Genomic DNA, 288,358 nt, shown 5'->3' with positions numbered 1-288,358 from the left:
TTGGGTCTAGGGATGATTTTTTGAGCAGTGGGATCACCCAAGAGTCCTTAAGGTTGTCCGGGACAATACCTGTTTTAAAGGAGGAGTTGATGAAGGCCGTAATGAATGGGGCCAAATCATGTGCAGAGCCCTTAATGATGGGAGCTCATGATGATATTTTCTACCTTAGTAACGGTGAGCGGTGAGAAGGCAAATGGTTTAGTGTTAGCAGTGTCTAGAGGGAGGGCCCTAGCAGGGGAGAGTGAGCGGTTGTCGAGCTTCAGACTGTCCTGCTTGTCTTTAATTTTAGATTGTAGCGTAGAGATTTTGTTCAGTAAGGCTGCTTGAATGTTAGCACACCACTTACTATCTTTCGTGCAGGTGTCTTGGGGGGAGACTGGAGTTTCTAGCTCTTTTAGGATTCTGAAGAGTTCCTTTGTATTCGAATCAGCTTGCAGAATACGATTATTAAGAGACTCTTTTTTTGCAGTGGTGATAGCATATTTGTAGGCGAGTGAGGCAAGAAGGAAACCATCTTTATGCTCATCAGAAGGGTGGCTTTTCCAGTGATTTTCAGCACAGCGTTTAACTTTGCGGAGCATTCTTAACTGTGGGGTGAACCATGAATTAAGATGTGCTCGTGGTTTGGCCTTCGTAAGTTTGATGGGTGCTATAGAGTCTATAGCCGTGAGCATAGTTTGGTTATAGGGGTCTGCTAGGGAGGTGGGATCAGAGCAGGTGTTGGTGGTCGCATTGAGGGAAGGGAGTAACAGTGGGAGGAGTTTCTCCTTAGTTATGTCCTTTTTACTTCTAGTGGGGAGTGCTCGGGGTATCGGTGTCAGGGCTCGCAGAGTTGCTTCAATATTGAAATTTATGATGTGATGGTCAGACCATAAGCAAGGGGTATTGTCGAGAACCTTGATATTGCAGTTAGCGCCGGCTAGCCAGTCAAGGCTCCTGCTTTTGATATGGGTGGGTTCTTGAATGTACAAGGTGAGGCCGAGGTCAGTTAGAACATTCTCCAGATCTAGTGCCACAGGATCGTTTGGGTCACCAAGACCTAAGTTAAGGTCGCCTAGGATGATTGTTGTGAATTATTTTGAGTTTTGTCAAGGAGGAGAGTGGATATTTCACCGACAAAGGTCGGTGCCGGACCTGGGGGCATATAGATAAGGTGGAGGGTGGCCGTTTGGTTAGGCATTAGTGATAGTTTGACTGACAACGACTCAGCTGATTCGAGTTTGGAGTCGGATACCACTATTAGGTCAAGAGAGTTTTTATGGATGAAGGCCACGCCACCGCCTCTGGATTGGGCAGTGGTACGGTCACAACACGTGATGCCGTAGTCAGGCGGTAAAGCCAAGGATAGTGAGGGGCCAGATGCGGCATATAGCCAAGTTTCGGATATAGCGATGAAGTCTATCCAGATGACATCCTGCTATACATAGAGTGACCGGAAGACAACCTGGAATCGTACCTGGAAGTACTAGATAATTTTGCGTGGCTATCAGGAATCTACATGAGCAAGACCAAATCCTGCCTATTCCCCCTGGCGAGCTTGGCAGTCAAACCAGAAAGCCAACTTCCTTGTCTCGAACTTAAGTGGAACCTCCATGCGTTCTGTTAGCTGGGTATAAATATATGCCACAACATAGAAGACACCCACAAAACCAACACGTTGAGGGAGAGGAAATGCCTAGAAGCATCCATACAATTTAATTTTGGGAGAAACACCCCCTGTCAGTAATGGGGAGAGTATCGCTGATAAAAATGATTGCCCTGCCCGACTCCTATACCACTTCATAAACGTACCTTACCTCATACCATGCACATTCTTCAAGGATCTCGATTCAACACTAAGCAGCTTCATGTGGGCTAAGGGCCGGAAAAGAATAGCCATACGAGCACTATGCAAAGACTATGCAGAGGCCGGAGTGCGCCCTCCCAAATGTCAAATTTTACTTTCTGGTAGGTCAACTTCAACATGTAGCCGGTTGGCTAGCTGATACAGAGACAGTGGAACACGCCCTCCTGAGCGATACCGTGACCCCATACAAAGAAGTATTGTGGCTGAAGAGGAACAGAATCACACAGCCTCCAACGTTCCTGCAATTGAGACAAGTATGGAATAGGACGAAGAGAATACTGAAGGTAGGCGAACCATATTCTCCCCAGATACCACTGGCGCCCCTGAGTGGCACCAATACAGAACATCTCAAGCAAAGCAGGACACACTGGGAGACCAAGGGACTGATCACAACAGGAGACCTAGCCCCAACAGGGACAATATTGGAATTCCAAGACTTGATCGAATCCCATGGAATAAACAAAGGCCAATATATACATATGCAAGACTTACTAAACAGATAAAGAACAAATGGCCATCTCCAACAACCTTACATACCGAAAATCCTTTATTGAGCATGCTATATGATGTAACTGAGGGTGGGCATATGGTATCCAGAATATACCAAACGCTCATAGATGAACTACCCAAAGATGCGAACAAAGGAAAACAGACATGGGAAGCAATAATCGAAAGACCAATCACTGATAATGAATGGATCAAAGCAAAACTATACCCCAAGAAAATATCCAGAAATGCCAGATTGAAACTACAATTCTACATATTCCACAGAGCGTATCTGACCCCAAGGAACATATCACGCTTCCCCGGAGCAAATATACAAAGTTGCCCGAAATGTGGAGAAGAAAACGCAGCTATAGGACATATGTTCTGGCATTGCCCAATGGTCCAAAAGCTCTGGCGAGGAATGGAGTTAGGACTACGTGAGAATGGGGTTAAAGGCAGAGACTGGACCATTGAAGCATGCCTCCTGGGACTATACAGTTACCTGAACAAAAATAGGTGCAATGAAAAGGATGTTAGACTTAGTGTGGGCACTAGCTAAACATCGGATAGCGATGATGTGGAAAGCTAAAGATGGACCAACCGTGGAAACATGGTGGAAAGACCTGAAAAGGTGGACCGTGGCAGAAACAGCAGTCTGGTATGGAGCGCTGAGAAGGGGTAGGAGAGAAAGTTCCACAGATATCAGATCTTGGAATGTAATAGTACAAGGACTATTCACCTCACCAGACGATAAGCCCCCTTGATCTATGCCACCTAACAAGCTCATCCTAAAGACGACAAGCACAAGATACCTGAGAAGCACACACCACCCATGATCCTCAACATGCATCATCTCCGAGAACTCTTGACCTAAGCATCTGCAATCTTATGTACTATGACCCAGTGACAAGTTACCGTTTTGAAGTTGGTGTTAGGGAGGGCAGTGGGCGAGGGAGGGTGAAGGAAATTTAACAGGAGACAGAGCAACATGCTAAAACCATGTATATCAAACTATCTATGTAAAATTCAATAAAATGTATATTTTTTAAAAGAAATCTATGGCCCCAAAACAGGGCAAGATGGGTTTATCAAAGCAACTCTATCTAAATTAGAGGTCTTCGACAAAGGTCGAATAATGCTAGTAGGGGACTTCAACTTGGCATGGGATCCCAGTGAGGACAGGAGCGCAAGGTCTTCCATAACACGGTAAGCCCTTGCAGGGCTGAAGGAACGAATTGCGCAGTTAGCGTTGGTGGAGGGGTGGAGGGTACTGAGGGGGGAAGCAAAAGGCTACATTTATTATTCCCACGTATATAGAACATTCTTGACGATAGACTATGTTTAGTTGTCAAGGTCATTGTTCGGAAAGGTGACAGAGATCAAAGTGGGAGTGATCGCTTTGGCTGACCATACTCCTATAACAGTAGCCATAGACATAGAGCAAAGTGCACCTGGCCTGTGGAAATGGAGGTAGCCAAGCGATATCCTGAAAGACGAGGTCCTGCACGAAGAGTGAGGGACAAAATCTGAGAGTATTTTTCAAACAACAGTTCAGGAGAGCTAAGCGTGCAAGTGCTGTGGGATGCGTTCAAGGCCACGTTCAGGGGGACGCTCATCATGCTAAAATCTCAGCGCGACAAACAACTATGGCACTTGGAAAAGGAATTAGAGTCCAGGTTAAAACAAGTAATGGCCCAAATGGTGGACGGCGTGGCGGAGTAAGGTGCAGAGGGAATACCGGCTAGTCAGGGGTCAATTGGATGTCTTACAAATGAGGGCGGTTGAGCGTTTGCTGATCTATCTCAAACAGAGGTACATCAAAGCCAACAAACCAGACCGCCTACTGGCAAGAATGTTAAGGGGAAAAGAAAAGTCAAGGACTATCCTAAAAATTAGAACAGCAGAGGGAAAGGAAAGCTCATGCAGGCATTCATGGATTACTACTCCTCCCAATAAAAGACAGATTCTCCCACAGAGCAGACCCAAAAGGAATTCCTGACTCAATGCCCACTGCCTAAAGTTACCATGCATGAAAGAGAGAAACTGGAGGGCTTCATTACACCAGAAGAGGCAAGGGCAGTGATAAATCTCTGGCCCTAATGGGTACACAGGAGTTTCTACAAATCTTTTAGAGGAAAGTCTTATTCCTCACTTGGTCCGACTCTTTAACTCCTTTGGGGGGTCCGGAGGCGTAACCCCATCGATGGAGGAAGCCAAGGTGGTGTTGCTGCTGAAGTCAGGGAAACATTTTACATTGTGCGGTTCATATAGATCGATCGCCCTCATCAATATAGACGCAAAGATGTACACAAAAGTGCTGGCAAATCGATTAGAAAGGCTCCTTCCAAAGCTCATCGACCCTGATCAGTCAGGTTTCATCAAGCATAGGCAGACTTCAGACAACACTTCAGGTCTGTCATCTCATAGAAAAGGTCAACAAAGCCAGGGTCCCAGCACTTATTCTAGCCCTAGATGCAGAGAAGGTGTTTGACAGGGTCGAGTGGCAGTTCCTCTTTTACACCATTGAGAGGATGGGATTTGGACCCAATTTCCTCTCGAAGATAAGAGCCAAATATCATAAGCCTTCTTTGTGATTAACAATTAACGGGCAACTTTCCAAGGGGATCCCGTTCTCAAGAGGCACGAAACAGGGGTGTTCTCTCTCCCTGCTACTATATGCCATTCACTTAGAACCACTGCTGGCAAGCATCAGAACTTCCCAGGAAATTAAGGGAATCACATTCAGAGGTGGGAAGCACTAAGTTGCAGCATTTGCGGACGATATGCTATTACTGATTACAGAACCAGTTAAGACGTTTCTGGGAATCGACTGGGGACTGCATCGATTTGGGGAGGTGGCAGGTTAAAAATAAATGCTCACAAATCTGAGGTGTTGAACCTGACAGTTCCGCCAGACAAGGTGCAGGAACTGAGGGATACCCGGCCGTACAATTGAGCTCATGATGCCATTAAAAATATGGGAGTGCTGATCCCCAAAACTATAGGCACAGTGTACCAGGCTAACTATCCGCCCTTACTGGAAACAATATGAAGGCTGCTTATCGAATGGGAACCCCTATCAATAACCTGGCCGGGGAGGATTAATGACCTAAAAATTGCAGTACTTGCGAAATTACTCTATAAGTTTATGAACCTGCCTGTGCACATGCCCAAATCCTTTTTTTGAACCCTAAAAAAATACACAGGGGTGTTTATATAGAACCACAAGAGACCCATGGTAGCAATGCAGAAATTAAGTGCATCTAGGTGCAGAGGGGGTCTGGGAGTCCCAGACTTCAGGGCATAACTTGAGGAGAACCATCTCCGGTTCCGGAAGCACCTCAAAACCTTCCTCTTTGCTTCTGCCTTCTCCTCTCCCCTGTTGATTCTACTCTCCCTCGGCACCATGCACCTGGCCACCCTCTGTCCTCCGGGCCCAGGTACCTGCTCATCCTGCCAACCTCACGCACTGCCTCCGGGCCACCCCCTGCACTGGGGTCTGTATCTGTACCCACACAGCCCTCCCCTTTTCTTCCTGCACTTTCAGACCTACATGGCCTGCTGCCATAAACCCAGCACTTGCCACTTGCTGGCTGCACTCCCATTGTTTGTTGCCTTTTTATTTTTTATTTTTGTTTTTTTCCTTCTCCCTCTGCACTCTCCTTTTGTTCCCCCTTCCATGCACTTCACCTTCCCCCTCTACCCTGCACCTGCACGTTTTCAATGTCACTGGGCCTAGTAAAATCGTTGTTTTTGTTCTCCCCTGTTCCCCTTCCCTTGCCTTGTCGCGCTCTGAAACACTTGTGTATGAACGTGATAGAAATAAAATATCAATATCAATACTATCTCACGTGACAGATAATGGTGGTTTAAGTACGACTGGGCGAAGGGTTGAATGCAATGGACAGGGCGGTAGTGGGAGCCCCACTGGAAGTTGGGCGCTGGTGGGAGACTCATGAGATGAACTGGTGAGCAGGGCTGGTTTGACCACCTTCACTTCCCTGTTGACTCAGCTGTTTGGGAACCCCCAGTGTATGCCTGGCAGGAAAGGGGGAAGCTTCAGCAGGTGGGTGGATGGGGGATACTGCAAGTTAAAAGACATGTTTTCGGGATAGGAATTAAAGCCCTTTGTCTAGTGCAAGCACGATTTTGGACTAGGAGAGGGGGAGAGGTTTTGGCCGATGAATCCAGAGGTTAGATTGGCAGCCACCCTGGAACTCACCATCTTTGAAAGTGTTGTAACCACAGAAGCAGGGGGCAATCACATAGTGGGAGCAATCTATAGGGCTATTAAAGAGGGGGGAAACATCAGAGATGGCGCTACATGGATCAGTGGGAACATCAGTGGGACAACCTATCGAGGCAGATCAGTGATCTCCGCTATGGGCACATATTCCCAAACTCACAAAGGCCATCCAGATACAGGAAATGTGGGTCAGGCTGATGGTTCATGGCATCTCACATCAGAAAAAATACATACATTCTACCCAGCAGTTCCAGCAACATGCTGGAAAGATTGTGGAGAGGAAGGGTGATGGAAACACTTTTGGTAGGCTAGCCCATCCATCCAGCCATAATGAGACAAGAACTGGGCAGCATTCCAGTATCTTTGGGATTCCATGTATGCTCAACATAGGGATGGCCATCTTGGAACTGGGACGGGTGCTGGAAACTCTACTGTCAAATACACATAGAAAAAAGCCTGTGTCATCCTGATAGTTGCTGAAACATTGATAGTGGCTCAGAAATGGAAACAGAAGGAACTCTTCCCCCCCCCCACTGACCACGAATGGGTCAGAAAGGTTTGGAATTTTGAGGCACTGGGATGGGTGACCTATTCTATTCAGGGGACCACCAGAAATTCGTCACAGACAGGGACATAGTTTTGAAATACCTGCAACAGGACTCAAGAGGTGCATGGTGTCCGAGGAAAATTAAACTGTTGGGATTGCTATAGCCACAAATCGTCGAGAGGGCGTAACTGACTCTGTTGCTGCAGAGGGATGGGGAGGTGCTCTTCAGAGAAGCGGATCTTAGATGGGGGCATAGGCTGGTCAATGTGTCAAGACTTGCTGGGCCAGGGGGAAGGGAGACCGGGAAGAGACGAGGGGTGAGGTTGGAGGCAGAGAAGTCGGCCTGGAAAGACTGGGGAGAGGGGAAGGAAGGGTTGGGGTGTTAAAGTTGTTCATGTTTATGGAAATGCCGATAAAAACGTACTTTAAAAGAAAAGCTAATGCCTACAACTATTGCCTAAGTCAAGAGAATCTAAAACTTAAGCAATATAAGTCCAACAGATATTGCCAAAGACAAAAGGAGAGTAATGGAAGACCTCATGGTTATGCAGTTTGTTATTCATGTTTGATAACAACATCTAATATAAACACACATTGCCAAAGCCAAGAAAGAAGTAGAACAAATCTGTATCCTTGTCAATATTTGGTTGCTGGTGTAAAGAGGAAACAAACTGGCAGGAAGATTATTCAGAGGGCGAGAAGCACAATTTGTAGAGGATTCTCCAAAAGCGCAAAGGTGATTCTTGTTTCCCTGAAAGGTTGATAAAAGTTTGATGCTGATAAACCAAAGAACATTGGGAAGTTGTTTCAAAGTTGTTCAAGTTGAAAGTTACCACTGAAGCATGTTCTATTTGTGAAGAGCTGTTCGGGCAGGTGTCACGACCCTCGCCCAAAACCCCCTCTGGCAAACCCATTGGCCAGGTGGAGTCAGGACTCGGGCCTCTAGAGCCTGGCATCCTCTTCAAAAGCCCTCATGGGGCCAGTCCTGGCGCCTATGGCGCAAGGTTCATACACCATGAACAACCATGGGTGTGGCAGGCCTGGAACTACTTTCCCTGGTACTACTTTACCTGGGCTATATAAACCACACCCTGACTGCAGAACATGCTTCGTGTTACTTTGCAGCTTGTAACGTGACGCTCACCGTGTCCAGCTATTCCCTCGAACCTCGGAGAAGCAGAACCTGCAAGGAGACAAAAGGAACATCATTAGCAGCAGCATCTTACCTGCAGTCTTCATCTTTAAACACTCGCAGCTACTGAGAACAGCTTCCTCGAATCTGCACGCCTCCTGGACAGAATGACCTGAAAGAGGATGATGGAGGCAAGAGACATTTACAAATTACGAACTGCTCAAAAGGCTTACCTGGCTGGTCGCCTCTCGGCTGGCACCACTCCGGACATTCCACTCGCGCTGAAGAACACCGCGACCTACAAGGAAGGAAAACACAGGTTAGCAAAGGCAAGACTTTGCAGCGCTGCGCATAGCACTTACTTACCGCATCATAGCGCTCTTAATGCGCCATCATTTACCAGCGGGGCTCAACCAAGCCAGTTCGCCGCGCTGAAGCTCTGCATACCTAAGGGAGAAAAAAGAGACATTTTAAAAAAAGAAAGGCATGCAGGATAGCAACAAAACTAAAGAACAGCAATAAGACCTACCTGAACAATATCAAACGGGCCGGCGTCAGTGAATTAACTGGACCACACTCTCCCATGAAAGACAACGTGCCCCTGCAAAGAAGGCAGGACGGAGAGCACGCATAATTCTACCACAAGGTGAGGAGAGGGCACCAGAGGGACTGAAAGCATACAGGGGTGGAGGGAGGATACTCACCCCAGTCGGTCAGTCTTGAACACAGTCCTCCTGTATTTTCAGGCAGAACCTTCCCTGCAGACCACATCAGGGCAAAGCTGAGAAGCATACCAGTGAGTAACCCAGCTGGGTGGCGTCCCTGTGGATACCAGGTGAGCGTAACAGCAGGGGAGTATACCCGGCCGTCAAACCTTTGAAGTAGTAGGCCTGCCATGGAAGCAGACCAGATAGTAGATGAAAAAGTGATGAACTGTGGTCCTGATACTTATTGTTATATAATTTATGGTGCTGAAGGAAGAATTGTATAATTCTATGGTGGAGGAGTTACATTTCCTGAAAGCATTCAGTTGTGTCAAAAATCATCCTGACAAAGACCATTTTCATTACCTTGGGGGGGGAGATAATTTTGAGGTTAGCTCTCATGTAAAGATGAGAAAGAACATTCTATTTTAGTATATCCTTGAAGTATTGAAACTTTCTGTTGTCCAGTGGAATTACAGAGATGTGTGTTAGAACTTTGTTACCAACCAGGACTTTGTTATTTTCTTTGAACTGTGAAGCAAGAACCCTGGTTGAATCTGGGGAAGGGGAACTCGCCCAGATCATAAGCCAGGATTGTGGTCATATTACAGGTTCAATTGTGATATTGTTTTGTTGGGTCAAACTGCCATGCATTTCCTTATTGATTTGTTGAATGTATAAGTGTGAGGGAGGGATATCCTTTGTTAAGGAGTTTCTGTTATTTTCTTTAGGCAGGGAAATCCTCTTTAGGGTAGGGATAGTAAGGCGTTTATCTGACCTTTTTGATTTAATAAAATGGTGAATTTTGGAAACTCTTTACAAAGTTGTGCGCCTCACATTTCTGACCACTCACAATAGAAGGTTAACATGTTCGACTTGCCATCAATAGGATCAGAGCAAAATGTTAACGATGATGTGTTTTAAAGAAACACTTAAACATTTAGTTTATTTCAAGACACAACTAATATGTTTATTTATTGTATTTGTTGCTAGCGCCCAGATCCAGAGGTATCACGGTTATGTCGATTGATATCTATAAACTGCACAGTGGATCCATCACCCTCAATTAACCAGTAGGAGTTGCAGCTTTAACCTCAAATGTGTTGACACAGTATGGAGCAGATGTGGGTAGTATCAACAGTGGGCAGGGAGTTGCCCACCCTAATGTGTAATAGGTGTGCTAGAAAATATTTGGGCCCTGGCACTTATTTTCTTACAAATTAAGCACTGGATATATATCATTTGCTTCAAGCCCAGCCGAAAAGTGAAATTTCAGCAAATTAGACCAGTGTACAGGCCTGTGTACACGGGCCAAATTGCAGTTAACACAGTAGGACCACTATACATCCTAAGGCAACTGCTCCCTCTAGCGGTGTCAACAGGCAAATCTATGCAAATTGGCATTGTCTCTATATCTCCTAAGGCAACAGCTCCCTCTAGCGGTGACAACAGTTGAAGCTGCTGCATCAAACAAACATACAGGAACAAACATACATCTGGCCTTTTATTATTTTGTTAGATGGAGAAAAGAGGAGCTACTAACTTCAAAGTTGAGTTCCTGTCCAAGAAGGTCCTTCTTGAGAGCATTCATCTGTCTGCAAAGAAAGTAGCGGACCCCTGATTTCTTTAAAATACACTGCCTACAAATAAAGACTTTGAAGTCCTTCGAAACTGTAGCTTATTTGGTTACTGGGCCTTCCTTTTCCTCAGAGAAACTATTTATTTCCTGTGTAAAACACACATTGAATGTGAGGTTGGATTAGGCGTCCGACTACTTGAAGCACCCAGATGCTCCTGTATGACCCTTTAATTTGGATGTCATAGTTAACAGGACCGGAGAATGATCAGAGAGAGTATAGAGGAGTATCAGGCTGGTGGAAAGCAGTCGAAATAGCCTGCATTTCGCTAAGCACAGCTCTTTCATACCGGAGAAATCATTGAATGTGGAGTGATATGTGTACTCTCTAGTTAATGTGTTTAATTTTACTTTTTGGTTTAAGTGGAATCCTGGTGCAGAAGGGTGACAATACCACTAGAATGAGAGGTGGAGCTGGAGAACCACCTAGAGACGTGTGACAAGATTCCCATTAAGTCACGTGGTCAGTAAATACGTTTTCAGTTTTTTATAAAAAAAAGAAACCATACAAGAAAAAGGCAAGTGGGGCTCATCTAGGGGTGGTTCCTGTATGGTTTCCCCTCGACCTTGAAAGGAGATCCTTATTTCCTACTTCTTTACTCAAAGGGTTTTGACAAATACTTCTTCACTACCATCAGGGTAAGCTGGCCCTATTTTGGGTGGGCTTAAATACAGTAGCTTTATCTAGCTATCTCCCTCAGGTACTTTATAAGTGGCCTAGTCAGGGAGGTGACAGTCTTTCAATTCTTCTCTTCTTTCAATGTACCACCCATATCTCTCTACCTTCCACTCTGTCTTTCTACCCACTTTCTCCTGGTCATTTCACTTCTCCTCTCTCCACTTCCCTCATGGTTTTACTCCTCCCCTCACTGCTACTACCACTTCTGTTTTTTGCCTTGGAAAATGATTTCGGCAGTGGGCGCTGTGAGTTGATGCAGTCCACTCGATGTCCCTCGAGGACCTCCGTCTTGAGGATGGTGTCACCGGTATATATAGCAAGCGCAGTGGTGGTAGGTAGAATCCCCCAAAAATCAGCTCCGGCTACCTTGTTGTAAAAACATTCTTCCGACGAAGCGAATTGCCTATTTTGCCTTCCTCGTCCGACGCCTCCCCAGAGAGGACTATATCTTGCCCCAGTAAGGCCTCTACTCCGCTGAATGGTAATCATTCAGGCAGGAAATGCTTAAAAATGTGGAGAGGCAGAAACTCTCGAAGCAAGTAGGCCATGCTCCTACTGCACCTTCTGAAGCTGGTAAGGAAAGGGCTCAAGCCAAATTCTGCGTGCCCGGGATGAAGGCCAGATTCTCATCGAGAGCCGTTGAGGCTTCGACACGATGAAAAGTAATTGAAGAATCCATTGAGCCATCGAAATGTGTCACAGAAAAAAGTCCACGGACAAGTCGACGTAGAAGTCATCAACGCCAGTGGCGCCGTTGATGCCATCAGTGCCATCGACCCCCAAGACGTCTTCATCTAAGACATCAATGACTCCATTGGCGTCTGTTTCAAAACCATCGAAGCCATCAGCGCCTTTATCAGTAATTCAAAAAACCTTCCCACCGTTGATTAGAAAGGATTTTTTTAAATCACTTGCATTCATTTAGGAAGACAATGAGCCTTCAGATGACAATGATCTACCTTTTGGATTGCAAAGTGGCACTCCGAATGTCCCTGATCGCTTTATATCAAAGGAATCTATGTTGCAGGATCTGTATAAAATTTACAGTCAGCCAGTGGGGTGGATACTTCATCAGAGTTGGATTTTGGTAAGCCAGAACCAGATGATTACGCAGATGCATCTTACAGACAGTTAATGACCAGGGTCACTGATTTTAGGGGATGGAGCAGGCCTACCCTCCCGTTCAAACATGATGACCTCACGGATATCCTGGACAAAGGTCCTCAAAAAGATACTATCCTATCTTTTCATGTTGCTCTATAAAAGAGAGTAAATGCAAATTGGGAAGCACCAGAATCAATTGAAGCAGTCAATAAAAATTTGACAAATAAATATAGGCCATCAAGAAGTGACCCCACTTACTTGTCAAACATCCTACCCCAGAAAGTCTGGTGGTGCAAGCAGCAACCGCTACCTCCAAGCAGGCTGACTATCCGACCATCCCACCAGATTGGGATGATAAACGTATAGACGCCTGGTCAAGGAAAGTCTTTTCTGCTGGGAACATGGCTCTCAAATCAGCCAACTCTACATGCGCCCTTGCAAAATTCAACTACACCCTATGGGACTGTGCATCCATGCTGGCTGAACATATTCCTGAAGGGAAAGAAAGAGATGGCTTCTTGACCTTTGTAAAAGATGGAAGAGAGGCCATGTGTGAGTCTCTTCAGTCGGGTTTGGATTATGCTGATAGTATCAGCAGAACTATGGTGGAAAGCACAGTGATACGCAGGTTTGTGTGGTTAAGGAAGTCTGGATTTGCACCAGACGTGCAGTCTAGACTCCTTAATATGCCTTTTGACGGGTCTCATCTCTTTGGCAGCAAGGCTGACGAACGCCTTGAGATGCTGCAGACCTCAAAGGCGGCAGCCACGTCTCTAGGTGCCGCTATTAGGCAACCCCTGCCCTTTCACCACAGTGGACCATCTTGGAGGGGTAGATCCCTTTGCTACTACTCCTCAGTTGGACGAGCGAGAGGATTGGCTAGTCAAAGAGGCCAAAGAAGATTCCCTCATGGTGGACGAGGGAGAGGTGCAAAGCCCACCGAAGCAGCGGCATCTTTACCATCAGCCACTGCTTCAGCCGCCTCAGAACCTCTGTAATGTCTTGACTCATGACACTCCGGTAGGAGGCAGACTGTCCCGGGATCTGAAAGAATGGCAGGGTATTACTTCAGATGCTTGGGCATTGCAAACCATAGCCCAAGGTTACTACCTCCCCTTCATTCAGAGACCTCAGAATCATCCACCAAGAAGCTATTCGTTAAAGGTTCCAGATCCGTTCCTTGTGCAGCAAATGTTGACCCTTCGAGAGAAAGGTGCTATAGAGTACAGTATTTATTATACCTGTAATGGAGAGGAACAAAGTATGGTATTCTCCATATTTCCTGAGCCCCAAGAAGGCCAGAGGACTGAGACCCATCTTGGACTTGAGATATTTCAACAGGTTCCTCAGGAAGGACAGGTTCAAGATGGTCACACTTTCCCAGATTCTTCATGCCTGCCAGCTCCAGGATTGGATGGTGTCATTGGACCTTCAGGATGCTTATTTTCATGTGTCAATCCACCTCAAGCACAGAAAGTACCTGAAATTCGTTGTTGGAGGTTCTCAGTATCAATTTCAAGTTCTGCCGTTCACGCTGACCTCCGCCTGAGGCTTTTCACCAAACTGATGGCGGTGGTGGCAGTGAGTCTCAGGAGAGGGGGGATTCAGGTCTACCCCTACCTGGACGATTGGCTGATCAGGGTGCGTTCTCCCGAGCAAGTCCTGTATCATCTCTGTGTGACCTGCCACTCTCTCCACAGACTGGGCTTCTCCCTCGATAACAAGAAGTCCCATATGATACTGTCTCAAAAGCTCCAGTTCATCTGGGCTGTACTGGATGCATACTTGGGAAAGACCTCGCCACCTGAGGTGAAGGCTCAAGACATTCTGCAGATGGTCACCAAATTTCAGAGTGCCCATCGTCTCCTGGCCTTCGACTTCTTGAGGTTGCTCGGCCTCATGGCATCCTGCATTTTCCTGGTGCCAGAGTCTCGTCTGAGAATGAGATCCCTTCAATGGGCTCTCAGGACACAATGGTCTAAATTCTCGGGAAACATGTCAGACCTACTTCAGGTTCCAAACAGGGTCTCCTCTCCTGTGGTGGGCCTGCAAGGACAACATTCTGAAGGGAGAACCTTTTTGGCAACCATGTCAGGAGATAACAATAGTTATGGATGTCTCACTTACGGGGTGGGGAGCCCACGCCAACGATCTGACAATCACCAGTCGTTGGTCTCCATCGGAGTCCAAACTACACATCAATCTTTTGGAGCTGAGACCAATCAGACTTCGCTGAAGGCTTTTCTGCCCTCTGTATGGGGAAAGAATATTCTGACAATGACGGACAACACAGTGTCCATGTACTACCGCAACAAGCGAGGAGGTCTAGGGTCACTACCACTGTGCAGAGAGGCAATGCAGCTCTGGTTCCGGACAATTCAAGAAGGAATTGCCCTATCGGCAGTTTACCTAGCCAGAGAGGAGAACATGGCGGTGGATGCTCTGAGCAGGCAGAGCAGAGTCTCCCATGAGTGGGAACTGGCTCAGGAAGTCCTTCAAGAGATCTTCACCCTTTGGGGAACCACTCAAGTGGATCTGTTCCTGACCATTGCCAACCGCAGGTGCGAACTGTTCTGCTCCAGGGAATTTCCCCCAAGAGGAGCTCTAGGGGACACGTTTGTACTGGACTGGGAGTTTCCACTTCTGTATGTGTTTCCTCCAGTCCCCGTCTATCCTCACATGATCAGGAGGTTGAGAAAGTTCAGCAAATCCATGATCCTAATTGCCCCGGATTGGGCCAGGAGGACGTGGTTCCCGGACCTTCTGGACATGTTCATCTGCCCTCCAATACGTCTTCTACAAAGACCTCTCGCAAGAGGAGGGTTGGGTTCTCCATCCAGAGGTCAATACACTCAGCCTTCATGCATGCTTTCTGAGTGGCTGAGGTATAAGGATTGGGACCTCCCAGATGACATAATAGAGATTTTGCTTTCGGCCAGAAGGCCAGCAACAAAGTCTTTGTACCGCTACCATTGGAATACGTTCTGCAGCTGCTGCAGGAATAAGAATGTGGACCGTCTTCTGTGCAAAACACCAGAAAGGTTATCTTTTCTGCTGTTTTTGGTCAATCTGAGGCTCTGGGTTGGAACCATTAAAGGTTATTGGTGGCATTTTCCATCTTCAAGCGCTCGTCTGAGGAAACGTCATATTTTAAAATGCCTTTGGTGATACAATTTCTAAAGGGACTCACTAATGTGTTCCCTCCATCTCCTTTTCAGGTTCCGGTTTGGGACCTTAATCTTGTTTTAAAGTTTATTTGTGCACCATTTGAACCACTCCATTCATGTCCCTTAAGACTACTGACATTTAAAAACATTCTGTTAGTAGCCTTAACATCAGCCCATAGGGTGAGTGAGTTGCAAGCACTATCTTCTAAACCACCTTTTATGGTTGTTCATAAGGACAAGGTCATCCTTAAGGTCAAACATTCATTCCTACCTAAGACTATATCGGATTTTCATTTGGGACAAAAGATAGTATTACCTACTTTTTACCCTCCACCTCATCCTAGCAAGGAAGAGGAGAGGCTACACAGACTCAACCCACGAAGGGCTCTGAGTTTCTGCATTTCAAGGATGTCAAAGTTTCATTTAGATGACCAACTGTTTATAGAAGGAACGATTCGACTGAAAACAAATCTCTTACTAACATTTACCAGCAGATAGAACTTTGGATTTCGTCCAATTGGCTTTGTCTCAATGGCAATAAAACAGTGATCCTTATTTCAGCCCGAACTGAACGTGTCCTTTAAAAGCTTTACAATTGGTAACATCATCATACCGGTTCAAACCAAAGTAAAGACTGTGGTAGTCCAGGTGAAGCCCAGTTTGCACTCTGAGGCACATGTTAATCAGTTGAGTCAAAACTGTAATTACCATCTCCATCTCCTGAGAAATATTTGCCCCTACATCTCTGAAGGGAACCGTGCTACTATAGCTCAAGCAACCATCATCTCCAGGCTAGACTATTGTAAGGCCTTGCTGATTGGAGCTTCAAGGTCTAGCCTAAATAAAGTCACGTTTTGCAAAACGACGCACTACGCATGGTTAAAAGTGGCTCAAAGTGTGCACACATCTCAGAGCATCGACAAAATCTTCATTGGCTCCCTATCAAGGAAAAGATTTTGTTCAAGACAGGAACCTTGCTGCACAAGTGTCTTTTTTTGGACAAGCCCCCAACTTACTTAAACATTTCTATTCCACAGTGCTGCCCAACCAGAACCCTGCGCTCCTCCAACAAAAGGCATATTATCTGCCCTGGGTATAAGTACACCTATGAATGGGGAAGATCCTTCCCAGTCAGAGCAGCAACCTTCTAGAACTCACTTCCCTCTTCACTGAGATCAGAGGCAACCCTGACCATTTTCAGAAAAACCTTGAAAACATACCTCTTTGTGTGATTTCCCCTCCTCTAATCCCCACTGTCCATTGTCTTGTCGTTGATGGTTGTACTTTGTGTGAATGTCATGGCGCCCCGATGCCTGCAGGGTTTCGGCCCCTAACAAATAAATAAATAATATGCACATCATAGACTATGACAGGCGGTAACTAAGCAAACCTTGAAGTCGGCGTTGCCGGCAGCATGAAGCAGAGCATGAAGCTCACTGTGGCGCCCAGACCGCCCATGAAAATCCTGCTTGAAATCCTGCTTGGAATTCACAGAGACAATCTCCCGACCTAGTCTTGACCCAGGGAATGGTGAGGGAAGACTGGGGTGCAGATTTGAGGGCAAAGTGCAGCGAGGCACAGCCCCGAAACGAGAGACCCGCAGAAGCGCGGACCGAAAAGAAGATGGCCGCCGGAGCCGAGTGCGGGCTCCCGGCCTGAAGGTGGTGAACCCCAGCAGAGAATTAGCCCGAGGTTAAGAGGCGGCGTGCCTGGCAAGAGCTATACGTGTGTCAGTGAGAGTGAACCCCAGCAGGGAATTAGCCCGAGGTTAAGTGGTGGTGTGCCTGTCAAGAGGTAGAAGTGTGCCTGTGAGAGTGGAGACACGCAGCACCGCCGCCCCTGGAGGGGGAGAGGCATGATCCGGAGAAGAAACAGACTGCTGTTGGCCTAAAGGTGTTGGACCCCGGCGGGGATACAGACTGAGCCGTAGGAGTTGTGCGCCAAATGTATTACGGTAGTGTCCGTGGAAGCTGGAGCGGAGCAGGCACGGTAGACGTGAAGCGCCGCTTGATCGGGTGGTGGAGGAGATGCTGCCTGACTACAGAGGCGACTCTAGCAGACAGCGGTGGAGAAGGAGTAAGGGGAGCAGGGATCGTCGGGGGCTGATTGAGTTCCTGCAATATCACAAGGGCCGAGACGGGCTGGATTAAAAGGAGGAACGGTGAGCAGTAAGGTGCCAGGGACAGCACCTACAGAGAAGGACAGCCGGGGGGCAGCGTAGAGCCGGACTGAGGATGGGAGCGAGATCAACCCCCTGTCTGATCCCTCCCTCAATTTCACAACAAAGTTAAGAGGAACCCCGCTCCATTAATATAAGTGGCGATCGGTCAGTGGAGCCCATGGGGGCAGACAGTGTGTGACACATGGTGTCAGGGACATGGGAAATTTACTCGAAGAGCAGCCTTCCAGTACCTGGATGATAGGAGGAAACAACAGGAGGAGGTAAAGGGGCACGCAGCCGGGCAATAGGGAGCAGGAAACCCCAAGGAGAGGAAGGCATGGGAATCCACCCAATTGAAAGCCTATAGGAGGCACAGGGAGTCTGTTGTGGGCGCTTTTTCTGGAGGGAAGTGAACATCAGTGGGAAAGGGGTGAGCCTCCTGGCAGCCTAGCTCCAAGGAAGGGGCACGAGCGAAGGCTGAGCTACCTGGAAACGGGGACGATAGTAAAGGGCCAGCAGAGGATGGACAGGTATACAGACCGACCAAAAAACAGCAGAAGAATGAGGAGGCGGGCCAGGACGGGGAATGTGCTGGTGGAGGGGGCTTGGGTGGGGTGACTCTGAATGCCCTGATGGAAGCAATTCAAGCAACAATAACCTCCCTGGAAGGGAGTATCAAAGAGGTGGGCGTGGATGTGTCCCTGGTGAGGGCGGACTTACGGAAGGTGTGCGAAAGAGTTACTGAAGTGGAGCAGAGAGTTAGTAGCATGGAGGATGGTCTACAGCTACTCAAGAATCAGGTGGCAGGCCTGGTTGGAGCAACCAGAACTTCGGCGTCTAGAGCGGAGGACGCGGAAGGGCGATTGCAGCGATGCAACATTTTTTGTGGAATAGCTCACACTGGAGACCCTGAGGGGGAAGGAACTATCAAAACGTTTCATGGTGGAGCACGCACATAGGGTGCTGGCCAGAGTGCCGCCCCCGGGAGGACCACCAAGGGGTCATAGTGGCAAAGATTCTGAATTTCAGAGATAGGGACGCCATTTCGCAAGAATCCCGAAGGGTGGGCTACTTCGAAGTGGGGAATACGAAGCTACAGATTTTTCGGGACTTCACATTGGATGTGCAGTGCCAGAGAAAAACTTATGATGGAGTCCAGCTCCGTCTCAGAGAACTAAATGTTAAATATATGTTAAATATATGATGTTCTTCCCGGCCAAATTGAAGGTTATTCATGGTTCTTTGGTACACCACAGGAGTTTTGGGCGTGGCTAGAGACGCAGCATCAAGGGCCAAGGGCTCAGAGGGAAGGGGTGGAAGAAGCTCAACAGTCGGGTGATCAAGAAGGGTGGCTGAAAACTGGGAAGGGTCAGTGGGGAGCTGGAAAGGGATGGTGCACCAGTTTAAGATTGTATGTAGGCAAGATATGTCCTTAAGGACGAGGGTAAGTGGGCGTCAGGTGGGCACCCTTGGACTGATGACCGGTCAGCCACTGGAGATGGGGGGTGTGCGAGACCGGTCAAGGTCCATAGTTGGGAGGGGGGACACGGACCACAGTTGGGGGAGGGTCCGGGGAAGGGAGGGGCCACGAGGGGAAGGAGTTGGGGAACTTGAGGGAAGAGAGGGGAGACAGGGAACTAGTTGGGGGTTAGACGGGTCGAATGAGGAAGTGGAGGGAGACAGGGGGAGGATGCAAGGGGAGGGTGCTGGGAAGAGAGACAGTGGGGGGGGTTATTTATTTATACATTTTTAGAGCACGCAAAGGCAACTAGGCGCTGGTACTTAAGAAGTTGGTTACACTTGATTAAGGTTACAAAAGAAAGACATGCATTTACATAGTAGTGAAGTCATCAGTTGCATATTAAAAAAAACACTTGATTAAGGTTGCAAAAGAAAGAAATACATTTACATAGTGAAGTCATCAGTTGCACATTAAAAAAAACTTACATTCAGTAGATAACTATTGTTGCATTGGTTGAGTATATTCATGTTTGTCATAGTGATATTGGGGTCATCAGTATTGGCACTGAGGGCTACATGACAAGGTGACTGCATGGGGTGGTCAAACCTAAATAGTAAGGTTTTTTGGGTTTTTTATGGTTTTCTTTTGTATATAATCTTTTTAGATTTTTACAAAGACGTTTTCGTAGATACACAGAAGAAAAAGTTTGTGAAGTTTCGAAGGGTAGGATATGTTGGGCGCTTTACGTGACTAGTAGGGTTAACACAGATGCCGTGAAGAGATAAAATTTTGAGGTCATCTTCTAACTTAGTTTTCCTGTTGGGGTTGTTGGGGTTGCAGTTGAAGTTGATTGACCTTTTCCATGGTGATACTTAGGAATTTTGCCGTTGGTATTAGCCGTCTAGTTTGGGCTCCTGTGATGAGACGGTTCCACCATGCCACCAAGGTTTTTAGGTTTTTTTCTGAAAGACCAATAAAATGTGTCATTTCTAAGTTTGTAGGGAGTGCGTTCCACATTTTGAGTGCAATCACTGGAAAGCTTAAGCCTCCCACTTTCTGCCTTCTGTATCTAGGTATGGTGATCAGTGATAGCGTTGTTTTGTACAATTTGTAATTTTTTAAAAAATGTATCTAAATACTGAATTACAATAATCGATCCTAGAGAGTATCTGGGCCCTGGCCAGGGTGATGGAGTTGTGCGGGGAAAGGAATGGCCTTCTGGCTCTAATCAATTTAGATGTGTAGGCAGCAGAGGAGACTATGGAGTTGACCTGTTTATTGAGGGAAGAGTCAATGTAGACCCCAAGAGTATTTGTTTATTTTGTTAGCAACCATGGTAGTGTTGCCATCAATGTTGAATTATTTATAACCTTGTGGGAGATTATTTAGTTGGGTTTTGTTTCCAATTAGAATCAGCTCGGTCTTGTCATTGTTGAGACACAGTTTGTTGAGGGCCATCCAAGCCTGGATTGCAAGGTAGATTTTGTTTACGTTTTTGGAGTCTGTGTCATAACATCCAGTAATTGGGATAAGTATTTGAGTATCATCCGCATAATTTGTATAAGTGATGCCCATTTTGTCAAGCTTATCGAATAATAGTTTGGTGAATGCATTGTATAGTGTCAGCGACACACAGGATCCTTGTGGAACACCACAGGTTACAAGACAGGAGGGGCTGCTGCTGTATCCAAAAAGACCCTCATGGTCCAGTTAGAGAGAAAGGATTTCATCCATTTAATGACTTTGGGAGAGAAGTGAGCAGCAGTATCAAGATGTTGGCACAGAATATTGTGATTGGCCAAATCAAAAACGGCAGAGCGGTCTAGTAGAAGGAGGATGCACAGGTTGCCTTTGTCTATATATTGGTCCATTTGTGTTTTCAAATCTAGTAAAGCTGTTTCTGTTCCGTGGCCTGGTTTGAATCCTGATAGGCCCAAGAGAGTGTTACATTCCAGAAATATTTGAATCTGCAGATAAGCTGCACCGTCCAGGATTTTTTAATAGGAACGTTACAGTGGTGATAGGGTGGAAATTAGTGTGGGTGTTCGGGTATAGTGTGGGTTTTTTCAGTAAAGGTAGACCCCAGGCTATTTTTAGGTCTTCCGGGACAAAGTTGGTAGAAAAGGAGCTGTTAATAAGGCTGGTGATGAAAGGTGCAAGTTCAGTTGCAGCAAAACACAGAGAGGTTGAGAGAAAGTGTGGAGTCCCAAGCAAACCCTCAAATAAAGGGCTTAACCCTTAAAACATAAACACTAAAGCTTGTGACTCCGAGTTTACCGCTTTCTTGGAGTAACAGGACGGACTACCTCATGTCCTCAAATCATGTCTGATCATTCAATAATGAAGGGAGACATTATTAATAAGTCTAAAACAATGACATATTTTAATTGATATTATACAAAAGTGCAGTTCACAAATTAAACACATAAACAGTACAAATTCCTTCTAACAGAAATAATCAAAAGAAGGCTAGTAAAATATTCGAGAGAACATCACTGCAAAAATTGGTGCAAAACAATTCCAAAGGTAAATCCCAGAATGGGGGCCTCCATGGTTAAGTTGCTTGTGTAGTGCAACATCACATAATCATACTTCCGTTAATCACTCTTCCACTAATTGTCATTCATACTAAACATTTACTCAAATATTCTTGCTCATTCATTCACACATGAGAGATTTAAACAATGGTAAAAAAAAGCCCAACATATTTCTTTCCTCATCCTATTAAGGGGGTTAATCCTTAGAAATTCATCAGGGGCACATTTATAGTTGGAGTTGTTGCACAGCAGCAGTGACTTGATACTTTTGCGCTTGTTAGGTCTAATCAAAGCCCAAGTGGATTGGTTGAGTTAAGAAAGATTCCAATCTTTAGTGTCATGGAATTATGGAGAGAGGACTCCAGGAGATAGCTTCCCCTACCAGAAAGCGTTACAGAAATGGAGTGTAAATATTCATTATCAACAATGTATTACAAATATGTAATAACACTCTGGAAACACAAAGTATTGAGTCCAAGATACGAAAGAGCTTACAATTAGCTAGACTGGAACGGTTTCAAATGGCATTAGTTGCCCGAATCCCCTCCACCCGTAAGAATCCGGTTAATGATAAACGGCCAAGGTTTGGGATATCTGAAACTGGACTTAAACAATTCACACAGACAAACAAAATAAGAAGACAGTAACATCCCTTCTTTCAGGAGCTCGGAGAGAAGACACAGTATTACACTGGATGGAAGATAAGGCACAAAAAAAATCTGCTAAAGGTTCTCATTCAAGTGTCACAAGGCAGGGTATTACCATCTCAAGAGGGCAGTCTTCGTAAGGGATTTACTGTACACAGTGTGGCATAGGGAGGAATTACCTTACTGGCTGTCCAAAACATACGGCATCGTCGGTCTTGTTACGCCAATTTGTTCATCACGATAGCGGTACACGGTCAGCACCTATCAGGAGAGAAGGTAAAAGATCACATACCACCGAATAATGAGGTTATAATGGATGGGGTCATTCATCCCCCTAAGGGTGAGATATTCTAGATATTGGTTCACAGCGAAGGTTGTGTCTTAATACCTGCCTGATGGTGCGTTGTTAACTCTCAAAGTGTGGCACTGTTTATTCTGGAGCCGCACTGCATATGGTCATCTTGCATCTGTCAGGCATATGGCGTATGTTATACCTCCAATCTGAAAGGAGTGCCGTCAGTCAAAATCATGGTTAACGCGGAGCTATAGATTGTAATGGTAGTGTAGCATATATATCTGAGCAATAGCCTGTACTAACCCAACCCAGAAGATACTGATTATCTTTAGCTTTCAATTGTACGGTCTCCAAGCCCAAATGGCAAGATACAGCGTCTCAGCAGAGTGTGTTGCTCACGTTTTACTTTAGAGGTGACGAGCTAGCTCTCTCCTGGTAGGACAGATTGTTAAGCAGAGTCTATAGGGAGCGACATGACAAGTTGCTGTATAAGTCGTGACTGTTCGTTTCCCCTTAGGAAGGTATAAACTCGACACAGGTATGTTAAGGACAGCACTCAATATTACGCAAGTAATTATGGTTATTCGAAGGACCACGGATAGTCAGGTCTATAAGGCATAAGGGATACGACTTACCTACTTAGTCGATAGCTGAGTGTCAACACAGTCATCCCGAACGTGAAATGTCGTCTATTGCGGGATCTGCCTCCCGGATCCATGAACGCGTAAGTTCATCCTATACTGTAGACAGCGTTTAAGACGTCCGGGACGGTTCATTCGCAGCCAATCCATGTAGAGCGTTTGCGTCCATAGCGTGCGGCACATCACATGACCGCAAAGTAGAACAGGGCATAGTTCCTCCGAAGTCATTAGTCGTGGCTATGGTTGAAACTTTGCCGTACCAGTGCACAGTAAAGCGCAGGCAAACCACTAGTCCCAATGACAGGGCAGAATCAACCCAACAACATATTACCCGCAAAGCGTGGCAGCACATCCCATATCCCGGCTCGAAAGGTAAGGGATAGGGAGTGAACATCTTTATGGGTGTTCTATGTCATTTCACAAGTGTGGCTATCTGTTAACCAAGCTGAAAAAACACAGACCAAAACGTTATAATCATGACTCGCATTAATATCTGCACCAAGGACTACAAAACCCAGTCCATTTTCTCGTTCAGGCCTCTTTCCATACTTTTGGTCAAGAAAATAAACCTGCGTTCTTTCTTGGACAGAACCAGTCTGTCCCGATTAGTGTCATTACTCGGCTTTAGTTTATAAATTATCGACCAAGACAGATCCTGAATCCGGTGGATACTTTCTATCCAATGATCTACAAGAGGGGCATTTCTAGTCCGATTTTTATATGCAACTCCGATGCTCCCCTATGCGTAGCTTGACTTTTCTTTCTGTTTTGCCTATGTAAAGCTTGGTGCACGGGCACCAGATCGCATAGATTACCCAGCTTGTATTACAATTTGTAAGGGTCTTCTGTAGCCATGGTGTTCTTAATCCAATATCTATTGAAGAACTTTTCTTTGTGAATGCACAACAAGTGCATGAACCACACGGGAAATGACATGGTACTTCCTGTAAGCCCCATAGTTGTGTCAATGTGGGGGGAATAGTTAGTCTGGATGTCACATCATTCCGGGTGATTTATTCCTTGATGTTCCGGCTTCGTTTAAAAGCTATGATCGGTCCAGGAATGGGGTTAGGACCCTTCTCCAAGGTATTCCAATGTTTGCAGACCAGTTTCTTGATTATATTCGACATATGGCTGTAGGTGTTTACAAACACCATACGGTCTGTCTCGGTCTTCCCAGATCTCTGTTGCTTGTATTCGAGAAGCAAATCTCTGTTGTTATTCTCAGCTCTTTTCAGAGTGATATTAACAGTTTTTCTCTGGTAGCCTCTTTTCAGCAGGCGTTCTTGCATGTTGTTGGCTTCTACTTTAAAGTCGGATCTTCTCGAGCTATTCCTCTTGAGCCTTAGGAACTGTCCTAGTGGAAGATTGTCTCGTACATGCTTCGGATGGAAACTGTCATAATGTAAAACCGAATTCTTATCAGTGGGTTTATTGTATGGCTTTACAAATAGTACTTTCAGAATACTGTCGGACAGGATTGTGATGTCCAGAAAATCGACCGCTTGATTGCTGTATTTGGAAGTGAATTTAAGGAAATCATTTTGTTGTTTAATCCACCCTAAAAACTCATCCAGTTGTTTTGAGGTACCTTTCCAAATGACAAAACTGTCATCGATGTAGCAACACCACAACCTGATGTTATCATGGAAAGGGTTAGTATTAGTCATGATGGTGCTGACTTCAAAGAACTCCATATGTAAATTAGCTACACTAGGCACTAGTGTAGCTCCCATGGCTGTGCCCTGGATTTGTTTAAAGGAGTGTCATTGAAGTGAAAATAATTCTCCATCAAGGCCATTTCAGCACACCATAGGATAAATGATATGGGTGTTTTTATGGTGATATGGTCCTTTAATAGTTTCTCCTCTAGCATCTCCAGTGAGGCCTGTTAGGGTATGTTGGTATGAAGAGCCACCACATCTAGATTTAGGAGTATTTCAGTTAGAGGGTCAAAAGGTATTCCTTCTACTTCCACGATAATCTGTGTCGTGTCCTGGACATATGAAGCCATTTATTTCACTAACCGTTGTAAAAACTTGTCGACTAAACGAGACAAAGGTTCTAGGACTGAATTCACCCCTGACACAATAGGTCACCCTGGTGGCTTAATCAAAGATTTGTGAATTTTCGGGAGCACATAGAATTGAGGGATTAAGGGTCTATCCTTAACCAGGAAGTCTGCTTCTTTCCCTGTAATCCAGCCTCTTTCTTCCGCTTTTGTGATTTTATTGGAAATAATCCTCGCTAAGGCGTGGGATCTTTTTTAAGAGACCAGTAACACGTTAGATCCAAAAGTTGCTGATTGCATTCTAGTGCATAGTCTTCCCAATTCAGGAGTACTATAGCACCGCCTTTGTCTGCTTTGCGGATAACTATTTCCTGATTATTCAGAAGATTATTCATCGCTGTATTTTCAGCGTTGCTGGTATTATGGAAGATCGAATTTGTCTTAGACTGTTCTAATTTCTCTAGGTCTTTAAGTACCCTAGTCTCAAAAACCCTGGCCTCTGGGCTATATGCGCAACTCGGAATGCAAAAGTTGGATTTGTTCTGAAGACCTGATTCCGAGGGTTCTGTATCGTAGACATTATTCTGAAAAAATTGATGTAGGTGAATCTTCCTCATCAGTAAACAAAATTCTTGTCGAAACTGAAGTGGATTATGTAGGTTGGTGGAAACAAAACCCATTTCCCTTTTGAGGTCTGTCATTTCAGTTTGAGTAGTTGAGTAGGTATATATGAGGAGAGGTTTACCACAATGCCTGCATACTACTCGTCACTCTGAGCTCTAGGTCCCAGGCCTCCGGACTCCTTTCTAAAAAAGGTTGGCCATTACCCCTGTTAGCGGAATTGCCTCTTGTTTGACCTTGATTCGAATTGTTTCTGCCTCTAGAGTTATTACCTCTGTTTTGTTTGCGAACATTGGATCTGCCACGATTCGCAGGTGCAGAGCTGTGTATGCTACCATCACTAGAACTGAAATAAGTATTAGCGAAGGCCACTTTCCTCTGACCTCGTGTGTTGCTTGAGGTGGAGGCTGACTGTTGGCGTTCCAATTGATAGTTTTCTTGAGTGTATGGGAACGCTTTTTCGTGACCGAAATTCACAAGATCTTTAATTTGTTAAGACGGATTTCTGAACTCTGTCCTGGTGGCGCACAATTTCAGAAGGCCAACCTAATTACTTGGAACAGGGTAACCTCTGGACGAGCCAGACCAATCAAGGTAGCGATCGCGGCGGTCAAGACTAGGTCTCAAGAGGGGTGAGGGTGACTGAAAGCCCGCAATGAGCACACAAAGCAAGAACACTTACAAACTACTCCAAACAGGTGTTCTATTAAAAATATATACACATTTATTCCAAGGCCTTTAAAACAATGATCGTAGCGAGAAAATTACAATATAACTCTAGTAAACCAACACATACCATACCAATACAATATATATACAAATACAACAAGTCTCAAGCGTTAGATGCACGAAATGTGTAGTCCACCTAAAAGGGAAGGAAAACAGGCAGTGCGAAATAATGCTTAGACCCAGTCCGCCTTCAGAGGCACCTAACTAAAAGGAAGTCCGAGCCCTGCGAAGAGTGGAGCCTTGTGCTCAAAAGTACCTGCACACGCTGGTGCCAACGGGCAAAAGGGGAGTCTCTTCGAACGGAATCAGGCAGTTCAGTTTAGTGCACAAATGAAGAAGAACAAGTTCCGTGACTCAAGCGCAGCCTCCACTGTGGGCAGAAGCAGAGCACGAGTACGGAAAAGGGTGCTGTTTTGACACAGCGGGGAAAAGCTATGGGCTCCTGCAGGAGGGCGACCAGTTCCTAGCTATGCTACTCACCGGTCCGCGATGCAAGCAGACCCAGGCTTCTCCGCGTCAGTTTCAGTCGCTGGCAGGTTCAGAAGAGCAGGGAACGTCTCATCGTCGTGTTGAGTCTGCAGCAGCAGAGTTGAGTAAAAGACGTCCCAATCGAAAAAACCCGCACAGTTGGTTACCACAGCAGGGCAACGGAGCGGCCGTGTGTATCTGAGCCAAATGTACACTACTCACTTCAGACCTGGGAACGCCAAGTGTACGAAGCGTGTGAGAGTGACAAGGACTCGGAATACTACACAACCTGGCGGCGGTTACAGAGCAAGACTCCTGTGTAAGCTGGTCAGTCAGCTGGATGGCCCAGAGACGCTTCTGAAGGCTTACTAGCAGGAGATGGTGAAGATGCCGAGAATAGCTGTTCCCGCTATTCCAAGGGTCGAAGTACCAGTACAGGCCTTCTGGTTCGATCAAAGGGGAAAAGGGTTTCACAAGGCGACAGCAGTGCAGAGGAGCAGTCCTTCAGCGGGTCACCAGCGATTCCTCGGTCCAGCCTCTTGGTTGCAGGATACTTGGCTCCTGTATTCCTTCGTTCGTGAGAACTCAGGAGATCGACATGGTAGTGGTGTTTCCAGCCCCCTCTTATCCACGGTTCCCTTCGCGGCAAAACGGAGGGGACCCAATGGGAGATCCGCTCATCAACACTCACACCATAAGTGGACCTATCACGGACCACGGTGGTCCCAGGCATTCACACCACCCTAGACTCTCTGGCACCCAGGAAGCCGACGAGAGAAGGCCAGGAGAAAAGGCCTCCTGTGCACTTTGCAGCTCCGCTGCGAGCACTTCTCCGCCCCCACCAGCTGGAATCCAGATCAGCTGTTTACTTTTCTTTCGGAGCAGGCTGCTGCTCCAGCCCGCCCACGGCCGCGTGTTCAGCCGTCTCAGTCCCATCTAAGATGGATGCCTGCATCTCCATGACTCCAGCTACAACAACAGGATCAGCTGGAGCCACGAAGTTCACCGCCGCAGCCCAAGGTCCTGATTTGCTACGTCAGCCCGCCCGCCCCTCCCCTCCTGCTTTAAATGGAGGGGGAGAGGGCCGAGAGGCGAAGCCGACGAGAGAAGGCCAGGAGAAAAGGCCTCCTGTGCTCTTTGCAGCTCCGCTGCGAGCACTTCTCCGCCCCCACCAGCTGGAATCCAGATCAGCTGTTTACTTTTCTTTCGGAGCAGGCTGCTGCTCCAGCCCGCCCACGGCCGCGTGTTCAGCCGTCTCAGTCCCATCTAAGATGGATGCCTGCATCTCCATGACTCCAGCTACAACAACAGGATCAGCTGGAGCCACGAAGTTCACCGCCGCAGCCCAAGGTCCTGATTTGCTACGTCGGCCCGCCCGCCCCTCCCCTCCTGCTTTAAATGGAGGGGGAGAGGGCCGAGAGGCGAAGCCGACGAGAGAAGGCCAGGAGAAAAGGCCTCCTGTGCTCTTTGCAGCTCTTCGCTGCTCGTCTGCCGTGTGCCCAATTCCGATACCGGGCCTAGAAGGTAAGAAGCACCACCCCTGCAAGCTTCTCCCTATCCAATGCTGTACCTCAAGGCGCATCAGGTTGCGCGCACGTACATTGCAAACCGACATCAACTCTCAGCCCATCCCCACGAGCACCCGTAATACACGGCTATGCTCACGCACTGTACAACCCTCTATACTCGCTGATAAGGCCAGGCTCCCCCGCAAAACCTCAAAGCCTGCATCCACTACATGTACTACCAACACAGCGACCAACAAAGTACTTAACTCTTCGTATTACTGTACTGCCCCCATAACGAATGTGACTACAAGTGTGTCCACCATCTCTGAAAATGAGCCCCCCAGCGTAAAATCTGCGGTATGCAATTCTTCTACCACCATTTTGAATGCTATTGTGCCAACTGCTATGCCACATGTGTCCACTACCTCTGAAAATGAGCCCCCCAGTGTAAAACCTGCGGTATGCAATTCTTCTACCACCATTTTGAATGCTATTGTGCCAACTGCTATGCCACATGTGTCCACTACCTCTGAAAATGAGCCCCCCAGTGTAAAACCTGCGGTATGCAATTCTTCTACCACCATTTTGAATGCTATTGTGCCAAATGCTATGCCACATGTGTCCACTACCTCTGAAAATGAGCCCCCCAGTGTAAAACCTGCGGTATGCAATTCTTCTACCACCATTTTGAATGCTATTGTGCCAAATGCTATGCCACATGTGTCCACTACCTCTGAAAATGAACCCCCAGTATCAAATCTGTGTTGTGTATCTCCCCTAACACCCAGAGCGCAGCCCCCCCTCCACCTCACCCTCTTTCATCATGAACCCCCCCCCGCCACTACTGAACCACACCTGAAATGTGCCATGATTAACGCTAGGTCCATCAATGCCCACGCTCTAGACATCCACAACCTCCTAACCTCCCAGGACTTGGATCTACTCATGATCTCAGAAACATGGCTACATGAGGCCTCCGGCCCCGCGCTCTCCCTCGCCCTACCCCCTGGCTATTCCATTACTAGACAAGATCGCCTCTCCAAAGGTGGAGGTGTAGCAATTATTGCCAAAGACTGCCTCTCTATCAGAAAGGTAGAGAAATCCCTGACCAACAACAACAGCGACTACATCCAAGTCAAAATAACCCTCTCTCTCCACTGCACCATTACTGTACACACTGTCTACCGCCCTCCAGGCCCAACAGGAGACTTTCAAGCCTCTCTCATCCACCTCCTCTCTGACAACCTCAAAAAACAGTCTAAAGCCATTCTCCTTGGGGATGTCAACCTAGGGCTCCGGGATAGCAAGGACGTAGCAGCCAAATCCCTTGACTCTGCCCTCAATGCTCTAGGCTACAAGAACACCATCCTGAGCCCAACTCACACCCAGGGCAGAACACTTGACTGGATAGCACAGCACAACTGCCCACTCATTATCACAGGAAACAATCCCACCCCATGGTCTGACCACCACATCATCACCTTTAGCATCCTCACCACTAGCTCCCCTGCTGCCCCCTCACCTCAACCGCTCCCACCCTGCCTCGCCAGAAGCTCCCGCCAGCTCACGAAGGAAAGGCTACTGCCCTTCCTCCAAGGCCCAGCCTTCAGACCACCTTTTCCATCAGACCAGAAACACTCACAACAACCTATGATGTTGCCATTAAAGCAGCTATCAACTCCATTGCCCCTCTCAAACCTCGCAAATCCAAACCCACTACCCACTCCAACTCTTGGTTCACCCCTGACCTCCTCACACTCCGAAATGATAAAAAAGCCGCACTCACACAGTGGCAAAAGTCCCACTCTGAAAAAGACAAGATGATCTTTAAAGCCCTATCCACCAAATACAAAAAGGCAATCACCCAAGCAAAGGCCAAATCCTTTGAATACAGAATCTCGGAAGCCCAATCTAGCACAAAAGAAATCTTCGCCATTTTCAGGGAGCTCGAGACACCCACTCCCGCCCCCCAGAATTTCATCATAGACAAAGACTGGTGTGATGAAATACAAACGGCCATGCTAACCAAATTAAGCCTCCTCAAAAACAAAATACTAGCCACTAAACAAGCCTTACCCAATAGGCATATCCCCATCCCACCACCTGCCCCGGATCCCCCCCTACCCTTCTCCTTCAAACCCATTCAGGAAAAAGACATCATCAACATAATGAGGAACATCAAACCCTCTAAATGCAAAGGTGATGCATGCCCAGCCTCCATTATCAAAGACTGCACGGAAGCGCTAGCTCCCTTCCTAACAGCCTTTGTGAATGCCTCCTTTACCACAGGGAAAGTCCCCGCCTCCCTCAAGGAAGCTTGGGTACGCCCTCTTTTGAAAAAGCCAACTCTCGATCCCACCTCCCCCAACAACTACAGACCCATCACCACTGTCCCATTCCTCCTCAAAATATTGGACAAAGCAGCCTACCTGCAGGTCCAGCACTTCATTGAAGAGAACAAACTCCTTGGACTCCGCCAATCTGGCTTCCGCCCCAGACACGGGACCGAAACCGCCCTACTTGACCTGAAAAACCAGATGGACGATGCTAGAGACTTGGGTAAACCAGCACTTCTCCTACTCCTTGACCTATCCGCGGCCTTCGACCTCGTGGATCATAGTGTCTTATGCCACCACCTTTCCTCCACTGCCAAATTCTCCCCAGAGGCCACAGCCTGGATCACCTCTTTCTTACAAGACAGAACCATGCAAGTATTCTCTGACCTAGCCGCCGCATCACCAACCATTATACTTTGTGGTGTACCCCAAGGCTCCTGTCTCTCCCCCACCCTATACAACATCTTCACACGACCCCTCTTCCTCAGCCTCGACGCTATGGGCATATCCTACACCAACTACGCCGACGACACGCAGATCCTCCTCACTCTCACAGGGAACTATGACACTGACTCCCTGACCCTCAACAACCTCTACAACACCATCCAAGCCTGGATGGCAGACAACGGTCTGTGCCTCAACTCTGACAAGACAGAACTCCTCCTGGTAGGTTCCCCCGACACACTAAAAAATCTAGACGCCCAATTCAGCCACTTCACCATTGACTCCATTAAAATTCCGGTCTCCGACTCTGTCAAAACTCTGGGAGTCTACCTGGACTCCAGCCTATCCATGGATAGACAAGTCAGCGCAATAGCCTCAGAAGCTGCATATCATGCCAAACTTATCAACGCAGTCAGACCCTTTCTCTCCAAAGAGAACTGCACCAACATAGCCAGAGCCATCACCGGCTCTAGGCTAGACTACTGCAACATACTCTTTTTAGGAACCTCCAACAAAAACTTAGAGAGACTACAAGTAATACAGAACAATGCTCTCCGGGCAGCCCAAGGCATTGCTAAAAGAGAACACATCTTTGAAGCCAGAAAACTAGCCCACTGGCTCCCAATAAAGGAAAGGATCATATTCAAAGCCCTGACACTGACCCACAAGTGCATTCACCTCACTGCTCCAGCATACCTCTCTCAAAGGATCCACCCCGTCTCCACTACCAGGCCAACCAGATCACTGTACACCAACATGCTCTCGGTGCCACTAGTAAAAAGAGTAAAAGCGGGCGGATCCAGCTTCCCCTATCTAGCGCCCACTCACTGGAATGCCCTACCTCCCACTATCCGAGGGGAGGCCTCCCTCAACATCTTCCGCAAAACTCTGAAAACTACCCTCTTCACATAAAACCCGACACCAGCACGAATACTTATCATATATGTTGTAATATACGTCCCAATGCAATATCTGTAACAACAGTATATCTTGCAGTATTCATAATGTGTTAACAATCGCTTTCATGCCTGTACCATGTAACTAAGTTATTGCAAGTAACAGCGCCTCAATGCCCCTGGGCTTCTTGCGTGCTATATAAATATAAATAAATAAATAAATTCATTCTTTGTACACGTTCTTTTAAAGAGTCTTCTTTAAATGACAACATTTCAGTCATCAAGCTATCTAATCGTTTCATAGAGTTCTAGTGGAACGTCCTTTTTGATCTCATCTTCTAGAGTGTTTAGATCGACAAGGATCTTCTTGGTAATTTCAGTGGCTGTATCGATGATGAGGATCAGCCAATCTCGGCCACATTTGTTGGCAACATAGCTCCACTGGAGGACGAAATTAGGGTTATCAAGGAAGAGCCTCAGCTCGTTACGTACTACTAGGCCTTGTGGTAGGGTCCCTTTCCGTAAGTACTCCAACATTATCGAGCCATGCAACTCAGTCCTTATTAAACGTTTTTTGAGATTACTAAGATCGTCCCACCTAGTAATATTAGTAGTGGTATCTGATGTACCGCTTAGTAATGAGGCTTTCTCCAGAAGGTCTGCGACATATTTGTCATCATAACTTTTGCACCTTTCAAGGGCCATGTTGGTCACAATGTATTTTAGGTTAAGGAGATGGAGGCAACACCTAAATGTATAAAAGTGCAATATAGTCCAAAAGGATGGACAGTTAGCAGGAAAAATATGAGGATCATACAAATGCTGTTCAAGGAGAAGTCAAAACCTCCTAATGTGGTCACTTATTCAAAACAGATGGGGGAAATTAGGGCCAATGCCAAGAGAAACCAAATTAGAAGTTCTAGGATGAGCTAGAGAGACCTCACGGCCTGGTGGCGGTACTAGAACTACAGCAAAACACAGAGAGGTTGAGAGAAAGTGTGGAGTCCCAAGCAAACCCTCAAATAAAGGGCTTAACCCTTAAAACATAAACACTAAAGCTTGCGACTCCGAGTTTACCGCTTTCTTGGAGTAACGGGACGGTCTACCTCATGTCCTCAGATCATGTCTGATCATTCAATAATGAAGGGAGACATTATTAATAAGTCTAAAACAATTACATGTTTTAATTGATATACAAAATGGCAGTTCACAAATTAAACACATAAACAGTACAAATTCCTTCTAACAGAAATAATCAAAAGAAGGCTAGTAAAATATTCGAGAGGACACCACTGCAAAGAATTGGTGCAAAACAATTCCAAAGGTAAATCCCAAAATGGGGGCCTCGATGGTTAAGTGGCTTGTGTAGTGCAACATCACATAATCATACTTCCGTTAATCACTCTGCCACGAATCGTTATTCATATAAAACATTTACTCATCTATTCTTGCTCATTCATTCACACATGAGAGATTTAAACAATGGTTAAAAAAAGCTCAACATGTTTCTTTCCTCATCCGATTCAGGGGGTTAATCCTTGGAAATTCATCAGGGGCACATTTATAGTTGGAGTTGTTGCACAGCAGCAGTGACTTGATACTTTTGCGCTTGTTAGGTCTAATCAAAGCCAAGTGGATTGGTTGAGTTCAGAAAGATTACAATCTTTAGTGTCATGGAATTATGGAGAGAGGACTCAAGGAGATAGCTTCCCCTACAAGAAAGCGGTACAGAAATGGAGTGTAAATATCCATTGGCAACAATGTATTACAAATATGTAATAACACTCTGGAAACACAAAGTATCGAGTCCCAGATACGAAAGAGCTTACAATTAGCTAGACTGGAATGGTTTCAAATGGCATTAGTTGCTTGAATCCCCTCCACCCGTAAGAATCAGGTTAATGATAAACGGCCAAGGTTTGGGATATCATAAACTGGATTTAAACAATTCACATGGATGAAAGAAATAAGAAGACAGTAACATCCCACCTTCAGGAGATTGGAGAGAAGACACAGTATTACACTGGACGGAAGATGAGGCACAAAGAAATCTGCTAAAGGTTCTCATTCAAGTCTCACAAGACAGGGTATTATCATCTCAAGAGGGCAATCTTCATAAGCGATTTACTGTACACAGTGTGGGATATGGAGGAATTACCTTACTGGCTGTCCAAAACATACGGCATCGTCGGTCTTGTTACGCCAATTTGTTCATCACGATAGCAGTACACGGTCAGCACCTATCAGGAGAGATGGTTAAAGATCACATACCACCGGATAATGAGGTTGTAATGGATGGGGTCATTCATCCCCCTAAGGGTGAGATATTCTAGATATTGAACAAAATGAAGGCGGGCGAGGCGCGCCCTCCAGGTCCTGGTCAATTAAATCTGTTGCAAAAAATATATATATGGGTTAAATCCCAAAATGGACAAGTATTCACCAGGGTTAAATCCCATCTGCTGCAAATCCCAAAGATGAACAAGTATTAACAGGGTTAGATCCCTTCTGCTGCAATTCAGTTGCTCAGTATTAACAGGGTTAGATCCCATCAGCTGCAGTTCTGTTTTCTGTAGTTGTTCTCCTCCAAGCGCTTTCTTATCTCAAATAATCATCAGGGAGGCTGTGTTTCTTTAACGGGTGTTACTGATTAGACTCAAAGGATTCTGGTAGCTGTAGTGAAAAAGTTTTCTCAGTTGAGGTGACCTGGGACCGACACCCCTCCAAAAGCACAAGTCCTTCCCAAGTTTGGGGGAGGAGAGATGTAAAGAAGCCACAAACTTGGTAAGTGAAAGCCAGTTTATTTGGAACAGCTTCAGTAACTCACTTAAGACCCCCAACACAGGCAGCATCCAGGGTATAACTGACTTCACTCCAGAGTAAACATCTCCAAGCACCTATCATTCCAGAATGGCACAGTAGGCATAAATCCATTCTGGAATTACAGATGATGTGATGTGCTTGGCATAAACACAGCTGAAAACCAAAGCAACAAGAAAGCAACCAAAGGTTTAGCTTTATACAACAAAGCATACAAAGGTTTAGCTTTATACAACACGTCCCCCTCCCTTATGAAATAAATTTCTTTATTGTGGGATATGTACCCACTGAACAGATATATACTTACATCATTTTACTTTCGCGATTCTGGACAAAGACCAGACTTGACCACTTACTACACACACAGCGTTTTTGAAGACTTGTGTAACCCTAACAGGCTCTGTGTATAACGGTTCCCCTTTCTTGGTAACAACAGCCTTCCTTATCCGTACCCAATCTCCAGCTTTGACCAAGGAAATTCTCCTTGGGTGCTTCTTATTGACTCTTTCCACCCACTTGTTTTTTCGGGCTTCCATCCCTTTCTTTACATCATCCACAACCGCATCTGACGCTCTCGCCCTGCCCAACCAAGCTGGCGCAACACAGGTATTTGCCTTTCGCCCTCTCATAAGTTCAAATGAGCTAATCCCTGTTTCTACTCGCGGAGCCATCCTCAAAGCATACAGCCTGTCTCTTACTGCAACCTTTTTGTCAAGACTACATGCATTAGCTCCACGAATAGCATCCATAATACTTCGATTTACTCTCTCAACCATACCATTTGCTTGGGGACAATACAAAGGAGTCTTTTTGTGTTTGATTCCACATTTGTACAGATACTCCAAAAATAGTTTTCCCATGAATTGTGGACCATTATCCGTGAGAATGCTCCTGGGCAAACCCTCCCTTTCAAACACATCCTCCATGAATTCAATTATGCGTTGACACGTGACTTCCCTCAGGATCTTAAACTCTGTCCATCTCGAAAAGGTATCAACCATCACCAAAATGAACCTACCTCTACTTGCACCCATGTCTACAGGACCTAGAACATCCATGGACAAATCTTGCCACACACCATCAGGAATGGTAGTTTTACCCATTGGTTGGGACACAGCTATCACGTTCTTCCCTGATTTGGTACAGTCACTGCACACATCAACCACTTTCTCAATTTCGCGATCAATTCCTGGCCACCAGTAATCGGCTTTTATTACTTCTTTCGTTTTTCAAATGCCAATATGTCCCTGATTGGCACAATCAATCAATTTCTTCCGCAGACTGCCAGGAACCACCAACTTGTCCCATCTGTACAACAGCTCTCCTTTTACGGATAGTTCATTCCTTACTTCCCACATAGCCCTCTCTTCACCTGATAGTAGCCTTTTCTCTGGCCACCCATCCGCCACAAATACCATAATCCGCTTCCACATTTCATTGGCCCTTAACACTTGAATCCACTCTTGTTTCTGAATTATACCCTCCACAGTTGCAAAAACCATTTCATGTTCACCATATACATTACTTCCTTTTTCACCAGCATCATTCTCCAACTTCACTCTCGAAGCGTGATCAGCTTGCACATTCTCTTTACCAGCAACTACTTCTATTTCAAATGTATGACACTGTAGCCTGGTTACCCAGCCTGCCACTCTCCTTGAAACCTTGTCGAGGCCTTTACTTTCAAAAATCACATTAAGGGGTTTGTGATCTGTTCTCAAGGTAAACTCTTGACCCAGACAACATTTTTCATCCGTTCAATGCCCCAATGGCACGCCAGGGCTTCCTTTTCCAACACGGAATAGTTCAATTCTGCACCTCTTAACATGCGGGATGCATGCATTACAATCATCTCCGTACCATCAACATCTGGCTGCAACATCACCACACCTATACCTGTCTCACTGGCATCCACGGCCAGAATGGTTTTCTTCCTAGTATCAAACATCGATAGGGGTTTTGCCATATCAATTTTTCTTTTCATTGCTTCAAATTCTTTTTCACATTCCTTGCTCCATTCAAACTCAGCCCCCTTCCTTAATAATGCCCTCAATTTAGTTATGGAATCGGCATAGTTCTCAACAAACCTATGATAGAACTCAATAGTACCTAGAAATGATCTCAACTCAGTCTTATTCTTTGGTGGCTGTGCATTCAAAATGGACTCCACTAAATTCCTTTTTGGTTTGAGTCCCTGCTCAGAAATTTCATGACCTAGATAATCAACCGCTTGAGTCAGAAATACACATTTTTCGCCACTGAAAGTTATTCCTCTTGCTTTAAAGATCTTGAGAACTAAATCCAGTCTTGTTTTTAACTCACTCTCGTCCTTCCCACATATCAGGACATCGTCCTGAAAGCACTATACACCGCCGACATCCTTCAACAATTTGTCCATAACCTTTTGGAATACGGAAGACGCTGACACCAGCCCAAATGGCATGCGCTTGAATTGATATATTCCCTCATAAGTGATGAAAGCAGTCAATCTGCGTGACTCATCATCTAAACTTATCTGATGATACGCACTAGCCATGTCAAGCTTTGCAAAATATTATGCACTCCCTATCCTACTTAATAACTCCCCCATATTGGGAAGAGGATGGCGATCTGCTACCACACACCGATTAAGCTCCCTCAAATCAATGCATACCCTCAAATCCTCATTTCTTTTCTTTACCACCACCACAGGAGATATCCACTACACAGCCCTAGCTGGCTCAATAATTCCTTCTCTTTCCAATTTCATTAATTCCTCACGCACAGCATTCCGCATAGACAGGGGCAGCGGTCTGAGCTTGGACGCAACAGGATTGCTTCCTTCTTTCACCTCAATCTTGTGCACCATCCCTTTGAGACACCCCACTCTGTTACAAAATACCTCAGGATATCTAGTCACCATTTCACATTTTGTTTTGTCACTACTAACCTCAGAAGAATTAACCACATTGAGGACTTGCTCTTCACCATTAGGATCCAACTTGATTCCCAAACCCCTTTGTTCCTTCCAACCTAACAAGGTTTCGCCTCTTTTGGTAACATATATTTTCCCACGTGTGAACCTCCCTTTGAATTTGAATTCTGTCTCATAGCACCCCAGAATTTCTATTTTGTCTCCGTTATATCCGCCAGGCATTTTATCTGAAGGAATCAAACATCTGACGTCACCTCCAATTACATTCTCAAAAACAGTTTTAGACATTAATGTGATTTTGGAGCAGGAGTCAGCAAGCATTTTAACCATATGACCATTTACCTCTATCCATGCTGATGGATGCTCGCACTCATCAGAACCTGAACACTTTACCATATGAACGGTAACTATTTCATTCTCAGAAACATCAGCTTCTTCAGAAGACACACCGTCATATTCTTCAATCAGGAGGGTTCCCCTTCCACCTCCAATTCGATAGTGCCCCCACTTCATACATAAACCACAATTCACTCGCCTCTCAGGGCAAATAGGAGATATAGACAAATGTTGTGAGCTCCCAACGCGAAAACATAACCTATCTTCCTTTTTCACATTAAATTGAGCGGCGTCCTTTTGAAACCACCTATTACTCTGCTCACCACCCCCACCTTTGGCTTGGGTATTCTCATAATGTTTATTGGGCTTGGTTCTATGTTTTTTCTTTTCCTTTGGGCACCCTCCCTTCTTATCTCCAACTCTTAGTACCTCAACACTTGGTGCTGATTTATTTTCCTTGAGGGACAGCTTCGCTACACACTGTAATGTGTGCTCAATTCTCTTCGCTATACTAATGACCTGCTCTAAGTTTGGATCGTCCTTTAACCAAATTTCCTCCCGTATTTTATCATTAGAGCAGTGAATCATAATTTGATCTCTTATGTGTTCCTCTAATCCACCACCAAACTTACAATTGAGGGATACATGTCTCAAAGCAGTTATATAGTCTTCAACAGTTTCTCCTTCATGTTGACATCTCATGCCAAAATGATATCGCTCCAATACCGTGCTAGTTTTTGACTCAAAATGCCTATCAAGTTTGGTCAATGCCAGGTCAAAATCATTTGTTCCTCCTTCTGAATCTAATTCGGAAATATCAGGAAGTGTGTCATATATCCTCTGACCTTCATACCCCAGAAAATGCATTAACATCGCTACTTTACGTTCTACAGACATTCCATTCCCACACGTAGCTTTAACATAATGTAGGAATCCCTTCTTCCACGGGGCCCACTTAATTTTTGGCGGACCTGGTGTGAGCATAAATACTTGCGGACCGGGGACTCCAGACAGGGGCCATATTTATAACCTCTAAATGCTACGTAACACAATACGTAAAATAACAGGTTAATATGCGTCCAAAGTATATGACACAACAAAAACAATTTTGCTTTCAAGATGTCAAATGGTGATTCTTAGAATATCGTCAAATGTTGCCATACATAGCCACTCTATTTTGGCTATGCTTGTCCAGTCACCACCACAAAAATATCTCCTCCTTTAAGGGGCCAGAGAAAGCACCTTCACTAAGCTGTGGTGCCCTTTGTCATACACCCCTAATTCGCCTTCCCACAGGTGGCCCTGGGCGAGGTTTCAGTATCCTTTCTCAATTCAGCGCCACATCCACATTCAGCTGGGCTTGATTCAGCGCCACATCCACTTTCAGGCAGCTTCCATCTTCCAGCTTCCTGCTGATAGCTCCTCCTAATTCGCCTTCTCACAGGGGGCCCTGGGCGAGGTTTCAGTATCCTTTCTCAATTCAGCGCCACATCCGCATTCAGCTGGGCTTGATTCAGCGCCACATCCACTATCAGGCAGCTTCCAGCTTCCTGCTGATAGCTCCTGCCAATTCCTCCTGGATGGTGGCTGCTCCTGCTGACAGCTCCTGGATGGTGGTTGCTCCTGCTGATAGCTCCTGCCAATTCCTCCTGGATGGTGGCTGCTCCTGCTGACAGCTCCTGCCAAACTCCACTTCCAGTCACTGTTGGGGTTCTTGGCTTCTGCAGGGATCACTACAGACATCCCATCCTCGTCGCCATTGTAAAGAAGCCACAAACTTGGTAAGTGAAAGCCAGTTTATTTGGAACAGCTTCAGTAACTCACTTAAGACCCCCAACACAGGCAGCATCCAGGGTATAACTGACTTCACTCCAGAGTAAACATCTCCAAGCACCTATCATTCCAGAATGGCACAGTAGGCATAAATCCATTCTGGAATTACAGATGATGTGCTTGGCATAAACACAGCTGAAAACCATAGCAACAAGAAAGCATACAAAGGTTTAGCTTTATACAACAAAGCATACAAAGGTTTAGCTTTATACAACAGGAGAGAACCATCTTTATGATTCTCTAAAGTGGGGCACAATAACCCGGTGCTGCTGACTCTGGAGCCTGGGACTCCCATAGCATTAAGTGAAAAAATGAAGGAGGGAGAGGCGAGCACTCCAGGTCCTGGTCAATTAAACCTGTTGCAAAAAATATATATCTGGGTTAAATCCCAAAATGGACAAGTATTCACCAGGGTTGAATCCCATCTGCTGCAAATCCCAAAGATGAACAAGTATTAACAGGGTTATATCCCTTCTGCTGCAATTCAGTTGCTCAGTATTAACAGGGTTAGTTCCCATCAGCTGCAGCTCTGTTTTCTGTAGTTGTTTTGCTCCAAGCCTCGCCCTCCTTCATTTATTCTAGATATTGGTTCACAGCAAAGGCTGTGTCTTAATACCTGTCTGATGGTGCGTTGTTAACTCTCAAAGTGTGGCACTGTTTATTCTGGAGCCGCACTGCATATGGTCATCTCGCATCTGTCAGGCATATGGCGTATGTTATACCTCCAATCTGAAAGGAGTGCCGTCAGAAAAAAACGCGTCAGTCAAAATCACGGTTAACGCGGAGCTATAGATTGTAATGGTAGTGTAGCATATATGTCTGAGCAATAGCCTGTACTAAGCCTTACCCAGAAGATACTGATTATCTTTAGCTTTCAATTGTCCGGTCTCCAAGCCCAAATGGCAAGAAACAGTGTCTCAGCAGAGTGCGTTGCTCACGTTTTACTTTAGAGGTGACGAGCTAGCTCTCTCCCGGTAGGACAGATTGTTAAGCAGAGTCTGTAGGAAGAGACATGACAAGTTGCTGTATAAGTCGTGACTGTTCGTTTCCCCTTAGAAAGGTATAAACTCGATACGTTAAGGATAGCACTCAATATTCAATATTATGCAAGCAATTATGGTTATTCGATGGACCACGGATAGTCAGGTCCATAAGGCATAAGGGATATGACTTACCTACTTAGTCGATAGCCGAGTGTCAACACAGTCGTCCCGAACGCGAAACATCATCTATTGCGGGATATGCCGCCCGGATCCATGAACGCGTGAGTCATCCTACGCTGTAGACGCCGTTTAAGACGTCCGGGACGATTCATTCGCAGCCAATCTATGTAGAGCATTTGCGTCCATAGCGTGCGGCACATCACGTGACCGCATAGTAGAACACGGCATAGTTCCTCCGAAGTCATTAATCGTGGCTATGGCTGAAACCCTGCCGTACCAGTGCACAGTAAAGCGCAGGCAAACCACTGGTCCCAACGACAGGGCAGAACCAGCCCAACAACATATTACCCGTGAAGAGTGGCAGCACAACCCATATCCCAAGTTCAGTTGCGCATTCTTTTACCAAGGTTGCAGGGCAGGTGTCACCCTTGCATCTAGAAGGTTTTAGGCCTTTGATAATATTGATAGTGTCTGAGATGAGCAGTGGTGTGAAAGCAGATTTATTAACCTTGAGAAGTTCCATTGAAGGAAGTGATAATAAACAAGATAGATTGAGACAGAGGTTTGATTTTTTTTGGCTATTTTTTGTTGTAGTAAAGGCACTTTGTCAGCTAAGGCGTTTTGGATGTTGGAACACCATTGTTCATTTTTGATTCTGTGCTGGTTATTCTAATTTACAGAGAATTGTAAATAATTCTCTGGTATTGAATTCAGCATTTGAGATTCTTTTGTTATAGACTTCACTTTTAGCTTTAATGATTTATTTTTTATAGTTGTTGGCTAGGGTTTGGAAGTGGGCTTTGTTCGTAGGTGTTGGAAACATAAGCCAGATGTTTTCTGCAAGTCGTTTAGTTGTGAGCATAGTGTGGACTTCAGGGGTAAACCAAGAGTTAATGTGTGCAGTGGGTTTGGCTTTCCTAATGTTCAGAGGGGCTACTTTTTCAATAGCAGTAAGCATAATTTTATTGTAGTTGCTGACCAATATCAAGGGGCCAAGGTCAGAGTGTGGCAGGTCCAGTATGGGTTTTAGGAGTGGTAGCATGTTGTTTCAGTTAATGTTTTTCATAGTTCTGGTTGGTAGCGCCGGAACTGTTATAGGGTGTTTGGCCTTTCTAGTTGTGATAGTAGTGTTGAAAATTATAATGTTGTGGTCAGACAGGTGTTGGGGATATACACGAGTTGGGCATGGTTGCCTCGTTGGTTGAAGTTGGAAGCAAGACTTATGGAATGGAGGAGGGCGATTCAAATGAGATCTGCAATAGTAGGAATGGGAGGGGAGGAAGTGGGGCTAACGGAATGGAGGAGGGTGACTCGGAGGAGGACAGGGGAAATCACAGGGGCGGGAAAGGGGTGGGAGGAAGGAGATGATGACAACCGGAATAGGGGGTGATTGACTGAGAATTGGGACCTGGAACATTCAGGGACTAGGTAAGAAGTTGAAATGCCAGAGATAAGGGGGGTTCTTGAAATGACATGGGATACAACTGGCGATGATATAGGAACCCCATATGGTACGCAAGGATCTGAATCTACTTAGGAGATGGTGGGGAGGAGCGTGATGGGGTGTTGATTTGTGTGCCGGCGGGGGTGCCTCTTCAGATAGGCAACGTGGTCACGGATGAGATGGGAAGGACGGTGGTGCTTCAGGGGGTGCTGGAAGGCAAGGACATCTGTGTGGTCAATTCATATGCTCCCAATGTAGATGATAAGGAATACTTCTCCTCAGTGATGCGACTGGTGGGAGGGTACCGTGAAGGAGTGTTTATATGGGGTGAAGATTTTAATTAGCTGCTTGACCCGGATTCGGATAGCGCGGGGAGCTCGGCCTCATTGAAGCAGCAGGCAGCGTCCACATTACGGAAGATAATAGGGGACTAAGACCTAGTGGAATTGTGGAGGGGGTCTCATGGGCAGGATCGGGGGTACTCCTACCTTTCGGGGGTGCATGGGACGTATTCCCAGTTGGATTACTTGGTTGTTGGGGTAGAGCACTGTTATGTATTAAGCAAAACAGAGTATCTGGGTAGGACCCTTTCGGATCATTCAGCCTTGGTAACAAACATGGGGGGTATAGGGTCGAAGACCATCAATGTACTCCTGGATACTTCAGGTTGCAGCCTTGGAGGACGGGGCATTTCAAGAGTCATTGAAGGAAGAGATGACGGCTTTCTTCGAGATCAATGAGGGTTTGGTGGAAAGGTGAGGAACCTTATGGGAAGTGTTCAAGGTCATGATCAGGGGGACTCGTATAGCTAAAACGGTAGGGCTAAGGAAATCTCTGCAGGAAAAATTAGGGAAGTTGTAAAGAGAGATAGCTGTCCTGGAAGAGGCAATGGGGACAGGACCGGACAAGACAAGACAAGGGTGGGGAACATTTCTGCAATGGAGGCACAATCCAGAGGGCATCCGCATCAATAACGGCATACCCGGACTATACCGTCCAGGTACAACGCAGACGGCTCAACTTTGGAGCAGTTAAGAGGAGGCTACGAGAATCGGGCCATAGGTACATGTTGATGCACCCGGAAAGACTGAAGGTCTTTCACAAAACAGGACACTGGGCCTCATTCCGAGTAGGGCGCAAAGGGATACCGGTCACCGTTAAGGACATTGGTGCCGGTAATCCCTTTGCGCCCTACTACGAGGTCTGTTTGCGGCCCCGTCTTAACGCCTGCTTTTACCAGGTGTTATGGACGGGATCCGCAAAGGGACTTCAGAGCTAATAATGGTACCGTAATTTACGGTACCGTTATTAGCACCCTCCCCATTCCCATTGAGCCCTATGCGGGCTCAATGGGAATGGGGATTGACATTTTCAATGTGGACTTACCGGTCCCGCAATAGTCGGACTAGACTGGTAAGTCCCCATTGAACGAGGGCGGACACGGTACCGGTAATGGTGCCAGTCATGGCGCTTATAGCGCCATGACTAGCACCAACCTCGGAATGAGGCCCACTGTTTTTTGACACTCCAGAGAGTTTGAAGTGGTAACGTTTGGGGAACGAGCATGTACCCGCGCGCCTCTGCGTGCAACCCAAGAGGAGTATTCTCAGGCTGGAAATGGGGGGAGGGAGGGATGGGAGGAGAGACCGTAAGGGGGATGGGTGACCTAAGATTGATAACCTGGAACGTGAGGGGGCTTAACACTTACTTGAAGAGAAATAAAGTGATGATGTACTTGAGCAGGCAAACAATAGACATAGCCCTGTTGCAAGAGACCCACCTTACGAAGGAGAAGCAGGAGGTAATTGGGAAAAAGTGGAGGGGCACTACTGTCGGCGCCACATACTCAGCATATGCCAGATGGGTAATTATATGGGTCGCGCCACAGGTGCCTCTCCAGATATTACAGACTATGGTGGAGCCAGATGGAAGGATGGCTCCTAGAAAATAGGGAAATTAGCATTATAAATACATATGCCCCAATCAAGATACTGTGGCATACTATAAAACGCTATACAGAAAGATCAGCCCCCTCATGAGCGAGACGATCATATGGGGGGGACTTTAACTGCACATTAGACCCTAAATTAGATAGATCGGACACGAAGTTCGATAGACCCACACCCGCAGCAAGAGCACTGCGGGCCCTATTAAGGGACTTCATGCTCGAGGACATATGGAGGCAGCAGCATCCGACAGCAAGACACTATTCTCACTATGCGGCCCCACATAATTTGTACACGAGACTAGATTATATGTTCACCACCCCCAGTATAGCTAAGGAGGTGGTGGGCTCGGAATACAAAGCCAGGATACTGTCAGACCATTCCCCTATGGTTCTGGAGTGGATGCATCAGCCCCCGAGAGCCAGACTTCCAACGTAGAGACTCAGGGCCGAGGCCCTGAGAGACGCCACATTCCGAGAGGATGTACGGGAAGAGATAATAAGCTACTTTGAACTCAACACAGGGAGCGTGGAATCGGAGGGGACCCTATGGGAAGCCTTCAAGGTGGTAATAAGGGGGGGTGGCCATTTCCAAATACGAAGGGCTTCAGAGAGATATAGAACGAGAGCTGCAAGATATTGAAAAAAAGCTGGAAATAATAATGGGAAAAGAGGGGACCTCGCAGGAACAGGTGGGAGGGGCGAGCCAGCTGCAAGCGGCGGGCGGGGAGTTATGGGAAAGGCTCAGCAACCTGAATTACAAGAAATATGTCGAACGACAACATGCTGGTGGCGATAAACCAGGGAGGCTGCTAGCATGGCTATATAAAAACGAGGTACCAGGCCAGCTATTAGAGAGATAGTGGGAGAGGCGGGACAGGTCTGGAATACCCAAGAAACGGTGAATGAGGGATTTCTCGCATTTTATAAACAACTCTGCGCAGATCCTGGGGAGGACATGGAGAGGGAAACGCAAGAGGTCCTGGAAGACATAGGATTGCCCCAACTAAGCGCAGAAGATAGGGAGATCCTTGAAGCCCCGATCAGGCAGGAGGAATTAGAGGAAGTGGTGAAGCAACTATCCACATGCAAATCCCCAGGCACAGATGGGCTTCCTAGCGAGTTTTATAAAACATACAGACAAGAGATCATCCCTCCGTTGCTGGCCATGCTGAACGAAGCATAAGATAAGGGGAGACTGCCGAAATCCTTAAGAGAGGCAGTGATCATTCCCCTCCTTAAGCCAGGCAAGTCCGGCGTGGTCAGTGGTTCATACAGACCATTGTCCATGCCGAACCAAGACAGCAAGATCCTCATGGCAGTACTCGCGAACAGACTTAAGCCGATGATAAATAAACTAATACACCCAGACCAAATGGGTTATGTTCCGGGAAGAAGCATATCCGACAACCATAGGAGGCTCCACCACATTATAGTGCAGACAGAGGGGGATCCAGACGAAATAGCAGTAGTCTCATTGGATGCAGTCAAGGCATTTGACTCGGTCCGATGGCCATGGTTGAAGGCGGATTTGAAGGGATACGGGATGGGGCCCGGGTACCTCCGCTGGGTGCAAATGTTGTAGAGTTCCCCCACGGCCAGAGTAAGAACGGGTAAGATTACATCGGAGAGGTGGCAATTAAGTAGAGGCACGAGGCAGGGCTGTCCATGGTCACCGATGGTGTATACACTTGCACTTGAGCCGCTAGCAATCTATCTCAGACAACAGTACAATGAGATAGGGGTGCGTACCAAAGGGGGACCGCATCTAATATCATTACATGCAGACAATATGCTCATATGCCTGCGCTACCCGGAGGAGAACCTGCAATACATCTTAGAAGTGATGGAACGGAATGCGGCCTTCTCCGGGATATCTGTTAACCCCAAAAAATCAAGCATGTTTCCCCTGGGTAGATACAAAGGCCCCCACAGACGTACCTGCCCACCCTGCAGATAGCATGGCAGACCGAAACATTCAAATACCTAGGGATCAATATTTACCATACGGCAGCGGCAGAGCATAAATACAACATGGAGAAGGCAGTAGAGGGTGTAAAAAATAGCATTGCCTTTTGGGCTAGACTTCCTCTGGCTATGGTAGGAAGAGCAGCCCTGCTGAAAATGGTGGTGCTGCCCAGGCTACGGCACTTCTTCACAAACATTCCATACATGGTGCCAAGGTGCTTCTTCATGAAGCTGCATGGCCTGTGCAGGGGCTTCTTGTGGCACAACACAAGGAACAGAGTAGCCCTGTGGAAACTACAAAATGCATATGATAGAGGGGGAATACATTTACCAAGTTTCGAGATATATCACCTGGCGGCGCAACTACAATACGTAGCCAGGTGGCTGGCGGAGGATGAGACGGCAGAATCCAGGTTGCTGAAGGAAGAGAGTGCCCCATACTTCTTACGAGAACTAATATGGCTACCCAAAACAGAAATGCGGGGTAGACCGAGATTGCTGTCACTAGGCTGGGAGGTCTGGCACAAGGCGTGCCGAACCATGGGAGGCCAGGCTCCGTGCTCCCCGCAGGCGCCACTGGTGGCGCTGTGCGGAGCAGATGACCAACTAAGGAAAACGATCCAGAAATACTGGGAGCCAGTAGGCCTGGCCATCCTGGGGGACATCTGGCAGGAAGGGGTGGCCATGGATTTCCAAACAATAGTGGATGAAACCGGGGTACAGCTAGGACAGCATATCGCATATAACAGAATAGTCAAAAGAGTGAAGGAAACATGGTCCGAAATAGCGCTAGCGGAGCAGCCGGATATGGCTATCGAAACAATGTATGACATCTTGGAGGGGGGGCATGAGGTATCTAGGATATACGAATTAGCAATGTCGAGAGTGGGAAAAGAGCCGCCCAAACTAAGGCGGGATTGGGAGGAGGAGGAGGCAGGAGAAGCCATGCAAGACGAACAATGGGAGAGGGCTCAGAGATACCACAAGAAGGTGTCCAGAAACGCCAGATTACAACAAATTCAACTGTATGTGACCCACAGAGCATATATGACCCCCCAAATGATAGCGTAATTTGGAAACGCAGAGGCACAAAATTGCCCCAAGTGTGGAGAGGAGAGAGCCGGGATGATCCACATGTTCTGGGCATGCCCGGAGGTCGGGAAGTTTTGGGGGGAAATTAAAATTAAGCTGTCTGAGAAGGGGATTACATTAGATGTAGAATCCATATGTGCATGCATGCTAGGGGGATTCACTAGGCCACGTAACTTGAAACACGTATGTAATTGAAAGACCTAGCATATATCCTGGGCAAGAAGAAAATCGCCATGAGCTGTGAAGCTGCTCATAGACCTAGAGTGGAGAGTTGGTGGGAGGACCTCCTCAAGTGGGTGGACACGGAGACAATAGCATGGTATGAGGGGGCCAGCAAGGGGGAAGGAGAAGAAGTAGGACCACTGATGGAATGGAAACAAATGATAGCCTCGCTACACGGGAGCACCCAAAGTGACCCCAGTGATGGGGACCCAGTCGAGAACCAGGAGGAGACCTGATCCTGAGTAATAGAAACCGGAAGTACAAAGGAAAGTGCTCGAGTTTAAGGGGAAGGGAGGGGGGAAAGACATTAAGAAGTGGGAACATAATGCATACTGTGATATATAAGCGAATGTAAATGTCAGGAGTGTGAGTTATGTGTTGTTTAATATATAATTAATAAAACTATTTTTTTTTAAAGGGTGGGGAACTAGCGGACCCTTTGGTAACCCATTGGGAGACTCTGGACTCAATTTTATAATTTTGGGGTTGTCAAAGATATGTGCGAATTCATAGAGAGGGAGACTATTGGCCTGGCTGATCTGACGAGAGCAACCGCGGCACACCATAACCCAAATTAGACAAAGCTCAGGGGAATTTGCCACCACCCAGGCAGGAATCAACAAAGTCTTTCAAGACTTCTACCAATCCTTGTACACAAGCGAAAAGTCATATTTGGAGGAGGATGCAAGGGAGCTCCTAAATATAGTGGAATACCGTATCTCACAGGGGAGGTCAGGGAAAAGCTAGATTTGCCAATCGGGGAACCTGAGATATGTGAGGCGTTGTGAGGTGTCGAGGGCAATGTGGAGTTCTACTGTAGATTCGAGGAGTTATTGGTCTCCCAACTGAAGAAAGTCTACGATGAAGCCTCTGAGACGGAGATCCTTGCGGAATCTATGAGGGAAGCGATAATAACGATCCTATTGAAGGATTGTAAGGACCCCCTTGAATGCTCATCCTATCGGCCGATTTCACTGTTAAATGTTCACACAATTCTGGGGAAGGTGTTAGCTACTATATTGTCCATGGTGGCCCCAGGGCTAATTCACCCGGATCAGTACTGGTTTGTAGGGGGACAGAGCACTACAATGAACCTCCTCTGGTTGCACCACATGATGGATCAGGTCAGGGGTTCCCGGGAAGATATGGTGGTGGCCTCCTTTGATGCCATGAAGGTTTTTGATTCAGTGGAATGGGAATGGCAGTTTCAGGTGCTTATGAGTTTGGGGGCAACATGTTTAGATGGTTACGTCTCTTATACAATGAGCCAATGGCCAGAGTGAAACTAACAACTGGGTGTCGCGGCGATGGACGCTGAGTAGAGGAACGAGGCAAGGGTGCCCGGTCTCCCCAATACTGTTTGCAATGGTAGTGAAATCCATGGTGAGATATCTCAGGAAGCAGATGGGGGATGCAGGTATCCTGGTGGGAGGGGTTTGACGTGATCTCCTTATTCGCCGATTACCTGTTGTTATATGTGAGTAACCCAGCAGATAACCTTCCAATCCTCCTAGAGGTGCGAAGTAATTTATGGAAATTGTCACGATGTCGTATTAATATTGAGAAGTCAATGTTATTTCCATTGGGGGGCCTTATCGATCGAAGTCCAGTGACCCTGCCAGACTGGGTACTCAGATGAGTGGGGGACTCATTTCGATATCTGGGCATCCAGATTTTTCACAGTATTTTTTTAAAAGAATTTTTATTAAAGAGATGAAGCAATGAGCAACAATACAGTGATAGCAAGGATAGGCTACATTCAGATAAGATCATCGTATGCAGCCCCTCTCAGCCCCCATTTCCATCAAAGTGTCACTGCTAGTTTCCTCCTCGCCCCATCCACCACTTCTTTTATCATTCTGACCTAAATACAGTCGGGCCAGCCGGGGCTTAAAGGTCAGAGCTGGGTATTTTACAACAAACTCAAGAAGCGGAGACCAAATTGCGTGCAATTGGTGAAGCTGTCCTTCTCCCACCGCCGTTACCTTCTCTGATACCAATATCTCCCAAATCTTGCTCCACCAAAGGATCACATCTGGGCCTTCCAGTGCTTTCCATCACCAGGCTATGGTGATGCGTGCCACCAGCAGGAGCTGTGTTAGGAGTTTAGCATGTGCCCCGTTTTGGGACAAATCCCCTCCAATGGGCATCCCAGCGACATGGTTTTAGGGCAGATCAGGAGTTTGCACCCCATTATGTCCTTTATTACCCTTGAAATGGATTCCCAGAATCAGCGGGCCCAGGGGCAGCTCCACCACATGTTGAAATAAGTTCCTTGTTCACCACAATTCCGCCAACAGGAGGGAGGGCTAGAAGCTTGAAAGTGATGAATCTGGGTCGGGGCAGTGCCATCGGAATATCAGCTTCAGGGTGCAGTCATTGTTTGTGACACATCTGGAGGATGAGTGGGCTCTAGCCCAGATGTCCAGCCAATCAGAATCCTCCGGCTGAAGACCTAGATCAGTTTCCCATCAGGACATGAAGTCTGATCTGCAGGAAGTTAGGGGGTCCTCTCTGGATGTTTGTACAGTCTCGAGATGCCCCGTTTACTTGGACCTTCCCAAATAATCAGTTCTATCGGGTTTAGGGGGCGTGTGGCCCTGTGTTTGATCTTATGGTGCGATTTTTCACAGTATTGAGGAGACATTTAGGTATACTACGGGCAGAGCTCTCTCAGGGATAGGGGACTCTGTCCAATTTTGGAAGCGATTGCCGTTTTCACTGATGGGTAGAGTAGCCCTATTCAAAATGGTCATCCTCCTGAGGCTCCTCTTCTACTTTACTAATATACCACATGCAATTAAAAAGGTCTTCTTTAAGATGTTGGATGCGAGAGTGGGGAAGCTACTGTGGACTTCAGGAAGTGGGAGGGTTTCTCTAGCAATGCTGTAGCACCCATGCCAAGACGGGGGCTTAAACTTGCCTAATTACGAGCAATACTTTATGGCAGCTTAGCTGCAGGCGGTGCTGTGGTGGACTGACCCGGGGGGGAAAGTGGGGCAGTTATTTAAGGGACCAATGGGGGAACTTCTGGCCCACTGATGGGCAATGGAATTAGTGTGGGGAGCAGTGGGGGGGGGAGCACCAACGTTTTCCAGGTAGTCCAGGAGAGCTGGAAGAAACTCCTGAGGAGTAAGCAGGTATTAGGGCTTTACAGAGCAGACCTACCGTGGAGTGCGGACCAGGGGCTTTGGGCGGCGGTACGGAGGGTGCGGTTCTCGGGATTGATAGCGGGTGTGCCTTGGTGGGGGCTCTATTTGAAGGATGTAAGGTGCAGCCGTTTGAGGAATGGAGGCAGTGATATGGGATTCGCAGGGGGCAATTTCTGGCCTATGGCACAATGGTGGCGCGCTTGTCGAAATTGTGGGCTGGACATCCCAGAAGAGTCAGCAACGACCCCACCAATGCAGGCATTGCTATCCCGGAGGGTAGGGTGGGCATGGTCTCATGCATTTATCAGTCAATAGGGGTGTTGTTCCTGGTGGCAGAGTTGACAGTTAAGGCCAAGTGGGAAAGTGATGCGAGGGAACATATCTCAGAAGCTGATTGGGCAAAGGTGTGTGAACAGATCCGAAAGACCTTGAGGAATGCTAGATTTCAGTTTATACAATATAATGTCCTGCATAGAGTATATGTAACACCTGTGAAACTACATGCAATGAATGATTCCATAAGCGCAGACTGCCCAAGATGTGTGACGGATGTGCAGGGATCTGGCACATGTGGGAATGTGTTTTGATCAGAGACTACTGGCATTCAGTTGTAGCAAAGAAATAAACTGGGCTCTAGTTTTTAATGCACTCCAAGAGTGTGCCTATGGGTACTATTGGCAGGTGGGAAACGCTACAAAGCATGGAGACGATTGGCCCAGTTTATGCTGGAACTGGCCAAAAGAAGGGTAGCCATAGCATGGAAAAAGCCCCGAGGGCCATCCTTGACACAGTGGATGGAAGATATCCGTAGATGGGGACTGGAGGAATGGGCAGTCCTGAAGAGGACCCGGGACCCCGGGCTGGCGTAAGGGGTGGAGGCAGATTGGAGTCAACTGTTAAATGAACTGTGCTCCTCAGCAGACTTGAAGCCCCCATGAGGGTGGAAAAGGGAGGGTTGGTGGAGAGGGGAGGTATCGGAAGGGAGGAAGAAGGGAGGTACAGCGGTAACTCGAGGGGTCATATGTAAAGGTAAAGAGACTTGAACCCACATTATTGATTGTATTTGTATGTATGTATTTAGTTTTAGTAGAGCGTCGGTAGCCCACGGGCATCAGGGCGCTTAAACATACGCAACAGATACTACGTGACATACGACATTTAAAAGGGTCTACTAACCACCAGAAGGCCTCTGAGAGGCATCGTCACCTGATTTCTCATCTGAAAAGGTGAGTCTTGAGCACCTTCCTAAAGGTGGAGTAATTAGTTTCCAACCTCAGGGGTTCAGGGATGCTGTTCCACAATTTGGGAGCCAGTACAAGAAAAGATCTGCCCAGCCCGGTTTTCAGCTTAAACTTGGGCACGATCAATAGGCATTTTCCCCCTGATCGTAGATTTCTCCTGGGATTGTACGGTACTACACTCGCTTTCAGGTAGGCGGGCGCTGTGCCATAGAGGCACTTGTGAACCAGGCAGAGAGCCTTGAACTTTATACGTTCTTCTACTCTCAGCCAGTGTAAAGAGAGCCTCTCTTCCGTAACATGATCTTTCCTCTTCAAATATTTTACTAACCTGACCGCCTTGTTTTGGATCACCTGACAGCTGGAGAGATCCTTGGAAGAGGCCCCCAACAGCAGGGCATTCCCGTAGTCGAGTCTAGAGAGGATGATGGCTATGGCTATCGTTGCCCTATTTCCCTCATTCAGCAATGGTTTGATGGCTTTCATCAGCCTGAGATAGTAAGCTGTGTTTTTCTGGAGGAAACTGGTCTGCACATGCGAGTCGACCGCAGCATCGACCATCATCCCTAGTGTCTTCACCTTAGGGACCACCTGAATTGTGGCATTCTTGATTTGGAATGTGTTATACTCTGTCCCCAATTTTTCCAGCTGACTACTGGAGCCAAACAACATCAGTTCAGTTTTGGAGTCGTTCAAGCACATCCAGTTTACCCTCATCCAGTCGTCAATGATCTTATGAACCCTGGTGATCACTTCACTGTCTGTGGTGTGATTCCTACCCCCTAGCTCCAGTATGAGCTGGGTGTCATCTGCGTAGTTTGTAAACGACACTCCGGCTTTCACCAATAGGCTACACAAGGAGCGCATATAGATGTTGAACAACATTGGTGATAAACTGGCCCCTTGAGGTACTCCGAATAGGATATCACAAGGGTCGGAGAAACTGTTACCCCAGTGTACTCTTGCTTGGCGGTTGGAAAGAAAGGACAGAAGCCAGTTAATGGCCCCCTCCGAGCAACCAACATTCTCTCTGAGAGCCTTTATAAGGAGGGGGTGATCCACCAGATCAAATGCGGCGCTAAGGTCTAGCAGCATCAACATCCCCAACTTGTTGTCATCCAGCATAGTCAACATCCGATTCTGCAAGTCCAGCATGGCTGTTTCGGTGCTGTGGAATGCTCTGAAGCCAGATTGTTGGTGGTGGAGAATTTCCTGGTTCTCTACGAATTGTTGGAGTTGCTGAGTAGCTGCCTTATCCAACAGTTTAAGAATGAAGTTTGAATTGGTTATGGGGCGGAGGTTCCCGGGATCTTTGGGATCTAGGCCCGCTTTTTTAACCAGTGGAGTAATAGTGACTTTCTTCAGATCTTTAGGCACCATGCCCTCTTGAAATGAAGCATTTACTATTCTTCGGAGGATGGGAGCAAAGATATCCTTGTGTTGGAGAATGATGCCGGGGGGCAGAATGTTTTCGGCGCAAGTGGTGGGTTTCATGTTCTTAAGCACCTCCAACATATCTGCCTCTGAGATAGGGTCGAAATTAAAGAGCTGCTCTCTGGCAGTAGTCTTAACTTCTATGGGGCAGTTCTCCTGTTTAGGAGAAGTTCTGGCTTTAATAATGTTTTGTCTCGCCTTTTCCGTTTTTGCTTGGAATGCATTTAGCACCGTATTACAGTCCTCCTCAGAAGGTGCGAAAGGGGGAGTAAGAGATACAGGCTTTTCAATGTTCTTCAAAATATTGAAGAGTTTACTTTTGTTGTTGTCAGCTTGCTCGATTTCTGTGTTGAAGAAATTAGCCTTAGCTGCCTTCATTTTGTCTTTATATTCCTTATGCTTCCCTTTCCAGCTCGCTTTACTCTCTGCCGATTTATCTGTGATTCATTTCCTTTCCAAAGTCCGTTTTTCCTTCTTCAGTGCAAGAAGCTCTGTAGTATACCTTTTTTGGCTATTGCTAATTCTCCTAGTTAGCTTAGTGGTAAGCGGTGCCACGGATTCTACTAACTCAGATAAATGTTTATTATATTTGTCGAGCAGATCAATGCAAGAGTCGTGATCCTGAAAGGAGCACAGAATTTTGTCTAAGCAGGGCTTGAGCTGCCGCTCATTTAAATTTTTAAAGTTTCTAATTGATACCTTGATATGGGGGTTACGCTTATGAGCATAACAGGGCAGTTTTAGGTTGGCCGAAATCAGGTAATGGTCACTCCAGATGCAGGGAGTTGTATTACATTTTTGTATTATAATGTTGTGACCACACAGCCAGTCTTACTGGTTACCCTGAGGGGTGGTGGCGTCCTTATTAAAAACTGTCGAGGTTATTCAGAGCTTTTTCCAGTGCTATGAACCCTTTGTCCTTCTTGTTGCCTCGCCAGAGGTTCCAATCTCCCATAACGACCGTTGACACATTTTCAGATCTCAATGTGCTTAAGTGAGAGCAAAGTTCCAGAGAGAAGTCTGAGACCAATGATGGTGGTCTGTAGATAACTATCAAGTTGAGGCAATTGTTGGGAGAAAAAATCAGTTTGAGGTGCAATGCTTCACACCCGCTGAATCCTACAGATACCTTGAAGAGTTTAAGGCTGTTCTTGCCGATAATAGCTACCCCGCCTCCCCTTCCCTGCACTCTATTATCATAGTAAATGGTGTAGTTTTCTGGAATGGCCTGCTCACATGTAGGCCCCACTGGGTCTTTGAGCCAGGTTTCAGTTATACACAGTATATCAAAATTGTGAGAGGATATCATGTCATTTATGTTGATAGCATGCTTAGTTAGGGAGCGTGTGTTAAGAAGCCCAATGTTCAGGCTCATCCACTTCTCCAACACCTCCCTGCGAGTATCGGTAAATGAGACCCCCTCCCCCTCGTGACTAGTGGCCTCGGCCCCCTCCCTCGGGCTACTTGTGATTCTATGATTTGCGCCTGCATGTCCGTATCCCTGTTTACCTAGTCACAAGGTGCGCCGAGAGACCCTGAGAAACCCGTAGAGCAGGCTGGAAGTGAAGGTCCCTGCTCCGAGTAACACCAAACGTCCACACGTCCGGCCACGGACCGGCACAGACCGGCTTGCCCCTTTCGCGCCGGGTTTGAACTAATGAGGCAGACAGAAACTACAAGGCTGCTGGGAAGTGTAGTTCCACTGCCCAGACAGCACAAGTAGGGAAGTTGCAGTCAAACTGCGCAAAGTAAAATACAGTTCAGTAATCACGTTACCAGCTTAACTAAGCTAACAATGGTGCAAGCAGTCTAAAATGATTTCAATTTAAGAGCAAGTGAAAATAAAATGAATGGCAATAATAATTATTAAAATACAGTGTTAAAATTACCAGAAGCGGCAAAATACGGCAGATTTAAAGCAGAAGGTTCTTGAAGAGTGAACTGGCTCAAGTGGACTTTATAGTCCGGCCAGACCGGCACAGACCGGCTTGCCCCTTTCGCGCCGGCGCGTTCGCGCCGGGTTTGAACTAATGAGGCAGACAGAAACTACAAGGCTGCTGGGAAGTGTAGTTCCACTGCCCAGACAGCACAAGTAGGGAAGTTGCAGTCAAACTGCGCAAAGTAAAATACAGTTCAGTAATCACGTTACCAGCTTAACTAAGCTAACAATGATTAACTTGCAGGCCCCGGAACCTACAGCACTAGTAGATAATGGTTTATATCTGTTTAGGACTGTTGCAGACTTTCACCAAGGGATTAGATGCGGGCGGGCGGCCCAGGGGAGGGGGTCAGGGCGGAAAACAGTATACAATTGTCAATGCTATAAGAGGTAATTGCCCAAAATGCATTATATGCCTATTTGCTTCATGTTATAAAACTATGTTAATAGAAAGAGTTAACAAAAAAAGCAATCCTTATTCTGGCTATTACTGAATGCTATACGCTGACCGGGAAAGATCCCCCAGAGGGCTTGAGAGCCCATTCCACTAAGGGCATGGCTACTTCTTCTACTCAGCAAAGAGGTGTTCCAATAAAAAAATATTTGTGAAACAGCCACTTGGTCTACCATTCACACTTTTACAAAGCATTACTGCCTTGATTCCACCAGTCCTTCATATGGTTCACAACAACTCTTGATGACAAAATTCGTACTCCCTCTGCCAAAACGTATACTGCTTTGGGAGTCTATCAAAGATGGGGAATACGTGGGAGGACACAATCCATTTGAAGAACAAGTTACTTACCCCTGGTAACGTTGTTTCGACTGGATGTTCCACCCATGTATTCCTCATTGCCCCTCCCGGCCTACCCCACAGTAGAATATCCATGTTATTGCAGTTTTACACTCCTTCAGAGTCTAGTATGGCCTAAACCAGATTAATGCTGCTAGTTCTACTGTAAGAATGACACGAAAAAACAGCACTGAAGCCAACGGGAGATGCGCATGCTATATAAACCTTCTATGACATCATCCTCGAGATGGAGGCCCTCGAGGGACATTGAGTCGACTGCAGCGATGCACAGCGCCCTCTGCCAAAAAACATTCTGCAGCAGCTGAAGCTGGATATCCCAGATTTCAAAGGTGAGCAATACTTGGGAGGACCATCACCAGGGGTAAGTAACTTGTTCTTCTCCACCATCCTATCATTACCTCCCTCTCTCTCCGCTAGTTCTCCTGGTCTACTTCTTAACCCTCCTATCTCCACTCATGCATACATTTCCCGATCTTGCCTGCTTTGTACTCTCTCTCAACTTCCCCACCCTTTTCTCTCCTAATCTCCTTCCTAAAATATCCTCAATCACTCTCTTGCTCACCTTGAAGCATGCGTTAGACATTTGTACTACTCTCTCAGTCCCAATACCTTACCTTTGCTCTCCAAACATGTCAAACGTCTCCCCCAAGTCCTCCTCCACCTGCGGCACACTCCTCTCTAGCCAATTTCTGTCTGAGCTGATACCAACTTCTGACCTTGGGGGCTGGAAGTTCTCAAAGACGTCTTCATGAGGTAATTCAGCCTGACCCCTTTTTAGTCTCCATTTCCTTCCAGCTTGCATGCGGTCACTGTGGTCATGTGGTTTGTTTGGTTCTCTATTGTATTAAGTAAGTTCATGTACAGGTATGGTTTGAGAATTTCTCCTGGGTCTTCCCTATTCCTGTGTAGTCCCGGACTAATTCCAGTTCTGCTGCCCCACTGCTCCCCTATAATTAGTCTCTGCGGTAGTTAGTGGGTCTGCCACTCAGCTCCTCAATGGGGAAGGGTAGTCCTTTTCAATTGGGGAAGCCACCCCGTTTCTCTTTTTCCAGTCCAGTTCTTGTCCTGTGAGCCTGGGTGCATTGTGGTACTTGTAGTCTTCTGGATGGTGCTGAATCATGGGAAACATTATCCATCCCAGGGTCCTGGGGAGTCTGTTGCATACTGGTAGTTGTAGGCTCTCGTGAACCACCTGAAAGAGAAGAGAGTGACCTGGCCATGACAAAGGTTGATAGGCATTGGATCAGAGAAAGAGGCATCAATACCCACACATGACTCCATACATACCAGGAACGGTGGTCCCTTTCAGCCTCCTTATACCATCTCTGGTGTAGGTCTGGCTCTGGTTTTGTCCTGGTAGTCTGCCTACCTTAGGTTAAGAGGCATCCCTAACCCCCTACCCCCTCCTTGACAAGATAAACATGACCGTGCCACAGGCTCCACAACTCTTTACAAAACAGATTGGCCACCATCAGATAGGTGGGTTGTTTGCAAAAGGGCCTGTTCAACATTGTGTCCTTCAGCTAAGCCAGTATTTTCCCAGCGGTAGTAGGGTTGTTTATGCCCCTTATATTCCAAGAATTGCTGGAAACTCACCAGGGTCAGACGGCATAAAATATGTCTGCTAACATTGTAAAAGTCTAATTGTGCACGACTTGCAGCACATTATCCCTTGGATACAATTGATGAGAAACTAGCTTTCAGTGCAATTCCTGGATCACTCATTCCACATAAGAGAACAGAGCCGCAATACTACCCCTCGCTCCAACCGACCCACAGTTGAGCAGCCCAAGCAATAAGTGCAAGAACCCCACCCACATGTTAAGCATGGAATTACAAATGAAATGCTATCCCACCGTTTGTGCTAGGGGGTAATTAGAAATGGAAAGCGGTCACTCCCATGCTACTATATGTATTTAGTTTCATTTTAAGCTCTGACCAAACATCTAGGAATTATATGACCGGCCTACAACAGAGGCAGTGTAACATAGAAGATTAACTCATATTGCTGAACAAGGTCCCAATAATCAGGGATCTCTTTCAACCTGAAAATTAGAAGAGGACACTGGGTTGCCCGATAGGTCACAAAGCAACTTTTTAAAGATTTGTTGCATAGGTACTTTTTGTGTAGACTTAGCCAGGCCCAGAATGTGGATATTGTTCCTTTGAGTGTGATTTTTCAAGCTCAACATTCTCCACTTCACTCCATCTAGCCTTCACAGTGATGCCACCATGTTTTCCAAAGATTTCACGTTGCTTTCCCATTGTGTTCAAGAGTTGTTCTGCGTCTGTCATACGGCCACACAATTGCTTGATCTTGCGGTGCTACACCTCTGCTTTAAATGTCCAGTGTCTGATCTATAGCCATCACGAGTGCTGCAATTGTTGAAGCATTGTGGTGAGCCCCAAATCAGTGATTTCCTATGGTGGGTTGGGGGGGAGGACTTCACCGGTCAATGAGTAGATGGCAGACTGATTTGTTGTGCCTGATGTGTAGTTCCTGAAGAAGCCATCAAGCTTTGATTGGCACGAATTCCCACCCATCTTTTTCCTATTCCAAACTGATGTATTAGTGCCATACAGCGTTGTTAGTTTGGGCGCAAGTTGATAAGGAAGCGCTCTACAGATACAGATTAGTATAGGGTATGAGGGCAAAAACAAGCCAACCATTACTATTCGTCCTCACAAATCAAAATTTTGGGATGACTGGCACACCATATTATTTTGCACCCAAGCAGAACATGGTTCAGTGTGTGTTTAAGTGCAGATGCAATTTGGGATATATGCTTTTGAGATCCCTACAGTCTTTCCAGCAGTGATTCTGCCAGGATGCACTGCAAGCCACACAGTTCATATATTTTGGACAGTCTGTAGGGCCAACAGAAAGTGTCAAAGTGTTACGCGGGATAGCCACATCACCAACGGGGTGTCACGTTATTCATTTTTTGACCGTATGATAACCTTTCAATGAAATTACGGTATACCGTGGTTATCACTGTATGGCACACACATGCTTAACCATGGTCTTAAATAGTATTTTGCTAGGAAGTGTGAGGGGTCAGCAATGCGAGGCAGACAACGTTTGGATGATTGTTCAAAATATGCCATTTTATTAAATTCAATTATAAATGTTATCAAACACCTTACTACCCCTACTCTGACGAGGATTTCCCTGCCTATCAAAACTAAAGGGAAACACTCTAACACAGGATGTCTGTCCCCCACACTTAAACATCAAATACATAAAAGAAAATGTATGGCAACCTCTGAATAACCTGGTTGAGCTCCCCTTCCCCAGGATTCCAGGTAAACTCAGCTTTAATGTTCAACAAAAAGAAACAATGTATGTGACGCAGTCTCAGTTTAGTTCTTGATGTCGCCAATGTCAAAGTAAGGTTTTGTTAACCAAAGTTTCAATAAAAGAAAAGCTTCTCCTCTTGGTGATGAGACTTTCCACATCACAAAAAATAGCATCAATGTCATTCCCAGCCACAATGCTTTGCCACAACTTGTTGTCCAAGACGAATTACCAGATTTCAAAGGAAATACAACTTCTGTAAATGTTAATGAAACACAGTTCTCGTTTAACAGTTGTTATGTCTCTCTTTACAAGATTAAGAGTCACAGTAGGTATCTTTATCAGAATGACGTCAAAACACTTCTACTTTCACTTCAATAACGTCAACTTGTACAAGAGTTTACCATGAGAACCTACTCCTTTGCCTCATAGTATTCTACCTTCGTTTGTGCTCCTGAGGTTTCACATCTACTGACAGCGAAATACACCACCACAGCTTCAGTACTTTGTGACACCTCCAGAGCTTTAGTACTTTGTGACTTGTTATAACAAGATTCATCCTTGGGTATTTCAGACCTTTAAGTAGGCAAGGCACTCTTCCTCAAAAAGGAGGGGCAGCCTCTTTGCCATTCTTGTCTGCAACAATGCACCACCACGAATTCAAAATCATGTACTTTGAAACAGTGTTCAAAATAGAGCAAGTACCTCATTGTTAAAGAATCAACAAACAACTTTACATCACTTCTACGCATATGCAAGTGATTGTTAAGCTGGATACTGTTGCGGGCAGTGCTTGTCCAAGGAATCAGAATGGCAGGTTTAACTCACTGGCTTCTGTATTCATTTCTCCGCATGTTGCACAACTCCTACGACTTCTGGCTTCACTTGGGACCCACACTCTTCCTTGCTGAAAGCGTCCTCGGTCCAGCCACTCGATGAAGGAGCCCCTCTCGCTCCTGAGACCCACTGCTTCACAGCAGCTCTTCGCCACGGTCTCCAACACGCTTCTTGCTAAGCAATCGCTGCAATTAGGCCCTCATGGGAAAAGGCAGTCTTCCTGCACGCCTTTCGCTGCGCAGCCTCCGCAGACCAGAGTTTGGGGAACATGATCCTCACAAGACAAACAAGTGAAATCTGCTGCATCACAGTCCCGGCGTCCCTCTAATTCTCCCACTTCTGCCTGGATTGCCATCACTGCGCCTTCTTCCTTCTGCCTCTGCTACTACTGCATACACCCCAGCCACAGTTACAGCTCCTTCCAATTGCCTGCACCTGAGGGGGCTTTTTAAGCCTCCCAGCTTCCCTCAGGTGTGGGGCATCAGGCTTAATTGACTACTACTACAGCCAGGGTCGGACTGGGACAAGAAATAGGCCCGGACAACAAAAAAAAAGTGGCCCACCCCTCGCCTCAAAAAAGTATCCCACCCCTCGCCTCAAAAATGTGGCCCACCCCTCGCTTCAAAAAAAGTGGCCCACCCCTCGTCTAAAAAAAAGTGGCCCTCAAACCATCATCCGTGAATCGCGTCAATTCATGACTTTTACAGAAAATGAAACATATGGAGGGTTCTTGTGTCTGTTACATTACAACACAACTCATAAAATAACATTACTTTGCATACAGTTCTGTGACAGGGTCCGTCCACAGCTCCGAGGCGCAGGAGTGGCATGAACCAACCACCCCCACTGCAGTTTTGGGATCTGCTGCAAGTCGATGCTTATACAGGGCTCCGCAACCCCAGCAGGGAAGGAGGGTTAGGGTGACGATGGTTGGATAGGAGGGGAGGGGGGTAGGGAAACCGGAATGAGGTTTAGGGAGAGGTTATGGATAGGTTGGGGATGTTAGGGTAAGGCTTTGATCACTTCGCAATGCAAGCATTTGGAGGTCGCTGGATATTCTGTCACTCGAGGCCCCACTTTCAACCTGCTTTTTAAAATTGTCCAACAGCCCCCAACCCTAAAACTTCTGAGGCCGGCTCCGCCCCAGCTCCTGCGTGATTCGTGTACCCTGCCACTGGCAACTTCAGAGCTGTAGGAAATGGGTGCAGGGGGGCGCCTGCAGCAGGGGAGCTATGGGAAATGGGTGCACTTGGTACCCCTCATAGATCCCGGATACATGCTGATGTCCTGATCCACAAAGTAGCTTACGTACATGGTGTGCTGGGGCTGCCTTCAGAGTCTACACCTCCTCCTAGGACATACTGGGGGTGGAGGGGATGCCGCATCCTCTGTTGGAAATGGGAGTGGCTCCTTCTAGGACATACTGGGGGGCGGGGATGCCGCTTCCTCTGTTGGAAATGGGAGCTTCTGGGCGATACAGTATCATCTACAGGCCAGCTGGTTTGCCAATGGTAATGGTTTACCAAGTTCTTGTCTGATGTCAGCTTAATTGCCTGCCCAAAATGACATTTGCATTCAAAAGAACTACCGATCTTCTAGGTAGCCGCACCTTGCACATCTATTTCTCTTAAGAAAAAAGCCTGTTCTAGGTACTTTAACAACCATTGTGTTGGCAGCTCTCTAATGTAGATGTGCTGAAAAGATGAAATTAATTTAAACAAGCATACAAGCATACACGTGAATTATTTGTAAACATATTCATGGAAAACAATGCAAAAGCCATTTGCCTTCTCGGGCCTTTGAAGTTTGAAAACAAAAGAGAGGTTTCAAAGAATGCTCATATATACCGTTTAAAAAGACACACGTATTAAGAAATATGAGCTTAACTAATATACTTTTTAAAAGTCTGCGTTTATAACAATACAACAGTGTCTAGTATTTTCTAGGGTATTGAAATCATGTACTTTTTCGAAATGAATCATGCCCTATTATTTTGGTTTAGAAATTGTCATCTATTTTTCAATCATGTAATATTATCAAGCCCCCGCCCACCCGGCTCTTTCTTGCATGCAATTTAGTTTGGTTTCTGACTCATGTCAAAAATGTGTGCGTGTTCTATATGTTTCAACATAAAAAAAAACAATAGGTTTGCCTTTCCTTTGGAAAAAAACTGTGACGCGTACTATGCACAACACGCAAACGGTCACGTTTAGTGAAAGTGAAAGTGACAGTTCAAGAAAAAGAAAATGCCCCAGTGGGTATGGGCCATTTTGAAGCCACACACACTGTTCGTGGGGGGAACCCCCAGTGCTTGCCTTGGCATGCCGCTGAGCAGCATGATTTAAGCAGTGGGCAATTTGTAGAGGGATGTGCCTGCAAAAGAGGTGCGAATTGTAATGAGAGCGTTTATGAGGTGTGCTCGCTCATTCCAGGCACCGTGCACTTTGGCACCGTCTCTGTCACACGTTCCCTCTACTTCCAGGCAATCAACACACTTGGTTGTTTACTCTGGGAATAGGTCATGGGGGCAAACTGAACAAAGAGCACAAGCGACCCAACCCCAATTACGCTGGAAGCCTTGGAGAAAAATAGTGCCAGTTCGTTTGAAGGCGAAGGTTTCCAGTTCACTCTTAACTGCAAAAAACGATGTATAATAAATAAGATCCGAGCTCAAAAGGGCAACACTGTGTGTAGTAAAGAGCTCGATTGTTGGAACGCCCTATTGTGTGTGCTTCGTTTCTTTCGAGAATCTGGCCTTAAGAGTTGTCATTCTAGACATCACTACTCAGACTCTGCAAGTTTAAAACGACGAGGTTCCAGCATGGGTGGGCTGGGAAACACAAGTAGCCCTGGAAATGTTTTTCAAAATGGCAATATTACATTGTGTGATGTCATTGCAGTAAAGCATAGGCCAGCATAAGTGAGTGTAGGAGAGAACAACCACTGGTCCTGCATCTAGTTACATATTTCTCACAGGTCTCACCCATTCAACTTCTAGAACCTCCCTGTTGATGACAACCTGAGCTCCATTACAATTTGGCGACTACCGACTAGGTAAACTTGTGCTACTGTGTGTGGAAGCCAAACTGGCAGACACCACCCCAGAAGACCACCCAAACACCCTGTTGTTCAATTAAAATGTTGCCAAGTAAAATGTGGTCTCTGAGAAAATTGGGATGAAAATACCTTTGCTGTGAAAATGTTGCCAACAAAAAGGGTAGTAAAAAAATGCAGACGAAAAATAGCTAAAATGCAGTGCTGTTAGGGTATGCGACTGCGTGAGGGTTAAGGAGGATGTGGGGGCATTGTGATTGCCTGGTATAGTGTCAGGATGGGGACACTGGTAAGCCACTGCGAGGGCAGGGCACCTGGCAGGACACTGTACTCCAGGGGCACCGCTGGTCATCAGTGCAGGGCATTATGGTTGGATGGGGGCATGTTCTTAGGTCTGTAATGGGCTTTTAACCAGGTGAACCATGCATTTCCCGTTAGAATTCCCTGCGCTGCAAACCACGGGCGTGCACGGTGCACCATGTGCACTGCCATGTTGGAACGCCCATATTCGGGAAATGTGCAAGGGGGAGGTTATAGCCGAGAACAGGATACTGGACACAATGATCACGTCTTTCGCGTCCTGGAATCCTAATTCAATAAGGGCAGAAGCCAGCCTTTGTCCTCTTGGATTCCCACAAGAGCAAGGCTATCCCAGAAGATAGAATAATTCGATTACTCCAGCTGTCATCCCAGGGTCCCTTTTATGTCACCATTCAGAAATGCTCTTATCCAAGATTGGACTTCCAAAGATGAAAGGAGGAAAGAGTAATGAGCTTTGTCTAGAAATGCATGGAATGGGATTCTAATGTATTCAATTAAAAACAAGCCATGGTAAAATATGGACTCAAATATTGACGAGGAGCCGGCCTGGTGGCATCATTAACCTCCAGAGTAAAGGTTTCAAGCAGTTTCAAATGTCAGAGCTCTGCTGTGACATTCCATTTCACATATTTTATTTTACATAAGTGGTGAGTAGAAATACCATGTTTCTGACACCTCTGACATACTGCAGTGATTGCCGTCAGCTCGGAAAGAAGTTCCTGGACGCTTGAGGCTAAGTCCCAAAATATATATTTCTGTTTAAAAGGGCCTCTGAGTTTAAATGGCAAGAGGGAAAAAAATGTACACATCAAAAGGAAAATCCGTTAACAAATCAACAAAGTAACACAACTATGTGCTTCTCATCTGTGCTGGACATGTTACTTGAATTACCACACACATTCTCTGAGGCATCAAACAAAGGACCGTTAGCCCAAAAATGTATGTTGCTTAAAAAGACATGAGTTTTTCCAAATGTCAACGAAACAATCAAAAAGTAATAGATGGAAAGTTTTAAATCAACTGAAAGCAGTCAAATGGCCTTAAGGGGTGGGCAGGTCCATGCATGTGAAACAAAAGTCATGACTATCCCGTTTAAACAGTTTGACTTCTTCTAATACAGGCCACTCTGTCACACATGGGAGATCCCGGCGATTTGTTGACATGTACATGTGCAAAACATCCACAGAGGACAGGTCATAGACGCTCCATGCACGCAAGGGAGCGCATGCATGTACACACGGGATACGGGCTAAGTAGAGCAAGGGTTTTGGTTAAAAAGAGATAGGGAGGTTGGGATAAACTTAGGGGTTACGGAAGGGGACGCCTGCAGCAGGGGAGCTATAGGAAAAGGGTACAGGGTGCGCCTGCATTTGAACCCACTATACGAATATACTAGTCTGAGTCCTTACCTGATTGATGGCTGCTGTGGCCTGGGTGGGCAGGCACTGTCTGTCTGGCGGCCGCTCTGCCTCCGTCCGACTCGTCGCCGGCCTCGCCTGCTGCCTGGCTGGGTGGTGGTCCACTGGTCCTCCTCAGTCAGTGTGGCTGTGTGTTGGCAGTGCCAGTGCACTGCCACTGGGCACTGGGATGGCACCTGGCGGCCTCCAAGTTGTGGTGAGGACGGTCCACTGGTGTGCTTGCACTCTGTGGTGGGGCTCAGCTGGTGCCTGGTGGCTCTCTGTCTCTCTGCCCCACTGCGATGTCACATCATGTGCTGCCTGCTGCTCTGTGTGGTGTGAGCGGCCGGCGTGCCCATAAATCATGCACAGGGTCAGGGTGGGTCAGAGGCCCAAGGCAATTAGCATGGCGGCACAGAGTCTATTGGGCGGGCGGGCAGGTGCAGCCTGCCCTCCTCCTGCAGCCGAATTTACATTGGCTTGTTCCGTGGCGGTCCCCCCAGGAGGCACAAGTTAACTTCAATTTTGCAAAGAAGTGCCAACAACTGTTGTTACTTCCTGCAAACTAATTGAAGCAACTGTGTGAAATGTTGCTGCCGGGACCCAGCTCAGCCCTGCAGGCACGCTGCCCCCAGGGTCAGGACTCGGAGGGAGGCAGGTGTTCACTTGCTTTAGTGTTTGCAATTGCTTCATCCTGCCTCCCTCCACAGATCAAAGTAACTTTACTCAGGCCGCCGCCGCCCGAGCAGAACGTGAGCCGAGCACACCACACGGCACCGGCCCCCTGCAGTGGCGGCACGGCCGCCGGTGACCCACCGCCGTGATGATGCACGTCCATCTGCATCTGCATGCATCATAAATTATGATGCATGCATGATGCAGATGCAATCTACAAAGCAAGGTAACAACATCTAGTGTTACCTTGCTATGATGAATTGTGTGCAGTCTGCAGACAGGGCCGCTGGCGCGCGCCTCTCTCCTGGCTCCTGCCCTGCCCAGCCCAGCGCAGCGGCCGAGCCCCCCCCCCCCATTTTACTTCCCGGCCGCGGGCGGCCTGCTGATGAGTGACTGTGAGTGTGAGCCTAGCGAGCTGGAGCTGCTCGTGCGGGCCGCGGCGCCGCACACACACAGACAGTGACACTGTTACTGTGGTGGGCAGGCCGGGCCTGCCAATAAAAAAAAGAATGACATTGTAATTTTTTTTAAAAAAACGTGACATTTTTTTTTTTTTTTTAAAAACGGCCCAGAGGTGGCTGCCGAAAAACCGGCCCCCTGGTACCTCAAAGTTGTTCGGCCACGGGCCGAAAGACCGAAAGGGCCAGTCCGACCCTGACTACAGCATGGCTCCTCAGCCCTCTTCCTCGTCCCAGTACTTATGGGATTATGGGAGTTGTAGCCCTCAACAACAAAGTTAGTTATATGCAATACCCTCTTGGTTTTAAGGGTAGATTTATTTCTCTTAAGGTTATTCAAGGATGAACCATTAGAATTTGTTGTTACAGATGAAGACAATTTATTTAAGGCAATATTTCTAAATTCCTTTCTTTCCATTATACCTTTGGGAGAAGGAAGAATTTTGTATCCTGAAGCACTTGACATGGTCTTTCGTCTGCTAAGGTGGTTTGGTCAGTTCTTATGGCATTTGTGCCCAGAACCACAGATCGTGTATGTGGTTCAGATACATCATAATGACAATAGGCCATTACATGTTTTGGCTACTTTAAAAAGTTCTCCCTTTTAAAGGACAAATACTGTGTCTCATCCCACAGGATCTCCTCACCGCCCTGGGCCTAGTCTCCTCCCAGGTGATTCTCCCACAGTACACTACAGACACGGAAGCATCAACCGGTTGTCTTTTTGCATACACTAGTTTTAGTCAAATATCGTCTGGTAGTACAGTTTAACTTTGTCATACAAAAGACAACCTTTGCAGAAGTTTATATAAATATTACAGAAGGACGAGGCTGTGCAGACCTATGCAGCTTACACTAATACCTATTACTGATAAACTTGCGTTGTGTCTGCCCTGTGCAGTGATTTGCTATGATACTTTCAGCATAGGTTAACGTATAATAAATGGCATATTTTCTCAGTGCTGTGCAGTGAGTGCTCTCAATGGGGACTGCAAGACCTGTCTTCTTCAGTCATTCTTAAAGGAACGGGTTTGACTTAACCGACCTTTCTTTAAATGTTTCTTGGGAGCCACAGTTTTTATATGCTTTCAAAGGTATGTCAATAAAATACTAGCAGCTTTTTTTCATGCTACATTTTCCATTAGGTCTCTGATTGACACCCTATTGGTCTGGGTCCCCCACACTTAAGGCTACACAAATAAAGAAAGTTATCAGATAAACTCTATCCTACATCTTTTGCAAATGCTGCCTTTATTTACACATATGCAAAATGTGCACAGTATCCTGCTCTCCGACTTGTACTCTTCTTATCAACAGACTTTGCACCACCAAGGCAACAAAAATAAGACTCTCTCTTTGAAAGGTTAAGTGTTGGCTTTGCAATAAGGCATGTAATTCAATTTCAGGCACTGGTAATACCACTCTGAATTGAAGCTTTCCTCCTTGAAATCACTCTATCATCTCAAAGGAGATCAGTGTAGTGAACATGCAGAACCAGAACCATGGGTGCCAACTTTTGATTTTCATCACGGGAGCAGAAATCCCCCTGCCCTGAATACAAGCAAGAAAGTAAATGAATCAATGGAGCCTGACCCCTACCCAGATTGAAACTGCATTTGAAAGTATATTTTTCAGAAAGAATTGGGGGGTGGGAGGTGGGGGAATGTCCAAGAATCTATAGACAGAATGGAACATACAACATCTCAACAATAGTTACTCAACCTACTGCACTACATTTGCAGCTTTCTCTCTTGCACTTGTCACTCAACATTCAAAGAACTCAGTGTGGATCACTGATACTGCTAAAGAAACTGCATTCCGTTTAACTCTTTCATGTAAATGACTTTAAAGCCAATGGCAATAGTATTTTATCTCCAGCAACAGTGCAGCACATATCACTTATGATGTCCGGCCAGAAACTGAAAACTGTTAAAATCTCTAAGGGGACAATGGGAGGTTCCTGCCACATTGCTAAAAGGGCAATTTTGCCCCATGTATTTGATGCCTATTATGCACATTTTAAATATCGTGTGCATACTCACACACAGAGACCTGCTTTCAAAATAACTGAGAAAGCTATATAATTTAACTAAAATGACCGGGCAAGAAAAATTACCCCAGTAAACCTCCTTGCTGACAGGCCTGCCCTGCAGCCATGCCATTTATTTATTTATTTGTAATGCACCATAGCCCTCAGGCATCAGGGCGCAATCCACAGAGGCCACTTACAAAAAACATAAGACTGTACGAACAACACAATTATACAAAAAGGTAGCAGGCGCCCCTCTCTCGAAAGAACACGGCATGATAACCTGTTAGTGGTTTTTAACCACTTTGAGAGTTCGCAGCCATCTGCTTTTTGCTCACTGTACCTTTCACATATGGGAAATATCCATTTGCATATAATTCTTTGTCCCGCCCACATGGACAGTCCAGCACCAAAATGCTATAGCAATTCTCTTCTGAACAAGAGTACCAACAGCAACCCAATACACGTGTTTCAACTTGTTGGGCCTCATCAGTGAGGTGGAGCTGTGCCTCTCTGAGTACAGTGAGCAGGGAGTCCACATCTGGTTGCCCCCAGGTAACTTAGGGTGACCAACCCCAAGTTCCTTCCAAAAATACAAAAAAGGTAGCAGACGTCCCTCTCTCGAAAGAACATGGCATGATAACCTGTTCAGTGGTTTTTAACCACTTTGAAAGTTCGCAGCCATCTGCTTTTTGCTCACTGTACCTTTCACAGATGGGAAATATCCATTTGCATATCAGTCTTTGCCCCGCGCACATGGGCAGTCCAGCACCGAAATGCTATGGCAATTCCTTTCTGAACAAGAGTACCAACAGCAACCCCATAGACGTGTTTCAGCCTTGTTGGGCCTCATCAGTGAGGTGGAGCTGTGCCTCTCTGAGTACAGTGAGCAGGGAGTCCACATCTGGTTGCCCCCGGCTCACTGTAATCAGAGAGGCACAGCTCCACCACACTGATGAGGCCCAACAAGGCTGAAACACATGTATGGGGTTGCTGCTGGTACTCTTGTTTAGAAGGGAATTGCCATAGCATTTCGGTGCTGGACTGCCCATGTGGGCGGGACAAACACTGATATGCAAATGGGTATTTTCTATCTGTGAAAGGTACAGTTAGCAAAAAGCAGATGGCTGCAAACTCTCAAATTGGTTAAAAACCACTGAACAGGTTATCATGCCGGGTTCTTTCGAGAGAGGGGCGCCGGCTACCTTTTTTGAACAACACAATTAGTTAAACAACAATGTTTTTAACGTCTCTCTAAATGGGGCGAGATTTTCTTCCTTGCGGAGTAGCTCCGGAAGGGTGTTCCATGCCATAGATGCTTTAACAGAGAAGGAAATGCCTTTCCCTCTTGCTCGTCTCACCCGAGGGACTACAAGCAGGTTTGTGTTGTAATGTTAAGCATCTCTTCACCATCATCCAATGTGACGGATTTGTCGTGACAACATGTGACTTTTTGTGGAGATCTGAATTTAGATTCACCCTTGAGTATTTTCTTGGGTTCTCTAACGCATACCCAGTCTCCTTCCTGAAGGAGCATCTGTTTTGCTCCGTTCTTCTGGTCGTAGTATGTTTTGTACTTCTTTTGCTTCTCCTTTATAGTTTTGTGGATTTGTTCCATGTCCACTTTTGGTTCCATGTTCATTCTTGCCTCACCGGTGTCTAAGAAGATCCATACTGGTCTCATTTGATCGGTTGCGGTTCTGCCCCGCATTAAGGTGAAAGGCTCTGAGTTAGTGGTGGAGTGTGGCGTTGTTCTATATGCGTACAAGGCTTCCTTGAGGGTTTCTCTCCAAGGCATAACGTTGGCAGTGGCTAGTTGAATGACACTTTTTATCAGTCTGTTCATTCTTTCCACCAAGCCGTTGGACATTGGGTGGTAAAGTGACGTAGTGATATGGTTGATGGATTTTTTAACGAGGAATTCTCTAAATTCCAACGAGGTGAACTGGGACCTGTTGTCTGAGACTATGGGCCTCATTACACGGATGGCGGAGAACCATGGCGCTATTAGCGCCATGGTTCATGCCGGTAAAATACCGGCACCGCCTTGGCGGAAAGGGGAATTACCGCCCCATTCCAAGGTTGGCGGGGCGGTAATTCCCCCTTCCACCATTGCCATTCCCCATTCCCATTTTTGCCCCATAGGGCTCAATGGGAATGGGGAAGGCGCTAATTACGGTACCGCAAATTGCGGTACCGTAATTAGCTCCCTGGGTCCCTTTGCGGGTTGGTTTTTAACGCCTGCAAAAATCAGGCGTTAAATCCCCCAACCCGCAGAGGGACCTCGTAGTAAGGCGATAAGGATTTACCGCTACCGGTAAATCCTTACCGCCATCCGTGTAATGAGGCCCTATGTCTCTGGGGTCACCTTCCCTGTTAAATATTTCGGTTAGGAAGTCAATGACCTTCTTTGTAGTTGCACTGGTTTCCACCACACCCCATTCAGTCCATTTGGAGGTGTAATCAACGATTACGATGATGAATATTTTTGCTTCCTCCAGATTTTCGAAGGGGCCCATAATGTCTATTGCCAGCTTTGACCATACATGTTTGGGTGTTTCTACAGGCTGAAGTGGTGTTTTCCTTAAGATTTTCGATTTGTCACTGGAAGCGCAGGCACTGCAGTTTTTTACTGTCTCTGCTGCCTCTTTCCACATATTGGGCCACCAGTAGTTGTTCCTCATTCTGTTGTTTGTCAAACTTCTTCCCAGATGTCCTTCGTTGGCTAGGTCAAGTAGTTTCTTTCTGAGTGCCACGGCTGGAATTACCCTGCTTCCCCTGAAGATGTGGTTTTCGTTCATGGATATCTCATCTTTAAATGGTGTGAAGTTGCCAAATTTTGTCCAACACCGATCCAATCGTTCATCACAGCTCTTCTGATTTCTTGTTGTTCTGTGTCGGCTTTGGTGATGCGTGTCCATTCATCGGAGGGAATGGCAGGATTTATGGTGGCTATAATGTCCTCGGCTTGATCTTCGTTTTCAACGTCTTGTTTGTTTTCAATGGTGGTTAGTCTGGAAAGACAATCTGCTACTTGATTCTGTGGACAAGGATTGTAGTAAACTTGGAGATTGTATTGCATGATGTCCAGAAACCAGCGTCTTATTCTCGGTGAAATAAGGTGTGGTGATTTTGATTGCAGGATGTTGACTAGAGGTTTGTGATCGGTCTTTAGGAGGATGGGTAAGCCCCAAATCAGATTTCTGAAGTGTTGTAAGACCCACTTGACAGCCAAAGCCTCTCTCTCGATGGTGGAATAGTTCAATTCAGCACCTCTTAGTACTCTGGAAGCGAACGCGATGGTCACGATGTTGCCATTCTGTTGCTGCTCTAGTACTCCACCAAGGCCGATCTTGCTGGCATCTACTGACACTATTGTTTTGGCTTTATAATCAAACATGTTCAGGGCTGGAGCTCGGTTGATGTCGGACTTGAGGTTCTCAAATTCGTTCTTACGTTCTGTGGACCATTCAAACCTGTTGGATTTCTTCATGTGATTCCTCATGTTCTATGTCTTGTTGGCATAGTTACTCATGAATTTGGAGTAGTACTCCGTCATTCCTAAAAAGCTTTTCAACTGGTCTTTGTTGGTGGGTTCAGCTAAACTCAATATTGTGTCCAGGAGTTTTTTCTTGGGACGGATGCCCCTGGCGTCAATGGAATGTCCAAGATATGAAACTTGACTGCACTTTATGTTGCATTTCTCCAGCTTGAGGGTGAGTCCACTTCTTTGGATTATTCGTAATACGCCCATTAACTTGGCATCGTGTTCCTCCTCAGTTTTGGCTGATATAAGAATATCGTCCTGGAAGCATTGTACTCCATCGAGGCCTCCGAAAAGATGCGACATGAGTCTCTGGAAGACTGCTGCGGCAGAAGCTAGCCCGAATGGCATTCTATTGAACATGTATGCTCCCAAAGGTGTGACAAAGGAGGCGAGGGCTTTAGAGCTGTCATCTAGAGCAATCTGGTGGTATGCTGAGGAGAGGTCCAAGGTGCTAAAGAAATTTGCCGGTTCCATGGTCGAGAGAAGTTCGGATATGTTAGGAAGTGGGTGTCTGTCGACCCATATGTTCTTGTTTAAGTCCCTCAGGTCAACACACATCCGTATGGAATTGTCGGTTTCTTTACCAGGACAATGGCGGCCAGCCATTTGGAACTTTCTATGGGTTGTATGATGTTCTCATTGCATAGTCGTGTGAGTTCGTCTTTAAGCACTGCTTTGGTTCCAAAGGGAACTCCACGTACTCGATGGACTACAGGGACAGCACCTCTTTTCAATATGATTCTGTGTTGGAAACCTTTAAGTAGTCCGATTTTATTGCAGAACACTTTGGGAAATTGCTCAGCCAAGTTGGATTTGATGTCAGTATTATTCTTTAACACACTCAGTACAGGGATATCTTCCCCAGGATGAATTCTCACTTGAGGAGCAGCTTGCTCTTCCCATCTTACTACAGAGGACCCGTTCTTGGCTACAAACAACTTGCAGTATGTTTGCCTGTCATGAAACTTGAGCTTGATCCATGTGTACCCAATGATGTCAATTGGGGTCTTTCCGTACCCCGTGGCTCTCACCAGAGAGTTTTGTAGATTATGGACTTTGCCAGAGAGTACCTTCACAAAGGTTTCAAGGTCTACCATGGTATAGGGGGACCCTGTGTCCACCATTACCTTCAAAGGTATGTCGTTGACGCACATTTTGACCCATGGACCGCTTGATTCTTGGAAGGAAGTGACCGTGAGGATTTGCACTTGTGGGTGTGTCAGATTGTCGGATAACATGTTGTCTGACATTTGATCATAGTCCACTGTCTTCACGGACCCGTGTCTGTTGACAGGTCGTCTGCTGCCGTTGCCGGATCTACCTGGTCTTCCTCGGTTGTTTCGGCAGACTTTGACAAAGGAGGTGAGGGCTTTAGAGCTGTCATCTAGAGCAATCTGGTGGTATGCTGAGGAGAGGTCCAAGGTGCTAAAGAAACTTGCCGGTTCCATGGTCGAGAGAAGTTTGGATATGTTAGGAAGTGGGTGTCTGTCGACCCATATGTTCTTGTTTAAGTCCCTCAGGTCAACACACATCCGTATGGAATTGTCGGGTTTCTTTACCAGGACAATGGGGGTTTGCTGTGCTAGAGTGCAATGATCTGGTTGGCACATGCCTAGTTAGCATTTGTGTAAGGTATGCTGGAGCGTTGCCAAACAGGCATTAATGAGTTCGCGCAAGGATCTTAAACTGGATTCTTTCTGTGACAGGCAGCCTGGGGAGTTCTCTCCTATAACTGAAGACATGTTCATTCCTGGCGATGTTACAAACTATTGTTACCGCGTTATTTTGAACAATCTGGAGACTGTGTATACTCTCCTTACTTGTCCCGCCAAGGAGGGCATTATAGTAGTCCAGCCGTGGCATGATGATTGCGTGAACCAGAATTTCCCAATTTTTTCAGGAAACTATTGGGTTTATTTGGCGGAGAATTTTGAGATGGTATTGGGCATTTTTAACGATGTTTTTTACATGCGCATCAGCACTCCTAGATGCTTCTATCACTGTACCCAGGGTTTTAACTTTTTTTTACTACTGAGATCTGTGTACTATCAATTCGGAACTCAGAGTATGCTGGATCTAGCTTTTTCTTGCTATATTTGTACCGAAAATCATTTCCGTTTTTCACCCATTTAGGTACATCCAGTTTTTTTACCATGCACTCCTGAATGGATGAGTAAATGGAGGTTAAGTTTGCTAAATCAGTATCATAGTCCCACTAAGGTCCATAAGAATCTGAAACTCGTCTGCATAGTTAGTAAATTGCAGGCCCCTGGCTTCAAGTTGGTACACAAAGGCTTTGTGTATAGGTTAAAAAGGGCTGGAGAGATACATGCACCCTATGGAACTCCATATTTAATCTGGACTGTCTTGGAGCATGCAGTACCCCAACAGATTTTGGAGTGTCTTTCACTAAGGAACGAGTTTATCCATGTGACAACGTCACAGGAGCAGTTCCCCACAGAAGCCATTATTTTGAGTAGATAGTGATCCAGCAAGTCAAACGTGGCTGATAAGTCCAAGAGGATCAGAAAGCCAGTTTTACTTCCCAGTAATCTTTGCAGCATTTGTGCTTGTAGATTAACAAGGCACTCCAAGTCCCATGATGGCTCCTAAAGACAGATTGGAGGTCATTCTGAGTTGGGCGGTAAGGGTTACCGGGCACTGATAAGGAGACCGGTGCCGATAAACCCTTACCGCCCAATTCTGAGTTCCCTTAGCGGGAACCGCAAAGAACATGTGGTCTGACCACACGTCCTTTACGAGTCCCGCTAAGGGACCATGGCGCTAATTACGGGCCTGCTATTCGCCGGCCCTTAATTAGCACCTTCCCCATTCCCATTGAGCCCTATGTGGGCTCAATGGGAATGGGGAATGGTTGGTTGAATGGGGACTTACCGGGTCCGCACAGGTCGGAATGTCCCAGTAAGTTCCCATTTAACTAGACCGGACACAGACCCGGTATTGGAGGCAGCCATGGTGCTAATAGCACCAATCTCGGAATGAGGCCCATTGACTGGGATGTAGAATGGCATTTGCTTCAAAATGAGCCTGTAGTTGCTTCGACACAACCTTATCCAAGATTTTTAATAGGAAAGGTTTATTGGTAATGGGTCTCAGATTGCCAGGGTATTTAGGATTAAGGCCAGGCTTCTTCATAAGGGGAGTAAAAACCACTCCCTTAATAGTGTTAGGTACGCTCTTGTGTCTAATGGATGCATTGAAAAATCTTGTCAGGAAAGGGACAACAAGTTAATTATTCGCTAGAATTACTTTAGACGGCAGTAGTTCTCCTGGACATGACGTGGGTCTCATTTTTGCAAGGATGTCTTCCATTTCTAGAGTGCAGATGATTTGAAATGAAAATAGGTCTAAGCCTTCTTTCCAGTGGCCTGCTTCGCAAGCCTGATCAGGCGGTATGGGGAGTATGTCCGGGCATGTTTTGGATCTTATCGCGTGCCAATAGTACTTTATCTTCCAGTGCTTTCTGGACATTATCACAATTGGTAGTATCGGGGGGAAAAGGACAGGGCTAGAGCTGCTGGTTTTTCCCAGTTCCTGTGGATTTCAAACAGTTTGCGAGTGCTTTTTCCTGCTTTATTAATTTGTTCATCACAAAAAAATCTTTTTGTTTCAAGAATTTTAGTTTTATAGTTTCTTTCTAATTGTTACCACTTTTTCCTATTTTCCATTGATCTGTCTTTAGCCCAAGTTCGCTCTGCCTGTCTTTTCTCCTTCTTCAGGAGAGTGAGTTCAGGGGTGAACCAATTTTGCTTATTAGGGCGGTCACGCACTGTTAGCGATCTGAGCGGGACTTTGGGCATCATTACAGGCCCGGCGATAACCCTGCCGGTGCTACGAGTCCGGCGGCTGGGAAGTCAAGCACCAGTAAATTTGTAAATCCCCATTCCCATACAGTCTCAAAGGACTCTATGGGAATGGGGACACATAAGTACCGGCACCATTTTTAACGGTGCCAATGCTTCTGTGACGGCTTTGCTTACTGTGACCGTTACGCCCGGCAGGGTCAGACCTGACAGACACATCGGCTTCGGCAGGCAAACGTGTAGTTTTTTTGTCCGGAAACATATGTGCCAGTGAGCTTACCGGCACCCTTATTTCCGGACTGGCAAACTTGGCATAAGGCCCTTTGTTTTCTAAAAGAATGGACAGATGCTGTTTATAAACCTCCACTAAATGCTCAGGGGGCTCCAACTCGGAGGATGCTGTCATAATTACCGTCAGACAGACATTTAGATCTGAGGCAGCCAGTTTATTAAAATTCCTATTAAGGATTTTCTTGGGGAGTGCTCTGCTCGGCCCCGTCCTCCTCAGGAGATTTATCCTGCAGCTTACGATCCCACAATCTGACCAGATGCACTGCTCAGTATCTACTGTGCTAGTAATAATATCATGAGTAGCTACCCAATCCAGGGTGTGTCCTGTTGGTTCATGATTAATAACATGAACAGTACTATTGGCCAGAAGGAGCTCCAGTTCTGTAGCTTCCTTGTTTTGTGGGTCGCCTTTCCAGCGGTTAAAATCACCCAGAAGAATGGTTGATATTTTAGGTCGGTCCAGTGGATTTAGAAGATTTAGCAGCTCTTCATTAAAAGATGGCATATCTGTCGAGGGAGGGTAGATGAGAATAAAGTGTAAACAAGCGTTATTTGTTGGAGATAATTTGGCATGAAGGATTTCGCAGTTAGTGAATTCTATGTTGGCCTCAAAAAGACTAAGTTATTTCTTGCTTACAATGGCCTCCCCAGCTCCTATTCCATGTAGGCAGTTTTTCCCCAGAAAGCTATATCCTTCAGGTGTAACCAAGTCAAGAGCTGGACCATTTTCTTTTTGTAACCATGTTTCTGTGAGGAACATGATGTCCAGCTGATTTTCAAGGATGTAGTCATTAATATCTAGTGTATGTTTTGGCACCGAACGTGTATTGAGTAAGGCCATTTTCAGTTGTCTGGCGTTCTTTAATCCCTTTCCCTCAGGGTCTGATGGTGTTTGTTTGCCCATATCACTAACAGTTTCTTTGAGGGTCGGTTTGGTAACATTTCTGGATGCTTTAACCGCTATACAAATTTTGCTGTCTTCAGTAAGGATCTGAGAAAGTGCCCTTACTGACATGGAGGTATCCTGGGTCATTTTATGATGCCAATTTCTTAAGCTTCGCCGGGAGGAGAAGTTTGCAACAATGATATCCCTTACATTTATCTGCAGCCCTGAGTGTGATCTCAACCTGCTGGGGGCCCCTGGTTGTTGCAGTAATTCATTCTTCATTGACACTGGAACCGCTGTGCCCTGTGTGAAGAGAAGTGGGGGTGGAAAGAAGTAACTTCTGAATGTTTGCGAAAGTGGAAGGTGACGGTGACTGCATAGAACCGTGCTCATTCTGTTTGTTGAAATGGTAGCTGTTGTTAAGTGGGTGCACTTTGCCATTTGGACAGCAACGGGCAAACTAACACTGATAAATTGCATCTGTATGTTGAAATTATAGCTATTGTTGAAGTGGGTGCACTTTGCCATCTGGACAGCAGAGGGCAACCTAAGATTGATAAATTGCATCAGCTGAGTATGGAAACAGACCTAAGTGTTTTATATATAGAGATAGATGAAGCATCCCAATTTCTCAACAGGGTTGCCATACATTTTGATGGACAGTGCCTGCTCTTCCAGCATTGCTATGCTCATCCAGCATTGCTACTATACTTTAAATTTAACAGTACAATAACTTCTTAGTCTAATCAGTTCACTTTCAGCAATACAGAACCATGTTTTTTTTTACCTCCGAAAGACCAAGCAGTAAATGGGCATGGAGTCTGAACTTACTTCTGGCCCTACTAAGAAGGTATAATGCAAACTGGTATTGTGCACATGGCACATTTAGCAACTTCTCACCATCCTATGCGTGATATTTAATGGACACTGTCTCACTCGTCTTGCAAAAATAGTCTGTCATAGCACAAGCTTTAAAAAAAATGTTAATAGCACCTATGTACAGAACTAGGGCTATATGCTACTCCCCCACCCCATGAGGGATAAACATTCATATCTGGTGTTTCTTTTTGGTACCATCTAATAAACGTTTCAAAATATAGAAAACAGTATGATGATGACCTCACACTGACATTCCATACCTCCGACTAGCATACATTAAGGAAAAAAAACAGATTAAACCCCATTGAACTGTTCTGATACTATGTCTGATGATGTTTTATCTCTGTCCTGGACAAAAATGAACCCTTATGCCCATACGGATCTGCTCTATAGCATAAGCACTTCATCAGACAAATCAAGAACTCTGCAGCAAGACCTAAAAAGTATTTAACATTTTTGTTGGAGTGGTGCTTTGAATGTCTGTTATGAAGAGAAAATAGCTGAGTGAATCTGGGTATTACCACAAACTGGGGTCTGAGCAAATTAATCTGGGTATTGTTGCGAGCCGATAGCTCAGTGAGTTTTCTAATGGTAATAGGTGCTAGCTCTGAAGGAGTTGGTGCATAAAAGAGTATAGCTCTAACTGAGCCTATATATTAGCAGGACCATAGTCTGAGTGAATTTGGATATCATCAAAGGCAGAGTTTTCTGCACAGTTCTGAGTGAATCTGCATATTACTCTAGATGTTTTCTGCTTTATGAGTAATATCCACTTGTTTTATTATAAAAAGGTCTTTACTTCAGCAAATAAATATGATTATTGTGCAGTTGAATAAAGCAACATCCCATGGCCCAATATGTTGTGGGCATGGTCAGGCCCAACATTCAGAAGTGCATAGTTCCATTGACCGGCAGTACTGCGGGGCATTATTTCTACTAAGCCAAATACATTTCTTCTTGCAGCATTTATCCTACCACAATATACTTTATTCAGTTTTTTAAAACCATAATTCCTGTTCAATATTATGTATTATGGCATATTATTTCTGAAGGTAATTATATCTACTGTAGCTCTCTGTTTCAGGAGGAAATAATGAAGGCTATTACATATGTATCCAAGGTTTAAACTATGCAAAAATGTTTTGGAGGGCAATATAGAAGTGTTTGAGAACTAAATAACAAAGTCACTTTTAGAAATGGTGAAGCTTAGTGAACTCATGAGCACAAATACATAAAGCAATCAATTCACAAGAGGATAATCTAGTATGCCAAACAGTTTTGGAATACATTCAATGTGTCTTGATGGGAGGGTGTGTCAGTGAGCAATGTATAATACTTAGTGAGCAGATTTCAAAATAAGTGTGTCTGAGTGTAAGAGGATTCAATTCAACACTACAGCTAAGTCAATGCCTAGTCTGGGATACTGAATGGAAACCCTTATAGATATATCCTTATGTCCAGTTCATGAGTTCTGGATGACTACCCCTATATAACACCCCTCTCTTAGAATCCCCCTGACCCCACTGAGCCAAGAAGTAGTCCTGTTTTGCAAGTTTAAAAGGTTTATTTGAGAAATAAAACAAAATATAGATACCACGCTTTTATAATAAATTAATAATCAATATCGCCCTTATAAATATAATATTAATCAACAATGGGTAATCTGACACTAGCACACTTCTTTATAATCAATGAGGAGTTGGTGTAGGATGGATAAAGTAGCAAAAATACTTTTATGATTTCAAGGGAAAAGCAATGAGGAATAAAATGCAGTACAGAAATACTTGATATGATTTTAGCAAAATATAAGATAATCACTTTTTCTCTGGCAATTCACCCCCCTCCCCTATGCAATGTAATAAATGGAAGGAGATGGAAAGAGGAGCACACAGTTCTCAGGAATGCAATCAAAGACAATACGAAATTCAATTCCCACCCCAGCAAGCTTAGAGAAAACAGGTATGAGCTTTAAAACACAGGCCCAGGTGCCTTGAATGTGGTGGCAATGAAGTGAGAAATATGCTGAAAATGCTTTTAATTCCCTTTAGGAGGTTCAGGGTGAGTGAGAGATACTTGGGATGAGCTCAGGCTCACTTTAGCAATGCTCTATGAGTTATTACCAAGTTGCAAACAGATTTTAACAAAAGAAAGAATGGAGCTGCAATTTTGACAAGTGGAGAAATTGAGCCAAAATCGCAAATCGCGGTAAATTTCGCAGAAAAGTATAGGGAGTAGGAAGTCGGTTCTAGGTTCGTTGGAAAGCCTAGATTCTAAGCTTTCAGATGAATTTCGTTCCTAGCCCAAACGGTTCCAGAGATACGGACGATTAAATAAAGGTAGTTTTTCGGATTTAAAATAAACTCAAAATGACAGGTGACAGCTTGCAGCTGCAGAATTGACAGGTGACAGTTGTGCAGCTTTACAAATGACAGATGATACGATTTCTAGGAGGCAGTTCTACTTACGTTAAAATAGTTTGGATTAGATTATTTTAACTAAGAGATTGGTTCTGCACAGTTCTGCTAGGTACTCACAATATAAATTTGAAATAGGCCTCGCCACGGATCTGGTCAGGTTTTGGACTGGACTCCGGTTCTGGTCTCGGCACTTCACAGTGATCTGGGTCAGCTCTGCTCTGCTGGTCTAACCTCTCTGGATTCTGGATGTAACACTGCTTTCTGGGTATTGCTACAGGTTCTGGAGATTGATGGATTTGCAGTCTGGATCTCTGGATGTGAAGTCGTCGGTCAGCATGCTCCGCAGCAAATGGAATTGAATGTCTCTACCTGTCCCAGCAGTCTCTTTTTATATGTTTTGAAAATGGGTGTGTGCCTGGGCCTAGCTAAGCCTGCCCCTCTCTACTTGTCATTGGCCCAATTCTCCCCTCTCCCATGATTGGGGGAAGGAAATGGATTGTCAGCATGATGAAGTCTGTTTATGGGTCAGAGGATCCTCCCCTGGTCAGTTTGCCCACAAATCTATATTTGATTCAAATACATCCTTCCCAGATATCCAATTTGTTGAAATTACATGTGCACATTATATATTCCTTATGGTCCATGCTTGTCCGCCTCTGATCTTCCTGGGGGCTTGCATTCAAAAATGACAACATTTTGCGCTTTTTAACTGGTTTTGCAATATCGGACATTTACCCAACATTACACACATGTGCGCAAGGAGTATGGACATTAATTGATGAAGTGTCAGATTTTTAACATGCAGACATTTGGAGTGAGACCCTATTTTCCGCTAGCAACCCCCCAGAATACACCACAGGGTCCTAACGCCTCTCAAAATGTTCACAGAAAAATCACAAAAATAATGATATTACTTATATAATTCTGACAAGTCCGCACTATGAGTTATCTATATTTTTAAAATTATGCCCTGGTCAAAAAGGGGTGTGGCTTCCCACATCACAGGGTGGAATAACTGGTTTATCCACTTCCCCCAAGCTCAGCTGCTAGCAGAGGCACTGCCCCTCCCAGTTTCCCCTAAGAGGAAGCCACTTTTACGATGCCCCCAATATAACATTTGCCTGAGTCCAGGACAGGCCTTTGTTCAACTCCCTGTAGTCCCCAGCTGCTCCACCCCTAATCTAATCGGAGAGGTGACAACTCCTTTTGGCAAGGGGAAGAGTGGCTGAGCAGGTTTTAACTCCTGTCGGGGGTAGTTGTCAGGCAGAATCCAGTTTCATTAAGCCAGGTTTCAGCTAAATGTCACTTTTTGTTCCCAGTTTTCTACATTCAAATCAAACTGACAATTTTTACCTATACATTAAATAATTACTTCCTTCAAGTCATTTCAGAATATAGTTTTACATTGTAGCCACCTCTTAGCAAGTCTTTCCTTGGTCTGGTTTTGTTTCATTTGTTCAGTTTTACACAAAAGTCTGGTGGTTTTAAAACGCCGGCTTTCTGATAGTGGTGAGTACTGGTAATGCAACCATTTTTGGGATTAAGAAAATGAATTCCCCACAAGAAGGTTGTATCTTTGGAGTGGTCTCGTGCCAACTGCGCAGTTCTCCTATTCTGGAGTGAATGTGGGCGGCGATAGCTCATCCCCACATCCACCCAGTCTATTGATTTAGTTTCTTCTGGGATAGAATAATGGGCGGCGACAGCTCATCCCCACATCTACCCAGTCTATTGATTCAACATGGGTCAAAACCCATGACATGAGGGAGTGGGTTTGTCTGTGTCTGTATGACAATGCTTTGACTGTTAGTGAGAATATGTGACAGTGTTACTATATGTGATGTGTAACTGTGTGCGAGAGTGTGGGTGTGACCGTGAGACGATGTGTGTGCGGCAGTGCATTAAGGTGTGTGACAGTACGTTTATTATAGTGTGTGTGAGGGGTACTATGTGTATGTCTAGGAGTGAGGGACAGCCTATGAGTGTGATAATGATACAGCATGTTTGTTTGACATTATGTGTATGCATCACAGTGATTGTGTATTAGTGAGTCAGTGTCATAGTGCATGTGAATGTGTGACAGTGAAAGCGTATCATTGAGTGTGTTACTATGAAAGTGTGTGTGATAGTGTGCAAGTCTGTTTGAGAGCAACATTGAATGTGACAGAGAATGAGTATGATGGCTGTGTGTGACAGTGAATGTATTATTGTGAATATCACAGTGAGTGTATGAGTGTGCCAATGAGTGTTGGTGTGTGTCGCTGTGTTTGTCAGTGAGTTTGGGACAGTGTGTTTGAGAGATTGTGCATGTGACAGTGACAGTGTGTGTAATTGTGATAGCGTGACCCATGTTTGGATATGATGGTATGTGAATGTGTGAATTTGTGTGTTATGTAATAAGACGATCTGCTGTGAATATTGTTTTCATTTTTTGGAAGGCCTATTAACAATGAATTAGTTTTCTTTTGTCAGACTATGCCCGTGCGACTTGATCCTGGTAGTTTTAATCCTGCTAGTCCCTTTTCCCCAAGTAAAACGGATAAACCTGCTACGTTGCTACAAGGTTAGTTGTGTGACTTCTTAAGGATGCGCCAAACAAGTTGTAGATTTATTCAATTCTTAGGTTTTTAGCCCTTCTTGGTTGACACGTGTTCCGGCTTCTGAGCCTTTATCAAAACTGGCTTCCATTTGTTTTATAGGTGATTCCCCTCTTTCTTGTTTCAGTATCCCTTAGTAGTCCTGGGATAATGTCTTCCTGCTGAATTCTTGTTGTTTGCTCCTGTCAATCTCCTTGCGTCGGCACTCGTAAAAGCATGAAGGTTTGGAACTGTTGTGATATGTGAGAGTTTGCGAATAATGATAATGGCGTGCCTCCACAAACTTAGTGGTGGGGAAAGTGATACATTGGTTCCCCTGGCTCCCCTATGTTGATTCTTGAGAAAATGGGGTTAGGCCAGCCTGGTACAGACAGACAAGGAATGGGGAAGCAAGTACTGAATGGCAGGAAAGCATTTCAGAATAAGCATTCAAAGCAAATCAAAGTGAATGCAAAAATGAATACTGGACTCCAGAAATTACAAACATGACACTTGAATAGAAATCGGAACACATTTTAATGACAGGTTTGCACAAAACAGCACAAGGGATAGCACTAGAATTGAGTGGGCAGATATGCATTTATGCACACTGCATGTATATAGCATTACATTAGTTATGTTATGTTGATTTATACTGCGCACTGCCACCACCCAGGGGCAGTGTCCAGGCGCTCACGTGGCTCTGCAAGAAATAGGACTGGGTTGCTTAGTGAGGTTAGAGTAATATAATAGGTCCAGAACCAAGAGAAACTGGCGTCTGTGTGTGTTGGCTTGCAGATGGTTGGTTGCATGCACTGGATTGTTGTACCCGTATGGGTAAGGTCCAATGGCTGGCTTGTTTTTTATGTTAATGCAAGTTAGGTTGGGTGTGTATGTGTGTTTTATGTGTAGTATGGCTAGTATTTCGGGATCTCTGCAATCTCTCCTTTTCCACTGGAGTTTTCCCAACTGCCCTTAAACACTCCTTTGTGCACCCTCTGCTCAAAAAACCCTCTGCCGACCTCACCATTCTGGCAAAATACCATCCTATCTCCAGTACTCCTTTTCTGGGCAAACTGGAGAAGTTGGCTGTCTTTCAGCTGGCCCTCCACACTGAATCCATTGGTTGCTTTCATGACCATCAATCTGGCTTTAGAGCATCCAGAGGCATGGAACACCTGTGAAGACCTACTCTCAAATCTTGACACCAACACTCCCTCTGTCCTCATTCTCCTTGACCTCTCCTCTGCCTTTGACATGGTCAACCACAACATCCTTATCGCATGTCTCTGTGACACCCTGGGAATCACGGGACAGGCTCTGGCATGGCTAACCTATTTTCTTTCCGACCGCCCATCCCAGGTGGAACTCTGACCCTTTCTCTTGACTATAGGTCTCTCAACCTGTGGCGTTCCCCAGGGATCTAACCTATCCCCCTGGTTCTTCAACATCTATATGGCCGGCCTGGCATGAGTAATCGCCACTTGCACCTCTAACTTCCAGTGTTAAGCAGATGACACGCAACTTTCTTTCAGGCTACTCTCAGCCGCCTCCTCCTCCTCGCTCATATCTGACTGCCTGTCCGCTATTCAGTCCTGGTGTGCTACTAAAGACCTCTGCCTTAACGGCAGTAAGACTGAGATCGTTCGCATTAGGACCCCTGCACCCGCTTTCCCACTTTCACTCTGGATGACCTCCCTTGGCCCTGCGCCCACCCCCACTTGCGAGGCAAGAATCCTCACAGTCCTTTTTTACTCCACTCTCTCCTTCTCCTCTCAGATTTCAGAGAGGTACTCTACCTTTTCTCACTTCCCCCAAAGGCTCTCTGTCTCCAGAGCCCTGGTTCTCTGTAGGCTGGACTATTGCAACAACCTCTTCCTCAACCTCCCTGCCTCTGCCCTTCACCCTCTGCAACTCTTCCAGAACAGAACCGCAAGACTTATCCTTGGCATCAAGCTGAGGGACCAGATCTCTCTGGCGCTGAAATCTCTTCACTGGCTCCCTGGGGCTGCATGGATCAAGTTTAAGACTGTCTGCATTATTCACCAGGCTTTCTGGGGCCTGGGACCTACCTACCTGCAACTCTACCCAGGGACATCTTAAGCACTTTTGGGGCCTGGGGCACAGACACCTTTGGGGCCCCTCTCCACCGAACCAAAGGAATTAAGCGATCCAGAATACCTAGGGGCGCCACCCTCATCGCGATCACAGCCCATAGCTTGATAGGCTGCCGCTCAGTGATCAAAATAAGCACGGGTACTCCTTTTCAGTCCCCTTACCATTCTCGTTTTAATTAGAATGATAAACACGTTACATTTCAAGGCCAACATTCGCAGTCCACGACACAGGCTCTAATGTTCTAGCATAGCTGCAGGACAATGTTCAACAATAGCAGCAACGAGGAAGTAACACTGGCCAAATTATGAATGCGAGACAGATCGTTTAAAAAGGTTCACATAATCCAGAATAGACAGGGGATTCAGATTAGCTGCCTCACAGAATACAAAAGCGCTCAAGGATGGATACAGGAGACCCAATAGGAAGCAAGGAGAAAGCTAAACATACCATAGTATAGATATTGGATGACAATAGAAGCTGCCAAGACGGTGTCCGTATCCAGAAGGACTGAGATTAGAAGACGAACATGGTTTTCAAGTATTGTTGCCATTAGAGAGAAAAGGAACAGGTGGCTGTGGTGCACAAGACATCAATGCTCACTATTATTATAGAGGAAGCAACACTATAGCCAGTGAAGCCATGAGTGAGGCTTTTCTGACGATCATACTCTAAGAACGAAATCACTCTGATGCCCAGGATCACACATTGGTAAAGAAGTGAAGTTAGGACATGTGCCCACTGTGCAATTTTTGCACTTCACCACTTTCTTTTCCTGTTCTTAGCATGAACTAAAATAATCCTATTTTATAGAACCGACTTGGAAAGTACACAAATCACATAACCCAACATGACAATTAAAACAATTAAAATGTTCTAAAAGCTTATTATGCTAAATGGAAATGATTCTAGCTTCATTGTCTCCATCAAGGGACGTATATAAGTAGCACCACACTGATTGATGCCATCTTAAAATATTCCACCTTGGTTTCTCTTTTGTATTTTAATGCTTTAAAAAACATTGAATAGAGGCTTGTGAAATTGTCATTCATAAATGTGCATACACATCTTTCAATTGTACAAAAAAGCAAACAATTTCTTTGTCAAGTAAGCAGACCTTAAATATGCTTGCCAGAGGCTGGCAATACATTGACCGTTCTCTTCTGTGTATAACCCCTTCCAATCAAATGGCCTATATAAACAGAAAGACCAGCTAATGTGCTAAACAATGCCATCAGCATGTGAAATGGCAACACTTTTCACAGAAGACAGCACAGTAATGTTAGTGCTATAAGATGAATGATTAGTCCAGGATCACTGTGTTGTCTGCTGGCAAAGCCATGATACAAGCATGAACGCCTTGGTTCCACAGTCTTGAATTTCGATAACTAATCACCTCTCGGACTAACAATGTATGCTCATCATTGGAAGTGGCTTTCTAGGTTTTACAACTCCACATTTGAACAAACCAATTTCTAGACCTTCTCTGTGCTGATGTTATGTTACTTTAAATAGCAAATGCTTTCTGGTGCATGTATATTGCTGATAATAGCAGCTGTTGAGCTACAAAACAAGTACAAAACAAAGTACATAAACATGCAGCTGGAATGTGTAATTTTGCATATGAACACAGATCTCTGCAAAGTGTGCTTAACACACTGAGCAATCTTCTGAACCATTGCTTCAATCAAATTTATTAATATGCATTTCAACTTTAGCTGTTGTACATGATCAATAGAATTGCCACGGAAAGTTGAGAATGCTGTACAACTTGTGCCGTAGTGAATAAACAAACCATGCATTCCATAGTGAGCACAGGAAGCATAACATGATGAATTGATCAGAGAATAATGTACTTGTCAACAACAGACAGACAAAAAGTTTAGAGCCTCAGCAGCACACTTTAAAATATCCTGGTGTGTGCAATTTAAGTTGGTTGAACAATGAGAACTGACTTCGTTAGATCAAGCAGCCGTGTGGGGACCCCCTCCAAGGTGGGTCCCTGAGGCAAATGCCCCTTTTGCCCTCCCATAAAGACGTCTCTGACTCTACCTACCTAAATAGTGTCCATCACGAGCCCTCTGCTCATCTACCTCCAACCTTCTGCAAGTGAGCCAGTTCTCCAAGCAGAGATTTGGAGGGAGATCCCTATCCTCAGTAGGTGCCTCTCTCTGGAATAGCCTCCCTCCGTCTTAAGCCTAATCTTCTTAAGTTCCGGAAACTCCTCAAGGCCTTCCTCTTCTCCTCTTCCTTCTCTCTCCCTCTACCCTGCTAACCTAGCTCTCTGCTCTTTCCCTTCTCCCTCCCTTCCGTACAGCTTGCCAACTGCACTCACTGCACTTGAGAATTAACCATTGAGAGTGGTTCTCTCTGCACTTACCCCAGTCTCCACAGACCGGGTGCAATTAGACCCCACACCCTCCCTGTGACCGTGTGCACTTGCAGGATCCGTATGCACCATGCCTGTAGATCGTCTGTCTGTTCTCCCTTGTCTTCACCCCTTAATTTGTACTGGTAAAACTGCAGAATCGCCGTCAGGCCTAGTTGGTGTATCTCCAACTGTAAAATTTATTTTACGCACATACTCTGCCTGCATAGACTATTATCGTCTCAGAATTTCAAGGACTCTGATCGACTGTTGTTATTTTCCTTTGTTCACACCCGAGCGCTTTGAAACACTTACCTGTGTATAGGCGCTTTATAAATAAACAATACCATACCATACCTATTTAAGGTTGTGGCTGTGTGCACTGGCTGGTTGTATCCGTATGGTTAAGGCGCAATGCCTGTGTTGGTTTCCTATGTGAGTGCTTGTTATGTGTCTGTGTGTTTTATGTGTAGATTGGCTCGTAGTTAAGGTAGTGTTGTGCGCTCTGGCTTGTTGTATCCATATGAGTATGGTCCAGTGTGAGGGGCTGTTTGTTGTATGTGAGTCTTACTTCTGTTGGGTGTGTGTATGTAAATAATTTGGCTAGCCCAGTGAGCATGTACAGTGCTTGGTTGGTGTGTTGGAGAGGAGCAGGAGCGGGGTGGTTTATTTATTTTTACATTTATAAAGCATGCAAAAACCCTCAGGCATCGAGGCGCTGTTATAATCCAGTTACATACATATAAAGGTCAAGCTGGGCAATAGGGCTGAACTGGTAGGCCTTAGTTGAACAGTCAGGTTTTTACTGCTTTTCTGAAGGCCCAGTACATTGGCTACTCTCCAAGTTCTTCTAGGTGACTAATCTACACTATTCTAAATAAGTGACGTGTGGCTAATCTTCACAAGTCTATCTATATGTGACGCATGGTTTATCTTCACAATTCAATCTATATGTGACGTATGGCTAATCTTCACAATTCTAGCTAAATGTAACACCTTGCTAATCTTCACAATTCTAAGTGTGACGCGTCGCTAATCTTCACAATTCTATCTATATGTGATGCATTGCTAATCTTCACAATTGTAACTAAGTCTATTCACATGTATTGTACAGTTTGAGGTCTATTTTTTAATACAAAATGAACACTCAAGGTTTTTGCTTTATAGCGGCTGTATTGAATAAGATGTTCAAACTTTTTCCTTTCTGTAATTATGAACGATTTGTACATGCATGGCTTAAAATGTACTCAAGGGATTCTTTTTACGCACAGTTTATCTCCTTGTTTCAAACCACACAGCAGTTGGGAATCCTGTTCTGCATGTGGCAGCACAAATCCTTTTCGCTGTGCTGTGGATCAGGCTAGAGCTGAGCAATTTAGCACCAAGGGATTTGGCAAACAATGCAACACAATGAATGGTATAGGACTACAAGGTACTGACAAACACAAGGGGTCTTTCTACTTAAGCTCCCGTAGGAATGGTTAGATCAGGATTGTGTTCAAAATGACACTGGGCCTCATTAGGACCCTGGCGGTAAGGGGTTTGCGCCAGCGTTAGCTGCGCCGACCCCTTACCGCCAACTACGAGTTTCCAGAGCGCCATGGACACTTTTCCGCCCGCTTTTTGCGGGCGGAAAAATCCATGGCGCTCTGGGACCTTGGTGTTAATTACGCCACCGTATTTTACGGTGGCGTAATTAACACCTTCCCCACTCCCATTGAGCCCTATGGGGCCGAAATGGGAATGGGGAAGGGTAAATGGGACAATGGGGACTTACCGCCCCGCCGACCTCGGAATGGGGCGGTAAGTCCGCCATCGGCCATGGCGTAAAGGGACTTTGCGCCATGGCCGGAAAGTCCGTGGATGGCGGTAAAAATCCGCCAGGGTCCTAATGAGGGCCACTATGTACAACTAAGAGGACTCCTGCACTAGCCTCCCACCTGCCAAAACCACTGGGACCAAGCGAACGCACAATCCTGTGCACGAGCAATGAATACTAAAGAGCTTTATGAGTCCTGGACATGACTAGCGCAACACAATTTAGTGGCAGAATAAATGTATTTACAGCACAGTTACAGTTCAGAGGGTCAGACAAGGCTTAAATGTAGAGGGAAGAGACGCAAACCTCATGGAAACTATGTAAATACATAAGAGAATGTTAGAAACAGGGGCATACATAAATGCAATGGCAAAAGGGAGCTACTGCTAGATAAGATAAGGTCAAAGGTACTGCACTTAAACTAAATTTCAGAAATACATCCAACAATGGAAGTCAAAGGAACAGTGAGCGCATTACCGCCTTTTAACAGCTATGGGTTTCTGCACCAGGGTTGATCGAAGCCCATTTGCACATGGAAGAAAGTGGAAAATGCAAGGGTTTTACCAGGCAAGGCAGCTGACAACTCAGAGGGGCTGCAAACAATAGAGTCTGCTCAGGAACTCAGATATACGAGTATTTTTTGCTGGAAGCAGCACCCCATGTATGGGGGGGGTGCTCAGATGAAGTCCAGGGCCACCACACCTGCCATGGACCCATCAATGCCAATGTGAAGACCAGCAGCATGGAGGGCAGGCCTCTGGCAGGTCTGCTACAGTTTCTGACAGCAGAACACATGCTGGCAGAGTCTCTGAAGATGGTCTCCATGGAAAAAGCTACGCCCAAGCTTAGGAGCTTGGGCTAAAATAACCAAAGGGACAGTAAAAATGGGTGTGGCAGGGGAGGGGGGTACTGAGCTAGCACCACTTAATAATAAGGGGCAGCAAAATCAGATCTTCATATACAAACTTACAAATAATGGGCCAACTGAAAAATACACATTACAACACTCCTAATACTAAAATGATACAATAAAATGAACAATTAATGGAACCACATGACGTTTTCTCAGTTCATAAAAGAAAACAAACAAATGCAGGTTTCATAAAGTGTCTAACAGACATCCTGCAGTAAATCGAAGGTGGGCAGTTTCTTCCTCAGTGGTAAGGAGGCCTGGAGCCTTCTTTCATTGTTGGGATTGAGAGAGTGGAAAACAATGTATCATTTTCCAACTGTCACAAACTGAAAGGTCTTGTAAACCGGATCTAGGGGTTGTGCTGTGCAGAAAGCTGGAGCACTAGACAATACCAGCCTATTGAAGTTAATGCATTCATAGAACAGAATGAAGGTCCATAGGAGATAATGGCTTCTTAGGAATGAGTCCAATTTAAAAGATAATTTTGCATAAAGTTTCCTTTCAGCCCAAACAAGACCTATGGGGCATATTTGTTCAGTAATTTCTGTTCAAGGAGTTTGCATGGACCAGGCACAGTCATTGTCTATCTACAAGTTACACAATGCAATTGGGCAACTGTCCAAAAATCCACTTCTGCAGAGTATGGGGGCCCACAGAACACTGCCCTGGGCCCCATGTACCAACCCTAGCAAGGCGTCTATTTTAGGGGTGTTATAAATGCATGAATACAACATTGCTCTTCACATACCTCCTTTAGGCTAGGCTTATGCTGCCAAGGTCCTCCTCAAACAGAGAAATTAGAAGACAAAACAAACCTTTGTTCAGTAATTCGACATAGAAGTGTTCAATTCTTGGATTGACATATGATCTCACAGAAAAGCGCACATTTCTTCGACATAGAAGTGTTCAATTCTTGGATTGACATATGATCTTACAGAAAAGCGCACATTTCTTTATAATCTGGGGTTGGCATCAGTCCACTTGTTTGGTGAGAGAAGCATGGCAGGGGACCCTGCTTGAGTGGAAACGTAGAGCGTACCATCTCCAGCAGAGACTCATGGAGATGTGTGCAAAACTTGGACGGGACTTATCTTCCAGGTCCACAAAGCACCCAAATAGGCACCTACACAAAAGGTGCTGCAGCTGGAGAGCCACCAATGCCCTAGGGGCCTATTTCACTAGCATAGAACAAATGACCTACAGGTTACACAAAGACCACTGCAACGGGTACTTAACTGCTGGGCATTCTTATTAGGACTGGAATCTGTGATCTGCAGGCATGGGTGCAACACCATTGGGCTCCAATCCCGAGGGAATGATGGGCCTTATGGGCCATGTCTCAAGAGACCTGCTGACCTTCAGATCCGACATGAGCAGGACGGAATCTAGACAACGATAGTAGTCTGAGTCTGCATGATAACTTTCCTTTCGCTATCAGCAGTGCTTTTCTTAAGAGTGAATTGCTAGGCAACTGGCCCTCCAGAGGGGCATTTCCAACTGAAAGACCGCTGTGCAATTAACTTCCAAGATAATGAAAGTATGTAAACCAACAAAGCTCCCTTTTTAAGATAGGGTTATATCCATTGTATCCACTACCATGACAGGCAAAACAAGGATTTGCTTTCATGTGGATATCAAGTGTTCTTAACATTATTCAATACAGCAAGACAGACGTTTGTGACGAGCAATCTCTATACCCCGTGACCTTTTTACACAATTTCTTTTTAGAGTGGAGACCATGGTTTTTATGACGTAGCATACAAAGCATGTGTAAAAGGTATACATACTATCATGTTTTATGCATGCTTCCTATGCTGCGCTATATTTCCATTCATTTGTATGGCGGAGAGGCAGCACAGAACAGAATTGTCTTTTCCACCACCTCCCATTCCATTCTCTCCATCATACAAAGTCACAAGCATTTACGTCAGCATGACGTTTTCATGCTTGCACAAATGCTGTGGGTTCTTTTGGAATCTGACTGCTTTTTACACCTGCTCAAGCAGGCGAATTCCAAAGGAATTAATTGCAAATACCACCTGCCATACATAAAGACAAGTCGCATTTAGACGAATTTGCAATACAAAGAGAAAAAACTGAGGCATACGGGAGTTTGAGTCTGCATTTACTCCTTCGTTTTGCATTGCATAGTGCAAATGACCAATATTGCATGCATGAGACTGGAACACAAGCAAGGGCAAACATAACAGGTCGCCTCCATTCAATTTACATTTTTAAGTAAAAGGACACCCTGTATTTATGAAAGCGCTGAAAGCAGAGTATAAGAGATTTTTTCAGTCTATTATTGTTTGGCATTCTAGGACTTGAAATGTTCCATTCAGGATGTGGGAAATATAGGCACTATGGCATCCTTTTGGCTTAACACACGTTGCTTTACAATGGGATTTGTGTCTTTTTAAAGTAAACATTATAAAACAGTTTTACTGTAGTCCCTGAATGCCAAAACTTAAATATTTGTACCAACTAAATCAGAAGGTATGTGGTCAAGTGCCCAATTTGCAGAGGGGATTAAGGTCCTTCGTTCACTGCTTAAACAAAGTGTTTAATCTCACAGTGATTTGGACGCAGAAAGTGGAGTCCTCCTTGAAGGTGAATTTTTTAATGCAGGGACATAAATGTATTCACTTAATATGCGCGAGCAACCGAGCCTAGCGAGAGAGCTCGAACTAAAAAAAGGGGTTCTTCCCCATAGAAATGTTTTAAATAATAGGTTAAAATGGTGCATTTTGCAGCACTGTCTGTGACAAACTGGGTAAAAGTCACACAGTGTCTAATCAATGTTTTATGGTACCACATTAAAAAACCTAATAGATGCAAGTGGCCACAGTACACAGCACCATTTTCCAAAGCAGTTTCATGATGCCTTTGCCCACAACATATGCCAGTATATTAAACATTTTCATGCTGTCCATAGGCAAGAAAGCAGAGGGAGAGCAGTGGACAAGAGGAAGAAGCGGTGGGCCAGAGGTGGAACGGTGGGCCAGAGGTGGAACGGTGGGCCAGAGGTGGAGCAGTGGGCCAGAAAGCAGACAGGGAGCGGTTGGCCGGAAAGAGGCAGCAAGCTGTAGATTGGAAGAAAGGGAAGTGTGCGTTAGAATGGGAGAAAGGATGCAAGATGCAGCAGTAGCAAGAAAAAATGAAGGACTGTGGACTTCGGGAGGAATTGGGGAGCTTGGAGTGTGGCAGAGACCGGGGGAGTGCGAGTTGTGACTTGGCAATGTGATGGAGCATGTGAGTATGCACACGAGTGAGGGATTTGGGAGTGTACGTTATGATGAGGAGCTGGTGAGTGTGAGGGGTGTTGGTGGTAGACGTGTGCATGTTTGAGAGCTTAGAGAACATAGGAGAATATTTTCACCATTACCACTGATAATGATCAATAAAGTTAATAATATTAAATAGGCATGCGTGTTAAACCAAAAATGTAAAGCAAAACAGATACTGTTCTGTCAAGCCAGGCACAGCTAGGACTCTTCCTATTAAATTCATCCAAAAAGTAAAAATAATGACGACGTGGCTCTCTTGTAGCCCCCACACCCTGCCTCTTTACTGAAATGTGTCAATCTTACACCCTCGAGTGATACAAAAATGTGCCTTACAAATGCAGCAATAAGTGCAATTTTGTGCCACAAAATTTGCTTTTTTGTGTCGCAAAATGTTCCATTTAATGCTGCAATAAACTGGAGGGTCTGATACATGCTGCACCAATGTATGGCATTATTACCATATAAGGACTTCAAACCAGTAAAAAATTGCATGACGCAGAAAGAAAGTATATCCAGACTGGCTGTATCAAGGAAGGCCAGTGTATCAAGTAATCACACTTATGTTTGCTTTTACCCTCAATGCAAAGTGCAAAAAGGCCATAACCCAAAAAGAATATATGCTATATTGGAGCTACCAATGTGAGCCAGCCTAGCCACGTAATAACATTTATCATGTTTGTATTACCCTTGATGCCAATTAAAAAATGCAATGCCATAATAAGAAAGTAGTTGCAGCCTGGCACTGCTAATGTAGGCCAGCCTAGCCACGTAATAACATTGATCATGTTTGTATTACCCTTGATGCCAATTAAAAAATGCAATGCCACAATAAGAAAGTAGTTGCAGCCTGGCACTGCTAATGTAGGCCAGTCTAGCCAGGTAATAACTTATCTTGTTTGCTTTACCCTTGATACACAGTAACTGTTCATCATGGGTGAAGCAAACAGGGTAAGTGTTATTACTTGGCTAGACTGTCCTACATATAATGGAGGACAGTTTAGTGTGACAAACCATCAGATGGCATCACCTCTCCCCAGAGGGGAGCACCTTTCCATGAGGCCAGTGAGGTGAGGCTGCTAACCGATAGTCCTCCTGGGGGTTGTAACATACATTCCCTAGCCCCCCTCTTCCAAAGCACTTCCTTGAGAGTAGACCAATGTATTACTGTATTACATGGAAGTACTAGGACGAAGAAGGGCACAGAAGATATGAAGATTACTGAGTGTGCTAGTACTGGTACAAGGTGGCCTTGAGGAGGCATAAAGATCAATGTGTCAAAAGAATCAAAGGACTTTGGCAATCTGCCAGGGTGGGACTGGCAACAATGTATAAGAAGAGAGGATGGACTGAAGAAGTTGCCAAGCCCGGGAGAGGCAACAGGTGTGGAAAGCATCCAGAGCGGGAGTTTCAAATCCTTTCGGCAGAGCGGAGGATGCTGGCAAATCGCTGAGAGAGTTCTCTGTGGGTCTAGCTGGAGCGGACCAGAGCATGAAGCAGGAAAAGAGAACTGAGCAGTACAGCAGAGTGGGGAGCCTCTGCAGTGCTGCGGAAGCAGGGGAGATAAGCCTGAAGGGCGGGAGAGACAGTCCTGAGTGCCAGGAAGCCCCAGTGGTGTACTAAAGTCCCAACGAGGGTACCGGGCAGTACGAGAGACCCAGAAGGGAAACCGAAGTGGGAGAGAGGCTCTCCCCTGGCCCAGTAGTAACAACCAAACTATTCGGAAGAGTGGAGTGAATATTTGAGGAGAACTTCCTCGTGCAGTGGCAGCAATAAGCCCACTGACCACCAGAGATGGGTTGGGGACCCTAGCAATATTGAATCAACCATCCGAGTAGACCTTCCTCATCGCAGTATAGACAAAAAGAGGCTGCCCATGAACGGGTAGGACTGGAGGGCCTATAAAGCTATAACTAGGGGGTGGTCCTACCCTCTAAAATTCAAATGCATGCAATACAATTGAAATGCACAATAGTTTGAACCCTTGCGAACACCCAATTGAAATGGACATTCACCATTTGTAACAAACACAAACTGCTAATGAACACATATATCATCCATATTTTGTAGAACATCTTTTTATTAATTAGCTGATACTATGGTTTACTTTGCATGTTTTTTAGCGTATTCTTTTGTAGAGAGAAAAAGGTGATCAACATAGTAGTGACAAGAATTTGATGTTGAACATAATTGTGTCTACAGTACAGTACACAAACCTAAATGTTTACACAGCGTGATAAGTACGTTAACACATTTGGAGGACAACTCATGAATAGGTGAAAACCAACATGTAGTTAAATTCAAAGAACACAGAGTGTACGTGAAAGTAGGAGGAGGGAGACATTCGCTGAAGGTCTCCTATGCCCGGCTAGAGTCTACGTCTAGGTGATATGTTAGAGAAATCAGTGCAGCAATTAGTGAGAGCCTGGGGAAGTCTGGGCATATGTGCTGCTGACGTTTCGGCTGAAGAGATGAAAGCCTTCTTCTGGGGCCAAGAGAGTCAGGGCACTCTTTGTGGAAGACAAGTCAAAGAATAGGTACATGTATTAAAAAAGCAGCTAGGTGCTTGGGTGGGCATACAAACCATGAGAATCTAATCATGTTGACAGATCCAGAGTAGTTCCAGAAGCCTAAACCACACACCACTAGTAGTGCTGGGAGCATGAGGCAATGCTGATCTGAGTGTGAGGCTGGGCAGATGACGAATATGGAGTCCGAAGTGGGACAACAGGCTGGGTGGTCGCGGAGAATGGGAGGCGGAACTGCCTGGAAGAGACATGGGCCCTCCTGGGTGTATAGACACGGTCCGGGAGGGGTTAGTAGGGCAGGAACCCTAGAACAAAAGGAGGGACATCATAAATGCTGTGAAGGCAGGGGGAGGGTAGTACTGGGTGCCTGGCTTGGTAGAAGAAAAAAAGCACAATTTACCTTATCGGCCCATCAGAGTGGGGATGGGTGCTGGAGAAGAGCTCAAAAGTGAACAGCCCAAATGGAAGCCATCATGAGGAATGGCGGACGGAATGGATGTGGAGCATGCCCTGTGTGTGGCAAAAAGCAAAGAAAAACAATGAAAGGGGGGACAGAGGACTCAAGCTGTGTCTCTGAGTAAGCTAGGTCTCATGGAAAGAGAGGCCAGTAAAGGTACGGGTGGCGGCGATTACCTGCTGAGTCTGGGCGCTCTGGTGAGGGACCGGCATCTGAGTATGATGCCTGTGCTGACTCAGGCATAAAGGAGCTAAATATATGAGATGCCGGAGGAGGGCAAGGCCATTGTGCATGCGTCTGGAGATAGTGTCTCTCAGTCGGGCAGAGGCAGTCTCACCATGGAGCCAACTTTTAGCTTTTCAGAAATTGAAATCAATTACATCATACAAGGCCCATCCATGTTTAACATGGAAGGGGCTAAACAGCATCTAGCATCCACAGCCACAGGAGAAGACCTTTTGAACCTCAAAAAATGCTGTTTTAGAACAGAAGTGCACGGGCACTTCCTCAGAGAATATATTAGAGTCAACATGATCCCTCTTGGACTTACAATACGTAATGAACCAGCCCTCTTTCTCGACGATCAAGAATACCTACAAGGCTTCAGCAATGTAGCCACTAAATGCAGCCGTGACCTCATGGCTCTGACCATCACCACCGCACAGAGGAGCTACTCTCTCATTCTCAAAGACCTCAAAACAGAAGAAACAAAATTTCTCACTGACAATACGTTAACTAACACCCGTGAGAAACTCAAAGAGATTGACAAAGAATTGGGCACTTTCATGGCTTCCACTGTAAAAAAAAAGCATGAAAAACTTGCTAAAGACATCAAGAACTTTAAGATAGAACACGTTTACCCCTATCTCACCGCAGATTACAAGGATACCAAAGACAAAGAAAGAATGGTGAAACAAGGTAGCGCTTCAAGAAACAGACGCAAGGGGGTATCCTTCTCTGATACCACCAGCTCAGATTCATCTGCGGAGGACCAATAACAGACAGAGGCAGCCAAACTAACTTTGGGCAATTCCAACCATTCCAACAACCACTTATAATGCCTTTTTTAGCCCAGGGGGGTCCCAGAGGAGGATACTGGGGCCCACCTCAACAACCTCAGTTCCCCTACTATAACTTCCCCCAGTGGGGCTATCCGAACAGACGCCGCAGGAACAACCAGAGGTGCTAACCATGACCCCTAGTTTCAATCTCTCGGGTTCCCCTCTTACTAAAGATGAAACATCGCTACTAGCTAAAGGACTCTCATTTGTTCCCACTAACCATACTGATGGGTTCCTACTTCACCTTGAACTCGCCAATTTCTTTAGAACCATCAGGAGGAAGACCTACTTTTTTGACAAGGATCTCCCAACATTACCAGATGACAGAGGCCTTAGGCCTAAATCTGATTTCCTCCCTAGAGACTGTGAAATACCTACCTCCATCCTTACCTTTGAAAAATGCATTCTGCAAGAGATGGTGAAACTCCACTTTACACCTGAGCAACACAGACAGAACCTAACCTCAGGTGAAAGAAAAGCGCTCAAAACTTTAGGTGAAACTAAACGACTGGTGATAAAACCTGCTGATAAAGGTGGAGGTATTGTGGCACAAAATACCACCCAGTACAACAAAATGTTGTCTCTCCTCAATGAAGAGGGTAACTATAAGAAACTTAAAAAGGACCCAACAGCGGACATGAAAACCAAGATCCAAGAAGCCACCAGCTATGTATTGGAACGCAACTGGATCTCCGACAAAGAAGAGGCTTTTCTAAATACCCCAGAAGGAAGAACCCCTGTATTATATGCTCTACCTAAAATTCACAAGAACAGTACTCTACCACCAGGAAGACCCATTGGCTCAGGTTGTGGCTCCATTCTGGAACCCATCGGTAAATTCATCGACCATTGTCTCAAACCCCTCAGCCAGCGCACACCCACCTACTTGAGAGATACCATGGACACAATCTCCAAATTTGAAAACCAACGATTCAACCCACTAGAAGATTTCCTAGTGACGCTTGACATCCAAAGCCTCTACACCTGCATTCTACAACACCAAGCATTGGAGTGCATAGGAAACCATCTCACGCAGCATATGACACAAAGAAGGGTGCCCATCAACTTTATCATCGAATTACTCAAAATAGTACTTACCAACAACTTCTTTGAGTTTAACGACACCTTCTATCTGCAAACATGTGGGACGGTCATGGGAGCCGTCTTTGCTCCTAGCATGGCCATTATTTTCATGGCCGAATACGAATTGGCACATGTTCTCAGCACCTCCAACCTACAAAGGAGAAAAGACAAAGGTTAGCACATGAAGAGACAAGAAGGCGCCATGCATTACGCTTTACTCACCGCTAATTACTCTCTCAGCCCGCAGCCATTTTGGGACATTGCAGCGGCCTGCAAGGGAAAAGAGAGACATAGGTCAGCACAAGAAAAAGGCGAATAGCGCCGCGCATTGCGCTTTCACTCACCGCTTCGTACCCGGCCCCTCCAAGCAGCACAACACCATCAATGAACCCTTCCAGCACCTAAAGGGAGGAGTCATTATTAGGGGCAAGAGAAAAGAAAAGGACTTTTGATCAAAACCAACAAACCTACCTTGTCGTACTGGAGTTACAGCAAGTCCGGACTCATAGGGCCTGCACCAGTGAAGCAACTAGGTTGCGCCGCGCCCACATCAACAACGCACCCCTGCACCGAGAAGCAGGACAGAGAGCGCACAATATAAGAAAACAAGGTGAGGAGAGGACAAAGGGGAAGGTTTGGTCCTCAAGGGAGGTGGAAGTCAAGCAACAAGAGACAGTAAAGTTAAATCCGAAATTCCTGTATTTTAGGCCCAATCCTCGGTCAAGCATATTCCAAGGGAGGGGTTTGAGGTCACAAGTGGTCCAATCAGGCTGAGTGGCGTCCCGTGGATATCAGGTGAGCGTTACAAGACTGCTACCTTAAATTAGAATCACTGAAGCTCTTTGCTATGCCCAGGTGTATTATGTTATTGAGTGTTGCTTATTTACATTGCTCTTCATGCCAAACCCCGGTTTCTAAGCATGGGACTGGCTATTGAACCCATGTTACTGAGCGTTGTCTTATTGCCAAGACTAGTGTGGTGCACTTGAGCCATCCTCCCAGCCCAATAACACACCACCTCCCGTTTTCATGGTTTCTTGGAGCGTCAAGATCTGTAAGCAGTGCGATAGGGGACTAACCGAAGGCAGCGCAAGGATGCTTTGTTGCATTGTTGATGTGTGCATGTCTGAAAAGATAAGGCTGCTTGTAGTGTGTAGGTTTTAGCTATTTTGTGACTTGTCTAGAGCCGTGGTTGAGTTGTGCTACATGTTGCTAACATAAATTGTTTGTGGGATGGACTGTGGTGTCTGTTATAGTGGGAGGTAAGGAGTTTGGAGAGATGTGTTGGTTTATCTGTGATGAGTTAGTGTGGTGCATTGGACATTTAGGTAGACATTTGTCTTTGGTTGGTGTATGTTCCTTTTTGTGACCTATGCTGTTTTGTTGTTGGAGTTGTGTGTTGACAAGACTTGTTAGGCTAGGAGATATGTCTGGTGACACTATGCATGACACAAATTCAGAGACCATAGTATCTAGTGACTTTCTGGGGACCCCCTTCTGACTGCTCACTGACCCCGCAGCAGCTGCTGTCAGTGTATTTAAAGGTAAGTGAGCACAAATAGTTGGTAACCAGAGCCTACCAACTCTTGTGCTCCTCCAGTGCTTGCTCCCCTTGCCATCTCCCATGACCCCACCCTTCCCCCCTCACCATTCCAGAAACACTGACGCTGTTTCCCCCATAGCATTACCATCCTTTTTACCCTGTGCCATCTTTCCTTCCATCCCAAAAACACAAGTGCTTCCCCATCCTCCCAAAATGCCACGATTTCCTTTCCCCTGCCCTCCACAAAACACCAGCGTTGTCCCTACACCCCTGTCCCTTATCTGGCTCCAGCATCCTTTAGCCCCTTCTGCTGCCCCAGTCCTGTTCAGACCCTTTTCTTGCCTCCAGTCCCCTTTAGTCCCTTAATTTCCCAGTCCCTTCTGTTGACCCCTTTTCTTGCCCCATCCCCTTCTGTCCCTTTTCTTGCCCCAGTCCATTTTAGCCCATGTTCTTGCCTCCTTTAGACCCTTATGTTGCCCCAGCCCCTTTTAGCCCCTTTCCTTGCTCCCCTGCCCCTGACATAGGCCCCTCCCCCATTTTGCATGGTCTTTAACCCCGCTTGGGTTGTGTTTGCTTAATTGCAGAAGACAAACACTGATGATTGCCCAGCAGAGATTTATGGTGGTTCCTCAATGAGCGTTATGCCCCAGTCTACACACTGTCATGTTATCTTGCTTTTGTATAGCGCCTACTGCCATAGTTCATGACATCAAAGCATGTTTGCCTGTCAGAGAGGCAAAGGAGAAGTATGATAGAACATTCAGTAGTGGGAGGGAGGAGAAAAGTCGGGTAGATAGTTTGAATGAGGGCGAGGAATAGATGAGTTGCTCAGGAAGGCATGAGGTGGAAAAGGTGGAAGAGCTATGCATACAATTGGACTGAATTTATCGTGGGACTCAACTGTATTGTATGGGGCACAGACTGAAAGGAGATATAGCTGGAGAAGAGGTGTTCGCTGCACCAGGGGGTATGTCTGGAATGTACTGACTGCATGGTGAGCTGGGGCATGTTGAAGCCATGCCCAAGAAAACACAGGCTGCAAGGCCCTTCTACTTATTTCCCTGAAGCCCTTCTACTTTCTGCCCTAGGCCCCAACAACATTTAGCAGGGGTTGTATGACAGAAATCCATATTTGCCAATTGTTGCAACAGCTCCCTGAAAATCACGCAAAAAACAGATTTTTTAATTAATTAATTTCTTTATGTCTTTGTTACCAAAACCGTAGGCTTGTGTGCAAAGTTCTTCAGAACAGCAAGCCTGTCTATGGTTTAGCTTTAGTCACGCTTCTGAGCCTTCCACAGTTGCATGGCGAGTCAAGGCATGTAGAAACCATACACAAGAAAATCACAGTGTGCAAAGTCACTCTATTCACTCCCCTGAGCCCAAACGGCCAGGTTCTATAGATGGGAAGGCTGGAAGGAAATATGGGCACATTTAACTAAGGGTCGGATTTCAACCATGGCTTCCCAGGGGACAGAAGCCCTAGCCCAGCCTTCCTGGAGGTTCCTCAATCTTGCTAAGGATTTTAAGGTAATGGTTATATTGGTGTGTGAGGCAGGAATTCTCTTAAGATGGGTGCTTATGAGAGTTAATTTACATAATACCTTTGACTAGCCTGCTCACACTGGGCTGCAGTTACTGTGTCCTGTTAATAGGGGGAATCATGCGAAAGTTAGGTCAAAACAGAGGTGCATGATCCAGTGAATAGATTAGATTTCCTAGTATACGCTTCCGGTTTTTCTTTTTTGTGTGTATTTAGGGGGTTACTACCTGCTGTCTCATGGCAGCATCAAAGGCGCTTGAAAATTAGACATTTAAAGCAAAACATTATAATGAAACCTCATCATAATGTAACATGACCTATCAAGCTGGTATTAACGGAAGCTAACTTCATACCGCCCCCTCTCCTGAAGGCGTGAATGAGTACATACAGTAGCATTCAGGTAGATTCTAGTTAACGTGCATTTAGCTTTGGGGAAAGAACACATTGATCCCAGCAGAGCAAGACATTGCAAAACATGTTTCTACAGTTTAAAACATGATATGGTGGGGGCGTGGCCAAAATGGCGGGCTGAGTGGATGCGGGATAGTGGAGTTCCATCCCGACCCGCGGTGATAAGAGGGAATCCAGCATCATCCACGACTGACAGAAGAGGAAAAGTTTGAGCGGGTATTGGGGAGACCATGCAGTGCGGAGGAAAGGCACCCCGACTGCTGAAGAAGAGAGGGCCCGTCCAGAACGGTGGAGGAGTTCCGGCGGAGAGGAGGCCCGGGGCAAAAAATGGCAGGCTGCTCTCCCTAGCTCTGGGGAGCGAGGTGGAACCGAGCAAGAGAGACTCAGCGCTGGGGATCCCGCAGGGGGGAAGAGGAGACTGCCAGGCATGTGCAGTGTGCGGCAGGATGGCTCAGTGAAGAACCAGGATCCAGGTGGAGAGTGAACGAAATGATCTAAGAGGAAGACCGCAGGCCCCGGGACTGGCACAACAGCACAGCGGGACGCAGTAGCTGTGTGGAGCGGTGGCCCAACCAGAACACAGAAAGTCGTCAGGAGCGGAGGAACTGCTGTAAGAGGAGGAGCCAGATACAATCCAGGGAGCCGTCTGATGCCGTGGGGGACGGTGAGTGGCAAGCAATGTGGAGAAAGCTCTGCTTGAGCCATATCACCCCCAAGGTGGGGAACCAAAGAAGGAAGGCAGGAGAAGATAATAGCGAGTCGAAGCTGCCGCGTGAGAGAGGAGAACCGGTGAGACCTGCGAAGAGCTGCGAGGGACAAGGTGAGGAGGAGCCTGGGCCAGAAAGGGTGAAAGCCAGCATGTTGGAGCACGGACACGTACCCTGCCCACAGGAAAACGGTGAGAGAGGAGGGAGAAGAGAGAGTCAGATATGGCTCCCACAGTGGGGAAGAGGGGCCCATATCGCTGTAACTGAAGTGGCCTGGAGGAATTGAGACAGGCCTAAATTACTGGGGACATTGTGAAAAATACACCTCCAGGCACAAGAAACACCTTGATCCACTGTGAGACCAGGAGAGCCTGGAAGTGGGGGGAAAGTGCAAGAGCTTGTTTTTGGTGTGACCCAGGCCAAGCCCAGGAGCAATAGAGGCACCAGGGACCCACAGGGACATGTCCAGTGGAGGGGAGGGTTGAAGGGCCCTCATTGATTCTGGAGGAGAATACAAGAGGCAGCTAAGAGGCAGCTAAGGGGCAGCTAAGGGGCAGCTAAGGGGCAAGCAAAAGTGAGGGGAAGGAGAGCCCAGGGGGCAACAGGAGAGCAGCCCCGGAACAGACAGCGAGGGGTCCCCTGCTGAAAAGGGAGGAACCCCCAAGAGCAAAGGATCGGAGAGAAAAGAAGGGAGACGGCATCTAAGCTGCAGGAAGGCGGGACAGAGAAACAAAACCCCAAACACCGGGGCCTGGCGAGTAGAGGCTCCCACAGGAATGGAATAAAGAAAGGTCGATGGGACCAAAGAAGAAGAACACCAACATAGGAAAACGGCAAGGAGAACAGCACCACAAGGGGCAGACACAAACTAAGCTTCCCTTTGGGAACTTGAAAGACCACAGCAATGCAGGAATGGCGCTCACAAATGAGGACCTTCTGGCAGCACTGGCCCAATTCAAAACCAAGCTTACAGAAACTGTTAAAGAAGAATGAGCAAGCATTAGAGAGGAATTATCGCAGGCCTTTACAAGCAACCAGGAAGACATCAACGCCCTTGGGGAGCGGGTAATGGAAATGGAAGAACGCCTGACAGAACTGGATACAAGAGGAAATTAATGGTTGCAGCTGATGCAGGAGGCATAAAAGAGAATAAGGGCACTCAAAAAGAAATGTGAGGACTTAGAAAACAGATCCCGGAGAGACAATGTGTGAATTAAAAACCTGGGGCGGGGGAGTGGAGGGCCCGGAACAGGAAAGATGCATCCAAGAACTGTGTGAGTATTTAGTGGAGGGAGAGCAAGCTCAAAGTATGGAGATGGAAAGAGCGCACAGGTTGGGCAGCCCAAAGTCCGACCCAGGAGCAAGACCCAGGGACAAATTAGTGAAAATGCACAATTACAAGGACAAAGCGCAGCTGGTGGGGGCGGCCTGGAAAAAGGGGAAGGTCCATGTACAGGAGTGTGAAGTCCAGCTATTCGACGATCTATTCCAAGCCACACTGGCAAGGAGATGGTCTTTCAAGCCACTTAGGGAAGAACTGAACAATAGGAAAATTAAATATAGGTGGCTCTACCCGACTAGATTGCAATTTCGTATGGGCGACGAGGAAAAGATGGTGTCTCAGGTGGAGGACGGTCTGAGAGCCCTGGGGATGTCACAGGAAGAGATGAGAGGGGACAGTGCGAAAAACCACCTGTGAGAGAAATCGGGTGAGGCACAAGCTAAGCCGCAAGGGTGGACAACGAAGAAGCACAGGGCGACGTGATAGTGAGCATAGCGACATGGGAAGAAGCTCCCCACAAAGCACACAAGGACTACAATATAGCCTGATAGGGGTAAGATGAGGGGACTAATGCAGGCGGGGAGAGGGGGTGAAACTATCCATGATTGACAAGTAGGGACCACGTCGAGAACCTGGACCAAGGATCCAGGGATAGTTACAAGCTGGGGGGGGACCAGTTCAGAGGTGGCAAGACATTACTGGAGGGAAGCTCAGTCGATGAGAAGGATCAGGGAGTGCCGGGACGACAAAGGGGACCTCGGGATGAGAAGGGATGTATAAACTTATCTCATGGAATGTAAGGGGACTAAACAGTCCTAACAAGAGAGCCACTATTCTAAGGGAGATTGACAAGGAGGGCCTGGTAATAGTTTTGCTACAGGAAACACACTTGAAAAAGGGGGATGAAGAATGCCTTCGTAATAGGAACTACCCGGTGCAATTCCATGCCACGGCAGGGACTATGAGGGCGGGTGTGGCAATCCACCTGCATAAAACAATACGCATAGGAGGGATCAAGGTAAAGTGAGATACAGAGGGAAGGTATGTGCTGATCAAAGGGGGAATACAGGGCCAGACATATACACTGGCATCAGTATATGCCCCCAATCAGGGGCAGGAGGGATTCTTCGATAGGTTCCTGGATGAGCTCAGTAAATTTGGGGAGGGGGAAATAATTGTATCATGGGACTTTAATCTGGCAGAAGACCCTGTGTGGGACAGGTCAGGGGGCCCAAGGGAACATGCAACGGGGATCATGCCCAACCGACAGCTCAAACGAGAAGGGGGTAAAGGATGTTTGGAGGACACACCACCCACAAGAGAGAGATTACTCCTTCTACTCAAACGTCCATAAAACATACTCTTGAATTGATTACATCATGGCAACGCGAGGGGTAGTTCAAAAAACCAGCAGAGCAGAGATTAGAGGTATGACAGTATCCGACCACACACTGGTCTCACTGGAATGGGAGGGAGGGCTGGAGCGGAGAGGGAATGGGGGATGGAGGTTAGAAGACTACATCGTTAGAGAATGTGAGGTGAGGCAGAAAACAGAAAACAAGATACAGAGACTAATGGAGGATGAGGGTGTGATAGTAAGGACCCAGGGGAGAGATTGGACAGGTTCAAGCAGTATATAAAAGGGCACTTTGTAAGGGTCGCAAAAGAGAAGCGTGAGACAAGAAAGGAAACAGAGAGGAGACTAGAGGAGGAGATACGGGATCTAGAGGAGATACACAAGGAGAAGGGAACTAACAGAGTGGCCAGGATGCCAGCTCATGCGAGAGGGCAGCTCAAGCAGATAACTAATAGGGCAGTGGAGAGCATGTCACTAAGAAGCAGGTAGAGGTTCCATGAGCATGGTAATCAGGTGGGGACAGTGTTGGCACGACAGCTAAGGGCCAGGGAACAGAAGGCGTTCATAGATACTCTGCAAGACCACGGAGGCAGACAAGTGGGTACAGAGGGGGCTAAACGCAAGCTAGTGAGAGAGTTTTATGAGGAACTATATTGGGAGGAACTGGCGGAGAGGGAGCGACAAGAGGCATACCTGGCAGGTTGGGATGGGCCACTACTAACTTCTGAGCAGATAGAACAACTAGAGGGACCTATAACCTGCAAGGAAGTGCAAAGAGCGATTGGGCGGCTGCAGCAAAACAAAAGCCCTGGGGAGGACAGACTAACTGCAACATGTTATACGGCATTCAGAGAATTACTTGCCAAGGTACTCCCTGAAGTGTTAAATTGGTTTAGGGAAATGGGGGAGATAACCCAATCTATGAACATGGCGCACATCTCTCTCATTCCAAAGCCGGGGAAGGACCCACACCTGTGCTCTTCATACCGGCCCATAGCCCTTATCAATATTGATGCTAAATTATACACAAGAGTACTGGCGACAAGGTTGGAAGGCTTACTTCCGGGTCTAGTGAAGCAGGGCTAATCAGGGTTTATTAAAGGACGGAATACATTTGATAACATAAGAAGGGTGACCACATTATAGAGAAGGCGGGAAGGAGGGGAGGTGCAAACCCTGCATGTCTGATGATGTTAGATGCCGAGAAGGCATTTGATCGAGTCAATTGGTCATTCATGGAACAGACATTGAGGAAGGTAGGGTTGGGACCGCACTTCATGAGGATGATACAAGCCAACTATCGGAATCCCCGGGCTAAGGTTAAGGTGAACGGGGGGCTGACTGACCCATCCCCAATAAAAGGAGAGGAAGAAAGCAGGGGTGCCCTCTGTCCCCACTCCTTTTTGCGCTGGTGATGGAACCCTTCGCACATCGGATCAGGGAGAACAGGGAAACCCGCGGAGTTGAAAGGGCAGGGGCGCACCACAAAATAGGCCTGTTTGCTGATGATGTGATCCTGATGATCACTAAACCAGGGAAATCGCTAATGGCAATAATGGAGGAGATAAGGGCCTTCTCGAAAGTGTTGTCATTCAAAGTGAACTTTGGAAAGTCAGAGATCTTAAACATTTCCATGGGGGAGAGGGAAAGGATAGGGCTAGAAGAAAACAATCCATTCAGATGGGTGCCCGGACCAGTCACATATCTGGGGGTGAATCTAACTGCGTCCTTACTAAAAATAATAGGGGCAAACTATCCGCTGCTAATAAAGCAAACTAAGGCAGATCTGATGAGATTGAAGGGGCTATATATCTCCTGGTTTGGAAGGATAGCGGTTGTCAAGATGAATGTTCTTCCGCGACTTCTCTACCTTTTCCAGGCAATCCCCCTTGCAGTGCCGGGGAGAATGATGAAGGAGATTCAGTAATGCATTATGGGATTTATATGTAGGGGAAGAAACCAAGTATAGGGAGGAAGACACTATTAAAGAGCACGGCTCAAAGGGAAGTGGCATGTCCCAAAATAATAAAGTATTGCCACGCGGCACCGCTGAGAGCAATGGGGAAGGGCGGATAATATGAAACACTGGGTGTGCATGGAGCAGGCGGTGGCAGGAAAACATCTCTGGAAAATTGTGGGATGAGAGTGGTGGACAGACCTGAGGGGCTAGGGGAGAATCCAATCACAAGAAACACCATGAAGGTCTGGTACCAACTAAATAGGAAGTTTAGGCTATCCCCCTGGCCTTCACCGAAGACGCCCATCCTTGGCAATCCCGCCTTTCCTCCAGGTAAGGAATATGGCAGATTCAAATGGTGGACCGACGGGGGGATAAGCAAGATTCATATGAGGGTACACACTACAAGACATTTGCAGAGTGCAGAAGGGACCTGGGCCGGAAACAGGGAGATCTATTTGCATACCAACAATTAAGACACTGGGCGTGTAATCCCACAATGATGGAAGGGGCTACAGGGAACACTCAGAGTGGGAAAAGTTGATATCGTCCGCAGAGGACAATAGGGGATTAATATCATCAATCTACAAGATATTACTAAGGGGAGAGGAGGAGGAGGGTACGGCACTGAGGGACAAATGGGGGAAAGTGGGGGGAAAGGGGTCCACCGACAAGGAATGGGAGGGTGCATTAAGGAGCTGGGCCACATCGTACACGTCTGTACAACACAGAGAACTACAATACAAGGTGTTACACCATTGGCATTGCAATCCGGAAAGGCTCCACAGAATGTGTCCACGCCTGCCGCCAGAGTGTTGGAGGGAGTGGGGGGAGGTGGGAACAATGGAACATATCTGGTCGGGTTGCGACCGGCTTTGCCATTTTTGGCAAGTGGTGAAAACAACAGTGATTGACATCCTGGGAGTGGATAGGGAGCTCACTGCAACACAGATGCTCCTTAGTGTAATGCTAAACGACCAGCAGGGCGTGGGGCTAGGAGCAAGAAGGTTATGGGCTAACTTAATGATGGCTGCAAAAAGGTGTATAGTCAGATAATGGAAGCAGAAGGAACCACCATCTATCGTACAATGGTTCTATGCAATATGGGACACTATAGATGTGGAAATAATGACAGCGACAATACGAGGCTCTCTGAAGAAGTTCACTAAGATATGGTCTCCGTTCCTAAACTATGCAATTAAAGATACAGTACATTTGTATATCCCGAAGCAGTTACAGTCACTGGGGGTTTCGGAAGGAGGAGAGGCCTGAGCAGTAGATCGGAGGGCTCAAGGCACCGCCTGTAAGAACTGGTGGGGGAGGTTGGAGAGGGGGAATGGGGAAGTTACGGTTGAGTTGATATTGAAGGAGGATATGTACTATGTTATGTTGATTCACACATAGAAATGCAAGTTGGCTACGTATGTGAGCATTGTTAAATGAATAAAGTGCTGGTTGGAAAAAAAACATGATATGCCATAGCATAACACAGTGTAGCATACCGAATCTACCAGCGTGTAGCAATTCAAAACCGGGCATGGCATAGATAATGTAACTCAGTGCATGCAAATAGAAAAACATGCCATTGCAAGGCATCCCAAGCCAATAAGGATGCAACACACACACACACACACACACGACACTGGACGGTTACCAGCAAGGTCCAGATTTGAAATTGCAGTAGGTGAGAAGTAAAACAATAAAATAAAGGCGCCTTTCCCTACTGTTCTAGTACAGTGCACTAGGTTACACTCAGAAAGGGAACAATGGTGGGTTTCCCAAAAAGTAAGGAGTGTTGTACCCTTTAGTTCCTCCCTACTTTGACCTCTTTGTAAATCGGTCTATGTACCCAGGCCTGTTCAGGCTCTCAACAAGTATGTACACACAGGGACAGAGTCAAGGCCTTTCAATCTTTGCATTTGAAAGGGGCCTCAAGCCTCATGAGCCCCCCCCCAGCAATGGCCCCCATGTTGCCAGTCAGTAGTCGGCCAATATATTCCTTACTATATTTATTTCGTTCTAGGGCTTTAAATGTGTGCTTTGAAGTGCTCACCTTATCAGCCCTATTTTCCGGAGCTGTTCCTTGCTGTCGCTTCTCTAGAGGTATACAGAAATGTTATTGTCTTGCTAGTTGCCTTTTGACATTGGTTCTGCATACATGCCAAACCCTCCTGATTTAGGCAGTAGACTCCCAATTTTGTTAGCCAAAATGTTGCTATTTTTTTAATGCTGCGTTCCAAAAATAATTCTAACCCTAATGCATTTGAATGGGGAAATTCAACTCTCCAGCTTGCTCCTAGAGAATCTCTCTCCCGGCAGCAGCACAATGTTGGCATGATTCCTCCACACCAGCCACTTGCTGATAAAAAAGGGTGTATACCTTTTCTGTGTGTATTTGGTGTTTCAGCTCCCTGCTGGGTGCCATTGCTTGACAATCACTGGCTATTAATCCAAACACTGCCTTTCTTGTAATGTATGCAACCCACAGGTGCATCAAACTCTTTTCCACTCTAAGCCCCATCACCCCCAACCATCAGGTTGAAATAGGTCCCCACACATCTTCAGCCGGAATCGCGCACGCACGCACGCACGCACGCACGCACAGACACACACACACACACACACCCCCTCCCCCCACACCACTGCGCATGAACAAAAAGCCGACGCATGCGTTTTGTCCTTCTTTTGTTTTTATTGAGTTTTTCCGACGAAGAGTTCTGTGGAAGCGGGAACGACGTTGTCCACCTTACACAGTAACGCAGAAAACACGCACGCCCCACTGTACACAGGCAAGTCGTTACTTTACACAGACAAGTCGTTGTATGTTATTTGGTCACCGAACATATTGCAGTTGTATTTTAACAGAAGAGTCGTTCAAAAATGCGCTTTTGGATAGCGTGTGTAGAAATGAGTTCATAGATCCCGAATGTTGTACGACGGTGTTTAAGGATGTTGCTGACACTGATACCTTGCAAAAACAGCACAGAGAGAAGCTTACCGGAAATTAAACATTTTAGGTATCCTCTGTAATAGTGTACCTATCTTCTTTAACCCTCAATTGCCTGACCTGAACCTTTTAGTGGCAATTGTACTGGGGTAATAATACTACTAGGAAGCAGCCGTCGGAGTAAATAACCTTTAATTTCACTGGAAATCAAGGGACGATCGGCACACACGACAACCTACCACCTCCACAAAGGGTAACTTTTGAGGCATGCTATTATCAATAACCCACTCATAAGGACAGGTGGGAGTTGACGCCTTCAAACTGCAATTTTAATGTATGTCTGTTGTTGATTTAAAATCATGCTGCTCAATGCATTTCGAAAATACATTGTAATTGTATTGGATGGTATTATTTTAGACCTTTCAAATGGAAACGGAATATACGAAAAACGCATGCTTTTTTAAAGAAAATGTATGATGTAGATAAAGGTTTGTAATAAACTATATGTCTAAAAAAATAACCAAAATGATGCAACATGAATTTACATCGGCCACATAAATACATTAAAAAGAGCAGTTTTTTAAGTAGGGGGGGGAGTTTACTCTATTGAAATGTCATTTCAATAGAGGTGCTGCTGCCACCTCATACTTATATATTGCATTGTAAGGAGATAATCTGTTTCCGCTCGAGCCTGCCACATTTCCCTATGACTCTTACCCCATTGTTTTAGTAAAACATGTGAGTTTCCTTTTGGGATTTATTTCAACCTACTTGTAAACTCAAAAGGTTAGGTATATAACATAGGTTTGCGCAGAGTTCCTTATATTTGAAACATTATTAAAGCGCCACCCTTACCACAAATGATTAACGTAGCACTTTACTATCAAAACTAAAACAGTAGCATATTATAGACCCCAATACATACATACCAACGTTTTGGATCGCATAGGAGAGACATTTTGTCATGGGAAGCGGGAGAATGCAATTTCCCTATTGAATTCTATTGGTGTTAGGGATATTTTAGGTGGGAGAAGATCAAAAATAGCAACATTTATGACAGACAAATCATGAGTCCCACGCCTAAATTGTGGGAGTTGGCATGTTTGACAATAACACAATCTGTTACCACAGATTGCGAACATGCATATTCCAAGCCCACACCACAGGGGACCCCCCCATCACCCTTGACCATGCCCAGCAGGCAGCCCACACCACAGGGGACCCCCATCAACCATGACCATGCCCCGCAGGCAGCCCACACCACAGGGGACCCCCCAGCCCTATGACCATGCCCTGCAGGCAGCCCCCTACACATGTCCCCCCACCAGTGACGGTAACCTGCAGGCAGGCCCCGACTCATGTCCCCACACCCCCACCAGTGACGGCAACCTGCAGGCAGGCCCCTACACATGTGCTCCCCCACCAGTGATGGCAACCTGCAGGCAGGCTCCGACTCATGTCCTCCCACCCCCACCAGTGACGGCAACCTGCAGGCAGGCCCCGACTCATGTCCCCCCACCCCCACCAGTGACGGCAACCTGCAGGTAGGCTCCTACACATGTCCCCCCCACCAGTGACGGTAACCTGTAGGCAGGCCTTGACTCATGTTGCCCCACCCCCACCAGGGATGGAAACCTACAGGCAGGCCCTGACTCATGTTCCCCCTACCAGTGACGGCACCCTACAGGCAGGCCCCTACACATGTCCCCCCCACCAGTGACAGTAACTTGTAGGCAGGCCTTGACTCATGTCCCCCGACCCCCACCAGTGACTGCACCATGCAGGCAGGCCCCAACTCATGTCCCCCCCACCAGTGACCGCAACCTGCAGGCAGGCCCCGACTCATGTCCCCCTACCAAACACATTGTCCCAACATGCAATTAGGCAGCAAATGTCCCCCAAAATGCCACCACACGCTGCCCCCTCCACAGTGCAACGGAATACCCATCCATTGGCCCCACTCCCCAGTACATTCCCCATGGCATGGGAATCATAAATGCACACAGGCATGCACCCAAAGACATGACCAACATTGCTACACAGCAGTGACACATGACAGAGCCAATGCTGAGTGACACATGCACCAAAACATTGAGAGCATACACTACTTAGGTCAGATTGAATACAAATTTATTAAAAATAGAATTACACAACAAACGAAAAATGATGCTAAAGAAGAAATGAATGTAAATTGAAATGTAATGGTAAAACAAAATGGAATCCTAAAATCAAAAAATGAAAAAATCCAGAAACTCGTCCATGTCCAAATGAAGTCCTCATGTCCAAAATGTAAATAAAAATAAAATCCATTACTCCATGGTGAAAATGAATGTCCCAAAAAATATACAAAGTGTAACTAATTACAAGGATGAAGGGTCCATGATCCCAAAAGGCAAGAAATTCTACATAAAAACCATATAAAAAAGCAACTATATACACATTGTGGAGCAATGTCCATGCACTCCAAATTAAAACACAAAATAAAGGAAACCTTTAGACTACAGAACTATTTACAAGGGCGGCAGGCTAGTCCTACGACTCACTGATGTTACCAAGAGTCTTGGCCAGGGCATCAAACTCTGTGTCTATCTCCCGGAGGCGGGTCTCAGCTCTATCCTAGAGGGCGCGCAGGGACTCTGCCATGTTCCTCTCCAACTCCCTGCGAGTCTCCTCGAGGAGCTCTGCCCGCCTCTCTGCCCGACGCATGGAATTCTCTGCCCTGGCAATGGTGAGTCGTGTCCTCCATGCCCGCTGCCGCTCTGCATCTATTTGCTTGCCCATCCGCTGGCACATGGAAGACACACATGTTCCTGGGTCCCCCTACCCGTCGGCCGATGCCTGCCCCCGTGATGTTGTTGGCCCCGAGTCCTGACGCCTCCTATGTTGAGCCTGCTGCTGCCTTGAAGCCCTGTGCCTGCTCCACCAGGACTGCCTCCGGGATGATGACACCCCCCAGGGCAGTCATGCACATGCCATGCTCAAAGGTGCCTGCACAACCTTCCTTGCCAGTGGGCCTGTTGCTGGGGTGACCACCTCTGCTGAACCTCCGATTCCCCACTGTGGCCGGGATATGATCTCTACCAGACTGGCCGCAGTGGCTGGGACAGGTCCACAGGGGGCCCTGGTGGCATCTGGGCCGGAAGACGGCAGGGAGGACGACTGGCGCATGGTGGAGGAAGAGGAGGAGGGGGTCACATCAGGGCCCAACACATGTAGCAAACCCGCAACAATGAGCTGTGCTAGCCAGTCCAGGATGGCACAGACCTCTTCGTGATGATGTGTATGGCCCCACCAGTAAACACGCACGTCATCACGAATGGCGGCTGTGCGCATCGAGACACCGACTAACATAGGCTCAACCCTGTCACGGATTGCCAGGTCCGCAGGTAGAGAAGGGACAGTTGACATGGACCCATCCCCTACCTGCGTAACGGCCTGGACTGAGGCATGCCTGCAGGTGCCCACTGATGCAGTTGCAAGATCAGGGACAGGATTAGGCACAGGCCCCTCCATGGTGACCTGCGGTGCTTCCTGCCCCTGGACTGCACCAAGTGCACCTTTGGCATCACCCCCTCCAGGCCCCATGTGCTTTTCTGATGCGGCCTCCTCCTCAGCGTCCACCACCAACCTGGATGCCTCTGCACCGTCTTCCGCATTGGATTGCCCCTGTGGGGGCTGGCTCACCTGCCCCTTCCGCTACTGAGGAACCCACGTCCAACCTCGCCTTTTTGGGCATCCCCTTGGCAGCTGCGGCCATAGTCGCGGATGTGGCACCAGTCCCCTCGTTCCCGGAAGATGTCGTAACCTGGGAGGGTGACAGGGCCTTGAGCTGGTGGAGGCATCTCCGCCACTTTGCGCCACAGCGCTGTCTCCACCCTCTTTCTCTATCGGCGCTGTAGATAGGGAGACATTGAAAACAAGTATCAGTGCACTGAACAAATCTCTGCCAGACACAAAGAAAATGCACATGAGTGGCACTGTCAAACGTCACTACCATCGTCACCTTCCACAATACACGGGTCAGTGCAAGCAACACAAATGCACAAACAAGCATGGCACGTGCAACAGACATTTGCATCCATGTCCAAGGCAATGCAGGAACTTCAGAAGGGGGGCTGAACCTCACATGCATCATGGGACATGCACATCACATGCACCCACACCACTGGACAGTCATGCATCTGGCCATGTCTACCTCCCATCACAGTGCACTCATGGACAACTGTGCCACATCTGTCAATCACACATCGTGATGCTCATGTGTCATGCATCCATGGCGTTTTCCAGTCACACACTCACTACTCAGACACACGCACATGTACACCATGCATATCCATGAAGGTGACATAAGCATCCATGTCTCACACCCCTCGCATGGCCAAGTCTAGACACAGGCATGCAAACATGTGTGCGTCGTCACATGCTGGTGCACATCATGCATTGCAACAGACTCTATTGATGTGGAACAGGCTTGACTGGACTCGCATGCAGCACTGTCGTGGACATGCACACAGACATCCGTACATGTGGCATGCCAGACATGAGGCCAAGGTGCACACTCCAGCCACTCCTCAACATGCACTACACTGGACAAGAACACATGGACACTTACCACTCGACTCCGGATGGAGCTGCAACTCTAGGACCTGGGTGTGCAGCGCTGGGTGTATACCCTCCAGGACCCTCATCTGGTTGTTTCTCAACTGGCCCCGGTGCCCCACTTCATCCTCAGCTTGACGAGGCGCTGGGCCTTGTGGAGGGTCTTGGACCTGCAGTCCTCCCAGGGCTTCCGGACACGGTCGTAGTCGCGGGATGCCTCCCCCTGTGCGGTGATGGCATCCACGATGTCCGCTCAGATCCTACTCCGTCCTTCCTTGTTGAGGCGCGATGTTGAGAAGAGGGCATCATAATACCCCAGGAGTTGCTCCACCAGGATGCCAACTTCATTGGCACTGAAGCTGGCAGCCCTCTGCCTCACTGCCGGGAGGTTGCCACTGGCCCCAGATGGTGTTTGGTCCGATATGCTAACCCCCGAGGCAGGTGTGGGTGGGCAACTGGGTCCTGGGGCTGGGCTGTCGAGCGATGGTACAGCAGTCGGGAGTCTTCTGTTTCAGCACTGGATGGCGACGTCCCAACTGTAGTACCGTAACCAGTAGGGCATGGTCGGAGATCACCTTCCCTAAATATTCTGTCTGGGAAAATCTATGTGCGCCCTTATCGCCTGTGAATAAGTAATCTAGGCAAGAGTGTGTCCCGTGCACCGGTGAATAGAATGAATATTCTGTATCATCTCCATGTGATCCCCTCCATAGTTCCTGCAGGTCCAGTTCCTGCACCATTCTTTAATAGGAGCGTGTTGATCAGGGGCATTGGTAGGCTCCCGTTCCTGTCCGGTCTATGTTCGTGTCCAAATAACAATTAAAATCTGCTACCAGATGAGAATATCCGGCCTGTCTTTGCCTATTGACTCGCTCACTTTTTGGAAGTAGCCTTCGTTTTCCGTATAAGGTGCGTACACATTTACTATGCATTCATTGTGTCCCTCTAATGTGCCCTGGATGATAAAGGTGCGTCCTTCATCACCCCCATTGGAAGTCTCCAGCTGTAGTGGTGTTTTGCCGTCTACCCAAATTAGCAAGCGGCAGGGTTCCTTTGGCAGCGGCTCCCCTGGGAGGCGAGCCGCAGCAGATGGCATTGAGGTGAATCCTGCGAGGGAGGCACGAGCATTGGCAGCCCCACGGTGGGAGACAGCAGCGTGGGGGCGGGAAGTCGCGTTCCTCACCAGCAACGTAGCTCAGCATAATAACGCTCTGGTGATTGGGCCCCTCCCCCCTGAGACCGCCATCGGGATACGCAGGACACATTATGCCTTTGTAGAGAGCTGACCGCTTAGGAGGACATTGGAAGCAACGGGAAGGTCGAATTCATGCTGGCACAAGCAGTGAGTGTCAGAGACTGGCCGAGCTGCAGGCTGAGAGCAACTACTGAAGTCCCCAGAGCCTGGAGGTACAGCTAACGGCCAGGGGTTGGCTGGAGGGCCCCATGTGAGGAGGCCCTGGCAGAGGTGAGGAGGAAGTGAGCAGTAGGGTGGGCGGCCTGCCCTGAAGATGCTTGGGGGCCCCGGCTAAGCAGCATACAGGGGGGAAAGCCTTTTGAGAGGCCTCTGCAACAGTAAGGACCATTGACCCTGGGAAAGTTGGCAGTGGAGACCGCCGCATGTAGGGGGCGGGGGGGAGCGACTACGCATTGCCGCCGGCAAACCCAGGAGGACAGCAAGTGCCGGGGAGTGCACCGCTATCTGGGACCAGTGCGAGCACATCGCTCACAGGCATCAGGGGGCCTGAAGAGGCTGGAGAGTTGTCGGCCCCTGGGACGAACATGGAGTGGCCCGGACTGTGGTGCAACCTAGCCAGCCCTAAAGAAGGCACAGGGCTTTCAGACCCAGAGGAGTGGGGGTGGAGGTGGGGAAGGAGCAGGCAGCATGGGACTGTGACTGCTGGTGTGGGTCGCCACCAGTAGTGGCAGCACAGGCCTCTGTATTCTACCTGGAATTAAACTTGACAAGACAAGCAATAGTCAGGCCAGATGATGGGCAGCAAGGGCAAGCAACTCAAGGTGTACAAGTTCATGATGCGGGTTAGGCAGCTGCCGCCCCCCCCAACTCCCTCCAGTGCTGCAGGACAGCCATGCATTAAACCTGGAGAACAAAAAAATGGAGGTCCTGCAGGCGGTGCAGAGCTCCAGGGCGGCACTGGAGCTCCAAATTGGCACATTGAGTGAGGAGTTGAATTTCATCAGGGCAGATATACAAAAGTCAGCAGAGAAGCAGAAGGCGACGGATGGACGGGTTGCAGCGATGGAGGGGGTAGTGCAGACCGTCAAGAAGCAGTTGGCTGTGCTTATGCAGACCAGAAAGGCTCTGAAAGCCTGTGCGGAGGACACAGAGGGCCACTCAAGAAAGAACAATGTGAGAATAGTGTGCCTTCCGGAGAATGTGGAAGGAGGCTCAATGGAATTGTTTTTGGAGAAGTTGCTACTGGAGACCCTGGGCAATAATGACCTGTCACAATGATTTGCCGTGGAACAAAAGACCAATACCGGGAGGCCGTGCCAGGCCGGTCGTGGCCAGAATCTTCAACTACCGCGACAGGGACCTCCTGCTGCAGGCAGCCATAAGAATGGGCTCAATAAGTAATTCTAACTCCACAGTCATGGTGTTCCCGGACTATACGAGAAAGGTGCAGCAGCAACAAGAGAGTTTTGAGGAGCTAAAAAGGGTACTGCGGGAGCACTAGGCACACTTCATGCTGCTGTATCCTGCTAAGCTTAAAATCATACAAGTCAACATGTGCCATAAAACAATCAATGCTGTCACACCATTTGTGATTGTATCAATTCGTGATTTAATTGGCAAACATGGCATTCTCACAGTTCACAGTATTAGGTTAACCATAGACTTCCATAGAACTCAATAGTATCCCAATACCCCTAAAATGGCCATCCTGTGGTCACTGATAAGTTATACTAAAGAAACAGACATTGGGCATTGATGGCTATATAAGCCCCACCTCTGCAGTAATGCGCGCTTCATGTTAGCTCCGCTGACAGCGGTGTAAAGCTACCGGCGCTCAGCTCACAGAACCTGCAGAATAAAAGAAAAGTAATGTTAACCTGAAACTCTCACAGAATATCTACAGACCACAAACTAGTATTACCTGACCAAAGTTTCCGCCGCCGCAGTCCTCCAACAGAGGATTTTCTTCCGTCGTAGTTCTCAGTTCAGTCATCATCCTTCGTCCGCAGCAACATTCCAAGGTTTTCTGACTTCTGAAGACCTGCAGTACAAAGGTACCATAGTTAAATAACGAACATTACAGAATTAAAGGTGAAGGAAAATACTATACGCTCATATGTACCTGAAGCTCCCATGAGTTTTTTCCTCACAGTTAAACGCTGCGCTTCACAGAAGAAGGCTGTAGTTTTGAAAACAAACGTATGCTATGCAGCACTCTTTTCCCCTAATACGTACGCATACTTACCACAACAGAAAAACTTTATCAGGTTACCGAAGGCACCCGTTTTTCGTGCGCTTCAACTATCGCAAGCGTGCCAACTTACCTCAAGAAAAGGTTTTCATGTTTTTTCCTTGATAACACCGACTTCTTCAGCTAAAGCTTATTCTTCAGAGAACCTGCAAAAGGAAAAGAGAATTATTTTTGTCAGCAAGAGAGATCTCTCCAACTTTAGAACGTATTTTCTCAGAGACATCTGCCTTCCCACATTTTTCCTGAAAAGATACTTTATCATATATTAAGTCACTTACCTTCAGAGACTTACCAGAGTTCAACACCATCTTAGTGTTCTGAACCTCAACATCTACGCGTCCCTGTGTGATTGCAATATGGAGAGCTCCTAAAACACAAAACACAAGTTAGGAGAGTATGGGGCCTTAGAAATAAAAGGGAAGCTTGTACAGGGTGGAAGGCAGGGGAGAGCCCTAGTAGAATTTGCCATTCATATTATTTACAGTACCTCCCTTCTTGTTATCTCTCTTTCATGACAGGAAAAAACCCTTAAAGAACCAGTTTAACAGATCAACAGGGCACCCTTAAAGAACCAGTTTAGCAGATCAAAAGGGCTCTTGGATCATTACGCTCCTGTGGAGACAAGGTAAGCATTACAGAATGGGAAGCCAGTACTTAAAAAACACTCTGCCTGAGCGTAATGGAAACCACTGATATAGATAATTTGTCCCAGCTATTGTGGGAGTTACGGGCTGAAGTCCATGCAGTACGGTCTGAAACCAATTCCTTGAGGCGGGAGTTAGTGGTTAATAGAGAACACATTGATGAATGGGGTCGTCAATTATTACAAACCCAAGAAGGTCAAGCCCCACTTCCAGGTGGTCTTCCTCCAGTTCAAGGTTCCTCACCAGGTCCTCCTCTTTAGGTGATTTTGCCTGGAAACATTCCATTAGCCCCCCAGAACGATTTATGGGGGATCCAAAGTGTTTTGCAGTATTCATTAATCAATTTAATTTGCATTTCCTGTGCAGACCAGCCGTTTTCCCATCAGATCATTCTAAGGTAGCATTTGTATTCTCCTTTTTCGGTGGGCATGCTGCAGATTGGTCCATTCCCTTGGTCAACTGGGACGATCCTTTGTTAAGAAACTTTCCAGGTTTTCAGCAGGAATTAGAGAAGCTCTTTGCCCATCATACACAGGCACAGGCCTTGGACAATTAATTACTTGCCTTACGCCAAGGCAGTCAAGATTTGTAGCTTCCTTCAATCGATTAGTAGCGGAAACTAATTGGCTAGAAGAAAAGAGAACAACACTTCTATCAGGGTCTATGAGGGGAACTCAAAGACATAGTGGCACAGGTTGTCAACCGTCCCAAGGGTTCTGCGGAATTCATAGATCTCACTATACAACTGGACCATCGCTTACAAGATCGACGAATAGACCGTTCCCGATCAGAAAATAGATCATTCTATGTCCGTCCAAAAGACATCGGAAATTGCCATGTAAATGAGAGTCATCCAGAGCCGATGCATTTGGGGGTTGTTCAGGGCCCCATTTCAAAAGAGGAAAGAGAGAAGGGAAGACAACAGAATGTATGTCTCGACTGTGGTTGAGCTGGACATCACCTTCGTAACTGTCCGGTGAGACCTCCCTGGAAATCAGTAGGAGCCTTGGATAAGGCTAAAAAAGGAGAAAATAAGGAAGAGCTGACGGAAAACTCCCAATGCTCGACAGGTCGGTTTGTCGAGCCAGCAGAAGGAATTTAAGCTCTCTCATTTTATTGTGCCCGTTATCCTAAGTAGTGACCTTCAGCCTTCCAAAGTGCATGCTCTAGAAGCATACGAGGACAGTGGTGCGATTGGGAGCTAAATGGATCACAAACTCGCAAGCAAGATTGTTATTGCTATAAACGCAAAGCCTGTGGTTGAGAACGTCACAGCGGTTGATGGTACTCAGTTAATATCAGGATCAGTTACGAAGTGCACTGAAGTCTGTACCTGCTTTGCCAGGATGGACATCGAGAAAAGATCTTGTTTGACCTTATCAGTGCTCCGCAGTTCAAAATTATCTTAGGTATTCCATAGTTAGAGAAACATAATCCACAGATTGATTGGCGTGCCAGAACCATGGTATCCACCGAAGAATGCAAAAGCTTGTGTTACAGTCAAGAAAAAGATTCAGTAAAAGAGGTCCAGGCGGTTTGTTAGAGAAGGCCTCGCCTTAGCGTTAATATGAATTTGCCGCCAGAGTATCAAGATTTTCAGTAAGTATTCGAAAAGGAACAGGCCAACGTGCTGCCACCACAACGGCTCTACGATTGCCAAATTGATTTAATTCCAGGGTCTCGAACCCCATGTAGCAGGATCTATGCCTTAACCGAGCAAGAGAATACACATGTGAAGACATATCTGGATAAGTACATTGTAAATGGATTCATTCGGCCTTCAAGATCGTCTGCAGCCTCTCTTCTATTCTTCCTGCCAAAGAATGAGAGGGACCTTCGTACCTGTATAGATTATTGTGTGCTAAATCAGATCACAGTAAAGAACAGATACCCCCTTCCACTCATTCCAGTGTTAATGGACCAAGTCAAAGGTGCTAAAATGTTCACGAAGCTAGATCTTCGGGGAGCTTATCATCTGGTGAGAATTAAAGAAGGAGATGAATGGAAAACTGCCTTTCGTACTAAGTATAGATTATACAAGTATCAAGTGATGCCTTTTGGCTTGTGCAATGCCCCGGCCGCTTTTCAGAATTTCATGAATTATGTTTTACGTGGGTTATTAGATGTGTGTGCTGTGGTGTACATTTATGACATCTTAATCTACTCAACCTCTGCCCAGGAATACATTGGCCATGTTCGAGCAGTACTTACGAAGCTACGGCAACATCAGTTGTACGTCAAATTGGAAAAATGCTAATTTCATGTAACTTCAGTGGAGTTTTTGGGATTCATTTTGTCACCAGAGGGAATTCAGATGGACAATAGAAAAGAAGAAGCAGTTTTAACCTCGCTATCTCCCACGTCGGTGAAAGGAGTCCAAAGTTTCTTGGGATTCGCCAATTTTTATCAGCGCTTTGTAGCAGGCCTTTCTCAGTTAGTCCATCCAATAACTTAGTTACTTAGAAAACATAAGAAATTCGCTTAGACTGTTGAAGCAGAAGAGGCTTTCCAGACTTTAAAGACTACATTTACAATAGCTCCGGTGTTAAAACATCCACAGCCTGATTTACCGTTTGTGGTGGAGACCGACGCTTCCAGTGCTGCCATGGGAGAATTATTGTCCCAAAAGGATTTGGAAACCAGAGAGTTGCACCCAGTGGCATTTTGGGCTAAACAAATCTCAGGAGCGGAATTAAATTACGCTATCACAGACAAAGAATTACTTGCAATAAAAAATGCTTTCAAAGAATGGAGACATCATTTATTAGGGGCTCGACGCACCATCACGGTTCTTACTGACCATAGAAACCTGCAATATTGCATTGTTTTTTGCAGAATACGATTTTGTCATAACCTACCGCCCTTGAGTACATAATGGCAAGGTGGACGCCTTGTCATGCATCGGGGAGAGTGAAGATGTTCAAGTTACTCAGGATCCAGTGAGTATTATTCCGGAAGAGAAAATGCTGGGATCCACTGGATTTTCTGAAGAAGATTTGAAGTCAAAGATTCGGCTTTGTATGACCACTTCTGAGTTAGAGGCCTGGGAGTCTAAAGGACCTAAGTGTTTGATCCAAGAGAATCTACCATACTTCCAAGGTTGTCTTTATCTGCCCACTTGGGACTTGCAAACACAAGTCATGGCAGATTATCATGGAGCTATGCTGGAAGGTCATCCATGAATTGCTAAAATGATAGCTAAGGTCAAAAGACATTTCTGGTGGCCTACTTGGCGCAAAGACATCATCAATTTTATCCGAACTTGTGGCATATGCGCCCAAAATAAAAGTTCAAAACAGAAACCTGCAGGACTTCTTCAACCCTTACCTATTCCACCTGCACCATGGCATAGCACATCAATGGATTTCATTACAGAGTTACTCCTTTGTTTGGGTTACAACACAATTTTGGTGGTGGTGGATTTATTTTCCAAAATGGCTCATTTTATTGCATTGAAAGGAATTCCATCGGAATCCGTCTTGGCTAATTTTTCTGGAACACATTGTACGTCCACATGGGTTTCCGTCAGTAGTGATCTCTGATAGAGGGAGCCAATTTGTATCCCAATTCTGGACAAGGTGTTGTGAGATGGCTAGAATAGAAGTGCGTTTGTCTACTAGCCACCATCCACAAACTGATGGACAAACGCAGCGAACAAATCAAAACTTAGAACAATACCTCCAATGTCTCCTCCACCAAACAGATCACACTTAGGTGGATGTGCTCTGGGCTGCAGAGTACGCTTACAACAATTCTGAGCACACTTCTACAGCGCATACTTCTTTCTACATTCTAAAGGGTTGCCATCCACAAACCTCTGCCTTTGATCCACCAGAGCCTTTAGAGATGCCAGCGGTGCAGAGCCTTCACAAGAACATTTCCCAAATTCAGAAGGAAGTCTTAGTTGCAAAAGAGAGTAAAAAGAAATTTGCTGACAAACATCAAAGAGATACCCCAGATTATCAAGTGGGAGACAAGGTGTGGCTAGCTTCCAAACACATTGCTCTTTAGGGGCCGCGTACATTTCAAACTAGATATCTGGGCCTGTTTTCAGTGGAAGCAGTCATCAATCCTGTAGCATTAAAATTGACTCTTTCACCTCATATGCAAATTCACCCCGTATTTCATGTTTCCTTATTGAAGCCAATGAACCCAGGAACTAGGCTGCAAAGATCTTCCAAACCCATGATTGCAGAGGGGGAACCTGAGTTTCAAGTGAAACAAATTTTAAATTCTGAAGTTGTCAGAAGGAAATTGTTTTACTTGGTGGCATGGAAGGGTTTTGGTCCACAGGACAGAAATTGGGAACCTAGTACTAATGTTCATGCTCCCCAGTTACTTAAAAGATTTCCTCAGAATCATCCAACCAAGCCAGGGCCGGAGGGTCCATCCTTAAGAGGGCATTGGGGGGAGGGGGAACTGTCATGATCACATCCAGGGTTTCTTGTTTAGATTCAGGAGTTCAGGCCAGGCAGGATTCTTTGTATAGATCTATAGGCTCTAGATGGGTTTTAGCATGGCAAACATGGCATTCTCACAGTTCACAGTATTAAGTTAACAATAGACTTCCATAGAACTCAATAGTATCCCAATACCCCTAAAATGGCCACCATCTGGATCACTGATAAATTATGCTAGAGAACCAGACATTGGGTAATGATGGCTATATAAGCCCTGCCTCCACAGTAACTCGCGCGTCGTGTTAGGTCCGCTGACAGTGGTATAACGCTACCGGCACAGAACCTGCAGAATAAAAGAAAAGTAATGTTAATAACCTGAAACTCTCACAGAATATCTACAGACCACAGACTGGTATTACCTGACCAAAGTTTCCGCCGCCGCAGTCCTCCAACAGAAGATTTTCTTCCGTCGTAGTTCTCAGTTCAGTCATCATCCTTCGTCCGCAGCAACATTCCGAGGTTTTCCGACTTCCGAAGACCTGCAATACAAAGGTACAATAGTTAAATAACGAACATTACAAAATGAAAGGTGAAGGAAAATACTATACGCTCATACATACCTGAAGTTCCCATGAGTTTTTTCTCACAGTTAAACGCTGCACTTCACAGAAGAAGGCTGTAGTTTTGAAAACGAAATTATGCTGTACAGTGCTCTTTTCCCTGATACGCGTGCATACTTACCACAACAGAAAAACAAAACCTTATCAGGGTACCAAAGGTACCCGTTTTTTGTGCGCTTCAACTATCGCAAGCACGCCAATTTACCTCAATAAAAGGTTTTCATGTTTTTTCCTTGATAACGCAGAGTTCTTCAGTTAAAGCTTATTCTTCAGAGAACCTGCAAAAGGAAAAGATAATTATTTTAGTCAGCAAGAGAGATCTCTCCAACTTTAGAACGTATTTTCTCAGAGACATCTGCCTTCCCACATTTTTCCTGACAAGAGACTTTATCATATATTAAGACACTTACCTTCAGAGACTTACCAGAGTTCAACACCATCTACGTCTTCTGAACCTCAACATCTACGCGTCTCTGTGTGATTGCAGGATGGAGATGTCCTCAAACACAAAACACAGGTGAGGAGAGTGTGGGGCCTTAGAAATAAAAGGGAAGCTTGTACAGAGTGGAAGGCAGGGGAGAGCCCTAGTAGAATTTGCCATTCATATTATTTACAGTACCTCCCTTCTTGTTATCTCTCTTGCATGTGGAAAAAACCCTTAAAGAACCAGTCTAGCAGATCAACAGGGCACCCTTTAAGAACCAGTTTAGCAGATCAACAGGGCTCTTGGATCATTACGCTCCTGTGGAGACAAGGTGTTACAGTAGCACTAACCACGCTGCATAGAGGGTGACAGGAGGGGGTATTGACCCTACCGGATTACGAATTGTACTTTCTGGCCTCCCAGCTACAGCACGCTACTAAGTGGGAGAGGGGGAATTAATGGGGGAACCTAGGAAGTATCACTCGGGACTCGAGATGTTATGGAGAGTAACAGGGGAAATGGAAGAATCATGCTTAACTTCAGTGGTCAGGCAGGCCTGCAAGAGGCCCCAGGTCAAGTTGCAGATGGGGGGTGGGATATAGTCCTGGCATGCCTCTGAGGGACGACGCAAAGGTGGCAGAGATTATAAGTGACATAGGGGATGCCAAATTTGCTGCATGAGGGTGCCGGACCCTGGGAGACCTTTTTGAGGGGGGTCTCTGCTGCCTGTCAGCGTTTGGGCGGAAAGGTACCAGGTGCTGACAGGACAGTTGCTAAACTATGCCAGACCGACCGGCGCCCCAGCGACCAATTGGGATGCGATACTGGAGGAACCCCCAACTGCCCCCATTCTTCAGGCGATACTAGCCACGAGGACTGAGGGACATGCAATATCCAGGGTATATGCCGCATTGCAGGACAGTAGAACTCTCCCGCAGCTTAAGGTGAAGGACAAGTGGGAGCGCGATATGGGAGTTACGTTTGAAACAGGCTTGGTGTAAAATATGTAGGGATGTGGGGAAGGTCTCAAGAAATGCGAGATTTAAACAAATTCAATTAAATATTTTACACTGGGTATATTCAACCCCCCAAAAACAGCACATAATGAACCCCAACCACCCGTACCAATGCCCAAGGTGTGGGCAACTCGCAGCAGGTTTCTGGCATAGGATCTCGGTTTGCCCGTTAATAGTGGTATTCTGGCAAGGGGTAATAGCGAAGATTAACGCACAGCTGCGGAGTCAGGTGATTGCTCTCCCAAGATGTGTCTGCTGGGAGTGGTTCCAGGGGGGAGGGGAAAGTGACAGAGTCAAAAAAGAGAATGGCAGGCTTCCTGTTACTGCTAGCTGAACGCAGGCTGGCAATCTCATGGACGTGCCTTAGGCACCCGCTCCTGGCTGTAAGGAACTCATGTTGGCAACAGTAAAGACCGACAGAAGTGATCACAGTTCAAGAATGTTTATTAAACGGTATATGCGGGTTGGAAAAACGCCTAATCTAAACCTAAATCTAAGATGGGAGCAAGTTACACCCATCAAATAATAATAAGGTAGTCCTAGTCTCGTCTTGTTAAATAAATGGCCCTATACTAAGAAAAACCTATTGCCAATCCTTGCGCTAAATACAAACAAAGAGGGTGGGATATGGGTCAGAAGAAAGAAAGAATTGTTCACAAATAATAAGTCAGGATGTGGTAGTCAGGGTCTCCCTTCCCCATGTTTTGAGCACAGGACAAGGCGGGACTCCTGAGCACAGCACACACTCGAGTTTTCCCAACACGAGCCAACAGTTACGCTCTCAGCTATCAGAGCCTTCGGTGGTGAAGTCTCTTGTCTACAAAAAGTCTCTTGGCTCTGAGGACCTGATGGGTTTCAAAATAATAAACAAAAGTTCCTTTCTGCTTGTACATTGGGTGATGCCTTTCCACTATTGGATCCCCCCTCTTCCGGGCTCAGATCCACCTCGAATGTTTGTCTCCCTTCGTCGGGATCACTATGGCTTTCAGCACAATCTCATCTGTGACATTCACAATTATTAATGTCTTTTTAAACAGTTCACTGTGGACATCCCTCTGCCAAGTTCACTCTTGCCAGCACACTGTTTATCAGGACTTTTAGGCTTTGCCCCCTTTTCATCAGCATCCCTCCATCGGTTTCACTCTTGCCAACTTTTACTGGACCCCTCTATGACCACTTTGACCTCTTTTCTTGCGTTTCCCAAGGCTTCTGGTAACGGTAGTTTCAACAATAGGGTAATCACCCAGAGTTTCTGAAGTGAGCACCCACGTGGTGCCAGACTCCTCTGCATCAGGTTTTCCCCTCTCTGGTTTCAACAGTTATTTGTAGTGTTTCACAGTTCAATTAGCCATTGTGTACTTTCGTTCAACACAGTTCAGTTTCTTATCGGCTCTCCCCTCAACTCACCGACTGTGATGAACTGCTTGGCTTTTCTTGTCTCTGGAATCAAGGCCGTTACCATGGGGCCAAGTATCTCTCCTTGTCTTGGTTGTCAGCGGAGGAGGACCCTGTGTACCATTGACAATCTCATCTGTGACATTCACGAATCTTAATGTCTTTATTTATTTATTTAATATACGCATAGCCAACTTGGCTTTGTGTATACAAATTACATCGACTTAAAACAACACAATTATCACTCCTACCAGATTGTTCACAGGTTAATATACATTTCCACATTATTACAAAAAAATCATAAAATCAGATAAAAATTCAATTACTAGTATTCTTTCAATATCTTAATATATCCCTAGGGATAGCTCATTTACAATTTCATTCCATTTCCAATAACATGTAACCTTATAAAAATTTAAATGTAAATAATTTCCTTCAAGAAACATTTGCCACAGTGCTTTCCTACGAAGTCAATTCATTGCGTTGTTGTAAGATTCAAGATGCGAATGCTTAAGCATTTCCACACTCTCACAATGAACCAATATATGTTCTAACGACTCTATGGGCCTCATTACAAGTTTGCCGGAAAAAAAATTGTAATTACCGGCATGCCGGTGCTATCATGTCCGTGTGGCATTGCTGCCTGAATCTACAGTTGATTCCGATTCAGCCTGCACGCGCATTCCGGCATGCCGGAAACGGTTGCACTGGCATGCCGGTAATACTACTAAACTCCCCCCAAAAACCCCACACCGGCGCCCTTGGTGCCGCTGAACCCAAATCCGGCTCTGCGCTGCCTGACCTACCCGCACCGTTGTTACTGGTACCGGTATTACCGTGCCCGGAAATAACATAATCACTGCATCACTATAACTAGAACGCTAGTACTCTCCAAGCTAGATTACTGTAACGCTCTCTATCTGGGAACTAACCAACAAAACTTGAGCATAATGCAAGTTCTTCAAAACAACGCTATTAGGGCTGCTCTAAACATTCCCAGATCCCATAACATTTCTGAGGTGGGACGCAACCTGAATTGGCTCTCGATCAAACAAAGGATCGACTACAAAACACTTTCTCTGACATGCAAATGTCTTGCTTATCAAGCCCCCAGTTACCTGACTAAAAGCATTGTACGCAATACCTCTGACCGCACTATGAGATCGGTGCAGGCACACTGCCTCAAAGTCCCTGGCTTCAAAATTCAAAAGGCGGGAGGGAGTAGCTTCCCGGTACTTGCAGCCAAATTATGGAACTCCTTACCACTGTCACTTAGATCTGAACCAGCCTTCCATCCCTTCAGAAAGAATGCTAAAACCTGGCTTCTGGCACATAAAACCTAAATCCTTCTGCCTCTGGTCTGCAACCGTGTAACTACCGGTATACTTGTATATTTGTAAAATGTATGTAAAACTTGATATCTGCTTTAGTGCTGCATAGTTATGTTCTTGTATGACTGTTTGCGCTTGCTCACCTTGTAATTATGTAATTTGCTGTACATATCCCTGTCTCGCTTTGTATACTACCCTGTAACAACTGTAACCTGTCATCTTCTCACCGTAACTATGTAACTTCCTATGTAAGAAATGCGCCCAGATGCCCACGGGCTCGGAGCGCTATACAAATAAACAAACTAAACTAAACGTGATCGCCGGAACAAGAAATGGACCGGCTGCCATTAACAAAACACAATCCATTGCAATCCTCAGTGCACAGGAGTCACAGCCACATCCAAAGCACTGACAACCAACCACAGACATGTCATCAAGGCTACCAGCAGCACAGAGGTGCAAGACGCGTTTCAGCCAGGCTGAACTAAACATGCTGGCAGACACGCTAGTGGAAAATGCTGATGAAGTGTTCAGCAGTGACCTACGCCGGCAACCACAAATGCGCACAAAGGCCATCTGGGAGGAGGTGGCCCACAAGGTCACGGCAGTCGGGACAACCCCCAGAACAGTCTGTGACTGCCACAAGAGGTGGGACGATCTACGTCTCAGGTTGCAGAACCTCCTGTCAGCACAGTGCACCCAGGGCACGGCTACATGAGGCAGACTTGCATCTCCTATCCACCTGCAGCCCTGCTATGAAGCATGCAGCAGCATCATGCACCTTGAGGCCATTGAGGGAGTAGGAGGAGCGGAGGCTGGAGGTGTAACCTCTGATGAGGCTGGTGAGTACCCGTAAGCCCAATGTCAGATCACACACCTTGTACCCTGTATACAATTGAGTAGACAAACATGTCAAGTATGTGGTACCCAACGCCAGTACAGCCCTGCTGGTGGCCCACCCCCCTTCAACCTGGTTGCACACATCCACATAGAACTTGCTCGCAAACCACATTCATACACCACATCACACAGGCCCCCTGTATCGTCCTCACAAGATGCATCTGCAGGCACTCAGACACACATCCACCTGATACAGCACAACTTCTGTTGTCACTGCCGTGCTAGCACATGCCCAAACTCATGTCCGCATGAAGCAGCTCCACCACTAGCAAATGATCAGATGCACACATCAATGATACATGTGGCCCTCTCGTCCCATCCACCACGGCCCATCTCGATAAATTATCACCAACGCAGCAGCTGCCATAGACAGCAGTCACATATGTAACACATCCGTGTCACAACCAGCCACAACACAATGGCATACAGCTGCTGTGGCACACCCATAACACCCAAACCGGGAAACACCTGTACCCCACCGACAGCCACTGCATACACCATGTTCGCACACCACACATGCACCCACGCAGCATCCCCGACACATGCATGTGTGCACCATGCCTTGGCCACCACCATGTCCATGACACAGCACTTACCTTGGAAAGTACTAGCACTTATGTCTGTCTGATGAATCCACACCCATCACGGATGCCCTGCCTTTCTGACGTCCACAGGCACATCATCTGCCAATGAGGCTGAATAGCCTAGCACATCCAGGACCACCAGACAACGCCGCCGCCTGACCCACACCACGTCCACCCAGGACTCTACTGCATGCTCCGGCAGACGAGAGCGGGCAACAACTCCTGCACCCCAGCCACCCACAATCCAGGAGGCACCTGCCACCCAGCCACCCAAAAGCCAGGTGGCACCTTCCCCCCAGCCACCCATAAACCAGGTGGCACCTGCCACCCAGCCACCCCCAAACCAGGTGGCATCTGCACCCCAGCCACCAACTGACCAGGAGGCACCTGCACCCCAGCCACCAACCGACCAGGAGTCACCTGCACTCCTACCGCAAGGGGGTCCAGCTGACAACATTGGGGAGGATGGTGGAGTCTGAACTGTTGAAAGCGACCACAGCTATGATGAAGCCGGGGGCTTCAGTCCCGCAGGCCCAATGAGCACCCACAACCCCCACCCCTACACAATGCCAGGGATATTGAGGGGCGTCTGACCAGAATGGAGGCACGACAGGAAGCCATGGCCTCAATTGTGCAACACCTGCATGAGGCCAAGCTCATGCGGGAGGGACTTCAGGCCCGCTCCTGGAGGTCTGCACGCTCACAGGGCAGAGCCACATGTGCCATTTTGCATTTGGCACAGCGTCTGAGCGAGGGGAACAGTGTCATGTGCTCCCTTGTAGAGTCAATTTCCGTGTTGGTGCAGGCCCTCGCAGACCAAAGGCACATGCCCATGCCACTGGCTCCCTCCACAAGTTCAACTACAGGGAAGTCCCTTCCAAGCAGCTCAAGTCGTCGATCTGAGCGGCTGACTCGCCCGGCAGCGGCAGAAGAGCGCACCCCTCAGACTAAAAGGGGATGGAAATAGGACACTAATTGGGTGTTTGTGGGTAAGGATATTTGGGGAGGGGTTGTGGGGACAGTTGGGGAGGGGGTGTAGGGAGGCATAGTTGGGGAATAGGGTGTGGGGAGGGATAGTAAGGGAAGGGGTGTGGGGAGAGATAGTTGGGGAGAGGGTGTGGGGAGGGATAGGTGGGTCGGATACTAGAGGGAGTTAAGGCTTTTCACTAATGTAAATAGTTGTTTTTGGCACAATATATTTGGTGTAGAAAAAGAAATCATGACTGGACATTGATTTTTGAGTGTGAGTGCATGTATTCATGTACAGTGCCCAGTGTGCTCAATGTCCTGTGCTGTGTATGTAACAGGTGCTCAAAAGTAGTGGTCTATTATGTCCCCACGTGTGACACGTCCATCCCTGCCATTGCGGCACTGTGCAATAGCCTCCTCATCATCAGTGTCTTCCTCAGCCTCTGGTGGCAGCATGTCCATGTCGGGGGGCAGGGTGTCTTTGCGCCTGAGGCACATGTTGTGACACATGGCACTTGCAAGTACAATCTTCCCAACCTTCTCAGGGCTGTACATCAGCGCTCCCCCCCGATCTGCTGAGGCAGCGGAACCTGGCCTTGAACATGCCAAAAGTCTTCTCAATGGTGCAGCGAGTACGTACATGGGCACGGTTGTACGTCTGCTCGTGGATGTTATGGGGTTGCCTCACGGGGGTCATTAACCATGGCATCAGGGGATACCCTGCATCACCTGCACGGGAGCAACAGAAAGTGTACATGTCAATTTCCTGTTCATTTCATGTTGGCACAGGCTGTCTAGTGTTCATTTGAGAAGACTAACATGCACAAGCAAAATTGAGTTTAGATAGCATATGTTCATTTACGTGTACCAGAAGGGCACTTTGTTAGGATGCGTGTGGGGTGTGTGTTGTGCAGTTGCATTCACTTGAACCATTCACAGACAACATGACCTCTAAAACTTTCCGTACGACTGACACACATGGAATAGATGTAAATGTCAGTAATGTGTTACAAAAGAAAATCAACTATTTTTCCATGTACCACAGTACTTTTAGCATTTAATTGATATGCATTTGTGATTTAGTGGTAGTAACGGTATGCAGTCTTTATTACGAATCCTTTATATAGACATGCTTTCATATTGTATCTCATATTTAAAAAACACGTATTGATAATATGTGTGTGTGGGCTAAAGGATTACATCTTTTCAAAAAGGGTGGGGGTATTAAGCGGTGGAAAACGGTGAAACGGGTGGAATATATTAGTGGAAAATAAATAGTTAAGTGTTTTATCATTTTGCAAGTATCGGTCAGAAAGCATTCCATTTAAAAGTGTTTGTTCTGATGACATGTAACCGGTAGTAACAGGCAATGTAGCTGTCAAATGTGGGTGCATCTAAAAATTGTTTTGGGGTGGTAGCTGCTGGATTCTCCGGCTATACATCATGAGTTCTGTGTTTGCTTCACTGTGTCTTTGCTTGTTGTTGTCACTATGGTGTGGTGCATTCTGGTACACATAGTTTTTACTTTAGCGCTGTACACAATAGATGTAGTTATATATGCACTGTATATTTTTCATACATGGAGACACAGCTGTCAAGGCCTTGCACACTGGCATGCTACTACTGTGTTGCACATTCAGGCACACCTACACACTTGCACATTTCATGCACTCTCAACGCTGAGTAGGGGCATGTCCCCTTCAATGTTTAAGGTTTACTAGTGTTACAATTGTGGGTAATAATGTACCTTGCTCTTATTCTTCATCTACCTTCACCTTTTAACGCCCTATCCGGCCTCTGTGCACTTTCACAGAGGTTTGGTAATTGTTTCAGGAAATTGTAGTAGGAGTTATGATGGATTAATGCATGCAGTGTGCACATCCACTTGCCATGGGTGTCATACTGGTCCATAATTCAACACTCCACATGGCCTTGTAGTTGGACTCCCCCAGCAGCCAGGTATGCTATGCTGGTTACTGCCCCCCATTGAACACTGCACATGGCTGTGTTGTTGGTCTCCTCCATCAGCCAGGTATGGTATGCTGGTTACTGCCCCCCTGAGCCCCAATTCAACACTGCACATGGCCTTGTAGTCTTGTAGTTGGACTCCACCAGCAGCCAGGTGTGCTATGCTGGTTACTGCCCCACCATCCCCCAATTCAACACTGCACATGGCCTTGTATTTGGACTCCCCCAGCAGCCAGGTATGCTATGCTGGTTACTGCCCCCCCCAATTCAACACTGCACATGGCCTTGTAGTTAGACTCACCGAGCAGCCATGTACGATGTCCAGCGTGTCGTGCCATGTACCGAGGCAGAGTGGAGTTCCGCAGCACCATGGAGTCATTGTCATGATGCCTACCCCCGGGGATCCGGATCAAGCCCATCAGCCCCGGGAGCAGGCATCCAGATATTTAATAAAACCCCAGCAGGGGCCGTCTGGGTTCAGTCCTGGCGCCTTAGGCGCCAGGCTCATAATAGAAATCAGTCCTGGCACCATAGGCGCCAGGCTCATAGACTTTACTTACCTCATGCAGACCATGCTGCAAATGAATCCAAGCCAACGTGAGGCCTGGATGGGACTATTTTACTACAGGAACTATTTTTTACTTGGGTGTGGTTCTAGGGACTTCTTACCTGGAACTACTTTGGAGGCTATTTAAACCACGCCCGAACAGCAGCACATGCTTTGCGTTATTCTGCATTCAGCAGCGTAACGCTCACTGTGCCTGCAGTCAGCATCCAGTCTTCAGCCACGCCCGTTTCGAATCCAGAGCTCCTAGCAATAGAAGAAAGAAGAAGGAACGTTAGAAAACAGATATTATCTCAATCCTTACCTGAATTCCGGATCCATCACGTCTTCGAACTTGAAAAGGACATTATTCTACATGCGTCGCATCGCCAGCTGCAGCGCCGCGCCATACTCACCAATCCTCACAGCATTTTTCGATCCGGCGCAGCCTCCATCATTTTCTCCGTCGAATTCCACCATCTAGGGGACAAAGAAACATAAGGTGAGCCGAGAGAGCCAACAAATACAATCTCTCCACCATAGACTTACCTGATTAACAACCAGAGGCATTATTCTGTAACAAACCGCAACTTCTTACACTGCAGCTGTAAGGCGAGAGAAACCAGCAATTTAAACACACGCATCTTTTGCCGGACAGTGTTTGGTAATACAGACTCTTACCTGAACACCATCAGCTGCCAAAAGACAATCTTCTCTTGGACCCAGCTGCAACACAAGAAAGGAATGTACAAGAGTGAACATCGGACATATTGAACTCTTTGAACTTTATACTTACGGGATCTCGACTGGAACCTCGGAGTCAATATTCACCCGGAACTCTTCCAACACCTTCAAACTAGTGAAGTAACTGGTATCTACGCACCCCTGCATTCCACGCAGGATGGAGAGCTCATCATTTACAAACATAAGGAGAATACTTCTACGGGTCAAGCAGACGAGATTAGGCGGCCCAGTCCTGTCTGTCACATCTGCACTACGCTTCACGTTGGAGGAGGTCGCAGCTGTCCGGGTCCGATCGACGCCCCTGTGGGAGCCAGGTGACCATAACAGAACGCGAAGCCTATCTACAAATTCTCACCCGGGCGTTATGGAAACCTCCGAAACAGACCAACTAGCCCAATTATTAGAGGAACTTAGGGCGGAAGTGCACTCTGCGTGCCAAGACTAATGCCCTCAGGAGAGAACTGATTGTGTCAAAAGAACGCACAGATGATCTTGCTAGACAACTGCTGCAAAATCAAGCTGGGCAAACACCTCTACCTGGATTCGGGGGAAACCCAGCTCCTGTTTCATCAAGCAATCCTGTGCAAGTAATCCTACCAGGGGCTATTCCTTTAGCTCCACCCGAACGCTTTGCTGGGGACCCAAAAAGGTTTGCAGTGTTTATGAATCAATGCCGCTTGCACTTTTTATGCAGACCTGGAGCTTTTCCAAGCCAAAGTAGCCTTTGTACTATCATATCTTAGTGGCAGCCCAGCTGACTGGTCAATTCCACTAGTCAACCTGGATGACCCTCTTCTTTGGGATTTTCAGGGTTTTCAAAGAAGCATGGAAAGACTATTCGCCAGACATTCACAGGGACAGGCCCTGGATAACAAACTTTTATCCCTTCGACAGGGTAATCAGGATCTGCTAACCTATATCGCAACCTTCAATAGGTTGGTGGTGGAAACTGTATGGCCTGAGGAGAAACTAATTACATTATTTCATCATGGGCTTCGGGGAGAACTCAAAGATGTTTTGGCTCAAGTTGTGAACCCACCTCAGGATTGCGCAGAATATATAGACTTAGTGGTCCAGTTAGACCACCGACTTCGGAATAGAAAGGCTGATCGAGCTAAGTTCGAGAGTCGGGTATGGGTTAAACCCAATGCTACCCCCAAAGGAACAGATGCATCAGAACCTATGCAGATCGGGGGGGTTAAAGGACCCTTAACTCAAAAGGAAAGAAAAGAGAGACGGCAGATGCAGTTGTGTCTGTACTGTGGACCCGCAGGACATTTTCTACGGGATTGCCCTATAAAACCACACAAGAAAGTAGTAGGAGTTGCTGACAAAGGTCAAATAGAGCCTGATTCGGGAAACGACCACGCCCGACAAGCTCGCCGAGTTTAAAGAAGGACACTCAGACCTCCCACCTAATTATACCAATGGTCCTAATTGATCCAAGGCAGCCATCACGTATGCACGCAGTAAGGGCATACATTGATAGCGGGCCGTAGGAAACTACATGGACCACGAATTGGCCTCAAGGATGAATCTACCCCTTTTCAAAAAGACCGCTTCGGATGTCATCACCACAGTCGATGGAACTGAAATTGCCTCTGGGCCTGTAACTCATTCCACTACTGAGCTGACACTGTTGGGTCAAGATGGGCATCGAGAAATTATTGTGTTTGATTTAATCAAGGCCCCGCAATTCCAGATAATTCTGGGAATGCCATGGTTGGAAACACATAATCCTTGTATCGATTGGCGAGAGAAGAGAGTGACCTTCCCAGATTGTGCACACACCTGTTACCCGGAAAAAACCTTGAACAAAAGCCTGGCCACCGTTACTAATCAAGTTGTGCAGTTACCTCAGGAATATCAAGAATTTCAGGATGTCTTTCAAAAAGAACAGGCAAATACCTTACCACCTCACAGATCATACGATTGTCAAATTGACCTAGTACCCGGGGCACAACCTCCATGCAGTAGAATCTACGCCCTTACGGAACCCGAAAATCTTCACCTACAACAATATCTGGACCAATACCTTGCTAATGGCTTCATTCGTCCATCCAAATCTCCTGCATCCTCAGCTCTATTCTTCGTGCCTAAAAAGGAAGGTGACCTTAGAACGCGCATAGACTACCGCGCATTAAATCAGATTACGGTAAAAAAACTATACCCATTGCCTCTGATCCCCGAATTACTAGACCAAGTAAAGGATGCTTGTATCTACACTAAGTTAGACCGCCGAGGGGCATACCATCTGGTACATGTAAAGAAAGGCGATGAATGGAAGACTGCCTTTCGCACTGAGTACGGGTTATTCGAATACCAGGTGATGCCCTTCTGGTTGTACAATGCACCAGCAGCCTTCCGGTATTTTATGAACGATGTCCTTCGTGAACTCATTGACGTCTGTGTTGTCGTATACATAGACGATATTCTAGTGTACTCCGCCTCAGAATCAGACCATGTGAAGCACGTTTGTGCAGTCCTAGAGAAACTACGCCAGCACAAGTTATACGCAAAATTGGAGAAATGTGTTTTTCATTCTACAGAAGTTGAACTCCTGGGATTTATCCTGACTCCAAAAGAATTTCGAATGGACTCTCGAAAGGTGGACGCAATCCTCAAGTGGCCATCACCGAGTTCTGTTAAAGGGGTACAAAACATGCTTGGATTTGCTAATTTCTATCGCAGATTTATTCCTGAATTCTCACATATTGTACACCACATCACAGCACTTTTGCAAAAAAACAAACGTTTTTTGTGGACTGAAGAGACTGAATGAGCCTTCCAAGAGCTAAAATCGAAATTCACGTCTGCACCTGTCTTAAAGCATCCACGCCCTGAGCATCCATACATAGTTGAAACCGATGCATCCAGTATAGCCAAGGGAGCTGTCCTGTCCCAGAAGGATCCCGAAACCGGTCAACTTCATCCAGGAGCATTCTGGTCAAGAAAGTTCTCAGCACCCGAATTAAACTATGCGGTTACTGATAAGGAGTTTTTAGCCATCAAGTCCGCCTTCAAGGCTTGGCGGAATTATCTTCTCGGTGCCAGGCATACCATCACTGTAATCACCGATCACAGGAATCTGCAGTATTTGAAAACAGCCAAGGCCCAATCATCGCGTCAACTTCGGTGGGCATTATTCTTTGCTGAATTCGATTTCGTGATCACTTATCGACCAGGTTGTAAAAACGGCAATGCAGATGCCCTATCCCGAATAGGGATGGGAGAAGTATATTCGAACCCGGAACCGGTGCCTATAATTTCAGAACAAAGAATTCTTGGCATAACTACTCTACAGACTCTAGAAGACATTCATTTAAAAATCCAACAACTTTTCGATCCAGCAGCCCTGCAGGACTGGGTAAAGAAAGGCCAAGATTATTCAGTCATCAATGACCTGCCTTACTATCAAGGACGTCTATTTCTACCACACAAGGAACTACAAGAACTAGTCATCTCCAATTATCATGACACCCTTATGGAAGGACATCCAGGTATCGCAAAAACTGAAGCTAAAATTAAAAAACAATTCTGGTGGCCCACCTGGCGAAAGGACGTAAAGTCATTTATGATGTCTTGTGGTATCTGCGCCCAAAACAAAAGTCAGAAGAAAAACCCAGCTGGCCTTTTACAACTTTTGGATATTCCACCTACACCATGGCACACCTTGTCTTTAGACTTCATTACAGATCTACCTCTGTGTAATGGATTTAACACCATTCTAGTTATTGTGGATCTTTTTTCCAAAATGGCCCACTTTATTCCTTCAAAAGGATTACCTTCCGCTTCGATTTTGGCCAAGGAATTTCTCAAAAACATTGTTTGAATCCATGGATTTCCTTCCGTATTGGTCTCTGACCGAGGTAGTCAATTCATTTCGCAATTTTGGAAGAAATGCTGTCAATTGGCGCAAATCGACGTAAGGCTATTAACCAGTCACCACCCCCAAACTGATGGTCAGACGGAGAGGACCAACCAGACTCTTGAACAATACCTACGTTGTATGCTACACCAAACCGAAAGCAATTGGAAAGATATTTTATGGATTTCCGAATACGCATACAATAACTCCGTACATTCAGGAACCGGACAAAGCCCCTTTTATACCATATATGGACATCAACCTCGAAACTCAGAACTTGATTCACCTCAACACTTAGAAATGCCTGCAGTGACTCATCTGCATTCTACTATTACACAAGCCTTTAAGGAAGCAATAGAACACTTGAAACAAGCAAAGGAGAAGTACAAGAAAAATGCTGATCGACATAGAAGTGAAACTCCACAATACCAGATTGGAGATCAAGTTTGGCTGGCTCCAAAACACATACCACTAAAGGGAACTCGAACTTTCAATCCTAGATATTTGGGACCTTACACCATTAAGGCCATTATCAACCCGGTGGCCATCAAATTGGAATTACTCTCTAATATGCGGATTCATCCTGTCTTTCATGTTTCACTTCTAAAACCAGTTCAACCTGGGACAAGATTAACCAAACCACCTGACCCCATCCTAATAGATGGAGAACCTGAATTCGAGGTAAAGAATATCCTGGACTCTAAGATGGTTAAATCAAGACTTTTTTATTTAATCGACTGGAAGGGTTACGGACCACAAGAAAGGTCATGGGAACCTAGTGACCACGTTCATGGACCTCGGTTGGTGAAGCAATTCCATCGGAACTTCCCAGACAAACCAGGACCAAGGGGAAGAGCAACTTTAGGAGGGGCCTTGGGGGGGGAGTGCTGTCATGATGCCTACCCCCGGGGATCCGGATCAAGCCCATCAGCCCCGGGAGCAGGCATCCAGATATTTAATAAAACCCCAGCAGCCCCGGCTGGGGGCTGTCTGTGTTCAGTCCTGGCGCCTTAGGCGCCAGGCTCATTATAGAAATCAGTCCTGGCGCCATAGGCACCAGGCTCATAGACTTTGTTTACCTCATGCAGACCATGCTGCAAATGAATCCAAGCCAACGTGAGGCCTGAAAGGGACTATTTTACTACAGGGACTATTTTTTACTTGGGTGTGTTTCTAGGGACTTCTTACCTGGAACTACTTTGGAGGCTATTTAAACCACGCCCGAACAGCAGCACATGCTTCGTGTTATTCTGCATCCAGCAGCGTAACGCTCACCGTGCCTGCAGTCAGCATCCAGTCTTCAGCCACGCCCGTCTCGAATCCAGAGCTCCTAGCAATAGAAGAAAGAAGAAGGAAAGGTTAGAAAACATATATTATCTCAATCCTTACCTGAATTCCGGATCCATCACGTCTTCGAACTTGAAAAGGACATTATTCTACACGCGTCGCATTGCCAGTTGCAGCGCCACGCCATACTCGCCAGTCCTCACAGCATTTCTCGATCCGGCGCAGCTTCCATCATTTTCTCCGCCGAATTCCACCATCTAGGGGACAAAGAAACATAAGGTGAGCCGAGAGAGCCAACAAATACTATCTCTCCACCATAGACTTACCTAATTAACAACTGGAGGCATTGTTCTGTAACAAACCGCAACTTCTTACACTGCACCTGTAAGGAGAGAGAAACAAGCAATTTAAACACACGCATCTTTTGGCGGACAGTGTTTGGCAATACAGACTCTTACCTGAACACCATCAGCTGCCAAAAGACAATCTTCTCTTGGACCCAGCTGCAACACAAGAAAGGAATGTACAAAAGTGAACATCGGACATATTGAACTCTTTGAACTTTATACTTACGGGTTGTCGGCTGGAACCTTGGAGTCAATATTCTCCCAGAACTCTTCCAACGCCTTCAAACCAGTAAAGTAACTGTATCTACGCGCCCCTGCATTCCACGCAGGATGGACAGCTCATCATTTACAAACATAAGGAGAATACTTCTACGGGTCAAGCAGACGAGATTAGGTGGCCCAGTCCAGTCTGTCATCTCTGCACTACGCTTCACGTTGGACGAGGTCGCAGCTGTCCTGGTCCGATCGACGCCCCTGTGGGAGCCAGGTGAGCGTAACAGTCATGTGTTGAGCCTGGAAATCTTGCAGAACAATGGGTGATGAGGTTGTGGGCATCACACACCATCTGTACGTTAAGTGAATGAAACAGGTTCCTGTTGCTGTACAATACCTCCACAGCATGCCTGGCCACCAGCTCCACATGTGTGCAATGCACCGCACCAATGACATTAGGCATGCCTGCAAGGGAATGGAATGCTATTTTTGTGGCATTCACCTCGTCAGCAGTCCGGGGTAAGCTGATGTGGTCCCGTACGTAACACAGGAGTGCATCAAGCACCTGGAAGAGCACACAGGAGACACAGGGTTGGGAGATCCCATGCAGCTGGCCAACTGTGTGATGGTATGTGCCTGTGGCAAGAAAGTGCAACATAGACACTACCTTCAGCAGGGGGGGGGGGTGGCTTTGTGGATATTAATGAGGTTCACCTAGTCATCATGTATCAGGTCCACTATAGAGGTGATGGTGTCCCTGTCTAGCCGGTACAGGGTGTGGATCTGACCGGGGGTGAGGTTGAAAGGTCTTGCCCTTAGGCGAGGGATTGGTGGCTGCCTTCGGGCTACAACCTGATGAACATTGGGGATTTGCTGGGCCATGATAGCCCTCCTTCTCCTCATGCGCCTCTGCTGCATCCTCCGCCTCACTGCCCATTCAATCAATATCTCTGCAGGCATGGCCTCCAGCTCCAGTACTGCTACAGCTACTGCTAGCATTGTGGTGTTGGAAGGGGTGTGGGAGTGGTTTTTTTGTGTTTCTGGGCATCGTTTTCACATTGTTACCGGCATGCACATGCTAGTGATTACGTGTCCCTGCACCTCGGAATGTGCACTTACGCCATGACGGTATCTCAGGCACGACTGCCGCGTGTCTCTGCAGATAACGGCGACGGTGTTGCCGGATGCGGTGGGTCACTTGCGATGCCGGTGTTACCAGCATCGCAACTCAGACTACACCGGTCTGTAAAAAGGTGTCGGTACGGATATACCGGCAACGCTATTTTGGACCGGCATGTATGACATTGTTGCCACATAATCACATAGGCGATCATTCCTAGCAATCCCAATGAGGGCTCCTTTTCTTTCCAATACTTGACTCGCATTGTATTCTAGTACTAGGTATTGTCTTATCACACAGCTATTTGGGAAGCCCAGAATGTATTTTGGGAGACTGAACCATGTCATTCTATATTGTATGAATTGACCACTGTTACTTTTTGTTGCCAAATTAATTAGACCTGTTTCCAGGCTATATTCAACATGTTTTTGTTTAAGCCAGCATTTGCATGCCCCCGGCTGCATACCATAAAGGCTCCTCACAAATCCTACCAGCCAATGTTAATGAAGGGTCATAATATTTCCCAGCGTGCCTATTTCTGCCAAAAGATGTAGACAGACAAAGGTTTTTGCATAATTGACCATGATGGTGTCATTATTGAGATGTAGTATTCTTTCATACCACATTACTACCTTTCATATGAATTGTACCTGATACTTTTGGGATCAACCTCTAATCTGATAAATTCTATAGATTGTGTTTTAGACATGCGGAAGAGAATGCGGAGGATCTTCGATTCAAATTTGACTAATTCAGTGTTAAAATTGTCCCATACTTCCTCGCCATACATCATTAAAGGTACAATTTTAGCTGTGTATAATAGCAAGACAGTTTCCACAGATCAACCACCATTTTTACCAAGGAATGCGCTAATGGTGTACACCATATTCATGCATTTATTTCGGGTTTCATTCCAGTGCTCTTTCCAATTTAATTTCTGATCGATGATGACCCCTAGATATTCATAATTCTTTATGCATTCAACTGGTAATTCATCATACTTCCACACAAGGCTCGGACGTTTTTTCTTCCCATTACAAGTAAAGGCCATCATTTTTGCTTTGCCAATGTTTATTTAAAGGCCATTCAGTTTTGCGTTGGTCAATAGTGCATCAATCATGCTTTAAAGGCCTTTAGGAGTATGATCCAGCAAAAGCAGGTCATCTGCATAACCCAGCCAACTGATTTTAAGGGGACTTACTTTCACTGAATAATGCTTCAGGTTATCGAAAACAGCTGCTAGATCACTAAGGTACATATTAAATAGTGTGGCTGCCACTATGCAGCCCTGTTTAACACCCCTACACATGGGGATAGACTCAAATAGTCTTCCTTGGCCATCCAGGTGTACCCTAATGCTAGTGTTATTATAAAGTTGCATTATTATTTGTAACAGTCCTTCAGAGATGTGCCAGGCGATAAGTTTACTCCATAATCTATTTCTCATCACAGTATCGAAAGCTGCGCTAAAATCGATATATGCCCCTTAGACAGATATTTGGCATCTAACACAAGCATATTCTACAGCAGACACTAGGATCAGAAGATTATGTGTAGTGTTGGAAGTGTCCTGAAATCCAATCTGATTCGGAGGAAGTATCTTGTTATCCTGAATCCACTTTGTCAGTTCAACCAATAAAATCTTTGCAGATATTTTGCCCGGTATATCTAGTATTGCAAGTAACCTGTAATTGGACGGAGAGGTCCAACAGCCCTTCTTATAGATCAGAAGAATATGGGCCTCATTATAAGTTTGGCAGTAGCCTTGCCGGTAAAACTGGCAGGCTGCCGCCAAACCTGCAAAAACTTATGGCACCCGCAAATGGGTAATTATCGGATCATTACGGCCCTGCCGGACACGGTAATTGCCCATTCGCAGGTGCAGGATAGAATGCTCCCCATTCCCATTGAGCCCGAGAGGGCTCAATGGGAATGGGGAGGTTGGTTGCACCGGCACCATTCAGAATGGTGCCGGTGCATCCGACATGCTCTGCACGCGGGTGGCGTTACGGCCACCATGTCAGACCTGGCGGCTGTAATTGCACCCGTGAGCAGAACTCGTAGTTTGCCGGTCCAGGAACTACGGTACCGGCAAGCTTACCAGTACCGTAGTTCCCAGACTGGCAAACTTGTAATGACCCCCTATGGCTCTCTCTCCAAGACTTGGGGAGTATTCCACATTCCCCAATATGATTAAATAAGATCTATAATACTTGGGCCCACATTTCAGGAGATTGTTTAATCATGCTGTTACAAGTTCCATCTGGCCCAGCAACATGGGGGTTATTTAGTTTCTCAATGACATTTATTATGTCGGCAATTCAAGATTTGCATTTCCATTTTTCAAACGGCATCACTATTTCAGAATCTAAGGGTAGCGTGGCACCTAGCGTTAGCTGAATGTGTTTCTGCCACTCACTTTCTGGGACACTATTAATGGGGAGTCCTCTTTTGTTTGTGCTTTTAATTACCCTCCACACACCTTTCGAGTTGCCCATTCTTACATGTTCTGCAATTTGGGGCCAGACCTCCATTTCACATTTTCGTTTGTGTGCTCTAAGCCATCGACTGTATTTATTTTTCAGTTTTTTAATACAGTCATTAGTTTCACACGCAGAGAGCACATTTAAAGCAGGGTAAATTTCACTGGCTATATTTAACCTTAGCTATTTTTTTGCTACCACTATCTTTTTGTCATAGTTCTTCCCTTTCTTATACACACCATTCCAACGTTTATGAGTTCTACGGTATTTTCGTCTTTGTTGTACTGCCACTCCAACATCCTTAGTGATACTCATGATGTTTTGAACCAGAACAGATCTATCACTGCCACTCCCATGAGTATAGCATTGAATAATGATAGGTAACAAGGTCTAGGAGACCTGTTTAGCTTTCCCTTGGTTAACCGCATTCCACAGTATGCAGTTAGTACCATTGTTTACAAACATTTCACTGTTTTGGTCGTAAATCTCAGGAGTGTCACTATTAAACGCATTTTTACGTAAGACACACAACGGCATGTGATCGCTTTCCTCACGACCAACCACAGCCATGTCTTTCACAATGGCCAGAGCCCCCTATACACAAACACATAATCAATAGTGGAGGCACTATTTCCACATACACATGTAAAGGTGTTATGTGCATCCCCAGGACAAGAACCATTTAAAATAATCATGTCATGGGAGTTCCAGAGAAGGGCCCATGCCTTTCCTTGTTTTTTTTTTTAGTGTCAATGGATTAACGGGTGCCGATACTTCAAGGTTCATCTGATCTACATTTTCCAGGGATATCTTGGCATTGAAATCTCCCATTAACCACAAAGGGACATTTGAATCAATGGCAGCTAATATTTTCCTCACCGTAGCAATATTTGATTTAGTGGCATAATTATTATGTAGAAATACCTCAGATAATACCTCCAGTTCGGACTCAGAACCACACAGGGGCACCAGAGAGAAACGAAACAAAACACCAACCAACATTGAGGCTATTACAGATACAATCACTGACAGATCCAGCACATCTGGAGTGGCTTTTTTAGGAGCTCGTCGAAAAGAACCCGCAGAGGGAGGAGGAAATCCAAGAGAGGGGCCACAGACGAGGCAGGAACTAAAGAAAACGTAGTGATTAATATTTCTTAAAGACCCTTGACACCGGCAGAAGAAACCACGTTACAAAAAGGTGTACGTTTTGTACCCACATATGGAACCACATTTTTTGACCGCAAAATTGAACTTTACAGATTTGTAAGAAAACTGAAACTAAGAGTCTTTTTCGATGAAATTAAAACAAGTGGCTACAAAGTTACCCAAGTAGAGGAACTGGAGTACAAAGAATTTAGAGCTAAGTCATTTCACACCTCCAATAATGGTTCCATCCATAGAGATTTTTCAAAGACGGGTAACCAGGGATCTTGAGAAAATCAGCTATAAACAACCCCAACACAAGACCCTGAAACCGCATGATATACGCTTGATCAAGAACTTGTATAGTACAAAAGAAATCATAATACGACAAGCAGATAAAGGAGGGTCCTTGGTTGCCCTTAACACCAAGGACTACGATGCAGAATGCACACGACAACCTCAAGATAATAACATCTATGCTGCGCTGGATACAGACCCCACTATTTCCATTAAACAGAATCTGGAAATTCTACTGAAGAGGGCAGAATAACTTGGTTGGATAAATGAAAACACATACAAATTCCTAACCAACCCACATCCTAAAATCCCTTATTTTTACACTCTGCCCAAGATGCATAAGGATCTCCACCAGCCACCGGGGAAGGGGTTGCAGCAGTCTCGGATTAATGTTACAGGGCACGTGTTCAGTGATAGCAGTGATTTAGACAGCCGCACTCGCAATCGGGGGGCACTTAGTCTCTCATTCCATTTTCGTCAGCCAGCGGAGAGATGGTGGATGCCTAGCTACTCCGGGAAATCTTTGCACGAAGTCTACGAATGGGGTCCAGATGCTGTAAAACCTGTTTCTGTTGCTGAGGCCGATGGCAGTGATTTTCTCAGCTGCGGCTATATCCCAACACTTTATCCACCACACTGGGATCTCTGGGCTCTCCGGAGGTTTCCACAGCCTGGCAATTGAGATTTTGGCTGCAGTAAGTAAGTGCGTGCAGAGGTCCGCAAGATGACCAGTCTGTTACGCTCACCTGGCTCCCACAGAGGCGTCAAATCTGGACTGGACTGCTGCGGTCTCCACCAATGTGATGCGTAGGGCCGAGATGACGGACTGGATTGGCCCACCTAGCTTCATTTGCTTGACCCGTAGGAATATCTTCTGCAAGTGGAGAAAAGATGAGCTCTCCATCCTGCATTGAGCGCAGGGGCGCGTAGATAACCAGTTGCTTCACTGGCTCGAAGGGATTGGTGAGTTCCAGGACAATATTGACTCCGATATTCCCGGCAAGACGCCGTAAGTATGTAGTTCGTAAGAGTTCAAATGCCTGACTTTCACTCTTGTCCGATTCCTTGCAGGTTGCAGCTTGACCCTACTGAAGAGTTCCTCGTGGCAACGGTAATGTTCTGGTAAGGATTTGTATTATCCAACACAGTTTGATAAAATAATGTCCATATGTAACCTGTTGCTTTCTCCCTTATTCAGGCGCTGAGAGAAAATATGAAGTCTCGGGGAATAATGGCTCCGGCGGTAAAATTAGTTTTTTGTGGTGAGGAGGGTTCCCCTTGTTAGTCCCTTGTTTCACCTTGCTGTCCTTTTGTTTCCCCTTAGGGGCCGGGGTTCGGCGAGGATGCAGTGGAAGCTGCGCCGACCCGTGAAGAGGAATAGTACCCCCGGTGGTAAAATCAGGTAAGTCTATGGGGGTAACTAATATTGCCTTTGTGTATTCCCTTGGCTCACCTTGCTGTTCTTGTCTTCCCTTTAGGTGCCGGAGTGCGGTGGGAGCATGCAGAAGGATGCGGTGGAATGGGAAGATGCTGCGAAGGCCGGTGAGTTCAGCGCGGCGCTGCTGCAGACGAGGCGACGCGCATAAAATAACTTCTTTCTTCCAGCTCGAAGGCGCGATGGATCAGGAATTCAGGTAAGGATCAAAGGTATTGCTCTTGTTTTAACCTTTTCTCCTTCTTTCTCCCTTTTTCTAGGAGCTCCAAACTCGAGGCGGGCGTGGCAGAAGACTGGATGCAGACTTGCAGGCACGGTGAGCGTTACGCTGCTGGATGCAGAATAACGCGAAGCGTGTGCTGCTCTTCGGGCGTGGTTTAAATAGCCACAAAAGTAGTCCCAGGTAAGTATTCCTCCCCAGCCCCACCCGAGTAAAAAAATAGTCCCTAGGTAAAATAGTCCCTTCCAAGCCTCGTTTGGCTTGGAGCTCTTGCAGCATGGTCTGCATCAGGTAAGTTTGCAGCATGGTCTGCATCAGGTAAGTTTTAATCTATGAGCCTGGCCCTATGGCGCCAGGACTGACTCTCCATATGAGCCTGGCGCCATAGGCGCCAGGACTGCACCCAGATAGCCCCTAGCGGGGGTTGTTGGGCTTGCTTGGGGTAACTTGATGCCTGCTTCCGGGGTTGCTGGACTTGGTCTGGGTCCCCGGGGGTAGGCATCATGACACAGTCATCGGAAATTGACCCTCTCCTGTGTCTCCCATAAGGACAATTTGCGGGTCGCACAGGATCGTTAGGCCTGTGATAAGTCGGATCTGTTCCAAGACTTCCCTCCAGAACCTTTCCGCTTTCGGACATGACCAAAGGAGGTGGAACAACGTTCCTGTGTCCGCGCAGCCTCTCCAGCAGTGTGGCGGTATGGTGGGGTTGCATTTGTGTAGAATTTCTGGTGTTATGTACCACCTATAGCAAACCTTAATGGCCCCCTCTTTATTCGTCATACATTTGTGGGTTCTCGTCCAAATGCGATTCCAGCTGGTCATGTCTAGTTCTCTGCCTAGGTCTCTCTCCCACCGTTTCATGTAGGGCTCCTTAGATTCAGGGTCTGCCCTGTCCAGTAGCCTATACAGGGTCGAGATCTTCCCCCTGGGCGGGGTTGCAGTTAGTGTGCGTTCCAGTGCTCTAAGTTCTCTGTGCCCATGCGCCCTCATCGAGTCGTGTGACAGCCAATGCCGGAGTTGGGCGTAGCGGAACCTCTCGCCCTCCGGCACCTGGAATTTCCATTTGCAGTCCTCGAAGGTGAGTAGGGTGTCCCCTTCATAGAAGTCTGCCACGCACTTCAGGCTGCCTGCCTACCACTTGGAGAAGGCTTTTTGTCCTCGTCCTGGGGTGAAGTCAGGGTTCTATCAGACCGGAGAGAGCGGGCCCACCGTGCTCCTGCAGTTCCACTTCCTAGCTGCCTGCTTCCAGCTGTTAACCGTGATCATAGTGGTTATGAGGGGTCCGGCGTTTGGGGGATGCTTAGGCCATGTGATGTGTGGAAGGGATTCCAGTGGGTATTGGCTCCAGTCCTCCTCCAGCTTCAGCCAACGGGGTTGATCGGTGCCCGGTTGCCACATAAATGCCGCTGAGAGCTGGGCGGCAAAGCAGTATCTCTCCACCTCGGTAACTCCCACTCCCTCAGAACCGGAGCTCCTGAGCAGGACCTTCCTGGTCATCCAGGGCTTCTTGCCCCCCCATATGAATTTTAGTATGTTTGCTTGCAGTTTCTGCTTGGCTTTTGTGAGGATTGCTACTGGGAGGGCATGGCAGTGGTAGAGCAGTCTGGGAACCAAGTTAATTTTTAGTGATGTGATCCTCTGCAGGCAGGATATCTCTTGATCTTGCCAGCGGGACATGTCCGACTGCAGGTCCTTCAGCAGGGGCAGGACGTTTAGTTTGTAAGTGCATTCTGCTAGCTTAGGTAGGTGGATACCCAGGTAGTTTAGGTGGGATCTGGCCCACAGGATTGGGAGACTAGCCGATAGGGAGTCCAGCGTTGCTTTAGGAATGTTGATGCCCAGTGCTACAGACTTCGTGAGGTTGATCGAGAACCCGGAGGCTGCTTTGAAGCTGTTCAGCTCTTCCCATAGCGCTGCCAGGGATAGTGTCAACAGCACGTCATCTGCGTATAGGGCCGCTTTGTAAACATTCTTGAATTTAAGTCTCTGGATTACGGGGCTCTGTCGGGTCTTGGAGGCGAACAGCTCCATTGACAGTGCAAAGATGAGAGGTGACGGGGCAGCCCTGGCGAGTGCCCCTGGGATCTCGATTCTGGGGGACATAGCACCGTTGATTCTAAGGGTTGTGGTGGGATGCTGGTTATTTGCCATCGTCCATTTCAGGAATTTCGGGCCCACCCCGTAGTGTCGCAGCATCTCCCCCATGTTGCCCCAGTCCAGCATATCGAACGCCTTGTGTGCGTCGAGCGAGACCACCACTGGTTCCCCTCCAGCTCTGTTGGCTGTCTCAATAACGTTTAGGGTGCGTTTGATGTTGTCCAAGGTGTTGCGACCGGGGATGAAGCCCGTTTGATCCGGGTGGATGAGATCCGGGAGGAGCCCGGCGAGCATGCTTGCTAACAGCTTTGAGAAGATTTTGGAGTCCACATTCATCAGGGCGATGGGGCGGTATGACAAGCAGAGTTCTCGGTCCGCTCCGGGTTTCGGGATCAGGGCCGTGACAGATTTCTCCATGGAGGGGGTGACGGAGCCCGTTTCCAGGAAAGTGCTGAAGAGAGAGGTATGGTTGTATTTCTTATAGCATGGTGCGGGCAGGCCGTCTGGGCCAGGGGCCGTGTCCTTCATTGAGCGGATCACTTCAGACACCTCTGGAGATATGGGGTCTTCCAGGGTGTCGATCTGCAGATGGCGGGGCAGTCTTGGAACCGTTTGCAGGTAGTTGGCGTGTGCTTCTGCACATGTAGGCCTCCCTGACATCACGTTCCTGTGGTGCTCGGTCATGATGGCCAGCTTTTTTCGGGATCCGAGCAGCGGGATGTCCCGTATCGGTCCCGTAGGACTGCGATGTTGTTTCTGGTATGCACCTAATTGAGCTTATGCACAAGCAGGCGGTTGGCTTTGTTGCCGTTTATAGTAGTACTGCTTCGTGTATGTTAATGCTCGGCCTGTTCGGTCTGCCAGGTGCATTTCCAAGACTACTTTTGTCACGACTCGCTCCCTTCGCTCCCGTTCCCGCCACTTGGGGGCATGTTTTGGGGCTTATTCCTTGCTGGACATTTCCTCCGAACCTAATGCCACAGTGCTGTAATGAATTGGGAGCGCTAAATCCCTATTTTCCAAACTACTTCCCTTCCGGATCCATTCCAGGTTTTTGGCAGCCAGCATGCTTCTTTAACCAAATGACTGTGCTTCCCAGAATGCCTGGCCCACTGCTCCACCTCCACCCTTGCAGGACAAGGTTGGGTGGAGGATAGGCAACACCTGTGGCTGCAGGTGCAGCAGTCAGCACACCAGAGGCGTGTGCTCGTTTAACAGCTTTAAAAGCCTCAGTCTCACTTCAGTCCAGCGCTGGTCATCGATTGCAGTGTTCCTGTTTTTGACTAGTCCCTGGTTCCTGGTTCCTTGCCTTTGCACCTACTTCCTTGTTCCTGTTTTCTTGTTTCCTCCGCCCTGAAATTCGGATTCATGCGCTAATTGATTTCTGCTCCCTTGATTTCCCTTTTTGTCTTCCCCTGTTTGCAGGCAGCATTTCTCAGTGCTTTCCCCTTTTAGATGCAACCCAGTTTGTCTGTGTTCTATATTTCTTTGACTCTGTCCTTTGCTGCTGATACCCATTTGCCTTAGCCTTCCTCTTAGTTTAGTTTCCTGTCTTTTCCTTGGAGGGGTAGGGAAAAGTTTGCATAGGTTATTTCGTTTTTCCCTGCTCCTGATCCTTACTTTCTAGAGGATCCATTCCATGTTTTCCATTGCACTTCTGCATCCATTTCCCATTTGATCATTAGGTGTGGTGTGTGGTGGTAGCTGGCTCCTGTGTGAATGCTTATGTTTTCCCCTCTAAGTTGTAATCCCTATTCCAACTTAGGTATTTAGTTTTCTGCAGTGGATCACGCTCCGCTGCCTTCCAGTCTCCGCCCTTGCCCTGCGGGCTCTCCACATTGCAGCGGATCTCACTCTGCTGCCTTCCAGTCTCCGCCCTTGCCCTGCGGGCTCTCCACATAGCAGCGGATCACGCTCTGCTGCCTTCCAGTCTCCGCCCTTGCCCTGCCGGGCTCTCCACATTGCAGCGGATCTCGCTCTGCTGATTCCCAGCCTCGGCCCTTGTCCTCTGGGCTCCCTGCCCGGCAGCCTGCCTCACTCCGGCTGCCTTCAGCCCTTGTCCTCTGGACCTCCCTACTACTCCCATTGCTGTTATAGCCTTTCTGGGTCCCAGATTCACCAACAGGATTCGTGGGCTAGCTGACATTCAAGAGGTGTATCCCGTCCTCGTGAGTACAGTTCTTAAATTCCCTTATGTAATACCATCAAGAGTGTTAGTACACAGATCCTGTCATTGCTTGCCCTCCACGTGGGTTTAGCGCTGTCAGTACCTGTAACAGCAATTGGGGGTAAGGCGCTTGCCGACTTTCCTCGCGGTCAGGTGCTTACCCCACATCCCTTTTCATATATTGGTTTTGACGTCACACTCTATTTGCACTCCTGGGTTCTAGCATACCTGAGTCGTTGTTCCTGGGTGCACATTTCCCTTGCCATATTCGCTGCCTTTGTACTCGCCTGACTAATCCTGACAGAATGACCAGCCCAAGATTCCCATTGAATATGGCAAGTTTAAGAAAGAAAGGCAGCAAGGCCTCTAACAAGTTTGTACAGAAGGCCTCCCCTACATTTACCTGTGACAATCAAATCACTAGGCCTGACTCCAATGAACTCCTTGTCACGAATGGGCATTTACGTGCAAAGTATTTTTCCCATAGGATGGCACACCCTACATGGCCTGATCCTAGTTCTATCTTTGGTTTTGATCCCGATTCTATGTCAGCACAAGCCTTAGCCGCAGAAAACAACACACTGTTAGACTTATTATACGAGAGTACCTCGGTTGTTGAACCCCATGATTCCAGTTGTGCTTCACCTCAGATGGAACAGTTTCATGATACCAACATAAAGAATAGAGGGGTTTCTTGCATAACTTCTGTTTTCTACCCTCAGTCTAACGCATACTCCGTTGCACAGGTACATACTGTAGTCCCTAATGCCAAGAGGTCTAATGTCAATAGTTTGTTTAAGGGAAACACAGACCAAGTTGGTAAGAGGAACTATAAATCACAGAACCTGCAAGCAGTAGAGGACAATGTACAATCGATGCACATCCAGATTGCTAGTGCAGGATCCAGCCCTGATGCCACTATGCTTCCCCCTGTGCCTACTGATAGTGATGTACAGTTAATGCAGGGCATGCTAAGAGCTAAACTTGAGGAGTTAAGACAAAAACTCATTTCTGCACAAGAGGAAAACAAAACCTTACACTCTTTACTGAATACACCTCAGACTTTATCTGTTGATGTGGAGGAAGTGAACACTGTTCAGCCCCTGAGGGTAGAGACTTTGGTAAACCATGATATTTGTCGATATGTTAGATCTATTGGGAGTGAAGGTCTTTCGTCTAGCACAGCGCTCAATCCGGGCACAGTTTCTAACAATTGTTCTGCTGATTGTCAGGGATTGCAGGTAGCTGAAGATGTACAAGCCACTCCTTTACCTAAAGTTTCCTGTGTAGCAGTCTGTCATAATTCTGAGCTAGCACACATACAAGCTTCTGATCTCCAAACACAATACACAAAGATGGCATACACAGATTCAGTCACTACAGTAGGCTTAGGTCCTGCTCTTGATACAGCTGCTGAGACTGAAGTAGAGGTTAAAGCTGATGTGGAAGACGATCTTACCTCTGGGTTCACTCTTCCTTCTGCCAATTCTGATCAATACGAACAGTCAGAGACAGTACAGATTTCATGTTCTGATGAACTCATTCCACAGTATACAGAACCAAAAGACCAGCAGGCGATTCCTGAACTGTTGATTGTTAATCTGCCTCTTTCAGAAGCTAAGACAGAGGAATGGACAATTGACGAAATCCTGATTAACAGAGACTTTACTATGGTGATTCCACTGGTTGATTTTTACTTCCACAAAGAAAGAGACTCTGTGTCACCCACTAAAGAAAAGGACTGCAAGGGTACAGTTCAGTCCTTGGTTACTGGAGCCAAGGAGTCTAATGCCCTAAAGGTGCCCTCCATTCCTGAGCCACTAATGTGTCTATCAACTTCTGAGACTTCTGTGTGTCCTCCTACAACCATTGACTCTTCTATGATCCAATCCACAGCCCTGCAGTCATCTTTGGTACACGTGTCTTCAATCAATGAACCGCTGCCATGTCTGCCATTTAATCAAGAGCCTCCACCATGCACGGGGTTAGTCCCAAAGACCCTGACATGTTTGGATTCAGCTACCGAGATGGCTCCAACTCGCATGCCTTCAGCTTCAAAGTTTCCTCTGGCCTGCCTGTCTTCAGCTACAGTGACTCATCCAGAAGATCATCCTTCAGCCAGAGAGCCTCCGGTAGTCCATCATATGTGCATGTCTTCAGTTCCAGAGTTTATTGCTTGTTTGCCTTCAGTTCATGATACACCGGTATCCTGCTTAGCTTCGCTTCCAACATCAGAGGTATACCTGTCTACACCATCAGATCCTGCTATATTGTCTACTGCTCCAGACAGTCCTCCTGAATCCCAAACATTTACTGTCGATGAACGTTTAGATTGCCTTTCTTTTGCTTCAGGAGGAGCACCAGAATGCCTGCCTTTTCCACAAGACGATTCTCCCAACTGCTTCACTTTAGCATCAGAGCCTCCTAAAAATGCAGCATCAGAGTTTGAGACTTTTGCCAGCTCCCGCTTCAGAGTCATCAAGCTGGACCAAGTGGTGAGTCAGAACCACTCACCTGGGTGTGCACAGGGGGTGGTGCAGACCGGCGTATTACCTACAGAACTTGTGCAACAGAATTCCGCCAAGAAGCACCAGTTGGGTGCTAGTAGCCAAAGGAAGGGAATGACTGCTGCAGTTCAAGATGTGTCTGTTATTGCTCCTTCTGCGAGTGTGCCTGAAATACCAAGTACTGTGTCTATCACTCCTATCAGTATGCCAAACGTCCCTGCTGTTGTATCCAACGTGCAACAAAGTGACTACACTACTGTCACCAGGAGTACCAGCCTCGTACAACCCATGGGACTTCCAGGCATCCAAGGCGTAGAATATGTGCAGTCAAACCTTAATCATTTTCAACCACAAGCCTTTTCCCAGATGGATGACAGAAAAAGATCTGAACCTCTACCTCAGCCGCCACCTTCTCTAATGGCTGAACATGAACATTTCCTGAAGCCAGCAACTTCCTCACCTCCCGCATGTCCGCTCTCGGCAGAAAGGCTAACAGAACTTCTACCATTGTCTAAGGCAAGTTGCACCAGCCTGCCTCCCTCCTCAAAGACTTACAAGGGTCCACTCCCAGTGACTGAGCTTCCTGGACCTTCCAACTCTGCTCCAGGTCCTGCAAGTTCTTCATGCCTTTCTTCGAACCATGAGTCTCTTCCTCACCAGAAGTCACCGTTTCCATCAGTATCACCTCCAAAGACAACACACTCCTATCATGGAAGCCCATCTGCCTTTGCCCACAAGCCACCATTTCCATCAGTGCCACCTCCAAAGAAAAAGCACTCCCATCATGGAAAGAAGAAGTCTCGTACGGGTGGCGGGCACCCGAAGAGGGCCGTAGGAGGGGGTATACTGTCACGACTCGCTCCCTTCGCTCCCGTTCCCGCCACTTGGGGGCATGTTTTGGGGCTTATTCCTTGCTGGACATTTCCTCCGAACCTAATGCCACAGTGCTGTAATGAATTGGGAGCGCTAAATCCCTATTTTCCAAACTACTTCCCTTCCGGATCCATTCCAGGTTTTTGGCAGCCAGCATGCTTCTTTAACCAAATGACTGTGCTTCCCAGAATGCCTGGCCCACTGCTCCACCTCCACCCTTGCAGGACAAGGTTGGGTGGAGGATAGGCAACACCTGTGGCTGCAGGTGCAGCAGTCAGCACACCAGAGGCGTGTGCTCGTTTAACAGCTTTAAAAGCCTCAGTCTCACTTCAGTCCAGCGCTGGTCATCGATTGCAGTGTTCCTGTTTTTGACTAGTCCCTGGTTCCTGGTTCCTTGCCTTTGCACCTACTTCCTTGTTCCTGTTTTCTTGTTTCCTCCGCCCTGAAATTCGGATTCATGCGCTAATTGATTTCTGCTCCCTTGATTTCCCTTTTTGTCTTCCCCTGTTTGCAGGCAGCATTTCTCAGTGCTTTCCCCTTTTAGATGCAACCCAGTTTGTCTGTGTTCTATATTTCTTTGACTCTGTCCTTTGCTGCTGATACCCATTTGCCTTAGCCTTCCTCTTAGTTTAGTTTCCTGTCTTTTCCTTGGAGGGGTAGGGAAAAGTTTGCATAGGTTATTTCGTTTTTCCCTGCTCCTGATCCTTACTTTCTAGAGGATCCATTCCATGTTTTCCATTGCACTTCTGCATCCATTTCCCATTTGATCATTAGGTGTGGTGTGTGGTGGTAGCTGGCTCCTGTGTGAATGCTTATGTTTTCCCCTCTAAGTTGTAATCCCTATTCCAACTTAGGTATTTAGTTTTCTGCAGTGGATCACGCTCCGCTGCCTTCCAGTCTCCGCCCTTGCCCTGCGGGCTCTCCACATTGCAGCGGATCTCACTCTGCTGCCTTCCAGTCTCCGCCCTTGCCCTGCGGGCTCTCCACATAGCAGCGGATCACGCTCTGCTGCCTTCCAGTCTCCGCCCTTGCCCTGCCGGGCTCTCCACATTGCAGCGGATCTCGCTCTGCTGATTCCCAGCCTCGGCCCTTGTCCTCTGGGCTCCCTGCCCGGCAGCCTGCCTCACTCCGGCTGCCTTCAGCCCTTGTCCTCTGGACCTCCCTACTACTCCCATTGCTGTTATAGCCTTTCTGGGTCCCAGATTCACCAACAGGATTCGTGGGCTAGCTGACATTCAAGAGGTGTATCCCGTCCTCGTGAGTACAGTTCTTAAATTCCCTTATGTAATACCATCAAGAGTGTTAGTACACAGATCCTGTCATTGCTTGCCCTCCACGTGGGTTTAGCGCTGTCAGTACCTGTAACAGCAATTGGGGGTAAGGCGCTTGCCGACTTTCCTCGCGGTCAGGTGCTTACCCCACATCCCTTTTCATATATTGGTTTTGACGTCACACTCTATTTGCACTCCTGGGTTCTAGCATACCTGAGTCGTTGTTCCTGGGTGCACATTTCCCTTGCCATATTCGCTGCCTTTGTACTCGCCTGACTAATCCTGACAACTTTAGCTTTACTTAACTCATTCCACGACCTTGCCGATTGGAGTTTTTTGTGGTTTGCTTCCTTCTGAGCCACCTCCGTTTCCTGTTCCTCTAGTCTGAGCTGGTGTCTGCGCCTGTGTGCTGCTGAGCAGTTCATGGCAACGCCTTGAATCACGGGCTTCATGGCGTCCCACACCATAGCCTCCGTGGGTCCCTTGCCCACGTTTTCTGTGAAATAGTTGATTAGAGCTTCCGAAATTTCCAGGCTGTCTGCTATGTCCAAGAGGAGATAGTCTTGCAGCTTCGAAGCCCTCTGCCGCAACGTTGGTAGACCCTCCGTTTGTAGCTGTGCTATAACTGGGGCATGGTCAGATATTACCCTTAGCCCTATGTGGATGTCCACGATGCAGGGGAACAGTACATTTGAAACGAGTAGGAGGTCTATCCTGGAAAGACCCCTATGGACATGTGAAAAGGTGTAGTCACAGGCTTTTCTGTTAGCCAGCCTCCAGGCGTCGATCGTTCCCGTCTCTCTCAGGAATTCCATGAGCCCCAGTGCCTTCGAAAAAGTCTGCTCCGAATGGCGGTAGGGTCATGTCGATGGTGGGGTCCGGGGTGAGGTTGAAGTCACCTCCGATCAGCAATTTACCTTCGGCGAAGGATGTTATCACTGGGAGAATCCTGCGTAGGAAGCACTCCTGGGCTTCATTTGGGCAGTAAATTGCTGCAATAGTTAGGAAGCCCTTGATCAGCAAGAACCTACCCTCAGGGTCCTGCTTGACTGTGACCTTTGACAGAACCGCTGATTGGTTGAGCAGGACTGCCACCCCTCCTCTCTTCTGTCCGGAGGATGCAAAGTATCTTTTAGGCAATCTTTGGTACTTGACTCGTTTCTCGTCCAGGGCCAAAAGATGGGTCTCTTGTAGACAGACAATATCTGCCTCCAGTTGGGCCAGGCAGTGTTCCACGGATTTCCGTTTTCTGGGGGAGTTTAGGCCCTGGACATTCCAGGTGTTCATAGTTAGATTTTTTATGGGTGATCCCATTTCAAAGAGTTCGGGTTGCGGGTGATAAATGCTGTTTCACTCCACTTTCCGCCGTCCTGTGCGGGTAGCTGTCGGTTGAGCTCGGCCCTGTATTGGTAGTTTGTGCCCCTTTCGGTGTCCACCCCTCTTCCACCCATAATAAACAAAACGTGGTCATCTGGGCCAGCCTTCGTCCAACGGGGACTCCGGCTGGGCCAACGCAACCTTCTGAAGACAAGACACTTTGGTCTCTGCTGCAAGGTGATGAAAGCTTGGTGTGTGATTGTTGTGTTGACTTGCTTCAAGGGTTTCGATACGTGGCCAGCGGTTATGGCTGGCACCTGGTCCTTCAGGTGACACGTATCGGATCCGCGGGTCCGGTGTACCAGTGCCACCCCGCCTTAGCCATCGTTGCTAGGATGTTTGCTCTTGAGTGAGTTGCTCCTGATTCTCAGGCGTCGCCCCTCAACTCGCGACCAGGATCGGTTAGAGTCCTGCGGGTCTTCCCGCCCAACTTCCGGATGTAGCAGTTTCTCCGCCTCGTGCACTTTGCGTATATGGTGGACACTCCCGTTCCAGGAGAAAATCAGATAGGTGGGGAAGCCCTAGTGGTACGGTATGCCTTTCTCCCTCAGCCATTCCGTGACTGGTTTCAGTGCCTTCCTTTTCAGAAGTGCAACGGAGGCGTGATCCTGATATAGGGAGATGGAGGCATCTCTGAACAGTATTCGAGGGGAACTTGTTGCCTCCAAAATTATTTCTTCCTTGACTTTGAAGTAGTGTAGTCTTGCAAGGACGTCCGGTGGGGCCGATGAAATAGATCTAACTCTGGTTCTGGACCCTGTCAAGCACCAGGGGGGATTTGTCCGGCAGGGTTAGGAGGAAGCGGAAGAGGTCGCTGACGTAACGCACCATGTCCGCCTCCGGAACAGATGTGGGGATCCCTCTCAGGCGTATGTTATTGCGGCGGGAGCGGTTCTCTGAGTCCTCCTGCTTAAGAGCGAGGGCTTCGCACATGGCTACTAGCGCGCCCAGCTTGTCCGCCCCTTCTCGATCTCGAGGCTACGTTCGCACAGGGTGGTTTCTACCTCCGTTGTCCTTGTCTCCAGCTCCCCCACTCTCACCTCCAGCACTGTGATGGTACTCTTCACCTCTTCGGTGCCCCTCTGGAACTCTTTAGTTAGTGCCGCTAGGAGGTCCTGGAGGTCCGATTTCATGACCGCCTGAGTCAGGCTCCTCGGAGTGGCTCTGCGTGCATGCTCTCAGCGATTGTTTCCCCTGGCTCCAGGTGATCCCCTCTCCTGAGCCTATCTGGTGGAGGGGTGGATAATAGAGTTGCAATGTCTGCTTGCTTACTTGATTTTTTAGCCATGGTGAGTTCAGGTCTGTCCCACAGGCTGGGGGGCAGTATGCTGGGGTTGCAGGGCAGAAAAGTAGGCAGGCGTTCACTCTCGAGCCCGAGGGCAGGGGGAGCTGCGACCCGGTGTGCCTGGAGCCTTTAGTAGAGCACCCCAATTTTTTTGTTACATTTTTAAAGCGCTCACACAGCCCGCGGGCATCGAGGTGCTGTTACAGGAATTATTTTTGTGTTATTTAGTTGAGTAATTGTTTTTGTCTTAGTTGCATATTTATAACGCGCTTAAACACCCAGGGGTTTCTAAGCGCGGACCCGGGGATCGAACCTGTGTTGCTTTGTGTCGTGCCGCTGAGCTATCCTCCCGGGACGAGTGTTAGGAGGCCAATCTCCGCCAGAGACTCCCTTGGTATGACCCACACTCCTCCCTGTGGTGCTAGTGCAAGTGTCCTGGGGCAGGAGGCCAGAGGCAAAAGACGTGCCTCTCGGGCTGTGGATCACTCCAGCGTGCCAAAGGATCTGTGACACTCCTGTGCGTCTGTGTTTTGATGGCCCCAGGCTCCGCCAGGGAGGGTTTGGTTGTATCCCTGCCGAGGGAACTGATTAGGTGCGGGTGTGCAAGCCCACCCCAGTGGGCTGGTCTCACAGGGGGGGCAGCCAGGTTATCTTTTTCCCGGCTGCTATTGCTTGTGCTGCTGCCCGGCGGGAGCTAAATATGGCCGCTGATGGGTGGTTTGCCCCTGTCTGAAGGCCGCTGAGGTAGGGTTTCCTCCGGGAGACTTGCTGAATGGGAGGAGTCGCGGCCCGGCTCCCTGGGCCTGGATGTGGAGTGCGCGTGGGCCCGGGGCTTGCTGTTGGGTGGCCACTTCGGGGGGGCCTTGTTCCCCTCACGGATTACTGTCAGTGTCCAACGCCCCTGTTGATGTGGGGGCGCCTTATGGGGGGGGCACAGGCCGCTTGTGTTGTTAAAACAGCCCCACTGCCCGGCTTTGCCCGGTTCACCAGCCTCAGGTTTGCAGTGCAGCTTAGGCGTGAGCTGCTGGTGGCCGGGCGCTCCAGGAGACCCCTTCACCTGCCGCGATGTTGGAGGCCTCCGGTCCCCCAGGCCCTTGCTCCCTCAAAGTATATGTCCTGTGGGCCAGAGTCCGATGCCCCCATTGAGGAGGGGGTGGCACTGTGGGGGAGGCCTGGGCTGCGTGTGTTGGTGGGCAGCTCCGCCGTCTGGCTTTGCTCCAGCAGTGGGTGTTCGTGCGGGAGAGGAATAGGTGGGCCGTGGTGTACCGTGTGGCTTCCACGGTGGGAGTCTCTGTTGCCCCTATAGCTCCCAGCCGACCAGAGTCTGCTACCCCTACTGAGGAGGGGGTTCCATGAGGAGGCTCAGGCTGCACCCGATGTTGGGCAGCCCTGCTGCCTGGCTTTGTTCCGGCGTTGGGGAGTGAAGGGAGCCTGGGGCCGCTGTCACCTCAGGTCCGCCGTTCCCTCCAACGTATTGGACTTTGGGGAAGGGGATTTGCCATGACTTGGCTCGTTGCTGCAGGCTTCCCCCCTCTCACCTTCTCAGCGCAGCGTGCGTCCCAGGGGCTGTTGTCTCAGATGTCCGTTCCCTGGGTCGGCTGGATTCCAAATCGGGTGCTGCTTGCCTGTCATACCCCCTCATGATGGTGATTACCGCTCTGTGCTGCGATGAGTTTCTGTTGTGTTGGATTCCCCCCACGGGGCGGAGGGGCACACCAGCCTCCTCAGGATTTCTTGTAGCGTCCCTGCACACCGGGGCCAGGGGCTCTCCTGGTTCGCTCGGGTCCGTTGGCTCCACAGTGATGTGCCACGCCGGGTCCAGCTCAGCTACCAGCTGGGGGGCAATGGGGCTCCTCGCTCGGGGTTGCTAGTAGCGAGTGCCCACCTCTGCCCAAGAGCTGCATTGAAGGCACCTCTCAGAGCGGGCCAGTGGTTTCCCCACTCAGGGACCGCCTGTGCCTCGGTGCGCCCTGCTGCTGTCCGATGCGAAGTGTGGTGGCGCCTGCCATTTTGAAGACGGGCTAATGCTGCCCCCTGCACTGATTCAAGCTTAGCATACCCTAGGTTCCAGGCGTCGTGGGGTGTTAGAAATTAGGCCCCCTTCTGCAGCATCGTTTTGGCATTCAGGCGCACCGTCGGGATATATTAGACACACACTTTTACTGGGGCATTTTGGTTGGATGCGTGGCGTCAGCTGGGAGCTCTTACGGAGCCGATCCGACCACCATGGCTCCAAGCCACAACCCCCATACTACACATTTCTTACGAATCCTCAGGTCAACCACATTTCATCAGGAACACAGACTATGTACTGTAGATGTCAAGAGTCTATATACCTCGATACCCCATGAGTTGGGAATGGAAGCCATGGAGTGGATGCTCCTCAAAGAACCAGAAATCGGAGCATGTAAGGAATTCATTTTAGCACTCCTTCAATTCATTGCAGAGAATTATTACTTCCAATACAAAGATACGTTTTTTCTTCAAACCTCTGGAACATCAATGGGGGCCACCATGGCCCCTACCTACGCTAATTGCTTTATGTTCAAGTTTGAGACTGATTATGCGTTGTCAAAATTGTAATGGAAGAAGAACATCCACTTGTGGATGGATACGGTACATCAATGACATTTTCGTAATCTGGTATGGCACTGAGGCTGACCTCAGAATATTCTTTACTTACCTTAACAATATTGACAGCAGAATTCAATTTACAAATGAGGTCTCGAGGACAGAAATTAATTTTCTGGACGTGAAGATCAAAATCACCAATGATGGATACAACACCAACTTGTTTCGCAAAACAACAGAGAGAAACAATGTATTACATCGTCTGAGCTTCCATCAACCTAGTTTCATTTGCAATCTTCTGTACAGCCAGTTACTCCGTGTCAAAAGAATTGTCAGTGACCCAACTGATTACATCAAAGAACAGACAGAAATGGGGAAAACATTCTTGGCATGAGGATACAGCACTAGTGACGTAGAGGCATCTACACAGAGAATTAATGAAACAGATTGTGAAACATTACTGAGCATACCTGCTAAAGACAAAAAGGGAACAAATCCTCTGGTCTATGTTTCTAAGTTTTCCTTACAAAGCCGAAAAATGAAGAGTACCATAAAGGCCCATTGGGACATTCTCACTTGTGACACCAGAGTCCAACATCTTTTTAAGGAACCCCCTATTTTTGTTTTCCAGAGAAGTCGGAACCTAAGTGACACATTGGTGACAACGAGACCCCCTCGCAAGGAACCAGTCACTCAACACATAGGTACTTTTCCATGCCTTCATTGTGCGAACTGCGGTTTTGTTACAAAAAACAACACAATCACCCACGCACTGGGGAGAAAATATCTATACGCAGTTTTGGAACATGCGATAGCAGCAACATTATATATGCAATAAAATGTCCATGTGGACTGTATTATGTAGGCAAATTAACACGCCCTGCCAAGACCCAATGGAATGAACACCGGCCCTGCATCCGGAACTCTAACGTAAATTCGGCTGTGGCACGTCATTGGAAAGAAAAAAGACACAACCCGACTCAAATCAGGTTTCAAATTTTGGAAGTGGTTCCCAAAAATACCCACATGAAGACATTAACTTGACGCTTGATTAAAGAGAGACATTTTGGAGTGAAAGACTTGGTACTGTGGCGCCTAATGGACTCAATGAAGAGATTAATTTTCATTGCTACATCTGATTACTCATTAGTACCTAGAGATACTTTATACCTAGAACTTCTGTTTGAGCATTTAAATACATGTGCGGGCTTACTAAGCATTAGTCGACCCAATATTGAAGGATTGTGAAATTATGTTGTGATTGGCACATATTGAACTACAGTAAGACATAGCGCCTAGATCACTATTTTGCACAGTTTGATGCAAGTGAATTCAGTTAGCAAATAAGATGCTGCAGTAGTATCAATCTGGGAAGCGATGGGGTAAATTTATGTTGTGAGACACACAGGGGTGCTTTGTCTACGAGTTTCTCATTTCACAACAATAGAACCCCGAGCATCTCGGTGCTTCGCTTTTTTATTTTCTATGCTTCAAACACTACAATTGCTACATTAACTTCATGTTAATCTTGCCCAGAAACACCAATAAGGTATTGTCCTAGTTACGTTTTTTGCACAGACCGCACATCGCAGAGCTAGTTATCATGATTTGACATTTTGATCTGAACTGGCGGCCCGTCCCGACCACCTCCTCGTTAGATGGTCGCGACGGGAGATGTCGTGGGCGGAGCCTCACACCGAGGGGCTCGACACAGACGTCACCACATCCGCCAGCTCTAATCCATTCAAAAATGTATACGATTTCACAGGCAAGTAATAATCATTTTTACACTTGGCGTCATTCTTTCAACTTAAACGTCTCCACAGGTTTCTACTTTCACTAACAGGTTGACCTGCCTTTAGCGAGGTATCAACGAAGGGCGTGCCTCTCTCGAGCGTCTAGGAACCATAGCAACCAGCGCAAGTGTTATCCTTTGAACACGCTGTGTTTTCCATAACATTTGCAACTTTTCTGCATTACATTTCCTACAGCCCACATTATCGTTGAAACACAAATGTATTGTCTTATCCACTTTAAAACATTAGGGTCGATAGCCAGGAGCTTTGATAAGCGCATTAACTCAGCAATGTAGTTCCGTTACCCGAGCAACCAGCTTAATTACTGTCGCGCGCTCACCCTCGCACACTGAGCAGCTGCTGCAGATAGCTGGAGAGAGCTGTCTTGCTTACAGTTTATGCACGTTGTGGTTCTTAACATTATATTTACATTGTCTGTTTATTTCTAACCAGTTGCAACACCTGCCACTGGACCGTTCGCTTATTTTCCAACACGAACACCAGCGACACACCGTACGTTGCTTATAGTGGTTCAGTTAATCACTACAATACGGAGGTAAGAGCAGTTTTCTACTTATAAATAAAACAGCGTTTAAGGATCATTAGCCATTACAAGTTGACTATCTCCTGTTTCGCAGTGCCATTATAACCAGTGTGGTCGACATGCTTTCGTATTGAGGGCAGCATAAAGGTAATATGAGCTCAATCTCATAGTTATTCACACACTATTGTGGAGAAAATTCACCTCAAATTAATTTCTTATCTGTTCACCATTTTGTCTTTTCCATATTTCCCCCTGACTACGTTGTGATACATGGAATGTCTATGGTATGCGCAATTAATTCTTATTTTCTTGACGTGTATTGGATGACCTGGGATGACCTGTTTAAATCACTGACATTGTTTAATGTACTGTTGTAAAACCATGTGACTGAGAGGGTTCGCCTTGATGAAGGAGTACTTTTTCTCCGAAATGCATTGGCATATGAACCTATGACTTATTGATCACATGCTGACCTCTGTTCCAATAAGAATATATTATTGAACAAGATACACTATGCTTTGACCACCCAGATCTAATTACTCTGGAAGCTAGTATTCATATTGGAAATTATTTGAATCCTCTTCTTTATCAATCATCTAACAACAGCTCAAGACTTTTCAGAAGAGATATCGTAACACCTAGGGGAATAGTTTGAGAGCGACTGATTGGCTAGATGTTTCTCACCTAGCTTTTTGCATTGCTATCAATATTAGGAGTGTCATAAATATTAAGCACAATCATCTTAAATACTATTTTCACTACTTGAATCATGGTGTCTTTTTAAAAAGTTAACTGTGGACATCCTTCTGCCGGGTTCACTCTTGTCAACACACTGTGTATCGGGACTTTTAGGCTTTGCCCCCTTTTCATCAGTATCCCTCCATCGGGTTCACTCTTGCCAACTTTGCCAATATACAGTTCTTACGATGCAGGATTCACTTCCCTTAGCTTCACAATCATCTGCCGGTCAAAGACTTTTGACTGTACAGAGGATTTTACTGGACCCCTGTATGACCACTTTGACCCCTTTTCTCGTGTTTCCCAAGGCCTTCTGGGAACTAGTTTCAGCAATAGGGTAATCCCCCAGAGTTTCTCGAGTGACCACCCACGTGGTGCTGGACTCCTCTGCAGCTGGTTTTCCCCTCTCTGGCATCAACAGTTCTTTGTACTCTTTCACAGTTCAATTAGCCGTTGTGCACTTTCGTTCAACACAGTTCGGTTTCTTATCGGCTCTCCCCTCGATTCACTGGCTGTGACATACCGCTTGGCTTTTCTTGTTTCTGGAGTCAAGGCCGGTACCATGGGGCCAATCGTCTCTCCCCGGCTTGGTTGCCAGCTGAGGAGGACCCTGTGTACCGTTGACATCTGCTGCAACACACGCTGGCTATTGTTCGCGGTCTTACGATTCCTTCTCTGGAGGTTTCACAGGCCTTGTTCGGAAAGGGCAAAGTTGCTTCCCTCCTTGTCACCCTCTTGGTTCGCGCCGTCTTTCTCCTCCTCTTGAACTGCCGTGCTCAGTTAGCTCTCTTGTCGTGCGGTCTGGCTTGCTGTTCCACCTTTTATCCGGCGGGGAAGTGAAAGGGCCGTCAGGTGTGTGTGATTCTGGTCAATTGTGTGACTTTGCCTGACCCTTGTGGTGGGACATGTGAGGTAAAAGGCTCTGGTGTTTGTCCGTCATCTTTCGTGTGCGCGAAAGTGTTCGTGTCTGGAAAGGGGGCGGGGGTAGAGTGTTTGAATATCCTACGGGATAGGATGGGGAAAGGGTGTTATAAGAAGGGGGATACCGCGTCTTACCCATCAGTGTCCCACTTCCACTCCCCGAGGACCCCCCATCCAGGTGATCCTCCCTCACTGGTCCACCCCAAGGAACTGGATCCAATAACAATGGCCGTGTCCTGGCCACCTGGATGACATCTCCCCGGGGACTAGTAAGGTAGACACCTTCAGGTTTCTCACATGGCACAATGGGTGGCGGGTGCGCAGAGGTGGGTGGCAACGGAGAAGGGAGTGGTACAGGCACTGGGGAGGAAAGGGGGGACTGAGGGCAAGGGACTGGCATGGAACATCCTTCTACATGATTAACAGACCTCCCCGGATGATCTCCCATGTTGAGTGACATGAAATAAATCTCATGTTTACGCTACTCAAATAAGGCTATCAGTAAGTGTGTCATTTGCTACAAACAGTTCTTACTATTATTGCACCTCAATACCTTATTAAGTATGGGTCACCGGTGACTTCGTTAACACCATCACAACCTTGTTGAACAGGAAAACATACACAACTAATAGTATGTGATCATGTAGACTGGCGGTTCCCCTCCCCGTGACACACTCTACGCTTTAGCCCCAGGCTCTGCCTCTAGGGCTGCCCCTTTTCTTACAACCAATGCATGTCGAAGCACAAGTAAAAAAGGGGGGCATAGCCACAGGAAGCACATATCAAGAGGAGGCAATGGCAGCACCCGTGCAGCACCTGCACCATCAAATGGAGGCAAACACACTGTTGCCAATACAATGGCACATCAGACCACATCAACCACAATGCACCTTGAATGTGCTGCAGCGCAGATCCACATAGCAGCACTCAACAGCATGTCCACCCGTTCCACAGCCATCTTCCCATGTGCAGTCAACAGGACAATTAATGCATGGCATGATATACAAAGGATGCACACCCATCACTCATACACATTGCATGGTCTGGATGCACACAAGAGTGACCTCGGCTCACAATGGCCATATACATTGAGACTGCAGACCCATGCATGAGACAAATGACTGATGTTTGGTATTCCACCCCATGCAGGTGACTCTGGATATCCTCAGCTGACGTGGCTGATGACCCCTGTGCGTGACCCACGAACACCACATTACCACACCTACAACTATGCCCACAGCCAGACATGCATATGCATAGAACGCACCTTCGGACTACTAAAGACACGATTCCGGTGCCTAGATTGCACAGGAAGGGCCCTGATGTATGCAGCAGACCAAGTAGGGAAAATTGTATTGGTGTGTGCAATGCTCCACAATATTTGCGTCAGGAGGAATCTGCCCCTTACCACCGACGCTGAAAGGGAACACACAGGGGAAGATAAAGAAGATGACCATGTTGCCCGACCCAGCGCAGACTGTTAGGGAGAATTCTCTTCTAAGGCTAATTTCCCTTACCTATAGAGTCCCCCAGCAGCTTTGCTGGATTTGAAAGGTTTATTTTTTTTTCTCCTGCTAAGAGTGAGACTCTTTTTCCCACTCTTAGACATATTGCTGATGTGTGTTTTAGGCTATCTTTTGTGCTTATGGTCTATGGGGTTTTCTCACCCTCATAGGTATCATCTTTTTACATGTGTGTTCCACAGCACCCTCAGTGCAGTAACACAGGGGTGTCCTAGGGACCCCCCAACATAGACTCCATACCCTGGGACTGACTACTGTCTCCCAGGGCATGTAAAGTCCCCATTGACTTTACTAGTCAATAGTTATGAACAAAACCAGTACAAACCATCTTACTATGGAAGTACTGGAAAGGGTTAATAGTGTTTCCCTGGTGTTCATTTTTGAGAGGGTGCCGTCCAGTCCCTCTCTTACTACCGTAAATATTCGACCACAAATATTTTCCTATGGGATTTTCAGCTTCTAACATACCGCCGGTGTATTTTAATATTAACTTTACTCCGGTAGGTTTTTATTGCCAGATCTTTGATAATATTTCTTTCTCGTGTCTTTCTCTAAAATCCTAACCCAGGTCAGGGATCCTTTGTTCGTCCTTTTGGCGGGCTTCTGCACAGAAGCCCTCCTTTCGGCACCACTGAGTCTGGGGTAGATAGGATGTGTGGGAGGGGGAAAAGGCCCCTCGACAGGGTTACCTAGGCAACCCAAGTCACACTCTGCCCTGATAGGCTGAGGGGTTATCCCTCCAGGATAGCCACCCCACTGTGTGAGCAGTGCTCCAGATAAGATTCTGAGGTGGGAGTATTTTACTCTCTATTTTTAAACTTTGAGAGTAAATGTGATTTTAAGAGAGTAAAAATGACCTTTCTCCTTCGCAAGAGAGTAAAACGTATGCGACATCCAGCCGCCGTGTGAAAAAACTGTATGGAAATCATTACTATGCGGCAGCTTTCTGCATTGTGACAGACTACACCTTTCATTATTTCTGGCCATTTGATCACTCCTGTATATATTTAAATGTTGAAATCACAAAAACCTAGCCAATTATATAGTAAAGCATACATGAATTTGTATTGTGTGTTTTGAGGTTCGATAGCAGAATTGTCTTTTGATGTTTAATGAATGTCCTAATTTCCTGGAGCTATTACCACCTAATGGTATGCCAATGTTATGATACAACAGTGCAGAGAGACAAGGACTCCATGCTAAATTCTATATCTAATCTAGTGGTCAAATGGTTATTTGGCAAAGCGCTGAACATATTGATCACAATTACCACCAAACCAAAGTCGGTACTCCTTTATCGATCTAGAAAGGATGAAAGGCTGAGTTGGACTTGCCAGGATTCGAACCCGCAACCCACAGATCACACAGATTGTAGCAACGAGTGCTCAACCGGTTGAGCTATCTTATTGGCTAACATCCTTCAGAGGTTGGTTAACTGAGTAATATGATCACAGTACCTAGATGTATGACAATCCATTTATGAAGCGCTACCAATGTAACTTTCATTTGCTTGTTTTTGAACAGCCCTTGCACTTTCTTGAGAGTCAGATTTTGGATGTTTTATTTGTAGTCTTGAAGATTTAAGAGGCTAGAACACCTGTGATTAGTGTAATGACAATTACTCACCCTTGAGCAAAGACTCTGCTGCTACTGACCATTTATAGTAATGTACCCCATTGACTGCAAGGGTGAATAGATGTAAACTAGACTGTGCATAGTCATCATTTTACACACTGTTTTTATAATTAGACTGTAAATTAAATTAGAAGTGTAAAAATGATCTGCCTCTGCATGCTATTGCACACATCACCGGAACTCTGAAAAATACAATTGTGCAACTGGTTTGTTTTCACTGGAAAAAAAGCATAACTTGTTAAAAAAAATAATTCTCAATTGCAACTTAGTTTTCCATCTTATTAATTATACAATCCTAAAATTCTAGGAAAACATGCAGAGTGCTTTTGAAGCTGAATGGAAAGAAACCATTCCTTTTATCAGTGTGCAGTTTAATTTTTTGAAAGGCTTCAGAGAAATGCATTCTGTTTCAGAGGTTTCTTGCAATTACATCCATGTAGATAAAAATCAAAAGAAGCCTTCTGGTTTCTGTCAAGAAACCTGACCTTTGCACTGCCTTCTACTCTAAACCTGTGTGTAAATGTACCCAGGAAAATAATAAAGCTGGCTTACTTACAAGACTTTCATGCGTAAAAAGGCATTATCTGGAGCCATGTGTGTGAGTGACAGCTAGGCTGTATGAATGGGGGTTTTTCTGCATAAAAGCAGGGCTCTGAGGAATGGAGGACAAGACGTCGCCACTGGAACTAAGAAACCCGAAGAGGAGAGAAGCTGAAGACATCTGCAACGACTGAACCACTGGTGAAACCCTGCTGCAGATCCTCACACTTTTCTCCGACGACTCGAGAAGATCTTCACCTGCAAGAGTCTTCTTCCCTTGAGCTGGTGGGTCCAACCAGTTCGCCAATCGCCTTCCAGAACCTGCCTTGGTCGAATCGCCAGTGCCAAGCACTCAGAGACCGGATAGCCAGGCCCCCATCCACCACGGCCGCGATTTAAAGGAGCGTACCTTTTATTCCGTTTTGGCATCACCGCGGCTGGCTTCATCCCGGGGCAGTGCAGTAATTCGAACCTTCCTCCACGACAAGAGCCTCTCCTCCTCTGTTGGATCTCCAGAACTTCCAGAACTGCCAGGAACTACCGCCACCGCAGGAGCCTCTTCCACTTTTAAGGTACATTGTTCCGCCAGGCCTCCCGTTCTGTTGGGTACTGCTAAAGGTGTTTTAAATCCTTTACTTACCTTCTGGGTTGTCCGCCCCTATCGTCTAACATTGTCTTTTTACATTCTGCAACTGCCTTTTCAATTTGTTAAACAAAGACTTAACTGCAGCTACTAGAACCATTTGATCCTGGGCACTTTGCCTTGTACCACTGACTCTGGCACAGGCCTATTGACTCTGGCTAAATCTGTTACAACTGCCTTCTCTAGATTGGTTTTCATCAAGAAATGTGTTGGTGCTACTTAACTCTTATAACCACCTTTCCTTCCCTTTTTAAATATTGCTGAAGTGCCATTTTGCTCGGTTTTCACCTAAGTATTGCTTATGCTAAAGTACTGCCTTGCCTAACTTGTTCACAGTCCAATTGGGAAGTGCTGCTGGTGTGTTTAGGAGTCTAAACCTGTATGACTTGTCCTTTCCCTCCCTCTGAAGAAATTGTTAGAGTGCCATTTCTGCTTGGTTTACACTGTGCAGTTTTGCTGAGTTTCCACTCTTGCTCAAACTTGTCTACAATTTAAATAGAGTTGTGTATACTTTTCTTGACTGTTTTAACTTGCTTTAATGATAGTGATTTGTGTGTTGAATTTAAGAGGGTGTAAAATAAATATATATATTCTTTTTGATACAAAGCTTTGGTCAGTGTTTCTTTGTACCCTAGTACTGTAGTCCTATTGTGTAAACCCTGAATACTACTCATCTCCCTCTTGAGATGAGTCTGACTGCTCAGCCACAGCTACCAACTAAATCTGTGTGGTACAGACTGATACCAAAGGGGATTTATTGCATATACCTGTAGTCCTAATCTTCTGTAGTGCTCCCTAAGTGAACTGTATAGGATTCTGCCTAACACTGGTGTACAGCGGTGAGTATAAAAGTATTGGATTTACATTTTAGTGCTGTTAGTACCTTGGTTCAATTAACCACAAGGCTTAACAATCACTAAAAGTTAATTTTTAAAAAAAGTCCAAGATGGAAAGCTATAGCCAGGAGACCCTCCTTACAAATACTGCTGATTATTTAAGGGATCTGTGTAGACAGAAAGGTCTTCCTGTCAAAGGCAAGAAATCAGAAATGATTGAAAGATTGTTAGAAAAACAAAGTCTGGAGAATGGGGCTGTAGTGCCTACTCCTCCAGCAACTGTAGCAAATATTGAGGATGATAATGTTGAAGATGTCATTGTGAAGCAGATGAGGAAGAGGAGGCTGACAATGTAACCCCCTCTGGCCCTCTGCGTGCTCAAAGGCCTCAAGCCTTGTCTACAGGACCTGTGTCAGGTCCCACATTAAGTCCTGAATTTATCTCACTAGAAAGAATTAGGCTTGAACTTGAATTCAAAAGAATGATTGCCCAGTCTGAACAGAAACACCAAGAACTAAGGCTCAGAGAAATAGAGCTCAATCATCAGCTAGAGATGAACAAATTGTCTTTGGAAAATGCTTCTCTCCCCGGATCCTCTAGATCTTCCAGTCTAAAGAGACCCCGGATGACTAAAGAGATTGTGGGTATGTATGAACCTAAGTTGGATGTGTTAGATTGGTTAGCTATGTTTGAATACAATCATGGGCTCCAGGAAAGCACAGGGAATCAGTTGGTTCCCCGGTTATTCTCTAGGCTCCCCACTGTTGAACCTGATGTGGTAATGGAACTGGAGGAGGTGGATAGGATGGATTCTGAATGTGTGAAGCTAGCTTTAATTGCTAGATTTGGGAAGACCCCTTCCCAGTACCTTAAGAGGTTTAGGACCCTCAAAAAGCATGGTGGTACCCCTTGGGCTAGCTGGGTGAGTGAGTGTTTGAAAAACGTAGAGGGATGGATTAAGGGTTACAGAGTGAACACTTATGAAGGAATGAAAAATCTTGTCATGTTGGAGTCTATGATGCCTGCTCTCCTGAGCTCAGACAGCACTTGGCTGATGCAAAGGAAATAGATTCCAAGAAACTAGCTAAGGCTGCTGACTTGTGGGTTGCCAACAGGGATACTCACAAGGATTCTGGGGTCACTCAGAAAAAGGATGAGGGAAAACAGCCTAAGAAAGACAACAAAGAGAATTCAAATAATTTCAATTCCAAAGAGGGCCCCAAACAAAACTCTAAGGGTAAGCCACAAGGGAAACCGAATCAGGCTAGTGTACCTTCTGGTCCCAGACCAGAAGGAGGTCAGAGCAAGCCACCATTCATAAAGACATTTGGAAAATGTTATGTTTGTGGTTCAACTGACCATGTCAAAAGGGATCCCAGTTGTAAGGGTAAACCTTCAGGGGTCCAAACTGTCTCAGCCTACGCTCCAGAGGAGGAAGTACAAATGGTCAGTGAAAACTTTCAACTACTAGCTGAAGACCCCATCCGATTCTCAGCTAGTGTATCATTAGTGTCCTTAGGGTTGTGGGAACAACAGAATTTAGATGTGTATAATTCTATCCCAAATAATACTAAAGAGTATTATAAAGACAGTGTCCTAGTGAATGGTCAGGAGACCCCTGCCATTAGAGACACTGGAGCCAGCATAACTGTGGTGGATGAATCTTTTTTCAAGGTGGAGGATGTTGTTAAGGCACCCAAACGCCTCACCAAGTTAGCTGGATGGCCTGTGCAGACGCTTCCCCAGTTACCAGCTCCCATCCAGTGCAATGCCATGACTGTCAGGATACCTGTTAGTGTGCAATCTGAAGTACCAGGAAGGGTGCTGTTGGGCAATGATCTTAAAGATCTTGGAGTAGTGTCAAGTACTCCCAGACCTCCTAGTAAAAGATGACAGGAGCTCACCAGACCTGTAAGGGAGAGGACCTTGAGAGGCTCTCCTGAGGAGATGATAGAACAAGAAATCACTCCTACTCCACTGGAGTTACTAACTGCAATTTCTAAGCAACCAGAAGCAAAGGGGAAACCCAAGACGTCTAAGAAGAAACCAGCAGCAAGCACTCCTGTGCTTCCAACAAGGACATCCCCTAGGTTGTCCAAAATCACACCTGTGATTCCTCCTCCAGCTGAGGCTGAGAGTGAGGTACAACCCTGTGTGGTTGAACTAGAGCCTGATGATTCAGATCTAGTAGAAGGCCATGATCTTATTGGAGATCTGGACCCTTTGGACAATCCTGAGCTGCAGTCTTTACTGGCAGAAGGTGGACCCAACAGGGCAGACTTCAGCAAGGGGTAAAGAGAATGTCCAACTCTGGAAGGTCTTCGCCACCAGGCAGCTTCTCAGCTTGAAGGGCAAGAGCCTGGGAAGTATAGGTTGCACTGGGAAGATGGCCTCTTCTACAGTGAACCGACTGAGTCAATCCCTGCAGACTACAAAAGACTTGTAGTGCCCCAAGAAAACAGACTCCAATTCTTTCAACTAGCCCATGAGATACCTTTGGCAAGTCACTTGAGTTTCAAGAAGACCAAATAAAGGCTCTCTCTCTACTTTTATTGGCCTAAAATGGGGGCTGAGGTAGATAAGTATTGCAAGAGTTGCCACACCTGCCAAACTTCTGGTAAGAGTGGCTCCAAGAATGTGGCACCTTTAGTGTCTCTCCCTTTGGTGGGAGTACCATTTGAGAGGGTGCTAATCGACATTGTCGGTCCTCTTGACCCTCCAACCTCTTCAGGCAACAGGTTTATCCTTGTTGTAGTAGACCATGCTACTAGGTACCCTGAAGCCATTCCTATGAGGACTGTTACAGCTCAGGCTGTGGCTAAGGCCCTCCTTGGTATTTTTTTTTTACCAGGGTTGGGTTTCCTTAGGAGGTAATATCCAACAGGGGGTCAAATGTCATGTCCCACTACATGAAGGCCATGTGGAAAAACTGTGGAGTTACCTACAAGTTCTCAACAGCATACCACCCTCAGACAAATGGGTTGGTAGAAAGGTTCAACAGAACCATGAAGAGCATGATAGGAGCTTTAGACGACCCCCTTAAAAGAAAGTGTGATCTTCTACTGCCATGCCTTCTCTTTGCATATAGAGTAGTCCCTCAGGAGGGAGTAGGTTACAGTCCCTTTGAACTTCTCTATGGCTATCCAGTGAGAGGTCCATTGGCCCTGATTAAGGAGGGGTTGGAGAGTGCTCCTTCCCCCAAGCCAGTCAGAGTGACTGACTATGTGATAGGACTCCGGAGGAGAATGTCACACATGATGACGGAGGCAAGTGATAACTTGAAAGCAGGTCATGCTCTGGTTAAGCATTGGCATGTCCAGAAGGCCAACATGGTTGAGTTCGCTCAAGACAAGCTAGTTCTTGTTATGGTGCCAACAAGGCAGAGGGCCTTGCAGGACAAGTAGATAGGACCCTTCAAGATTGTGGGAAAACTTGGAGAGGTGAACTATCTGGTGGACTTAGGCAACCCTAAGGAGGCTCCCAGAGTCTTTCACACCAACCGCTAAAAGCTTATGTCTCGAGACCAGAACTGGGAGCTTTGCTTCTAGCTTCAGCTCAAGAGGAGGAGGAGAGTGAACCTCTGCCTGACCTTCTCAGAGGCGAACCTTTAGATGAGAAAATAGAAGGAGTTAACCTCTCTTCTAATCTGACTTCTGAACAACAGGAGGAGTGCAAAGTTTTGTTGAATCAATTTGCCCCCTTGTTTTCACTTTGACCAGGCTTGACCCCTTGGGGCCAGCATGACATCAACACTGGTGACTGTTTACCTGTCAAAATCAGGGGTTACAGAGTGTCAGAAAATGTAAGAACCCACATCAAAGGAGAGGTCAACAAGATGCTTGATATCGGGTTAATAGAACCCTCTACTAGTCCATGGTCTAGCCCAGTTGTGTTAGTGCCAAATGCAGGATCCAAGGAGTTGACATTCTGTGTGGACTATAGAGCTCTAAATGCAGCCACTAAGACTGATGCCCATCCTTTGCCAAGGACAGATGAGCTGGTGGATAGACTTGGTTCAGCCAAGTTCCTCAGCACATTTAATCTCACGTCAGGCTAGTGGCAAATAGCCCCGACAGACCATGCCAAGGAGAAAACTGCATTCTCCACCCCAGTTGGCTTATACCAAGTCAAGGTTATGCCTTTTGGATTAAATAATGCACCTGTTACATTCCAAAGGATGGTTAATCAGGTTCTGAATGGGATGGAGGACTTCTGCATGGCATACTTAGATGACATTGCAGAGTTCAGCCCCACTTGGAAAGAACATGTTGGCCACCTAGGATATGTTTTGCAGGCTCTTGAGCAGGCCCAACTGACCACAAAGGCAAGCAAATGTCAAATTGGTCAGAGTTGTTACTCTCACCTGGCTCCCACAGGGGCGTTGATCTGAACTGGACAGCTGCGGCCTCTACCAATGTGACGCGTAGTGCCGAGATGACGGACTGGACTGGCCCACTTAGCTTAGTTTGCTTGGCCCGTAGGAATATTCTTCTGCAAATGGAGAAAGGGAATTAACCACCCGTGGAGTTGAGCGTTAACCCTCCCCCACTCCCACTGTTCTCCCCACTGATCACCTTTGATGTCCCCTCTTATAGTCTCACCTGATGATTTGGAAAGATGAGCTCTCCATCCTGCATTGAGCGCAGGGGCGCGTTGATAACAAGTTGCTTCACTGGCTCGAAGGAAATGGCGAGTTCCAGAACAATATTGACTCTGAGATTCCCGGCAAGACGCCTTAAGTATGTAGTTCGTAAGAGTTCAAATGTCTGACTTTCACTCTTGTCCGATTCCTTGCAGGTTGCAGCTTGACCCTAGCGAAGAGTTCCTCGTGGCAACCGGTAATATTCAGGTAAGGATTTGTATTATCCAACACAGTTCGATAAAATAATGTCAATATGTAACCTGTTGCTTTCTCCCTTATTCAGGCGCTGAGAGAAAATATGAAGTCTCGGGGAATAATGCCTCCGGCGGTAAAATCAGGTAAGTCTATTGTGGTGAGGAGGGTTCCCCTTTTTTGTCCCTTTGTTTCACCTTGCTGTCCTTTTGTTTCCCCTTAGGGGCCGGGGTTCAGCGAGGATGCAGTGGAATCTGCGCTGACCCGTGAAGAGGAATAGTACCCCCGGTGGTAAAATCAGGTAAATCTATGGGGGGTAACTAATATTGCCTCTGTGTATTCCCTTGGCTCACCTTGCTCTTCTTGTCTTCCCTTTAGGTGCCGGAGTGCGGTGGGAGCATGCAGAAGGATGCGGGGGAATGTGAAGATGCTGCGAAGACCGGTGAGTTCAGCGCAGCGCTGCTGCAGGCGAGGCGACGTGCATAAAATAACTTCTTTCTTCCAGCTCGAAGGCGCGATCGATAAGGAATTCAGGTAAGGATCAAAGGTATTGCTCTTGTTCTAACCTTTTCTCCTTCTCTCCCCTTTTTCTAGGAGCTCCGGACTCGAGGCGGGCGTGGCAGAGGACTGGATGCAGACTTGCAGGTACGGTGAGCGTTACGCTGCTGGATGCAGAATAACGCGAAGCGTGTGCTGCTCTTCGGGCGTGGTTTAAATAGCCTCCAAAGTAGTCCCAGGTAAGTATTCCTCCAGAGCCCCACCCAAGTAAAAAATAGTCCCTTAGGTAAAGTAGTCCCTTCCAAGCCTCCTTTGGCTTGAAGCTCTTGCAGCATGGTCTGTATCAGGAGAGTTTGCAGCATGGTCTCCATCAGGTAAGTTTTAAGCTATGAGCCTGGCGCCATAGGCGCCAGGACTGACTCTCCATATGAGCCTGGCGCCATAGGCGCCAGGACTGCCCCCAAATAGCCCCTAGCAGGGGTTGTTGGGTTTGCTTAGTACAACTTGATGGCTGCTTCCGGGGTTGCTGGACTTGGTCTGGGTCCCTGGGGGTAGGAATCATGACAAGAGTAAAGTGGTCTACCTTGGTCATGAGGTAGGAGGTGGTGAAATCAGGCCATTGCCCAGCAAGATAGAAGCTGTGCAAAATTAAAAGTTCAAAGTTTATTGTATACATATAGCAAAACAAATGCTTTGTATCACACAGATTAACATTTACATTGCGACTGTTAAAATCAACATAGGTCGACCATCATGGAACACAGCACTCTGCAAATCAGTGCGCAATATAATCAATCAATACATCTTAATAACAGTACAATCCTTTTATAAAAAGCAACCATGAAGTATATCCGGTTGATATCATTGCCACTTAGGAATAGCTGCCATAATGTCTCTATTTCGTCAGGCACATATACATTCTTGTAAACTTCATATGCTTATAGCGCAATGCATGTCGACTATCACATACGGTCATTAAGTGGTGTAATGACTCAGTAACTTTGTTACCGCACAATCGACACATTCGTCGGTCACGTGGTATACCCATTTGAGCTCCTTTTGTTTCCAATGCTTCCGACATATTAAATTTCAACAGCAGGTATAGCCTAACAATTTGTGGACTGGGATATGCATTAATATATGCCTGAGTGAAGCATCTAAGGATTCGTTCTTAGATATAATTACTGCTATGTGATTTTGTGTCTAAGTTAGTCAACTGTTGTTCATAACTGACCTCTTTCAGTGCTCTTTTTAACATGAGTTTCATAGTGCATATACTAGATTGACCATGATTAAGCGTACCAACCCACTTAACGTAAAGCATTTTTAATTTGCCCATGATACCAAACAGAGCATTGCCATCCAGTATCAAAAACGCTGCTACGTATAATGTCGTGATTGTATCTGTATCAAGTCTGTTTAGCTTCACAAAACTTATCACACAGTGATGGATAAATACATGTGTAATACCAAGTAAATCAAATTCCAAATAAATATACTCAACACTTATATTCATTGGTAATCGGAACAATTTGCGTAACAGACTTGCTTCGAGGCACCCCATCCTTTTAATGAGGTTGTGGCCCCATATAATGATGGCATACAAAAGTATTGATCTTATTTTTGCTAAGTATATAGTCAATACCGCTGAGATTGAGTAACCGCTATTTCGACCAATAAATATACTCAAGGCATTAGTTACTGTGGAGCACCGCTCCTGGAGCGAAGTCCAATGAGCGGCCCATGTTAATTTGTCATCTACAATAATGCCCAAATATTTGTGGGTCGACACTTGTTCTATTATTTTACAATTCAACCTCCATAGATATTTTTTAGGTTGACGCTTTTTTGTGAAAACCATCACTTTTGCTTTTATCAATATTGATCGAGAATTTGTTGTCAGCACAATATTTACCAAGGGCATCCAGCATTTGCTGGAGACCCACGGGCGTGTAATCCAGTAAAATAAGATCATCGGCATACGCTAACCATCCAATGATTACGTCGGTGATCTTCACTGGGTTAGCTGTGTAAAGCTGAAATACGGACTGCATGTCCGCCAAATTTGGATTGAAAAGTATTGCGGCCACCATGCAACCCTGCTTTACTCCGCTAGTTGTCGTCATAGAGGCTGACAATTTACCCATTGCATTTAGACAGATCTGCGTCGTAGTATTGGTGTGCAGCAACATGAGCATCCGGAGGAGACCCGAGGGGATACCCCAAGCATGTAACTTCTTCCATAAACGTTTTTTGTTCACCGTATCGAACACCGCAGAGAAGTCATTATACGCACAGTACACATCGAGATTACGTTTCACCTAGGATTGTTCAACCGCGGTGGAAAGCAATAACAGTCCGTGCACAGTGCTAGACCCCTTGCGGAATCCAATTTGGTTGGGTGGTAATATGTTTTTGTCCCTAATCCACCCATTCAGTTCCTGCAAAAGGACATGAGCAAATATCTTAGATGATGTATCCAACATTGCTAACATGTGGAAATTGCTTGGACAACCCCACGTGCCTTTTTTATGGACAGTTAGCATATGGCTGGATTGCCAAGATTTTGGGATAGTGCATTTTTTACCTATTTGAACAAATAGTAGGTGCAGTGAAATGGCCCAAAGCTCTGGTTGCTTTTTTATTAGTAAGTTGCACACACCATCAGGCCCTGCGGCACGTGATTGCTTTAGATTTGTGATGATCTCAAGTATATATAGTATGCTTAATTGGCAAACCCATGGCTCAGAGGGTATTTGAAATACATCGTCATTCAACACATTTCGTCCTAAAGTGCAGCTGATATGACTGCTCCATTGATCTTCAGTGATGCAGTTAATGGACAGAGAGCGTGGTTTCGAGGAGTGGAGCAATTACCATATACCGATAGAGTCACCGGAGAGGGCCTTTTCCGCAATTTGGCGCCATAATCTTGCTCCACATTCCATCTTATGTTGCACTAGCCATTTTTTATAATTCTTTTTAACCATTTTAATTAGTGAGGTTACCATAGATGAGAAAGGTTGAAGGCCTTATCCGTTAGGATCACCTTTATTTCTATTTGCATCCTCTTTTTGGCCTCATTAATTGTTTTATCAAAACCAAAACGTCGTAGGGTAGGCATGCAAAATTGGACAACACCTACTACTCAAACCCAAGTGAGAGCCTTTTTAGGCCTCACTGGGTATTACAGGCATTTCATTGAGAACTATGGGACCATCGATTCTCCACTGAATGTAATCTCCTCTCCAAAGTTCCCTAAAAAGGTCAAATGGAATGAGGAGTGCAATCAGGCCTTTGAAAGCCTGAAAAGAGACCTTTGTCAAGCTCCAGTTCGAAGAGCTCCTGACTACTACCAATCCTTCATTGTGCAAACAGATGCTTCCAATACAGGTATAGTTGCAGTCCTTAGTCAACTGGATGAGAAAGGTAGGGAGCACCCCATTTGCTTCATCAGTAGGAAACTGAAGGAACCGGAAACAAGGTGGGCAACTATTGAGAGAGATTGTTTTACCATTGTGTGGTCTCTGAAGATGTTTAGGCCATACTTGTATGGTTCTACTTTTATTATTCAGACTGACCACCAACCCTTGAGATGATTGATGCCAATGAAAGGGGAGAACCCAAAACTGTTAAGATGGTCAATCTGCCTCCAAAGGGTTTGATTTTACCATTGAGCACAGGTCAGGATGTCACCACCAAAATGCTGATGGTCTCTCTAGGATGTTTTTAACCGACTAGAGGTAAGAGACTCATCCAGTAGTGGATTAGATCCTCCTGTCCCTTAGTCTGGGGGGGGGGTGAGTGTTACGGAGAATTCTCTTCTAAGGCTAATTTCCCTTACCTATAGAGTCCCCCAGCAGCTTTGCTGGATTTGAAGGGTTAATTTTTTTTCTCCTGCTAAGAGTGAGACTCTTTTTCCCACTCTTAGACATATTTCTGATGTGTGTTTTAGGCTATCTTTTGTGCTTATGGTCTATGGGGTTTTTCTCACCCTCATATGTATCATCTTTTTACATGTGTGTTATACAGCACCCTCAGTGCAGTAACACAGGGGTGTCCTAGGGACCCCCCAACATAGACTCCATACTCTGGGACTGACTACTGTCTCCCAGGGCATGTAAAGTCCCCATTGACTTTACTAGTCAATGGCCCTCATTACGACCCTGACGGTAACTCAAAAACGATGCCGGTAAAGGATTACCGGCATCGCTTACCGCTCCGGCCGATTATGACCTGATAAAGCGCTATTAGCGGCACCGTAATTAACGGTGCCGCTAAAAGCGCCAAGGGCGCGGGCACGCGACCACCCATGCCGCAAATACCGGTATGGCGCAAAGTGGGGAACATTACGAGTCGCGCGGACATGCAATAAACGCCCTAGTGAAGGCCGTAAAGTACCTTACCGCCATGGTGCAAATACCGCCATCGCTGACCACCCGTAAACAGCCATGTGCAGTGTTCCCAACTGCCACAGGTGCACACAATCAGCACAGGTGGAGGCAATACAGACTGGACAAGCACAAAAGGAGCACACCCCACCCCTTCCCACACCCAGTCACACTCCACAATGATTCCAATAATACTAGCAATGCTGGGGCTGGAGGACCTGATTGCAGTGGAAGTGCTACTACTACAACAACAACAACAACAACAACAGGCAGCACAGAGGAGACGCAGGAGGAGAAGGAGGGCAAGGCAGGGCCAGCATGCCCCACCAGCACAGCCAGTGGCACCACGCAGGCAGCCCCCAATCCCACGCATCAGAGCCAGTCCATTCAACCTAACCACTGAGCAGATCCACATCCTGTACCGTTTGGACCGGGACACCATCACCACCATTGTGGACATGATACATGAAGACATTGTCAGCCTGATTGAAACACGCACTGCCATCCCACCCCTACTGAAGGTAGTGTCTGTGCTCCACTTCCTGGCCACAGGCACCTACCAGCACACAGTGGGGTACTTGCATGGCATTTCACAACCATTATTCTCACGTATGCTGAACCAAGTGCTTGATGCCCTCCTCAAGCACACAGACGACCACATTTCCTTACCACGGTCTGCCTAGGAGATCTCAAACACCAAAGTAAGTTTCCATTCACTGGCCGGCATACCTGGTTGCATTGGCGCCATCGACTGATATGATACGATATGATAGGTTATTTATAGCACCCATGTGGAATTGGTGGTCCCACATGCCATGGAGGTAGCGTACCGTAACCGTAAGCTATACCACTCAATCAACGTGCAAATGGTATGTGACTCGAACAGGATCATCACACATTGTTGTGCCCGATTCCCTGGATCAACCCATGATTCAATGGTCCTGCGGAACTCCACGATACCACGCTACATGGAGCGACATGCAGGGCAGAGATCCTGGCTTCTCGGTGAGTCGCATGTTATGCCCATGGAAATGTGATGTGGGTAGGTGGTTGAGGTATAGATGCATACTTCACCTGGCTGAGATGGGGGGGAGAGATGCATACTTCACCTGGCTGAGATGGGGGGAGAGATGCATACTTCACCCGGCTGAGATGGGGGGGGGGATGATGCATACTTAACCTGGCTGAGATGCGGGGGAGAGATGCATACTTCACCTGGCTGAGATGGGTGGGGTGAGATGCATACTTCACCTGGCTGAGATGGGGGGGGGAGATGCATACTTCACCTGGCTGCGAGTGCCAGAGGGAATGGATCATGCTCATACCCCAAAGCAGCCCAGACTGGAGCTGACACCTGACCACATAATGCAAGATGTAAGCAGCCCTACCATGTAAATGAAGCAGTGTCACAACCATTCCACAGCCATCTGCATGTGCACTGTACCAAATCAGACCGCACCCCCCTCAACAAAATGCAGCTACAAGCAATGACTATAGCCAATACACAGCACCAAACACCATCAACTGAAAGGACAGTCCCCCATTACTGCGTACAAAGGAGTCACATGAGGGTCAAATACATCAATACACCACTACACTGACACAGAGGCCCAACTGAATTGCATGACACCATTTGTTGTGCGTAGTGAGATCATCATGAGGCTGACACGAACGGTGCCAGGATGAAAGCATACAAATTACTGGACATCTGCCAGATCACAGAAACAACCGCCGTGGACTAACACAGTGCATGAGCACTCACAAGGAACTGGACCCCCCTGCGCCCACTAGTTGATGGCATGCAAACCAGTCCATAGGAGGAACACACACATAGCAGTCACATCGTGTGTCTCCCTTCATGCATGGAAATGGGGTTGAATTTAAGAAATAAATGCATGCCATGGTGTCACTTAAAGAGGTCAAATATGATGTGATGACTTACACATACATTGTTGCCCACATGCAGGTGATGCAGGCTATCCCTTGAAGAGGTGGCTCCTTACCCCAGTCCGGAACCCACAGAACAGGCACAAGGAGGACTATAATCGTGCCCATACACGAACACGTGTGGTGATTGAGCAGACATTTGGCCTCTTGAAGGCACGGTTTCGCTGCCTCAGCAGGTCTGGTGGGGCACTCCTGTACCGCCATGAGAAGGTGGCAAAGATCGTCATGGCATGTGTCATGCTGCACAATATGTGCATCAGACGGAATGTGCCCCTGCCCCCTGACGCTGAACTGCAACCACCTGACGAAGAGGATGAGGAGGGTGGGGATGGGGCAGCACCTCAGGGAGGCAGCGATGCACAGGAGGGACGTGACATGCGTCAGACTCTGATCAACCAATGTTTCTAGCACACATGGACGGGGTGTGTGTATTGCTCTCCTCTGAAAAGTGCACGGAACTACCATAAATCACCAATGCAATTATAGAGCAAATACTTCAACCCATAAACAGACAGACACAATAACTCACAGCCATGCACTCTTTAGAAGATAATCAGCGCTTTACGGCTATTTATTCAAAAATTACAAGTACATAGAAATAACTCATAAAACTAACATGGACATAGATCTCAGAAGAAGTCAAAAGAAATACATCACCGTGAGCGTAATTCTTGTCCTCATCTCGTCCAGAAGCGGCTGGAAGACTCCGGGGGGCAAACAGGAATAGAGTGGTACAGCTCACAGGCAGGCCAGACGGTGTGTCCTTCTCTGGCTGAAGTCTCACCTGACCCCTCTGGGGTTCAGCATATATAGGAACTCCAAAAAAAGGAGTTAATTCTCGAACCTTCTGGAATTGCACCTGCGCAGTTGAGGAACAGCCGTCGGTTGCCAGCTGGGTCAATCGAGAGCTCCCCCCAAGGAACGCAGGGCCGCCCTGCTCTAAAAACATGCTCCACGGAGAACAGTAGCAAGTCATAACAATGTTAGCTTTTCCCAGCAGAAATGGCCTTGACTGCATACCATGTTTGAAAAAGCATGTTTGTCTCAGCACTGTGAATCTAACACTTCAGCAAAATGTATGCATCCTTTCACTGCGGAGTGAAGTAAATATCCAACATGGCTCCGAGCGCTCCCAGAATACATTGTGCGCCCGCGCCATTTTAAACCAAGCATAAATTAAGCAGAACATTCCACCCTTTGGATATTTATCTTCCGTAGCCAGGTGGCACTGGAACTGGTCTCTGAAACCTACGAAATGTTAAAACTAAATTGGGAACACATTGAAGGCAACAACAACAAGCAATTATAATAGACAATATAATAAAAATGCAAGCAAAAATATAACGTAGTGTACCCCCAATATAAGGTATCCATGAAAATAACCAATCCCACCAGTTTCTGTTTTGATCTTGAGACACTTGAGAAATGAGATCCCTCAAACCTCTAATATGGCTTTCAATGGATCGTGAGTGGTCACTCAAATTGAAGCAACACATACCTTCAAAGGCATTACACCCTAAATTATGTTCCAACAATAAGTAATCAACAGCAGCTCTGTTCTGCAAAGTAGCTTTTCTAATTACTTGACTATCAAGGAGTAATTCTTCTAAAGCTTGCAAAGTATGGTTAAGACTTTTAACTACTAAACACGCTAATTTCATCAAAGATGTGTAACCTCCAGCAGCTAAACCCCAAACACCTACTAATGAAAGGGTTAATGCTAAAACCTCAGCTTCTGATAACAAATGTACATGTGAATCACAGTCAGGAGATAATCCCAAACATTCAAAGGTTGACCTTTTACCTCGAGTTATCGCTGAGTGTAAAGGAAACATCATTAGTCCTAATCGAGTCAAAGCACATGGACCTCCAGAAATGTTAGCTGGAATATAAGTATATGTAACTTTACCACATGAAAAGAGCCATCCTGTTGGAAGTTTCACATGATTCAAATGACTAGCAGTTATCACTGTATGATTGCAAGACATAGTGTTATTTACACTGGTGCATTTGCGTGACATTCGTGAACACAGTCTCCTCTCGAATGTGGTGTGATTGTATTGATTAGTCAACTCTGTGGGCCTCATTACGAGTCCGGCGGTAACCGCGGCGGTATAACCACCTGGTTACCGCCGGACTCGTATTACCATTCCACCTCTGTGATTCCCGGAATTACCGGGGCATTACAACCCCGGTTTTCCGGGAATCACGGAGGCGGAATGGTGTTAATCCCCATTCCCATTGAGTCCTATGGGACTCGATGGGAATCGGGATCATGGAAACACCGGCAGCATCTCGTAATGCTGCCGGTGTTTCCTCGTCCACCTGCAGGCGGGCGGTGTTAAACCCGCCAGGTCAGACCTGGCGGGAACATCACCTCCCGCCTGCAGGAGTCGGGATCAGGCGGTCCGGAAACAACGGTGGCGGCGGGTTTACCGCCACCGTTATTTCCGGACCGCCTGAGTTGTAATGAGGCCCTATTTGTCTGCATTTACCAATTTCTTGTGCTTTGCACGTCATAATATAACATACATCACCTTGGGTTACATTGTACGTGATCACACGTGTCAAATTTCTCCAATTCTTGTCGATTTCTTGGCAGAAGCGGCAATATTCGTAGACTGAAAAAGATTGTCTAATGTCTGAGTCTTGAATTATAGAATCATTATGTGTGACGCCAAAAATATGCTTTAAAACCGGAACAGGCGTCGGCACCGCTACTAAACATGTAGTCAATAAAGCTTCATCATTGGGCACATCAGATAAACAAAAGTGTGATATATTCAGTACTTGCTGTGCCAGATAGACCCACATATTTTCTTCTTGAGTAATCATAGGAGAGTGTTTCCTCCGTCCTACAAAGGGCTCCTGCGCAACTGGCATCAAGGTTGTTTTCACTTGCTCCTGATGTGTTTGTCGCAATTCACGGATCCATGTCTTCGGTCTGGCGGGCTTGTCGGCACTGGCATAGGGTTGCTTGGGGACAACATTATTCATCACTATCAGTATCCCCTTGATCACTGGCACAGATGTGACATTGTTCGCTGGTGACAGAAGACTTTTTAACCCATCCAAATGGAGTCCATTTAGTGCCACAGTCACACCAACCGGACCCAGGATCTACAAAGCAAACCCAGAAAAGAGATATCATTATTGTACATCACTCTCTTAGGTAACATTTGCCTGCGGGTACATATTGCCATTTCCTTCTACCAGGCTCCATTACTAAAACCACTTGATCTTTGCCTGATGCAATGACATCTGCTGGCACTGGTGGACCACTTGGCTGTTCCACCCACACCTTGGCACCCGGTACCATACTGTCTCAAGAGCCAAAACCGCGATCCCCACGGGTAGTTAACACTGTAGGAGGCTCCCCTTTCTTAATCAAGGACAACTTAATAGGAATGACTATCAATTGGGCCACTCGATCACCCTTGTGGATTGATACCAATTGATCCCCACTATTCATTAGGATGACTTTAATCTCGCCTTGGTAATCAGCATCAATTACCCCTCCCAACACTTGAACTCCCTTCAATGCTAGGTCAGATCTAGGGGCAATCCATCCCATATGCTCTGAGGGAATCTGTACTCCAATCCCTGTTTCAATTACAACTATTCCTCTTGGGTCTAATCTGATTTCTTCATTAGAATGTAAGTCTACCCCTGCTGACTCTGGAGTTGCTCGATAGGGAGCTAAAGAACCTGGTGTAATTTCCCAGTATGATAGTGTTTCTCTGACTGAATTGGGTTGAACCTGCAAAGTAGGAGTCATTAATCGCATCAAAGGAGTTTCATTTTCATACGCAGGCCTATTGTTCAACACTTGCACCGCATGAAACACACGATCACGCCAGCCTGCTAAACTGCCGTCTCCACATTTGCGCAACTATTCTTTCAGTAACCCATTCATTCGTTCAATTAGCCCTGCTGCAGCTGAGTGGTAGGGAATATGATATACCCACTCAATGCTCTTTTCCTGACAAAACTCCTGGACTAATTTGCCTTTGAAATGTGACCCATTGTCACTTTGAATCTGCAAAGGCACTCCATAATGTAATATGATCTGATCTAACAATCTGATGGTGTTCAATTGGGTTGCACGTTTGCACGGCAAAACCATCAAATATACCGAGTATGTATCTACAATAGTGCATGCATACTGACAACCTCTGCTGATTGGCATAGGACCGATATAATCAATCTGCCAAATTTGACCTGGTAATTTTCCTCTTCTCAATATGCCTCGAACAATTTGAGGTATTGGTCTATGCAATTGGTGTTGGCACACGGGACACTGCGAAATAATGGTTTTCACTAATTCTAAAGGAAGACTGATGCCTCGAGCTTGTGCCCACCTGATAGTAGCCTTTTCTCCAAGGTGCCCACATTTCTGATGGGCCCATTTGGCCAAACCCTCCATATTGTCTTCCCGAGCCTCTGCATCCACTGAGGCAATCTTGGTGTGTTCATCTGCTACAGAATTAAACCAACGTTCTAATGAATCTGTGGCACAATGCGCGTCCACATGATATACAGTGACTTCACTTTCTAACAACATTTCTGCAATATCTTGCCACAGTTCTTTTCCCCACAACTCTTTTGAATGAATCTTCCATCCATTCTTTTGCCAAGTTGACAACCACACTGCCAATCCATTCGCCACTGACCATGAATCTGTGTACATATAACATTGACCAGGGGTCTCTTCTTTCAATGCTTGGTAAACTGCGTAAAGTTCTGCGAACTGACTGCTCTTTCCTTTCCCTGTCGTTGTAACATCTTTTTGGTTTTGGGATTGTACGACACTGCTTTCCAGTACCGCTCAGTTCCCACGTATCGGGGTGAACCATCCGTGAACCAAGCATGCTCTGTTTGTTCCACGGTCAAATCGCTGTAAGGTACTCCCCATTTCACAGGAGACTCACGTTTTACAGGCACTTCCGGTGGTATGTAATCTGAGGGCGGTATGTTGGCTACTTGCTCATGTAATTTTGCCACTCCACCCTTTCCTGATTTGGCTCTGCCTTGAATGTACCATTTCCATTTAATTATGCTGGCTTCTTGAGCATGTCCTATTCTATGTGTTTTAGAAGAGCTCTGTACCCATTGCATGATTGGTATTTCTGGCCTCATCAATACATCATGGCCCACTGTCATTTACTCAGTATCAAAAAGAGCCCAATAACATGCCAGAAATTGTTTCTCAAACGGAGTATATGAGTTACCAGCATCGGGCAACTTACGACTCCAAAACCCTAATGGCACATGTTTCCTATCTTGTTTCTGCCACACACTCCAGTTAGCATAATTGTCCTGCACAGACACATTTAATTCCACTTCGCCTTCTTTCAAGTGCCATAAATCAAGAACCTGCTGCACAGTGTCTTTCGCCATCTCAAAGGCTCTCTGCTGCTCTTCCTCCCACTGAAACTCATATTTCTTTTGTGTCACCTTGTAGAGGGGGGCCAATATCTGCCCTAAATGGGGAATGTGCTGTCTCCAAAACCCAAACAGTCCTATAAACTGCTGAGCTTGCTTTTTGTTCGTTGGAGTGGTGAATTCAAGTATTTTCTGTCAAGCTTTTGCCACCATTTCTCGATGCCCATGATGCCACTGAATCCCTAGAAATATCACTGTTTCAGCTGGACCTTGAATTTTATTCGGATTAATCTCCCACCCTTCCTTTTTCAATCCTTCCATAAGGACATCTAACTGACTTTGCACGCTGTGCTCATCGTTGCCCTGAATCAAAATGTCATCAATGTAATGAGAGATTTGTATGTCAGGTTTAGACAGTATCTTGTCTAAGTGCTCTGCCACCAGCCGGTGACAGATAATCGGACTGTGCATGTACCCCATGGGTAGTCTCGTGAAAGTGTACTGACGTCCACCCCACATAAATGCAAACTGTTCTTGACACTCTTCAGCAATTGGCACGGAGAAAAATGCGTTAGCTAAATCAATCACTGCATACCAAGCCCCCTCGAACCTTTGGACATTCTCAAAGTAATGGCATCTGGGACTGCAGGCACCAAGGGAGGAGTGTGTTTATTCAACTCCCTGTAATCCACCGTCATCCTCCACGACCCATCCCCTTTTTTAATGGGCCAGAGCGGATTGTTCCATGATGTGGTAATAGGGTGTAATACACCCGCCTCCACGTACTCTTTGATGGTGTCTGAAATTTCTTTGTGCCCCCCAGGAATGCGATATTGTTTCATTGCTACCTGCTTGGTTGATATTGGCACTTGCACTGGGGGCATCTTCAATTTGCCTACTGTAATGGGTGTACAAATCAATGCACTCACCCCAAACTGGTACGTTTTACTGCCAAGTCCCAAGGTTAGCCATTCCAAAATGTCAAAACCAATTATATACTCGGGTATCGGGACAATCAACACTTGGTATTTCTACCTCTTTAAATTGCCTATTTTCATCTCCACTCACGTTTGCACTGCGGGGGTCTCCTTTCCCCCTAAACCTGTGATCGTGAACTGTTTGCCTTTAAATCATGTTGGATTACCATGAATCAAAGAGGCCTCCGCTCCGGTGTCTATCAATGCCCGCACCCCTTGTGTATTTCCTGGCCCCCAAAAAATCTTAACATCAACATGAGGCCGCCTATCCACTTTTATGCGGGCAGACGCTGCCGGAGCTTGGCCGAAGCCCTAGTCAAACTTCGAATGAGTGTGACTTGACTCCGCCTCTAGCATTGCACTCACCACCGTTCTCAAATCAGCGTATGTCGGTTGGTACAGGGAAGGTGTCCCCATAGACCCTTCATCTTGTTCTTATGAAAGGGGAGCGGAAGGTGAAGCATCCCCCTTTGGTATGGTGACTACTTGTTTCTTAACCTGTTTATAGCGCTCTTTTGCTGCAAGTCCTCGTTTTTTGTATAATTCATACATTACTCTGGTTTCAATGCCATCAATTTCTTCATGTGGCACACCATCTTTTAACAAAGCCAGAAACATGTCTTTTCTGGACACTCGGGAGTCTCTGCTATCTTGCCGCCTGCCTTCAGTTCTTCTCTCACTACGCCCCTCTCTCTCCCGTGGCTTGTTATCGCTCTTGCCCCACTCTCCCAAATCTGCAAGTTGCCTAATGGCATCTGCTACCTCATCAGTAGCCTTGCCCGTCATGCCTACGAGCAAAGTCATAATGATACTTTTGTATGCGGGTGGCGCAGTTCTAATCACCATGTTTCGAGTTGAAACTGAGAGCGGCACGGCTCCCATGTGATCAGGAGCATCTATGTGAATCGCCTCTTTCATAGCATGCTCTCTGACTTTTTGAATTGCTTCTCTCAATGTATACCACTTCATTTCTTCACTAGGCCAGTCTGTGGTAATGGGGTATTTACGGTTACATGCTTGGGCTATCAGGTGCAACAAAGACACCTGCGTATCTTGACCATTTGCATCAGGGGGCGGTCCTGCTCTTAAGACCTCCTGTACATTGGTGTCAATTGACAGGGGTAAAGAACACAGTGAATCAGTAGAATCTACCAACAACCCTGCAGCACCCCCTTCTAGCAATCTCACCATCCATGTCAATAAAGCTTCCCCTGATTTTTGCCTCAAACGGGTAATAAGTTGCCCAACCTCCTGTTGCGTGTAATCCTCCAGCGTGGTTAAATCCACCATACCACCACCAGGATTCTGCGGGTGTGGTCCGGCTCGCCGCCTTCTAACAGGCTTCGCCGCCACTGTTTTCTGTTTCACCTCTGGTTTGGGGTCAGACTCTTCTGCAGAACTACTTTCTAAACTGGTGGAATCAAAAATATCCCCATCCCAATTGTCAGGATCCCAGTCGGCGCCAGCGGTAGCGATTACAGTTGCCACCTTTCTTTTATTGACCCCTCCCCGTCTTTTCCTATATTGATAACGAGCTACTCTGACTGCTGCCCTCTCGGCCACCGTCCGATATGTGTCGGCCTTATCTTTAAACAGTTTCATTTGAATCTGCTGCATTAATGCCGTCTGCCTTTCTGCAGCTAGCTCTCTCTCTAATCTCAAAACCTAATTTTTCATATCCATTTGTCTCTAATGTATTTTCCTATAAGCATGCAAAAGAACCCAACCTCGCCTACCTAATGCCACACATTCTTTACCACGTTCTACTGAAACTTGTTGCAAGCATGCAATTACATCAGCTGGATCGGCATCCCCCAATCCTTGATCCCAAGTCTCACTTAGCTCGGCACCACAAGCCCATGCCTGAGCCAACTTATCATATGGACTCTTAGTCCAGCCTGGAATGAAAACATCAGAGCATTCACCGCCATTGGTAACCCTCTTTTTCCTGAACAAACTATTCATTACTGCAAAATGGTACAAAACTTCTTTATATCTATTTTTTTTTTCTTTTCAATCACTCCCACAAGCACGCACACACCATCAAGGAAAAAAAAAACAGCTTAACACAGTTCAACACTCACTGCCAACTTACTTTCGCTTGCAAGATAACCGAAGCCTATCTACGTTCAAACAGATGCTGGAATATTTGGAACACTTCATCACAAATAATCCTGCTCACAGCGCCATAATGTATTGCTCTCCTCTGAAAAGTGCACGGAACTACCATAAATCACCAATGCAATTATAGAGCAAATACTTCAACCCATAAACAGACAAACACAATAACTCACAGCCACGCACTCTTTGGAAGATAATCAGCTCTTTACGGCTATTTATTCAAAGATTACAAGTACCTAGAAATAACTCATAAAACTAACATGGACATAGATCGCAGAAGAAGTAAAGAAGTCAAAAGAAATACATCACCGTGAGCGTAATTCTTGTCCTCATCTCGTCCAGAAGCGGCTGGAAGACTCTGGGGGGCAGCCAGGAAGAGAGTGCTACAGCTCACAGGAAGGCCAGACGGAGCGTCCTTCTCTGGCTGAAGTCTCACCTGACCCATCCGGGTTTCTGCATATATAGGAACTCCAAAAAAAAGGAGTTAATTCTCGAACCTTCTGGAATTGCACCTGCGCAGTTGAGGAACAGCCGTCTGTTTCCAGCTGGGTCAATCGAGAGCTCCCCCCAAGGAACGCAGGGCCTCCCTGCTCTAAAAACATGCTCCACGGAGAACAGTAGCAAGTCATAACAATGTTAGCTTTTCCCAGCAGAAATGGCCTTGACTGCATACCAAGTTTGAAAAAGCATGTTTGTCTCAGCACTGTGAATCTAACACTTCAGCAAAATGTGTGCAGCCTTTCACTGCGGAGTGAAGTAAATATCCCACATGGCTCAGAGCGCTCCCAGAATGCATTGTGCGCCCGCGCTATTTTAAACCAAGCATAAATTAAGCAGAACAAGATGTTACATGGAGATGGCACTCGGGGCACTGGGTGTGTCAGGGACATGGACACTGTAGACTGTTAACCAATAAAGCACACATACGCAATAAGCAATGCCCACACTTGTGAATTATGAGTAACCAAAATGTGTATTGAAGAAGCATAACTAAGTGAACAAGCCCTCCACCCCACACACCCACTCCCCCCTCCCCCTCAACTCCCCAACACACCCTCTCCCCTCTCCACCCTCAACTCCCCCACACACCCTCTCCCCCTCCCCCCTCAACTCCTTCACACACCCTCTCCCCCCTCAACTCCCCCACACACTCTCTCCTCCTTCCCCCTCAACTCCCCCACACACCCTCTTCCCCCTCAACTCCCCTACACACCCTCTCCCCCCTCCCCCCTCAACTCCCCCACACACCCTCTCCCCCCTCAACTCCCCCACACACCCTCTCCCCCCTCCCCCTTCAACTCCCCAACACATGGTGTGCAGTACTGTCCACCAGTGGACCACATGGCACCAGTATGCAAGGCTGTGCCTACTGGCATCCCCCTCTTCCAGCACCAGGTGCCCAACTGTCTGATCGGCGCAGGTTCCTGCCAGACCTGCGCACGGGGCAGGTCCTAGTGGAACTAGCAGCTGAAGCTGTACTTGGTTGCTCGGATAACTGTGTTGGACTCATGTCCCGCATTGCTGCCACCATCTCAGACAGTACGTGCCGCACTGCGGCCAGTTCTGCACATATGTCCTTTGAGGATGACTCTATTGCTGACCTCAGGGATGCAGCACATTCACGGATGTCGTCCCTTACACTACCACATTCAGTAATGTGCTGCGTCAAGAGGCCAGTGAGCTGCTGCTGGTGCCTTACAATGTCCTGGATCCCCTCTTGGGTGTTTGGGGCTGGGGTGGATGTTTGAGGGGTTCCGGAAATACTGTGTTCCTCGGGCACAGTTAGGGTGGGGCTGGGAGTTGCTGGCCATCAGTTAGCCGGAGACAGCCCGTGCATGCTGGTGTTGGGCAGGCTGCATGGGGACAGGAGTGGGGAATGCAGGGGGCCAGTGGGGGGAGTTGCAACATGCAGCACATCCCCTTCCTCATCATCAGAGATTGCTACTGTGGCAGCTGTTTCACCAACTGTGCTGCTTGCAGCCGATGCAGTCCCTTCTGCCGCCGACACTTGGGTGATGGTGGCTTTTGTGGGCGCCATAGTGGTGGACGTAGAGCACATTGGTGCTGTGGCCTGTGGAGTGGTCTTGGCCTTCCGATGTCGTGCCGGTTGGCCTATGCCCCTTGAAGTGGAGGGGCAGTGTTGTCCCTCCTCGGCCCTGGCCTTCTTCCGTGGAGTGGCACCGGTGTCCTCATCAGCACTGTCAGATTGTGTGCCTGTTGGGGACCAAAGGAGGGAGAGGGTTAGTGATGGGTCTACAGGCATTGAGCATGCATTGGGGTGGCTGCATTGATATGGATTGGTAGATGTGTCACATTGGGGGGAGTGACATACAGGTTGCCTCACTCTTGGGTGGGTGATGCATGGAGACATTTGGGTTGCAACACAAATGGGCTGCATCATGCATGTGGACAAGGTGATGCTCTGCACTGCCTGTAGGCAGTCTTGTGCTTATGTGTCTGATGGACCCTGATATACATCATTGCACTGTCAGTTCATGTGGACATCATCGTGGTGGTATTGGCATTGTTTGATTAGAGACACCTACCTGCATCGGCTGATGACAGGGCTCCTCTCTCCATGTCCCCGACTCCCTCTATTGACTCAGTGCCTATGGTGGAGGCACATATCTCCTCCCATGGTTGGAGTTTTATGGACGACTCTGCACCTCCACCTGTCGCCATCCCAAGGTTTCGGTTGGCCGACAGTATACTTCGCACACATAGACGTAGGTCGTCCCATCGCTTGCGGCATTGTTTTGGTGTGCGGGGTGTGGTGGCGACAGCACTGACTCTCTGGGCGACCAATGCCCAAATCTGCTCTTTACCCAGCAGCGCTGGTCGGGACATGTCAGTTGCAAACACCACGTCTGCATGCTCCTGCAGTGTCTCTGCCAACATGGTGAGCTCCTCTCTGGAGAAGCGCTCCTGGCGCAGCCGATCTCCAGTTTTTTTGACAGCTTTTGGCATCCTAAATTCAAACAGGTGGTGGTTGAGGTGTGTGGGAGTTCTGGGGGTCAGATGGCTCCTGGTTGTGGTGGATGGCAATGGATTGTGTTTTTAAAGATGGCCGCCGTGCTCTTTCCCGTTCCTTTGCGATGACGCTTCTTCCGGTTCCGCTTATTTACGGTCACCGCTAATAGCGGTTTCCGCTATTTGAGGTGACCGCTAATGCCGATGGCTAGGATGCCGGAGGTGCTATTTCCACTGCAGACGATGCCGGAAAGGGGGATTTTTCGGGCTTTTGCGGCATGGCGGTGAGTTCATTACTGGCATGGTGCAAAGCTTGTGCCTGCGAACTCGTAATGGGCTGCTTTTAGCAGTCTATTGCCAGCACGGACACAGTAATTGTGCCATGCCGGTAATGACCGGTACTTACCGCCAGGGTCGTAATGAGGGCCAATAGTTATGAACAAAACCAGTACAAACCATCTTACTATGGAAGTACTGGAAAGGGTTAGTAGTTTTTCCCTGGTGTTCATTTTCAAGAGGGACCCGTCCAGTCCCTCTATCCAAAGTTTCTGGCTGGTGGCAGTGGTTACTACCGTAAACATTCGATCGCAAATATTTTCCTATGGGATTTTTCCATTGTTCGAGGCTACCACTTTTAATGACAGCCTCTAACATACCGCTGGTTTATTTAATATTAACTTTACTCCGGTAGGTTTTTATTGCCAGATCTTTCATAATATTTCTTTCTCGTGTCTTTCTCTGAAATCCTAACCCAGGTCGGGGATCCTTTGTTCGTTCTTTCGGCGCCACTGAGTCTGGGGTAGACAGGATGTGTGGGTGGGGGAATAGGCACCCTGGACAGGGTTACCTAGGCAACCCAAGTCGCACTCTGCCCTGATATGCTGGGGGGTTATCCCGCCATTATAGTCACCCCACTGTGTGAGTGACAGCTAGGCTGTACGAATGGGGGTTTTTCTGCATAAAAGCAGGGCTATGAGGACTGGAGGACAAGACGTTGCCACTGGAACTAAGAAACCCGAAGAGGAGAGACGCTGAAGACATCTGCAACGACTGAACCACCGGTGAAGCCCTGCTGCAGATCCTCACCACTTTTCTCCAACGACTCGAGAAGATTTTCACCTGCAAGAGTCTTCTTCCCTGTAGCTGGTGGGGCCAACCAGTTCGCCAATCGCCTTCCAGGACTTGCCTTGGTCGAATCGCCAGTGCCAAGCACTCGGAGACCGGATAGCCAGGCACCCGTCCACCACGACCGTGATTTAAAGGAGCGTACCTTTTATTTCGTTTTGGCATCACCGCGGCTGGCTTCATCCCTGGGCAGTGCAGCTGGATCTCCCGAACTGCCGGAACTGCCAGGAACTACCGCCACCGCAGGAGCCTCTTCCACTTTTAAGGTACATTGTTCCGCCAGGCCTCCCGTTCCGTTGGGTACTGCTAAAGGTGTTTTAAATCCTTTACTTACCTTCTGGGTTGTCCGCCCCTATCGTCTAACATTGTCTTTTTACATTCTGCAACTGCCTTTTCAATTTGTTAAACAAAGACTTGACTGCAGCTACTAGAACCGTTTGATCCTGGGCACTTTGCCTTGTACCACTGACTCTGGCAAAGGCCTATTGACTCTGGCTAAATCTGTTACAACTGCCTTCTCTAGATTGGTTTTCATCAAGAAATGTGTTGGTGCACCTAAACTCTTATAACCACCTTTCCTTCACTTTTTAAATATTGCTGAAGTGCCATTTTGCTCGGTTTTCAACTAAGTATTCCTTATGCTAAAGTACTGCCTTGCCTAACTTGTTCACAATCCAATTGGGAAGTGTTGCTGGTGTGTTTAGGAGTCTAAACGTGTATGACTTGTCCTTTCCCTTCCTCTGAAGAAATTGTTAGAGTGCCATTTCTGCTTGGTTTACACTGTGCCGTTTTGCTGAGTTTTCACTCTTGCTCAAACTTGTCTACAATTTAAATAGGGAGTTCTGTATACTTTTCTTGACTGTTTTAACTTGCTTTAATGATAGTGATTTGTGTGTTGAACGTAAGAGTGTGTAAAATAAATATATTCTTTTTGATACAAAGCTTTGGTCAGTGTTTCCTTGTACCCTAGTACTGTAGTCCTATTGTGTAAACCCTGAATACTGCTCATCTCCCTCTTGAGATAAGTCTGATTTCTCCGCCACAGCTACCAACTAAATCTGTGTTACAGACTGATACCAAAGGGGATTTATTGCATATACCTGTAGTCCTAATCTTCTGTAGTGCTCCCTAAGGGAACTGCATAGGATTCTGCCTAACACAGACACACACAGGGATGAAGTGAGGGAAGGGAGACTGGCCCGGCAGGCACTGATAGACAGTTATTTTTAGCAGCAACCTGACGCAGTCCACAACCTGCACATATTGAATAAAGAGCACAAGTACACAATTATGAATGTCCTTCCCTTTTCTTGAGTTCAATGGGCTTTAATGTGAATTTTTCTACCCCCATGACCCTCCCCCACTCATCACCAACACCGCAGCACACTATCCCTCCTTCCCCCACACACCACCAACACCCCAGCACATTAACCCCTCTCCCCCACCCAACGACGTGTCCGTATGGAGCACAATTAGGCCAACAGTACACATGGCGGTCATGAAGACCGTGCCCTCTTTCTCTGAGCCCCAGCCTCCGGGCAGCATGAGCTTAGCTGGTGCTGGGACCTCCGCCTAGGTGTTCCTTGTTGGGATTCCGCCATGAGGGTGGTGGTGCACGAGGCAATTGAGGCTGCCATCTGCAGCTGCTGGTGTTGGAAGGCATTACTTTCCTGCATCTGCTCTGCAAAGACAGAGGGCCCCTCACAAAGTTCCTCCCTGCACCCTCTCCCAAACCCAGTCAGGGAGGCTGTGCACACTTCCACTACAGCCCTGGTACACTTATTGTCACGGGCCATCCTCTTCGTGGCCGCTCTGATGGCTTGACTGAGGGCCTGCACATGCTCGTTGTCGGCAGTGAGAAGGCCTACAATGTGACGCTGGCTTGTCTCCATGACATTGAGGTGTTTCATTGCAGCGCACAAGGCGGCAGTCGGCTGAGGTGGGGTGCTGGGACGTTGCCTGGTGGGCCTTTTGGCTGGGGACCCATAGGAACTAGTGGCTGTATCTGGCTCTGGGGTGTGTGTGCGTCAGCGCTGTGCCTGGCCCTGTGTCCTTGGGCTTTGCTCAGTCTCCCGAACTGGGCTCTCGGGTGGGGTGTGTGATGGCTTGCGATGTCTGCGGACTTGTGTTGGGGGCGCAGCCGTATGGTGGCCATCATGCGGGGTCTGCTCGCCCCTCCCTCCTCCTGGGTGCCGGTTATTGGGGCTGTGTCCTCAGTGTTAGGCAGTGTGGTCTCGACGCTAGCCACTGGTGTGCCCCTGGCATGCTGGCCTTGGGCAGTAGGTGTGCCCATGCATCGGCGGGGAGTGGTGGGGTGCGTCTTGCGACTGGGCGTTGACTGACGTCCCCTATGCAGGTTGGTGGTGCTGGGGGTGGCGCGGGAGGGCCCACGTATAGACGGCATCACAGCGGTCTCTTCATCTAATGCCTCAGATGATGCCTGTGTGCCTGTAGGGGACATAGGGGATGGCGTTAGGACACATTCTGTCACATGTTCTGGCATGCATGGCAGTCATTACAGGTTGAGGGGTGTGGCACAGGGCTGTTAGACTCATGCACAGGCCTGGCCTGCCTGCATCTGGTAGCGGATTGGCAGAGATGGGGGCCACATGCTGCGGGGGGGGCACTCTGGGGTGTGAATTTGCTCTGGTGGCATGGCAGGGGTACATTGCTGGCATAGCCGTTGCTTGTCTTGCATGCTCCTGATCACCATGACCAGCTGGACAGTTGCATATGGTGATTGGCTGTGTGGTGCATGGCACCCTCCCTACTGCTCTGCCTCACAGGGCTGGCTTAGGTGCACTGGCACATGGGTGCTACCGTAGGTGCCTCTGCTGGCTCCCACGCACTGATCCCAGTCACAATACCCGGCTCATGGCTATTTCCACTGGGGGAGGGATACTGTGGTGGCCTGTTGTCATTACAATTTGAAGGGGAAGGGGGGTTGACTCACGTTCTTCCTCCTGGTTGCCAGTACCAGCCTCGGCTCCTTCAACTCCCTCTATCCCCTCCATGTAGATCAAAGTGCTGCAGCGTTCCTCCCAGGGCATGATGTCGAGCTGTGGTGCTGAGCCTCCCCCTGTGGCCATGCTGTACATGTGATGCTGCACCAACATTCCCCGGACCCGCAGGTCATTCCATCTTTTTCGACAGTCTTCCCCGTCCCGGGGGACACGGCCGACTGCCGACACCTTCTGGCTCATACCCAGCCAGATCTGGTTGTGCCGCTGGGAGGAGGTCTTTTTTTGCCTTGACTCATACAGCTCTGCATGGTGGCCCACTACCTCATTCACCAATGCATTCAATTAAGCCTCTGTAAACTTCGGTTTCCGGAGTTGGCTTGGCTGCCTTGCCCTTTGCCCTCTCCTGTGACATTTTTGATGTTCAGGAAATGTGGATGGCTGCCAGGGGCTCGGCTTTTGAATGGATTGGTATTTCCAAGATGGCCACTGCAGTCATTCCCATTCTGGTGGTGACACATTTCCCGTTGGCACTAACAACGCACGCTGATGGTGCTGGCGGCGGAGTTCTATTTTCGCTGGTTTTTCGGGCGGTAGGCAAATTCACAGTGCTGTGTACGTCAGGCACTATTAGCGTTACAGTCGTGGCCGTGTGCGTGTGCCTGCATACTTGAGATGGAGCGTTATTTGCGCGATGGCTCCCGGCGGTAACGCTAATTGCGCTCTGCCGATTTAGCGCCCGGCTCGTGATGAGGCTCAAAGTTCCAGTGTGGAAAGGTACAAACAGTAACAAGTAATCAAAGTTCAACTATCTTCAGCAGGGGTAGTCCCTTCGCCTGAGTTTTTCAGCACAAATGCAGTTCTTTTTCTCAAAGGTTTATATTTCTCATTTCTCCAATCCAGGGTGGTATGGTTCACTTCCTCTGGATTTCGCACACTCAAAGGGCAGTCAGTTGCTCCTTGCGTTCACAGTTCAAACAAACACAATTTCTGTCCAGGGGGTACTGTCCCTTCCCCTGGAGTCTCTTCATTCCCAAGAGGTTACTTCCCTCTTCTCAATTATCACAACTCTCTTCCAGTTGGGTGCAGGTCCCAGACTCGCAGTTACATTGCCTACTATACTCGTCTGCCAGGGCTTACACTTCATACAATGTGGGCGCGGGTCCCAGACTCACAGTTACATTGCCTGGTATACTCTCCTGCTAGGACTTTGGCAAAGTTCGCTCAATGATTTGGGTGCGGGTCCCAGACTCGCAGCAATTTGCCTGGTATACTCTCCTACCTGGACTTCCATACAATTCACTTTTTTAATCACGGTGCGGGTCTGCGACTCGCTATCACACTTGCTGGTATGTTCTCCTGCCAGGACATTTATACTGTTCTCCTTTTGGATGCGGGTCCCAAATTTGCAGCAAGTTGCCTAGCTTACTCTCCTGCCAGGCTTTTCACATACAACGGCACCATAAAGGGATATGGTACTTCCATTATGGTTTCACACCAAAGTTCATAATGTTCATTCCTTATTTTCCGATCGCAGAAAGTTGCCTGGTTTACTCTCTTGCCAGATCTTTCACATACAACTCCATCATAAATGGCATATGCTACTTCACTTATGGTTTCACACCAAAGTTCGTAATGTTCATTCCTTATTTATCCAGCAAACACATCATTGGGACTTTACAGCTTGCAGTAGGGCAAAAGGGTCTTTCGCTCTCTCCCTGGTTCTCTTTCAAACTGTTCGGCACGCTCCCGGTGTCCCAACCCTCTTACAGTGGGCTCACCAGTCAGGTGACTTCCTTCTCGCCTTCCCCGCTATTCTGCGGTTCTCCTACCAGCTTAGCGTTTCATCTGCAGCGAATTTCAGCAGCACGCTGTTGTCGACTTGCCACTCTGGCTCCCCATGGCGGTAACGAACATCTGCTCTGGCTCCCCTCGTCTGCCTGCCTTCTGCCACAGCCTCAGGTCTCTCAGGGACACGTCACAGGCCTGCACACCGACTTCTCTTCACTTGCTGCTCTCGCCAGCGCCGCCGCAGCATTCACACCATTCAGCAACTTCAAGCCACGGCTAGGAGGTAACAGCCTCTCTTGCGGTGCAGAGAATTTAAATGTCCCAGCGTCTTTTGGCTAAAGCCAACCACTAGAGTACTCCTTTAGGTCGGTAGCTCCAGTGCTCTGTATTACTCCTTTGCTCTTCATCGACCCAGCACTTCAAGAACAAAACGATAATTAGCTACTCTTTCTGTCTCTTTCTCCCTCTGCTTCCTGATGTCAGTCTGTGTCCAGTCTCTACAGCGTTGGGGGAGGAGCACGGCTTAAGAACCCCTTGAAGCCGTGGAGCGGCCGTGGAGTAGCGGCAGAGTAGCGGCAGAGTAGCAGTCTCGGCAGTCTATGGCCACTATGGACGCCAGAGACGCTGCTGCCCTCTGCCCAACAACAGAGGAGGAAGGTCGGTGCCTCTGAAGTTCACGCACCTGACGTGATGAGAAACACGACAAAACTGATAAAATGGACCATGGTTTCGTCCTAAAGCTCCCCTCTCCATCACTTAACTAACAGTTAAAGCACAGCCACAGTTAGAGGATCACCCTCCTCGAACACTGACAGTTCCCGTTCCATTGTCTGCCACACCAGAGGCACTCGAGGCTAGACCTCAAGAAGAAGACACCTCGCTGCACCCTGCGCTTCAGCGCCTCAAAAATTACTCGCGATTTGCCCAGGAAGGCAGCCGTGGGTCTGCAGTCAGATGGAAACATGAACCATCTTGAAGGCAGCTCAAACAGCCCCACGGCTTCAAACTCATCGAGATGAACATTAAAAACATCAAATTGCCCAGCTGCAACTCCTCACCTGAAAGTGGTGTGCCGACTCTGTCTGTCGGAGGAGAGACGGAGTTGGCCAGTGTGGGTGTTGCGGGTGCGGCGGGGGCACATACAGTCACGGAGGCAGAGCCCGCTGAGGAGTCTGAGAACTCCACAGATCGTGCAGCAAGAGCAGCCGAACAACCTCTGAATCAACCTGTGACTGCAACAGGCCACGTGAAGCCGGTGGAACACGAGACAGCGTGCGAGACGGCTGTCGCACTCGTGTTGGATGGGCGAATGCCAAACCGAGAGATGGCTCCCGGTGGGGTGGTAAATCTTCGTCTCTTGGAAAGACTTGTGTCGACACACAAGCTCAAGTGCACACACAACCCCTTGGAACCAACCTGGAGCTCAATTCCGGTAGTGACGAGGCTTTTACTCCGGTGCAAAGAAACTGCCCAATTTACCAGCTGCTCAGACCACTCTCCCTTTAAAAACTCCAAAGAAAAAACAATGGGCCCTTCAAACAACAAGCTCCAGGCAAAAGGTTTCTGGCGCAAACGACCTGGGAAAGCCACAGACCTCGTCCACCCACAAACAAAGCCTTCGGCAAAGAATAAAGCGGAAAATTCACTTTACAATACAAAAGTGTAAAGCAACTTGGAAACCCAATTAGACAGAAGACAAAGCTAAAGAACCAATGAAATCAGGTTCTGACAAGATGTTGTCTGCAACTCTCCTAAAAGACTTCTTTAGCAAACAATGTAAAAGAAAGTTTGACAGAATAACTGAAATCTCAGATACTGAAATCCTAGAAGCTGTCCAAGACTCCCAGGCTTCCACTAAATCTCAGAAAACCGAAGACAACACAACTTCCGCACCAACGGCCTCTCCATTGGAAGCAAGGTGGCACTTTGGAAAGTCCCCCAGGCACCACCTGTAAATGGGGAGATTCCAAAGGAGAGCTCCACAGATAATAGCCCCAAACAAGGCGTAGGGGGACCAACCGCTCAAAGGAAAACATCCTTTCAGACCTCAGGGCGGCAAGATGCCCAACTTCCAACGTAGCAGCAAGACAAAGCCCTCATCAGCCCAGAAGATAATTTAAGCCTGTTGCAAACAGATAAAATGGATAGTAAGGTGCACTGTTCTCCGGCTCGAAAGTCCCACCCAGGACAAACTTCGCCTCTGTGCACAAGAGACCTGGCTGCGGAACCAGCAAAGGGGCAACTTACAGGACATGCAAAGAGCAACAAAGCACCCAAATACAACCTACGGATTCACTACCAGCAAAAGACACAATACTTCTAAGAACTCCCCTTTTGAGAAAAGACCTGTCATCAGCAACGCCCTTATCGCCTCAAAGAAGTAGAAGACTCAGTGAACTTCCTCAAACAGCATTAAAAGACACCCCGTCAAAAAAACCTGGCATATTTTCAGTAATGTCTGCAGTAACTATCGCACTTGCTCCTTTCAGCAAACTTTACGAATCAATAAATGACACGTTGAAAGACCACAGCACAATTTGAGCTATGATGCATTCGAAATTAATATACCTTGAAGGGTACATCATTGCGATGGAACAAAGAAATAAAGGGCACGACAGCTCAGTCCTGGTTAGTACAAACATCCAACAAGCCGAGGAAAGAACTAAAATGTACGCGACAACACCAAAGACTTCACTTGAGACGAGTTCTCAAACTGACATTGGGGGTCATTACGACCCGGGCGCAAAGGGATACCGGGCACCGGTAATGACACCGGTGCCGGTAATCCCTTTGTGCCCTATTCCGAGGTCCCTTTGCGGGTCCTTCCTGGTTTTAGCAGGCGTTAAGGACGGGACCCGCAAAAGGACGGGAACCGCAAAGGGATACCGGGGTCACTAACGGTACCGCAATTTGCGGTACTGTTATTGCCGCCTTCCCATTGAGCCCTATGGGGGCTCTAATGGGAATGGGGAATGGCATTTCAAATGGGGACTTACCGGTCCCACAAAGGGCGGAATGGACCGATAAATCCCCATACCACCACGTCGGTGCGGTACCAGTATTGGTGCTAGTCATGGCGCTAATAGCGCCATGACTAGCACCAACCTCGGAATGAGGGCCCTTGTCTTCTCTGATGAGAACCAGGAAGAATACACAAAGCTGCAAAAATGACAGCAAAGCTTCCCAACATCGCGAAACTCAGTTTATAATCAAGAAAAGAAAATGTGCACAACAGCAACAGTTAAAACCAATCAAAAAGAAAATAGACCTCCAGCCTCAAACAAGGGAAGATCGGCCTTGAGTAACTGTGCAGTGGAAGACGACGTGATCTTGCTCTAAGTGGAGTCTGCGAGCAATACCACCATCAATTCCCCCCCCTAAAGCCACCTTAAATAAAGACTGCAATTTTTGAACATCCAAACCCAAAACTCAAGGAAAAGCCGGCAATCAAAAAACAACTTGTTTTTCATCTACACCCCCCAGAGAGCTTACAGCCCGACCTGGCAGGCACCTCGATAGACTGGAAACCAACTCCGGCTCCCAGAATGAGCCAACGAATGCAGATGTCAAATGGACAAAAAATGACTACACCCAGCTCTCAAAACCCCCAAAACAAGCCACTCCAGCTTTCTATGTAGGAGAATATATTGTCCTAAACAGAAGAACTGTTCTAAATGTATTCCACGGTGTCCCCACCTTCCGCTCACTGAGAACAGAAGACCTAAGAATAGTAGGACTACAATGGACAAAAAGCTGTAACCTACTTATACACTGCTTCTACAACTGTGAAAGAAAAGATAAGAGATGCATCCGAAAAGTTATTAAAGCTGGGATAGGACCTAATGGAAGTAACAGAAAACTCCAATACCTCCTTCCCGTATGGCAAGCATAAAGGCTCTCCGAAACTCTCAAGATCTCGTGCTCGTTAAACAAGCTTCAGGGTAAAAATAGAAGATCCCCTTAAAAAAGGAGAGCGAAAAGACCATATCCAGGATTACCCTTGCCAGGAAAAAAACAGACAAAAAGTCATCCCTGTCCACTCTCATAAACCCGGATCGACCTCATCCCAGTCGAGAGCAAATAGATACACAGACACCAGGAAATACCCACGAGACTGAAAGGTTCGCGACTGGACCTCTGACAGCAATATAAAGGACAATTGTGCAGGACCCCTGTACAGAAATTCTTAAAAATAACGGAAGAGAAAAAACAACGCCTCTACAATAATTGTGAGCATGGATCCCAAAAGCCCTGTCGACTCACCGAAGCAAATAGCAACCTGTAAGTCCTCAGCGCCCAGTTCCAACAACAGGGTTACAATTTCAACAAACACAAACCACCATGGCGCTGAGAATGGGCTCTTGGAACATGCAAGGAGTCCAGCACTTGACGGTCCCCGGAGACGTGGACCTGGGCCTCTTCAACATACTATGCTTTCAGGAAACCTGGCTGATGGAAAAGCCATCCCTCGATGGCTTTGTCCTGGCGATTGCACCGGCCACAAAAGGGGACAGAGGACGCCCTTCTTCACGTTTACTGTTGGCACTCCGCTCAGGTAGCGGGATAAACCTGAAACAAATTCTGATTGCCAACTCCTTCATAATGGCAGCCCTAGTGACATGGGACCCGTATAGAAAGGCATCAGGTGAAAAACGTGGTACGCCTGGGATTATCATAAACACATATTGAACCCTCAAGCAATATCAAACACCAGCTTTTTGAGGACGATGGATAAGGCTATCGACAATGCATATGTTGACCATCACGTTTCACACCTACTCATTTGTGGAGATTTAAATGCCATATGCACAAAGAAGACCTTGGAAGCATCCAGATCACCAGCTGAAGAGAGGGGCACCGGCTGGGCGACCTTAATGGCCTTGAGAGAATTTCTTGACTTGGCTACTCTATTCAACTGCCCGGATCAGACTCCAACTTGGGAAAGAGAAAAATCATTTGCAATAATCGACTATATTTTTGTATCACGCTCATTGATTTCAGCAATAACATCTTTCGACGTCATAAAAACAAATGCGAGCGACCATAACCTCCTGTCCACAGTTTGGACTTCGACTTGCATTGAAAAGCAAAAAATGTCCACTGAACTTGAGTCAAACATGCAAAGAAATTGCCTCAAGCTGAGAGCCAGAAACATTGTTGCTCTAACAAAAAATTACTACGGAACTGAAGAAGCTAAAACTTCAAACCATTAATCGTCACAAATGTATTATTGCCCACTGCTCGTTTCTTACAAGACAAACACGAGGAACTCGGGGCTGCCATTAAAATCTAACACCCACAAATTTGATCAAACTCTGTTCCTACAAAGAAGATATTTGCGAAGACTGAAAAGAGTGGCAACTCAAAACAGCACTCAAGCAAACAGAGACGCCGTCCTCACTGCAACCAAGAAATATAAGTTGTGGCTAAAAGGCCACTGCCTTGCTTTATATCAACAAGACTCATAGGAAATGCTGAGAGAGGTGTGTGGCCATAACCCGCGAGAATTTTGGTCTTTGATAAGGTCCACAGAGCGGACCAACAAACGACGCCCTCTCAAACTGCATTGGAGAAGATATTTGGGTGAAACACTACAAGTCACTATTCTACTCACCACCAACTGCTAAGCTCTCCGCGCAGAACGGAGAAATCACTTGTTGGGCTGATCTACACGACAGAGACTCCATCGTAGATGCGATCTGGAAGCTGACAAATTCAAGAGCTCCTTGCCCTAACGGGATTACTAATATTGATCCGAAGAATCACCCAGAAGAATGGGCTACCTTCATCAGCCTAGTCTTTAAAAGATGCACAGAGACCAAGAAAATACCAGCATCCTGGACTTCATCAATAGTAGTCCCGATTTTCAAAAAGGGCTGCAAAGACGACCCAAGAAACTTTAGACCAATTGCTCTACTAGATGTAATCGGGAAGGTCTACGGTTCCCTTCTACTAAGTCGTTTCCAGACTTGGGCATCTCAAGCCCAATGTGCAGACCCTTGCCGGACCGGTTTCAAGAAAAACATAGCAACCTCTGCAAACATCATGCTTTTGAGCATCCTAAAGAGTAAGATCTTGGACGGGGGGCTGCACATTTTCCTTGCTTTTATCGACCTAACCCAAGCTTTCAACCACGTAAACAGAGCAAAATTGTGGGCCAAACTGCTAGCATGGAAATGCCCCGAAGAAATTCTAAGTCCGATAATAGCCCTACACACAAATACCAGTATGCAAATTCGTTTCAACCATCAGGGTCTGCTATCGGAAGAAATACCACTCACTCGAGGGGTAAAGCAAGGCTGCCCTTTGGCTCCCGCTCTTTTTCTCGCTTACTTGGGAGACTACAAAGATGTGGAGGACAGGGTAAGATCATTCCCTCCAACAATTGGTCAAGCAAAGGAATCCAGACTACTTTACGCAGACAACGTGATCCTGCTAGACCACACAGCTATTGGGCTACAAAGACAGCTGGATAAAGCAAAGGTATCCCGACTACTTTACGCAGACAACGTGATCCTGCTAGACCACAAAGCTATTGGGCTACAAAGACAGCTGGATAACTTATTGAAATGCATTGCCTCTAACGACTTAGAAATTAACAAAGGGAAGACCAAAATCATGTCTTTGGAAAAACACAGCCTGAAAACAGAAAAACTAAAATGGTATTTGGAAGATGCTGAAATTGAGAAAGTGACAGAATTTAAATACCTTGGAGTGACGTTAGACAGCTCAAAAGTGGAAACTGCGATGCAACGCGTCTTACATGAAAAAATGAGAAGACTAACATCACAAGCGCAAGCCGTCGACAAAAAGTTCACCCGCTTCTCATTGCTCCCCGTCATTAACCTCTACACAGTGAAAGTAGTGCCATCAATATCTTATGGAGCCGAAGCAATGCCACATCTTCCCAAAAAAATTGGGAAAACATTGGAAAGCTACTTCTGGAGAACAGTCCTCAATCTGCCTAAATCGACACCAGTGGTCCTAATTAGGCGCAAACTAAGCCAACTTTCCTTGCAGTCAATCATTGAAAGAAACAGTATGATACTGTATAGGAAAATGCTTGTGCAGAACTGCTCTTGGCTATTTGCCTTAATGAATGCGGAATTAACAGGAGGTCGCTGTAAAATGTTGAACCAGTGGGACAAAGAGCACAACGAAAAACTGTCAGAGATCTCAAGCTCTAAAGAGGAACTGATCCAGAACCCAACAAAGGTGCAAAAGAAATTGAACGAACTAGACTGGATCCACACCCAAACAGGGCACTAAGGAACATTTTTATTAAAGCTTGTTTGAACCTCTTCCCAACAAACTAAATCTTGGGAATCCGAGGCTTATCATCTTCAAATAAGTGTAGATTTTGTGAAAATCAGGACCAGATAGAGACCACAAGACACCTCTTGCTGTCGTGCCCAGGAACCCACCACATTAGAGCACAATATTTGAAAAACCTTCTTTCTTCATCATACATCTTTGAAAAACATTTCATATGGGCTCGCCTGATTAGTGGGGAAAAGACCTCTTGGGTGACAGCAACAGCCAAAATCTTGGAACTGATACTATTTAACAAGGAAGAGAGAGAAAAAATTGATAACCGTTAAGCAACAGCCAAAATTTGGGAATTTGCACTACCAAACAAATGAGACAAATGGACAACTGTCAATAAGAAATAATCAGACACTCAACTTACTAGATAGCTGAAGCCTACAAACTTGACGTATGAAACAGAGAGAAAATGAGAAGACTTACTGTTACTGTTTATTTTATACTTCGTCTTTTACACTGCACAAATCACAAAGCGTGACCTTGTAAAAACCGCAAAAGCGTTTCAAAACAAGGAATGAAATACATTTAAAAAATAAAAAATTAGCTAATTGGTTACGTTGAGCCGTCTTAACAGAACTATGACTAATAAACTTAGAGGACAGGAGATCACTTGAGTATATTTTAGTAATTTCAGATCTCATTAGTTTAGGTTTTCGAGGGGTGGTTGGGTGACTTTTCCTCCCGTTTACTATGTAGGGCTCACTAATTCCAGAATCAGACATTAACAGGCCGATTCATGTAATTCCTCTCAAAAGTGTTGCACGCGGCTGGTGCACAGCGTGCCCGTGCGAATGTCTGCGCCAGCCGAGTGCGATAAAATCAATTTCCGCGCACAGCGTATTCATGGATTCTCGCCTACAAAAGCAGACGTAGCGCAGAGTGGCGCAGCGACCCTGCAGCAGCGCCAGTTACGCCCCCAAGAACGCCCTCGTGCAAGGAAAAGCCATCAAGATCGCAAAACCATCGCAAAGGGCTGTGCCAACCCTGTACCAGTTTACTGGACTGGCAAACAGCAAACGCAAAGCGGGGAGCGCGTATTACGGGTTTCGGGAACACGCGTGCGCGAGAAATTTCACACGCGATCTGGCCTGGGGGAGCGTGTGCGTGTATTTCAGGGGTGCGTGAGAAGTTTCACACGCGATTGGGCTGCGTGCGGGTATTACAGGGGTGCGCGCAAAGTTTTACACGCGATCTGGCCTGGGGGAGCGTGTGCGTGTATTTCAGGGGTGCGCGTGAAGTTCCACACGCGATTGGCCTGGGCGCGTGTATTTCAGGGGTGCGCGAGAAGTTCCACACGCGATTGGCCTGGGCGCGTGTATTTCAGAGGTGCGCGAGAAGTTCCACACGCTATTGCCCTGGGCGCGTGTATTTCAGGGGTGCGCGAGAAGTTTCACACGCGATTGGCCTGGGCACGTGTATTTCAGGGGTGCGCGAGAAGTTCCACACGCGATTGGCCTGGGCGCGTGTATTTCAGGGGTGCGCGAGAAGTTCCACACGCGATTGGCCTGGGCGCGTGTATTTCAGAGGTGCGTGAGAAGTTCCACACGCGATTGCCCTGGGCGCGTGTATTTCAGGGGTGCGCGAGAAGTCCCACACGCGATTGGCCTGGGCGCGTGTATTTCAGGGGTGCGCGAGAAGTTCCACACGCGATTGGCCTGGGCGTGTGTATTTCAGGGGTGCGCGAGAAGTTCCACACGCGATTGGCCTGGGCGCGTGTATTTCAGAGGTGCGCGAGAAGTTCCACACGAGAATGCCCTGGGCGCGTGTATTTCAGGGGTGCGCGAGAAGTCCCACACGCGATTGGCCTGGGCGCGTGTATTTCAGGGGTGCGCGAGAAGTTCCACACGCGATTGGCCTGGGCGCGTGTATTTCAGGGGTGCGCGAGAAGTTCCACACGCGATTGGCCTGGGCGCGTGTATTTCAGAGGTGCGCGAGAAGTTCCACACGCGATTGCCCTGGGCGCGTGTATTTCAGGGGTGCGCGGGAAGTTTCACACGCGATTGGGCTGCGTGCGGGTATTTCAGGGGTGCGCGCAAAGTTTCACACGCGATTGGGCTGCATGCGGGTATTTCAGGGGTGCGCGTGAAGTTCCACACGCGATTGGCCTGGTGGAGCATATGCGTGTATATCAGAGGTGCGCGGGAAGTTTCACACGCGATTGGGCTGCGTGCGGGTATTTCAGGGGTGTGCGTGAAGTTCCACACGCGATTGGCCTGGGGGAGCGTGTGCGTGTATATCAGAGGTGCGCGGGAAGTTTCACACGCGATTGGGCTGCGTGCGGGTATTTCAGGGGTGCGCAGGAAGTTTCACACGCGATTGGGCTGCGTGCAGGTATTTCAGGGGTGCGCGCGAAGTTTCACACGCGATTGGCCTGGGGGAGCGTGTGCGTGTATACCAGGGGTGCGCGGAAAGTTTTACACGCAATTTCAGCAGGGTACGTGTATTTCAGGGGTGCCGGGGAGTCCTACATGTGATTTGCCAGTGTGGGTCCTCCCAGGTGTTCCCTGTACACCCTCCACGGCCCCTGCAGGCAGCTCACACCACAGGGGACTACCCTGCATCCCTGGTCATGTCCCGCAGGCAGCCCACCCAACATGGGCATGCCCCCCAGCAAAGGCACATGTCTCCTTGCACTAATGATCACCAACTCATGTCCCCTTGCACCCCCACCCCCAGAATTGCGGGGCACCTGCCAGCAGGCCCCCACTCATGTCCCACTCATGTCCCCTTGCACCCCCATCCCCAGCATTGTGGGGCACCTGCCAGCAGGCCCCCACCCATGTCCAACTCATGTTCCCCACCACCCCCACCCCCCAGCACTGTGGGGCACCTGCCAGCAGGCCCCCACCCATGTCCAACTCATGTTCCCCACCACCCCCACCCCCAGCACTGTGGGGCACCTGCCAGCAGGCCCCCACTCATGTCCCACTCATGTCCCCCTGCACTCCCACCCCCCAGCATTGGGGGGCACCTGCCAGCAGGCCCCCACACATGTCCCCCAGCCAACATGTCATCACAATCTAGATCCCTGGCCCTTATGGTCAGCCTCCAAATGCAAAACACCCACTCGAGTATTGCATCCACCCACTTAGAAATGGCAATGACATGATAGAACCCCAATAGCAAGTCTGGAAATGAACACATGGCCCTCACATACACCCAATGGGTGTCAGTGAATCTGAAAACCCATATCATGATATGCATGATACCAATGAGATGATACTACACATAGAAGTTTGATGAGAAAAATGTATTAAAAACAGCATAAATGGAATTAAAAATAAACAAATGACAATGGGAATCAAAAACCAAAAGCAGCATGTCCGTAAAATAATGAAAAACGACAAATCATAATCCAAAGGAAAGGTGTCCAAAGTCACAGTTCAAGAAAGTAAATCCAAGGTAAAAACAAAACCGAAAACCATTGCTCCATGGGTAAATCCCAAAAAAAATAAAAAAATCCAACAGTCAACTATATACAGATAAACACACCAGGGTCCATGATCCCAACTGAAGAAATGAAACCTACATAAAAATACTACCTAATAAAATAAAACTATATACAAAAATGTGGCCCATTGTCCAAAAGGTCCAAAATAAATAAAAAAGCAAAGGAAACCTACACTAACTACATAACTATTTACAAGGGCAGCGGGCTAGTCCGACGGCTCACTGGTTGTTGTCATGGGCCAGGGCATCATCGAACTCCTGTTCAATGGCTTGGAGGCGGGCATGTTCCCTGGCCCTGAGGTCCCCAGGGAAAATGCAGTGTCCAGCTCCAACTCCCTGCGAAGACCCTCGAGGCACTCAGCCCGCCTCAGCGCCCTCCGCATGGAGTTCTCCGCCCTGACCATTGTGAGCCGTTCCTCCTCTGCCCGCTGCCGCTCAGCACCTATCTGCTGGCCCAACCGCTCCCACACGGAAGCCACTCCCATTCCAGGGTTCTCCTGCCCTCCGGCCGATGCCTGCACCCCTGATGTTGATGGCCCCGAGCCATGATGCCTCCCACGTCGAGCCTGCCGCTGCCTCCAACGCAACTGCCTGTGCCAGCACGACGGCATCCAGGCTGATGGAAACCACCGACGCCGTCGTGCACGTGCCCTGCCCGATGATGCCGTCACATCCTCCATCTGCTGGGGTCCAGTTGCTGGTGTGTCCACCCCTGCTGGACCTCCGACTCCCGACTGTGGCAGGGATGGGATCCCCACCGAGGTGGCTGCATTGGTCGGGGCAGGTCCACAGGGGGCCCTGGTGGCATCTGGGCCGGAAGACAGCATGGAGTACGACTGGCGCATAGCCTCCACAGAGGAGGAGAGGGTCGCCAGAGTGCCCAACACATGTACGAGACCCCCGACCATGACCGCTCCCAACTGGGCCACGTTGGCACGGTGCTCTTCGTGATGACGTGCGTGCTCCCCCCGGGAAGCACGCACCTCATCACGAATGACAGCTGTGCGCAACGCGACACCAATCAGGACCTTCTCCATACGGCCAGGGGTCCCCTCGTCCGCAGGTGGAGGGGAGTCAGATGACATGGACATCCCCCCTACCTGCGGACGGGCCTGGGATGGGGCATCCCTGCTGGTGCATGATGGTGCAGTCACAGTGTCAGGGACAGTGACATGCACAGGCACCTCCACGGCGACCTGTGCTGCCTCCTGCCCCTGGACTGCACCACTTGCACCAGCAGGGATGCCCCCACCAGGCCCCATGTGCGGCTCAGTAGCGGCCTCCTCCTCCTCTGTGGAAACTACCAACCTGGATGGCTCCACACCGTCTCCTGCCGTTGCAAGCCCCTGTGGGGGCTCACCCACCCCTTCCGCTGCAGCCGTGGGGGCATCCCCGCCGCTTAGCTCCACAGCGCCGTCTCCGCCCTCTTCTTCACTTTGCGCTGTGTAGAGGGAGACATAGAACACAAGCATCAGGGTAGTGTACAATGGTCCCCTAGACAGGAAGCAACAGCAGATGAGTGGCACTGTCAAAGATCACTTCCATCATGTCCCTCCACAACACATGGGTCAGTGCAGGCAAAACACATGCAGTAACAGGCATGGCGCATGCTATGGACATAAGCAAACATGTCCAAGGGACTCTTGAAGCATACAATGTTGTTTTTGGACTCACATGCATCATGGGTCATGCCTATCACATGCACACACTTCAACGTACTTTCATCCATCTGGACTTGTACACCCCAGACACAGTGGATGCAAGGATAACTAGGCTGCATCAGTGAATCAGAACATTGTCACAGACATGTGTCATGCATCCATGGCATCCACAAGTCACAGACACGCAGGTCAGAAACACAGACATGGACAGCATACATGTACATGGCATCAGCACCCATCCCTCACCCACACCCATGTCCAGGAACAGAGACTGGCATGCTCTCATGTGTCCATTTCCGCATAGGGCTCCCCATGTTGCATTTAAACACATACACCAACCGTGTGCTTCACACATTACTGGTCTCACATGCATGACCATGATGTCCCTGCACACACACACGCGTACATGGCCTATGTCACACATACAGGCAAGTATCAGAAAACCAGCACGCTGCAACATGCCCTGTCTCACTCAGCAATGCTTGGCCACTTACCGCTCGACTCCAGACGGGTCTGCCTCTCAAGGATCTGGGCATGGAGCGCTGGGCGTACGCGTTCCAGGACCCTCAGCTGGATGGTACTCATGCTGCCCCGGCCCCCCTCCACGAGGCGCCGGGCCTTTATGAGGGTCCTGGACCTGAAGTCCTCCCAGCGCTTCCTGACTTGCTTGATGTTGCGGGTTGCCACCCCCTCCGCGTTGATGGCAACCACAAAGTCGTCCCAGATCCTGTCCCGTCCTTCCTTGTCGGCGCGTGGTGATCCGAAGAGGGCATCATAATGCCCCAGGACAAGCTCCACCAGGACACCAACTTCCTTCTGACTGAAGCTGGTGGCCCTCTGCCCCTCTGGCTGGGGGTCGCCAGTGGTCTCGGATGGTGTTTGCCCCGACATGGGGACCCCCGAGGCAGGCGTGGGTGGGCAACTGGGTCCTGGGGCTGGGCTGTGGAGCGATGGTATCCCAGTCGGGAGTGTTCTGTTCCAGCAGGGGTGGACACAGCAACTGGACCCCTGCAGATGGCTGATGTGCAGGCACCAAATGGCAGGGCACGGTGGCAGCAGGCAGGCAGGCAGCAGCAGATGGCTCGTGGGAGGCTGCTCGGGGCTCTGGGGGGCAGTAATTCGGCCTTTTGGGCAGGAGCGTGGTCTTCCGTGTGCTTACGTGTGGCCAGCTTGATACGGAGTGATTTGGCACGTGAAAATTCTGCACGTCAGCGTGTGAATCGAGGAAAGGCCCTTAGCGCGTAAGCGCGTCAGCACGCATACGCGATTCCATTGGACCAAAGGCCCTTAGCGCGTATGCGTGTCTGTGACGTATCGCGCACGGGCGTTGCTTTTCTTGGGGTGCAGTGCGTGTGTCTTGCAGGCGTTGGGGTTCACACGCTATTACTTCACAGCGGGTGGGTGTTGGCTACGCGTTCTTCTACACGCAAGGCAGACGGTGAGTGGTACCCTGCTCCCCCAGGCCCGATCGCGTGTAAAAACACCCGCGAGCCCCTGAAATACACATACCCCGCTCCCCCAGGCCCGATCGCGTGTAAAAACACCCGTGAGCCCATGAAATACACGTACCCCACTCCCCCAGGCCCGATCGCGTGTGGAACTTCACGCGCACCCCTGAAATACACGCACACGCTCCCCCAGGCCAGATCGCGTGTAAAACTTCGCGCGCACCCCTGAAATACCCGCACGCAGCCCAATTGCGTGTGAAACTTCCTGCGCACTCCTGAAATACCCGCACGCAGCCCAATCGCGTGTGAAACTTCCCGCGCACCTCTGGTATACACGCACACGCTCCCCCAGGCCAGATCGCGTGTGGAACTTCTCGCGCACCTCTGAAATACACGCGCCCAGGGCAATCGCGTGTGGAACTTCTCGCGCACCTCTGAAATACACGCATACGCTCCCCCAGGCCCGATCGCGTGTGGAACTTCTCGCGCACCCCTGAAATACACGCGCACAGGCCAATCGCGTGTGAAACTTCTCGCGCACCTCTGGAATACACGCGCCCAGGCCATTCTCGTGTGGAACTTCTCGCGCACCTCTGGAATACACGCACCCAGCCCATTCGCGTGTGGAACTTCTCGCGCACCTCTGTAATACACGCACACGCTCCCCCAGGCTCGATCGCGTGTGGGCCTTCTCGCGCGTGTGGGACTTTGGCGCACATTTTTTTCCTGCGCAGGGACGCTACCGCCTGCTTGCGTGTGGCGGACATGTATGGGCCTGTGCGTGTCTTTGGCCGTGCTCTGTTTTTCCCTATTCGATTCCATGAATACGTGTTGTAGGCGAGCGTGTGGGCGTTCTGCGCACTTGCCTCCTGTACTTCCCCCGTGACGCCCACATTTTCACGAGTTGTTCCCCATTCTGCGTGTGACGCCCCGTGTTACGCCTACTTTTGTTATGTGCGCCGCGCTATGTGCGAATTCGCTGTGGCCTTATCGCACAGCGTTCGATGACCTGTGCGCCAGCGTGCGCCGCGCACTTTTTCAGCGCACATCCCACATTTTGCGCGTGCACGGACTTCCATGTATAGATGTGCGATGTTTTCTGTGCGATAATCGCACTTTCACTGCGATTTTCGCTATTTCACTGTGAATCGCACGTTTTCGCACGCGTGCGCCGTTTTTTCCGCGCACATTAATTCCATGAATCGGCCTGTCAGAGTCCAGATTCTTCACATGCCCTTACCCTTAAGACACTGACCTCTTTGTCCTTCAAGGGGAAATGATCTAAGAGTTCTACTCTTCCTGGCTCACTACTTTCTGTATGCTCAGAGGCCAGTGCTTTAACTTACTGTTCTATTTTTTAAAGAAACAAGATAGTGTTTATCCTATCTATGGATTTGATGGTTCTTTCAAACCGGGAAGTCCACCCCTCTGGGTTCTGATTTTTATTTGAGCCACCTGTGAGACCCATAGGTCAAACTGGGGAACCTCACTCCCTATAACTAATTGGGCCGGTAAACTGGGGATCATTGCCATTATAAGACATCATTCTTTTCCCAAGATGGTTACGGGGATTTGTGTCTGTGGGTGCCTTTCAATATGGCCATGGACACAGCCTACTCTTTTGTTTCCTAACCTCTTCCACCCCAGAGGAAGTAGTTCCAACCTTATGGCACATCCCTTAATCCCGCTGTCAAGTTGTGCCCAAATCTTTCTTCCGTTAAGGGTGGCAGGAATTCTATATGTGATGTTGTCCACGGTGCATAAAGAGATGGTGGCTCCCTTCCTTTTAGTTTTTTTTCTCTTCTTGGCATTCTTCCCGGGCTCTTCAAACTCCTCGGTCTGCGCATAGCAGACCTGTCATAGGGTATCCTAATACCATGTTTCACTTGCCCTATTCCATGTTCGTGGTTTTTATTATTTGTAGGGCAATGGCTTGCGGGCTGTCCATACTCTCCAAAGGAGTAATATAACTTCTGGCCTAGTGTAGGAGATGCTGGTATAATAGATGGTTTGTCTCCACCCCCCCATTACGATAACATTGAAATCGGATCCACTATCTTTCGGTTTATCTGGTGTCTTCGGTCCCTGCAAATCAGTGAGTGGTGTCCGTGCAGTAGATGGTTCTTGCTCCTTCTGATCTAAAGGACAATACCCTGGAGCGAATTCACCAAACTCTTCCGATAAGGAGTCTGGTTCATTTTGGAATTGAACGAAATTATCGTATCTAAAATCCTGTATCTACTATCGGGTGGAATTTCTCCACCACTAAAAGATTGTATTAACTAAAATATTGCCAATTCATACTTGTCTAAAATATTGGCAATTCATAGCTTGATTTGAATAAAATTGTTCTTTACTTACCATATTATTCGGGCCCATGCGTGCCTTCTTTTTTCCTTCTTCGTTTCTCACTTATACTGCCATCTACTGACCATTGATTTTGTTGCAACTTTAATTACACTTGCCAAGTTTATTGTTTAAAGTTCTGTTTTTGATTACACGTTGAACTTTATAAATACTATAATACACATTTCCACCAGGTTTTATACTTTTTTGTGCATTCTTGATAAGTCACGATAACCATATGGATGCACGCGCTGACGCACTGTCAGCACAACATGTAAGTGCTACTCTTGCAAATGAAATCGCTATATCAAATGCCCTACCTTGCAATACTGTCAATGATGACATGCCAGTCAATGTTTCCAATGATGCCATGCTAATCAATGCTGCCCCCAGTACCATGCTAGTCAATGTTTCAAATGATGCCATGCCAGTCAATGTTTCCAATGATGCGATGCCAGTCAATGCTGCCCCCAGTACCATGCTAGTCAATGTTTCCAATGATGCCATGCCAGTCAATGCTGCCCCCAGTACCATGCTAGTCAATGTTTCAAATGATGCCATGCCAGTTAATGTTTCCAATGATGCTATGCCAGTCAATGCTGCCCCCAGTACCATGCTAGTCAATGTTTCAAATGATGTCATGCCAGTCAATGTTTCCAATGATGCCATGCTAGTCAATGCTGCCCCCAGTACCATGCTAGTCAATGTTTCAAATGATGCCATGCCAGTCAATGCTGCCCCTAGTTCCATGCTAGTCAATGTTTCAAATAATGCCATGCCAGTGAATGTTCCCAATGATGCCACGCCAGTCAACGCCCCACCTGCCTTGTCCACTAACCAAAAGCCTACATCAGCCATACCAACCAAACCTTGCAGCCCCACTTCTACTTTTCTCTCCTGTGCCCTGGTCAACGCCCGTTCTATCGCAGCACACACACTCGATGTGCATGATCTTATCACTAGAGATAAGCTTGACCTTCTCTTTGTGTGCGAGACTTGGCTACAAGACACCTCTGGATCTGCCCTTCCGCTGGCTATCCCATCAGGATACACCATATTTAGGCAGGATCGGCTAGGACAAAGGGGAAGAGGTGTGGCCATGCTAGCAAAGGACACCCTTGATATCAGAAGAATTCAGGGGGATTTAGGACATAATGTTGAATACCTCCTCATCAAACTCAAAACTTCTCCCAACTCCACCATTGCATTCCATCTCGTATATCGCCCCCCAGGCCCACCAGGTGACTTCAAAGAATCTCTCATCCACTCTCTCTCACACAACCTGAAAAAAACATCCAAAGTAGTAATACTGGGTGACCTTAATCTTGGCCTAGACGACCCCCATGACTCTAATGCCACCACACTACAAAAAGGACTAGCCACCCTTGGATGTGTCCAAAGCATCACCGAGCCTACTCACATTAAAGGGCCTACCCTTGACTGGGTTGCGCATCATAATTGCCCCATTCCCCTTTCCTCCACCTCCCCCATACCATGGTCAGACCATTTCTGTATTAACTTTCACATTGACACGTCCTCAGTATCATCCAAACCTACCATCCTTTCCCCGCCGCTCTCTCAAGAAGCTCTACGAAGCTTACGAAAGACACTCTCCTACCTCACCTTCATGTTCCAGCACTGCAACCTCTTTTTCCCAATGATCCCGTAATCCTAGCCAACACCTTCAACCAGGTAATTACTACAGCAGTCGACATCATTGCCCCTCTTACGTCCAAAAAAGCAAAGAAAACTAAGCACTCTAATGCCTGGTTTTCCCAAGCACTCTTGAATCTTCGAGCCAAAAAAAGGGTATCACTTGCCACATGGAAAATAAACCCTACCGAACCCAACAAAACCGCATTAAGACGATTGCGAGGGAATATAAAACAGCTATCACACATGCCAAAGCTGAATCCTACAACACTAGGATTAACAATGCTAACTCGGGGACAAAGGAAATCTTTGCTATTTTTAGGGAACTCGAATCGCCCTCAGCTCCACCATCTACCATTGTCAAAGACAGACTTGGTGCAATCAAATTCAATCAGCTTTGCTTGACAAACTTGACAACCTGCACACAAAAATCCTTGCCCATCAAGAAGCTCTCTCCTCCTGGGGGGGCGCTAGTGAACCCAACCAAGATGGCCGCAGGCCCGTGAAGCTCTCCAATACATCTTCAATCCGGTATGCCATCCGGCGGTCTCCTTGTTTGGGCGGCAGCATCTGCATTCAGCATACATCGGGCTCCTGCGGGGCTCTTTCCGGGTGGATTCGGTACTGGTGTGACGGTGAGCGGGCTCTGTGGGGCCTGGCGCGAGCCCGATCCGGAGAAGTGTGGGGGAGAAGCGGCGGCTTGGGGAGAGGAGCCGGCCGGGTGCCCCTCTGCCTGGAGCAGTGTTTGCAGAGCAGGCGGAGGTGAAGCGAGTCAACGTGGCCCGGTCTGGCCGGGCTGCGCCCCCTGTGAGCCGTGGCGCGGAGGGATTCAGCGCCTTGAAGTTGGCCGAGACGGCGGCCATTCATTAGGGGCAGCTGGAGCGGAGAGCGGCCGTGTGGCGGTGAGTGGAGGGCCGGCGGCGATCCCCCTCCCTGGCGGCGGGCTCTGAGCGCTCCTTGGAGGCGAGGAGGGGGGCGGTGCGCCCCGCGATCAGAGACGAGCCCCGAGGCGGGGCTTCATCGGCAGGCCCTGGATGTTCGTTCCCTGCCCTGCTGGCGCCTGCCCGGGTCAGATCTCTCACTAACAGAGGTCCTTAACTATAGCGAGCTGGGGGCTGAATTCAATGGCAGCCCTGATGCTGAAGGTTTGGTAACCGGGCTCACATAGGATGATTTGAACATTGTGATGAGACCGGAGGTGGGCAGTTCGGGTCATTGAGGAGACGTGTACTGAAGTTTCCAGGCTCTGATCTCCGGAGTGGTGCTAGGCAGTCATTGAACCATCTAGGGACATTTGCTGTGCGTGTGCTACGCTGACCTTGATGGATTAAGGGACTGGTCACAGATGTTGGCGTGGCGCTGTGAGGACAGACTGGGCAAGTTTTATGTGAGGATTGAGATCGACTGCCCCTAGGGGGTGAGTTCTGGGAGTTTCTGTTGGCGAGTTCCCTGGGCGGCACTGGACTTCTGCTGGACGCCTGGCATCCGTAACCTGAGTTGGCGGCAGCGTGTCCTGTCGGTGGATATAGGGCCTGCGCCTGGTTGCCTCTGGGCCGGGGGAGGACGCGAGGTGCGGGGGTGTGGCTGGCCCTGATCGCTACACTTTGCAAAGTATCTCGGACCCTGACTCCACCACTAATTATGTCTGGGGCGGGAAAGGCGGGTAAGCAGCAGTCTAAACTGAACTTTGAGATGACAGCGCAGGCCAAGTGTTGCAGCTTGGGGGGGTGGCGCCCCCGCCTGTGGTGGGGCTTGAGCAGGATCCTGCGGCCGCCTTCCAAGACATTAAGACTATGCTTCTACAGCTGCAGTCTGGGATGCAATCTTTGGATGGCAAATTGGACACTCTGACCTGTAAGGTGGATCACATGCAGGTCCGCTTGGATAAACACGGGGAGAGGCTGGACGAGGCGGAGGGGCGCCTGACAGGAGTGGAGGGCGTAGCAACGGCGGTCTCCGGGGAAATGTCCGGGGTCAGGAAAGCCCTGAAGGAGCTTCGGGAGAAGCAAGATGACCTTGAATCGAGATCCCGCCGGAATAATATACGGATCGTCGGTTTGTCTGAGTCGGTAGGTCAGAAGGACATGGAGGCATTGGTGGAAGAGATTTTGCGGGAGACCCTAGGGTCTGAGGGCTTCTCCCCGCTCTGCATCGCAGAGAGGGCGCACAGGATCCCCAGTGGCAGGAGGCCGATTCCGGGAGCCCCGCCTCGTTCACTGATTGCCCGATTGCTGAATTATAGCGACAGGGATACGGCACTCAGGAAGGCCAGAGAGAAAGGTACAGTGTCTTACAAAGGGGATGTGATCAAATTCTTCCCGGACTTCTCCGATAGGGTGCAAGCTGCCAGAAAATCTTTTTTGGAAGTTAAGAAGAGGCTGAGAGACAAGTGTCTGCAATATGCAATGTTATTCCCGGCCAAACTGCGGGTGGTGCACGATGGGAAATCATTATTTTTTCATACTCCGGAAGAAGCCTCTTCTTTTCTTGATATGCTACCTGGGCCGCCCAGGGCACAGATGGATAATGTCTGATTCCGCTTAAATATGGAGGAAACTGGTGGATGCTGCTGTGGTTTTGGGGGGTTGGTGACTGCTTTGTGAGCAGAGACAATTATCCTGTGGTGATGTGACGGAGGGTTGGGCTCGTAGTTGCCCTTTGAGCGGAAGCTGTTTATACTTATGTTAAGGGAGGTTGCGGTGCTGGAATGTTGGGGTCTCCAATACAGGGGGGAGGCTTTTGCAGGAGGTTGTTGGGGTGGTGGGGCTGTGGGGTTTGGGCACCGGCGAGTTGGGGGGTTGTCAGTAGAAAAGAGGGGTGAGGGGAGGGGGGAACTCAATGGTACGCACCGGAGGCTTGAGGGTTAGAGGGGTTCGTTAAGGGCAGTGGAGTGTGCGATCAAAAATTTTCAGATGGCGACACTACACTTAATGACCTGGAATGTCAGGGGCCTTAATAGTCTGCCTAAATGGCGGAAAGTTTTGCAATACTTGGAGCGACACAGGGTCGGGGTGGCCTTCCTTCAGGAGACCCACCTGACAGCGGCTTCTGAATCTAAGTTTGGTAAAAGTTGGGGGTGGCATAGATGCTACTCTTCTTATTCTTCTTACTCCAGGGGTGTGTGTATCTTGGTACACAGATCGGCAGGGTTCCGCTTGATTAAGGTGGTGAAAGATCAAGAGGGTAGGGTTTTGGTGGTACAGGGGGTCATCCAGGGGACATTGTATACACTAATATGTTACTATGGTCCTAACCAGGATACCACAGAATCCCTTGACTGGGTTGAGAAGCAACTAGGGGTGCTTCCCGAAGGAGAAATTATATGGGCCGGAGATTTTAATTCAGTCTTGGACGCCTCCCTGGATAGGGTGGGCAATACGGTGCACTTGGGTAGTAGGACCTCTGATAAAATCCGGGGCATGTTTCCAGTGTGGGGTATTGAGGATATTTGGAGGGTGAGACATCCCGGGGCGAGCCAGTTCACACATTATTCTGCACCCCACGGCTCAGCGGCTCGGTTGGACTATTTCCTGGTGTCTCGGGCGGTCATGGGCCGGTCTGAGGGGATAGGTATTTTGGCCCGCACCCTCTCGGACCATGCCCCTGTTCTGCTATCGGTCCGCTTGATGGGGCGCGATGAGGCGAAACCTCCCTGGAGATTTAAGAGTGAGGTGCTTACAGATGGGATCTTTCGAGAGGAACTAGCGAGGGCTATTGATGCTTACTTCGAGGCCAATGTTGGGTCGGTGTCGTCTGCAGGTATCCTGTGGGAAGGTTTCAAGTGCGTGATCGGGTGAATGTATAGCCAAAGACCTGGGGATTCTGAAGAAGCTGCGGAAGGATCTGGTTGATATGGAGGAGGAAATACGGGTGTTATAGGAGGGGGCCCCTGTTCCGTCTTAGGCTCAACAGGGCGTCATGAAGCGGAAATTGCAGGAGTTTCAGACCTTGGCACAGCAGGAGGTTAAGTATATGTGGGATAGGGAGGCTCCTCGGAAGTATGGTGAGGGGCAGGCCCCGGGGTGGTCGCTCGCGAGGATTACCCGACCGAGTGGTCGGGATAAAAGGATGACAGTGATTACCGATGAGAAGGGAGTCGATCATTATGAGGATGAGGGCATTGTCCAGGAGTTTGGGCGGTTTTATGGCCGCCTATACTCGTCACAATCGGCGGTGGCACAGGCGCATATAGAGGCTTTCCTCGATGAAGTGGGGCTGTATTGGTGCTCAGAGGAGCAAAGGGAGGGGTTGAATGGTCCTGTGACAATGGAGGAGGTGATGGACGCGATTAAGTCTTTGCCGGGTGGGAAATCTCCGGGCCCCGACAGCTTTACGGCCGAATTTTATAAGGGCTATGCTGAAAAGTTCGCTCCATATTTACTGTTAATGTATCAGGAGGCGGTGTCCAGAGGGCGTTTACCGGATTCGCTTTGGGAGGCTGTGGTGGTCGTACTGTTGAAACCGGGGAAACCAGAGGGAGATTGCTCATCGTATCGCCCGATTTCGTTCATCAATCTCGATAATAAGATCTTGGCGAAAATCATAGCGAGGCGATTGATGCCGCTGATGTCCACTTTGGTAAGGGCTGATCAGGCGGGATTTGTCCCTGGTTGATCAACCTCTTTCGGATTGCGGAGGATGTTTGGCCTGATATCGGCATTACTGGCAGAGGACCCGGTGGTGGCGGTCCTGTTGGATGCCACCAAGGCATTTGATTCTGTTGAGTGGCAGTTTTTGTTCACTGTCTTGCGTAGGTTGGGTCTGGGCAGATCCTTTATCTCGTTGGTGTCACTTTTGTATACTGACCCGGTGGCTCGGGTGAGGGTGAATGGGCAGTCCACTGGGGTACTGTCGCTTGGGCGGGAGACTCGTCAAGGTTTCCCGTTGTCCCCCCTGTTATTTGCCCTGGCGATAGAGCCCTGGGCGGAATGGGTCAGTGAGTTTCATTTACATCGGGGGGTCCAGCTTCATACCCATAAGGAGGTAATATCGTTATACGCGGATGATATGGCCCTGTTCATCCGTCATCCCGAAGTTAATCTGGACCCGATTATGTCGGATTTACAACGCTTCGGCGTGCTTTCCGGGCTGCACATAAATGCCAGCAAGTCAGTCCTCTTCCCACTGACGAATGGGGCATCCCAGTATCGGGATAGTTGGGGATTTTAGTGGGATTTAAAAAGCACTCTGTATTTGGGGGTCACTGTGGCGAGGGATGAGTGGGAGGTATTTGCTACAAATTACGTGGAGGTGCTGAACTCGGCTAGACGAGCGATGTTGGGTTGGATGTCGCTCCCACTTAACCTATATGGCAGGATCTCGGTGGTCAAAATGACTCTCCTCCCCAAATCTTTGTATGTGTTTTTGAATGTGCCTATCAGGGTCTCTCAGAAATGCCGGTTTCGGAGGGTGGTCTGGCACTGCCAGATTTCGAGGTATACTATAAGGTAGCGCAGGCCAGCTATCTTAGGTACTGGTATGGTATGGCAGCAGATCATAGGTACGTGGATATATAAAGGTCAATTGCGTCCCCTGCGCTGCTAAGATCGGTTATTCTGACGGCTCCGAGCCGCTCCCGGGTTCCCCGGGACTTGGTGGGGCTTACATGCTGAGCCTGGTCGTCTTTGGAGTCAACTCCCAGTGGGGGATTGCTCTATTCGCCGAGGCTCCCGCCATTGTTTATTCCTGGGATCCCCCTGACCAGTGAGGTGCATTATGTAGCCATGATGAAACGGTTGGGCATCACTACCTGGGGGGAACTGTTCCCTAATGGGAGGTTCATCTCCGTCGATCAACTAAGGGAGAGGGGAGCCTTGTCGGCATTGGACGTGTTTCTATACTATAGGTTGCGGGCGACATTGCAGCGACTGCTCCCTTCCTTTCCTGCACCACCTGAAGTGGCCGGGATGCTCGATAGGGTGGTTGGGGGGGACATAGGGAAGCGGGTCCTTTCTGAATTGTACAAGTTGGCTCTGAAGGGTGGGCATGGTGTTGGGTTTTCCTCGAGAGGATTGTGGGAGAGATCCTTAGGGTAGGAACTTACTGCTGATGTTTGGGAGTACTGCTGTGAGATGACCAGGAGAGGGGCGGTTAACTCGAATTTCAAGTTGGTCCACTTTAAATTTTTGCACCAATGTTATTACTTTCCGGCTCAACTAAAAGATTATTTCCCCCAGAGGTCGGGGGATTGCCCCAGATGCGGCCAGGCGATGGCGGGGTTTCTCCATGTAGCTTGGGAGTGTGTGGAGCTGGGGCAATTCTGGGAGCAGGTATTTGAGGTAATAGGGGGCATTGTGGGGCAGCAGCTCACACCAGATCCTGTACTGGCACTGCTGGGATATACGAGGCAGATACCCAAAGGGACTAGGAAATTAATAGGTCTCCTCTTAATTTTGGCAAAGTGCCGTGTGGCCATGGGGTGGGGGAAAAAACAGAGTCCCACGATTGAGCAGTGGTCTAGGGACCTATTGTATTGCAATGATATGGAGACCCGTTGGGGTGCGCTGCGGGGGATTGTCAAGGTGACAATCGGATGTGGGATGCGTATACATTGTACCTCCTCGGTCGCCCGGGGAGGGTGGGCCCAGTGTCTCCTACTACACAGGGATCTCCCGTTCAGCCTGGTTCTGCGGCGAGGTCTCCACATACTTCCTGAAACTGGATATAAGAGTGAGACATTGTGGACGATGTCATACCATCAGCTTGGAGACTGGATTGGACGAGCTACAGGCAGGCCATTGGCTTGGGCCTTGGGCCGACCTTAGATTTTCTAACATTACCTCTATGTGCGTACCAGGGGGGTGGGGGGTTATTGGTTGGATTGTTTGTGTTGTTATATGAAAAGCTAATAAAGAAAGTTGTTTAAAAAAAAAAAAAGAAGCTCTCTCCTCCTTATTAGCTTCCCACATAGCACTCCCCACGTGCAATACAGACAACCAGACACCTAAATTTGAATTCTCTGCCATGAGCGAAGCATAACTCACAGCCCTCATAAAATCCATTAAGCCATCCAATTGTAAGGGGGACGCATGCCTGGCTCACATCATCAAAGAATGTGTGCCAGCCCTCGCTCCATTTTTCACTTCCTTCATCAATTTGTCCTTCCAATCGGCTCATGTACCCACCTCCCTTAAAGAAGCTTGGGTCAGACTCTACTAAAAAAAAACTCTCTCGACCCACTGACACCCGAGTACTACAGACCCATCACCACGGTCCCGTTCCTCTTAAAGATCCTGGACAAAGCAGCTTACCTACAAGTTCAAAAATTCATTGAAGACAATCACGTTCTTGGACTTCGCCAGTCGGCTTTTGCCCTCGTCATGGCACCGAAACGGCACTACTTGATCTGAAAAATCAAATAGATTACCTGAGAGATGCAGGAAAACCTGCACTCCTCTTACTCCTAGACCTCTCAGCTGCCTTTGACCTGGTAGAGCACAAAACCTTATGCCACCATCTCACCTCCACGGCAAACTTCTCCTCAAGGGCATGTGAATGGATCAACTCGTTCTTACAGGAGAGAGTAATGAAGGTCTTTTCAGAATCCACTAATGCCACCTGAGACCTATCAAATGTGGAGTCCCACAGGGCTCCTGCATAGCCCACACCCTGTATAACCTCTTCACCAGACCCTTGTTCAAAATCTTGGACTCACTGGGCATCTCATATACCAAATATGCAGATGACACCCAGGTGCTCATACCTCTCTCAGGGGACTATCTAACTGACACAAACACCCTCAACTTCATCTACTCCACCATTCCATCCTGGATGGCAGACAATTGGCTTTGTCTAAACAGTGAAAAACCGAACTCCTGCTGATTGGGTCTCCTTTCACATTGAACAAACTTGCTAAAGAATATCACACATTCACTATTGACAACATCCCCATCACAGTATCACAAACGATTAAGACACAGGGGGCGTGTACCTCGAACCATGTCTGACCATAGACAAGCAGGTCAATGCCATTGCTTTCTCTGCAGCTTATCGCTCTAAATTGATCAATGCTGTCAGACCATTCTTAACCCAACAGAACTGTATTACCATAGCTAGAGCCCTCATCGGCTCTAGACTGGATTACTGCAGTGCTCTCTTTATTGGCACCTCCCAAAAGAACTTGGCTAAACTCCAGATAGCACAGAATAATGCCTTAAGAGCCGCCCCGGGCGTATCACGCAGGGAACACATCTCAACGCTCAGAAGACAGGCAAATTGGCTACCTATCAAGGAAAGGGTTGTTTTCAAAACGCTAGCCCTAACCCACAAATGTATTTACGGCTTTGCCCCCAGGTACCTAATGCAAAGGATCTCCAGACAAACAGCCTCCAGACCTGCCTATGCCAACCGCATCATGGTTCCTCATACGCGCAGAGTGCGTGCTGGAGGATCAAGTTTCCCAACTATGGCTGCTACTCTTTGGAACAAACTCCCAGACCAGAGTAGATCTATCGAGTCCCATGCTGCCTTCCGCAAGGCCCTAAAACAAGGCTCTTTGTCTAAAGGGCTTACCCCCCTGTGCAATATTTCTACTTATGTTACATCACTGAATTCTACACACTTTGCAATGTAGAATATCGTACTTTGTAACTTAACCCTGTAAGTAACTGTCTGTTAAGCATCACACCTGGGCCGCTTTTTGTAACCCATAAGCAAACCTTCTTAAGTATAGCTATAGCGCCTCGATGCCTTGAGGGCGGACGTACGCTCTACAAATACAAAATAAAATAAAAATAAATATATGTAGCCTTCATGACACAGTTGCCCTTTTCCTTTATTTGACATAATATATTTTGCCTCTTCCATAGACCGTTTCAATTTTGTATTTTTTTATTTTATTTTTTTATTTGTGTTTAAAAGATTTTTTACAAAAAAGCAGCACAGAAAAGTTGTTTGAAAATTTCACATTTCTTAATGAAATGACAGTTTCATCTCAATTCTGAACGATAGGGGGCGTTTTGTTTGTTGGCTGTTTGCCCGGTAAGTCAATGTGGTGTAGTATTTTGTAAGTTGCTAACATCCACTTCGTTTTATCCCCGCCAAACAGTTTAGCCCTGCATGTAGGTTCATCCATTCAATCGAAATTCGACAAAATCGGCCACAGATATCGGGCTCTGATCTGTTGATTGCCCGGACAATGAAGCAGAAGATGACGGATGGTTTCTTTTTCATTAGTAGTATTACAGAATCGACAGCTATTGATATTTGAAAGTCCTCTCACTGCCAAGATTTCATTTGTTGGCAGCAAATTTAAGCGGGCTCTTAGTAGAAAGTCTCTACCTTGTCTGCTTGGAAATTTTTTAATGTATGGTTGCAGTTCGTTTAATTTCCTTGTGTTTGTTGGAAGGTGAATGGTCAATTTGTTGCCTGCTGCTGCATTTTGTTTCTACAAAGTACAATTAGAAAATATTTGTTTTTTAAATACCTAACGTTTATTTTTGCATTTCACATTTGTATCTTCCTTTCTTTTTGACCCTTTCAAGACAATTATTTTTTTATTTTGTGTAACTCCTTTACTTTTATTCTCCTCTCACGAGATGTATTCTGTATATTTTAACCTTTTTCATAATCTTCCGATCGCTCTCCCACTCGTAACGTTCACTTTCTCACACAAAATGCACTAGGCACTTCCGTTACTTACTTCCTGGTTCGCCGCATTACATGACCTTGCGTGATCTCACAATGAAATCGTATTTCGGCTTCCCTGTGACGCACTTCATTTAGTAAGCTAAATTTCACTCTTTTAATTAAAAATACATGTTGACTGTTATTACCCATACCCATTAGCAGTTTTTGGGTAAATATGCAATCTTTTATCTATATGCACTTTTTGTATACAGACTGATTGCACTCGACTTTTTCATCTTCAATACAACAACATACATTTCTTGTGGGAGATAGGGGTCCAGAGGATGGTATCTCTTCATCTTCTCCCCCTACTATAAGATGTCTGTATCTGGTTCTCTATCACTGGTTTCTTTGGTGTTCTCTAGGTTTTGGGGGTTATAAGGGGTTTTCAATAGGACAGGTGATTCTCCTTTCTTTTCCTGCAATACAGAGACTGGATTTTGTGTATATGGGGCGGTCGCACGCTTTATTTTCCTGCCCTACCTGCTTTTCCTGGCCTGGGATGGTATATGTGTTCCCCAAAGGCGAACAATGATGATACTAAGGGATTGTTTTTTTTTTATAAGACTTTCCCTGGTAGGTTTCACCAAGAGGGTTTGGAGAGGAGGCTTGGCTTTCTCTTTCGATTTAACTTTCTGAGGGTATGGGATGAGGTTCTTATCTTCTCCACATCCCATATTGATGTCATCTTTGCAGGTAGATGTTGAGGCCCCTAATGCGCAGTTTTCCATTCCGAGGGGAACAGAATTTTTCCAGGATGTTAGGAACTGGAGAAGTTGTTATTTTTCCAAGAGGACTCATCTTTAGTTTGATCTTGACCCCAGTTAGGGTCGGTCTTAGCTTCCTCTTCTAAAGGATTGGAAAACATTTCTGTATCCTACTCTCCCAAAATTGATTCTCAGAGGGATTTCCATTGATCGCTCCTCCATGGGGCTCCATAGAGGGAGGTTCCCATAAGATCTCATATACCAAGCTTCCACCAAGTCTCCCCTTCTGATTTTAACTGGAGTGGAAGAAATATTAAAAATAGCAAATTTCTGTTTGTTTACACAGGAGTAGAAGGGTAGTATTCTTAACACTCTCCTTTTCTGGGGGACATGATATAGATAGCAAAGCCGGGAGGGGAACCCTATCTGTAAGTCTAAAGAGACTATTACCTTGTCTCACGTCTGCATCCAATAACCACAGGGACAGAAAATGTGATAGGTGTTCCCTTCTACGGTCTTCCTCACGGGGAGAATGGCATGTGAGGTTAACAAATGGAAGGTAACCACTATCTTATAGCTTGGGTGCATGCAGGGTTCCTAGTTTCTGGGTTGACTTTGGCCTTGTGGTCTTGATTAAATGAAATGGGGATGTTCGGTCTCTGTCGCTTGGGTAAATGTCTCACTGGAGGAAAAGATGATGGAAGACTGCTCTTGCCCAGATGTAACTATAGTGGGGGTAGGGGTCACACTATCTAGTCTACTATTTATGTGGTATCCCCAGTTTGTATCAACTGGGCCCGATCCCACTTCTAACACCATGTGTAAGGAATCAGGAGTAAGACTCGGACACAAGGGTATTTTATTGATTGTTATAGACATTTATTAACACAAAATGGGTTGGAAAAAGACCTATCTCAGCCTATTAGTATGAGCGGTTTCCGAATGTCCGAAAGTAAAAGAGTTCTCCATCCTGTGTCTGAAATCCTAACCTGACCCTTATATTCTAAAGCTATTATAACGTGGAAAGGGGGTATAGACTTTCAAGTGAGCAATCAAGTTTTTCTCCACAGCTTCAAGACAAAGTTCCAGGGTTAAAAGGTGTAAAAAGTCATCAAAGTTCCACAATCCTCAGGATGGGTCCTCCCTTTCATTCTGTTTTTCAGCACAAGCACAGTACCTTTTCTCAAAGGTTTACAGTTCTCCAGTCCAGGTGGGTATGGTTCCCTTCCTCTGGATTTCTCATACTCAAGGGACACTCCATTTCTCCTTGCTTTCACAGTTCAAACAAACACAATTTCTGTCCAGCGGGTACTGTCCCTTCCCCTGGAGTTTCCTCATTCCCAAGAGGTTACTTTCCTCTTCTCAATTCTCACAACTCTCTTCCAATTGGGTGCGGGTCCCACACTTGCAGTTACATTGTCTAGTATACTCTCCTGCCAGGGCTTTCACGTCACACACTTTGGGTGCGGGTACCAGACTCGCAGTTACATTGCCTGGTATGGGTCCCAGACTCGTAGCAAGTTGCTTGGTATACTCTTCTGCCAGTACTTACATACAATTCACTTTTTCTTCACTGCGTGGGTCTTCGACTCGCTATCACACTGCCTGGTGTGTTGTACTGTTCTCCTGTTGGGTGCGTGTAGCAGACACACAGCAAGTTGCCTAGTTTACTCTAGTGCTCGGTCTTTCACATGCAACTGCACCATAAAAGCTTGGCGTTTCATCGGCAGCACATTTCAGCAGCACGCTGGTGTCGGCTTGCCACTCTGGCTCCCCATGCCGGTAATGAACACCTGCTCTGGCTCCCATCATCGGACCGCCTTCTGCCACGGCCTTAGAGCTCTCAGGGACACGCCAGGGGCTTGCACACTGACCTCTCTCCACTCGTTGCTCCCGCCAGCGGTACTGCAGCACTTACACCATTCGCTGAGCTCCCAGCCACTCCTAGGAGGAAACAGTCTCTCTTTTCCTTGAGTTGCTGGGAATTTAAATGTCCCAGCGTCTTGTGGCTCCAACCGACCACTAGAGCGCGCTCCTCTAGGTTGGTAGGTATAGCGATCTGTATTACTCCTTTCCTCTTCCTTGCCCCAGCACTGTCAATAAAATAACTATATTTAGCTAATTGGTTAAGTTGAGCCCTCTTAACAGAACTATGACTAATATACTTAGAGGAGAGGACATCACATGAGTATATTTTAGTAATTTCAGATTTCATTAGTTTAGGTTTTCCTGGGGTCGAAGGGTGCCTTTCCTCCCATTTACTATATGAGGTTTAATAATTCCAGAATTAAACATATTAAGAGTGCTAAAAGGGGAAGAAGAAATGTTGTTAGAACATGTGGGGGATAGTCAGTGTTAACAGGAAAAGGGGGATACCATGTTTCATCTGGCGATGCCCTTTTATCCCCATGAGGGTCTCCTCTCCCAGGGTGTTACTCCCTCAGATAGCCACCCCGAGTGTCGGGATCAGGTAGCTTCTGCCCTTCCGTGGCCACAAGGGGAAATACATTCCCCGGGAAAGGAGTGATGACATCACCATATTCATCACAATACCCAGAGCTGCTTCTTTTGGCACCTGCTAGTTCGATCCTTATTTCGATCCCTGCGGGAGGTTCCACTTCCTACCTTTTTTTCAAATCCATCCTATGAGGCAGATAGACATTTGTACAATCTGGATGGTCATGGAGTGCTGAAGTTTTATCTCGACAGAACCAAGGGCTTATGTTCTTTGGAACAGCTTTGTCTTTTTTATGGAGGTGTATCTCGTGGTTTCCAAGGCAACTATTTCTCGCTGAATAGTCTGCATCTCGTAGGGTTACAAGTGTCAATCATTATCCCCAAAGGCTTGCATTACCATGCAGTAAGAGCTAAAGCAGGCTCAGCAGCTTTTCAAAGATGTGTTACCTGTAAAGCTATCGCCAGAGGCGCTGCTTGGGCCTCTCCTTCTGTAAGGACTATTGAATGGATACCAGCTCTCATACTGATGCCCCATTTGATCAAGCAGTGTTACAAAACCTATTTGGCTATATAAGCTTATGTCCACCACACGTCTAGGTTTTCCTTGCTTCATAGTCTCCCAAGAGTATGGCAAAAAGGGGATGAGAGTAGGTAAACATTACCGTAGTTACTTCTCTGCTCCTATCCCATAGTCCCCCATTCGCCATACACCCTTCCACCTTCCCCACTAAACTTAGTCAGGTATGGCCTAGGTGAATGGAAAAGGCATTGTGTGGCGCGGCCCGGGATGTACCGGGAGTTGCGTGGCTGTATAAATGCATGCACAAAGACATGCCATGAGATTCTTCAAGAGGGAATATTTTCTGCTGGAAAATGGCTGTAATCCCATCCCCTGTTGACTACCTAAGAGTATGGAGGAAGGGGGACTTAATACTTAACTTAAGACATTATAGCACAACATTCTTGCATGTTAACGTAGGCAGTGAAAGTAATGCATGTTCAGTTATTTGTACGGCATGCTTCTGATGTGTAGTCATATTTTACTGGTTGTAGATATTCAGCAAGCTGGTGCCCATTGCATGCATGTGGATCAGTATGGGTTGGAGGGTGGCAGTTGGAGTCGATAGTGCGGGGTCAGGAGAAATGTTGGTGAGTGATAAGGTAGGTGTGTTGCATTTGGGGGAGCAGAGCGATATTATTGGTAGTTAAGTTCTTTATTGGATATTTTTAAGGCGCCTTACAACAAATGGTGTTTCAAGGCACCACAAGACAAAAAAGGGGGGGGACAAGGGAGAAATATAACATTAACGGTCCTACTAGGCCTTGTGACATTCGGAACGTGCAAGTGCAGTAACAAGAAGTGCAAAGGGGGGATGCTGATCTGCGCGAATGAAAAGCGCTAGGTAGGTAAGGGAAGTGCAGGGTAAAGAGGAAAGAGTGCACGTGAAAGGCGGGAGAAGCAGGGGGCAGAGAAAGCCACATGGGCTATTAGAGTGCTAAGGGGAGGACAGGCGGGCAAGTGCCAGGGATTGCATGGGGTGCAGGTGGTGCCGGGGGCTGAGGGTCCACATGCTAAGTGTGAGGAGGGGGTGGACTGGGTGGGGGGCCTGGAGCCACGTAGAACTGGAAACAGGGGGCCAGTCACAATCGGAAGATGGTGGTGTTAGCAGGGGAGTGGGTTAGGGATGCAAGTAGAGTCTTGAGGAGCTTCCGGAACTTAAGGAGAAGTTAAGGAGATCTGGCTCAAGTCTGAGAGGGGCAGGCAGACCATTCCAGAGGGAGGCTCCTACGGGGGAGAGAGATCTACTCCCAATCTGCTTAGAGAAGCATCTGATCTGCAGAGAGTTGGAGCTAGAGGACCAAAGGGCTCTAGCACAGAGGTATTTAGGGAGAGAGAGAGTTGGATGTAGTGGGGTCTCAGGCCCCAGATTGCCTTGTGGATGATGTTGAGGGTCTTTAACTTGATCCTAGCAGCAACCGGGAGCCAGTGGAAGATTTTAGGGCTGGAGATATGGGGTCCCTGGGCTAGAGGCCAAGGATACGTCTTTCCGTCCTGTTCTGGATTAGTTGGAAGGGGGCAAATGGAGGATAAAGGAAGATTGAGCAAGAGGCTGTTGCAGGAGTCCAGCCTGGATAGGACCAGAGCTCTGGAGACATTGAGTTTCTGGGGGAAGCTGAGCAAAGGGAGAATGCCTCTAAGGAGGTGCCGCTGGAAAGGCCAGCGATGTGAGGAGAGAAGGAGAGAGAGGAGTCAACACCAAGGGTTTTTGCCTCACAAGAGGGTGAGGGGAAGGGACTGATAGAGGACGGTCAGAGGGTAGGAGGGAAGGGGGGAACTGGGGTCCAAATGAGGAGGATCTCAGCCATACTAGCATTAAGGCAGACATCATTGGCAGCACACCATGCCTGAATAGCAGTCAGATAGTCAGGGATGAGAGAGGAGGAAGACGAGGCAGTAGAAGGAAGCTTGAAGGAGAGCTGTGTGTAATCTGCATAACACTGGAAGTGACGAGAGAAGGAGGCGATCAGGTGGGCCAGAGGGGCAAGGTAGATATTGAAGAGCCACAGCGAGAGGATAGAACCTTGATGGATAGGAGATAGGGGATAGAAAAGGGCCCAGTTGCACCTGGGAAAGCCAGTTGTAGAGGAAGGAGGTCAACCAGTCAAGTGCCAGGCTAGTGATGCCAAGGGTGTCACAGAGCCGATTTGTCAGGATGGCATGATTGACCGTGTCGATGTAACGCTTACCTGGGACTCCGCAGGCGCGTAATGCCTTCAGCTTGAGGATCTGTTATCTGGGCTCTTATTCTGTGAAAACAACAATAATAACAATAGGACTACTGTAATTTCTATTGGAGGAAAAAAACTGTATTGCAGTGTGCCTTTGATAAATCCCTCCCTCCTCAACTGTGCTTATGTTTTGTGGAGCTCTCCTTCCTGTATTCTACAGGGGCACGTTGGTTTGAAACTTTTAACTTGAGAGGCTGCAGTGTTCAAAAGATTCTTGTCAGAATAATGTCCTTGCCTCTTTTTAGAGTTATCTTGGGTGGTTTCTTTGGTGAAAAAATATATATAGTTCTTCAGATTCTAAGCAGTCCCTACGTTGTAGAGATCTCTTTCTAAATGTTCCCCTTTTATTTTGCAGGTTCTTGGTTCTCAGAAAAGGTTAGCTGCTGCCTTCAGAGATGAGCGCGTTAATAACTAAGCGAAGAATAACTTGCTGGCACTTCAGGAAACCAACATATGTAAAACTTCTTTCTTATTCACAAAGTTAATTCGAACGAAAATACCTTTTGTTTTGCAGGTTTTCGGAAAACTGTATATGAAGCACCTTCAGGCGATGCAGAGACTGCGACCGCGAACGAAGACTGCTGTGAGGAAGATGCTGCGGCTGCGACTGAACTTCTGACAGAAGGTGCAGAGACTACGAAATAAACAGCTGACTGAAGAAACACTTCGGAACTACTTCGGTTCGGTAAGTCTTTTCAGTAAACAATGGAATTCTGTGGATTTTCTGTGGAAACTAATATCTCTTAACTTCTTTTTCCTTTGACAGGTTCTGTCAGGAGATCGCTGGTAGCGTTACCCGCTGTCAGCGTAGAAGACGCGAAGCGAGCGCTCAAGCCGAGGCAGGGCTTAAGTAGCTCCCTCTGCAATAGGTGTAGTATGTGCTGTGAGTTTACAATGGACTTGGCGGCAGCCATGTTGAGTGTAGGAAAAACCAATGTAAACGCTATGTGAGCCTATGGGTGCAATGCTATGAATGAGACAAATGCATTTTGTGCCAGGCTTGAAGCCACTGCTGACCCACTGACTGATATGAAGTTCCTTGCTTCCCTGGTATTTCTGAATGGGAACGGTGCTCCTTTGCAAGGACCATGACAGTCGAAGGCAGAGGAAAGATCAAGAAGAATAAGAACGGGTGGAGAGTTGGAATTGAGATTTGAGAGTAAGACTTCACAGGTGTTCAGTAGAGCAGTTTTCGTGCCTCTGGCTGCTCTGAAGCCAGAATGGTGGTCTTGGAGACAACCAACAGATTCAGTGTGTTGGATAACTTGGGAGATGACCAGCTTCTCCAGGAGTTTCCCCAGGAAGGGGATAATGGAGATAGGGCGGTAGTTAGCCGGGCGGGAGGGGTCGTCAGAGGGCTTTTTGAGGAGAAGATGCACAAGGGAGTGCTTGAGGGGTAGCGGGAAGTAGCCAGTGGCAAAGGAGTGATTACAGAAATCGGCCAAGGCTGGCGCAAGGCAGCCAATGTTTTCGTTTATAGTTCTGGAGGAGCAGGGGAGCACCTGTTTGGAGGAGACTTTCATAGAGAGGACTTGTCTATTGTCCTCATCCGGTTCTATGGGCGAGAAAGAGGGAAGGGGGAAGGAGGGCCAAGGTAGGCCTGAGAGCTGGGGAGGGAGGGGAGTTGAGGAGAGTGAGGACAGCTGTCCTGAGTTTTGGTTAAGAAGTGGGAGGCCAGTGAAGTACAGAGTGTCAGGGATGGCAGGGGAGAAGTGGAGACTGCAATGGGATTGTCAAATTCTTCGCAGATTTTAAACGTTTTGCCCGTGTTGTTAGTGGCCCCAGAGATGCAGGCTTGGATATGGGCCCTCTTTTTCGAGCGGATGGAGAGTCTGTATTGCCTTTGAAGCAAGCAGCAGGGCGATCTGTCAGAGGATGTGCTTGATGCCCGCCACTTCTGCTCCACAACTCTGCACTTGCGTTTCAGAGAGGCTAGGTCGGAGTCATACCAGGTGTTGCGCTTGGAGGCAGGCTTCATGCGAATCCTCATGGCAGGGGCAAGGATGTCCAGGGTGTTGGTGATAGAGAGGTAAAGATCAGCAAGGGAAGAGCCAGTGTGGCAGTCTGTGGCAGGAGAGGGATGTGGAATGAAAGTGGCAGCAAAAGCAGCAACTGACACTCGCTTCATCGGTCGAATGACAGAAAAGGAGACTGGCAGTGCAGGCAGAGGCTTAGCCGGTGGACCTAAGAGATCCAAATGAGAGGACAGGAGAACATGGTCAGACCAGGAGAGGGTGTAGTGAGACGGTTGGAGATGGGGATTTCTGGTGAGATGAGAGAATGCAAGGTATTTACGGCTGAGTGCGTCGGACCGGAGTCATGAATGGTGAGGGAAAGAAAGTCACCGAGGCTGCGGAAGAGTCCAGTGGCTCAATCAGGAGAGTCAAGGTGAATATTGAAGTCTCTCCGAGGAGGAGAAGCTTGGGAGGTGGAGGCAATAAAACAAGAGGTCAGGTCAGACCACTCCGAGAGGAACAAGGAGACCGGACTAGGGGTCCTGTAGATGTTGGCAAGAGGGTTGGAGAGACACCAACCCTGCAGGCGAGCCATTCAAAGGAAGAGTAGGTCTGATTGGGAATGATAGTAGCATGGACCCATTCAGAGAAGATCAAGGCCACTCCACCGCCAGAGCGGTTAAGCCTGGGCATAGAGAGGATCTTGTAGCCCTTAGGGAGGAGTGTGTCAAATGCAGTGACAGAGCTTGCAGTGAAACATGTCTCAGTGAGAGCAAGAACATCAAGTTCAAAGTCTACAAGAAGGCGACAGATATCAAGAGGGGTGTTCAACAGCAGAGTGAGAGTTTAGGGCAGTTAGGTGAAGCTGGTTGCCACCTTTGAAGGACTTTCGAGGAGCGGGCCAGGGATGTGGTACGCCTGTCGGTGGTGGGGAAGGGGCAAGAGTGGTGGTGGACGGAGGAGCGGCAGGAGGATGGAGGAAGTTGATGAGAGATGGAACACGCCTATCAAGGAGGAAGAGGTTGGGCTTAGATCCCGGACCATTACAGTTCCATTCTGATAGACATTAATGATGCATCTAGAGGAAGAAAATCATGCCAAGAGTATTTCCAATCTGGTGCCACCATTAATGGGTGACAAAGAGAAAGGGGAGAGGACACAGACCATGTGGGGAGTCCGTAGTTCCGTAGAGGGAGCGACAAAGAGGATGTCAGTGACGTAGGTGGTAGCGATGGGCAGACCTGGGTTGGAGACCAGGAGATTGTTCTTGAATTCTATTCTTCCAGGCTTCGAAACAGAAGTAGGATAGGTGATAGAATAGCAGTTAGAGTAAATAGAGGAAATTGAGAGCACCATGGAGGGAGAGGGCAGAGAGGTGGAATGGGATAGAGAGAAAAGGAGAACTGCACAAAGCACGATGAACTCACGAGGCGGCCTAGAGGCAAGACAGGCGCAGACAAATCAGGTACACAACGTCACACAGGTCACCGAGCGGGGTATTGCGCTTCTCCAGCAGCAGAGGAGGAAGATAATAGCTGTGGGAACAGGCGGCTTAGCAGCAAGGTAGGAGCAGACGAGACAGAGTGGAAAAGTCCAGCCCAGTGGAGAGAGTCCAGCAGCAGAGGGCGAGCTCTAACTTGGCGGGGAGGCTAAGAGAATTGACCAATTATATAACTATAATTGTTCTTTTATAACGCGATTTATACCAGGGACCAGTTTCTAAGCGTGAGCCCAGGATTCTAACCTGTGTTGCTTTGAGTTGTCTTGCTTCCAAGACAAACGTGTTGCCCCTGAGCTATCCTCTCGGCCTTTCCAGATCATACAGGTGGCTAGTCGGGCCATGGAGTGAGAAGTCCTGCTTGCAATGCAGGTTCCCCAGAAACAAGACAGAAAGGGAAAGGCAGAAGCACAGAGATAGAGGATGCACTACAGTCGTACTTTTGGTAATAATCAACTGTAATACAGTAAGCAATAAAACGTCCCCTTCACACTGCAACCTTGATACTGCACCTAAGAAATTAGCAATCCCACTGCAGTATACTCTCTAAACTGTGTCCATCCAACTCCAGTGCCATCCAATGGCCCCCACCAGCAGAGATAATCCTGAGGGCAGAGGAGGCTAAGACCCACTATAAGGGCAGCACCACTTCGGCTCCACTTAAAGCCCTTAGGTCACCGCAATGCAGACTTTCACTGACTGTTAATTCCCAGGCTACTCTTGGTCTCTTCTGGGTGTTCACAGGCCAAATCTCACCAGAAAGGAACACCCGCTGCAGCCGACGTACAGTTGCACTTGTCCTCCTTATATGTGCAAACTGCGTTCACCGCAGAGTTAATGCTTCTTGATTGCACCTATGGTGATGTACGCCAGCTTCAGGATCTCACCCAGACGTGGCCCGCTAACTCCAGGGCTCACTCACTGGTCGGCTTTCGCACACTGCCATCCAGAGCGCAGGGAGGTGCTCACGCCAGTATTTCCAAGTCTTCAGCCACAGAGTCGTCTGTGCCATTTTCCAGCACAATATCGCCGTCCCCGGCTGCAACTGAGGGTTTGTTACGGTGCAGCAAGCTTGGGGTGCTCTATGCCTCCCGCAGTGGGTTCAGCAGCCTGGCTCGGCTGATCACTCTGTTGCACCAGCAGTATCTGTGCAATCGTGCAGCATACATTTGCGGGCAAACATGTCTAACAGCAGGTCTTCGCACTGTGCCGCTGCGCTCGCCACCAGAGGCCCTTTTCCTCCTGGGCCAGCTCCATAGTTGCGTGATTTGGAACCCCCAAATGGCGCTGCCCTGGCCTCCAAAGCTAGCTACCCGCTGCCCTCCCTGGCCAGGCAAGTCAGGCGCTCCCTCTGCCAGCGGGGATGAAGTCCAGGCCCTGTATCTAGGAGGGGCTCTCCAGGGCTCTTCCAGTGGCAGGGGAACCCACTTCTTGGGTCGTCGGGTCATGCGGGTCATCCGACAGTCACGTTGGTCGCACCTAAAACCGCCAGGATGGCGGGTATCGGGTCCGTCAGATCTGGGGTAACCAGAGAGCGTCCACACTCCCCTGGCACTACAGGCGCCATCATGGATTTCAAACACAGCATTCGAGTGTGCTAAGCACTGTGATGGTGTAGTTAAGGGTGTAAAGTTAATCTCTAAGTGATTGGTAACTATTTCAGATCTCGCTTGTCAGTGTTTATGCAAGGGAGGAAACTTGAGTCCTTTGCACTCCCAGTGTACATGCTTCATTTATTGAGAGTTGTTGAGGTTGCAAGGCCCAGGTGTAGGATCCGGGAGATCAGCTTAAATCTCTGGCACAATTTGGAACCAAGGTGTGCCGATCCTAGTCTTTAGCCTTTGTTCAAGGTTTCCGCTTCTTCTAGTGTGCAGGAGTGTGATGAATCAATTTACGAGGTACCTGTGGTCCTGGGATGAATATCGGTTTCTAAACCATCAATCAGCCTCACACCTCTAATACATCAGAAGGGATCCAAACAGATTGGAATAGCAGGCAAATTATAAACCTCCTTGTCCAATTTTGGTAACGTGGACGAAACGTCTGGCTTATATCCGAAAGGTCATGGATCGTTGGTTAGTTGCAACACAGCGAAAATACAATTATTACCCAATGATAAAAGGAGTGTCCAGTCAAGGTTGTATTAAAAAGATCTACTTTATTAATCACAAAAGACAGTCTAAGAACACTACGAGATACAACCCACCCTGTAAAGGAATTCAGAGGACAGACCGTTTCAAAGAAGGAAAAGGAATGCACTCTGAATATTGAAAGGAGGGTAGTCGGTATGGTTAATAACCACAACAGTTTGTTAAGGTTTCTTGGCTTTAACACAAAGTCGGCAATGGGTTTAAAAATGTCTCTACTGGCCTTCTGGGAAGGAACAGGGGGATAGAACCACAATTTACCTTGTGTAGTAAATGTTTTCGTGCTTGACATGGTTGAATCGGCTTCAGGGCACTTTGCAGGCTTCTGTGACAGAGTTCAAGACAGGAGTTGCAGAGGGTATCATGCGGCACAATGGTTCGCAAAGCTGGATGAACGGCTGCACACTGGCCTTCACGGTGGCTCAGGGTCAGGAATCGATGTCTCATTGCTGGTTGGTGATTCTGAAGCACTGGTTGAGACGTCTCAATGTCTTTAAGCGATGGCGGCTTCACAACGGTCAGCGTTGCCGTCAATTGCAGATTGAGGAACTCACTGGCTCGAAAAAGTTCCTTTACGGCATACGGCAATAGGTGCTTGTCGATTAACTTCTCACAGCTTCTTCAATGGGCGTGTGTCGTCCTTTAAGGCAGACGGCCCAAAGCTGATGATGAGTGTGTTGCAGGCTGCTGTGTCATGATCCCAGCAAAGGAGCACCGTTGCCATTCAGAAATACCAGGGAAGCAAGGAACTTCATATCAGTCAGTGGGTGAACAGTGGCTTCAAGCCTGGCACAAAAGGCATTTGTCTCATTCATTCATAGCATTGCACCCATAGGCTCACATAGTGCTTACATTGGTTTTTCCTACACTCAACATGGCTGCCGCCAAGACACGACCCGAGAGGACGCATCCGATGCAAGCGAAAGCAACCTGCAGTGACAAATGGTCACGTGAGAAGTTATTTTTGACTCCTAAGAAGCGCCCACACACCAGATACCAAAGCATTGACTAACAAACAGAAAATGTGGTTTAGGCCCTGACGAAGGAGCGGTGCTCCGAAATGCATAGGCATATATGCCCACATAACTTTTCAGTCAGCTAGGATACTTGTTCATTAATGATATAAGGAGCAAATACTATGAAAAGAAAATTATTTTACAACAAAAGAATAAACTAATTGTGACGTGACAATTAATTAAGAACTTCTTTGATCAATCATTTTTATACCTACAAGCACCTTTAACAAAAAGTTTTCTTTAATAACGCAGTTCTCTGAGTAAACACGTGAGCACCAAACTTTGCTGGATAGCACATCCAGCTTTTTTTCTTCTCAGTTTCTATATTGGGTCCAGGTGTCATTTGGACCCTCATAGATTGGTAGCTGCGGAAAAGAAGTACAAACCAGATATTAAGAACACACTTCAAAGACAAAAGTGGTGCCCACCTTTTCCTCGGCTATAAGCTACTTAAACCCCGCCTCCGCTGGAGTGCTCACTTCACGTCTTCTCTGCTGACAGCGGGTAACGCTACCAGCGATCTCCTGACAGAACCTGTCAAAGGAAAAAGAGGTTAAGAGATATTAGTTTCCACCGAAAATCAACAGAATTCCATAGTTTACTTAAAAGACTTACCGAACCAAAGTATTTCCGAAGTGTTTCTTCAGTCAGCTGTTTATTTTATAGTCTCCGCATCTTCTGTCAGAAGTTCTGTCGCAGCCGCAGCATCTTCCTCACAGCAGTCTTCGTTCGTGGTCGCAGTGCCTTCATTCAGAAGTTATCCTCAGCAGTCTCTGCATCGCCTGAAGGTACTTCATCTACAGTTTTCTGAAAACCTGCAAAACAAAAGGTATTTTCATTAATGAATTAACTTTGTGAATAAGAAAGAAGAAGTTTTACATATGTTGCTTACCTGAAGTACCAGCAAGTTATTCTTTGCTTAGTTATTACCACGCTCATCTCTGAAGGCTGCAATTACTCAGTTAAGACGAACTCTCGTTTATTTAACGTTTCCTCAAACCGAGTGCAGTCGCAGCCATACCGCAGCAGCTAATCTTTTCTGAGAACCAAGAACCTGCAAAATAAAAGGGGAACATTTAGAAAGAGAGATCTCACCAACGTAGGGACGGCTCAGAATCTGAAGAACTATATATATTTTTTCACCAAAAGAAACCACCCAAGATAACTCTAAAAAGAGGCAAGGACATTATTCTGACAAGAATCTTTTGAACACTGCAGCCTCTCAAGTTAAAAGTTTCAAACCAATGCACCCCTGTAGAATACTGGAAGGAGAGCTCCACAAATCATGAGCACAGGTGAGGAGGGAGGGATTTATCAAAGGTTCACTGCAATACAGTTTTTCCCGCCAATAGAAATTACAGTTGTTCTATTGTTATTATTGTTGTAGGGGAGGGATCTTGCTTCCCACTTTGGGTACCCTGGTCTTCCTTCACTGGCGGAAGATGTAAGGCAGACTGTACCTTCAGCCAGGGTCCAAGGTTGAGTTCTTCTTTGTTACTTCGAGTGAAGTCTTCAGATGATCTGCCAAAAGAGGGGCCTAGCCCTCTTTTGAAGCCAAGTGGGCCACAGTGATTGACGTAGGCTAATCCTACCTTAATGAACCAATCCTGTGGTCCCTACCATCAATCTCCTGTATGCGTGAGGTCCTGACTAGAGTGCTTTGCAACAGGAAAGGTAATGAGGTGAAAACAGGAACAAGGTGTGTCCTAGAGCTAAAATGGCAGAAACCTTCTCTCAACAGAAAGATCTCTGGGCACCCTCCCTTGTGATACTAAGTCCCACCCATCTTCATGTCTGTTGTTGATCAAAGAGTCTCTCTAGTTAATGGATCTCTATGTGGTTCCTGATTAAAGTGGCAGGTCTCCCTTGAAGCTGCGGCAAGACCAGACTCTCTGGCACCTACAAACCACATTCTCGTGCTTTATGAATGGGGTCCCCTGAGTGTGGTGGCCTACTGTAAACAGCAGACCACAGACATGACAGTTAATTTGTTATTGATACTCAGAGCAGGAGCTGGCTACAGGTTGACACAGTAACATATGAAAGGTTGTTGGGTTTCCTGTCTCCTTTGTTAACATCTGCATCCAAGCCCCATTTGGTCCTGTTTGAAGTACCCTCTATTGGTATGTTAATTGCTACCACCAGCTGCAGGGCCTAACAAAAGAGCAGGGCGGATCCATGGAACCTTTGTTAGTTCATCAGGCTTGCCATGGCAGGGGAAAGGTTGGCCCTCCCCCTTTCTGGAGATGACATTGTGCATTCCTGGCTGTCACATTCCAACTAAATATGACAGGGCGGACTGTGCCTGTAGGCTGTGTCCACCCAGAGTACATGGGTCTATGCGTTTATCGTGTTGTGAGTGTAGGAAAATGTAGGTGGATTAACACCACACATTTTCCTGATGTTGGTTTACCATCATTGCATTTAATGAAAAATTTCAAAAAGCCCAGACGAGCGCACGCCCACCTTGCAGATGGTTGAATTCCATTTGTTAATAAAAGTCTGAGAAAGTCTGAGAACTGGTCATTAGTGCGACCTATATGTAGCATATGAGGTGTTCTGTCTTAGTTATTTAGTCGTCCCCAATTCTCTTTTAAAGAGCCATGAAAGACCTCTGCCAGCAATGCTGTCCTTCCTGGCTGCATTTCCTAACTAGTAGTTATAATAATTTAAATGCCTCACTCTGAAGCAGTTACCTACAGACAGTGGAGTGATATAGTTTGGTTTATTTGGCTCTTGTTTACTTATTTGGTGTCTGAAAATAACACCTTACAGTAATATTGACAAACAATTCTCCACAAACAATAAAGCAGTTTTGTAACTGAAATATTATTTGTTTACTTGTACATATAACCCAACATTTTATTTCATAGATCAACGTGATTAACCATAAATCATCATGAATGAAAGCAGATTCGAGTCTTTGTTTTTCACCAGTCTCCCTGATCTGCGAAAACTGTGTGCTGTCAAGGTGATTCTGAACCCAGATATTGAAAGATTTGCTTTAAGAGATGCTCAGATAAAACTTTGCAGGTAAATATTGTGTTACCGTTATATATTGCATGTTCCAATGTTTGATTTTTGGGTGCCTTGATCGTTTTTCATAGGCGAATGGAAAACTCCTTCTCAAATCTGTCAAAACTGAAACTCCTTTGCACCACACACCTGTTAAGTTGACCCTGCCCCACCCAAAACAAGCAAAGCACAGCCTCTGTTTTGTATTCTGATAGCTAATGTTTGTATGAACCAGCTTCACACTTGAAGTATTCAGCACTTTTTTCAGTTTGTTTTCTTATATGTTGAAAGCATGCGAGAACTTATTTGTATCAGCAGGGATCCCCAAAAGATTTATGTGTTATTTATTTATTTTTTTTATTTGTTTTAACCTGTTGGTTTTTACAAAAGTGTAAAAAAGTCTGCTTCTGTTTCTCTCTTTAATGCGTTGCTTAAATTTCAATTAGAAAAGAGACGCATTATCACACCACTTAGGGGGTCAAGAGACGAGTAATCAGGTCTAGCGGGCATAAATGGGGTCTGCCGAACAGTCCCACCTGTTATGGGGTTTATGTGTTATTTATTGAATTTATTTTTGCTTTTGTTACAGAGCACCGAACCCATGGGTATCTAGGCGCTAGCTACATTGACAGTGAAAGCATTACCGGAAGAGAACATTTCAAAAGGAGTCACACAAGAGGTGTGTCCGTTTCCAGGCGGGTAAAAGACAGGGTAGACTTAGTAAGAGTCAAGTTTTCAAGTTTGTTCTGCATGTCCAATAGGAGGGTTCTTTTCTGAGTGCGATGGGAGGTTATTCCAAAGCTCAGCCATTCTGACAGAGAAGCTGGAACCTCCGGCAGACTTGCGATTGAATTTGGGTACTTTGAGCTAGTGGCAATTCGCTGATATCAGTTGGCGAGTGGGGATGTATTTATCGATGCTTTGGGAGAGGTATGTCGGTGCAGTGTTCGTGGGGAATCGATGGGCTATGGAGAGGGATTTAAACTAGATTTTTTCACAAATTGGCAGCCAATTAGTGTTTTTTCTTGCTTCAGAAATGTGGTCGTGTTTGGATAGGTCAAGGTCAGCCCAGAGTGCATTGTTTTGTATGGTTTGCAGTTTGCATAGGTTTCTTTCGGAAGTGCCTGCAAAGAGGGCAATGCAGTAATCGCGTCTCGATTCGATGATAGCTCTTTCTATAGTGAGGCGGTTAGTATTTGAGAGGAAGGGTTTGCTTGCTTTGAGAAGTTTGGAAGTAGAGGCAGCAGATGAAGCTATGGCATTTACTTGGCGTGATAGATCAAGAGTGGCATCTAAGAAAATGGCCAGGGCTTTAGCCATGGGTGAGGTTTGGATTAGATTCCCATCGATGTTGAATGCTTTGTAGGCTGGGTCGAGGTTGCAAAGTGAAAATGGGAGCCTACGAGGATCTCGTTTTTTTCATAATTTAGACAAAGGAGGTGAGAGGCCATCCAATCCTGAATGATTTTGTAGACGGCGATGATAGCTCTGACATCTTGGGGGTAGTTACTTGAGAGAGGGAGGAGGATTCGGGTGTCGTCAGCGTAGTTCTTATATGAGATACTGATGGCGTCAGGATGGTCAAAGAGGGGTTTTGTGTAAATGTTGTAGAGATTGGGGGAGATGCAAGATCCTTGTGGGACACCACAAGAAAATGATTCTTTAGTGCTATGCCAGAAAACATTTTTGTTTTCAATGTTTTGGGATGGGATGTCCTGTATGGGTTCTCAGATGATTAAAAAAAATGTTTTAGCTCCATCCAATGTGTCTCACAATGCTTGCAGAACCAGCAAACCTAGGTAACAGATTATTGTCATAGAGGAGATTGGGTTAAAAGAACATATTGCAGTTTAGTACTAGGGAATCTAGCAAGTGCTCTCCTTCCCCAAGTGTGGGATCACTGTACTTGTGTTCCAACTTCTTGAGCACACATGCTCTAATAGGTAGTAGTGCAATTGTGGCTCATTCGTGATACTGGAATCTGTACCTGAGCAAGGCATGTTGGCCGGCATGAGCTGGATTGCGATTTTACAAGGAACCAAAGAGGACGTTGCAGGGCTTCAAGCACCATATTGATACATTTAAAGGTGTCTCAGAACATCACAACCAAGAAATGCTTGCCCTCCCTTAGGGCTGGTTGAACAGGATGGATGAAGGTAACCTTGAGGGGATAGCACTTTTGATGTTGGGGCTACCCTGTCACAAAGGAGATTCCAAAGGAATATATTTTCTGCAATACTGAAAGGAACCAGCCTGCAGGACAGTTGTCCTGCCGTTGTCTTGATCATCGGTTTTTGGGATTTGAACCCACTGAAAAAGGGATCTCAACATAACAGTGACCAGAAATGGTGTGCCTATTTTTGATGCTTTGAACTTCAAGATACAAGGAGCCAGACATACAGGTCTTAACAACGGTTAAGTCTCCACATGGTTCTGGATACATCAAAGGTTGTTGCAATTAAACCACTGAGATATACCTATAGGAAACCCACATATCAATTCCTTCACTTGGATATACATGTCATGGAGTAATCTATGCCTTGATAACGACCAGGGGTCGAAACACGTGTCGGCTGTTTTTTCTACCTTTGAAGAATAAACATAATTCACCACAAAATTGAATCTCTGAGAACTTTGCCACAATTTGGATGGACTATTTACTAATTTGAATAGTAGTTTTTGCTTTGAGCGCGAGATACTCTCCCGAACCATTTCATTTGTGCATTTCTACTTACAAGCCTTGTGGGAAGCTTGAGGGAGTTGGTTCTTTTCGCAGATCTGTACAATATTTTTGAAATTGCATGTTTATTTCTGGAGTGGTGACCAGCGCGCCTACAGAGATTGATCCCACTATCACAACAAAGCAATATAGTAGAAAACTCAAAAGCAGAGATTATTTTAAGACCTTCTTTCTGCCCCAGAGGTCGAACTAGAGTAAAATTGGCAAGAAGTACCCGAAATATCTACATAACCAAAGACGAGAAGGCCCTTATTTCACTCCTAGAATCCCTCCTTAGAAACTGTATGCAATTGACATCAAATGATCATAATTCATAATTATAGCGAAATTTGAAGGGTTAAACTATGGGATATCAGGTGTCAAAGCCTCCCTTACATACAGAAGGTTACTCATTAGTGTTTGACGGTACGGTTACAAACATCACCACCAACTCATAAGTACAGTTGGAGATGATGCATGAAAGATCTGATAATCTAACCAGCGCTACTAGTATTTAGATCCTTGGAATCCCATGTCTGGAAGTGTGGCATGATTTCAGAAAGTGTGGGGGAGAGCATCTACCTCTTCAAGTAAATTCAAAGAGTGACAACACCTCCATGATACATTTGGGAAATGTTAGAATCTCCCCAAGGTTCTGCAGGGTAGAGGAGGATGGTCTGATAAAAGCAGGTGAATTGTGAGTGTGACAGCCCTTTAAAAAGCGAGAAAATAAAAAAATAAAGAAATCTGATTTCAGAGACTGTAACCCAGTTATTTGTGATAGAGTCAGAGACCTGGCCCTGCCAAGAGGACAGGTGGACCCCTCTGAGGCTCAGATGGGATGACTACCAGGGTTGTTGCCAGAGTCAGGAGGCAGGAGCTTCAGAGGTGGGGTGGGGGAGTTGGGAGGGCCCCAGGCCCTGACCTTTCTACCTGTGCCTGATGCTTGAAGTAAGTACCACTTCTTCTTGCCCCATGCATGTACTGCATAATGCTGGCCAGTTTCGTTCTTCTCCTGTAGGACTTCAGGATATAGTATACACAGTGGTGGAGAAACAAGCAAGTAGGATGCCTCGGGGCGAGACCGTGGAGAGCCACCAAGCCTTGGTTCAATCCGCACCAGAGAAAACAGATACATTACATGACATGGGTCAGCGCGAGTGGAGTGGCTTCAGCAATAGCAAGGACGCAGAGAGCTCTCCTCGCTATAACGGCGATCTTAGCATACAGAGACAAACCCACAAGGACAATATTCTTACATGCCCTGTGGCCGCGGAGCAGTCCCCCTGCCAAACATGCATCTCACACAAGTTGGGAAACCCTTTGAAGAACTGGGACATTAAACTTGATTCTCGCTGCAATGGGCAGCCACTGACTGATGCTGGCGAACCTACCTAAAAATAAGGGGCAGGCTTAAGACCAATTTTGTGCTTTTGCTCACACGTAACATCTCTCCTGGGGGAAGGAAAGCCAACGGTTGGCCCGGGGGACCAGGGGAGGGAGAGAGCCAATTGTGAGGATATGGAAGGATAAAGGGGGTACAGGAAACAGGAAGGTGTGGGTTATTTGGTTAAGATCAAGGGAGGAGAAGGAGGACCAACAAACAAAGCGGGGGAAGAATGGTGTGGAAGAGTGTGAAGGAGAATTGCTGAAGGTGCAAGGTAAAGCATTAGTTGGTGAGAGAAAGTAGTACTGTGGTTTGAATGTGTGCAAGCTGTGTGAGTTGAAGTAATAGGGATCTTAGGGAGTGAAGGAGGAGGTTAGTGGTAGTGACAGGAGAGTGAATTTGAGAGAAGGCATAGGTGGAGAGTAGTAGAGTGGAGAGAAGAGAGAAGTGGCGTGGTGAGGTGGAGAGTAGTAATGGGGAGCGTAGTAGAGGGGAGAGTTAGTTGAGTGGAGATGAGAGTAGTAGCATAGTGGTGAGTAGCCGAGGTATGAAGAAAGGTGAGCTAGTAATAGAGGGTAGGATCAGAGAGTAGAGAGTAAAAGCGGAACATCAGAGGGAAAGAATAGGAAGTGAGAAGGAGGGAGAGAGAGGAGATGGTGGGTGGAGTAGTCAGGAGGAGAGTAGGGGAGAAAAGGGAGAGACAGAAAGACATAGGGAGAGGAATATGAGGACATGGCAGTAAGGGGCCAAGTGGGGCCTGAGTTCTGAAAAGCACCAATCCTTACGTTATACTACGTCAGGGGGTGTTCAACCTTTGAAACTTCTTGCCTCCTTTGGACTTGCTTTTTTGTCGCCAGGGGCCCGAGGGGGTTCTTGCATGCTCCGATGATGAGGGGGCTTCTTCCCCATCAGTTGCGCTTGACCCTGCTTGTAGGCTATGAAGAACTCCCTCTGCCTCTTCCCTCGAGGTGACCATATAGTCTTCATTTCCATACGAGAATATCAAGGCGAACGGGTGATTTCCACCTATATCTCGTGCTCCTTTCTCGCAGCTATAGGGTGAGAAGACGGCACACTCTTCTCTGTGCTAGAGTGGCGGCTGAGAGATCCTGGTAGATCCTTATTTTAGAGTCCTCAAAGTCAATTGTTTCTAACTCCCGCGCCTTCTGGAGGATATCTACTTTATGCTTATAATGGTGACACCTCGCCAGGACTGATCTCTGTCCGTTGGGGGGCCGCCTACCCGATGGACTCTCTCAAATTCCAGTTGAGGTGAGATTGGAGAGGGAAGTATGGAAGCTATGAGGTCTTTGATTCTTCTTTCTAGGGAAGCACGGGTCTCATTTGGGGATTCTTTGAGGCCTGGTACCCTTATATTCGCCCTTCTTTCCCGATTCTCCAAATTGTCAACTTTTGCTTCTAGATCCCGGTTCTTCTGTTCAAGCTCTTGGAAACTGCCCTTTGCCCTCATTTCACTTATATCTGCCGACTGCTGGTAGTTCTCCAGAGCCTCGACCTTATCCTCTATCTTATGAATCTTGTCCTGTAACATGCTGACCGTCGTGGTCATGCTTGTCCGAAAAGCACACATTTCTCCCAGATGGAGGTGAATGTCAGCTTTAGTTGATAGTTTCTGGTCGCCTCCTGGGATTGCAGTGTCATCTTGGGGCATGGGAGAGGCCATGTTCGCGGACTCCCTGCAGAATTTCTGCAGCTTCTGAACTGTAGAGGGGCCCGTGTCCTGCTGCATAAAGAGTCTGCTTTGTGTGTCGAGGTAGGGACTTTGCGATTGCTCCTTGCAAAAGGGGCGTATCACTACAGGCCGCTACCCCCACGGGAATGAGCCTTTGAAGTTGTGGGTAGGATTTTGGAGCGCTCAGTGTGGTCTTGCAACTGTTCTCGCTGTTCCAGGCTGTCATGCAACCTTTATCTTCTGTGCCCCTGCTTTCTTTTTCACTATGCGCCACGGGAGGGGGCTATGCCATTGTCGCTCGTCCCGTGCTGTGCTGTTGCCCTCGGGCCTCAATACACAGCACTCCTCCTCCGGGGAACTGCCTGCTGCTTCTTGCGTGCCCGTGCGCTCGCAGCCCGAGGTGGGCCTCCACTTATCAAGTTTCACGGGACTCACAATCCATCTCCTTGGCTGTTGTCTGCCTGGGGGCAAAAGTGCATTAAGTCTCTATGGGGAAGTTGCGGGATGAAGCAAGTCTCCCCTGCGGAGGGAGGAAGTGGCTCCTCTGCTTGGCAGATCATGCAGCGGGGCCCAAATCCCCAGATCGCAGTCTCTATGCCTTGTGACTGGTTAACAGTCTTTGTTGGCCACTCCCGGTTGTGGGCTCAGCCCCAGCCTGCCGCCACTGTGCTCCGAGTGTAGTGCCGCCTCTCAATTGGGTTTCCGTGCTGTGAGTTGCTCCTCCAGGCCTTGGGGTATAGTTCAATAGGAGGGGAAGGCGGATGGGCAGTTACTCCCCCGCTTCCTCACGGACCCCTGCAGCGCCTACTAGATCAGGAGCTTCCCTGGCCCACCTGCTCTCCTTACCTCGCGGCCAGGCTTGATGGCATTCGCCCTGGAGGTTTCCTCTGCTGATTCGCCCAGCCTGCGTTGTGGCTGCAGGCAAGCCACCCGTCGCTACCCGGCTGCGCCCGCTCCCCTCTTCACTCAGGGGGGGACCATTATGGCGCAGGGGAGCACAAGCGCAGACACACAGGGTCAGGGGAGGGCTGTGTTCAACCCTCCTGAAGAGCACGCCGCTCAGCTCTTGGGGTATCAAGAAAGGCCAGGGGCAAGTCGGCACAGCTCTTCTCCCAGCACTCCAACGATGAACGCAGCTGCTGGAGTCTCCTCAGGGCCGGAGCTCAGTCTGGGGGCTCCCCGTTCACGCCGCAATGATCCTTAACCCCCTGGAGCCCAAGGCAGAATTGTCTGTACCGCCGCCGTAATGTCTGGCGCCCTCAGGCGACCCAGCAAGCACACCGCATTCCTCTCCTGAGCGCCTCCGCGCGCGGCAGGGGAGGCAACTTCGCTGGCAACTTTCACCGGGTTGAACCGTCCGAATTTAACCAGGACACCGTCCAGCAATGCAGGACCCCTTCTTCTGCAGAGATGTCAGGTGTCTGTAGTTTGCGGGCTGGGCACACTTTTGAAATTCGCTCTATACCGTCGGTTCCGTGGGAGCTGAGCTCTCAGGCTTCCATACAACCCGCGCCCCCTGGTGGTCTCCAATCTTTTTTTTTTTAACAACTTTATTTAAATCTGGGTGCAGCAGTTACAGATTTTGCATTTGTACAGTGACAATGATATTACTTTTAGCCCCATAGTTACCCCTCCTCCCCCCACCCCTTATGCCGTCGTTCTGTGGACTTTGTCCTTTTTCCTCTGAGTCCTTCCCTTCTTAGTGGCCCTTCCAACTGCTCCTAGGGCTGTAGGGTGAGTCTTGCTCGTTGTGACTGGAAGGTCAGGGCTGGGAAGGCTCTGTTATATTCCAAGACCGGGTCCCAGTAATCTGTGAAGCGGAGTAATGCCCCATCTTTGGCCACCGTGACCTTTGTCCGCCACCAGAATGGCCCAGACCTTGGTCCACCACAGGGGAAGAAGAGGGCCTTCCTTGGATTTCCATCTGCGGGCGAGTGAGATCTTGGCCGCCAGTAACAGCTGGGTGATCAGTTTTGCAGTAGATCCAGATCTTGGGTAGCAGTCCGGCAGCGGGGTGCCTAGTAGAACCACCTCCGGTGTCAGCAGCAGCCTGCGGTGGGTGATGGCTTCTATTGTCTGGAAAACCTGCTCCCAAAAGGATTGTGCCCGTGGGCATTCCCACCACATATGGAAGTATGTACCTCGGGCGCCGCATTGCTTCCAGCATTTCGGATCCAACAAGCTTTTAAAGTGGTGCAGACATTCCGGTGGGTAATACCAGCGGTAGAGTAGTTTGAGCGCACCTTCTTTGTTGGTGATGCATCTGGAGGCAGAGTTGTTTCTGGACCAGATGTCGACCCAAGTCGGGTCCTCGATGTTATTCCCTAGGTCCGTCTCCCATTTGGCCATGTATGCCGGTCTCGCGACCAGCATGTCCTCTTGCAATATCTTGTATAGTTTAGTGATGTTACCTCTCCTGGGGCCTTCCGATAATGAGAGTTCCAGGGCAAGGGGCGCCCTGGTGGTTTTCTGTTTGGTTACTGGCTGGGAGATCCAGTGGCGCAGTTGTGCATAAGTGAACCTTTCAGTTTCTGGTAGGTTAAAGCTGGCCTTGCATTCCGCAAAGTCTAGGGGGACCCGTCTTTGAATAGTTGTGAGAGAGTTTGTAGTCCTCCTTGGGTCCAGTTGTGGAAGTTCGCCGCTTGCAGTCCCGGGGCGAAGTCTGGGTTGTGGATGACTGGTGCCAGAGGGCCCAGCCCCTTGGGGATCTTTTTCTTTTGTAGTGCGCTATCCCAGATCCTCAAGGTGGCCCTGGTCGATGAAAGAATTGTTGGCCACTGCCTGCGTGCTGCTGCTGAGGTGTATAGAAGGTTGCTGAGCGGGATCAGGCTTCTGGCTTGTTCGATTTTAACCCATTTTGGGGGGTCTCTGGGGTCAGACCATGCCAGGAAGTTTGTCAGCTGCGCCCCCATATAATAGTTACGGAGGTTGGGTACTCCCATTCCCCACCCCATTTATCTGCCCCGTCATTACCTTCTGCAGGATCAGGTCTTTCCCCCATTTCCATATGAATCGAAAGACCTGTTTCTGTAATTGAATGAGGGGTTTCCACTGGCAACACTGCACAGAGGTACAGGAATCTTGGTAGTAAATTCATTTTGCATGCTGTCACCCTCCCAAGGAGCGAGATCGTCTGGGTCTCCCATCTCTTGAGGTCTGCCTTTAAGTTGCTGAATAGGTGGGGAAAGTTCACTGCGGGGTCAGCCGCAATATGTACTCCCAGGTATTTGGTTGTTGTGGTACTCCATTTCAGTGGGCAGGTCGGGCAGAGGAGGTGCAGCGTCTCCTTTGATAAGTTCACTCCTAGGGTCTCCGACTTGGTGTAGTTGATGGAGAAGCCTGCCACTCGTTCGAAGGCTTCCAGCTCTGTCAAGGCTGCTGGTAACGAGCTCTGGCTGTTCGTGAGCGACAACATCACGTCGTCGGCATACAGCAACGCCTTGTGTTGATCCCCCTTTTAGCAACATTCCTTCAATAGTCGGCATCCTTGTCTCGTTCGCTTGTAAGTGGAATTTGGGCTGATTTATGTTGATTTATAAGTAGAGATGTTTTGGGGGCCACGTATTTGGCTAGTACCATGGTGTGGAAGTTGGGGCCAAACTGAAAAGCCTTCAGTGTTAGGTCCATGAAAGACCAGTCGACCCAGTCAAAGGCCTTAGTTGCGTCCAGGGTGAGTATGGCCAATTCCTGGTGGTTACCTGTCGCTATCTCCACTAAATTCACGGCTCGGCGAATGTTGTCTCCAGTGCTTCTCCCCATGATGAGGCCTGTCTGGTCCGCATTGATCAGTGTGGGGAGAATCCTTGCTAGTCTATTTGCTAGCACCTTGGTGTATATATTTGCATCAATGTTGAGGAGCGAAATGGGTCTGTATGAGGTACAGTCCCGTGGGCCTTTTCCTGGTTTGAGAAGCATAATGGTAGTGGACTCGTGCATTGACAGGGTCACTGAACCTGTTTCTCGGAAGGAGTTTAGGAGCTCCGCCAGGGCGCCCGTGAGCAGAGAAGCTGAAGAGTTTATAACACTTAGGTGAGAATCCATCTGGGCCCAGGGCTCTGGGTTTTAGGGCTTTTATCACCTGTTCCACTTCCTTCCTTGAAATGGGAAGCTCCAGGGCTTTCCGATCCACCTCCCGAATGTGTGGGAGGGTGGCCTCCTCAATGTATTGCTCTTGTAGTTTTGGGTTTCAACCTACTGGGTAATCCCTGTGTGATCTTTCAGGCCGGTTATCTCATTCTGGCGGCGGGTTTTGACCAATTTCCTAACTAGGAACTTGTTGGCTTTGTTGCTGTGTACGTAATAGCTCTGCTTAGTTTGGGATAGGGCTTGGGCCATCTGTTCTGCATAATGTGCTTCTAGTTTGTTACGGGTGATTCGCAGCGCCGGGTGGCTTTTGCGGACCATCCCTTTTTGTGGTTCCTCTCTGCTCCGGCTAAGACCTTCTCCAGTAGTTCCTGCAGGGCAGCCCGTCGTTTTTTGTAGGCTGACGTGTGAGCTACAGGTTTGCCCCTAAATTTTCTTGAAGTAATGCCGAATGGCTGTGGCTATAGCATCTCGGAGAGCCATGTCATGGAAGACCAGGACGTAGAGGTACCATTGTGGTCTTGGGGGTGGCTCCGGGTTGGGGATGCGTGCTGTTAGGCTTCCCAGGGCATGGTCCGACAGCACCCTTGTGCCTAGGCATACTTCGTCTGTAAAGCAGAGGAGTTGTGGGCCAGCCAAAAGTAGGTCTATTCGGGATGAGGTGCAGTGTATGTGGGAGAAAAAAAGAGTAGTCTTTGGCTATTGGTGCTAGAACTCTCCAAGTGTCCACTACTCCCAACGCTTTGAAACGCTGTTGCAGGCCTATGGTTATTTTGGAGTCTCTTGCCGTGGGTGGGACCTGACTTGTCCTTCAGCTGATCTGGGACATCATTAAAGTCTCCTCTTATCACGGTTTGGCCTTATAGGAAGGGTAGTAGAGCGGCTTCAACCTCGGTAAAGAATCTTTCCTGGTTTTCGTTGGGAGCGTAGACTGAGACCAGGGTGTATAGTTGGCCGGACAGGTCCCCTTTCACTGCCCCGTAGCAGTCATCCGGGCTTAGTAGTGTTTCTCGTTCCGCGAATGTGAGTAATCAGCCTCGGTCAGGTCTGTTTCTTGAAGGAAGACCACCGAACTGTTTAGTCGCTTAGACGTTGAAGAGTGGCTTTCCGCTTACTAGGTGAATTGAGGCCTTTGACAATCAGGGTCACGAAGCAGAGTTTTTGATGTGGCGGATAGTCTTCCTGAGGAGGTGCCCCAGCTTCTGAGAGCGGGTGGGGAGACTTGCGCACTGTCATCTGTCATGTCGAGTTTTGGGTTTAGTGCTTGGCCGCTGTGTCCAGAGTTTTAACTTTTTTAAACCGATAAAACCTGTCCCAGTGGGACAACCAACTGAAAGGGAACCCGAAAATAGGTTCAAACTGGGCTTTGGGGCCCTTGGGCCCATAAGAGACTTCCCTCTCAAGGCTGGGGTGAGCCGTGGGAGTCCTGAGCTCCTGATATATTGTGTGGGTGTGAGTCAGGCCGATCGCCTGCGCTATGGGTTCTGGCGGAACCGCTGTGGAAGCTCCCAGTCGAGCCATGTTATGTTTATTTCAGGGAGTATATGGTTTTCCCCTTCTTCGTGAGTCGAGTCCATGCATTTCGTCTGAGTTTTGGGGCTTCTCCCCCATCTTTGGTGGGGGAGGGGCTTCTCAGATCTTCATCTGGGGTGGATGGTTCCCCCCCCAAAGATAAAGCCTGCTTCCTCAAGGGAGCCTATCACCCGGGAGTGGCCTACATATGTTAATTGTAGGGCTGCCGAGAATATCCAGCGATCCTTTATTTTGTTGTCTTGAAGGAAGGACATGAGTGGTCGGAGGGCTCTGCGTCTTTGGACCGTTGCTGGCACCAAATCCTGGTATACCTGTAGTGCGGTCCTCTGAAATGTTAGCTCCCTTTGCATTCGGTTGGCCGACATGATCTCCTGCTTAGTTGAGAGAAAATTATCCTGGGTGATGACGTCTGGTGGCTCCGTTATGTGTGGTACATTCACCCACTCAGCAGAATTCCCCTCCATCCCCATTCTGCACTTCAGCAGTTACCAGCAAAATGGCTGCAATGGCTCCTTTGAGCACTATTGCCTTCCATCAAAGCTGCATTTTGCAGCTACAAAATGATGGCTGTGCTGTCTTGCCAAGCACCTATTGGGCAAGATTGAACAGGGAGCACACGAGAAAGGCTGCCAGTGTGTTTTCTTATGTGCACCAAAGAAGAGAATCGAAAGCAGCACTGCTTTGCTGCTAGCTCAAAACTTCCCTTTGAAAAAGGAAATATTTTACATTTAAAATGATAACGCCCTGATGCTCTTGTTCACCTGTTAAACAATATACAGTTCTGATCCAGTAAGGCCCAACTATGCCCAGCCATATTCCAGTTGTGCTTTAGCAAAAGAAAGCATTTCCCACTGAATGACAGTCTGTGTCAGGCAAGATCTGGGAAATCACCAGAAACTTTACTTTCAGCCGTGCGGAAAAACGCTTCACTTTCATGCTACAAAATGTCAAAAATAAACGCTTTAAAAGAAACCCTAGCTCTCTGTGCATATGTAAATTTCAGTGGCCCTGTGCCTTGAACAGATTGCTGTGTAAGAGAAACTGACTAGGGCTGCAAACAATGTTTGGAATCCAGATGGAAGAGAAAACCGAATTTGAAAGGGACATCCCAGCATACGTCACCACGTGTCAAAATGCACTTTTGCAAACAAGAAAAATATCTGTAATGTTGAATAAGCCCCTGTCCTTGCCTAGAAATTTAAGGAGGGTCTGGTTAAGATCTAATATAATGTTTTATTCCCACAGCCTTGCCTTTTGAGCTCAGTAAAACTCAATAGATAAATAAATAAATGCATGAGCTGTACTGGGGAACCCGCCAAACAGGTTTTTTCTGCCCTCGCTTCAAAGGACATTTGTGTGCTGGCAACAGGCGTGGCCTTCCCCCAAAAGGAGCCACAATGGATTTCTGGGACACCTACATGTTACTTTTTGCCCCTGGAAACCTTGAATGACTAAGAGGAAGAATATAACACGCCCATTAGACTTTCTGTCTGGACTCCAGCCTGACACAATAGATTCTGGGGCACATACGTGTTATTTTTGGAAGTGACACTTCCCCTCATCTTCAACTGGGGGGTTTCAAAGCCAACTCCAGAGCAGCCTTGGAAGTATGCCCTTATTTGGTAGACAATGCTAGCCATTTGGCTTAAAAGAACCTTTTTATTAATAAACTTTAAGACTGTTATTTCTACAACTGGACAACACAGTAATGTAAAAGTTTTACAGTTTGAATGTAATTTTTGTGGCTTCAAAACAAGATATTGTGGCTGTCCATAGCATGCATGGGACGCAAACGCCAGGAAAATGTGAATCATGGGAAAAGTACATATGATGGAACATTAAAAATGTATGGAAATATGCTCTATGATAATGCGTACATATACCTAAAATTGTGGGATTTTGGGTGAAGCGGTTCCCACTTAAATTTGCTAAAAATTATTAGAAGGCCGAAATAATGTCATACAGACCTGGGAGTTGGAATACCATGTTTTGTATGAAATATGCAATTTGCCTCTGTAATTTGCAAAAGTGCCACAACTGTATAAATGTGTGATTTATGTTAAGATTGATTTTTGGCAAAAAGAACTGTGGGATGGCTTTGTACCTCATAAAACACAACCCCATAAACTGAGTCCCCTCTTTGAGGAGGCAACCAGCATAGGCTGAGGGGGAGGTCTAGCTTAGATCTGCTAAAAAATAAATCCTGTGATGTCACCCACCTTATAAATAAAGGGGGGAAGCTCACAGGAGGGACACTCTCTTCTGAATTTCCTGCTCCTGCGTATCCTGATATTCCACATCCACTTTGCAAGATTCCAGACTCTACTGCCAGAGCATAGCCGACCCTATCCAGGCAGGACCATTGATCCAGAAATCCCACTAAAAATCCCACTAACTAGGGGGAAAAGCTGTGGTACCCTTTTGGGAGTATCCTGTGACCAGACAAGATTTTTGCCCACACCATCTGCATACCAGCTGTACCCTTGCTATCCAGTGACCAGACAGGCCCAGCTGTTGTTCTGCTAGGAGTGTCTGCCACTGTGACCATGACCAGATATTGCCTCGCTGTCCAGAAACCCGGTTGGCTGTCCCAAATCCCAAACTCAAGTGCAGATTTTGAGTATTTCCCCATCCCATAGCCACACATAGCCTACTCCATTTTGATACCTTGTCTTTGTTCCACTCTCTAAGTAACCCTATCCATACCCTGGTAACTTGTTTAAAACTGTCAGAATTCTCCTTGCATCCTGTCCTTGATCTCTAAGCGTTAGCGCCATTCTTCTACTCATCTTTGTCTTGCATAGATCCTTAGTCATATTTTGAATAATTTAATTAATTTCCACATAAAGAGACACGCAGCGTGAAGGTGGTTAAGACGGTCGCTTAACCTGTTTCATGGGCAGCGCTATCTTCTTGATAATGTAGTTTAAGTAAAACGTGTCCTTTCTTTCCAAACCGACTTTCTCTTTTAAGTGCTTTAATTTCCCAAAACTGAATCTCCTTCCACATTGAAAATCTCATCCACTTATTCGGCTAGAGTAACTCTTTCACTTCTATATTATCCCTGTGATGTGCATCTATCACCCAGCCTAAAAACCGCATTCCGATTCTGGCTATTTCACCTGTTTTTAAAAAAAACGTTTTGACATTTAAAACTGCAAAAAGAGAAAAATTCAACTTTTCAACGTGTGATTTTGGCTGCACTGTGTTCTTACTTTCAAGATGCTTTCTGAACTATATGCACATTGTTGATACCTTGCCTTGTAGTTGCTAGTGATATTACATCCCTGATACTGTGATAAATCATATTTACCTCCTTGATTCAATCGCACATTAATTTGATTTGTCAATTCCGAGTGTCATTTTATGCAGTTGCAAAGGGTTTTAAAATATGTGTTGCCTCTTATTTTGTGAGAGAAAGTCGGATTTTAATTCTGTTTGCCTACTAATATCCCTGTCTCCTAATTGGGGTTTGAGGGAGCATTGCTGGGGGAAATCTTAACTCAGGTGCTATCTACCCGAACAGTAAAATTGCTCCTATTCATCTGGTTTTTGGATATGTTTTGGAAAGTGGAAGAGTAAAGTAATACATTAATTATTAGAGAACTCCACCTCCAGACAGAATTTGATCAAGAACGCCAAAAATTCAATGCTATCAAGCAACAAAGGAATGACCTGGCTGAACAGAGGGGCACCCTAAATGTGTAGAAAGTGGCCCTATGTCAGGAAGTAAGCAACTTAAAAACAGATTTACAGGTAAAAGAGGTGGGCCTCCAGAAACTAAATTAACTCAAAATAGAATACAAAAAGTTATTGGAGCACACCAGATGGGTAGAAGGTGCTCTGGAAAAGAACACCCAAACTAAAAATGCACAAACTCAGGAGGTGAATCTCCTGCAACACACATTGGGCCTCATTACGACCCTGGCGCTCCCGTAATGAAGGGGGCCGGAACGGGACTGGCCCCCTTCATTATGGGAGCGCCGATTACGAGGTTCCCTTTGCGGGACCCGGATCAGATGCCTGGTAAAACCAGGCGTCCTTTCCAGGTCCCGCGAGTGGAAGAGGGAGGTAATAATGGGCCAGTTGTAATCTGCCCGTTATTATCTCCCTCCCCATTCCCATTGAGCCCTCTGGCGGCTCAAATGAGAATGGGGAGTGGTTCCTGCAAGGAGGAATTACCGGGTCCTCCTATGGTGGAATGAACCGGTAAGTCCCCATTGCAGGAACCCCGGTAATGGAGCCCGGTTTGGAGGCAGCCTTGGTGCTAATAGGGGACATCAGGCAGGATGAGGTGATATTCCAGGTGCACAATGACTGCCTCTCCTACCTGAAACCCTTTGTCCAAGTCAATACTCTAACAAGAGACCTCTCCACTCAAATGGAGGAGGCCCTGAGAAAGCAAAACCCAAAGTCTTTCCAGGCTTCAGGCAAATGGTTGAAGAGCTGGTCAACTTAGCTGATGCCTGTGAGACTCCGGAGCAAAAGAAAAAGTTGAAGCAGGTGTTATTAGATTTCTCCAGCATTGGGTCTTTCATGGATTCACATGCTTAGAATATTCCCCGTCGACAGACTGGGAACCCTCGGTACACTTATAAAGCCGTTTCCCATAGGAAAACTTCTGACACTTTTGTGTCCTATCTACGTCGTTTTGGGGCCGCCCACGCATGCCCCACTAGGATGGAGCGGTATAAATGCCCTGCTCCCGCGGCTCTCTTCAGATTTCAACTGTCTCCAAAGTAGTGGGAGCACCTCGTGTAGTCTACTATTTTGTCTAGGTTGTGCTGTTGGAGTTTTGTCCTGATGTCAGGAAAAGCTCTGTTCTGCCCGTGCGCTACGTGCGGGTTGAAGAAGGTGTACGAGCGGGACGGACATATGGATTGCATATATTTTCTACACCCTCATCATTCGGCAGACAAGTGCGACATATGAAAGGGCTTCTCCCAGAAGACTCTTAAAGATCGAAGTCAATGACTTGTGGCATGGTTAAACGATGGAGCGGGGGCATATCCGCCTTCGGAGGTAGGCTCCACGCGCAGCGTGGCCTCAGTGTCAAAATCTTCAGGGGCCCCGTGCCGCTCGACATCGTCGGAACCCCCGGTGAAGAAATCACGACCGGCGGAGAAGGAATCATCGAGAAGCCATTCTAAGGAGTCTTCATCGAAGAAAGCCTCGTCATCCTCATCTTCGACGAAGAAAGACAGAAAAGAAAAGTCAAAATCCTCCTCGGCGATCATCACAGATCGACCTCGAGTCGAGAAGCGGAGAAGCATAGGTCAAGTTCAGAAAAGGAGGGAACGCCTCAGGGACCTACACGACCACCACCGTCGTCGACGGCAGGGCAGTCGTCGACCACTTCTCTGCCACTGACACAATTGGTCTCAACTGTTCTTGGGCCGCAGACGGTGACGCGACGACGACGGGGCCAGCTTTAGCCTCGTCGACGGAGATCCCGCAAGAGGCCTGGCGACCAGAAGTATTCGACCCGGTTTTGCCGGAGACCCTACTGCAGCAAGAGGCCTTGTCGGTGTCCTCAGGAGATGAGGATGTGAGAGTAGCTGGCCCTGCAGATCTCGGGTTACAAGGGATTACCAGGCCTCTCTCCGGGAGCATTCCGGGGTCAACCCCTCTTCTCAATCCGCAGTCACTCATGTCGCTGGAGGTTTTATCCACGTTACAAACGTTGCTGAAGACACTGGACGAGAGGCTACCTCATGCAACTCCGGACAGGTCAGCCATCGACGAACCAGGCCCGTCTCGTCGGCCACCTCAGTCAGAAGACAGGATGCCTTTGGCAAAAAAGTGCTGTCGGTAGGAGCAACCACAGTGAAAGCGGCTAACTCTCTGGCATAGTAGCCAGATACGACAGAGAGATGTGGCACCGACTGGCACCTATGCTGGAGCATCTGCCGGAAGAACATCGTAAGGCGGCGATGTTACTGGTCAAGGAAGGTGAAGAGGCCTCCAATCGTGCCATAAACATTGCAGTGGACCTCACAGAATCGGGGTTTAAACAGGTGAATAACGGTGTGGTTCTCCGAAGGCAAGCATGGCTAAAAGGCACCAACTTTAGACCAGAGGTGCAATACAAGGTGCTGGATATGCCTTTCGAGGGAGACCTTCTGTTCGGCGAGAAGGTGGACGAGGCCCTGAAGGGCATGAAGGAGGACTCGGACACGGCGCGTTCCTTGGGTGCCCTCCAGAGTGGTCGGAGTTTCAGGTCTTTTCGTCCCTTTAGGGGAGCATTGGGAAACTCCACATTCTCGGCATCGAGAGACAGATCCTTCAGCAGGCCGGCGTACCCCTCCCAGGGATACAGACGGGCTTCTCAAGCGGCAAAACGACGCCGGGACTACCAGACCTCCAGGAAGAGAACAGGTTACTCGTCGTCGACGAGGGATAAGCAGACCAAGGACCAGCAATGACGGGCACCGGAACGTTCTGGGAGGCAGAGTATCGTGCTACATCAACAAATGGGAGCAAATAACAACGGATCAGTGGGTGTTGGACACAGTAAGATACGGACATTCCCTGCAATTCAAAAGCAACCCTCCGCACATTCCACCGGCGTTTGTAGCTCAACCCCATCTGAGCGTGTTGCAGCAGGAAGTAGCACTTATGCTACAAAAAGGTGCTCTAGAATTGGTTCCGTCGTCACAGAGGGGTCAAGGGGTTTATTCCTGATACTTTGTGGTGAAAAAACCAAACGGAAAGTAGCGTCCCATTCTAGACCTGCGCGATCTCAACGAGACGTTGAAGAGCCTAAAATTCAAGATGCTCACGCTCCAGGAAGTGATCCGGTCAGTTTAGGAAGGGGACTTTCTGGCATCTCTGGACCTGCAAGACGCGTACTTTCACATTCCAATGTGTCGGCGACACAGAAAGTTCCTAAGGTTTGTGGTAGGACGGACTCACTACCAGTTCATAGTACTTCCTTTTGGGCTAAAATCCTCTCCCAGTACGTTCACGAAATGTTTGGCCCCGGTGGCGGCCTGGCTGAGAAGGCAAGGCCATCATGTGTACCCGGATCTCGATGACTGGTTGGTGAGGGGGTCATCCCCTATGTCGACTCACACAAGTTTGCAGGCCACCATGCAACTCTTACAATGGCTGGGGTTTGCGGTAAACTTCGAGAAATCTTCGTTGACGCCGTCGAGAAGCTTGTTTTTCCAGGGCGCGCAATTCGAGACTCAGTCAGGGTTAGTGAAGCCATCCCTCGACAGAATCACCAAACTCAATCGATTGGCAGGTCGGCTGAGAATCAATACCAGACTATCAGTGAGAAAATATGTATCGATTCTGGGTGCTATGGCGTCCTGCATTCCTCTGGTGGGCAACTGCCGCCTGTTCATGAGGCCGGTTCAAGAGTTTCTGGCGGACCGGTTGTCATGATGCCTACCTCTAAGGAGCCAGGCCGGGCCCAGCAACCCCAGAGGCAGACATCATTTTCCCCAGGGAAGTCTCAGCGGGCCCAAGTCGGGGCCCTTTGGACTCAGTCCTGGCACCTTAGGCGCCAGGCTCATAGAAGAGGATATGTGTTTAAGTGCTTGGGTGCACACTTACCTGATGCAGACCTTGCTGCTTCATCCAGGCCCTCTTGAGGCCTGAATGGGACTACTTAACCTGTAGGACTACTTCACCACCCGGGTGTGGTCGGGGAAGGATACATACCTGATTGGTGGAAGGATACATACCAGGAACTTCTTCCAAGGCTATTTAAACCCCACCCGAACAGCCACACATGCTTCGCGTTGTTCTGCACCTAGCAGCTGGACGCTCACCGTGTCAGCTCCTGCATCCTGACTTCAGCCATGCCTGCCAGCGCCCTGGAACACCTGCAAGGGGAGAAAGGAAGAGAATAGGAGAAGAAAAGCCCTTACCTGCTAAATCTGCATCCCGGAGTCATTTCTCCAACGGCCCTGAAAAGGAAGACATCATTTTAAAGGCATTTCGTTTCAATCGCTGCAGCGCTGCATTTTACTCACCTTTGCAAGGCGCTTCCATCTTCAGCAGCGATCTTCCGGATTCAGCTACGCCCCGGCGCCTAGAGGAAAAAAGACAAGAACAAAGGTGAGAGGGAGAAAAGGAATAAGGAAAGCTCAGTTTCCTTTTAAGTCTTACCTGTTGGATTATTCCCACTGCATTTCGGGTCCTGCCGCTTCCTGGCATTTCCGGACCCCGGCCCCTATGGGGAAAAAAGACAAAGACATTGAATGAGCGAATGCAAAGACATTACCTGAGCGCTCATCCAGAACTGTTTCACTTCGTGTCGGCGCCATATCTCCGGCACTCCGAACCCCGGCCCCTAAGGGGAAAAAGACATAAGCATTAGCGCTTGCTGCAATTAGACAACGAACATTATTATTAAGCTTGAACTTTTGAACAGAACTTTTACAGCGCCTAACCTGAACAGTCAAGCTTACCTGAACTCCCATCAATCCTCAATCCAGCGAAGTAACTGGGTTTCAACGCGCCCCTGCATCAGAAGCAGGATGGAGAGCTCATCCTTCCAAACCCTAAGGTGAGGCTTCATGGGGAATCGTGGAGGAGGTATCGTGGAGGGTTGGAAGGGAGTGGGAGGCTTGAGCATTGTTCCACAGTTGGTAATACTCCCTTTTCACGCACAGGAGGGTATCCAACGAGCCAGGGAAGCCAGAATAGAGGGGCCCTTCCTGTCCATCTTCAGAGTTCTGCGCCTTCGACGCCGCGCCTCCGTGGGAACCAGGTGAGCGTTACAGAACGCGAAGACTTACCACAATTTCCCACCTGGGCGCTATGGAGACTTCCGAGACAGATCAGCTGGCCCATCTTTTAGGGGAATTACGGGCAGAAGTGCACTCAGCCCGCCAGGAGACTAATGCTCTCAGAAGGGAACTATTCCTATCCAAGGAAAGAACTGATGATCTGGCCAAAAGGTTATTGCAGGGCCAGGCAGAGCACACTCCTTTACCTGTTTCCGGAGATATTTCTACAACAATGGGTTCGAATAACCCGGTACAAATCAATCTACCTGGACACATGCCTTTGGCCCCGCCGGAACGTTTTGCGGGGGATCCCAAGAAATATGCCGTTTTTATGAACCAATGCCGTTTTCACTTTTTATGCAGGCCCGGGGCCTTCCCCAACAACCAGACCAAAGTAGCCTTTGTACTATCTTACCTCAGTGGCTGTGCTGCCGATTGGTCTATTCCATTGATAAATCAGGATGATCCCATTCTCCGGGATTTCCAGGGCTTCCAGGCCAGCATGGAAAGATTGTTCGCTCGACACTCGCAGGGACAGGCCCTTGACAACGAACTGCTATCCTTACGACAAGGTAATCAGGATCTTTTGTCCTATATCGCCACCTTTAATAGACTAGTTGTGGAAACCGGATGGCCTGAAAATAAAAGGATCACATTGTTTCATCGAGGCCTGCGCGGAGAGCTTAAAGATGTTATAGCTCAGACAGTAGATCCACCCCAGGCCTGCGCAGACTACATAGACTTAGTGGTTCAACTTGATCACAGACTTCAAAATAGAAAAGCAGATCGGCTCAAGTATGAAACCAGAGTACCTATCAAGACCCACGTTAACTCCAAGAGTACTGACGTTTCCGAACCTATGCAAATTGGCAGTGTTAAAGGACCATTAACGCAGAAGGAACGAGAGAGAAGGCGACAAATGCAACTTTGTCTGTATTGCGGAACTTCCGGTCACTTTCTTCAAAGTTGTCCAGTTAAACCACCCAAGAAGGTGGTTGGAGCCACTGATAACGAGTTATTGACACCTGGTTCGGGAAACGACCTAGCCCGACAAGCGTAGGGGTCCGCTTGCCGAGCTTGAAAACAAACTCTTTGACCTCGCATTTTGTCATGCCAATGGTGCTTGTGAACCCAAAACAGCCTCAGCAGTTGCATGCTATAAAAGCATACATAGACAGTGGAGCTATTGGAAATTACATAGACCGTGAATTGGCTTCCAGGATTAAGCTTCCTCTCTGCCCGAAAGTAACCCAAGATGTAATTACTACAGTTGATGGAACCGAAATAGCCTCAGGGCCTGTAACGCATTCCACAGTTGAAATCACTCTGGTGGGTCAGGACGGACATCGGGAAGCAATCGTGTTTGATGTGATCAAGGCCCCACAATTTCAAGTACTTCTTGGAATCCCTTGGTTAGAAACACATAATCCGAGAATAGACTGGCGAGCAAAGAAGATAACTTTTCCTGATTGTGAACCAACCTGTTACCCAAGGAATCCAGCTATGGGTCTAGCCTCTGTAACTTCCACCCCTGTACAGCTACCATCTGAATACCAAGAATTCCAAGACGTTTTTCAGAAAGAGCAGGCTAACACCTTACCTCCCCATTGATCTTACGATTGCCAAATCGACTTGGTACCCAATGCACAACTACCTTGTAGTAGGATTTATGCTCTTACTGAACCTGAGAACCTGCATTTGCGCCAGTATTTGGATCAATACCTGGCCAATGGTTTCATTCGCCCATCAAAGTCACCAGTCTCTTCCGCTTTGTTCTTCGTACCTAAAAAGGAAGGAGACCTTAGGGCCTGTATTGACTACCGCGCCCTAAATCAGATAACGATTAAGAATCGTTACCCTTTGCCCCTGATACCTGAGCTTATCGACCAAGTAAAAGATGCTCGTGTGTACACCAAGCTAGATCTCCGAGGAGCTTACCACCTGGTACGTATAAAAGAGGGCGACGAGTGGAAGACTGCATTCCGCACCAAATTTGGGCTCTTCGAATATCAAGTAATGCCCTTCGGTTTGTGCAACGCACCTGCCGCCTTTCAGTACTTCATGAATGATGTTCTTCGGGAACTTATCGATGTTTGTGTCATCGTTTATATTGACGACATCCTGGTGTATTCCTCCTCAGAATCTGATCACAGAAACCATGTTAGGGCAGTTCTTGAGAAATTGCGCCAGCACAAATTATTTGCCAAGCTCGAAAAATGCGTTTTTCATACCACAGAAGTGGAGTTTCTCGGATTCACCCTGACACCTCAAGGAATCCGAATGGACTCGCGGAAAGTGGACGCCATTCTCAAATGGCCATCTCCTAGCTCTGTGAAGGGAGTGCAAAGCATGCTTGGCTTTGCCAATTTCTATCGAAGGTTCATCCCGGAATTTTCTCGAACTGTTCAACCCATCACAGCTCTCCTAAAGAAAAACAAACGCTTTGAATGGACTCTTGAGGCTGAACAAGCCTTTCAGGACCTGAAAACCAAATTCACCTCTGCACCTGTATTGAAGCACCCGCGCCCAGATCTCCCTTACATCGTGGAAACCGATGCATCCAGATCGGCCATGGGAGCTGTCCTGTCGCAAAGAGACCCAGAAACTAACCAACTACACACTGTAGCCTTTTGGTCCAGAAAATTCTCTCCACCTGAACTCAATTACGCAATTACCGACAAAGAACTACTGGCTATTAACTCAGCTTTCAAGGCTTGGCGTCACTATCTTCTCGGTGCAAGACACACCATCACCATAATTACGGACCACAGAAATTTGCAGTATTTAAAGACGGCCAAAGCTCAATCTTCGCGACAACTCCGATGGGCTTTATTCTTTGCGGAATTTGATTTTGTAATTACCTATCGCCCTGGCTGCAAGAATGGTAAGGCAGATGCCTTATCCCGGATAGGCATGGAAGAACCCAATTCGAGTTTAGAACCTGTGCCAATCATACCGGAACAAAGAATTCTGGGCTTGACTTCATTGCAAACCATTGAGGACATCCAAGCTCAAGTAAAACAGCTTTTTGACTCTTCTGCCTTACTGGAATGGAGTCAAAAGGGTCCTCACTACACCGTTAAGGATGATTTACCCTACTTCCAAGAGCGGTTATTTCTGCCAAGCAAAGAATTGCAGGAACTTGTCATTACCCGTCATCATGAATCATTAATGGAAGGACACCCCGGTATCGCGAAAACAGAAGAAAAGATCAAACGCCACTTCTGGTGGCCTTCTTGGAGAAAAGACATAAAGTCATTTGTGTTGTCTTGCGGAATCTGTGCCCAAAATAAGAGTCAAAAGAAAAGTCCAGCCGGCCTACTTCAACCTTTGGACATTCCACCAGCACCTTGGCACACCTTGTCAATGGACTTTATAACTGACCTGCCTCCTTGTGGTGGTTACAACACGATTCTCGTAATAGTGGATCTATTCTCCAAAATGGCCCATTTTATCCCTTTAAAAGGATTGCCGTCAGCTACCACCTTGGCCAAGGAATTTATGGAAAATATAGTGCGGTTACATGGTTTCCCTTCCATATTAGTCTCAGACCGTGGAAGTCAATTTATCTCCCACTTTTGGAAGAAATGTTGCCAACTAGCACAAATAGACGTGCGGTTATCCACCAGCCACCACCCCCAGACCGACGGACAAACCGAGAGAACCAATCAGACTCTCGAGCAATATCTGCGGTGCATGTTACACCAATCCGAGTTGAATTGGAAGGACATCCTTTGGATTGCAGAATATGCATACAACAATTCAGTGCATTCTGGAACCGGACAGACTCCTTTTTATACCCTGTATGGTCACCATCCTCGGACCTCTGACCTAGATCCACCTCTGACCCTGGAGATGCCTGCAGTAAATCACCTACATTCCACAATAACCCAAGCCTTCAAAGAAGCTACAACCCACTTACAGCAAGCCAAGAAAAAGTATAAAGAAAACGCTGATTTGCACCGAAGTAAAACTCCTCCTTACCAAGTAGGAGATCAGGTATGGCTAGCAACTAAACATCTACCCCTCAAGGGTCAGCGAACTTTTAATCCCAGATTCATTGGGCCTTACCCCATCAAAGCTATTATCAACCCAGTGGCCTTTAAACTCGATTTACCATCCAACATGCGGATTCATCCCGTTTTTCACGCATCTCTTCTAAAACCAGTACAACCTGGAACCAGACTGTCTGAGCCCCCAGGCCCTGTCCAAATTGATGGAGAATTAGAATTCGAAGTGAAAGACATTTTAGATTCCAAGATAGTTAAGTCGAAACTCTTCTATCTTGTTGATTGGAAAGGATATGGACCTCAGGAAAGATCTTGGGAACCCAGTAACTATGTTCACGCACCATGATTAATTCAAAGATTCCATCGAAGATTCCCGCACAAACCAAAACCCCTGGAGGAAAAGACCTTGGGAGGGGCCTTGAGGGGGGGTACTGTCATGATGCCTACCTCTAAGGAGCCAGGCCGGGCCCAGCAACCCCAGAGGCAGACATCATTTTCCCCAGGGAAGTCTCAGCGGGCCCAAGTCGGGGCCCTTTGGACTCAGTCCTGGCACCTTAGGCACCAGGCTCATAGCGGACCCCAGTCCTGGCGCCTTAGGCGCCAGGCTCATAGAAGAGGATATGTGTTTAAGTGCTTGGGTGCACACTTACCTGATGCAGACCTTGCTGCTTCATCCAGGCCCTCTTGAGGCCTGAATGGGACTACTTAACCTGTAGGACTACTTCACCACCCGGGTGTGGTCGGGGAAGGATACATACCTGATTGGTGGAAGGATACATACCAGGAACTTCTTCCAAGGCTATTTAAACCCCACCCGAACAGCCACACATGCTTCGCGTTGTTCTGCACCTAGCAGCTGGACGCTCACCGTGTCAGCTCCTGCATCCTGACTTCAGCCATGCCTGCCAGCACCCTGGAACACCTGCAAGGGGAGAAAGGAAGAGAATAGGAGAAGAAAAGCCCTTACCTGCTAAATCTGCATCCCGGAGTCATTTCTCCAACGGCCCTGAAAAGGAAGACATCATTTTAAAGGCATTTCGTTTCAATCGCTGCAGCGCTGCATTTTACTCACCTTTGCAAGGCGCTTCCATCTTCAGCAGCGATCTTCCGGATTCAGCTACGCCCCGGCGCCTAGAGGAAAAAAGACAAGAACAAAGGTGAGAGGGAGAAAAGGAATAAGGAAAGCTCAGTTTCCTTTTAAGTCTTACCTGTTGGATTATTCCCACTGCATTTCGGGTCCTGCCACTTCCTGGCATTTCCGGACCCCGGCCCCTATGGGGAAAAAAGACAAAGACATTGAATGAGCGAATGCAAAGACATTACCTGAGCGCTCATCCAGAACTGTTTCACTTCGTGTCGGCGCCATATCTCCGGCACTCCGAACCCCGGCCCCTAAGGGGAAAAAGACATAAGCATTAGCGCTTGCTGCAATTAGACAACGAACATTATTATTAAGCTTGAACTTTTGAACAGAACTTTTACAGCGCCTTACCTGAACAGTCAAGCTTACCTGAACTCCCATCAATCCTCAATCCAGTGAAGTAACTGGGTTTCAACGCGCCCCTGCATCAGAAGCAGGATGGAGAGCTCATCCTTCCAAACCCTAAGGTGAGGCTTCACGGGGAATCGTGGAGGAGGTATCGTGGAGGGTTGGAAGGGAGTGGGAGGCTTGAGCATTGTTCCACAGTTGGTAATACTCCCTTTTCACGCACAGGAGGGTATCCAACGAACCAGGGAAGCCAGAATAGAGGGGCCCTTCCTGTCCATCTTCAGAGTTCTGCGCCTTCGACGCCGCGCCTCCGTGGGAACCAGGTGAGCGTTACACCAGTGGACGCAGGCCCAAGGACTCTGGTCGGACAAAGTGACTGTCGTCGACGACGAGCTCCTACTAGCTCTTCAGTGGTGGCAGAGCTTTCAGAATCTATCCAGAGGTGTACCCCTACAGGAGCCGGAGTTTCGGCTAATCATAGTGACGGACGCATCCCTGACAGGTTGGGGTGTACACATGGGCACCCTACAAACGAAAGGTCGTTGGTCTCGAAGGGAGTCACTCCTGCACATCAACGTTCTGGAACTGAGAGCAGTGCGCTGGGCCTTGAAGTCTTTCCTGCCGCACATCAGAGGGTCCATAGTGAGAATATTGACAGACAACATGATGGCAATGTTTTAATTAATGATGCAAGGAGGCACGCGGTCCAGAACCCTTTCCACCGAGGCTCAGAAGGTGTGGCAGAAGGTGTGGCATTGGGCTCTGAAACACAATATATCCATCGTAGCTCATCATCTCCTGGGAGTAAGCAAGCGAACTCACTCAGCAGAAAAATTGACCAAATACACGAATGGGAGATAGACAGCGTTCAGTTGTCGAAGGTCTTCGAGAAATGGGGACGGCCTCCGCTGGATCTCTTTGCAACGAAAAGGAACAAGAAGTGCAAGATGTAAGCCAGCAGATGGCCACAGGAAGGTTCTCTGGGGGAAGCGTTCTCCTTCCCGTGGACGGACAAGTTCCTCTACGCCTTCCCTCCGTTCCCTCTTATAAGGAGAACTCTGCAGTGGATTCGTAGGTACAGGTGCCGGGTCATCCTAGGGGCACCGCGTTGGCCGAGGCAGCCGTGGTTTTCCGACCTGCTTCATCTGTCAGTAGATCAACCGATATCGTTCCCGAAGGTTCCCAATCTCCTGTCCCGGGACGAAGGAACAGTGTGGCATCACAATCCAGACAGTCTCAACCTCACAGCTTGGCTCCTGACTTTTCGGAATTTGGTGCCTTGAGCCTTTCGTCGGATTGTCGGAGAATCCTGCAAGCAGCACGGGCCCCTTCCACCAACAAGTCGCACGCATATAAGTGGAGAAGATTCTGTACGTGGTGTCAAGGACAGCCGGGAGTGCAACCTCTAAGGGTAACTCCAGAGCAAATTTTACCGTATCTGCTACACCTGGCGAAGAGCGGAGTATCCTTTTCATCAATAAAGGTACACCTGGCGGCCATCTCTAGGTTCACGCAGAGGAGGCAGTCGTCTCCCTTGTTTAGTGACAGGCTGCTGAAACACTTCATGAGGGGTCTGTTCCAAACATTCCCACCGGTTAAACGGTTTCCACCAACGTGGAGTCTGAATGTGGTGCTAGCAGGGTTAATGAAAGCACCCTTTGAACCAATGGCCACATCGTCGATGAAGTTCTTGTCATGGAAATTGGCCTTTCTAATCGCTATAACATCAGCTAGGTGGCTATCAGAATTGCAAGCGTTGGTCGTGGACCCGCCGTACCTAAAGTTCTTTAAGGACAAAGTTGTTCTGTCAACTAATCCTCGTTTCATTTCAAAAGTTCCTATGGCTTATCATAAACACTCATCCATTGTCCTGCCTACCTTTTTCACAACCCCCTCATCGGCTGCGGAAAAAGTCCTCCATACCTTGGACATGAAGAGAGCTCTAAAATGTTACCTTCATCGGACTCAGCAACTTAGATCTACGCAGCAACTCTTCATTGCATATGGTCCGTCGACGAAAGGAAAAGCAATTTCAAAGCAGGGACTGGCCCGATGGGTCTCGTCGACGATTGCCTCTGTCATTCCAAAGCGGGAAAACCGCTACAAGGGCTTCCGAGAGCTCATTCCATGAGGGCAACTTCGTCTTCGACGGCGTTGTGGGCAGGAATCCCGTTAGCAGACATTTGCCAGGCGGCGGCATGGTCAGTGCCTCAGACGTTTACCCGACATTACTGCCTCGAACGGCAGCATGCGGACGAGATACAAATGGGAAGAGCAGTTTTACGCCATCTGTTTCAATAAGGTAAGACCTTTTCGAGAAGGGTCTGTACTTGTTTTAACATATGTATATATGGACGTATACATGTATATGTATGTATATATATATATATATATATATATATTGATATGTGCATGTACTTTTGCGTACTTATAAATTGGCAGTTTACGTATCGGTATACGTATGCTTAGGGAGGTGCCGGATTGCATTCACACCTGCCCTTTTCAGGATCACTGCTGTATATTCTATTCTAAGCATGTGAATCCATGAAAGATCAATACTGGAGAAGGGAATAGTTTCTTACCTGTAACTCCATTTCTCCAGCATTGGTATCTTTCATGGATTCACATGCGCCCGCCGGCCTCCCCGCAATGCAATCTACTTGTATAACCAGGTTTCACCCCATTCGGCTTTGGAGGGGTCGAAATCTGAAGGGAGCCGCGGGGGCGGGGCATTTATACCGCTACGTCCTAGTCGGGCGTGCGTAGGCGGCCCCAAAAGGACATAGATAGGACACAAAAATGTCGGAAGTTTTCCTATGGGAAACGGCTTTATAAGTGTACCGAGGGTTCCCAGTCTGTCGACGGGGAATATTCTAAGCATGTGAATCCATGAAAGATACCAATGCTGGAGAAATGGAGTTACAGGTAAGAAACTATTCCCTTCCAAGATATCTTTGCTGTGGACTCGTACGACTGTGGTCGCCGGGATCCATATTACAACAATTCCCACTGACCCTGGAATGACTCCCTTGGGATAATTCGTCCATTTCACAGCACCTTTAATAATCCGGTGCTGGGGATTTTAAAACCAAATGGCCAATGGAGACTCTGCGCAGACCTTAGGGAGCTAAATGAACAGGTTCACAGGTCCCGATGGCCTCTCCCCTACATTGACCAAGGGCTGGCCCAGATACAGGGGTTAAAGGTATACACTGCCATAGACCTGACCAATGGGTACTGGACCATGCCCGTCAGTAGGTAGAACCAATACAAGCTGGCCTTTACCTTCAGGGGGCAGCAGTACACATGGACCCGGACTCGCTTCGGATACATAAACTCTGGCAACAAATTCAACATCTTCCTACACAAGGCCATGCCCGACTTGGTTGAAAGGGGTAACCTGACCTACGTGGATGATGTCTTGATAAACAGCTCAACTGTGGAGAAACACTTAGCGGAAATCTGTTATGTTCTGACCCAGTTGATAGTTGCCGGAGCAAAACTGTCCTTCCAAAAGGCACAGTGGTGCAGGACGCGTGTCAACTTCTTGGGACATGAAATAACCCCTGAGGGTCTCTGTCCCCAGGAGAAGAAAGTGGAAGCACTCCTAAAACAGAAGGACCCCACAACTCTGCGTGAGCTAAGAAGCCTCCTTGGACTGACTAATTACAGTAGGAATTCATTGAGGGTTACGCAGAGGTCACAAGACCCCTGATCCATCTGTTGAAGGGGGGGTCAAGTGGGAGTGGGGTCCAGAACAAGCTGAGGCAGTAAAACAACTCAAAAGAAGTCTCTCACAAGCGCCTTGTCTAGCTTACCCTGTCAAAAACAAGGAGTTCTTCTTGGAGACATGATTCTCGAATACATGCTTGACAGCAGTATTATATCAAAAGCATGATAAGGTCAATAAAGTAATCTCCTATGCAAGCAAGACTTTATCTTCTGTGGAGGAAAAATTCAACGATTGTGAAAAGGCACTCCTGGCAACGGTGTGGGCATTGAAGAATTACTGCCCGTTCATCCAGGGGGAACACATCATAGTGGAGACTCCACACCAGCCTTTGCAATACCTCCAAATTGACAGAATGTGGGCTGGACATGTGAGTAATTCCAGAATCACTTCCTGGATTCTGTCAATGCAAGGCTTTCCTGTGGAGGTCAGATATGGCCAAAACAAGATGAGTCCCTTTGCGCAAGCTCTGGCTGACTTGCATGATTGTGCCAGAGGACGAAAGTCTTAAAACCCAGGACAACATGGAGGCGTACCTGAATTCCCCGCACAATGTCTATGAAGAAGACAAGCTCCAGGGAATGCCCACAGTTTATGTGGACGGGTGCTCCTACCATGTTGACAACAACAGGGAAAAGGAACTGGTGGCGTGCGTTGGGAATGCCTAGGTGAATGAGGCCCCAAAACCCTCCACTGGGTACAAACTCGATCCCTGCAGTAGTCAGGTGGCGGAGTTGATGGCAGTTCACCAGGCCATCCTCACTGCCATCCAACACCAACTCCACGAACTGTTCATAATCAATGACTCAGTTTATGTCCGGAACGGGTTCATGTAGCACCTGGTTAATTGGAAAACCAGAGGCATGTTGTGTGCTAATAACAAACCACTCGAACATGGCATGCTAATACAACATATTGATGATCTGGTCACCTATAATTGGATGACCATCTATTGGAAGAAGATCAAGGGTCATTCCAGAATAGAGGGGCCAGACAAAACTGGAAATTATCTAGCTGATCAGCTGGCCAAAACCGGAGCCATCCAGGGGGATCTCCTTGAGATCGAGTCCCTATTGGGGGAAATCCAGGTCAGTGCTGTCACTAGGTCCCAGACAAATGGTCACAATGAACTCTCAACTGCCCAATGGAGTAAGGAGACCCCAGATGCTGAATTAATCACGGCACAAAAAGGGGATCCGATTATTGGGAAATTTTATCAACACATTGAGGACCCTGAAAACTTTCCTCTGACGGATACCGATTACATTGGGAAAGAGGACCTCAGGGTGTTGATGAAGTGTCCAAAATGTTTCCAAATCAAAGACGGTTTGTTGGTAAGGAGATCCATATCTTGGTGTGACCAGTGGGTGGTACCTACCTCATTCTGGAGCCTAATGCCAAGTCACGCCCATGACGTGGCCACAGCCGGTCATCAGGTGTTTCACACTACTCTAGAAATCTTGTTGGAGGTTGCATACTGGACACACATGGGGCAGGACCTCGGCCAATATTGGGGTGTCTTGTGTTTGCACAATTTCAGCAAACTTCACTCAGACACCGAGCTCCCCTCCAGAAGAGGGGGATAACACTTCCTTGGTCAGATTTACACGTAGATTTCATCGGGCCGTGATTCGCTCCTCTAGGGGGAACAAGTACATGTTAACAGTAACATGCTTGTTTACCAAATGGGTGGAATGCCTCCCGGCCCCAAATTGCAAGGCAGAAACGGCAGCTGCCCTGATGATCAACCACATCTTCTCGCGTTTTGGCCTACCCCAAAGGATTGAGTCAGACACAGGAAGTCCCTTCAACAGCGAAGTGATTGTTAGGGAGAATTCTCTTATAAGGCTAATTTCCCACACCTAGTGAGTCCCCCAGTAGCTTTGCTGGATTTTTGGGGTTCATTTTTTTTCTCCTGCTAAGAGTGAGACTCTTTTACTCCCACTCTTAGGCATGATTTGAGGTATGTCTTTGACTTGTTATGTTCTTATGGGCTATGGGGTTTCTTTTTACTCCATAGGGTATCATATGTTTATCTGTATGTGTGGTACACAGCACCCTCAGTGCAGTACCACAGGGGTGTCACAGTGACCCCCAAACATAGACTCCATACCCTGGGACTGACCACTGTCTCCCAGGGCATGTAAAGTCACCATTGGCTTTACTAGTCCAAAATTGTGAACAGAACCAGTACAAACCATAATATTGTGGAAGTACTGGTAAGGGGTAATTTGATTGCCCCTGGGTCTGTTTTTGAGGGGGCACTGTCCCGTTCCCCCCTCATCGGATTTCTGGCTGGTGGCAGTGGTTACCACGCGAAATATTCCACCGGAATATTCTCTATGGGATTTTCCCATTCATTTTAAACACACCACTTTTTGGTGCAATGTTAAAGATACCGCCGGTTTATTTATTTTATATTAAATCAACGGTTGGGTCTTTTTGCTAGAACTCAGTTCTAAAATGGCGTTTTTGTCCGCCTCTGTAACTCTGACCAAGGTTGAACCCTTTGTTCCACTATTTTGGCGGGCTTCTCCACAGAAGCCCTCCAAGTGGTGCCACTCTGTCTGGGTTCCATAGGAGGGATGGAGGGGGGAATAGGCACCCTGGACTGCGTTGCCTCAGCAACCAAGTCGCACTACTCTGATTGGCCCAGTGGTGAGCCGCCTGGCTCACCACTTAGCATGTGTGATTGACAGCTAGGCTGATGAATGGGGGTTTTTCTGCATAAAAGCAGGGCCTTCGGGACTGGAACTTCAGAAGTCGCCACAGGACCTAAGAATCCAAAGAGGGACGAAGCTGAGCCATCTGCAACGACGACACCACTGGTGAAGCCCTGCTGCAGCTACCTCACCACTTTCCCGATGACAAGAGAAGATCTTCTGCTGGACGAGTCTTCTTCCTCTGAGCTGGTGGGACCAACCAGTTCACCCTTTTCGCCTTCCAAAAACGGCCCTTGGTCGAATCGCCCGTGCCAAGCACCCCGGCGGCCGGATAGCCAAGCTCACCACTTTTGACCACAAACAAAAGGACTGCACCTTTTAATCGGGAACTCCGCGGCTGGTTTCATCCCTATGCAGTGCAACGACTCCAAGTTTCCTCCTCGACGAGATCCTCTCTTCCCCTGGTCGGAACGACGAACTGCAACCACTGCCAGGAACAACTGCCCCCGCTGGAGCTTCCTTTCTCTTTAAGGTACTGTGTCCTGCCTGGCCTCCCCTTTCTCCAGATTGCTAAAGGTGACCCTTAAATCCTTGGCTTCTATACTGGGTGGGCTCCAAACCTCTAACTATATCTTTTGACTCACCCCAACCTCTTTTGAATACTCTGCAAAGACTTTCAGTGCACTTTAAACCGTGTGATCCTGGGCACATTTCGCCTTGCTCCATTTAAAGTGGGCCTGGACTATGAACTTTGGCTCTACAGTATAACCTGCCTTTCTCCCCTTGCTCTGAACTCTTAAAAGTGTTGGGAACTGTTTTAGTTTATGCTCTGCCTTTTCTCTCCCTTTTTAACCTGAACTATTGGAGTGCCATCTAGGTTAAGCGCTCACTCCTGTCTTAACAAATAGTTGTGCTTTAACCCTGACTTGTCTGATAGTTATCAAGGGAGGTGTATATATTTACCTGACTGTGTTTTAGATTACTTTTCATTGAGAGTGCTAGTGTATTACTTAAAGTGTGTTTTAAATAAATAACTATATACTTTTTATACAAAGCTCTGGTCAGTGTTTGTTTGCTATACTGTGTTTTGGCCCTATTGTGTATACTCTGCATACTGCCCTACTCTTCTTGAGAGAAGTCTGACTGCTCAGCCACAGCTACCAGGTAAATCTGTGTGGTGCAGACTGCTACCAATTGGGTTTACTGCTGCTCCTGTAGTCTTAATCTTTTTGCAGTGTTCCCCAAGGGAACTGCACAGGATTCTGCCTAGCACTGGTGTACAGCGGTGGGATTTGTATTGAGTATACATTTTAGAGTGTCTAGATACCTTAGTGCAACTAACCACAAAGCTTAGCACTGAAAAAGCTATTTCTTTAACAAGTCAACTATGGAAAGTTACAGCCAGGAGTCCCTTTCTGCAAAAACTGCTGATTGTTTAAGAGTTCTTTATAGACATAAGGATTGTCCTGTTAAAGGCAAGAAAATGGAACTAATAGAAAGACTGTTAGAAAACCAAAGTCTGGGTAGTGGTTCAGAGGAACCTACCTCCCCAGCAAATGTAGACAACAGTAATGATGGTAATATGGATCAAAGTATTGATAATATTGTTGTAGATTCAGAAGAGGAAAGTGAGACTAATGTAACTGTCCCCACTGCCCCTCGCCTGCTCTAGCACCTCAAGCTATGTCTACTGGACCTGTGTCAGGTCCCACATTAAGTCCTGAATTCATTGAACTAGAAAAAATGAGGCTTGAATTAGAATTCAAAAGAATTAGTGCCCAATCTGAACAAAAGCACAAAATGTATGGAAATATGCTCTATGATAATATGTACACATACCTAAATTGTGGGATTTTGGGTGAAGGGGTTTCCACAAAAAATCCTGAAAAAGTATTAGAAGGGCAAAATAATGTCGTACAGACCTGGGAGTTGGAATACCATTTTCTGTATGAAATAGCAATTTGCCTATGTAATTTGCAAAAATGCCACAACTGTATGATTTATGGTAAGATTGTTTTTTGGCAAAAAGGACTGTGGGATGGCGGGATGGCTTTGTACCTCATAAAACACAACACCATAAACTTAGTCCCCTCCTTGAGGATGCAACCAACATAGGCTGACCTATCCGGTTCTGAGGGGGAGGTGTAGCTTAGTTCTGCCCAACAATAAATCCTGTGATGTCACCCACCTTATGAATAAAGGGGGGAAGCTCACAGTAGGGACACTCTCTTCTGAATTTCCAGCTCCTGCGTATCCTGATATTCCACATACACTTTGCAAGATTCTAGACTCTACTGCCAGGCCAGAGCATAGCTGACCCTATCCAGACAGGACCATTGTTCCAGAAACCCCACTAAGAATCCCAATAACTAGGGGGAAAAACTGCGATACCCTTTTGGGAGTATCCTGTGACCAGACCGGCTTTTTGCCTCACCATCTGCATACCAGCTGTACCCTTGCTATCCAGTGACCAGACAGGCCCAGCTGTTGTTCTGCTAGGAGGGTCCGCCACTGTGACTGTGACCAGCTATTGCCTTGCTGTCCTGAAACCTGGTTGGCTGTCCCAAATCCCAAACTCAAATGTGGATTGTATTTCCCCATCCCATAGCCATACATAGCCTACCCCACCTTGATAACTTGTCTTTGTTCCACTCTCTAAGTAACCCTATCCATACCCTGGTAACTTGTTTAAAAGAATTCTCCGTGCATCCTGTCCTTGATCTCTAAGCATTAGCACCATTCTTCTACTCATCTCTGTCTTGCATAGATCCTTAGTCATATTTTGAATAATGTAATTAATGTTCTACCTAAAGAGACATGTGGCGTGAAGGGGGTTAAGGTGGCTGCTTAACCTGTTTCATGGGCAGTGCTATCTTCTTGATAATCTAGTTTAAGTAAAACTTGTCCTTTCTTTCCAAACCGACTTTCTCTTTTAACTGCTTTATTTTCCCAAACACAAATCCCCTTCCACATTGAAAATCACATCCAGTTATTCGGCTAGAGTAACTCTTTTACTTCTATATTATCCCTGTGATGTGCATCTATCACCCAGCCTAGAAACCGCATTCTTATTCTGGCTATTTCACCCGTTTTTAAAAAAAAACTGTTTTGACATTTTAAACTGCTAAAAGAGAAAAATTCAACTTTTCAACGTGTGATTTTGGCTGCACTGTGTTCTTACTTTCAAGTTGCTTTCTGAACTGTAAGCCCTTTGTTGATACCTTGCCTTGTAGTTGCTGGTGATATTACATCCCTGATACTGTGATAAATCATATTTACCTCCTTGATTCAACTGCACATTCATTTGATTATTTGTCAATTCCGAGTGTCATTTTATGCATTTTCAAGGGGGTTTTAGCCTCTTATTTTGTGAAGGAACGTCAGATTCTAATTCTTTATGCCTAATATCCCTGACTCCGTGCTGCCCCTTTCCATCCACTCAAAATTCAATTAATTGGGGTTTGAGGGAGCATTGCTGGGGAAATCTTACCTCGGTGCTATCTACCCGAACAGTAAAATTGCTCCTATTCATCTGGGCTTTGGATATGTTACACATAAGGTCAATCTAAGTGTATTTCATCATTTATTCAGTAATTATCACCCCATTGGTGATTGCTGCCCGATATTCAAACGGTGTGATTTTTCCTTGAATTTAAAATTAAAAAATATTGTATTACGACCCACCGGCCTGGTTCATGGCCCATTGTGACCCGGGGTATTTGTAAAAGGAGGTGTGAGATGGGTTGGGTGCCAGCTCAATCCGATTTCGTAGAAAATAAAGAAAAAGCATTCTAATTGAGCGCCACATCCTAGGATAAGGACAAGAGCCCTGGTCCGGTGTGTGACGCCCAATTGGAATCCTTTACAGCTGCGGGGGGTTCATCTGCGGCTCCGAAGCCTATGGGTGCGGTCCAGCAGGAGCATTCATCTGTCACAGTTTGGGAGGAGGGTCTGGAAAAAGTCGCTTATGAAGGGCTGTAGGGCTTGGTCCGAGACAGTGGCTTGAACCCCTCTGATCCACACGTTGTTCCTCTGCGCCTTGTTTCCTGCTTGCATGTCCCTTCCTCGGTTTTCCCTTCTATGGCCTGGAGTTTCCTTCTTAGTTCAGTTAGCTGGGCCGCGTGGTCTAGGGTTTGGTCTTCGGTTTCGTAAATTCTGTGTTCCAATTCTCCCATCCGATTGTCTAGGCCTTCCACTTTGTTGCTGATCTCCGCCATGCAGTTCCGGAATTCGGATTTGATGTCCGTTAATAGCGACTGGATGTCTTCTCTTGTGGCCCATAGGCCTTTCTGGGGAATGTGGTTTGCCACTTCCGGGGTCCTGTCTTTTGCCCCTTTCCTGTGATAGCCGCATGGTGGCTATGTCCATTGACTTTGAGGGCTTGTGGTGTTTTGACATCTTCTTCTGAGGGGGGCAGGGTTGAAGTTGCTTTCTTGTTGGGCCGTTGTAGTTCTCTGAGGGGGGGCACAGGTCAAGCCTGGCTCTTTTCTTACCTCTGATGATATCTCAAGGCTCTTCTGCCTATCTCAAGGCTTGACCTGGGGGTTGTCCCCTTAGCTGCGCAGTCGGGGTGAGCTTTTGTTTGGTTTGTTGCTCCCCACTTCTGCTGGGTGCCTGGGTTTTCCCGCTTGCCTGTGGGTTGCAGGGTGTGGGTGGCCGCTCACCTCCTGCTTCTGGGTGTGCTTGAGCTGGTACTTGCTGTGTCTGGCTTGAGGGAGGATGGTGAATTTCATAGATTCAGATGCTTGAATATTCCCCGTTGTCAGACCGGGAATCCTCAGTGATTTAAATAATTATTAAACATTTTAAATACATACATTATTTCCATAGAAATATGACTGTAGATTACCCATTATGGTCTATGAGTCATTCACTTGTGTAGTCCCTCCACCTCACTTTGGTCCTTTGTGGCCCTGACCAATGAGGTGGCAGGGTTTAAGCTCCACCCCAGTGAGCCATCTTCAGATTTTTCAACGCATTCTATCACACAGAGGGAATCCTCCAGCTCTCTGAGCTTTTCAAAATCTTTCTCCTGTTAGATATATTTGTTTTTCCCAAAATATATATTTTTGCGATCTCCTGATCAAGATCTTTCTGCTCTGTGTTTCTGGCCTCAGAAAATGTTTTCTTTCACCTAAAATTCGTTGAGTGAAATCCTCTTCAAAACATGGCTGAACTTCCAACTGCCAAAAAGCCTTCCCTGTTCAGGGACTGCACGAGGTGCATGAAGAAACTAGTCTACATGAAGGATCCTCATGAGCAATGCATCTACTGCCTGTATCCTCATGATATAAATAAACGTGACAATTGCAGGACTTTCTCCAATAAAGCCCTGCAAGACAGACACAGAAGACTTCTTCTCCATTTAGAAGCTAAAGGTCTATCTTCTGACAAAGAATCTGCCAAGACAGCTCATGTACATTCTACTAAACCATCTGAGAGGCAAACTTCTAAGAGAAGAGTCTCTTCAGTGGAAAGGAGTGTCTCTCCCTCTCACAAAAGTAAGAGGAAGGTGGAGATACCCACTTTGGGCTCTGGGGTTCACAAGAAACGGCATCCTGAGGAAAAAACCACCTCCAAAGGTAAGGAGGCGTTTTAGAAACACCCAGGGGGGGGGTCAATTGTCAACGGATAAGCCATCTACGAGCAGCCATAGCGATAGAGGCCCATCGACGACCAAGCCGTCAACGAAAACCGTATCGTCCACGACGACGATACTTCAAACCTTGTCATCGACCATATCTTCGTTGTCAAAATCAGCCTCCACCAGAGGGAGAGCAGCTTCAGTGGCGTTTCACGCAGGGGTAGCATTGAAGGACATTTGCAGAGCTGCTACCTGGAGCACTCTGCACACGTTCGCCAAGCATTACTGCCTGACAGAAGATACCAACAAAGAATCTGCAGTTGGCCAGGCAGTGCTCCGCCACCTCTTTGCATAAGGTAGGATCAGCCTTCCTCCCGCCTTTGTCTGGGTATGTAACATTTGTGTTGCTGTATGGCAAATGCTTGCAGAAGTTTTATGCATATCTCTGTATAGATGATTTGGGCATGTTTTAACTGCTTGGTATTCTATTCAAGCATCTGAATGTATGATAGATCCAATGCTGGAGAAGTCTTAGTTACTTGGGATCTTTCATAGATTCACATGTGCTCACCCGCCTCCCCAGAGTCTGCTCCTGCCTTCAGCTTCCATCATACCGTGGTCTATACAGTTCAAAATCTGAAGTGGAGCTTAAACCCTGTCACCTCATTGGTTAGGGCCATAAAGGACCAAAGTGTGGTGGAGGGACTACACAAGTGAATGGCTCATAGACCATAATGGACAATCTACAGTCATATTTCTATGGAAATAATGTATGTATTTAAAATGTTTAATAATTATTTAAATCACTGAGGATTCCCGGTCTGACGACGGGGAATATTCAAGCATTGTCTCGGGAGGATAGCTCAGTAGGCAACGTGCTCACCTTGGAAGCAAGGTGATACGGAGCACCACAGGTTCGATCCCTGGGTCCGTGTTTAGAAACCTCTGGGTATTAAGCACGTTATAAATAACCTATCATATCATATCTGAATCTATGAAAGATACCAATGCTGGAGAAATACAGTTACAGGTAAGTCACTAAGACGAAGTGTGCCGTGCTTGTTGGGTATTGAGTGCTGCAGGGGCCCTGCATGGGTGCAGGGGAGCTGTTGCTGGTTATAACGGGTGCTGGTTCCTCCAAGAGAACAAAAGGTGCGGCCGATGTCTCGCTAGTGGTGGGTCCTTTATTTGGGACCTAGGTGGTCAGTGGAGGCAGGGCTTGTTGGCCTCTGGGGGCTGTAGGTAGCCTATGCAGACCTTGTGTGCAGCTGCCTGACTCGAGGCGCTAGTTTCCCTCAGGGGTTGGTGCTCCTTGCCCATCTATCTGCGTGGGGGTGGGGGCGCGGACGCATGTGATTGCCCTCTCCTCACTTTCGGATGCGCTGGAGACGGGGTGGTGTCTGGCTTATTAGAGGCCCCACCCTTGTGGCCTGAGCTGGTGCTGAAGGCAGAGACCTGTAGCCTCTAGGAGCTACAGTTAGTACTGGTGGAGCGCTGTTCCCTATTGGAAGTGCTGGAGGCGTCAGTGTTCGACCAGTGCTTAGACCTCTCCTCACGGGTGGGGGGGGGTCACAGGGCCCGTTGGTACTTGGCTGCTGCCTGGGTTCCTGCATTGGAGCGGGGGCGCTGCTGGCTGTCCGTGGCAGTGAACTATCTGACAGCCCAAACTCCCACAGCTGCTGCCGCACAGTCAGAGGTGCACTCTGAGTTGCTGCGCACACCCTGCCTCCTGCCATCCGCGTCTCCTGTGTCCCACTCAGCCTGGGTCTCTGGGTTCTGACAGCTTGTCGGAAGGCAGAGCGGGGAGAGGCAGCGTTTGTGTGGGTGCGCTGTGGGGGGGAGGAGCGAGGGAAAGACACTCACTGTTGCTGTCGGTCTTGTCTCGCTTACCTCTGTCTCCTGACTCTCCCTGGGGACGGCGCGTTCCGATGCTCATAGGTAGCTGCTGGGCAATGGAAAGGCTGGCTGTCGCCTTCCCGCTATTGCCTTCCGCACCTCTGGTTCCTCAGCGAGCCGGGTGGTGGGACGTCCTGGGCACCTCCACAACTACGGTTACTGCCATGGGGAGGGGTTGCGTCCGCCCTCAGATTTATGGAATTAGTTAGCGCTGTCAGCAGGACATAGGGCATGCCACCTCCCCTCCCCCAACGGGCCGGGCGGGTGCCGCCATCATGCTGAGGGCTGGGGATCCCTCTCTGAGCTGCATTGAGTTAATTTGCTGGCTTGTCAGCTCCGTTTTCGCTCGGGGTTGGCTGGACTTTTTTGGCTAGGGTTCCGCCATCTATACCCCCACACAGGGGGGTCAGCGACTCAGTTTGCCATCAGTAGGTGCCATTTGGGCCCGGACGCTCTCATAGAGTCAACTGTTGCATCAGCGCTCCAAGTCTTGCCCCCCGAAATGTACTAATCTTTTAAGGGTGTATCTTTGGTGAATATATGTGTTGTTTTCTATTTTTCCCACACTCTTTCCTCCTTTGAGCCTAAAGGAATGTCACTTATTGGGAAATGTGCCTCTTGAGGTGTTAAACATTTTAAGAACGACGACTAGGCATTATATATTGTGGGTCATATCACAGGTCAAGACAGGGAATGGCTTAGGTTAAGTGCACAATTTGAAAGGACCAAGACTATGATTAGACTGCATACAAACCTTCCACCAACAATTGTACAAATTCACTTTACTTGTAAGAATATTGGTGCTGGTATTTTAGGTTTTCAGTTACAAAATTGAACTCTCAATAAATGTTACTCAAAAAAAGTTTGTATAAACAATAGCATACACATAAAGGGAACAATAAGAATAATGAAAATATTTCAGAACTATTTTACAAAGAAATGACTCTCAGATTCAATGCATTAATAAATACATATAGAAACACTATCAATTATTTTTTCAAATAAGTATCCAATAATTGTAACTTTTTGTGTTGATACATCTAAACAAGGAAAACTCCAACCATGTTAGACATCCCAAAATATCTTCATTACTGTTGCTAGCAATTCATAAAGCCCAACTACATCCAAAGGATTGTGTTGTACTCCTATGCTAGATGTCCCTTAATGATATTGGAAGATGCTGCTTTATCTCAACACGTTTCGGGCATACAACAACACCCTTCTTCAGGAGTAGGACACTCTAACTACCTCCCAGATTCTAATAAAAGCATTCACAGAAAAAAGTATTACATTTGAGAATACCTAATCTCTGGCAGAAGTTAAATTAATACATGAGCAGTATAAATCATTAGAGCCACTAATCGTATCAATAAATGGTGGTTGGTCAAGATAAAACTTCCTTCAAATATTTAAGTCATATATGTCCACGGTGTAACATATTTACAGACCTTCAATCCTGAGATACCGAAACAATATTAATTATGTCAATGATTCCATGTCCCACTTAATTAAGTTGAATAAATAAATAAATAATAAATAAACATGATATTTTTAGTGATAACCACTAGCATCCCTCCATGTGACAACTCTGCAAGGTCCCAGAAATTTAATCATCATCTGCGATTCTTTTGAAACCGCTGGAAAAAACATGTTGCCCGTATAAGGGTGAATTCCATAACCTATTTAAAACAACTAGTATGCAAGGTCCTGGCCAAGAGGCCAATGAAGATACTGCCCTCATTGATAGGGATACATTGATCAGGATTTATAGTAAACAGAGATGCACATGATAACATTTGATGCATACTCGTTCTAATAATAGTGTGGGAAACAGAACAAAGGCTCTGGATGCCAAAAAGCCATTTGACAGAGTCAATTGGGCTTTCATAAAACATGTCTTGGGTGCCTATGGATGTGGGGCAAACTGTTCTAAATGGCTATTAACATTATATGATTCCCCGGATACTAGAATCAAGATAAACGGCAACCTTTCTGAGAGAATACAAATATCTAGGGGAAAAAAGACAAGGCTGCCCACTTTCATCCCTCATTTTCTTTTTAACTATGGAAACTTTGGCTTGTAGAATCAGGCAGAATCCAAACATTCAAGGCCTACAAATATTCAAAGCCTACAAATTAAGCAAGCTGTCTATACGATTGCCTTATAGGCAGACAACATCCTCCTATACTTAAAAAAACATGAGATGTCCACTGCCAGGGGCAATTGAAGAAATTGAAAAATGTTAAGAGGTATCGGACGTTAAAATAAACTACATGAAATCTGAAGGCCTTATTATCTCGAAACAAATCCAAACTATCAGGGAATTGGAAGAGAGGTTGCCTTTTAAATGGCATTAAACCTCCATTTAGGGATGCGCATCAACCCTAATATCCAGGAATCTTTTCAGGCTAACATTTCACCACTGTTCAGAATACTGAAACAAGACGTACAAAGATGGTCCAACGTAGATTTTTCGTTGGTGAGAGTAAACATGGTTAAAATTAACATTATTCCCAGAGTATTATTTGCATTTCGCAGCCTGGTGACATCCCTAAAATTCAAATAAACATACTTCAACAGTCCATTTTCAAATTTATTTGGCAGAATTAAATGCCGAGAATTGCTATTAGAATCCTTCTTCGATCTCCAGCTCAGGGTGTCTTGGGAGTGCCAGACCTCACAAGGTACTATCTGTCTGCCCAAATGTCCCACCTATTGGAATAGATGAAACCAAAGGAGGAGAAAAGCTGCATTACAATAGAGCAAGATGCAGCTGGCTTCCCTCTCATTTCCCTACCATTCTTGGTAGTAACACAAAGCTCTCCACTCAAGGTACTGGGCCATTTGCATATGGTAAATTAAACCAGGGTTAGTCCCACTTTCCCCGATCACACGTAAACCATATTTTTCGATGGGATGGGGAAAAGCTTCTGAAAATGGGAAGAAGGGGTATTGCAGAAGTGACAGATTTCTTCACAGGAGACAGGCCACTCAATTTTGAGAAGGCAAGTTATTCCAAGTGGGAGCAAGTGAGAGATTCCTTTATACAAAGATTAAACACTGGATAGCTCATGTGCAACAGAGGTGCAATTTAAATGGAAGGCATAAAAGCCTTGAGTAAGGATTTTCTTATTCTTGCTCCAGTCTGCTTCCCTCTTTAGGGCTCTCTGTCTACCTCCTTGTTGAGGCTAATGCCTCCCTGATACCTACGGTCAGTGCATGCACTGTTCCTTCACCACGTTAATCTGTGGGTGTCCGCTGTTCTGTGGTGTTGGAAGACTTGGTGTTGGCCTAGGACCTCTGGTATTTTGTAACCTTTGTCTGGGAAAGAGAAGCCTTTCGTGTCGCCCGCCTTCTTGCCAGCAACCCATGGTAAGACAATACAAGAAACCTGGATCGAGCCAAAGACTGCCTAACAGGTACAAAAGCGCAGCGTGTAGCTGAGCTTTACACCCACAGAGGATTTCCCTGACAGATGCTATCATCACATTCTCTGAGTTGTAGAAATTAACTGCATTATATTTGTCTTTCTCAATTTCAGCCCACAGACTAGAACAGCCATCATCTTTAAATCACTGCAGTCCTTTGAATCTACTAAGTCTTTTATCCCCTTGGTGCCAGGTCTGTTGAAACTGATCTTGGAGACCATCTTGGTGCCCATGCAGGTTGTAAATAAGCAGAGGTGGAAAAGAAAATGCACAACTTAACTTTATTTCGTTAAGAACCTATGCTGAATATCCAGATGACTCACTCATAGTTTTGGGTAGTCAGATTAGGTATTCTTAGTCTTCTTCAACTTCGACAGTCCGGCTTCTCCACTTCTGCGCCAACATTCCTTTCAACTCACCCGCGTTTGGCAAAGACACAAATCCCTTATAGACTTTAATGGGCTTTGTGCCACAGAAAACAAAAGCATCTGACTTCACCACCCTGACACTACACTCAGTTGAGAGGTAGGCTTTAACTATCTGAGATGCAGACTCAATGGCCGTTCTGAACAGGAACAACAAATAACTTTGGGGCTAAGTAGAATGGATGCCAGTTTCTCCCTGCAGACAAGCAGCAAGAATTACTAGAGATATTAAAAGGGCTCCACTGTCTCCAACCAGGTAATAAGTTCAGTGGAGGATGAGATGTGGTAGAATTGTCTGCAAATGTATTCCCATTGACTGTCCTTTGGCTAGGCTGACTGGATTCAAAGTGGCATCCCAGCAAAATCTCCATGTTCTGCCATTTTCAGGATTACCACTATTCAGCACCCATGACCATTAGGAGTTCACACATATGAACATCTGAAGTCTGTGGGATTGGATCCCAAAAGGGATTTTAAAATCTCTTACAAATCTCAAATGATTTGCTTAGGTTTTTGGGTCATAGCATCTATGCTGGCAATTAATCGTTTTAGTTCTGTATTTGTTCAATTCAAATATCACTGCACTGCTTTCTAACATGTTTTAATTGTTGCTCTGTAAAGTGTGGTAGGTCAGAAGAAGGAGAGAGAACAATTGGTGGTATTCTTATAGACTTTTAATTAAATTATATTTGAAAAGGCCTTGCTATCTCTAATCTATGGATTTCCCTTCCTAACACAACTAACTAGGGTACCCATTTCTGTTGTGAAGTTCAAAACAAATAGTCTGTCCTCTGTCCAAAGTTAAGCTAACCTCACCCTACCACTAAGAGAAAACAACAAAAGACCAGGAGAATGACTCACTTCTCCTGAATAGGCTTTGTCTGCCTCAATATATAAATCTTAGCTAGGTCTTGCCTAGTTCCTGTATTAGTCTGTTCCGTTCCTTTAGGGGACTTGTCCACGTTTTTGGTTGCACTCTTTCTTGAGTTTGTAATCTTGTCTTCCATGGCATTCTGGGTCTTTGAATGTCTCTTTTTATACTTTTCTCGAGTGTCTCTAAAAGTCTCTTGTTCTCTGCTGTCTCTGAGGAAATAGAATCGCTCTTAATATGGTTCCTCTTCTCTGTATTCCTATAATTTGTTATCCTCTCACTGCATTGATTCTCCCTACTATCACTGAGATGGGTGGGATTAGTTTCATGTTGTAATTCACTCTCTTGATTCCTTCTCATATTACTGGAATGAGTAGACTGAGTCCTGTGATGTAATTCACTCTCTCTGGTCTTTCTCGTATCACTGGGGCGAGTAGGCCGAGTCCTGTGATGTATTTCAGTCTCTCAGGTCCTTATCGTATCACTGTGATGAGCAGGATGTGTCTTGGTATATATTTCACTCTCTAGGGAGGGTCAAGGCTCAGCTTCCCACGTTTCTCGTCCGTCTGGGAAACAGCCTTCGTTCCGATCTCTCAGCTTCCTTCTGACAGCTGTTTCGAAGCTCCCAGGTTTCGCTCTCATTTGACAACAGTCATTCTTTCCTTTTTGATCCTTTCCTGGGTCCTTCCAACCATAGGATTATAGTCCCTTTTCTCTTGTTGAGTGATCATCATTCCTCATAGACACAGTATTGTCGACTTCTACCAACTGAGAGCTTGTTATTGCTTTCTCACTCATCTTCAAAGTGGTTGCACCATGCTGAGTCTTGGCTGTTATGGCCCAATAAGAAACAATGGTTTGGTCTTCATTGTTATTCGGAAGTCTTGATGTAACCGTTGGTCTGTAAGTGAGGGCTTGTGAGAGTTCCTTTGCAGAACAGCAGTTCTTGTCCACAATGGGGAGTCTCTGCCTGTGAGGTTCCGCTTACAGCCACCCCTAGGGAGAATATTGCATCGCAGGCTAACCTCCCAAGCCTCACAAGGAAAAGCTCCCCCTGGGGAGAAGTGACTGAATCCCGCGATTCTTCACAACAGGTAACTCTCAATCTCGAAATCTGTGATAGGTGAGGGAAACGTTTGTCAAGCCTGAAAATGGCAGCGTCACCTAGGCATCTCTTTCTAACTCTTTCAGAACCTGCCTCTCCACTGGCTCCTTAATTACCTCCTCAATGCCTCGCCATGTGCCTGCACCTCTTCCCACCACTGTCACAGACTCAGCATGTATGCCTCGCCACGCTGCTTCCTATGTTCCTCTGTTCCTCTGATCCCTACCTTCTCTGCCCTTCCCTTTACCACCTCTTTCTTTGATTGGATTCTCTCCTTTACCTTCTCAGCTCATTTCACCACCAAATCTTCTGTTGATTTTCTCTTCTGTCCTTCTTTACTCCCTCTTTACTCCCTCTTAATGAGCCCCTCCTCTACGGATCGCACTTTATCCTCCGGCTCCTCTTCTCCACCCTTTGATGCCTTATTCTGTCTATGCCTCTCATGCCTCCACTCTCCATCCAGCCTTCTCCAAGAGCACACATTTGCATTCTCAAACCCCTTCTTCCCCACCAGCTCTCCCTGGTCCTGCTTATACACAGCTTTCCCCTACCCGTGGTTCGGGGTCGCCATGAGGGTCTGCATATGTGTGTGTTGTTTACTTTCTGTGTGGAATTGTCCAAATGTTTCAGGTTAAGTGATAATTATGGAAGAACACAGCAGGCTCAGGACCAAAGCTATTTTATGCTGGTCTGCCATTTTGCTTTCAATCCATGACCGTGCATGCATGGGAGCTTTGGAGCTGTACGTCTGCCAGATGAAGCTTGCTGAACACCAGCAGCAAAGCCTCCAGACACCAGAGCAAGCAATTCCCTTCCAGGCCAGCAACAAAATCCATGTCCCGCGTCGTTGGAACACATTCTGCAGCTTGTGCATGGAAAAGATTGTGGATCCTTTTCAGTGCGATATACCTATGGTAATTTCTTTCTTATGACTTCTGGCAGATCTGGAGCTCCAGATTGGAACCATCAAAGGGTACTTGACGGCACTTTCGATCTTCAAGCTTATGTCAGAAGAAGTTTCCCATTTCAAAATGCCTCTGATTATACACTTTCCTTTTTTCAACGTGACTTTTTATTGGCATTTATAAATAACA

Source organism: Ambystoma mexicanum, chromosome 5q (assembly GCF_040938575.1).
Source record: "Ambystoma mexicanum isolate Mex_15411 chromosome 5q, UKY_AmexF1_1, whole genome shotgun sequence".
Lineage (NCBI taxonomy): Eukaryota > Metazoa > Chordata > Amphibia > Caudata > Ambystomatidae > Ambystoma > Ambystoma mexicanum.
Note: the sequence above shows the minus strand (reverse complement) of the source record.